We start from the raw sequence: 281,016 nt of genomic DNA on the forward strand, positions 1-281,016 counted from the left end.
AAGCAGTGAGAATGAAAGTCCTAATGTGCATAATGGCAAAATGAGGAGAGACTGGAAAAATGAAAAAGCGAGTGTGTACAGGTGTTTAATTCACATACCTATGAAAATCTAAATGAAAACCTGTGTCTTCAGTGTGTGTGTGTGTGTGTGTGTGTGTTTGTGTGTGTGTTGATGGTGACAAGGATTCTTATTCCAAAGAGGTTTTCTATCTCTCCCTAAGTGCCAACTAGTATGGTGAGGAGCATGTTATATCTGATTCCAGGAGACTGGTAGGTAATACAGTTAAAGTTGTGCTTGTATGGCCTTTGACAAATCACTTAATCTTTGGCTTCTTTATCTACAAAGTGAAAGGTTGGATTGGATTTGAAAATATTGCTATGCTCTTCAGCATTTTATACATCTATCAAAAGTGCTCTCTGGCTGTGGATTTATTAAATTCTTTCCATACCAAGTGATGCCTATTTATTCAAACATTAGGAAGCTTGAAATAGTTTCTATTTTTATATTATCACTGATCAAATGTAAAATAGAAGTCCTTGTTATTAGATGAAACCTTCCTTTTAGAATAGAAAGTTCACAGTTCAGTACTGATCAATTAAATTGCATAGTTTTCTATGTTTTCACTGAGAAATAACAAAGATTCAGGAATTGGATCATGGGTAAATATTGTGAAATAGATGAAGAAAGTAGCATGTAAGTGCCTTAATGTTTGTATTGAAATGCCCAAAATAAAGCATTATATTTTCTCACACTTAACCTAAAATAAAGTGGATGCTATGTTTTCATTTGGAATAAAAAATAATACACACACACACACACACACACACACACATATATATACATAAAATCTGTGTGTTAAATGTTATTTTAAAAATGGTTTCTTTTATTCATTCTCTTTCTGTCATTCCTACCACTCCCTGCAACGTACCTGACACAGATATCTTAGTCCCTTTGCAACCTTAATTTTAGCCCCTCTGCATCACTGGTGGTTGAGGAAAAAGTGGACGCACAAGTATTGCCAAACTCTAGCCACCATTTTCATTTTCTTTCTTACACTAAGAAAAATGAGGGCTGTATCTATTGGAACCCAGGGAGGGGAGCTGAGAGTTGAAAAGTGAAACTGATAAGGATCCAGATTTCTACTTTATGGTTCAAATCAAGTTCTCGAAGCCATCCAGCCCTTTGAAAACCACTGCTAATTAAAGCAGTGTCTGCTGATAATGTAAGTCTGAGACTCACTGTTTGAATGGATCTTTTGATATAGCTCTGTGTGATGGCGAATAACAGAGAGGAGATAGATGGATTGCAGGCTTTAACCGAGCTGTGCTTTCACAGTGACATATATAGCATACTGTACGTGTGGCGAAATATTTTCTGGGTTCTCATTGTGAGAATTACAATTATATATCTAGTTGTTCTGTCCCAAGTACAGCTCCCCTAAGGGAATGACAAATAGACTGTGGTATTAGTGATGGAATTGTAGTAGAGAATCATTTGCTTTATTTTGCTACGTGACCTTCATGAAAATAAGGAGATGATTTTTAAAAAAAATGGTTAGAGGATGTTTGTAGTTCAATTGCTGGTCTTTTGTTATTATTTATAACCTAAAAATTTCTCAAGGGTCCTTTTATTAATTTTCTTCTCAGTTAATGGGTATTTTCTTGCATGGGTAGCTTCTGGGAAGACGCCCCCCTCCACCCCCAGCTTGGTCTTCAAAATAGGCCTAGTACCCTTATAGCTGTCAGAGTGTAGCAATTTAGAGACCACCTCGTGATTTTAAATACTAACTTGATGACATTCGTCTTAGGAGCAGTTGAGAGAGCTCATAGGATTGCTTTCCTGAACCTGTTTTAATTTCTCTGGGGATATCATGTCATACTGGGAGGCTGAAGGAAGAAAATGTTAGCATGAATTAATACGCTTATCACAGAGAGTGGGGCATTAATTTAGAATGCGAAGGAAATATATGGGAAATAAAACCTTTTTTCATCCCTATTTTGTTTTTCCACTTGAGCTCAGCTTTCAGTCTGGCATGTTTTGTTGTGCCACTTGCTTCTGCTTATTCATTCATTCAGCCCAGCAATCCTTTGCCTACAGCTTGTAGACCTCCTGCCTGCTGGTCCATCTTTGCATGGGGTGGGGAAGGAAAAGAAAGAGCTGGTTTTAGAGGCTTTCAATGAATCTCCTTCTTTTCAGCCCTTCTTTACAGTCATGCCTTTGCCTTTGTGGAATTTGTCTTCCTTGACTCTGGCACCCTCCAGGGTTTGCAAAGTCATTTATACTAAGGTCTCTTCTTGGCAGCTCATCTTCATCTGGCCGTCTACCTCTATCTCCTTTTCATCTTCCAGAAATTTACAATGTGCTTTTTCACACTGATTTTTCTCTTTGCCAGGTCTCTTATTTTTGTGGGTTTATGGTTTAAAATTCCTTTACTCTCATTTTAATAGTGTCCAGAGAAGAATATGTAATGAACATGTGTGTTCCATTAGTGATCTTGACCCAGAAGCCCCTCAATTTATTTTAAAAGCTTGCTCTCAATGCTGTATTTGTGTTCGAAAATCATTTCAATAAATGATGGGTGCTATGGAACATCTTTATTCTTTTTTTGAGGGATGCTATGGTCTGGATGTGTCCTCCAACATTCAGATGTTGGAATTTAATAATCAACTGATAGTATGAAGAGGTGGGGCTTTTAAGAGGTGATGAAGCTGTGAGGTTGGAGTCCTAGTGGATGAGAGTAGTGCCCTTCTAGCAGGGCTTGAGGGAATGAGTTCATTCTCTTCTGCTCTTCTGCCATGTGAGGACACAGTGTTCCTCCCTTTTTTGCCTTCTGTCCCTTCCACCATGTGAGGATGCCTAGAAGACACCATCAATGAGAAATGAGCCTTTACCAGACACAGAACATGCTAGCACCCTGATCTTGGACTTCCCGGAGTATATTTCTGTTCTTCATAAATTATCCAGTCTCAGATATTTTGTTATAGCGGCAAAAATGGACCAAGACTAAAGATTCAAATACATTTTAAACCCAGCAACATTTTTTTTCTGTTCAGGGTATCATACTATATACTATGTGAAATCATTGCATAAGTTATGTTATTTGGCATGCCAGAAATTCTGATCATATAACCAAAATTATGTCATTTCTAAAAGCTTGAAAATTTCAGCTTGTATAACATGTTATAATCTTTACTCTTTTTCTTAGCATAAGAAAATCATTTGCCATAGTGATTTTGGTGGTTAAATGCTGGGATGCGGTGGTAAGAATCAAATCTAGGCTCCTATGTGCTTAACCTAAATGAGCCACCATTTTCTCCTGTGTATAATGGGCTATGACTTGCCTCACAGAGCTGTCAGATGAACTAAAAATGTGGAAATATTCGAAAAGCACCCACACATGGTAAGCACTCAATAAGTGGTATGGTAGCCATTAGAGAAATGAGAATCACAGTGGTATACAAATTACTTCTTGTGTCTGGAGAAACCCTGGACTTGTGATTGGGGATTGTTTTCTTCAGAAAAAAACCACATATGATTTCAAGCAACTATCAGACCAGAGACAATGCTTACTTTCCCACTAGGAAGTGTGCCTTGAAAATTTTATTAACTTTTAATTGTATTTTTGTTCTGTGAAGTGACAAAGTTTCAAAAACAAGAATGTTTAAAAGATCCTGCCTATTCTGAAAGATGTTATGTCCTAATCTCAGTGGAGAATAATTATATTACAAGAATGCAAGCATTACATAGAGGTAAAAATAAATGCTAAATTGTGAGGTACAAATAATTAGGACTATACCTAATATGTGCTTCATAGAATTAATTTAAAAATCCCCAAAGCTGCTAGATTTGTCAAGTTGGGATATTTGTAGTAGGTGAAGAATATAGGTAAGAAGAAGGAGAGTTAGGGAAGGAGTCCTGGTACATGCGTGTGTGCACAGAATGTTCAAAAGAAGAACATAAGTACACGATTGACAGCACAATCTGATTCAATACATTTTAAACACAGCAACTATTTTTTTTTCTGTTCAGGGTATCACACTATATGCCTCTTACCTTCATCTGGCATTTTTATTCCTTGCACGTAAGATATTTTCCTAGGAAAGCAACATTTCCAATAATTAATTAGTTTTTTTACTTAAGAATTTTTCTAAAAAATATGCAGTCTCATCTGCAGATAGGACTATAAATTGCTACCATTTTTCTGGAGTATAATATGTATGGAGACCTTAATTATTTACCTACCTACTGGCCAGATAATTTTACTCCAGACATTTATATGAAGCAAAGAAATATACAAATATTTAGTTTAATGATGTTTATTGCAATATTGTTTATAAAAGTAAAAATAGTGGACACAGTAGGGGAATTAGTTACTAATCTATGATAACATGATACAAGGAAATGTAAAGGCCTTGGTATAGTGGACATTATTTTCCTTTTTTCCACAAAAGTACAGATGTTATGCAAAGTGGAATGCTTCTTTTATAGATCATGCATGTTGACAGAACATTAACATGTAAATCAGTGAATATATTTGTGCAGCCCTATTAGCCAAACCCTAGAATCTTAACAACCCAAATAAAGGCAACAATATTATGGGTTAAACTGTGTTTTTCAGTTTTACTAAGATTGCAAATAGCTCAGAGTAATTTTTTTTTGTAAAAAAATTGTACTGTAACCTCACATTTTTATTATCTTGCTGACTCAATGAGATTGTGTCAGAGAGGAATGCAAGGCCATCTGATTTTGGTGCTTTACTCCTTATCCGAGAGCAGATTTATGGAAGCCTTGAGTGCTTACATCCTTCTGCCTGTACCACCTTGGCTACCAGCAGACTGCAGGCTCCTCAAGGTCAGGAACTCTATGTTCTTGGCACCTTGTAAGCCCGATACGTGGAAAGTGGTACTCAAACCTTGTTTGAACTGTCTAGGATGGGTTTTACATGTCTGAGTGTGTGTGTGTGTGTGTGTGTGTGTGTGTGTGTGTGTGTGTGTGCGCGCGCGCATGCGCTTTATCCGATTTGTTATGACGGGGATCCCAAGCTAAGTCTAAATTAAATTTACCTTGATATTCAGCCACATCTGGAGAGCTGGTGGTTTGGCACTTTCACAGACCGTTTTCAAGAGACAATGAAGAGCTTTTCAGGAAGGGACTTGTCCTGAGGGAAGAGACAGATGAGATATGGTTTTTGTTCATGGAAAATGAGAGACCCTGAGCATGGCCGACTGCCTCCACCTTCTGATTGACCTCCAACTTAACCTCATCAGTCATGCTGAGTAAAAAATTTTCCATGAAATCTTTGTGTGATATACAAAGCACTAAATGCTGGCATGCTTGTTGCTGGCAGCTTACCCTCTATAGTGTGGCCATCAGTAGGCAGCTATGGCATTGGTGGCAGAATTGCAGATTTTGGCATTGGAAAAGCATCACCAGAGTGTGACAGGAGGAGAATGGCAGTCTCCTGTCACTTAGCCAAAGTGCTAGTTCACAGAGCAATGACAGAATTATGGAGACTATGGAACTTTCTGAGAGTAGGTGAAAGTGGAACTGGAGAGTTCTATTTTTTTCATGCTATGTTTGATGATTAATTTGGCCTCATTTTTTGCCTCAAGAATAACCCAGTAAAACTCAATGAGAGGTTATATTTACAATTCCCTTGTGAAAATTAAGTAATATAAAAATGGTTTTTAGTATCTATTATTTTCAGATATCATGAAATTCTTTACCACTGGCAGTTATGATTACAGAGATACTTATGAAATCAATAAAAATTGGGTTATCCTTTGAAAATTTTCATATTTATTTTGAAGGAATTTATATTTTGCTTACATTTTTATTCTTATTCTACCAAAATCCTGTGCTGAGGGATAGCTTCTCCTCCATCACAGCCTGCAATAACAACCATACACAATAATGATGAGGTAGGGCAGAGTACTTCTGAATATCTGGAACTTTTGTGCATTTGGTTTGGGTTTGTTTTTGTAATACTCAAGAAGTAAAAGGGATTTTATTTTTTTTTTTTTGAGACAGAGTCTTACTCTGTCGCCCAGGCTGGAGTGCAGTGGTGCAATTTTGACTCACTGCAACCCTTGCCTCTTGGGTTTAAGAGATCCTCCTGCCTCAGCCTCCTGAGTAGCTGGGACTAGAGGTGTGCACCATCATGCCTGGCCAATTTTTGTATTTTTAGTAGAGATAGGGTTTTGCCATGTTGGCTAGGCTGGTCTTCAACTCCTGGCCTCAAGTGATTTACCCACCTTGGCCTCCCAAAGAGGGATCATTTTTTGGTTTCCCATGTGTTTAAAGTTGTAGGTATAGTTTTGGATTGGTATCTATCAATAATTGTGAGGAGGAATAAGCTGTCTGTCACTCTGAAAAGAAGCATGCTGCCATTTTTCTTATTACTCAGATTGTATTGATGTCTTACCATTAATAATAGGACAACTATTGATGTTTTGATCCAGTAGTCTAAATATTTCAGGACATTACTTTTACAAAACATCTTAAATTAAATTTTTAAATGTAACATCAGAATTGAAAACCAAATCCCTGTTGATCGATAGTTTAAGATAAACTGAGTAATCTTGCCTGATGATAATCATGATATAGATAATAGGCAGAACATGTTCCATGTTCTAAGAAACAGGTAAAGTACTTCGTTTGCGATCATCACCACGAATCTTGGAGGTAGATGCTATTTTCCCATTTTGCAGTTGGAGGAACTAATTTTTTTTTTTTTTTTTTTGAGATGGAGTCTCGCTCTGTTGCCCAGGTTGGAGTGCAATGGCGCGGTCTCAGCTCACTGCAACCTCCGCCTCCCGGGTTCAAGTGATTCTCTTGCCTCAGCCTCCAGAGTAGCTGGGAATACAGGCATGTGCCACCTTGCATGGCTAATTTTTGTATTTTTAGTAGAGACAGGATTTCACAATGTTGGACAGGTTGGTCTTGAACTCCTGGCTTCGTAATCCACCCGCCTTGGTCTCCTAAAGTGCTGGGATTACAGGTGTGAGCCACTGCACCTGGGTGGAACTAAGTCTTAAGTCAGTGGCCCAGGACACATAGCAAGCCAGTGGAAGAGTTGGCCTCAGGACAGCCTGAGTCCAGGTCTACTCTCCTAACCCTCACCTATATCCCTCTCATGACAGGCCCAGAACCTCAGCTCCCCATCACCCCTTTATGATGATTTCCTATTCTCCTCAGAGGAAATACATACTTTGTATTTACCCCAATGTGTAATAAACAAATAGTCAAAGATGACATTTACCTCATGAGGTCATTATTATTCTTCATTCTTGAAAAATTGGACTAATGTTTAGGCATCATGGAATGGAATAAAATCTTACTACTATAGACTTTAAGTAATAGTACTTTAACATTCTTCTAAATTTACCTAACATCTTGTTAATAACGTTACTTAACAACTGTTAAAACAATTTCTCTTTAAATAGGGAAATATATTTGGATTACATGTTAATATGTCACTAGAAATGTAATTAGATAGGTGATAACTTTTATATCACATATAAAAAGCTGTCTTGCCAAAATTTTGACTACTTTTTGGGGACCTACTTTTTTGGTCAACTATTATTGTCTTGTCTTGATTGCAAATGAAAAACAAACCAAAAAGAAAATATCTAACATAATTTCTCTTCAATTAATGTTAAATAATTATTTCAGATTTCTATGTTAGTGTGTAAACCTAGCATACATGAAACCCCTGATAATCACTAATCTGCTCTTCATCTATATTCATCAACAATGTCAGTAGCAAATATAATTATATTATTTCACTAACACTAAATAAATGAAATTTTGCAGTGCAGTCATGTGCTGTATGATGATGTTTTGGTCAACGATGAACTGCATATATGATGGTGGTCATATAAGATTATAATGGAGCTGACAAATTCTTGTTGCCTAGTGGCATCTTAATGATCCTGCTCCTCCTGCGTAGGCCTAAGCTAATGTGTGTGTTTTTATTAGTTTATAATAAAAGCATTTAAAAAGTTAAAAAACATTAAAAATAGAAAAAAGCTTATAGACTAAGGATAAGAAGAAAATATTTTTTGTATAGCTGTACAATGTATCTGTGTTTTAAGCTAAGTATTATTACAAAAGTCAAAAAGTTAAAATGTAAAAAGTTCATAAAGTAAAAAAATTAAAGTAAGCTAAGATTAATTTATTATTGAAGAAAAAATATTTTTATGTATTTAGTGTAGCTTAAGGGCACAGTGTTTGTAAAGTCTACAGTAGTGTAGAGTAATGTCCTAGGCCTTCATCCTCATTCTTCACTCACTCACTGACCCACCCAGAGCAACTTCCAGTCTGGTAAGCTCTATTCATGGTAAATGCCCTATACAGGTGTGCCATTTTTTATCTTTTATACTATATTTTTACTGTACCTTTTCTATGTTTAGATTCACAAATATATACCATTGTGTTACAGTTGCCTATAGTATTCAGTACAGTCACATGTTGTACAGGTTTGTAGCCTAGGAGAAATAGTCTATACCGTATAGCCCAGATATGGCCGTATACTATAACCTGCTGCTAGGTGTGGTAGATTATACCATCTCAGTTTGTGTAAGTTTACTCCATGAGGTTTACACAATGACAAAATTGCCAAGGACTCATTTCTTAGAATGAATCTCTGTCATTAAGCGATGCCTGACTGTATACAAGCATTTTTGGCTTTTTTTGACTTAGCATCACTTCCTTAAAGTTAGTCCAAGTTGTGAGGATCCACAGTTTCTTTTTGTTTCTGAGTATTATTCCATGTTATAGCTCTAGCTATATCACAGTTTAATGATTTGTCCAGTGAGGAATATTTGTGTGGTTTCCAATGTTTAGCTATTAAAAATAAAGCTGGTACAAATATTTGTGTATATATTTCTGTGTAAAAATGGGTTTTCATTTCTCTGGGATAAATGCTAAAAGTGTAACTGCTGAGACATATGGTAAGTCCATTTTTTTTAGTTTTAAAGGGAATTGTCAAATTATTTTTCAGAGTAGCTGTACCATTTTACATTCCTATCAGCAATGTATGAGTGTCACAGTTTCTCTATGTCCTCACCAGCATTTGGTATTATTATTTTTTGTTTTAGCTATTTTAATAGGTGTGTGGTGGTATCTTATCATGGTTTTAATTTATATTCCCTTGATTGTTAGGGTGTTGAACATCTTTTCATGTACTTATTTGCCATATGTATATCTTTTTTGGTGAAGTGTCTGTTCAGATCTTTTGCCTGGTTTTTAATTGGGGTTTTTGTTTTCTTCTTGGTAAGTTTTAAAAGTTTTTTAAAAAATATATTCTAGATGCATGCTCTTTGTTGGATATGTGGTTCACAAATATTTTCTACCAGGTTGTAGCATGTCTTTCATCCTCTTAACAAACAGAATATTTTGCAGAGCAAAGATTTTAATTTCGCAGAGGTCCAGTTTACCATTTTTTTTTTCTTTTACAGATCATGCTTTTGGTATCAAGTATAAGAACTCTTTACTGAGTCCTAGGTCTTGAAGATATTCTCCTAATTTTTAAAGCTTTATTGCTTGTCATTGTATATTTAAGTCTATGATCCAGAATCCTCATCTATGAAATGAAGATAATAATACTACCCATGTCAAAGGGTTATTATTAGAAATAACATGTGCAAAAGTCTTGACAGTTTATTTTCCTGTGATTCTAGTTAGTCACCACTGTTTTTTTTTTTTTAAATCTCCTTAAGCTCATAAGCAACTTCAGCAAAGTCTCAGGATACAAAATCAATGTGCAAAAATCACAAGCATTCCTATACACCAATAACTGACAAATAGAGAGCCAAATCATGAGTGAACTCCCAGTCACCAGTGTATTAATGGGAAAAATATTGGGCTAATTGACTTGTATTTGTAGAGTAGTCTAAGCTGCTGTTATAAGTTTACCCAAATATATTGATAACTTAGCAGAAAACTATTGTTCTTTCACACAATAGCTCTGGAATGGCTATTTCCAAAAAGATCAGCAATAATGAGTGTTAATGAGAATCAAAAAAGACCAACGATAAGTGTTGTAGACAATGTGGCAAAAGGAAACTTTTGTACATTTCTGGTGGGAATATGAATTGGTACAATCAATATGAAAAACAATATGGAGGTTCCTAAAAAAATGAAAAATAGAACTACTATATGACCCAGCAATCCCACTTCTGGGTATATATCCAAAGGAAATGAAATCAGTAGGTCAAAGAGATACCTGCATTCCATGTTCATTGTGACATTATTCACAATAGCCAAGATATGGAAGGTTCCAGGCTGGCTGTGGCATGGAAAATGAGAGAAGTTGGGTCTCTGATATGTTTTTCTGAGTAACTACCAAGTGGAAGTTAATACTTCATAACTGGGGTGTTGGGATTAGGGGAGAAACACATATACCTTCTTGGGAACTTGTGGACAATGGCAGGACTTAAAAATATTCTTGCAGTATTACCCTTTGAGAAATACAGTAGATGTTTGTGATATTTATGAATCTTGTCCTTGGTCCACACATGGGGGACTATGACTAGTCAGAGTTTGGGCAGTCAGAAGGGGTCTCTGACCATTTGTATTGCTTTTTTACATGTCGTGCTGATTTTATCTTCTTTGGTGGATACTTCTGTGTAAACTCTGTGAAGGATTGGTGACAATGCTTACAGTGTCTCTACAACCCAAGAAGACAGGGGTACATCGTACAGCTGCAGCTCTGCATGCATCAATTCACATATTTGGTATCTGAACTCTTGCTAATCTTCTATGGCTTTCCTGGACTAACTCTGTAATCCAGCACAATCAAATAAGTCCATATATGGGATTGCTTCTCAAAGGATGTTTATAAGACACCAAAACTGAGTAGATGCTTGTGTGTCAGTGTGTATGTGTGTTAGTGTGTGTGTGTGATAGAGAGGGAGAAAGAGAGAGAGAGACAGGGAGAGAGAATGAGATCTAAAGCCTGTGAAAGAGGCTTAATAGATGTCTCCAAACAGTAACACTGTTCTCCATCATGGTTTTCAGTAAAGGCATTGCTGTTGTGAAATGATGTCTAAGGGGAGGAGTAGTCTGCTAGTCTTTGGGAGGTGTTTGTAAATTTGCAGAAGTTTATCAGATTTGTTGAGAAAGCAAAGGTCAGCAGCCTAGGGTTACATTTTGACAGGAGAATGATTATTCTAGAAAAGAGATATATGAGTCCTCACAGGAGAGGATAGTGAGTAATGGTAAAAACAAAGTTACCAGTGCTGAGTGCTTAAGGCATCATATTGGATTCAAACAATTAATTCCAGTTCTGATGCCCTCCAGTTGTGGGGTTGTCTTTGGCAATTTCTCCTCAGTGAACCTGAAATTTGTTAGTGTATTGTAATCTCAGTATTGTTAACAATATCTACTGATGATATTTTTGTGATTTAATATGAGATTAAATAACAAAATCGTCTAGATCAATATATATGCAGTTCAGAAAATATTTATTCACACCTCACCTCACTCCTTAATGCCCTCAGTGTTTTACCACGGGTAGGATCAGGTCCTAACATGTGGTATGAGTACCCATAAAAAGATCCTGAGTAAGGGGACATACTAGACTATTCAGTATGCCCTCTGATAACTAATCCATCAGTAGATATTTGTTCTTTGATATGACTTTGGCATAAATTAAGGTTATTAGTTTCACAGTGAGGTTTCCCCTTATGCTTGATCAGAAGGCCTGAAACTTCTTGAAAAGAGATTTTTAAGACTGGGAAAGCAAATCTCAGAAGCACCTTGTTCATTCCTGAGGTTCTCTAGGAGGCTGATGTCAAAAATGGTTTGGATTAGTGCTTGTCTGTGACGAGGTTTTACTCACTCGAGTAAATGAGGAAAATAAGAACAATTGTAATTTCTTTAATAGAATAATTTATGTTTATTCAATTTATTAAAAACTCTGTTCTTTATAAGAACAATTGTAATTTCTTTACTAGAATAATTTATGTTTATTCAATTTATTAAAAGCTCTGTTCTTTTGAGATTATATCATTCCTCATTTTTTTGGCTTTAAGATTTTTTCTTTATATTTATGAAGTTATGATGATTCCTTAAAAAACAATTACTGATCCTTGAAGTCCAAATGTCTTGAAGTCCAAATGTCTAGAAAACCATTCTTTCTGACATTTTGCTCTCTGCTTTCAGATGTCCTTAAAAAGTCTCCTGAACTTTTGTTTTCATTACCAATCTCTAATTTCTTAGCATGTATTATATATCGTTTTCTTTTGTTTCTTTTTGGAATCTAATTTTCTTATCCAGCAAACAAATCAGTTTTTATTATATAAAATAACTCAAATTAAAATTGTTTTCTATTTTATCACGTGTAAGTAACCACATTTACTTTTCATATAACGAAATTAGATTGAAAACTAGCAAAAATTTTGAGCACATTCTCGCCAAAGACATCATATAATTTAATAGACGTAGAGTTTACTATTGAGAAATTTTTCTCTGGTTGAACTGGGAGACACATAATCTCCACAGAAATCTATATAACCAATTTAAGTAACTTTTTAACATTGCCATCCTTTGGATTTTTGAACAATAAAAGTTACACTAATGAAAGGTATGAGCTAAACTATATAAGATATTTGGAAATTGGAATTTCTAGTAATTTTATGTCATGTTTTATAAAAAGTTTAGGTGATTTAAGTTTGACTTTCATCTTGGTTTCCTGGGTAATGTGCTAGAGAAAATGGAAATGTGTGATGACATTTTATGAACTTTAAATCATTCTTCTCTGAAAATCACTCTGGGAGTTGCCATTTAAAAACAAACACAAATAAAATAACTGAAGAGGAATAAGTATGTTGGATTAAAATGGGTGAATGCTACTGAAATGTATTAATGGTCAAGGCTGATCTCAAAGCCAGAACTCTCCTGTCTTTCAAAATGGAAAACACCATGCATCTTTGGCATAGTGCAAATGTGGGCAATTGTGTCTCTCAGATTTAAAGATGGAATGAATACACAGATCAGAAATTTTTGATATGGTGCTCATCTGTGAATCTGGTTTCAAATGAGCACATGAGAGCTAGCCTCATGTGTAAAACTGCACAATGTTGGTTTATTCTCTGACCTAAACAAGCAAGATATGAAAACTAAGAGCAGTGAAGTTTAAGTTTTCCCTAAGATCACTTAGTGTCTTTTGATTTTTTTAATCCATAAAATGAAGTTGAAAAGAATAGAGGTAATGTAACATATAAAGCAAGCATCATCTATGTTGATTTCTTTGCATGTTTTCTGTGTTGTACTGAGTTGTAGGCTGAAATGTTCAGCCATGCTAAAATGTTAAATATTTTAGATCAATACCAAATAATAACTGCAGAATTCTCCACCTACAGAGAGCTAGAGAATTTAAAAATCAGAAAGTGTCTTCTCAGTAGACAGTGACTATGGCTGTGCAAACCCAATGCATTTGGCCTGAAAAAGGATTTAAGAGCACAGGTACTTGTTAACAGGTCATATTTTTGTGTTGAATATTGTAGAATTATAGAGGTTGAGATATTGTCTCTCATCATTTTTGAGCACTTAATGTGCATCAGACTATTTACCTTCTTCATTAGTAATTCATTAATCTATTAAAATATCCTTTGAGCATCTACCATGTGTCAGATATTATTTTAGGTACTGAGGATACAGTAGATCACAGTCTTCATGGGACCAGCATTAAGGTGGTGGATGGTGAGAGGACTGATGATAACCCATTCAACAAATTAATAAACAAGGTAATTTCAGTTAACAATAAATAGAAAAAGAAAATAAAACAATGAAAGAGTAGAAATTTTTTGAGGTAAGAGAGTAAATGGTGACTGCTCAAGAGTCTTCAGAATGGCTATTATTAAAAGTCAAAAATAACAGATGTTGGCAAGGCTACAGAAAAAAGGGAACACTTACACAGTGTTGATGGGAATGTAAATTAGTTCAACCACTGTGGAAAGCAGCTTGGAGATTTCTCCAAACTTAAAACAGAACTACCTTTTGACCCAGCAATCCCATTACTGGGTTTAAATGCAAAGGAAAATAGATTGCTCTACCAAAAAGACATATGCACTCATACATTCATCACAGCACTATTTCATAATAACAAATACATAGAATCAACCTAGGTGCCTATCAGTGGTGGATTAGAGAGAGCAAATGTAGTACATATATGCCATGGAATACTATGCAGCCATAAAAAAGATAGAAATCATGTCCTTTGCAGCAACATGGATGGAGCTGGAGGCCATTATCCTAATAGAATTAATGAAGAAACAGAAAACCAAATACTGCATGTTCTCACTCATAAGTGGGAAATAAAGAACAGGTACACATGGACATAAAGACAGGAATAATAAGCAGTGGGGACTACTAGAGGTGGGAGAGAGGAAGAAGGTCAAGGGCTGAAAAACTACCTGTTGGGTAATAAGCTCACTACGTGGGTGAGGGGATCAATCATACCCCAAACCTCAGCATCACAAAATGTACCCATGTAACAAACCTGCATATACACCACCTGAAGCTACGATGAAAGCTGAAATTAAAAACAAAAAATCTGTCATGGAGACAAAATATGAAATTTCAAACTGCCCTTTTTTAGTTATATCTTTCCCTACCCCCAACTCTTGGCAACCACTGATTTGTTCTCCAACACTATGGTTATATCTTTTTGGGAATGTTATAACAATATTGCTCCATGCCTCAATAGACTAATACTTTGTTTCTGTATTATTGAGTAGTATTGCATTGTATCAGTGTTCCACAGTTTGTTTAAACATTCACCCACTGAAGAACATTTAAATTGTTCATGATTTTTGGCAGTTAATAAATGAAACTGTTATATAGTTTAGTAGGTATAGATTTTGTGTGAACATAAGCCTTCCATTTCCAGGGTAAATAACTAGGAGAGGACTTTCTGAGTCATATAAGTATATGATTAACTTTACAGAAAACTGCCAAACTGTTTTTCCAGGGTGGCCAAAATATTTTGTATTTCCACTAGCAAAGTGTGTGTGAGTTCCAGTTGGTCTACATCTCTACCCACACTTGATATTTTCAATATTTTTTATTATAGTCATCCTAATAGGCACGTGCTGGCATCTCATCATGGCTTGAACTTGCATCCCTCGTGGCCAATAATGTTGAGCATCTTTTCATGTGCAGACTTCCCATTTGTATATCATTGCTTAAGTACCTATTCAAGGATTTTTGTCATTGGCAAAGTATTTTGCTGTCGATTAGTTTAGGCCAGTGTTTTTTTCATCAGCCCACAATTGGCATTTTGGCTGGTACAATTCCTGATTATATAGGCTGTTCTATACCTTGTAGCTAATTTAGCTTCCCGGACCTCAGGCACCAAATGCTCATTATGACAACCAAAAATGTCCTCATATATGTTCACATTCCACTGGGAGGATGGTACCACTTAGTGAGAACCACTAGCTTAGAAGTTAGCATTTTTCCCTGTTGCTGGGATCAGGTCAATTTTTCCTAATTCATATAGGGTTTGTGGGGGTAGGGTGGATCCCTTAACAATATCGGGTTCTTCTACATAAGAAAGGAATAAATCTTAATCCAGAAACCAGCAGTTCCCCAAGAGTTTTACTCAACTTCTTTCCCAACAGCCTATGCAATTTTTGGCTTTTACTCACAGCCTTTCTGTGAATAAAACTGAAAAGACTCTCCCTAGATGTAATAAATGTTGTCTGGACTAAGTTTTCCTATTACCTAAAGCATCTCTTGGAATTTTCACTAGGACAGGTAGAAGAGGGATGTAGCAGTTCCTATCTGCTTTCTTCTTCTCCTGCTCTACATTCTCCTCCTCCTCATCCTCCTCTTCCTTCTCTCTCCCTCCACCTTTTTCTTCTTTGATCTTAATAGATATATTTACAGATTTATAACTGAGTTTTCAGCTTGTTTCCCTAGCAACTGATTTTAGGGTACCAAACATATTTTTTTAAAGTCATGATTCTATCACAACAGAAGGTATATCACCAGAAAGTCACAGTCTAGTTAGGATAAAATGTGAAATTACGTAAGAACATTTAGAAAACATCTGTGAAGCAGTATTCTGTGACATGAACTAAGCATGTTGAGGAAACAAAGGACAGAGGAGTTGAAGACAGAGCCTTAGAGTGAAAGGGCAGCAGATCTGGAGTCATAAGACTATCATCACCAGGGACAATATACCTAATCTCTCCCTCAGTTTCCACATGTGTAAATTAGGAATAAAGTTCCTCCTTAATAAAGCTAACATCAGTTGAGTAACATATATCACAATGTCTTGAAATTTGGAAATGTAGGAATCTATTCATTACTACTGCAACCACCATCATTATCATCATCGTCACTTAGTAATGAAATTTTTGCTGACATGGGAGGTAGGGAAGGAACCACGAGTAGTAAAGGAAACATAAATATAAAGGGAGATAAGTGACATCTGGGAAGATTTAGACACAGTTGTGTCTGTTTAGGATAAACTGTAGGCAAAAGTCTCAAGACTCTCAGAGATTTACTATTCATTCACTTTGAGATTTCTGCCAGCACAGCACCTCATGACACTCCTACAAACATCCTCGAACCTTCTTTAGACCCAGTGCTGCTCCCTTTTAGCAGTTAAGTCAGAGGAGTGGGAACAAGTTCTCCCAAAGAACTTGGGTATAGCCTGAGGCCGTCTTCTCCCATCTGGGACTTCTTAGATAATGTCTTCATTTTATATCAACAAATGAGTGTGAATACTGTGCTTTATTCCATGATATGTTTCTATTTGTTTTGAAGTAAAAATGATGTTTTAAATGAATAAGAGCACTGCTTACCTATTCCCCTTGTGGCTAGTTAAGATGTAATGAATTGAAATGATCCATCTTGAAAGGCTGACCTGAAACAAAGGAGCTAACACAGCATGTCATCTATGTAATTTCTCTTGGTGCTTGGATTTATCCTACATGTTTTCATTCTTGCCACCCTCAACCCTCTCTAAAGGAAGCTGCTCCACCCACAGCCTGATGACTTTCGTGTTTTGTGCCAAGTATGTTCTCTACCCACTTCTGTGTAAAGCTAACTGAGCCAGGGGAATCAGCCTGCTCAGAATTAACACTGTGAATTATGTCTGGTACAGAGATGGGATGGGGCTTCTCTTATAATTAGGGAATAGGATGCCAATTAGTAACGGGAGTTGGCATGTGAAAGAAGTTGGGAGTGACATGGGGGAAACAAATCTTGATCCAGTAGTGGAAGCCCACAGTCTTAACTAATTTAAGGGAATGTCAGGTGACCAAAATGCTGAAAAGACATTACAGAAAATATGTGTCATGGTGACAGTGTGTGGAATGGATGAGAATGAGGAGAAATCAGGGAGCGAGATAGAGGTTTTCTCAGCTCAAAAGTGTGAGGTGAAGATTGACTGGAGTGGGGTGTTGGCTGTGGAACCAAGACGAGTCAGATCTATAGGAAGCTGTGGTTTGCTACTCTATCTTAAAGTGTACCAGAAATGATGACTTTAGTGCTTCTTTATTCCTTTGCAAATAGAATACAACCCAAATTTCTCAGACTTTTTAAAAAGAACACTTATCATTTTGTTGCTGGTGCAGACTCAGTGATTCATAGCAAACATAGTAAACAGTCTGGTCATCTAAGTATTTAGTCCTTAAATTTGACAAATGTGCCAGTTACCATGGTCTTTGGTTTCTGGTTCAAGAATTAAAAGCCATAATCAATTTTAAAAGCTGCCACAGTTCTTTAAGAGTGAATGGAAACAGAATGTCAAGCAGCTGTCCTCCACTGATGTGCCTTGAGTTGCCATCTCTAAGCATGATGGATTGGATGCTATTTGTGTGATGTGGCACCACATTCTTTTCCTGTATAAATCCGATTGCTATGGCCCAAATGGGGCGCTCTGTGTCCAAGATCTCTCAATGCTACTTAAAACATACTCTTGAGGTTTTTGTCTTTTTGTTTTTGAAATAATGCAATGTTTAGGAAATATTTCAAGCACATAGACCCTTGTGTATTGTTGTTGAAACACATAGGTAGGTCAAACACATGGCTGCTTTTGCCAATTTTTAGATATTTGAAAGCAATCTATTCCAGCCGTGGTAGACTTTTTTTTTTTTTTCTTCAACGTCACCTTATTTCAAAAGAAGACCTTAAGGTTTACTGTAAAACCATTACCTAATTTACTTCCACTATGAAGACTTTAGGTGGGTGTTAGGTCGGTGAAATTAATGCCACATATATTGGAAAGAAATAGCAAGGGCCAATCAATGGAAAGGACAGAGGGAACTAAGAGCTCTTGCTTGAAAATTTTATCTGAAGGTTTTTCTCTAGCACTGATGAAGCATATCAGTTTGCTTTCAATTTGCAATAGGCAGAACCACAGTAAAATTTCATATTGAAGTTTAATATTTGATATGTAGAAAATTCTAGATTTTTATTTAAAAATGTTATATTTACTTTAATCATAGTAATTTAAAACTTGGCTTCAAATTGTTGTTATGATACCTCTTCCTTCAGTAGAAATTCATGAGGAATGGGCCCGGCACGGTAGCTCATGCCTGAAATCCCAGCACTTAGGGAGGCCGAGGTGGGCAGTTCACTTGAGGTGAGGGGTTTGAGAACAGCCTGGCCAACATGACGAAACCTATCTCTACTAAAAATACAAAAATTACCCAGGCATGGTGGCGGGCGCCTGTAATCCCAGCTACTCAGGAGGCTGAGGCAGGATAATCACTTGAACCCGGGAGGTGGAGATTGCAGTGAGCCGAGATCCGCCATTGCCCTCCAGCCTGGGCGGCAGAGTGAGACTCCTTTTCAAAAAAAAAAAGAAATTCATGAGGAATGGTGATGCACCATGCATGATCAAATTTTGAAAGTTTTACCCTTCTCAATGAACATGGTAGTGGCAAAAATGTAAATTTGATTTTCTTGTGAGTCGTCGTGACTTTTATGATGCTGGTAGACTTGTCATGAATGTTAAGAGAATAACAGCATATTCAGCAGAGACTTTGATATGGCTTGGATTTGTGTCTCCTCTTGAATCTCATGTTGAATTTTAATCCCCAGTGTTGGAAGAGGGACCTGGTGGGAGGTGACTGGATCATGGGCGTGGATTTTCCCCTTGCGGTTCTTGTGATAGTGAGTTCTCACGAGATCTAGTTGTTCAAAAATGTGTAGCACCTCCCACTTTACGCTCTTCCTACTTCTCTGGCCGTGCAAAACGTAACTCCTTCCTCTTCACCTTGTGCCATGATTGTAAGTTTCCTGAGGCCTCCCCAGCTGTTTCCTGTACAACCTGTGGAACTGTGAGCCAATTAAACATCTTTTCTTTATAAATTGCCCAGTCTCAGGTAGTTATTTATAGCAGTGCAAGAACGAGAACTGTGAACCAATTTAACTTATTTTCTTTATAAATTTCAGTTTCAGGAGGTTTTTACAGCAGTGCGAGAATGGACTAATACAGACCTCTAGTTTTACATTTCTTTAAGGTTAGTTGTTGGTACCAGCCTCTCTCTAGGTAAGATTATTCGTGGGGAAGATAATATTTTCATTCTCCCCTTCCTTTGATCAGCCCAGCCACTGGTGGCTATATTTCCCTGAGTTCCAGTGTCTTCAGAAACATGTATCTCTTTTCCCCCAAGAGTCCATTAAAATACCCTTTCCATAAATGTTGAATAACCTAACTTATATTAACTTTAAATTTTACCAATAAAGGCTATCCTTAAAGGGATGGACATTACTTTTTTTTTTTTTTGGACTGTTATTTCTAATGATAAGAAAACTCATTTTTTATTTTTATAATTTAATACATTGTCATTATAGAATATATAGAAAATAAAGTTAAAAGAAAAATATTCCCACAATTTCATCTCTCTAAGACTTCTTCTACTACTGTTGATATATATTCTTCATATAAAGAAATGGAACTATCCTGTGTGCAAGTTTCAAACTGTATCTTTTCTTAATGTATGATGGTATTTTCTACCTTTAAACATGCTAATAAGCCATATTTAATATCTCCATGGTTTTGTATTGCACAACTGTTCCCTACATCATTTAAATAATACACTACTATTTGACATTAAGACTGTGTTAATTATTTCACTATTATAAATTGTCAGAATTAACATTCTTTTGTTGAGTTCTTCAAATACTGTCATGATCACAGAAGAATAAACCCTGGCTGTGATACCTCATTGCCAATGAGCCAGGGACAGAGAAATTTCTTGTCCCTTGAAATTGTATCTAGTCATTCAGAAATTTTTCTGCTTGCTGCTGAGGATAGCCTTGATTGTCAGGCCTTGCAAATTAACTAAAATTGAGCTAATTTGGCACTCACTGAGGGAGAAAAGTAATAGCAAATGGCAGAAAGTTTGGAAGTGCTTTATATTAGGTTGAAAACAAAAAAGTAAATTATCTGACCTATATACAACCCAAATAACTCTAATATTTGGAAATACAGTAATGAAACAGAGTTCACTGCACTTGAGATTAGCTTCAGAGCCTTTCACATGAAAGTTATTCATGACCAAGATATTAATGATCCTCGAATGATTTCTTTGAAGCTGTAATTCTTGGTCAGCGTCAAAGTTACATGGTAGATGGATCAGAAACTTTGTTTGAGGCAGGTGCTGGGAAATTGAACAAAAGACATATTCAGTGAATGGAAAAAAGATGGGTGTTACAGAAACAAAATTTGTGGGTTTTGACACTTGATTGGCTACTAAGAGAGAGAGGAAGATAGAGGGATGAGTGATACAAACCTGGAGGTAAGAGGATGATTCTCCCATTTGTTGTGGAGTAGCAAGTTGTATGGATATGGGACAAATTCTGTTGCAGGCACTTAGGCTGAGCTTCTGCCAATTTAATTTATTCCCAGCAGGGAACTGGAAATGCAAAATTGGAGCTAGAACAGTAAGTGCATAAAATTAATAATTTTAACTAATAAAGAGAATAAGTACCCCTTTAGAAAAAGAATGGCTACATTTGAAGGTTGAAGCAAAAAACTATGATGGCAGAGAGTAACCAGGCAGGGAAGTAGGAGAATGCAGAGTCAAGTGGAACCCAGGAAGAATGGAACTTTGGGGACAGAAGAGGATTGAGACCTGCTGACCTATCGACTTGATGTCACTGTTGAACTTCAACTAAGCAGTTCCGCATGACTGTGGGTGTAGAAGCCAGATAATAATGAAAACTAATATCAACAAGAAGAGGCTAGAGTGTGTTAAGAGTTTACTCTGTGACAGTTACTGTGCTATGCACATAGATTGCATTAAATCATTTAATCCTTTCAGCAATGGCCATGAGGCAGAGATTTTCATTGTCCCCCTTTTCAATAGTCTACAGAGATGAAATATTTTTTCCAAGATCATACAATGTACTATATATAGGGCACAAACTCAGGACTGTGCTCTTAACTTCTCTGCTGGTTTAATTAGCTATACATGTTCCAAGGAATTATATAGTAAGTGGTTGATGAGAGAGGGGGAGCAGTGCCTAGGACCCCTCTTTGAGGAAGCTTAGCCCTGTAGTAAAGAAGACCATGAGAGTGTCCTGAGAAGGGAGGTGGTACTGTAGGAGAGGTATTTCTAGATTTAGGCATTGAGAGAAGAGCTGTTCCCAATGGGATGGTGATGTCTGTCAGTAGGTGGCTGAAGTACGATGGAAATAAAAGCCATTTTTGCTGAAAAGATCAGGTTCTACTTTGAGGCTAGGGTTCTGGAAAGGTTATCAGCATTCATAGTAAAGGGATAGAGAAAGGAATGAGTCTCATGAGAAGTAAGATGCTGAAATCATTATGGAAAATGGGTGATGGTCCTGTAGCCAGGCAATGACAGATACAGGGCTGGGAAGATTCAGTGCTTGGGGAGAATGTGCATTTTGAGAGAGCAGAGGTTATTCAGAGATGGCAGAGAACAGTGATTGCAAAGGGTATTGGGGGTTGAGGGGTGTTTGGGCATGCACCCAGTTTCCAGTGGGCATGTGGTCATGAAGGAGCATAACTGCAACTGGCTTCGATCTACTCTATTCGAAAGATGTTTATGGGAAACGAAGCCATTGAGGGAAGGGGCAGCCATCAGTTATTGGGGAGGAGCTAAAACGAATGTTCAAGGCGTAGGTTAAATATATGTTTCCCCTCAAGAGCAGAGTGGTTCCATAGGGCACAGATGAAGGCTCTGGCCTGAGCCTCTGGTGACATTATTATGTTTGAAGTATCTGTGGGTAGGAGGCTGGGAATAGACTGGTGACAGGTTTTAGTGATGGAAAGTGTAGAATGGGGAGGAGTCTTGTATTGGCTGAGTTTTAGATAATATCCCCCTTGCTGAAATTTCTAAGTAAGAGTTGAATTTTTGGTGTTTGCAACCTACTCCTCAAAATTAGGACTCAGTACTCAAGGCTGGCCTTGAGAAGAAGTCAGAGATAGAGAGAGTTGGTGGCACACTTGAGATAAAAATGCTGATATTGTCCTGGGTCATCTGGCTACTTTTAGACTTTCCTTGAAAATCTATGTAGTAATGTTACAAACAAGATTTGTTTTAAAGAAAGAATAAGACATTAATGTCTTAAATGTGGATATACATAAACCTAACACTGAACCAGGGCTCTCGACCTTGGCTAATGAACTAGAATCCTCTGAGGATTTTCAGCAAATACCTAAAGCCCACAAAAGATCAGTGTAAAGCTAATCTCTGTGGGTGGGGCCCTGTTATCGATATTTAAACAATACTCCTCAGGCCTTCCAACATACAGTAATGGCTGAAAGCATCTGCTTTATATAAAGAACAGAAAAGAAGAAGCATAGCTGCATAATCTTTTTGTAAATGTGAACCTACTTGCATGCTCACACTTCTGCTGGGTCAGTGCTCTAGTGTCATGAGTAAGTCTTGGTGTCACTTATTGCTGGTTCGTTATGAAGCTGCAGAAATACTGACACACATGCTAGATTGATGCTGATGGTACTTGTTTTACAATCAATAGTACTCCTTCATCACCCACAAAGATAAATGTTAGGTGAAAGGAAGCAAATTGGGAAACACCCTATTTACTTGTAGTGAGAGGGTCAGGCATAATTAAGATACAGCTTTATTATGTAGAGATGCTTTCTTACTCTACAAGATGGGCTCTGTATGCTCAGCTAAACACCACTACTTACCCCCAGTCTCCAATTCTAAGTCTTATCTTTAAAGCATTATTCACAATATATAAATTGAGCTCTTCCATAATTTACATCTTGCATATAATTAATAATCTAATGTAAATTGTGTTTTCAATGAAGTAATCATTAAATGGTTTTGGAATGTCACTGTGAAGTAATATCCAAAGGAAATTAAAGAGTTTAATCCCTTTCTTTGGATTATCTAAAAATATATTGTGTAAAACTTTATTATACTAAAGTGCAACATTGTATGTACTCTGGTTGAAATGTTGGTGACAGTTTAATAATTGTCTCAGAATTAAACAACAAATTTAAGTTTGATTACATGATTTGATACATGGCAAAGTGGGTAGAGAGGGTTTTTCACATGGGAGCTCTTGTTACAGAAAAAAAGAACATCCATTCATTGATTTATTCATTTTCTTTTAAAGTAAACATCTGAAGCCCTAGTGTCTATTTAAATTCACTTCCCCTCATGTAAAGGATTAAGCCTTGTATATACCTAAGTATATACACATACATATTATTTTTACTTTATAAAAGTAATACATATTTCTATAATAAAGGCTTAAAGCACAAATAATCAATGGGAAGAAAATGAAAATACATATAGTATTTTTTACCTTACCATCTGCCAATAACCATGACTAATGCCTTAGTATATTATCTTCTTGCTTTACACAAACACATACACGTACATGTACAGATATACACATTTGCACACGATGAATTCATTCTGCATATAGTGTTTAGTACTCTTTTTTGGGTCACAGCACATTTGAACATTATTGTTCTCATTAAATATTCTTCACAATGTTAATTTGTCTGGATAGTATTTTATGGTTTGGATATTATCCTTATTTGACAGTCTGCTGCTAGACATTTAGATTGTTTATAATTTGAGTTTTTTTGTTTTTGATTTCCATTTTTCCTAATATAATCATTGTTTGATTGCATATCTTTATAGCTAAATTCAACGTTTTTAATGATGAAACATAAAATCGTGGAAGAGAATGTTGTTTTGCCCCAGCTGGTTAAAATAGAGAAATGAGTGCAGTTTTTGTATTCTGGCAAGCTGTATGGGCATCATGGTATTATTCCCCTACACTCTGAGGTTTTGAGAATTCTGAAAGCCTATTAAAGATGGGAAGTTCTTCTCCTGATATTCTTCACCTAACACTAACTATTTTTATACGCTTATCTTTCACATGAACTCACAGGTCCATCTGTGTTTACAAAACATACTCTGAACTTTCTGTCCTCATGCTGTTTACTGCATCTGGAATGTCTTTGTCCTACAGACGTTTCCAATGCAGGCTTTTGAAATCCAACCCAACAATAAAACTAGCTCAAGGCACTTTTTCAAGAAGGTCTCCCCAAGTCCTTCAGAAGGTATTTGTTTCCATCTCTTTTGTGTTTCTTGCTCCACTTTCCCTTCTCCCCACTCTCAACCTCCTTGTTGGACCTCGAGCAGTCTACTAGTATAAATATTTGTATATTATAAATATATAAGTATTAGTATAAATATAATATTTGAAGAACTATCCTGCAGCAAGTATGTTTTAGTCATCTTTGTTTTGTTTATAATACATTGTAGAGCGCTTTTTGAGTGCTTAGAATCAATGCATTCTTTGAATTAAATTGTTTAATTTAATTTAAATATGCCACTTCAAATATTAATTTTTTCTTTTATTTTTCCTTTCAGTACAAAGGCAGGGAATGGGTAGTTGTAACATCAGTGGAAAACTCAAATTTACTGATTATTACTTTAATGTTGTCTGAAAAATGTACCAAAACCCAAACGTACAAAACTCCCAAACTCAGCCTAAAGGAGACTGCTTTTTCCTCTTTACCTGTGTTTGAGACTTTCAATGTCCCTCCCAGACCTTAATTAATCCTGATAGTCTCTACATTGTAGACAATTTTAGGGGACTATGACACATAGGAAAAAGAAAATCTGGGATTCTGATCCCAGATGTGCAAATAAAGAGCAATTTGATTGTGAGGAACACTTTAACCTCTCTGGGTCTCAGTTTCTCTAGAAAATGAGGGAACAGGAATGGAAGATCTTGATGGTCTTATCTAACCATAAAGTTTATAATTTTTGAAAACACAGTTTTTGGGCTATATAAATAAAGTTTAGAACACTTAGTACGGACTGGCATTATGGCAAGCATTTTACATGTTTCCTTTTGTTGTTTGCTGGTAACAAATACAATTCAAATTGCCTTTTAAAAATGGGAATTTTTTGGTTGGTATAACTGGAAGACCAAGGGTATATGGACTTCAGGCAGAGCTGAATTCAGAAGCTAAAATGATGTAATCAGTGTCTGATTTTCTCCATCTTACTGCTGCTCTGCTTTCTGTCTTCTGACTTCTCTGTGTTGGCCTCACTCTCAGTCAGGCTCATGGATTATGATAGAAAAGATAATGGTAACAGTGTTAAGCTAGAAAATTATGGGTGAGAACGCTGACTTGCCTAGTTTAGATCATAGGTGTAGCCCTTTGCTCAATTACTGGGTCCCAGAGAAGAAATGTATGATCCTCTTAGGCTCAGATGAACATCTACCTGGATGGCTATAGGACAACTATGATAAATTGGACCAGGACCAATGGCATCAGGAAAGCACATTAAACTCCTATGAAAATCATGGCACTCCTAGAGCAGAAGGAAACTTTTAAGTTCATCTACCTGTTGTTCAACCATCTACTGAGAAAGCCTGAATTGTTTCTGCAATTCTGGTAAGGAAAGGAAAGGTTTAGATTATGTTTAATAACACTGATTTTAGAGAATTAGCATTTTTGTTTTTAGCTAAAGTTTGAAAAGACACAGGTAGAGATCTATTTTTCTTTTACACAAAATAACTGAAATGGTTCATAATTATCCACATAAAAATGGACACACATTGTCACAATTGTTTATATAGTGTCCTAACAATCCCTGAGTTATAATAATTAGTTTTAGCACACATTCAAGAATGCTCTTCTTTCACTGTTTTTTTGGAGATAAATTATAAGGAAAAAATTATACTACTTATTGAAAAGGGGAGAGTGATAGTCCAAGATAGAAATATGAGAAAACATTGTGACAAATTATAAATATAAAATTCTAGAATGAGGGAATAAATTGGAGTGCAGAGCTGAATCTCTATTGGTTTCTAAAGTGAATCTGAGGTTTATTTCAGAGGATAAAGGAATAGTGGTGAATGAGGTCTCATATTAATATGCTGGTCTACTTTGAGGTATTGTAAGAGGGAGATATGTGGATTGGGGAAATTGTTGGCTCAGTTTGAAAGTAAATGAATAACAAATATGGTGGTCATTTCAGAGCATTGTTGACTGCTAAGTGCTTTGTGCATCATTTTCTCACAAAAGTGAGCACTTATATCAGCCCCATTTTATAATGAAAGGACCTAAGACTAAGAGCAGTGATAGTGTGCTGGGAACACAGAACTAGAAAATGGCAATAGCAGGACTTGAACCTAGGTATTGAATAGGTATTCCTGGCTCTGATACCCATACCTTAAGCACCACTATGTTTTCTACTGGGTTGAACCATGTGGAACTCCCATTTTGTAGTTCAAAACAGTCAAAATGTCAGCTATTTCACAAGGTAAAAGAATATGCTCAGAACCATAATTTTGGGATGTTAAAGAGATGATATTTATATTTTTCTACCTTTAAACTTCATATGAGAATGAATAGCATTTATGATGTCTTTTCTTTCAAGGTTTAGAGAAATTATCTTTTTTCTCCTACTTCTCATTCTGGGAAAATGCAATATAAAGTTTAAATTAATAGCCTTACTTACATAGGCAGGGACTTGTGCAAAATCTCATTATAAAGTTCAAGTGACATGATATTAATTTCTTGATTTACCATAGCAGGTGGTTGTGAAATTAAAATGAAAGAAAGTAATGCCAAATTGCAGAATGCTATCATGATTACTAGCTTTGTGACTGTGGGCAAGTAACTGAACTTAATTTAGTCATATTAATCTAATATACCTTGTAGAGTTGTTGTGCAAATTAAATTAGAAGATGCATGTAAAGAGCTTAGCACAGTGCCTAGCTGAATAAAATTTCCTTGTTACAATTTTTATTTTATTTCCAGATTTTTAAGTGTCTATTTGAGAATTGCATCCAGGTGGGAGATTCTGAGATGTCTGACTGATACAAGTGCACTAGTGGCTAATATAATAAATAATGCAGGAATGACTTTAAATGAAGCATGGACAAGTACTCTCAGGCTGTTTAAACCTTGGCTCTACTATCTAAGCCTATGGTGCTGTTTATGAGCAAAGCATAATTCAGAGTTTAGATTTTCTTTAATGGAAACCATCCAAATTTGCTATCTGAGCCACAAGGGAGAAATGTACCTATGTGCCACTCACTGGTGCTCAGGAATGTGGCATATGTACAAGTTTGCTTTTTTTTTCACAAAAACACCAAAGTGGTGAAAGTTCTTAGCAACCCATTAAAAAGGCTCTCTTGCTGAAAGACTCCTTTTTTTATCAGCGCTCTCACAAGAATTTACATCCCACACTGAGTCATGCAGTAAGTTTAGTGCTTCCCGGCAAGCAGCTTAGAGTCAAGTTCTGCAGCTATTCTTAGCTGCTCCACACCCTGTAATAGATGGAAGACACTGTATGAACTTGCAAATGACACATTGTACCGATGACAAACAGGGTGGATTGTGTCAGATTGAGTTTCGAAGTCTCTACTTTCTTTCGTGTATTAAGGACAGTGGGGAAAAAAAGGCAAAAAAAAAAAAAAATGACAGGTGTCCTTGAGATTCAGTACTGTATCGGATATAGCATCCTGTAATGGAATGTGAACTGAAAGCAGAAACATACATTTTTGCAATTCACTGAATTTTCACTCTGTTCCTATCCATATTCAGGGCTAGATTAAAGATATCAAAGCAATAATAGTCAATATTTCACTTGCAAGATCTCATTGTGATCATGAATAATATAGAAATCATGCTTTGCTTTTGAATGGTAAGTAGAACGTTGCATTATCATGTGCAAGATAACATTTTCTCTGGCAGCTTCCCATTAAAGTCAGTGTGCTTGTATAAAGCATCTTTTCTCTAACGAGGTAATTGTTCCCACCTTTTCCTACCCATTTTCTCAAGGAGCCAGACCTCTCCTAACGCAGAAGTAATTCACATAAGTATATTAGTTACAGTGCTTATCACATTGTTTCATCACTATCTTTTTTTTTTTTTTGAGACGGAGTCTTGCTCTGTCGCCCAGGCTGGAGTGCACTGGCTTGATCTGGGCTCACTACAAGCTCCACCTCCTGGGTTCACGCCATTCTCCTGCCTCAGCCTCCCGAGTAGCTGGGACTACAGGCGCCCGCCACCACGCCCAGCTATTTTTTTGTATTTTTAGTAGAGACGGGGTTTCACTGTGTTAGCAGGATGGTCTTGATCTCCTGACCTCGTGATCCGCCTGTCTCGGCCTCCCAAAGTGTTGGGACTACTGGCGTGAACCACCGCACCCGGCCTCATCACTATCTTTTTTATATGTCTGTTTCCTGAGTACACTTTTTCCTTCTATGTGTCCCCAATGTGTAACATGATCCCAGGCACACAGCAGGGATTATTTATCAATATAAGCGTACAAATATGTGTATATATATTGAAAATGAGGTTATATCATATATGTTTTCATAATGTGGTTTTCAAAAATCTAACAGACTTATGGTAGAAATTTTACATGCTAGTAAATGTAGAAATCTATATTTTCAAAATATCTTATTTTATGGAAGTATCATAAACTATTTACCTAGTCCTCTCTTATTGGGCACATAGTTAATTATTCAGAAAAAACTACATTGAAGTGTGTTTTCATTCAGTCCCTGTTCATTCATTAATTTAGTCAACAAATATTAGTTGCCTTATATTTTTCAGGCACTGTTTAAACTCTGGGAATATCATAGCAAATCAACATTTGAGTGAGGGGAAAGAGACAATAAAATAAACAAAAATATAACAAACATGGAACACATAATAAATATGATTATTAAAAATATATATTCTATATTCAAAGGTGATCAGTAGCATGGAGAAAAATTAAATGGGGAATATTGGAAGGACATTTATAATAAGGTGATCAGGGACTGCCGAGAAGGTAACATTTCAGTAAAGACCTGAAGGAGGAGTGCCTGCTAAACTCCTTGAGGGCAGAGATCATGTCTCTTTTGCTTACCCTTATGTGGCAATTCCTGCTTTCATGAAGCTTAGAATCTAAGGTCTAATTTGATGTGGGTTATCTGCGAGTTATTACCAGGTAGATGGTTGTTGCACTTTACATATTTATATATTTTTTAATATTTTAAAACTTCTCTACGACAACCATATGCCACTTTTAAATTTTAAAATGACATCTTAATTTTAAAAATATTTGGTTAAATTATTTTGTTAGAGTCATCATACTGTGGACATGTCATGTCTACAAGCATCCTACCCATCAGCTTTGTTTACGTGAATTATTTGAACTAAAACTCATCCATCATGCACCTAGGTAGTCCTTTTCTTGACCTAAGTGCATGGCTTTGCCTTTTCATCTTTCAGTTTTGGCTCTAAGTTGACCAAGTTTGAGGAATTGAAAGATTTCATGAAAAGCTGAAATAGGACACGCTGTACAGCGGCTTGAACGTGAAAGGTCAAGCAGACCTTTGGGAGCAATTCATAAAGGCTTTTGCTAATCTGTTTTAGCTTCCCTTCCTCATTTTTGGGAAGATGTTGCTTTCTCCCTTTGTTGGAGGTCATTCTGCTCCCTGCACCTGTGATAGATTGCTCTATGAATTGATGCACTAAGGAATACTTGCAGAAGTAAACAGTAGGAGACCCAGGAGTGAGAGACCTCTTCTACTTCTGAGAGAATGCTTTTATATTTTCATGTCATGTGTTTTTAGTTTGCTCTGTGATACTGAAAAATCCCCAATCTTCTATATGCAGAAAAATGCTAAAACCCATCTCTAGAAGCTTGCCAGCAAGAATGCCTTTATTTCCACAGCTATTATCCACATTGATGTACAATTCCTAGCTCTTTTTAGTGAAACATTTCTCTTATGGAGTGAAGAAGAAGGTTTAAAAAGTATTTTCAATTGAAGGAAGAAAGAAAATAATTTTCTTAGTAGTTCATAATATTAGTTTAATTCACTTTTGGTATTTGCATAGAAGTTAAAATATTCCAAAGCATTTTTTACATCTCTACCGTGATTTGTACAATGTTCTAAGGTAGTAGGGTTATTTTTGCTTTATAAATGAGAAAAGTAAGTCACAGAAAAGAAAAGAAAATTGCTTAAAGGCATAGGGTTAACATTTATTGAATGCTTACCTTTGTCAGACATGTTCTAAGCATTTTATATGTATTCACTCATTTACTCCTCACAATAGCCCAGGTGACTTTGGTATTACTTCTATCCCAGTTTTTCAGATCAAGAGACAAAGCACTGAGAAATTAAATGACTTGCCCAAAGACATGCACAGCTAGTTGGCACCAGAGATGGCATTTATCCACAAAACTCTGGTTCTAGCACACAACACATAACAATTCCATATGGCTGCTACACTGGGTAGATGGGAGGTTGGGACTATAATTACGCAATGTGAACTTTGGAAGGTTTCTAAGTTCAGTAGTTAAAACTGCATACGACTACTGCCCCAGGATACAAAAATAAACCAAACTTGTCTCAGAATATTCTTAACTATTACAGTAAATTCACAACAAACTATCTTGCTAGAAATTTTGTTACATTCTTTTGTCTGTAAGGGTTAATAAACTTATAAAATGCTTGCATATTTGCATTCAGGGGGAATAGTAGTTGCTTTCTGTTGTAGCAGAACCTGCATTCTTAGAAATGCTGAGAATATAGACCTTCTCAAACTTTTCTCCTTCTGCAGAAATCTCTTTGCAACATCCATGACAAATACTAATCGATTTCTGCTAGATCACGTCCAGTCATGGCAAGTCCACTAATTTTTTTAAGGCAGTTTTTTCCATTTGAGATAACTGATTGTTGGGAATTAATTTTCTTTTTCTTTTTAAACATTGGATTAATTTTTTTTCTGAATGTAGTAAAATGTTTTGCTTTAAGAATTCCAAGATACAGTATGACATTTCTGCCATTAAATAGAGCTCCTGTTTTATTGAAGAAATGCAAGAGACCTTTACAAACTGTTTGAGACAGAGAGGTAAAAATAGAGACTAAAGGTTCAACAAATGTATTGATAGTATTTAACAGGAGAAGAAAATCTGACCTGTAATAATACACCATGTTGACTTGCATATTTTCTTCCACTTTACCCCTGAAACTTTAAACAGAAAGCTAAGTTATAGTAGTCGGACTTTCTAGAGGTCAAATTAGGCAAATAATTTTGGATCACAGGCTTAGAAAAATATACTCTGTATTTTGTGTAGAGACATTATATGTGTGTGTATGTGTATATTTTAGGGGGAATAGAAAGAAAAACATGTAGGATAACTAATTGGGCAAATGAATGGAAAGGCTGTGTTTATAATTGGGTCTTTACTTCCCTTTCAAGTATCAAAATTCAGTTTGATAAATAATTATTAAGCATCTTCCAGGTGTCAGACTTTGTGTTAGATACTGGGGTTACAGTGGTAAAAATAAAGAGGTGATCTCTGCATTTTGGACATTGCATGTGGTTGTGCATGTTTACTGCCAAGGACTTGAGTGGGAACTGAAATGCAGGCAGCATTCCACTTGATAAGCTGTGCACTATGGCACAGGTTGCATCTGTCTGGAGAAAGGGTAGCCTTTATCTAACCAGCACTGATGTGCTCTATGGCCTTATGGCCATCTGCCTACTTTATGAGGCTTACATTCTAACAGGAAAGGCAGTCTTTAAACAAGTAGCTATGTGATTAGTGTTATAAAAGGGAGGTAAACACAGACCATTTAATTCAAGTCAAAAGGCTAATAAAATCCTCCTTGAGAAAGTAACATTTCATATAAGCACCAAATAATTTGACTAGGAATTGAAGCCATGTTGTTCTAGATGAGAAGAAACAGCTCTCTTTTCCATACATCATACAAAAAATTGTTAGTGACATTGGACCCTCAAACAAATATCCGATATCAGATATTGGCTCAAAGACAATTGTTGTAATTCACAATTAGTTGGGGGTAGAAACCAAATATCTAGAGGAAGATAGAGAGAGATAGAAGGAGGAAAAGAAGGTAATTCAGAGAAAGATATGTGGAAATTGACTTACCTTCTACTTCCACTGTAGTAAATTCAAGCTTAAAGCTCCGTAGTTGAACCTGGATGGTTTTAACAACAATATCAATAACAAAAAAGTAAATTCTACAAGTCTATAAGGCAGATATGCTGTACTATCATTTAGAAACTGATATATTGGTTGGGCGTACATTTTCAAGGCAAAGAGATAGAGGGAGAGATTTGAATCAGTGTATTCAGAGACTTGTCTAAGGGCCTACCTAGCTTGCATGCTTTCCTTCCTTCCCTTTCTTCCACATATTCCTTTCAACCCAAATGTGCTGCTTCTAGTTTTCTGGATAAAGTAAAAGACTACACTTAGGGCTCAGATTAATTCAGGCTTTTACTCAGTCTTTCACTGGAGAATCTGGCACTCAAAATGTTGCTTTGATTTGTCTTTGTATAGGTAGATCCCTCAGAACTCCTTGGAATTTAGGTGACTGGCAAAACTCAGGCATTCCTGTGTGCCATGCCATAATAATATTACAATACTGCTGCTAATTCTTGTTGATACTTCCTCTTTATTCTCCAAATTGAGACATTAATATATGAGGAGGGGAAATATTCAATAAATAGGATGTGAATTAAAATTTGATGACAATTCATACAATTTTGGAATATGGGGATGAGAAAAGAAATAATCATCTCCAGATTTGTCACTTTATCAAAATAATATAGAAATGAAGGTGCAAAGTCACACAATTAATGAGTGAACAACGCTGGATTCACGAATGTATGTTGTTCTTAATTCCCTGCTGGCCATAATAAATAACAAGATTAGTATTATTGGTATATCTAAAGGTTAGCATTTTTTTAAATAGCGTTTGGTTATTTAGCTAATGGATATGTAAAGAGAAAAAGAGAGCAATGGAAAATGTCTAACTTTGTGTGTTATCTATTACTTTGGTTTATGAATGGAATAATCACTCTATTATACTGGCTAAACTTAGTTTCACTTTTACAATGGTTATTTCCTTTCTAGTTCTCAAAATATTTTGAGCCTTGATTGACTGAAAATGAGATCCTTTTCTTTCAGCATAGGCATGTAGTGATTTCTCCTAAAGTTTTATCCACAAAAGTAGACTTTTGATTAACGATTTTTAAAATAGTAAATTTAATGCTCCTGTATAATACCTTTAAACTCACTTTATAAATATAGAGAGAGTAGTGGAAAAGTGGAAATGACAAATTACTATGTGTCTGGAGAAATCTTAGGTAGCTTCAAGTACTCTCCCTGGAAAGTCTAGATACCTTCAGAGCTGCTGAAAGCTATAGTTATCTACTCTACATTTTAAAGATGACAATATTATATGTTAAATATATGGCATTCTTGCCAAAATTCTCAAGTGCTTCATGCTTAAATGACATTCCTGAATCCTAGTTATTTTAGCAACACTTTCTTCATAACAAGTTCAAATGAGATATAAGAAATCTTAGTAGAGAAGTTATTCACCTGTGTTGTAATTTGGCCTTTCACTGTTACAACCAGCATTCCTAAATGCCTTCAAGGGGCTAGAGTCAGAGAAAACAGGAAGGAAATCACAGTTGGGTGAGAATGTTCCTTGGCTACATGCTAAGTGATTATGTGTTGAGGTCAGAGTTGTAAGATGTGACTCCCACTGTGCATTCTGACGTGAACCACACTATCTCATTTACTGTCATTCAGCTCATATACATATCAGTTACATTTCGATATCTTTAGGTGAAAATCTATGGAATGGGAGTAGGAAACATTTTAAGTCAAGGATTACATAAATAATTGTTCTAATTTCTTATTTTTGGAACTATATAGAGAAAAAAGGTATTTAAATAGGACAATAATTTAGCAGAAAGGGAGTTAGAAAAGATAGAAGGAGGATTCATCACAGTATGAAGATGGGAAACAGACAAATAGAGAAAAAATTATATACATACATTTGATAAAGAAAGAAGATACACAGAGTTCAATGCACAGCCCCCAACAATGCCCTAGGGAGAAATCAGATGGAGGCAAATAGGAAAGAGAGATCTTGGGATCTTAATTAGAGACATGACAGAGGTTTCAAGTTTTACTGTTTCTTTTTTTTTTTTTTGCTAAATAATTTTAAATCTGTTTGTGTTTCACATATCTAGTCATAGTTGATGTGGACAATGGTAAAAAGCTTACAAAAACTCCAAAGGGGTTGAGATATCTAGGAGAAGTGTCTGGAACTCTAGAAACAGTAACCAACAATTTGTTAATTTCACCCATCTGAGCCATTTTCCTTACTTGCTTTTGCTGTGCAAGTATCTCATCATATTAGTAGAAACACAATTGGCTCAGGAAGGAGATGGAGGCAAGGAAATAGAGATGGCCGAGTTAACTGAGTGACTTTTCTTGAGGACGAGGACCAGATCAGCAGTAGACAAAACTGTATCAAGAGAAAGCTGAGTGCTAGGCTGCACTAACCAGCTGAGTTGTCTTGAGCTGGTTCCTCAAAATGTGAGCTTGTTTCCTTATCAATAAATGCAAATAAAACCATGGCTTACTGGATTGGTTTGAAGATTAAATGCAGTAGTATATGCCCTTCCCTAATTGTAAAGTGGATAAAATAAGCAAATAACCACTGTTATTATTATTTCATTGTGCTCAAAGCTTCATACCAGGCACCAGGCTCTGATCTTTGAAGAATTTATATAATTGCAGAAGTAGGACATACAAATTGAATTTAAGTGGTATCGAATAAATGAGACCATTTGTGTATTAAACACTGCGCTAGTGTTGGGATTCAGAAGTGAATATATTACCCATGCTCTCAGGGAGTTTACACTGAAGAATTAGTGTAAACCATGAATGCAACTTGTAAAAATACTAACAATGAAGATGTAAAAGACTAAAGAAGAGATCTGAGTATTACAGGGTTTATTAGGAAAATCTCAGCATGGGTGGGAAGATAAAGCAAGGGTTAGTTTAGAAGTCCTATTTTGGTTATAGCTCCAGGATTGCCTAGGGATTTGTGCCAATCCCATTACTTTCTCAAGTTGGTTGTATATTTTTTAAACCATTGCCCTTTAAAAGTCTTTGCTTTGAAATGTACTTATTTTCCCTCTACACGTTTTAAAAATTTCACTTTAGGATATTTCTGAAATCATTTCCTGCTGACCTGATTTTACATTAGACACCTTTGTGATAAAAAAGGTAATAGCATACGGAAACATACATTCTATTCCTTCACCATCTGAGTGACAGTGCGAAGAGGGATCAGACTAGAGAATCATTTGTTTTCTATATTAACAGTATGTTTTTTTTCTTTGTAGTGTCTCTTATTTCCAATCCAAACAATGTCTATTTCATTATTCCTAAATGAGTTGTTCTTCCTCCACCCTCAATTTTCACTTTTCCCTGTTTTCAAGTTCTGACAAAGCTTTCTGTAATATGTTGTTTGATTTCATCTACTCTGTTTAACTAATGTTTTGGGATGTTTTAAGGGCCTTTTGCCAAGTATCCTCTCCACAGACTATACATAATATAGCCAAGTCAATAGCCATCAAAGCACCTTTAAAATAAATTGGGCTATTTCCTTATTTAAAAACTCAACATCTGAACCCTTTGCTATAATCTGATTTACTCACCTTCCATAAAGTGGGGCCCTGTCATTTTCTGTTCCCAGAAGTGTGGGAGAATGAAAGGGAAAGAAGAGAGGTGAGGAACAGGGAATACTGAGGTGGCACTTACTCATCCCTCAACAGAATTCTGCTCTAAGCCTCTGCTGATGCTGGCTTAATTTTAATATCTATTTTTTAATTTTTTAAAACAAAGGAAATTATCCACGATTATTGGAAAACAAAACATAAGGAAAAAGTAAAGTTTAAGACAACCTTTTCATATGTATTTTGGACAGAGATCAAGTCGAGTGCCTATCACAAAGTGGGCGCTTAGTTAATGTTTGTCAAATAAATCAATTAATGTGCAGGGCTAGAATTAATATGGGTCAAATTGGGCTGCATGCAATGGCTCATGCCTGTAATCCCAGCACTTTGGGAGGCCGAGGCGGGTGGATTACTTGAGGTCGCAGTTCGAGACGAGCCTGATCAACATGGTGAATCCCCGTCTCTACTAAAAATACAAAAAAAATTAACCGGTCGTGGTGGCGTACGCCTGTAATCCCAGCTACTTGGGAGGCTAAGGCAGGAGAACTGCTTGAACCTGGAAGGTGGAGGTTGCATGAGCCAAGGTGGTGTCATTGCTTTCCAGCCTGGACAACAAGAACAAAACTCTGTCTCAGAAAAAAAAAAAAAGAAAAAGTTGCGGGGGAGGTCAAATTGTAAGGTCTTTTTCTACTTACCCATATTTCTCAGATCCCTCTTTTCCTCTATTACCTTGTTTCTCTTTTAATCTGAGTACTCCTAATACTCTCCGCACCAGTGTGTGTGTGTTGGTAGGGATGGTGAGTATACGTGAATTAATTGCTGAAAAAATTCCATTTTAAACTTATTTATTTTGTAATATTTGCAGAAAACATTTTGGATGTGATAAAGGTATTATGAATTTGGCATATTTAACAATGGTGTGCTAATTATGTACATATGTTTAATTTTCTTGCTTATCCTTTAGGTGTAAATGTACAACAAATAGGCATTAAACAATTTAAAACATTTGGCTTCATCAGGTCAAACATTGTTAAGGTAAGTAAATTTGTCCAAGGTAGATTCATTCTAAAAAGTCTAAGCTTTTAAAAAATGGACATGATTAGATGGAGTGGGATAGGGGTAGGCAGAACTAGGTCAGTGGCGTGTGTGTGTGGGTGTGTGTGTGTGTGTGTGTGGTGCCTTTCTTAGTACGTATAGTAGTAAAAATCTCCTTCTAAATTTTATTGCTCAAGGCACATATTTGTCCTTAGAGAATTCATTGTGTGCTTTTAGAATTCCATGTTGAAGTTAATTGGCACAATCTAAGAGTTAGAAAGTACACTTACGGCTTCAAATTAAATAATTTGTTTTATCAAGAACTTCCAATTAGTGTTTAATTGGAAACAAGTTAAACCTGCTTGAGAAATTATTCTTGTTTGGATTTTTGTTGCTTGAGGTTATAGTATTGATGATCTCTTATTTTCTAACTACTAAAAATTATTGGTTTTAGTCTGGAAATAATTCAGATGTATGGGAATAATTTTGACTTAAAATTAAGAGACTGAGAAATGATAGACTCCTTTTAATTTTCATTCATATGTTTATTTTGTGTGTTTACCTTCATTCAATCCCCAGGGTCAAGAGTTAACAACAGGTACATGTTTATTTGTCACCTAGGGCATGTGATTAGATTTATTTGATTTTGGGAAAGGAGCATTAGGAGTGTGAAGATCTTCACAGTATTAGACCACTAGCTGTTGATGGTTAAAGGTTTGTCACCCTTCGGCTTGCTGCCCTGCACAATCAATGCCTACGATATGCTTATTTAATTTATTGGCACAGTAAAGAAGACTATGTGATACAAGAATCTCAAGACTCAAAGTCTCTTTCAAAAGCCCTTCAAACTTTGGTAACTACAAGAATAAACATATCTCTTCCACCCCCTAAACACCCACCACCACTGCACCCCTGCCGTGGGAATCAAGGTCAGCTTGCAGCCCTGGTATTCTTAAAGGAAATTTATGAGGAAAAATAAGAGTCAGGAACACCTAACACAAAGAAGTTAATTTACAATTACACTAAGCCAAGTAACTTATCTTCTGCAGCTGATAACTTTTGAAGCATTAGGGAGTTAAACTGTATAGATACACCAGATTGTTACTTCTGAGTTTAGGTTTGGGGGACTCTAGGGTTAGCAAGCAGCTGCCTATCAGGGGGTCTCCCTATATATAATATATGTATTCACAATATATATGAATATATAAGTTATATATTCATCTTCCTTTAGATATATATATTCATTGTTCCTAAGACTAATGACTTTTTACAAATTTTAGTAGTTTACTTAAGTATTAGAATTCTCTTTTTAATGCTCTGGTTTAAGAGTAACCTACCAACATACAACATCAACCACAGAAAACACAAACTGATCTCAAGGCAGAGTTTTACAGTTCTCCCAGTTTTCAGTATAAGACTCATGATTTTTAATGGAGACAATGTTGAATGTGATTCCTTGGCTCTTCATTTAGATTTTTGGTCTAAATCCTAGTTCTGTTAGAACAAAGTTGTAAATTTTTGGACAATAAACTTCTTTGTCCCTTGGTTTTCTTATCTGAATGGAGAAAGAGCTGTACCTTCATCATAGGTAGGCTATGTGTGGCTAAAATCAATTGATTCATGCTAAACATCCAGAACGGTACCTGATAAATTCTTATATGTGTTTCCTATTGTTATTAGGACTAAATTATAAAGAATTATCATTTCTGACTACATTGAAGCCACCTCTAATTAAACAGAGTCAAGGAAGGACAGAGTTCTCATTCTTTCAAAAAGGATTTAGAGGCATATTCAAAGATATTACTAAATGTATAAAGGGATTTGCACCAAGGATAAATGTTAACTACATCATTATTTCTTTCCAAGGAAAAGCAATTACAAAAGTCTTAAACAACAGCAGAAGGGCATTCGAGAAAATACAAGGAAAAATATACCAGTGAGATTTATGAATAATTCTAAATGAGGTTACGGAATCTCCTCTAAGGAAGACCCTTGCCTCTCTGGGATGCTTCAGGCAGGTCAATCTTAGACAGCATCTGAAGCGGTTGGGTGGATTTTGGTTCCCTCCACTCTCTTGTGTTTCCAGCTATTTTTCCCATGGGTTACCCAGTTCCTCTCTGGAGCATCACCCTAGGCCACCTCTGACTTTCCTAGTCAATACAAATTTTCATTCACTTCTCCTTGTCCTTACATCAAACTTTCTGTAGATTTGATAGTTTTTACTTATTTAAATAATCTTTTCAGTAGCAGAAAATGGATTTCTGACTCTGTTAACTGTATGTAGTCTTTTTTTTGATAAACTCTTCCAGTTTTCATACATAATAAATTATATGTATATACATCAAATACATCAAAATATATATATAATTTCATATTTTATTTTGCCCACTCAATATTATTTTACATATCCTTTCTACATTTATCTTAGGTGTAGAATCACAATCAAATTTCTGCTTAAATCTTGTTTAATGATTTTTCTATTGACAATTTGAACTGTTTTTGTATTTTCCTTTAAACTGCTGTTATAAATGTCTGTTCATTAAAAAAATCTCAAATTATTTACTTAGAATGAATTCCAAAATTTGAATTATTAGGTCAAATACTTAAACATTTCTATGTATCAGGATACATATGAGCCTGCATGTGCACACACACACAGCCAGGTATCCTTCTCAAAATAATAAACACATTTTTATTTCTATGAGCATTAAATATGTATTATATATTTGGCTCATAAAACCATCATTATCCTAATTCCTGAGGCTTTAGGAAACAAAAAATTTGACTAAAGTAACTCAAATTGATGTGTAAATAGCAGATGGACTTTTCCTTCCTCATTTGGGAAAGAAATTCTAAGCAGTATGTGTGTGTGTCTGTGTCGGTGTGTGTGTTTGCATGTGTATGCACAACCATCTGAATATTTGGGGCAAGTGAACATCTTCTGGTATTTAGATTGCTCTGTATAGCACAATGCCAAATTTGCTTACTTAGGGAGGCCAGTTTAAGCAGAGTGTAGGTAGATACTGACTGAGGGAAGGCAATAGACGTTACTCTCAGCATTATATTATAATGAGAAATAGATTGGTTTTGCAGGTGATTTGTTACTTCTGCAAACATTACGTACAAGATACTGAGTCAGGTGCTGTGGGAAGCTACAGGGATATATAAGCCACACTCACAGCCCTCTATGCCATTCCAGTCAAATAAAGAAGATAACACATGACCACAAATCAATGAAATACTAACTAGGAAGTGATGTTTTATCCAAAAAAAATGGGAGTCAATTAAAAAAAGAGATTACTTTGATGAAGTGAGGATTTAGTTTAAACCAAAATATTCAACATGAGTGATATCCAGAGGAAAAAAAATCTACTTTCATTCCCATTTTGAGGCCATAAGAGTTATTTCCAAACTAAATTATGTAAGCTTTTCTGCCTTTATCAGTTGCATTGACACATGAAAATATTCGAGAAACCTTATGAAATTCCAACATCTGTGTGGAAAACAAATACACTGTAATTTACTGAAGGCATTTATTTATCAAGGCATAGTCTCTTTTGGGGGATTAATGGGAGAACTATCACGAATTTTAAAATTCATGAGTTGGTATTTGATCTTTAGCATGACACTAAGATTAATTCAGTATATTGTATGTATTTGCAAATGAATTAATCAAATATACTGAAATTGATAAAAAGAAGACAGAAATTGACTTTGACATACTGTTTGATAGTTGCCATTAATTAAATGCCCAACAAGTTCAACAAAATACACAGTTAGGCAGAAATAAAACAAAGGGGAAAATCCAAAAGTGGCACTTTATTTAATTCTTTCTTTTATAACTGTTCCTAATTAACCTTCCACAGCTTCTGTAGAATCCTTAATGTATCAGATTACTTAGAAATAGAAATAAAAGTTTCACTTCTTTAGAATTATCACCTTATTCTAATTCACACTTTAAATTTGGTCACTTTCTCCAAGTTAAGGCTAAATTTTACTGCTCTCTTCTAAACAGACAATCAGCATTTTGAGATTCTCTTAGGTTGAAGCGCTCATAGCCTGAAGTGAATTCTGTATTTTAATATTCACAGCACAAAGGCAGGAAAGTTAAAAGCTTTCTTCTGTGTATACATTGAACACTTGTAAGTGGAGACTGAGGAAATCCAGGATGCCACAAAACTCACTGTAGTAATCAGTTTAGAGTGCAAGTGATGGGAGTCAAACTTTATATACTTAAGGCTAAAGCAATATTCACCGACCTACACATCAAGACACGATTGAAAATCCAAGTCTCAGCCAAGCTAGGGATGCACAAGCCCTCAAGAACATCTGAAGCTGGGGTTTATACTGGCCAGGTTCTCCTTTGGGTACCCATCTCAAGTCCTTTCTTCATGTCAGCTCCTTCCTTCCTTCCTTTTTTCTTTCCTTCCTTCCTTCCTTCCTTCCTTCCTTCCTTCCTTCCTTCCTTCCTTCCTTCCTTCCTTCCTTTTCTCTCTCCCTCCCTCCCTCCTCTCCCTTTCCCTCCCCTCCCCTCCCCTCCTCTCCTTTCTTTTTGACTGAGTCTCCTTCCATCACCCAGGCTGGAATACAGTGGCGTGATCTCGGCTTATTGCAACCTCCGCCTCCTGAGTTTAAGCAATTCTCCTGCCTCAGCCTCCTGAGTAGCTGGGATTACAGGAACCGACCATCATGCCCAGCTAATTTTTGTATTTTTAGTAGAGACGGGGTTTCACCATGTCGGCCGGGCTGGTCTCGAACTCCTGACCTCAAGTGATCCACCCACCTCAGCCTCCCAAAGTTCTGTCATAACAGGCGAGCCACTGCACCCCACCCAGCTTCTTTCTTTCTGACTGAAAAATGTGGTTGCCACGTGGCTGACAACAGACCACTAGTGGCTCCTGGATTTTATGTTTTAACACCCTGCCATCAAAGGAGGATGGATTTCAACAATCCATTCCCCAATTTAAGAAACCCAGAAAAAATTTCTTGTTAGTCTAGCTTAGGTCAGAAGTTAATACTTTAATATGGACTAAGAAAATAATGAAGTACTTTCTGTCAGACACTTTAAACAACAGTCTTAAACACTTTGAATGTATTTTTAACCTCGTTTCCCATGACAACTTATGAGATGGGATTTATATAATTTTCATTTGATAGATGATATATTTGAGACTTAAAGAGTTAGGTAACTTGCCCCTTCACCAGCTAGCTAGTCAATTTCAGAGCCAGGATTTTGATCCAGGATTTGATTCTGGATCTGGCTTTTTCCAGAGCTCTGCTACCCTCCACTGTCTATGTCTGTGATTAACCTTGTCTGGGCCATGTGTGCTCTAATTCATTGTCAGGTGGTGTAGCTATGAAAGACATGTCAACTCTGAGAAGTCAGATGGGGAAACATTCTAGAAAAGAGGACAGTTTTACAGATGTGCTCTACATTCATACTATCACCCACAGCTAGTGCTGATTGTCCTGACTAGTATGGGGATGCATCCGCAGGTCACTTCGTTCATGTTCAGTGGTGCTCCATGTGTTTTAAGAATCTGTGCTGTGTCTCCGTGTCTGCAATCCAGGGTTGCAGCTTCACTTAAGGTTTATTTGATTTTTATACTAGTTTATTCATTTATTTGTTATGTCTAGGAGATGTATTTGTTTCTTGAGATAATTTTGAGATTATTCAGAGAATGGTATGCTTTTCCTCCCAATAAAATGGATTAATCTTTCTCATTAGAATGTGTACAGGTAACAAATAAAACAAATACATTAACATATACATGTTCTGCTGAAGAACTTTGCAATTGCTTGATGGAAATAATGCTTCTTATTTCAAAATTTAAGTACAGTCTTCCTTTGACATTCAAGGGGGATTGGTTTCAGTCCCTCTTGCAGATAACAAAATCTGAGGATGTTCAAGTCCCTGATATAAAATGGTGTAGTATTTGCGTATAACCTATGCACATCCTCCCAGGTACGTTAAATCATCTCTAGATTACTTATAATACCTAATACAATGTAAGTGTTATATAAAGAGTTGTTATACTGTATTGTTTAGGAAATAATAGCAAGAAAAAAAGGCAATACAGACAATTTTTTTTTCTGAATATTTTTGATCTGTAGTTTGTTGAATCCAGGGATGCAGAACTCATCTATATGGAGGGCCAACTTCACTCAAAAATTTAAGAAAAAATTTTTTCTTTAAAAAAGACTCAAATCAACTGTATTTTTAATTTGAGCATAATAGACTGAACCACAAGACAAGCTTAAACTATTTCCTATTTCTCTTTGATACTATAAAGTTTTGTCAACCTAATTCTTTGTAAAGTTACAGTGAAAACAACCTGGAAAAATATGGAGTGGTTAAGTTCAAAAGTGATTCCTTTTGGCTCACTAAACAATCTTTTTTGCTAAGGGTTTTAAAATTTTTGTCACAGTGTGTCTGCTGTATAGTTTCTCACTTTCTTCCATTTTTCCCCTTCTCTGTTACTTTTAGGGGTAAAGCACATCAAATAATTGTTTGCTCTCTGTTGTGTTAAGTGTTAAATGTGGGCCATTGCTGATACCCATGCACGACTGCTTTACTGTTCACTGTGACAGCTGTCCGACTTACCCCGTAAGTCTGTCTGCCTCACTCATCATTTTTGTTATTCTCCTTCAATTTTCAAAGAGCCTTAGAATCGGGATGATCTAGCACAGTTTGATATGATGTTAGATTTTTTTGTATTTTTATTTCCCCACCTCCCCCCATGATTAATGTCCCAGATAATGTATTGGTAAGAATCCAGTGCTTTAAGCATGGATTCTCTGCTTACATTTTAGCCACAAAAACATGCTAGTATATGCAGTCAATGATTTCCAAGCTGATAGCTAATGTAATGTGCCTCTAGAACCACATCTCTGCTTCTGTTTCCGGAAAAGGCAAGGCATGTCAAATTTATTACATGCAAAATTTGCCTTCCAACCTTGTGGAAACTTTTTCACAGGTAAATTGGTATCCTGGGATTTTTTTTGGTTGCCCTGGTCAAAGAGAAAATAAACATTATAAGTTAACTCATTATATAAGGCAAGGATTCTTTATCTTTTTTGAGTCATGCACTCTTTTGGCAGTTTGAGGGGCCTATGGTCTTCTTTTTAGCATATTGTTTTTTTATGTGCATAGTACAAGATTCAGAAATAGTTCTAAGAACTATTGTAATTTCAAAGTAGTAATGAGAACAAGTGATATTTTGCTATATATGCAACACTTGTAATGTAAAATATCTATGATTTTTATACGTATCAATGTCACAGATAGTGCCTAATTCTACACTGGTTGATTGATTATATTCGTAATTGAAGGAAATGTTAAATTCCAGTTAGAGATTAATAAAAACAAAACATAATATATTTCCCATCATGGACCCATTGAATGCTATTCATAGACCCCTTAGACAGAACTAAGATGAATACTTTAGATAGAGTTAAGACCCACGTCTATATAATGTAGGTGACTTAATGTATGGATTCTCTCATAGGTATTTGCATTTTTAAAAAGATCTTCAGGAGGAGAGAAATGGTTTACATAAAAATAATAAATTTATAATAAAATATCAACTACTGTATGGTCTTCTATTATGAGGATGCATCTGCTTTGCATGCATCTGCTTTGCTGTAACAATGGTATATATTTTAATGAACATGACAAACTTTAATATGCATGAATGCTGTTTCTATCAAAGTTATCTTCATAGGCTATATTCATATTGCATAGTATTGCTAATTTCAAAAACTTCCTAGAGAATAATTATTTCTCTATTTTTTTATAGCTGGAGTCCTAATCTTTTAAGTCTCTTGAGACATATGATAAATCATTGTTTTTCAATAGTGGATTTTAGTTTTAGAAAGAGCTAAAAGTAATAGTGAGTTAACCTGTTTAGGATTTTTTTTAAAGGTATAAATTTAAGGCAATGGAACCAATTTTCTTAAAAATATAAATGATTTTTAAAGTTAATTCAAAGAAGTTTCAAAAATATTTTGAGGGATAGCAGAAACATTAAGTAAACATATAGACTGTCCCTGGTAACATCTTTGGAGGTAATATTCATATGAATATGTTTGTTTTTAAAAAATCTTACTTCATGAGCTATGTCTTGTAATTTTGGAACTGCTCCTATAAAATTCATAAAATCTATCAGGAAAAAAGGAGAGAAATGAAAATAAACCAAGCCTACTACACATGAAACATTAGCCATGAAGTCAGCTTGCTCTCTGACCTGCTTCTTCATAGTTCTTTGGTGCCTATTGCCTCACAATCATGTAGACCCTATTACAGAATTACAGTTCCCCTTAACTGTTCCACAGATAACAGCTTGAACATTATAAAACATTAAGTTTTCCCTTTGATCATTTCAGAGAAATGGATCATCCTGATGTTTACCAGAGCAATAGGCTTTAGTGGCGAAAAGGTCTTGCATACTGATGAAACCACTAACGCCAGCTGATTCCAGTGACCCCCCACTGATACCAGCTGATTTATAAGACCCACTGACTCAGCTGGTCTGAAGGACCCCATGAGGAACTGACTCACCAAAAAAATGCAGTTTTCACATCCTGATGATTTCATCACCCTTTCCCTGACCAATCAATGACCCCAATTTTCCAGCCCCTCATGCTCAAGAAACCTTTTAAAAACCCACCCTAGAACTTCTCTATCCCCAGAGGAGATAGATTTGAGGATCTCCATCCATCTCCTCACTTGATGGTTTGCAATCATTAACTCTTTCCCTGCTGCATTTCTGCTGTCTTAGGGTAATGGGTCTGTTACTGGGCAGTGGGCATACAAACCTGTTGGTCCTCTAACAATTTGGAGATAGAGGAATCCTCCCACTGAACTTGGAAATCCTATGATTCAGGCATCTGTCTTCTCTGTTTCAGAATGACACTATTATAGTTCTGGCTCCTGTAGAGTCTGCCATATTCTGAGTGAAATGAGGAACTGCTTATGGTAATGCTCATTAATATTAGTAATAGTATTCTGGAGTTTCCCAAGATTCTGCTGCTTGAAGCTTACTGTGATTTACAATGAGTTGCCACTGTGATATCATTAAGCAGATTAGAAACATCAAGTGTTGTCTGAGTCTGTCATCAGAAATAATCCTGCTATCCTTCCGTCTGTGAATATTTTGTGTAAATGTATTGACTGATTGATGAACTAAAGCTCTTCAAATTTCATTCTTCCCTGCTTACAAATGCCAGAGGAACAAATGGCCTACAGATGCAAAGAGATACTTTTCAAGCATTCCTTTTTTCTTCTGCCTCAGGGACTGTTGTTGACTTTGTCAGCTTCTTGTGGGAAGCAGTAGATTTGAAATTTCTGGAGACTTTTGCCACCCCCTTCCCTCAACATTGCTCCACATGATCAGAAGTCCCATGGCAGCAGTCCTCACTCACCCTTTTCTGTCTGATGGGACCCATTCCCTGCAACTCCTCCCCTGAAGTCTTGCCCAACTTTCAAACTCTGTCCTTCCCTGCCAGTGGGGTTGGCCTGAAAGTGGGAGTAGGAGAGCTGGGGGGTGGAACTTGGAGTTCCTTTTTGCAGTTGCAAGCTGATCCTTCCTATACCTCAACCACCTTTTTGTATCAGCTTTCAGGTTTTCGTAGTTAACTTTTCTGAAAGGACATTCCATTAGGTTACCTATTAAATAGTGTTTTCAGTATGATAGCGCTAAGTTTACACATTGAATTGGCTTTGTGAATTAGACTGAGAATTTTAGTACATTCATTTAGTCTATTATGGAAAAACAACAACAAAGTATTTTGCAAATGAACTTTTAGTTTCTGCAAGTAGAGAATTGCTGTAATTTACTTTTTTCGGTTAGTCCTAAACGCATGTACTTTCATCAATTTTTGTAAACTAGATCACCCAAGTTTATGGATTTTAGAACAGTGATTGTCAGATTTTAAAATTTCCCAAAAGCTTGTTAAAACATAGTGTCCTGAGCCCCATCTCCAGAGTTTCTGATTTAGTAAGTCTGAGGTGAGGCCTGAGAATTTGCATTTCTAACACATTCTCAGGTGACGCCATGCTGCTGATCCTGAAACAGACTTTGAGGACCACTAGCTTAGAGGACAGCTCACAAATCTGAAACTACTATGAATCTTTGCAATTCTTAACATAACTGAAATCTCAAATTTTCAAGAGAATGTGAAATTTAAACTCCTCTTGCAAAGGCACAACTAAATGAAGGTATATCCACATTCAGTTCACTTATTATATTTAATTACTTATTTTCAAGGCTTATCAGATCAGATATTAACTCCACAATTTATAATAAAAAATTCTTGCAAGCAGCAATGGGCTAATATTCATGAATTCACATTTTTAATCTGTGCTAAACCAATGTAAGTTTTACTTTTTTGAGATTGATTTATCTTACAGTGATTTCTTTTGCTTTCCAGCCGCATTTTGTTGGGTAATGTTTTTCAACAGTTTTAAAAGCTAAATATCTACCACGTTCATTATCTTTTTAGTTTGAAAATGATGTGTTTTTTTTTGAAGCACTATTGATAAATGGCTCCCAGTATGTTCCTGTTGTGATAGGTAGAAATATGCAATTGATTTTATAGCACTTCTGAGTGCTCAGCCCTGGAACCTGCCTACACCTTGCAGATGTGTGAATTGAATTGGAATGGGGAAATTCTGCTGCTAATCACTACAAGCCTCCAGACTTGGTGTGGGAGGTGAGTAAGCATGGGACTGCTTTTCTTTTCTTGAGAAAAAATAAAATTAACGCGATGATTTTTTTTTCTGTTGGCTCTCATATTCTCCTTTTAAAAAACGAAGACCTTTTGATTACAGTGCAAGTATCTTAGTTCCATTGCCTTCCTGAAAGATCAATAACTTTGATATTTTGCGGTAAGAAGGTCAGCAAATAAGTGAAAATAGCTGAGGTGTGGCTTAATTTATGCAAATTAATAGGTGTATCTTCTTGTGCCAGTGTTTAACACTGGAAACTACTGCATGCTATAAAGTATTCACACAGCTGCTGAAGCTCAGTGGCATCCAAAAAATGAGGCCAACCACGGGGACACCAGTCTTGAGTTCGAAGCCCAACTGTGTCATCTGTTAGTTATGCTAACTTGGGCAAATATTCAGTTTTGCTGCCTTTAAAATGGGGGAAAATATGGAGCCTGCATGTCTGTGAGGGATTAGAAACACTAGATGCGAAACACCTGGTATACTGAAAGCAGTCAATAAAAGGAAGTGATAGGGACATAAATTCTTAAATTGGCTAATTTCCTAACTTCTTCATTTGCAAAAGAACAGCTGCTGCATTTGCTTGAGAAAAAAAATCCCTGGCCAGGCGCGGTGGTTCACACTGTAATCCCAACACTTTGGGAGGCCGAGGTGGGCGGATCACTTGAGGTCGGGAGTTCAAGACCGGCCTGACCAACATGGAGAAACCCCAGCTCTACTAAAAATACAAAATTAGCATGGCGTGGTGGCACATTCCTGTAATCCCAGCTACTCGGGAGGATGAGGCAGGAGAATCGCTTGAACCGGGGAGGCAGAGATTGTGGTGAGCCAAGATCAGGCCATTGCACTCCAGCCTAGGCAACAAGAGCCAAACTCCGTCTCAAAAAAAAAAAAAAAAAAATCCTAAAACCCTGAATAATAATCAGGGAAATGCCTATGTGCTTCTTACTGAATTTTTATTCAAGGTAATTTATGATTATTTGTCCTTGCTTTTCTCTGCTGTATCTAGGTGGATTTGTGATTGGTTAGTTGAATTTTAATAACCTCATCAGAACTTTTACCAATTTGATCAAATTCTTCAAGGCAACTTTTAATTATGCAGTAGTTATAAATAGGTTGCTAATATATGAGTCTGTTAAATATTGAAAATCCTTAACAACGTTGCCTAGCACATGGCATTTACTCCATAGATATTAGTGCTTATGGTTAGTAACTGCATTATTTGGAGATTCTGTCATATATGCTTCCAGACTGGAAATGTTTAAAAAAAAGTCAAAGTGCTATTTTTTCTAACTAACATTTCTATGGGTCTATAGTCAGGATGCAAGTCCAGATATCAGTTCAGAGATATCTCACAAAGAGCAGTTTCCTCTTTTATTCCATATGGGCTCCTGGTCTCTCAGGTCACCAAGGTAGTTTTCCTGGTGATTAGGTTCCCAGCATCAAAGCTGCTGCCTCCAAAAAACTTCTCTGATCTGCCAGGTGACACCCTCAGAGGTCAGTTCAAAACCAATCTAAGACTTCCAGTTGTGACTCAAGTTTTGCTACACTTAATAGAGGGCATTGAATATGTATGTTTCATCATTACGGAACCATTTTATTTTCTTTTTATGTTTGACAAATGGTACAAAAAGCATGAAGGAGTTAAATTGGATTAACACTGTTGTTCAATATTAGGGTGAATTATTTCATTGGCTTTTAACCTATTAAAGCCTATTGCTCTGGTAAGCATCAGTATGGTATGTTTCTCTGAAATGATCAAATAATCTCTGGAAAAACAATTGTCTGTCTCTGCAACTTCCAATCCTCTCCTTCCCCATGAGCCGAAATCAATAGATGTGCCAAGGAGTGGGTCAGGATGAGGAAACCTAAGGCCCTTTATCATAATCTCTATTAACCTTCCCAAAGACACTCCAAAGAAGCATACATCTAACTAAAGGTCATGCTGATTGTGCAAACATTGGCAATGTGTAGACAACGTGTAGACCCAATTCAAACCAGACTGATGTCTCTGGGCTCTGTCTACACAGAGTCTCATTTGGTATCTTCACTGCTCCTCCTTCCACAACTGTATTGCAAAAGACTCTGGACCTATAATTTGGAAAGACTACTGGACCTGTTTCTGAAGGAAAGTGCATGTAGGGCATTGCAAGTGGGGTTTAATTAATGGAAATGCAACATAATTCTCATATTTTCTAAAATGAGGCATGTCTGTAGCCACTGTTTGCAGGATTTCCTGTTGGACAGGGAGAGTAGCCTAATTGCCTCTGGGTGGCTTTTTCCAGGCTTCAAAGAATAAACTTTGCATAGCATTTTGGAGGCATCATCAAAATCAAAGCCTGAATACAATTTTATCCAAACAGCAAAAATATTCATCTCCTGTATTCCCACAGTGAACATACATCAGCGGATCATGGGGACTGGTTGGTATTGTTTCTAGGCTTGATTTAGGTCAATGTTTTCTAGGGGTGAGGGTGAGATTTGCCAGAGGCCAGAACTTTAAAGGATTTTTGGTTTTAAAAAGAAAAAAAAAGAGACAGAAATAAAAATGGATTTGGATCGTTAACCTGATTCTTACAGCAACTGGATAACTATTTCCTTGCTCTAGTTCAGGAGCAAAGGACTAGGGTGAATGATCCACTGAGAACGTCTTGTGTTAGGACAAATACTGAGAGAACCTCAGCTTCATCAAATTTACTTTGCCTGTTGCTTTGCCAGATATTTTTAGTTTTGCGGTGTTTTAGACTTTATATCTCTCTGCTATACAAAACCTAAATAATCAAGGCTGCCATACTATCTTAAAAATATGCAAACCAGCTCAGGGGAGTAATCAGTCCCCTTGCCTGTTGGTAAATGTCTATTTAAAGCAAAGTTGACAAATCTTTTGTGTAAAGGGTCAGATAGTCAATATTTTAGGTTTTCTTGGCTGCAACTACCCAACCCTGCTTTTGTAGCAAAAGACAACAGGTAAATGGAAGGATAAGGCTGTTTTCCAATAAAACTTCATTAAAAAAAAAATAGGTGGCAGATCAGCATTGGTCTGTGAATCTTAGTTGCAGACTTCTAATTTAGACCATTACTGGCAAATCTATGAAAAACAGACTACATTCAAAGCTTTAATATTCAAAACAATTACACATAATTATTATTAATAATTACATCTAATACGTGTTTCAAGATAATTTGCTTGAAAAACATACCAAACTCACTGTTTTCTTTAAAAAATTAAATCGAGCAAGGGGCTTTAACTGAACCCTCTGTAGAATTTGTAAACTCTGTATCTTATTAACATAAAAAAGAGGCAGATGCCATGTGTCAGTGTGTACTGGGACTGATAGCTGCATAAACTTAAAGCATTGATTGGTCTTGGCATACCATTTATAAAGTTTGCAAGCAAGCAAATTCTTTAAGAAGCAGATGATAAAGCTCAGTCAAGAGCACTTATCTTCAAAATACATGGCTCAAGATGTGTGTTTTCTTGCCAGACATATAGTTGAATTATTTAAACTATTATTGGGGATTATGGAGCATTTTTTCGTGGATGAGAAAATAGCTTTACATGCAGGTCAAAATCAAGTTTCTATATCTAGATACTACTTTGCTGTGGTTCAGGTTGTTCTCATTTTCACTCAGCAATTTGACAGAAAAATGAAATGATGACCTGAATGGGTTGTATGCCCACAAGACTTACTGTCATTTTGGTGGAAATGTTTCAACTGGCCCAATTTACCTCCCCTGACGGGCAGGAGGTTCACCTACTGCTTCTTACTGTCATCGATTAAGTTAACAGTGTTTGAAAATGGATTTGTAATCAGTTTGTTTTCTTTAATTTCTACCTAAAATTTTATGTTTATAAAATATCACACAGGCAGTAATAACTTAAGCAGTTCTCTAGCACTCATTAAGAGTTTAGAAACATAGGCATAGAGTAATGTCAGCAGCTAGGCATGGTGGCTCATGCTTGTAATCCCCGCACTTTGGGAGGCTGAGGCAGGCAAGATTGCTTGAGCCCAAGAGCTCAAGACCAGCCTGGGCAATGTAGTGAAACCCTGTCTCTACAAAAAATTAGCCGGGCATGGTTGTGCACAGCTGCAGTCCCAGCTACTCGAGAGGTTGAGGTGAGCAGACTGCTTCAGCCTGAGGCTGCTGTGAGCCTGTGAGCCATGATTGTGCCACTGCATTCCAGCCTGGGCAACAGAGAGAGACCCTGTCTCTAAAAAGAAAAAATCATTGCCAGATTTAGCTAATAAAAATATAGGAGGCACAATGGACTAAATCTGAATTTCAGATATACAACAAATAATTTTCTTTTCTTTTTCTTTCTTTTTTTTTCTTTTTTTTTTAGATGGAGTCTCGGCTCCTGTCACCCAGGCTGGAGTGCAGTGGCATGATCTCAGCTCACTGCAACCTCCGTCTCCTGGGTTCAAGCAATTCTCCTACCTCAGCCTCCCAAATAGATGGGATTATAGGCGCCTGCCACCACATGCAGCTAATTTTTGCATTTTTAGTAGAGACGGGGTTTCACCACGTTGGCCAGGCTGGTCTCGAACTCCTGATCTCAGGTGATCCGCCAGCCTTGGCCTCCCAGAGTGCTGGGATTACAGGCATGAACCACCGCGCCCGGCCCAAGAAATAATTTTCTAGTGTTAAGAATGTTGCACAAAATATTTGGGACATATCTATACTAAATAAATATCCTAAATATTTGAAGGGACATAATTACACTAAAAACTTATTTGGTGTTTTTCTGAAATTAAACTTGAATGAGGCATCCTAATATACTGAAGCAGAATCTAGGAAATGGAGTTTTCACTAGATACTATATTTTCTATCAGGTATGACTAAAATTTGAAAATGCAAGTGCCTCTAGTTAGACAATCCTCATGGGTGAATCTGTTTAGGTAGAGTATCTACTCCTATGCCATGTTACTAGCTGGGTGAGATTTGGCTTAAGCAGGTAAAGCACCTCTAATGCAAGCATGGGAAGGATACTGTTGCTGTAGGGGTATGTTTTCTTAATTTATGATGGGTGGGAAACATTTAAAATGATGACTTGAGCTCATTCTCTATTTTAATAATGAATTTGCTTTTATTGTTTCATTCTGAGTTTTATAGTGTGTTATTTGGAAATTATAAAAGAAACAAAGATGCTAATACTCACTCATACTTTCATTATCCAGAGCAAACCACTGTAAACATTCTGCTGTTTATTGGTCCAGTCTTTCACATATATAAGTAGGGCACATCAGATGTCTTGAATATTCTAAATCACTTTACCTCTGACATGTCATCTTTACCTTTAATTTCCAGATAAATGAGCTTGATTCCTTTCCCCCCACCATATTGTGGGAGTCCATGGCTCCTAGAATATTTAAAAAGATTCACCAAAAGCAATAGTATCCTCAGCTTGGTATCACCTCTTGCTCCCCATTCCTCCTTTATTGGATCCTCCATCATCCCTGTATTTGTCCTGCCTCCTCTTTTATGTTATCTAATCTCATAGTATCAGTTGTCCCTCTTACTGCCTTCCTCCAACTACCGCTCCACAAAACTGTCCTACAGAGTTAGGTTAGAAAGTTAGTGGAGGTGGACTGCAGCATAGCACGGGATGGGAAGGAACTGAGTATGGAATGCCAGGCATCCTGTTCTTAGAAGTTCCTCTGGCATCACCAGCAGTGGGGCTTTTTCACCTGAGCTCTGGCCACTTTCCATGCTGTAATTTACCAAACCTAATACTCCTTCCCCAGAACTTTTCCACTGGGTCCCTCCTCTCTTCATTCAACAGTCCTGACAAACTCTTTCATGGTCGCCTTTGCTTCCCTTACCTCCTCTGGACTCAAAACCTGCAAATGTACCTTACTGTATTATTCGGAGCTGTAGACACCTTGTTTAACCCCCTCTGCCATGCTGGACTTTCCCAGGAGTCTTAGACTTTCTCAAACAAAAAAATTATATGTTTATATAAACATATAGACTCCATCTTCACCCCCCACCCCAGTTTTAGGAACCCCTAAACCTCTCCCATCACAGAAAATGAGGTTGACAACTGATCAGACCTCATTAATTTTATACTGTAAAAAGCTTTTTGAATGTGCATGTCCTTATTTTTACAATCATTTCACTTTCTATTTAATATCAATGGACTAAGCTTCAAAAAAATAATTGTAAATGATCATATTCAATATTATACAGCGATAGTTTTGCATTTGCATATAACTATACCCATGTGATAAAAAGACATACACATTTTTTGTCTGAGAAAACATATTTTTATATATAAATTGTTACATATGCAAATCTCTTTCTATAAAATACATAAATTTGATATAAGTAATTTATATAATATATATATTTAATATTTAATCTATAAAATACACTATATAAATATTATATATCTGTGTCTACATATGTATATACATATATATAAAAGCCAAGTACCCAAAGGGCTAGAGGAAACTTTTAAAGTATAGTTTTTTTTTTAACTTGAGCCAGACAAATTCTTGGGCAAGAATATCTTCATCACCCCTCATCTCTGTGGGTGAAAGATTTATTCTCCTCTTTCATGTCCCCTTCCCCTCACCATCCTCACCCTGACCTCACAGAATTTTTTTCATGAACTGTATTTCAGCTCTAAGATTCATGATTTTATGATTCTGCCTAAGTGCCCTTCAAGACTCAAGCCAAGGGCTGTTTTATTTTATTGTTGTATTTTTCAGATCAGCTTTCTCACCTTCTCATCTCCCCAGTACCCTCTGACACTGATGCCTCACTCTGCACCCCTCTTGTTTATTCACTAGTCTCTCTGGGAACTTCCTCCCACCATCCTGGGGGAGGTGTTACCTTCACAACCCTAAAATACCCGCAGGTCTCCATGGTGGCGGTGAAGAGGGGGCCTTCAATTCTTGTGCAAATTACATAGAATATTTGGTACTAGCAACTGGGTTCAGTTAGGAGTTTCAGTGCAAGAAAATGAGGAGAAAAGCAGTGGAACCTATCCATCAATGTTGGGGTCCACATATTTTTTGTTTGTTTGTTTGTTTTTGTTATTTGAGACAGTTTCATTTTTGTCGCCCAGGCTGGAGTGCAATGGCGCGATCTCCGCTCACTGCAACCTCCGCCTCCCAGGTTCAAGCGATTCTCCTGCCTCAGCCTCCCCAAGTAGCTGGGATTACAGGCGCCCGCCACCATGCCCAGCTAAATTTTTTTTTGTATTTTTAGTTGAGATACGGTTTCACCATGTTGGCCGGGCTGGTCTTAAACTCCTGACCTCAGGTGATCCACCCGCCCTGGCCTCCCAAAGGGCTGGAATTACAGACGTGAGGCACCGCGCCCGGCCAGGGTCCATATGTTTTTATGAGAAAATTTTAAGACACTGACCTCTCCCCAGCAGACTTTTGGATACCCATGATTACTCACCTTCATTTTATTCATTTTACTGTCATTGTTCTTTATCTTTAAGTAGAACCGTTTGTTCTTTTACCTGTGCTTCTGTCACATTTTTCAGCTTATTTGTTTTTAAAAATATTTCAGACACATGACCAAGACAAATAATGAATTTTCAATATTAATTGAAACTTCTTTTGTAGCTCTCCCTGTCTCATTCTCCCCAACTTTGCCTAGTGTTTACTATGCTAGATTTAGTGTTTCTAATTCTCATTATAACTATATATAAATTTATATATAGTTGCTTCTGCATTTCTTGAAACATTACTCATATGATAACATGGTAGTTATTCTTTTGTAATTTGATTATTTTTAGAATGTTTCTGAGATACAGGTATGTTAATACATATAATTCTAGGTAATTTATTTCTTTGTACTATTTCACGGAATGAATATATTATATTTATTTATCTATTCCTCTGTTGATGGGCATTTAGATTATTTTCTTATTTTCCTATTTCTTCTCATGCAAAACATCAATAAAATATTCATGTACACGATTTCTTGGGCTAGGTGCAGGAGTTTGGCCAGTTTGGAGGAACTGCCGAACATGTATAAAACCATCAGATCTTGTGAGAACTCACTCACTATTGTAAGAACAGCATGGGTGAAACCACTCCCATGATCCAATCACCTCCCACCAGGTCCCTCCCCTAACACTTGGGGATTACAATTCGGATTACAATTCAGAGATGAGATTTGGGTGGGGACACAGTAAAACCAAATCAGACGATGTATCCATATTCACCTTTTTTGGAATATTGACAAGTTTCTCTCCAAAGTAGATTTACCAATTTATTCTCCCTTTAGCAATATGGGACCTGTTGCTCCACATTCTCACTAGCATTTGGTATTGCCAATTTGGTGGGTAGAAAATCATATTTCATTATGATTTTGATTTGCATTTTCCTGATTACTAGTAAGATTGAATATCTTTCATTTTTTTTGGTCATTTGTATTTCTGTGAATTTCCTCCTCATATAATTTGCAAATTATTTTATTTAAAAAAACTGAATTATAGAACACTTAATATACTTTGACTTGCAAATCCTTTCTTGATTTTATTACTGCAAATATATTCTCCCCAGCTATAGAATACTGTAGTATTTTTCATAACTCTCTAGAAGCAGTTAACTCATGTGTAATGTTTTGTATTTGTCTATCTGTTTTTCTCATAAGATTATAAGTGAGAACAGAAATAGAATTTTTCATTTTTATTTCTTCAGTTCCTGGCATATCCACCAAAATTGTCTGAATTAATTTGAGAGTACCAGTTAATTTAATGTAGAAGCTATTGTAAGGTTGAGTTTCTTACTTAAGCCTTTCTATTTGAAGGCATTTCTGTCAACCCTAAGTCATGTAATATATACATATATTAATATATACTAATATACATATTAAATGTGACATAGTTTTTGTAGCCAAGTCAGATTAGGTCCTTTTTTAACTTTTAAAATAGAGCTTCCCTCAATTTCCAGGCAAAGAGTTTCTCTTAGAACACTGCTAAGGTCAAGATAGGTTAATATATTCAGATGGGATTGAAATAACAGATGCATTGCTATTTCCAGTCCAGAGTTGTTGGGGAAGCAGGGAGGAAGGAGGGCATAATTTGTACAGTGCTTTGTCATCTTTGCAGCTCATCAATATCAGCAGCTGACACAGGCAAGTGTTTGTCAATGAGTTCTATTGGCTGACACTGACCTTGCCGTTACAACCACTGCTTTCTTGACATCTGCTAGTTTGACACGTGGCACCGGCTTCCATGTGCAGCTGGTACCTTGGATTTGAATGTTCTGTGAGTTCTATGACATTATTAGTACAATTCCTTGATACTGTCACCCTGTTATACATTTAACATCAATGATAGCTGTGTACTGTCTTTGTATTCCTTATTTCGTATTGCAGTAGTTATGTTTTAGGTAGCATGGCTGTTTATAATGGTATCAGACAACAGATGTTAAATTAGCTGTGGACTAATTAGCATGCTCAACTTTAGAATTGCTCCAGGAAAAGTTGATTTTACTATAACTTTATATAATGGGAAATAATTTAGGTAAATTGTTGGTAGGAATGAGTATCATGAATCTGAAAAATTGCTTTGCATTTAAGCTGCAACTTTTTAGGACTAAATTTGAGATTATATATTTTTTAATTTAAAAATAATTTTAAGTAGAACAAACTTGGGAATGTAAAAATGTATCATGATTTTAATGATTTGATCTTGAAATAGGTTTCAACATGTAATTCTAATTTCTTAACATAGTCTCAGTTATGCTTTGTGACTATGGATTACAGAAGCCACAGTTCTACTTTTTCCTCTTTGTCCTTCCTTGAACTTTTTTGCTCCCCCTATCACCCCTCCCTTCTCTCTTTCCTAACCTGTCATCCCAGTATTTGTACACTCTTTAGTTGAAGCTTAGGATTCCACATGTGAAGGTTCATTACTTATTTTTTTTCCAGTAGTGTCCCTGGAAACTATGAATTATCCACAGTAGTAATTGAAGATAACAATTTTGTTTATGGTGCTGAACATGATCACATTTACTGCTGGGTGTGTCAAGCCTACGATGATGGAATAATAAATGGGTACTGAACGTTCCTGCAACTTTTATTTGCAAGGCATTGCTCTTGCAATCAGGGTCACATTACCTAGATGTCAGTGAAATAAGACAGGGAGAGGGTATTTATTTAATCCACCATGAATGCATTCCAGAGTGACTTAATTGCTTTTCTACACCTCAAGCAGGTGGATATGTGTACATATGCAATAGCTGGGAACCTTTTTAATTTGGGTTAACAAGGAGAAAAAAGTACTCTTTGCAAATTCAGGAATTATTTTTTTCTTTTTGAATTCCTCAAATAGGGAAGATTAGTATATTTTCATTGCATTTTTTAAGCTTGTTCCCCCAGGGTAGCACAGCTTTAACTGTTCCCAATATATCCCTGTTATTGTAAAGGCATTTTAATCTAAGAGTCACGGGAGCAAACGGATGGTGGATAAAAGCTTCAAAAATTTGGCCATTGTGAATTTCTGCAAAATCTTCTTCGCTTCATTTACTTTCTGTCTAAAAGTTGTATATGTCGAGACTTGAAGGCCTTTTGAGATGATTCCAGGTGTTACTCTAGGAATGTGTTCCAATTTTGTAGCAAACCTCCACTTCTTGAAGACATTTCTTGAAGCATAGATAGACCAGATTTGAAATCTACTGTGTTCACCCTGCAGGTAGTTTTTCACTAGGAATTGCATCCATGACAGGCTTTTCATCTTTAGCAAGTCATGGGCTTCAACTGAGAGTTCCTTAAATGGATAACTGAGGCACAAGGCCAGGCTAAGTGACAGTTACAACTTCATCCTTCTCCTCTCTCCTGACACCAGCCCCACCATTTCTAACTGGCTGTGGTTCCAAGTGGCACCTCTGAGAGGCATTGAGAAACATTGTGTGACAATAGTTAAGACTGCAGTGCTATGGAGTCAGAAAGACCTGTGCCTGAGTGCTACAGCTATTGCTTGCTGTATGACCTTGGGGGAGGTTAGTGAACCATTTTTAAGCATCAGAATTCCCACTTATTAATAGGGATTATAGTCGTACCTATTTCAAAAGTTTTTGTGAGGATTCCATGAGAAAGTACTTAATAAATGTCTGGCACACAGTAAACTTTGTGTTTATCATGATATCATGATTGTCTTCATCATCTCTGGTCATGTCAGAATTCTTGGGGGGATATTTGAAGAGATCAGATTTCTCATTTGTAGCTAGGCTACAAGTAAACAAAACGAATCAGTGAGATTAAAGGGTGGAAGCCCAGCAGAGTGAGCCTGAACAGTTTTACAAACCCAGCTGCAGTGTCCTGTTAGAAGCCTTCAACTTGCCAAGCACAGATCCATTCCTTTGAAAAGGTCATTGTGTGAAGAGCTGCCTACCAGTGGCTGACTCACACAAGCATCTATTCACGCTCATTTTCCTACATGAATAGTTCCAGGGTTACCAGAGTTCTAGCCTCATCTCAAGGCCTTCATTTATTTATTTTCCCAGAGCAGTCTCATCAGGCTATGAAGTTCCAGCTTGCTTTATGTTGATGACTGCTGAGTCTACATCTGCTGCTCTCACTTCTTCTGAATTCTGAAGAAGAAATTTCTTAGGCTGCATTCCAGGCCCTTTGTATTCTCTCCCAGACCTGCCATGACAGCCTGAATTTCCACTGCTCAGATTTATGTGTCGTATGTCCTGGAATAACTGAACTATTGGTTATTTTCTATAAATACTCCATATTTTTCAGTCTTCATCCTCCTCACATTTACCACCTCTGCATGTGTGTTCATTGGTTCTTTATCTACATTTACTCCTTGGCTAGGTAATACGATTCAATCTCAAGGTTGTACATGCTCTGTGTATCTTTATAACTTCCACATTTACATCTCCAGATGTGACTCTATGTTTAAATTCTAGGCTCATATATCTAACTCTATACTCAGCATCTTCACTTGAATGTCTAAAAGACCCCTCCCACCTAAGGTGTCCACAATTGAACAGTGGTTCTTTCTCTTCTTACCCCACCTATTTATGTGTGTATGTTTAATTTTTAGTATTACTTTGTGCTTTTCTTGACTGAAATTTGGAATCAGCCATTTCTGCAAGGAAACCTCATTCATTTTAGGGGAATATAGCATAAAGAAACCAAGATTCGGGTGCTTAATATGCTCATTGCTACTGGGGAGTGAGATCATGTCACCACTTTGCTGTGAATATTTCAATAGTTTCTCATCTCACTCAGAATAAAAGCCAAAGTCCGTTATAGTGGCTGACAAGGCCCTAGCAATCTGGCCCCTTCTTAAGAATCTTGCCACATCCCTTCTGGCTCTTCCCCAGGGTCATTTTCTCCAGCCACACCAGCCTCTGTTCTTCAGGGATGTCAGATAGCCTCCTACCTTTGGTTCTTGGCTTTTGCTGTTCTCTCTTCTTGGAGTATTTTCACCTAGATATCTGCATAGTTTCTTTCTTCACTTCCTTAAATCTTCTTCTTAAAAGTCACCTCCAAGGAAGCCTTCTCTGTCCAACCTATTGAAATCTATTGTGCTCTCACCTCCATCTTCTGCTACTCCTTATACATATCTTCCATGCTTAGTTCCTTCTCAGCACGACCACAATATTCTAAGATATTATGTAACTTATTTTATTTATCATCTATCTCTCTCTTCTAAAACAGAGGTTACATGAGGGCAGGGATTTTTTTGTGTTTAGCTCACTGTTGTATCCCCAGGATCTAGGATAACACCTGGTACCTAGCCAGTGCTCAGTCAAGATTTTTTGAACAAACGATGAGTAAATGAACATTATGATATACGGAAGTAGGGAATGGTTTCTGGAAGTCTATTCTAATATGGCGTCAAAGCCAAAACAACATCCTATAGCTGTGCCTCTTCTGTGACTATGAGCGTAGAGGGCAAGGAGGTGTTACAATATCTACCTTAGGTATGTAAACTGCTGAAGAGGTGGAAGTTTCACATTTATAGCAAATAGCGTTGGATTCAGATTGTTTGTCTTTATCTATTAATGAGTCCATTCTGATGACTCAATGACTAAATTGAAGTGGGTGGTTTCGTAGAGGGAAAGTGTTTCAAGAAAAAGAAATGTTATTTGATGCAAAAAAGAAACATAAAAAAAAAACACAGAAATCAGGGATAAAAAATAGTGGCAAAGAGGAATGAATCTAATAGAGGGGCCAACACTTTTCCAATAAGTCAGGCTATCTTTGAAAGCTTGGTGACTCCTTACTTGCATGCCTTCTCCTTCCTCTGGGGGCCACTGCCCTCACATGTGTGAAGGGCCATGAGAAGGAAGAGGATCCAAGCTGTGGACCTGCATGGGTTGTGAGAACATTACTTTGTCTAAATAAAATAAAGTAGATTTTGCTTGGATGATGCTGCCATTTACTGAACTGTTTAAGAAAAATTTTAAAAAACAAAATACTTTAAGATGCTTATGGGAAAGATACTCTTTTTTTTTTTTTTACTCCTCCACTGTTTGGGATTCTTGCTCTTTGCCAGAAGATCCATCTGCCAGGCAGCAACCAGGCTTTCTGCAGAGCCTAAAGCTCTACCTGGGGAATGTGTCCAGAGGGAGAACACCTGGGCAGGCTGAACCTACTCATGATTTAGTGCAAGTTACTGAGCTAAGCAGCTTCCTTCTGGAGTCTTCAGAAACGGCCATGGTATCATTTTCAAGTTAGCTCTTGTTCCCAAAAGGAAATTTGCATATTCTTATGCTTATGTGTTTTCCAAACTTGACACATTTAGTTTATGCAAGGTGGTTTCAGAATTGAAGTAAAATAGTTTGTCTTTTCTGAAGAACAAGCCAAGGAAAAGAGAGAAACTTATGCTTAGGTCTCTGAGGCCTCAAACTTCCTGAATATGTCAAAAGTCAGATGCTGGAGGTTCAGGGTAGGAAGAAGTGAGGGTCTGGCCTAAGTGGGAGCACCAATGGATAAATCAAGGCATACAAATATAGTAACTTATGAAATTATTAACTTATTTTACCCTTCTTTGCTTTCCCTGGGGTTCTGTAGTAGGTGAGACAATCTTGATGCCAGAGTTAAACGAGGTCAAAGAGTGTGGCTGGCCACAAAGACTGTGTCATTATTTAACCTTAGAAGATAAATGTCCCTCATCCTCATATCTCTCTAGCCCATACTTTTAATTACAGAGGGGTCAAAGAACATTCCAGGCCGGGCGCGGTGGCTCACGCCTGTAATCCCAGCACTTTGGGAGGCCGAGGCGGGCGGATCACGAGGTCAGGAGATCGAGACCATCCTGGCTAACACGGTGAAACCCCGTCTCTACTAAAAATACAAAAAATTAGCCGGGCGCGGTAGCGGGCGCCTGTAGTCCCAGCTACTCGGGAGGCTGAGGCAGGAGAATGGCGTGAACCCGGGAGGCGGAGCTTGCAGTGAGCCGAGATCGCGCCACTGCACTCCAGCCTGGGCGACAGAGCGAGACTCCGTCTCAAAAAAAAAAAAAAAAAAAAAAAAAAAGAACATTCCAAAGCACATCTGTCTCTCAGGTGTTAGAGCAGACTGGCTTCTCAACTTTGGTGGCCATTGTTTATCAGTTTCTATGAAGCTCAAAAAGCTTGTCATATAAAAAGCCACAATGCTTGAATAGCTTATTATACCTGTTACAGTGGTCTCATAATTGGTAAGCAAATCTCGCGGTTGTGCCGGGTGATCCATTAGGGTATGGAGAAAAATTAGTAATCTGTGTTTTTATTTTCACCTTTTAAATTTCTATTTAGGTGCATGTGTCACATTATACATTTGTCCACCAGCACATATGCATGATAATGAATAAATAAATTAATAGATATTCTTATAGTAGAAGTATGTGCTCAAATTATTTTATTGGTAAGTCCATACTCCAGAAACCTTGGGGGCCACCTTTTTTTCCCTCAAGTTCAACATTTTTTGAGGTCTATAGCAAAGAATTTTTACTGTTTTTAGTGGAACCTGGAAAAAAAAGTGGAGACTAAAATATTTAGACTTACAATTCTGGTGGATTTTAAAACACTTTGTTCCTATAACAAAGTACAACATTAGCCTCTTTCTTTTCAAAGAAACCTGTTTTATTTTTGGTGTGAGTTTCAGTAGAATTGATAAATTGATTCAGGATTTAAAAGACATACACAAATTTGTAGACATTCTCTACATATGTAGCCATGCTGGGTTACATAGCATTAATCATTAAAATAGAAAAGTCCCTTTACAATAATAACATTTCAACAAGGCTAAAATACCTATTTTCAGGATATAAATTCCACCGGGAATTACCTTAAGCTAAGTTTGAATACTGGGCCACCTGGTATTTTATGCTACCTGATTAGTTTTATATCCCAAGGCCACAGGATAATTTTACTCCCAGGATTCAAAGCTGTACTTTTTCTTTTCAAGGAGTACAGAATGTCGCTCAATATACATTTCGATTTTGAGCAATGACAGGTTAGCTGAAAGACTTGGGTTTCAGGACAGTTCTATATCTGATGGATGGCTTATATGACATAGCTCTAACTCTGAGACTGTCCCTCTTACAGAATGCTTATACCTGACCCTTTGAGCCTTTCAGCGACAAGAATCAGAATCCATCTCAAAAACAAAACAAAAGAAAACAAAATCCCATAATGCCAAATATACGTGAAGAATTTGCTAAAACCTGAGTTGAGCCCAAATATTGAGTTTATTTTTTAAACTAAAATTTGTATTGAACTTACTTCAGAATGTTTCTAAAGTATAGCCTGAACTGCTGCCGATCTTCAACATTTTCAAAACTACGGTACTATAACAAAATTAGGCCATCAATATATTCTCTGAATGAAATTGGACTTGATTTAGCACCTCTGTCTTAAGTCTCTGAATTGAGCCTTCTCATAGCAGTAGGGTCCTCATCGTCTGCATACACCACTACCAATTTGTTTATTAATCTTTTCTGACAATACCTCTCCCCCTTTTAAATAGCCTTGTTTCTAATTTGGAAGTGTCATTCTTAGTGAAACTAAAATGAATTGCAGGATTGATCAGTTTTTGTTGATCAGTTTTGTTTCTGTTGATCAGTTTTGTTCATTTTCTCATTTTTTTCTTTCTTATGCTTTTGGATATTAACAGAAGAAACATAAGCAGCAGTTCGTAAACTGCCTCTCAAGCATCAGAGGGAATTTGATGCTGTGAGATTTAGGCTTTCTTCTCAACTTTTCCATGGGTGATAATGTCCCCACCATGACTCTTCCAGCAGAAAATGCCCAGACAGCTGTATGGAGTCCATCAGCTATCTTATTAGGATGTCTTGAGATATAAAAGTTATGCACAATAGTTAAGTGGAAGATACTTACTTTGTTAGACTCTACTAAACTTAGAAATTACTTAGTTTTTCCCAGGAAGATAATCCTACCTCCATAACTAGTTAGCAAGTTTGATAGACATTCTAGGCTTCCTATTTTAACTTATTTTCACATTCTGTCTAGAACAACTTTCCTTTGTTATTCAGAAATTAATCCTACTGACTTCAAGACAGTCATTTTGACCCGCTCTATTTCAGCAAACATTAGTGTGAGAACCAGCCTTCATATTGTAATAAGCACCGGTTATGTGCACGGCATTCTATCTATGTTAAGTATTGTATCTGTGTGTGTGTGTGTGTGTGTGTGTGTGTGACAGAGAAAGAGAGAGAGAGAGAGGGACACACACACACACACAGCACAGTGGATTTTGGCATGCATAATTTTAACATTCATAAGCAATCCTAAAGTTCCAAGCCATGGACTCATGTAGTGATTTGTAATTTTGCTTAGCATGAATTTGAATCCCACTTATTTGAGATTAATGTAGGGGACAAAGTGACTTTGTTAATGAATAAGTCAACTGTACAGACCAAAATGTATCATTGTTCTAATCATTTTTCATGTTTTTATGGGGGCTATACTGTAAAGCAGTGTTTCTCATCCTTAATAATATCGACATTTGGGCCAAATATATCTTCGTTGCCAGGAACTGTGCTGTGAGTTGTAGGATATTTAGAAACATCCCTTGCCTCTACTCACTAGAGGCCAGGAGCACACCTCTCCCACTTTTTATGACAACCAAAATGTCTCCAGACATTGCCAAAGGTACCCTGGGGGGAAAATCACCCAGAATTGAGAACTGCTTCTGTAGAGTAAACCCCTGGTTGATGATTGAAAGCTGAGCCATCGGCCGGGCGCGGTGGCTCACGCCTGTAATCCCAGCACTTTGGGAGGCCGAGGCGGGCGGATCACGAGGTCAGGAGATCGAGACCATCCTGGCTAACACGGTGAAACCCCGTCTCTACTAAAAATACAAAAAATTAGCCGGGCGTAGTGGCAGGCGCCTGTAGTCCCAGCTACTCGGGAGGCTGAGGCAGGAGAATGGCGTGAACCCGGGAGGCGGAGCTTGCAGTGAGCCGAGATCGCGCCACTGCACTCCAGCCTGGGCGACAGAGCGAGACTCCGTCTCAAAAAAAAAAAAAAAAAAAAAAGAAAGCTGAGCCATCATAAATTGTACCCGTATTTCCTATAGTGTGTTGTTATACATTGAGATTTTGTTTCTGAGCGCACCTTCCATTCATAAAATTACAAAATTGATTTAAAATTTCTACAGCCACTTAATTAAATATGGAAAATTATGGAAAATTATGAAATCTATATTCCTTTTAAGGGAGACTATCTTTTCCTATTGAGTTATCAGCATATCCAATATAGGCATTTCACTTAATACTGTCTGAGAGAAATTATTTAGCAATTGAAGATGGGATGAAATGGTGAGTGGGAAAATTATATGCAAGGAATCTAGCTGGGAGACTGACTTAGTCTTGCCTATAGGATAGAAGGAAAGGTGGGTTTTCAAGATCACGTGGGAGAAAAATCACTGAGTTCCTAAAATGATCATTATTACTGCCAGGTAAATCTAGCCATTCCCCAATTGCAGTGAAAAGCAAGCAATGACTTGATCCTCGGTGTCTGAGAACAGCTCCCTGAGCTCAGCCACAGTTCCTAGGATCTATTGTCATGATCCTTCTAAACCCTAGGCCTCCAGTTATAGATCTCTTTTAATTATACCACACTTGTTGTTTCAGAACTTGTAAACTTTCAGCCCATTTAAACATTCTTATTTACTGTCTCACTTTTTTGTAATTAACTAATTTTATGATTTCTGCTATTAATTCTTTGGTTTTCAGAGTCATTTCTCTATTCAACAAGATTGTCTCTAAACTAAGCGTGTGTTTCTGAATACCACTTCATGAAGGTGGTTTTCAGAAGGGAAATTGCAGCTAAGTGAAGCACTGATAATTTGTCAACCTGGGTAGTTTTTACAGCATGACTTGACTAGGATCTGGAATTAAATACCCAAGAGAGAGGATTAAAAATAGGATGGGTTTCAATATCAGAAAGTGAATGCTTGAAGTGTCTTTCCTGTCCTTTTCATTCAATTTATCACACACACTGGCACTACAGTTTCTGCAAATGAGTAGTGTTTCCTCTAGGGCTTCCAGATTTAAATGGAACCAAAAGGGCTGAGTTCTTTTGGCTGGATCATTCTACATGCTTGTGAATTGCAATTTCAATGCAAATCATAATTATTGGCCTAGCAATAGCATATACTGTATCCCTCAAATGAAAACAAGAACTAGAAAGTTTTGCCCCTTTTATATATCTTGGTACAAGTTCAAATCATTTCACAGTGGTCCTATGTTTGACAGGCTATTAACATCTTATTTAATATTATTGTTTTATTCATAGATAGGCAAGTAGTACCGTAAAAGTCAGGCGAGTTTTGCAGAACATATTTCTTTATTGATCATATTTTCCCAACAAAATATATTTAAATATAGGTATAATTATACCCACAATATAGCAAAAGTATCACTACTGTTAATTAATATATAAATAGTGGTATAACTATATTATTATAATGATATAAATAGCTTTATAATTTAATTCATAATGTAATAATATTTAAATGGTTTTAATATGAAAATGGTTTATTTAAATTAAAATGGTTTTAAATCTTCTCAACAATTGCAAGACGAAGTTTCTGAGAGGATTGATAAGAATTATAGTCCCATTGACTTTCCATCACTTCAGTGTGTGATTTGAATGATTTTATTGCAGGGAGGATGGGCTGCAGAGTTACTGAATCTATTTTTTTTTTCTTTTGAGAGAGAGTCTTCACTCTTGTAGCCCAGGCTGGAGTGGTGCAGTGGCGTGATCTTGGCTTACTGCAACCTCTGCCTCCTGGGTTCAAGCAATTCTCCTGCCTGGGCCTCCTGAGTAGCTGGGATTACAGGCATGCACCACCATGCCCAGCTAATTTTTGTATTTTTAGCAGAGATGGGGTTTCACCATGTTGGCCATGCTGGTCTTGAACTCTGAACCTTAGGTGATCTGCCTGCCTCGGTGTCCCAAAGTGCTGGGATTCTAGGCATGAGCCACCATGCCCAGCCTGAGTTATTGAATCTTAAAGCTGCACAGAGCTCTCAGATCATCTGGTACAGTGGCTTTCAAATTTGTGAGCCACAAATATAGTGTGTGTGTGTGTTCATATATATCTGAAACAGAGTCTCTGAAATAGTGCTTATTAATATATTTTCTATTAAATTCTATTCTATTCTATTCTATTCTATTCTATTCTATTCTATTCTATTCTATTCTATTCTATTCTTCTTTTATCTAATTCATTTTTTAAAATGCCAAACAGGACTCACTGATAGTCATGACTTGTGGTTGGAAAAACACGGATCTAGGCTAGCAGCTGTGTTTTACAGATGGGAAATCTGGAGTCTGGCAACACAAGTGTTGTCTAAGGTCAAAAAGCTCATTAGCTGCTAAAACGAGGGGGCTTTTTAAAACACATGTGGAATTTCAAATTCAAGTCATTTAGCATTTGGTGCTCACAAAATGATTTATGGCTAGTCCAGAAAGCACTTTCGGATTGCTCTATTGGAAATCAGGAGACAACTGTGACCCATTACTACTGTGCATCCGCACAGGCACACTTATTCCCTCTGCTACTGGCCCTGTGACCCACCAGGCTAAAGGCTGTATTGGAACATAGGCACACCTATTTCTTTGCATATTTTCTTTGACTGCTTTTGTCATCCAGTGTCAGAGCTGAAGAGCTGTGACAAAGACGGTATGGCCCACAAAGCCTAAAATGTTTACTTTCTGGCCCCTTACAGAAAGAGTTTGCCAACTTCTGGGAATTGTCTGATAATGAATGTAAAGCACTTACAATTTCTGACACATGATAAATATCCAAAGAACAGTAGCTATTTTTATTTTAAAGTGGTAATGGTGATTAAGAGGATAAGAATTACAATTATTATGTTGGTAATGATAGAAATAATAAATTATGATGGTGTCAATAGTAATGATAATGATGATGACAATAATATTAATAACAACAATAATAATATTTTATTTAGCTACCAGCTTTGAATTCTTTTATCTTATTGTAGAAGCCACTCCTGATATTGCCTAGGTTTTTCCTTTTCCCTGGTATCAAAATTCATTTTCAGGGAAGAATCTGAAACTTGCTGTAAGATAAAAAAAAAAAAAAAAATGAAGCTCTACATATTGAGGCTTAATTGGCAGGTATGGAGAAGTATTTTGAGAGAAAACTCAGGTCTTCTTGTCCATTGTTGCATAAAGCAGCCTCAGTCTGCATATTTTTATTTTATTCTGGACAACTCCTTTGCAAATATTTGCAGAGTATTCACAAGGGATTTCTGTTTCTTCCTAAGATCACACCATCAGCACTGTCAGAAGCTCTTACTTGTGTGGGGCTTGATGGTGAGTCCTGGCAGTTTTCCCATATCCCACAGGTGTCCTGGGAAAATATATTTGTCTTCTTTCTGACTTTTTTTTTTTTAATTTACAAATCTAAGAAGAAGAAAGACATTCTTGTTTTGTACCCATAATTTCTGTGCTACACTAAGGTTTCCTAAATTTTGGAGAATTTGCTGTCTATGGCCTAAAAAATATAACCCTCATTGCTGCCACCCACCGACCCCAAATGTGTCTTAAAGTAAATTAGACTCACTCAGAAACTTAGCATCTGTTTCTCTTCTCAGTTATAAATTCACAAATAGGATGTTTCTCCTTTTAAAGTGGTTTCCCTAGCAACTAAACCAACCTTATATGATCAGAGCAGTTTGTCACTTTTGAAGTTTGACTTTCTGACAAGGCCTTCTGGCTCAGGGAAATGAAGAAAACAACCTCCAAACACAAACATTTCAAAAACACTCAAGTGATGATTTACAAATGAATTACATTTGGGTGATTTTTCTGTAGATTGTGTGTCAACCACCATCACCACCACGCTCCACAGCCAGCCAGCAAAGATAGCCATCTCTTGAAGTAGCTATCTTCATAGCAGAGAACAGATGGGAGTGATTCTTAAAGGGGCTAAATTACCATAAAGATGTATTTTGGGAAGCGGTGGGTAGACAGAGATATAGGAAGACTTGCAGCAGGCAGCCACACAAAGCAAACTCACCTTGTGATTAGTTCATCTTGCTTATCTCGAGGCTAAAGTAAACATATTGGTCACAATTCAGGTACATCGTGGGGAAGACAGACTTTTGCTCCCTCTACTCAGAAGGAGTCAGGACAAAGTGAGAGGAAGGTGGGTCTCAGCTAACCCACCTTAGACTGACTTTTCATTTGTTTTCATTATTTTAAAAATAATAATAACTGTTATTTGTCTTTGGTGCTTTTTCCCCCACTGTTGCTGTCCTATTTACTGATGACCAGAGTTAGGACCTCATTCAATTCTGGGTTTTCCTTTCCCTTCCAATCCCTTTCTGACTCCTCCTGTAACTGGAATGCAGTTGGGGATGGATAGAGTGATTGGAGTAAAAAAGAAGGGTACAGGAAACAGGACAACTGTCTGCTTTCTAATGACATTTTCTATTGACCCCTCAACAAGGGGAAGAGAGAAATTATTTATGAGATCTGTAGAGACCCCCAAATGAGCTTCGAGTGAAAGAGCTTATGAGAGAAGAGTAAAAACAACAGCGGAAGCTTAGTCAGAGTTTGCAGAGTCAGAATCTCTGTTCTCAGTTTGAATTCATGAATTTGTTTGTTCATGAATTTGCTTTCATGGTCTCAAGATGAATTGCAAGTTTTCTTCCTTGGAAGATTTTCCCCGAGAGCACGGTGTTCCTCATAATAAGCAAGTCAAATGGGCAGGTCCCTCCCACTTGCTGGTACTTCAGAGGGAGTGTGACTGAGGCTCTAGCAGCATCTAGCAGGTAGGCGATGTATGAAGTAAAGTAAAAAAGGCATGTTCTGCACAACAAAAAACTTATATCTTATGCAAAGTAAATACCAATTCCAGGAAGCAGAAGGGAAATGTTTTGAAAAGATTTGTTCTTACAAAGGAACTTTTTAAATTTTTTGGTCAGATGTGTGGCGCATGCCTGCAGTCCAAGATACTTGGAACTTTTTAAGACCTTTTTTGGGGGCACAGGAAAATTTGTCTTCTGAACTTTGTACAGATTATATTTCTTATACCAAGCTTGGAATACATTCAATTGAAGAGTTCTGTAAGTATTTATCAAATACTTACTATAGGTTTATTATTAAAATTGGTGCTTTGGAAAGAGAAGCATAAAATGCTGACATAGTATGGTAGACACAGAAATGTGGTGCCCAGATCCGATTTTGAGAAAGGTCTTGCTGTTGAGCTGTGGAAGGTGTGGTTGGCAGGTAGCATCCAACTGTCACCTCCTTCAGGGTCAACCTCATCTGCAGAGAGGCTCTCCACTGAGTGTACCTTCTCGGGGAAGCCCACAGCTGGTGAAGCCTTGGCTACTTTGGCTGGATATGGGAAGCGCTTATGGGCAGCACTTCCTAATACCAAGTGTTAGGGAGCTCCTAAGCTCCTTACCCAATTAGCCCAGGCTCCGTTTGGTCTGCTTCATCACCCAACTTCTCCCTCTGCCAATCCTGCCTCTTCTTCTTACTTCCCACCAGCTGCTCTCTCATAAATATCTGGCACCCTGAATTTTGTCTCTGCATCTATCTCCAGATAATCCAACCTGCAACATCCAGTTATTAATGATTTTGCAAACAATTCAAGAGACAGGACTATTCTATGTGGGTCATTGATGCTGTGGCACAGAATGTAAGTGCTACAATGTTTTTAGATGAGAGGGAGAGAGCTGAGCACTTCAAACATTAGAGAAGACTCCTGGTAGATCTGAACTCCTGACCTAAGATAGTGGAGGGTGAGAAGACAGGAAGGACAGGAAATGGAGCAACTGAGCCGAAGCAAGTAGTGTGACTGTGAGGAAGTTGGCCTGGCTACCAAGAAGGCTACATGTTAGGGAAGAGTTAGAAATTGAATTGTTGTTAATTTACTTAAGATTAGATCAGGCTGTGCAAAAGAGAGAAAACCCCAAAATAGATGTTTGCTTTTTTCTTACATTAAGAAAAAGTTCAGAAATTTAGTTTTGTTCTTGTTTGAGATCTCTTCTTGTCAATTTATTCATGATTCTGTCTTCTTTAGAGTGAAGCCCTTATCATCAGGATCTAAGATGGCTGCTAGAGATCCAGCCATCACATCCAAATTCCAGACAGCAGAATGGAGGATGAGATAAAGAAGGGCATGTCACATCATTTTAAAGAAACTTACTTTTAATTACTTCTCATTGGTTACAACTTAGTTACATAGCCATACGTACTAGTAAAGGAGGCTGAAGAGTATCCCTTCGACTAGGCAACAACATACACAGCTTAAAATTATTGTTATTTTAAAATTACAGTTGAAATATATGACCACTCAGATGGTGGAAACAAGTGAGACAAAATAATAAAAAAGTTTAAATCTAGTGTCTTGAAAATGATGGTGGCAGTAAAAAATTCCTAGAAATTACAGAGAAGAGTTATTTTATATATGTGTGTGAAATGTCAAAAGATTTGGGGCATATTTAGTTGGAGGTTAATATTAATAATCATCTAACGTATGTTGAGGGTTTTCTATGTAACAGGCATTATTTCAAATGCTTTATATCTATTGCATAATTTAATGGAGCCTAACAGGTAGGTTTTTATAAATGGCCTATTATATATAAGGAAGTGGAGATTTTCAGGAAGGAAGACAATTGACCAAGGTCACACAAACTGTAAATGGCAGAACCCAGCCTCACACTCATGTTTGTCAAATTCCCCAATCCGATGACTTGCACCATGGTTGCTCAATATTAGAGTCAGCAAGAGAAACATCAAAGAGGAGAAGCGGGAGCTCAGGAGAGAGCACAGACCTGGAAATGCACGTTGAAATCAGCCAGTTCTGATGAGCACTGAAACCATGAGAGTAGAGAACATGAGAGAAGAGAGTCATGGAGGAGAGACCTCAGGCAATGGAAAGAGGAGGATGCCAAATGTTAAGTCTTGGGGATCTTTCTTTCTTTCTTTCTTTCTTTTTTTTTTTTTTTTGTTAGAGACAGGATCTCAAAATTTTACCCAGGCTGGAGTGAAGTGGCACGATCATAGCTCACTGCAGCCTTGGACTTCTGGGCTCAAGAGCTCCTCCACCTCCACCTCCCAAATAGCTAGGACTACATGTGCATATCATGCCAGGCTAATTTTTTAATTTCTTTTTTTTTTTTTTTTTGTAGAGACAGGGTTTCACTCTGTTGCCCAGGCTGGTCTCAAACTCCTGGCCTCAAGTGATCCTCCTGACTCAGCTTCCCAAAGTGCTGGGATTACAGGAGTGAGCCACTGTGCTCGGCTGGGTCTTTCTCTTGAAGGAGGAGGGGAAGCAGGGAGGTCACTGGAAAAGAACCAGGGCAGGATGGTGTCAGGGAGGAGAAAGACTTTCTTGAAGATGAAAGGGACAAACAATATTTACAACACAGAAGTTCAGGGGGAAAAAAAGTCAACTATTTGAGTAGCAAGAGGCCATGCATTGCTTATCTTTAGAGTGTTGAAAGAGGATGTGGGAATAGGTAGAGGAAGGTGGAAAATAGTGAACGAGCTGTTTAAAACTTGTAATGGCAATCCTATTGCAAATAATAACTGATAATAGGAGTTAATATTTATTCTGTGCCTACTATGTGCCAAATACTGTTCCAAAGGCGTACGTAACTCATGTAACCACAACCTTATGCGGTAGCTACTCTTATTATCCCTGTTTTACAGATGAGAAAATTGAGGCAGTGAGAGAGTAAGAAATCTGTCCAAGGTTTCACTGCTATTAAGTGGGAAAGCTGGGATTGAAGCCCAAAAAGTTTGGCTGCTGAGCTCATGCTTAAGAGTCTAGAATATCCAAAGATTTCTTTAAAAAGTAATGACTTTGCAAAAATCCACATTTATTCTTCTGATATAAAATCTCAGATACATTTTCATAGAAACTGTCAAGTGTACTTAATGATCATCTATTCTTCTTTACCAAAAAAAGTTGTTTTGAGAAGGAATTAGTTTGTTGTATATTTCCCATGTCAGCTTTGACAGGAAATATTATTATTTAAAAAATAATTTAAATTCAATTTGAAGTCTTGAAGAAAAATTTACTGCATTTTTACTGGTAACCTTACTGAGAAAACTGAAATGATACGTTATGGACCTTAGTAAATGTCTCCAAAAAGAAAGAAGGCTTTCTGTCTTCATAGCAAAACATTTTAATAACTATGCACTGAAACAATGATTTTTTTGTGTATCAAATTCCTTTATGCCTACAGGCTACTCAATTGAATGTCATTAGAATATCTCAAAGCTATTTTCACATAGTTTGAAGGCTCGCCCATCTCCTACACAGTCACATGTTGATTTGGAAAAAAATATATATAGCTGTGCATCATAGAGTATGGGCAGCATATTGGAATCTAAGGCTTATAGATTGCCAGCCTGCTCAGCGTCTCTAACCCTTTTCAGGTAACCAAATTTATTAATGCCAATGTGTGCTTTCAAAAGACTGAGAAGTGATTCTTAAAATGTTTTCACCAGGGATATCACAGAGAGGTTTTTAAATAAAATAGTACTGTGACGTTCAAAAACAAAGACTTCTCAAAAAGTATTTATGTTTTTAGGATTGGTAATTAGAACAGGCATATTTGAAGGGGATAGGCTTGCTTTCCATGTAGACTTATCAATTAACAAAATCATAACTGAGAATACAGCTTCATTTTATGAAGAGATGTAAGGGTATAAATGTAAAGGCAAGAAAAAATGATAAAAGTTGATCAGAGAAAAAAGGAAATCAAAATGCTGATTTAAAAGAAAAGTGCTTTGGAGTACATTCGGTAATCGTTTTTATGAAATTTTTAAATGATGATGATGTCACTGGCATGCATTGGTTCTATGTACATACTTAATGTTAGATTTCTAGTTACCTTGGAAACTCAGGATTATAATATGCTGCTACAACAATAATAACTAATCTCTTTTGAAAGCTTATCACATGGTGCTCATCATGTTGGAGACGTCCCATGTATAATTTTATTTAATTCTTACAAAAGCTGTAAGTGTTAGATAACCTGTTTTCTTTATGGAAGTGATGGAGCCATTCTTTGTTGTGTTTGGTAGTGTCTTTATTTTAATTTGTGGACAAGCTTGATAAGTACATAAAGTGCTTTTTTTCTGGTAAGATGATTGCTCTTTCAGTTTCTCTTTCATGATATACAAAATACCTTTATATAATGTATTATTTTAGTAACTTGAAATTTTTCCTGCTTCCATCCTATGTTATTGCTTTATTACATGCCATGAGAAGAAAATTTTTAAAAATGTTTTCCTCATATTTTCTATGTTGCTTCTTAATATCTCACCTTTGAAATACTAGTCATTTCTGTCCTAGAAAGCTTTCTGTTAACTAATGTGGTTAGTCAGAGAAGTGCTACTGAGGGGATTATATTATATTTGCAGCTACTGACTTACTACAAACTAAAAAATGCTTTGTCCTTTATCTACTATTCCTTTATACTTGACACGTAGCACTGTCTTACTTTCTCTGTGGTAGGCACACAACCATTCATTCATTCAACAAATATATATTGAGCATCTACTAAATGTTAAGCACTGGGGATGCACTGGTGATCCAAACAGGCATCATTAATTCTTGCCTTCATGGATGATTGCATGTGTTGGGCCCCAGCACACTTCCCAGACTGTGAAAACACATTGGCAAACTGTAGCCATCAGCTGGTTTGTTTTGCCCAGGATGAAAATTACTGAGTGTCAAATAATAAAATCAAGAGAAAAGACCATCCCAGTGTAATTTGATCCACCTACAAATCTTCACCCACTTAATTAATCTTTTACAAATATATATGTATCTTCATTCAAAACAACACTTTGGTCTAAATGGTGATGGTTCCAGAGGATATGGAGCAAATATTTAGATCAATTAACTTGCCACTGATTGTCATGTAACTTCTGATGAGTAAGATTTTTAGCTATTGTGGACAAGAGTCACAGGGTTTGTAAAAATCTTTTGGATGATAGTAGACAAGGGCCAAGATTCTTAGAAGGTGCCTTTCTATTTTATTTTGGAGTAAAAATATTAAGGGGAGAAAAAGGAGGAAATAGTGTAAGTAAACATGGTAATATTCTGATACTCTTATCAATTAGAAATTTTTGTTCAGTCTCATACATTTACTCTATCCTAAAAAGAAAGAGAGAAATGAATATTTATTGGGTACCTACTATGTGCCAGGCCATACACTAGGGCTCTTATATGTCACTTAATTTATTTTTTACATCCATCTTATGAGGTTCAGATGCTTTTATTATGCCCCTTTTATAAAAATAGAACTAAATTTCATGGAATTTGAGTAAGTTATATAGGATTATCCATGAATAATAAGTAGATTTATGTTTTTGAACCCAATTCTGACTCTAAATTCCATTGTTTCCATTAGTAGAATTAATAAGTAGGTGCTATAAAACATCATCTTGGAGCTCACATATTACCTTGGATATTTTGGAAGATGAATATTGTTTGCTAACTACTTATGGTAACCATATGTAGCCATTCAACAATAATTTCCTGTGCTCATGTTGTACTATCCATATTGAAAAGTATGTAGCTTTAGCACTCATGCTAGTGACAATATAATTGTATTCTTTGATATTCTTTATCTCATTTCTATTTTAAAGTTATATTCCAAAATAAACATGCATTGCTTTTATAGTAAGAGAATAACAGCTGTGAACAGTGGGAAACTCAGAGTATACAGCCATATTTTGAGAATGGATACTGGAAGCTTCAGAAAAGTATTCCTCCGAGTGTAGTTCTCCTGGGTAGGAACCATATTAGAAAGAAGATCCTGGCTGGCTACTGCGTTGTTATATACTCTGTATTTCTGCCCTTCTTATCAACTTCCTATAAATGTTTATCTCTAAAGTAAGGCTGGCAGAAGCAGGGAGCAAATGAGGTGCAACATGAACCTGGGTTCTAGCCAGGTGGACCTGAGTTCAAATCCCATTGTCTCATGTGCTGGTTGAGCAAGTTATTTAATCTCCCTGAGTTTCATTTTTCTTACTTGTCTAGTGGACATCATAATTCTCTTGCTGGCTTGTGAGAAATAGAAAAGATAATATATTAAATATCAAGAGCAGTATCACATAAAACTCATTAAATGGTATGTATGTGTAGGATGAAATTTGCTCTTGGTTTGAGTGGGTTAAGTGTTTGAGGTAGCCATGGTGACAGGCTATGGTTGCCAACAGTGGGAGGAGTGATCTAGACCAGAGATGCTTTTCTCATCTTTCTTTATGTACCCTGGCCTCTCACACAACCCTTTCATGCTGGCTTCCTTCATAGATTCCTAAAACATCCAAAGCTTTGGCATTCAGATTCGGTTGTTATTTTTATATGTGGTATATCTTCAAAGTGACACTTTAAAGTGACAAAATTAATAAGTGTTTAAATCACTCTTATTTCGTGACAGATCCTGAAATCTTTGAAACAGAAATCCCTCCTGTCCTCTCTGAATCTTCCATACATCTAGCATAAAGCATGCAACCATTTACTTAAGAAACGTGTATTGACCTCCTACTATATGACAGGCACTGCATTAGGTGCTGGGGATACAGCAGGAAACAAAACAAATACATTTCCCATCACAGTGGCATTTATGTTCCAACTGGGGAGCCAGACATTAAATAATTCACTGTATAGTCATATAATTTGAAAGCAGTAAATACGATGTAGAAGTACAAGTGCTAAGAGAGGGTACAACAGGAGGTTGTATCTAACCCATGGAGCCAGGGAAGCCCTCTTTAGGTAATGATTTTATAAAGTGTGCTGTGTGTCAGAAATTATGTTAACCTCATGATGTAAATTAAAATATTCACCATGGAATCTCTGAGTTTCTTAGAGCTCAGCAGGGCAAAGAGGAATTAACTAGGGAGAGAGCTGTGAGAGAGCATTCAAAGCAGAGGGAGAAGCATGCCTTACTTAATCTTACTCCATTTTAAAAAGATAACACAATAAGCTCCTCATCTTGTCCCAACCTCTAAAATTTCTATGTATGAGAAGAAGGGAAATAACTGTTACTGAACATATGTATGTGTCAGACTTCTAAAATAACATATGTCATGCCATTTTAACCCTAATGGGGTGAGATATTATCTAAATATTGCAAATAAGTAGTCTGATTATGTCTTGGTTTGCTCAATATGGTTCTATCCCAGGGCAGTAATTTATAATGCTCCCCTTTTCACTCTTGAAAGTGTTTCAGTTTGTGCGATAAATTCTATGGTCATAAATAAATGAAGCTCAGAGGGATTATTAATTTGCCTTGGGTTACACAGCTAGTAAGTGCAGAGGGTGATGTGATACCACATCGGTGCTCTCTGATCTAAAGCCCATGCTCTCACCTGTGTATTGCACACACAATTTGTTGGCTCTACTCCTGTATTCCTCTCTATGTAATTCTTCCAATCACGGTTAGGTAGCCCAAGACTAAACTGACAAAAATTGGCTTTCTGACATCTGCCTTCACTAATTCTGCTGAGTCATGTATTTCTATAAAGTACAAATGAAAAGAAATGAAGCACTAAGATTAAATATGAAACATGTATCGTAAGTAGTAGTTCTTTTCTTGGTATGCTTATCTTTATACTTACATTTAGCCTATTCTTTATGTTGCCCAAGTATGTGGAAACTAATTTAAAATGCAGTTGCTTCTGAAACTCAATATGTGGCTCTAATGACAAAACATTGGCTATCATTGTTCTTTTCTATTATATGATACCTTGTGGGCTAGGGAGGTTCATGACTTGCCCTGGTGAGCTGAGCCTGAGTGTAAGAAGTTTAGCACTTCTTAAAATAATCAATTAAACCCTCTTATATTTAAGGCATCTTAATAACACCTTCTAACACAGTTTTTATCTTGGTCAAAACTGAGTAATACAGGTAAATTTTTTTTTCAGCAGAATATGATAAAAGCTTTTGGAAGCATTCTTCATATGTAAATATATCAAAAGCATGGAATAGGATGCTATTTCTTCCCCTTTTATTTTAAACAAAAAATCAGATTATGCCAAAATCATATTATAAGTAAATATTACATTGTTTTGTTCCTTTATGGAATATACTGTCACCTCAAAAGATGCTGGCATCACTCTGTCTGCTTAAAAACAAGATTTTATGAAGTATGTCATGTGTTAGAATTTGTTTCCTTTATGATATATGTAAAAATGGTTCACTATGGAATCTCTGAACATGTTTTGTTAAATAGTATTCCCAACTGTTTGCTACATACCTTATTAGTACCTCTTTGAATATATTTTCAGGTCTTTCAGTCAATCTATCATTCATTTATTCAATTCATATTCCTGTGCCACTGAATATGTTGCTTGTGCAACTACTGTTAGCACAAGTGGATTTATACTTAGTAGACCGGAAATATATACCACCTTCCTTCCTTGCTTTCTAACTCAGAGAACATCTCCTGATCTTCATCTAGCTCATTCTGCTCTCTTCCCAGACAAGACCACAAATAGAATTTTATTTAGTAATTTTGTGGAAACTCCCTTTTTTTCCCCCAAACTGTCTTCTTTTCTTACATTCATCAAATATTATGGCTAAAAGAAGGCTCTGTGGACTGTGCAGTTCAGCACTTCTGTCACACTGTGAGTGGGATGACAGTGTGCATTATGAAAGGAAAGGGTTCTGTGGCCAAATAAATACGGGAAACCATGGGCTAAACACAGCTTAAAAGGCCTTTTGACTGTGAGACACCTCCAAATATAGGATATGGAATATACCAATTCCTAAATTTATTTGACCACAAAAACCCTTGCTCACCGTTTGTCTTGCAAGGCTGATATTCTAAGAAGGGCACGTTGGATAACGCTGATCTAGAACCTCGTTTTATAAACAAATTGCCCCTGAGAAAATAAGTGACTCACCCAAGACCTCACAGCTATTTGGTGGAAAATCAGGAGACCAGAACCTATTTTTGCTGCTTCTGACCTAAGCAACTAGACATTTCACAGCCCTGAGAATCCTGCTGTCTCTTCCTGCATGCATTTGTGGGTATGACTTACAAGATGGAATCTGACTGCTGTTACTTGCCTCCTGCTCCTTTCTTTAGCCCGTATACGTTTGACTCTTTGTAAGGGCTGTGAACGCCAGTGATTTCCTATTCCAGTGGAACTAGGAAAGTTGACATTAGGTTGATTCCACTTTCTTCTGAACAGTCAATTCAAAGTTTACCAAAATTGTCTTTTTCATTAGAAAAAAATAAGTTTATATGATAAAGAGTTCACTTTCAGTCAAAAAGTTCATTGGACAAGTATTATTGAATGCCTTTACATGCCACATACTACTCTAGGTGCTACAGAAATAGCAGTAACCAAAACAAAATCCTTGCCCTCATGGTGATTAAAATCCAATGAAGGAAATCAGAGAAGAAACAAGCATCAGAGGTTGGTAAGTCCTTTGAAGAAAAATAACATGGGCTAAGACGGGTAGAGAGTGCTGGCAGGGGGGCAGGTGTGGGATTGCAATTTTATATAAGGTGGTAAGGGATCTTTCACTGTCAATGTGATATTTGGGCAGAGACATGAGGAAATGAAGGCATGGTAACCATCTTGGGAAGAACATTGTGGAGAGTAGGATTAGCATGTTCTAGAAATACATGAAGGTCATTGTGTCTGGAGTTGAAGGAGAAAAGGGGAGAGTGGTAGGTGTAAGATCATTGGGCTATAGGTTGTTATGAGAACTGATACTCTTGGTAACACAGGAATCTAGTGGAGAGTTTTGCATAGAGAAGTAACATGGCCTGACTTCTGTTTTAAAAGGTTTACTCTTGCTGCTATATGGAAGATATGCAGATTGGGTTCCCAGGAAGCAGGCTCTGAGATGGAGATTAGCATGCAAAGTTTATTAGGGAGTGCTCCCAGGAGCAATACCTGTAGGAGATGGGAAGGAGGCAGAGGGAGAGACTGGGCTACAGAGTGGTCTCAAAGCCTAGCTGACCTCATGAGGAGCTCTGGAATGGATTCCTCTCTAGAGTTGTTTCAAGCTGGAGTGAGGGGGCCAGGATTTTATATGGATTCATCAACTAGCCATCCGATGTCCCTACGAAGGCAGAGTGACTTTGGGCAAGAAGTTTTTTTTTTCTTTTTTCAACTGATAAGAGCTCCTGAAGAGGACTGACAGCTGACCACAGTTACAGCACTCCCAGCAGCTGGGGAATACGTCCTTCAGCCTGACAGGGATATGGATGGTTCATCAGACCATCCATATGGTGCTCATCAGAGCATCCACTCAGTAGTCAAAGTGGAAGCGGAAAGACCAGTTAGGAGGCAATGATTCAGAAAGAAGACGATGGCAGGTTCCGCTACTGGGATGTTAGAAGTAGAAGTAGTGAGATAGATTCATTTTTTGGATTTATTTTGAAGGGACAGCCAATAGGATTTACTAATACATTGATGAGCGATTCTGAAAAACCAAGAAGAATAATATGAACTCATTATTTTTAGCCTAAGCAACTAGAAATAGGTAGAAACTGTCTGAAGAAGTGAGGAAAATTTTGGGAGGTGGGGAACAACTTCAAAAGAAATGCAATTAATTCAGATCAGATGTGCTGATGTTCAGATATCTATGAGATATTCCAATAATGATGTTAATTGTGTGAGTGAAGTCATCCAGAGAAGCCATCCAGTCTGGGGAAATAAATTGGAATTCATTGGCTTATAAATGTTATTTACAGCTAAGTAACTGGATGTGATCACCAAGGAATGACTCCTGGGCTACTTCAAAGCTGAGGGGTCAGATGGCACAAAGCAGACAGAGGAGTGTCCAGGGGATAGGAAGAGGACTGAAAGGAAATGGATTGCTTGAAACCAAGCTAAGAAAGTAATTCAACAAGGAGAGAGTGAACCACATACACTTATTCCTAATGGATAAATGTTTCTTATCATTGTCTCTGTGCCTCTTTCAAATTCTACCCTGTATAGGGCTTATTCATTTTTTCTGAATATCTTGTTAGGTCAAACAGTACTTTGAAGCTTTTGGTTTACTTTAATTAAGGACTACTAATATCTTTTTAAACTAGGAGGACATACCCCAAGGAGAAGAGTAAGCAGTATAACTATATACTTATAGCAGTATATTACTTATAAGTTATAGCAGTATACTACTATAAGAAGTAATAATAGAAGTAGAAGTCTGTGTCCAATAGAGATAAGGCCAAATTTAGACTGTAATGGAATTTCACATATCGTTGATGAGATGTCAGGATTCACTTTAAATATTGCACACTCAATTCTGAGCCTGTGAATCGGGTTAGTCCTGATTAGGATCTCTGGAATCACCCATTACCTGAAAGACACGGATACAAACACCTAATGATTCCCATTTTTAGAGGAAAAAGGGCTGAGCAGAAGTGTCCCAGTGTTTGCCAGAAATAGGACCTAGGAGTGCAGGAGCTAAGAGTGAAATCTCCCCGAAAACAACCTGACATGCATTGCCTATGCAGTCTGTGTTCAGCACGTGACTTGTCATCCTCCTCTGACTTCATTCACTGCTCCCGTCACGAGTGAAGGTGTCTCTTTAAGAAGACTATAAGCCATGCTGAGAACAGGTTCCAAGCCTTTATTATTTTACGTCTTCAGAGCTTAGAATCGTGACTGGCACTCAATAGATGTTTATTAAGATAAATAAATGGGACTTCTGGTACCTTCTGTTATCAAGCCTGAGGCATAAAAACAGACAAATGGATGTCTGAATAGCCTTGGCAGCTGGATCTGTTTAATCACTTACATGTTTCTTGGCAAACTTGTGGACTAATCTATTTCTTTTTTCTCAGATTTGTTTCCCATGTCAGGAAGAGAGATTATTTGTTTTGTATTATTTTTTTAAAAGCAATATCTTAAAGAGTCTTTCAGCTGAAAGGTATTGCAGTAATATCCGTTTAGTAATAAGGGTGACGGATGCCTGCTTCAGCTATCAATAATGCCAGATTTTAAAGAGAATTTTGGATTGTATTCATCTATTGCAAGCTTTGACAAACTTTGTTTTCTTGTGAAAAAAAAAAGATTATTCAACAGAGCAGTTTGTGTTTGTTAGTGGGAGAGAGATCATTAAAAGTTTGTGATTATAAAATGCTTAAGGGTCTTGGGCAGACCATAGATGACTTTTTGTCTATAGAAAAGTTGTTGTAATTAGAGGATAGATTCTCTTCTCCTCTCCACTCAGGTAATTTATATGCTCTTTTGTCATCCAAGACTAGGACCCATTTTTTGACCAGGTGCCATCACTTTCTATTTAAATACAGAATGGTTTCTATAGAAATTATCCAAAATACATGTGCTCTTTGAAGCTATATGTAGTTACTATCCAGATGGCTGAAGCATGCTGTTATAATGCATGACCATTTATGTGTTTTTAAGTGAAAATTATGACTTCTAGTATTATAAGAAATAGTCTATAACAGCAATTATTAGTTAATAAAACAAGGGAAAGAAAATGGTTAGAGGAAAGTTACCAATAAGACACAGAGAAAAATGTCAAAATAATAAATTGATTTAATTGGTTTTCATGTTGTAAAATGACTCAAGAAAGAATCTGAGCAGGGAAGAGTAGGGGCTGAAGTATTTTCTCTTCTAAATTTGATTATGCCAACTTGCATAAATATTGCTTTCTGTTTGTGGGAGGGAATGAGAGAAAGAAAAGATCAGAGAGGAAAGGACAGAATGAGACATAGAAGAAGAGTTTCATAGCGTTTGAATCCACTTGGAATAAACTGATTGACCACTGACAAAAATCTGGACTGTCGCTTCTTCTTGGAGAACCACACTAGAACTTTGGGATAAGAGTGATCTCTAAGATGTATTGATACTACCCTTTGGTGTTTTGATTTATATATATAATTTTATGGCTTCATATATATATATGTCTTTATTATATAAATCAAAACACCAAAGGGTAGTATCAATAAATACATATATATTTACATACATATATATTCATATATATATGAATATTTCCATTTCTGTTCTTCACTGAATAAAGCTAAAACATCTTAATTCAAGATCTTTGATGACCTACATTTAACCTACTTTTTTTTTGTCTTACTTGCCTTTATTCTCATTTATGTTATTTATAAAACTAGAAAACAACAATACCCACAGGAGTAACGTGTATTAAGAATCTGCCTGGCACAGAGCTAAGAATCTGTGGAAATCTTACATGCTGAATTTAATTGTAATCCTCACAAGAACTCTGTGAAATGAGAGCTATTCTCATCCACATTTCACAGGTGAGAGGACTGAGCCTTTAAAAAGTTCAGTAACTTGTCTGAGGGCCCACAGCCAGTGGATGATGTGGCTCCAGGGTCCTGTGCTTTATGACTTACTGCTCTTGCTGTCCCGATAGGTGCCTTCAATCCAGCCCTCTCTCTCTGCTTGAAATACGTGCTATTCCATCCCACCTTCATAGTTTCCCTTTCCCCGTTCTTCTAAGTGCAGCCCAAATGCCACCATCTTGAATTACTGCCCTCCAGGTGGCTGTAACATCCTTCTCTGAAATTCCTCTGTCTTTGCTACTCAAAGTGTAACACACCAGCAGCAGATCTGGGGTGTGGCTCCCAGGGCATCTACTAGGAGCTTCTTGGAAATGCAGAATCTGAGGCCACATCTCAGATCTCCACACTTAGAAAGTGCATTTTAACAAGCTCGCCAGGGGATTTATGTGTGCAGTAGTTTAAGAAAAACTGCAGTATAGGGCTTTCTTTTCTTTCTTTCTTCCTTCCTTCCTTCCTTCCTTCCTTCCTTCCTTTCGTTTTTTCTTTCTTTCTTTTTTTTTTTGACGGAGTCTCGCTCTGTCGCCCAGGCTGTAGTGCAGTGGCGCGATATTGGCTCACTGCAAGCTCTGCCTCCCGGATTCATGCCATTCTCCTGCCTCAGCCTCCCGATTAGCTGGGACTACAGCTGCCCGCCACAACGCCCGGCTAATTTTTTGTATTTTTTAGTAGAGACAGGGTTTCACCATATAAGCCAGAATGGTCTCGATCTCCTGACCTTGTGGTCCGCCCGCCTCGGCCTCCGAAAGTGCTGGGATTACAGGCATGAGCCACGGCGCCTGGCCAGTATAGGGCTTTTTCTTGTTTTCTTTTTTCACTTTGTATCTTTGTTATTTGTTTACCTGTTTTATATTCTCAAACCATTAGCTTTTTGAGGGCAAGAGGCACTTATATTCTCTTTTGAGTATCCATAAATATGTGTAAAATAGAAGAAGGCTCATAGTTTTTTTTTATAACACGGCACTTATATTCAGAAATTTAGATCATATTCTAGGTCTGTGTTGTTTGGAATAGTTCCTCCCACTGTGCTAATAGAATCACTTACAGCAATTATTTTACTCATTATGTTTCCATAATCTCAGGCTTTTGATAACATCGAAAATGTGAAGAGGCATAATCTAGGTTTCTAAAATAGTAATTCCTTCCCATAGCCTTTGATCTATATCTAGTCCTTTGGATACAACACTTTTCACTGCCAAAGCACAAATGTAGATATTACAGATTTGGAGAAAAATCAATACTTAGAAAATAGAAATACTGAAAGCTGAAGACTCCAGTCAATTTCACATATGAAGTTTTAAGGTTTGTCTGCAGTCAGGATTCTCACTGTCTTCCAGGAACCTTGGAATGAAATTCTGTTTTGACAAGGATTTGATTCCAAGCTTTATTTTAGAGGTGATTTTGTTAATAACATAACTTCAGTCACTACAGATGCTCCTGTATTGTTGCTTACAATTTATATACTAAGGATAAAGTTACTGATATTTTGAAATAACTGTGTGTTTTCTAGTTCTTTATTTGGACACAGTGTTTGCATGTATTTATACCTCTAAATGTTCTCTATGAGCGTGACCAACTGATTATTGAGATTGGCAGATGCTAGTGCCCTTCAATCAGCTTCTCATTGCTGCACAATCTGGCTTTTCTCTTCTTTTCACAGAATATATAATTGGAATACATGCATGAAAAGAAAAGAGGGCAAACACATATCAGTGGCTTTTTTTCTTTTTTCTTTTTTTCCACTTCTACTGATTCCATTTCAGCAGTTAGTATGACCTCTCATAATGTTCCAAATCTAAAAATTGTCAAAACAGAAATCTACTCTTCGGAGCTGACACAATTCCTCAATTTTGGAATGACTCTGCTTTACCTCTTTTTAGAATTTCTTCTTTCTGCGTGAGTGTGTGTGTGTTGTTTTAGTATGAGGCTCCCTTCCCACCTCAGTCATTGGTTTGCTCGCTCCCTTATGTGATGAATCAATGCTTTCAGAACAGGGGCTTCTGAGTGACTGCGGGAACAATTACTTCCAAATGACCTCGTGCATCTTATCAGGGAGCATTCAGACCACACCCCAGGTAAAAAGGAAGTCTTTGCTTAATGCTTTCAGTAACTTTTAAAAGCAGTGTACGGTGCTGGTGGTATTTGCTGCAAGGATGTGAGGGAGAGCTGCCCAGTGAAGATAAATTTGTATGTATATTGAAATGAAATGCTATCTTCACTTAGAGAAAAGGGTGAGCTGATAAAGACAAAACTGCTCATTGGGCAAAGAAAATGCTCAGGATTGCCCTTGGCACAGTGATAATGTAAGATACCCTGTAATGCCTTAACAGGAGGCTAGAGGCCATCTGCGAGTGTGGGTGTCAACATCTGAAGGAAGAGAACTTTTAGGGAAATATAAGAAAGGAAGGCATTACAGCCCAAAACTGAGCAAAGGAGCTGTTAGCCTGCGTGGCATGCGGGAAAACAGTTTCTCAAATTATTAGGCTATCCGGTGAGAAGATGACGTTCTTAGAGATTTTGAGCGTTTCAAAGTGTATTTAGAAAAAGATTTTAATCCTTTTATCTCATATTTCTATGACTAAAATAGTTTCCCAAGGATAGAAACTAAGATATTTAAATAACATTGACAACTGAAAGTGTTAATTGGCAATTAACAAGTGCAATGCTGTTAACATGCATCTGTTGCTGCTTTGTGTGGAAAATGGTTTTTCATCACCATAGCAATTCATTCTTAGGCTACATTGGAACTTAGCCACAGTATGCAGTAAACAGCAAATATTTTTTTGTTCTCTCCTAAACAAGGGATTAAATAGTCTACTGGCTAATATGTGGCTCTTTATCTGAATGTTGCATTGCATAGTTAGTGTAATTTCAAATTCTTTTCCAACTGAAATTCCTTGCAAATGAGTATTAGATCCTTGGTAAGTTAAGGATGCTAGGTAAAGGTGGTGAAAAGAGCTAATATTGTACTGTTAGCTTAAAAGCGAATACCAAATTATTGCCCTTTTTGTGATTATTCTTCTGAAGATATGTATGTGGACAGGAATTTATGTCTGATCTTGTTATTCTCCAACAGTAACCCAGGAAGGTGAATAAGTCTTTAGTTTTATTAGATTTCCTGTTTCTGTGTTTTCTGGAATAACATCATGTATTGGTTCAACTAAAATAAAAAAAAATTGTTTCCTTACACTGGTGAGGAAATTTTATGTAGGATATGAATGTTTCTTTAGGAAAATATAACAATAAATTAGAAAGAAATAGGTTTTCTTCTTTTCAGTTGCCTTTATTGTCAGCATGTGGTTATGTTTAGAAATTTTTTAGGCAGTACCGTTGTAAAAGCATACCTTATTCATTGAAGCATCAGTTTTCATTCATACTTTGTTTCTACTTTATTCACTGAAAGTTATAGCTGTCAACTTTTAAAAAGTTCATAGCATGTGACATACCAGTTGTGGAGCTGTATTTGTATCTTAGATACTTAAGTACATTGAATTATACAAATTGTGCAAGGTGTTTGAAGAAATAAATTTTCATCATTATATATGCTTTAGAAGGTAAAGCTACTTACTGCTTATAATGGTTATATGTATTTTGTAACCATGGGGTGCTTATAATGAAGACTTTCATATATTATTTTTTAAATTTTATTTGGATGGAACATAAGATAGACCTATAGTCATGACATGGAAAGATAAGGGAAGGCCTAGTTACAGAACCTGGGGACAAAGTTGCAATTTCACCTCTTTACTCCTAAAGGATTATCTTTATTTCTTACTCAAATGAAATTATGGGATGGATTATTTGAACTACTTCGGTAATTTCCTTGCCAAAACCACTCTCCTTTCTATCATGATATTGATGAGATTAGTCATGTGATGAAACAGCCCTAGAAGATAATACATCTAGAAGGCCTGTTGTATTACGTATCGTTGATAGATAAGTGGGCTCCTTAAATCTCACAAGGGATCCTTCCCACAATATAAAGCACTGATTTATTACTTTTTGATGATAAGGTATTTTGACATGGATACAATGAGGAAATAATGACACATATCTTTAAAGGAAAAAAGAATATTGAAAATTAAAAGTTTTTAAAACCCTGTCAATATTCTTGTCTCACAGTTCCTTGATCTTCACAAGCTCAGTGCCCTTCCTTTCATATACTCAGTCTTAATGCCAAAGCCTGGAATTTAGAATCATCTGGAATTATCATACTTCTAATTATTAAATTAATAAACTCTCATATCATATTATGACCCCATCCATTCTCTCAAACAGTCATCATAGTATCAACTCTGTTTCCTGAGCACAGAGACCTCTAGTTCCTTCAACTTGAGGGTTCTTCCTCCTTACCTATACAAACTGAACTCCATGGTCAATCATTTGCTCTACTCTCACCAGTACCCTTAATTTCCTTGTACTTGCCACATCCTGCCAAAACCAGCAAAGCATTCCTTGAGAGACTATCAAACAGCCAAGCAAATTGCCTCACTGTTCCTGGATTTATATTTGGACTGGGTCCTCAGTGTAGACTGTGAGAAATTTTGTTTCTGGTCAGCCCTCTTTCCGACTACTGTCAGTGATGTTTCAGCCTTTTAAAATCTTCCTTAAAACTCCCAGGCCACCTTGGCTAGTTCTTCCTCAGCTGATGGATCACTCAATGTTAGAGTCTGTAGGGTTTGGCCTTAAGCCTCTTATTTTTCTGTTTGTGTTTACATCTTTATTGATCTCATCTAGTCTCCTGGTTTTAAATATCATCTATGGGTTAACGACCCTAGTAATTTTATCCCCAGCACAGAATTTCCTGTAAACCTGACTCACATACTCACACTTCCACTTGGTTGTATATTGGGCACACAAAATTTGATCGTTATTCTCAAACCAGCTTCAACTATTGTCTTCCCCATTTCAGTGAATAATATCTCATTTCTTGCAGTTATTCAGTTCAAAATTTGTCTACCCATCTTGATTTTTGTGTATCTCTCATATTCCACTTCCAATTTTTCAACAAATTTTAAGTTTTGTCTTTAAAATGTAGCCAGAATCTTAACAGTTCTTACCACTATTACTGCAGCAAACTGCATTCAACTCACCAGTTTTTCTCCTATGGGTTATTGCAATAGACTTACAGCAAGTCTTCATAGCATTTATGAAAATAGTACTACATATGTTGTGTATTTATTTGTCTACTGTCTGTTTCCCTCCACTAGAATATAAACTCCATGAGGGTAGGGATTTTTGTTCACTGTTATGGCACCAACCCCTAGAATAGTGCCTAGCATTTAGTAGGCATTTAATAAGACCTCATTGAATAAATGAAAGTAAGTAGAAGGCAAAGTATTACAGTGAGGGTTGGTTTTACTAGGAGCATAGTAGTAGGACTGAAGGCCATAAAAAAGGGCAGAGATGCAGATGTGTGAATAAATGTGGTGTTGGGGGCTTTGAAAATTCTTTTCTGATTGCTTCCGTTACCTTAACGAAATAGGAAACAAAGTCATCAGCTCCAAGTGAGAATGTGGGAGAGATGTTAGAGGTTTGAAGAAAGGGGAAAAAGTGTGAAAGAGTTTTCTAGGCCAGTGGAAGAGTGAATGGGCTATGGAAGTATAGTACGATTGTTGGGCAGCATTGAAAAGCCTTCTTGAGGCTCAGAGTGGTAAATATGAAGTGAGACCAGTAGGTGCGGTTGTGTGGTTTCCCCCAGGCATGTTTACCTTCCTGGTGCAGAAATAGAGTAGGTAGGGGATTAGACTTAGTGAGGGCTGTAATATACTCAAACAGGATGATGATATAAAGGAGGACAAGGGATTTGAGGGGTATCCAAAAGAGTAACTGTGGTCAACTTGGTTTTTGAAGCTGGTTAAGAAGACAAATGTAGGAAAATAATGGTGGAAGAATCAGTAGATCTAAATCATGGTGAAGTTAAAAAATGTTAGAGTTGGACTACTAGGGGGATAGTATGGAGCGATAAAAAGTGATGGTCAGAGAATGAAGAAACAAATTACGGAAGGTTTGCAGCTATTGGGCTAGGCTAGGGATGTGAGAGGCAAGGAAGAATAGAGGTCAAGGAAATACAATATTATAAAAATTACCCATTGAGATATAATACTGGGTATTATACAAAGCATTGGGTTAAGAAGAGTGGCATTGAACCAGAAACTGAATCTTTAAGGAAAGAAGCATTTAATATGGGTGTGGAAAGATGACTGCAGCTAAGAGAGATTGTGAAGGGTATAGACTGATGACATGAGATTCAAAGCTGGAAGTTCTTAGACAAGAGAGAAGAATAGTCTGGAAGCAGTAAAGATAAGCAAGGAGGACACCTATTTTACTTCCAGGCCCATTGGTGCAGGAGTGTGAGAGAAAACATTTATCATTGAAATAAAGTCCTTCAGAGAGAACCATGTTTTAGTTATAACTAGAAAGTGAAGGGAGTATTTTGAAAATAAGATACAGATATGTAAGATTTTTTTAATTGCTCACTGAATTCCAGAAGGTATACAGTGAAAAAGTTTTGAAAGTTGGAGCAGGGTGCAAGATGGGAACAGAACTAGGAATGTGCATAGCATACAGGAATGGAGGGATGATACAGAGCCTAGGGTTTCTCATGGGCACTGACATGAACTGGGTTGAAAGGCATGCTCATAAGGTCATAAGGTCTGAGCAGTTCAAGGCATAAAAGGGTGGCAGGGATTGAAGGGAGAGGGAGTGAGAGACTTGCCAGGGCATGTCATATTTCTTCTGACAGGGGAATGGAGGCGGCAGGGCAGTGTTACTCTGACAAGAAGGGACTGATTTTATCATGAAAATTAATTATATCAAGAGTGATTGCTCAATAAAACAAAGAATTGGTTTTTGGAAAGATAAATTTGACAAATCTTTAGACAAATAAATAGAATCAGAGAATAAAAGGGAGACATTATAATTTATACCACAGAAATACAAAGTATCATAGAACACTACTGTAAATAATTATATACCAACAAATTGGATAAGCTTCCAGAAATTGATAAACTCTTGGACACATACAACCTATTGAGAATGAATTATGAAGAATAGAAAATCTGAACAGAACAGTCATGAATAAGAAAGTTGAATCAGCAATAAAATATCTCCCATTGAAGAAAGGCCCAGACCTGATGGCTTCACTGCTGAATCCTACCAAACATTTAAAGAAGAACTAAGAACAATTATCCTCTAACTATTCCAAAAATATTAAGGAGGAAGGAATACTTCCAACCTCATTCTATGAGACTAACATTACCCTGATATCAAAACCAGACAACAACACAACAAGAAAAGAAAGCTACAGGCCAATATTCCTGATGAACATATATGCAAAAATTTCAATAAAGTGCTAGTAAACTGAATTCAAGAGCACATTAAAAAGATTATTTACCAAGATCAAGTGGGATTTATCTCAGGGAGGCAAGGATGGTTCAACAAAATATGCAAATCCATAAATCTGATACATCACATTAACTGAATTAAAAACATAAAATGTATGATTATTTCAATAGATGCGGAAAAGCATTTGACAAAATTTAACATTCCTTCATGATAAAAGCTCTCAACAAATTAGGTATAGACAGAATGTACCTCAACATGATAAAGGCCCTATATGACAAATCCATAGCTAACATATTGAATGGGGAAAAGCTGAAAGGTTTTACTATAAGATTTGGAAAAAAGACAAGGATGCCACTCTATTTCTGTCTTTTTTTTTTTTTTTTTTTTTTTGAGATGGAGTCCAGCTGTGTTGCCCAGGCTGGAGCACAGAGGCTGGTCTAGGCTCACTGCAACCTCTGCCTCCCAGGTTCACGCTGTTCTCCTGCCTCAGCCTCCCAAGTAGCTGGGACTACAGGCACCCGCCACGACGCCTGGCTAATTTTTTGTATTTTTAGTAGAGAAGGGGTTTCACCATGTTAGCCAGGATGGTCTCAATCTCCTGACCTTGTGAGCCACCCACCTCGGCCTCCCAAAGTGCTGGGATTACAGGCGTGAGCCACTGTGCCCGGCCCACTCTCACTATTTCTATTCCTCACAGGACTGGAAGTCCTAGCCACAGCAATTAGGCAAAAGAAAGAGATAAAAGGCATCAAATTGGAAACGAAGCAGTTAAATTGACCTTGTTTGCAGATGACAGGATCTTATATATAAAAAATTTTAGGGCCGGGTGTGGTGGCTCACACCTGTAATCTCAGCACTTTGGGAGGCCGAGATGGGCGGGTCATGAGATCAGGAGATCGACACCATCCTGGCTAACATGGTGAAACCCCATCTCTACTAAAAATACAAAAAGTTAGCTGGGCGTGTTGGCGGGCGCCTGTAGTCCCAGCTACTCGGAAGGCTGAAGCAGGAGAATGGCATGAACCCGGGAGTGGAGCTTGCAGTGAGCCGAGATTGTGCCACTGCACTCTAGCCTGGGTGACAGAATGAGACTCTGTCTCAAAACAACAACAACAACAACAACAGCAACAACAACAACAACAACAAAAATCATTGATGAAAGAAATTGAGAAAGGCACAAATAAATGGAAAGATATACTGTGTTTATGAATTGGAAGAATAAGTGTTGTTAAAATGCCTCTAACACCCCAAGTGATCTACAGATTCAATGCAACTCCTATCAAAATACCAATGACATTCTTCACAGAATTAAAACATAATAAAATTCTTATGGAACTACACAAGAGCCTGAATAACCAAAGCAATTTGAGCAACAAGAACAAAGCTGGAGGGATCACACTGCCTGAATTCACAGTATACTACTACAAAGCTATAGTAACCAAAATAGCATGATGCTGGCGTAAAAACCAACACATGGACCAATGGAACTGAGAGTTCCAGCTGAGAGTCCAGAAATAAATCCACACACTTACAGCCAACTGATGTTTGATAAAGCTGCCAAGAACACACAATGGGGAAAAGTCAGTCTCTTCAATAAGTGGTATTGGGAAAATGGGTTTCCACATGCAGAAGAATGAAACTGGACCTCTGTCTTTAACCATATACAAAACATTTTAAACACTTAAATGTAAGACCAGAAACTATGAAACTGCTAGAAGAAAACATAGCGGGAAAGTTCTATGACATTGGTCTGTGCAATAATTTTTTGGATATGACTTCAAAAGTAGAGGCAAAAAAAGCAAAAATAGATAAATAGGATTTTAGCAAACTAAAAAGCTTCTGTACAGCAAAGGAAACAATCAACAGAGTGAGGAGACAACCTACAGAATGGGAGAAAATATTTGTAAATTATAGATCTGATAAAGGGTTAGTAACCAAAAAATATTAAAAAAACCTCAAACAACTCAATAGCAAGACAACAATCCAATTAAAAACTGGGCAATACATCTGAATAGACATCTCTCAAAAGACAAACAAATGGCCAACAGGTATATGGCCAATAGGTATGAATGAAAATGATGCTCATAACGAAAAAGATGCTCATTGTTGCTAATCATCAGGAAAATGCCAATGAAAACAGTGAGATGTTACCTCCCTCCTGTTAGAATGGCTATTATCAGAAAAACAAAGCATAAGTGTTGGTGAGAATGTAAGAAAAGGGAACACTTACACACAGTTGGTGAGAGTGTTCATTGGTACATTCATTATGGAAATGGTATGGAGGTTCCTCAAAATATTAAAAATACAACTACCATATGATCTAGCAATCCCATTACTGGGCATATAGCCAAACGAAATGAAATAAGTATATGGAAGAGATATCTGCACTCTTATGTTATTACAGCAGTATCCACAGTAACTAAGATATAGAATTAAACTAGGTTTCTATCAATGAATGAATGGATAGACAAAATGTAGTACATATACAAAATGGAATACTATTCAGCTATGAAAAGAATGGAATTCTGTCATTTGCAACAACACAGATGAACATGGAGGATGTTATGTTAAGTGGAATAAGCCAGTTATAGAAAGACAAATACTGCATGATCTCACTCATATGTGGAATTTTAAAAAGTTGATCTAATAGAAGTAACGAGTAAAATAGTGGTTACCAGAGGCTGTGGTTGGTAGGAGGGAGGGGACTTGAGGAGATGTTGGTCAAAATATATATAATTACAGTTAGATAGAAGAAATAAGTTCACAAGATCTATTGTACAGCATGGTGACTATAGTTAATGACAATATATTGTATTCTTGAAAAATGCAAAGATAATAGATGTTAAGTGTTCTCACCAAAAAAATGATAATTACGTGAGGAACTGTATTTGTTAATTAATTAGATTTAACTATTCCAAGAGTATATATATATTTCACAATATCATGTTGTACATGATAAATACATACAGTTTTATCTACAACAAAAGTGGTTCTCATCATCTTCCCACTCTTTCCATTTCCACCACTTTGCCACGCTTGTGAGCTTTTCTATATCTTAGTCTATTTTCTCCAGTCTCAAAGGAGAGCATGTTCCTTTTGTTGTTGCTGTAACTTATTTCACCTGCTTCCTTCAGGGTTTTGCTCCCCTTTCCTTCTCTACTCTCACTCATCCCCTAGTATATAGATATGTTCAGTTTATTATAAAACAAACAAAAGCACCCTGTTGACTCTAATTTGCTCTCTAATTACTCTCAACCTCTCTTTTTACTTCTCATGCAAACTTCTTAAAAGAGAAATCTACAGTACTGTCTTCTCTTTCTCCCTTTCCATTTAGTCCTCAACTTATGCTTTTGGCTTTTTATTCTTGTGTCTAGGCTTGCGACTTCTTTTTTTTATTTTTATTTTTTGAGACGGAGTCTCGCTCTGTCGCCCAGGCTGGAGTGCAGTGGCACGATCTCGGCTCACTGCAAGCTCCGCCTCCGGGTTCACGCCGTTCTCCTGCTTCAGCCTCCTGAGTAGCTGGGACTACAGGCGCCCGCCACCACGCCCGGCTCATTTTTTTTGTATTTTTAATAGATACGGGGTTTCACCATGTTAGCCAGCCTGGTTTCAAACCCCTGATCTCAGGTGATCCGCCCGCCTTGGCCTCCCAAAGTGCTGGGATTACAGGCGTGAGCCACCGCTCCCGGCTGGCTTGTGACTTTTAAAACTAGATTTTATCTATCTACAATTCTAATATGACTATGTCATTTTTCAATCAACAATGTTAACAGAACAAAGTCTAAGCTTGATACATTCTCCACTGCTGCTACTTTGCATGCTTCCACTCATCTCCTTTTCTCAGCTTGGGATCTCCCTATCCTCCTTTTCAACTGGACTTAAATTTCAGGTGCTACCTATTATGAAGCTTCATGGGTTGGGTAGGCACCCTTCATCACTGTTCCCTTAGTAGTCTTATCTTTTTTCTGCTTGTGAGTAGTCTACTGACTGTTTCCTGTTCACCGTTGTTTTCCTACCTCCTGAGTACCTGTCACACAGCAAATACTTCATACAATTATTTTTGAAAAAGTGAAGAATAAATGAAGGAGAAGGTATATCTTTAAGAGTAGCATTGGTATTCTGATAGGCATGCTTTCAACTTTAAATTTGTATTTTGGCATTCTTGTTAACGATAAATGTGGGGATTTTCTTGCATGCTTATTGATTATGAGTTAATAAATTGAACCTGCTAACCCAGGGTTAGATGGATGAAAGCCAGTTTTGAAACAGAACAGATGATGAGTTTGTGATGACCCCACTGAGGCAGAAATGCTCTGTGAGATTCCAGCTGATCAGCTTGCCAACCTGCTGTTTTATGCCATCCCCTACAACAGGATCTTCCCTGGGTGGTATTGTTTTCTCTGGTAAATAATATCATAAAAAAGGTTCTGATTCATTATAACTATTTTTATAGGTGTTTACTTTGGCAGCCATATACATGATCACAGGACAATAGGCAATTCATCAAAATAAATGAGATAAATATCATGTCATATGGAGAATAAAGGCAAGATAAACCTTTGACAAGGCTGAAAGTCTAATTAACTACATGTCTCATAGGTCTCTGCTGGTGGTTCTGGAGCCAAACCTCTGATCTTCACATTTGTCCCCACTGTCAGAAGACTACCAACCCATACTCAGTTGGCTGACACCTCTAAATTCCTTGTTAAAATTCCAGAAGAATCAAGTGATAAGAGTCCAGAAACTGTAAATAGGGTAGGATTATTTTTATTCTTTTTTTATTTCAAACAATTATATTAAAATTTTGATAATGATGACTTGGAAATTTGTGTATATTTCCTGTGCTTAAATTAAGGTGACTGTGACTCTAAGTTTGACTAAAAATATAATAATGCAGCAGAAGCATAAATTTATCAAATTGCATGTTCTCTCTAATGCATTATCTTCAATTTTTTTCAGTTTGACATCCTATTGTTTGCTATTGACATGACAAATTCTGCCTCCTGGCACATTCTCTCAAATGTTTCTTAAGAAAATAAAAACAAAATTTAAAAATGTTTAAATTTATCTCAAAAGAAAATATAAGACAAAACAGTGAGATATTATTATTTACAGATAATGAATTAGCAACATTAAAAAATGTAATACCTGATGTTGGGAAAGTTGTGGAAATATTGGCATGCTTACACTTTGCTGCTGGTTTTGTAAATTTATACAATTTTGGTGGAAATACTTTATCTATAGTTATAAAACTGTTTATAACCTTTCAATAATCTAACTCTTTGAAAAGTATCCCAAGGAAATATTACAAAAGAAGAAAAATGTTATGTAGGAAAATAATTAGGGAAAAATAAAAAAAGCCTAATATCTAACAATCAGAAAAATTAAGAATATAATAGTACATCACTTTGGCAAAGTTATACTGATGGTAATTAGATAATTCCATGGAAAATGTTAACCTTACAATATTAGGTGATATAATACTGTGTTCATATCTTGATTGTACCTATCTAAAATAAGACCAAGATGGGAAGTGAAATTAAACAAATTTAAAAATCTTGAAAATAACTTGTGTTAGAATAACAAAATTTTGAGTAAAAATGTTTTTCTCTTTAAAATGTGTTTTAACATTGCTTACTTATAATTAAAATGAGATTGGGGCAACTTTGTGTTATTCTTGACACAATTAGAAAGGAGTAAAATAATCAGATTCACCTTGTTTACAAGAAAACATCTTATCTAGAAAATAGTAATATTTCCATGATCCTGGGGTTTTCAATGCTGCTATCTTCTTTCAAAGACTAATGGGGCCATGAATACTATATATGGCACTTCTAGATAGTTTCTTTCCTACAGCACTCATTTACATAATATTAATGAGCTCCTTTGTAATTAGGCCTTATGAGTGGTGTGAGACTGTAGCTACATAAACCAACCTTGGTTGCAAGCCTCCAGAGCTTCCTAAGATGATAATATTTATCTGCTGATTGCAATGATATATATACAACCATATCTTTAAAAGATTTTTCACCCTATCTCTTAGACAGTTCAACATTAAAATAGTGTAATTCCTCATTCATTTATATTCTTTTTTTTTTTTTTTTTGAGACGGAGTCTCGCTCTGTCGCCCAGGCTAGAGTGCAGTGGCGCGATCTCGGCTCACTGCAAGCTCCGCCTCCCGGGTTCACGCCGTTCTCCTGCCTCAGCCTCCCGAATAGCTGGGACTACAGGCGCCTCTGCCACCACGCCCGGCTAATTTTTTTTGTATTTTTAGTAGAGACGGGGTTTAACCGTGTTAGCCAGGATGGTCTCGATCTCCTGACCTCGTGATCCGCCCTCCTCGGCCTCCCAAAGTGCTGGGATTACAGGCTTGAGCCACCGCGCCCGGCTTCATTTATATTCTTAGCAACTGTTTACTGAACATATGTTATTCTCTTGATGATTCCAACTGAATAAAGACAATTCATATAGCTTACTTGTTATCGGGAAGGCAGGCAATGAAAAAAATGAAAAAAGTACGTAATAAAATCCATATAGTGATAAATACAATGAAAACAATATCAGAGTAAATAGGGAAAGATGGGCAGAGAAATTTTAATCAGAGGCAATTTGTGTTTTATCCTGACTATATCCTCATTATCAGCTGAATAATGTGGGTGTATAAAATCAACTTTTTAGTTATATTTAATCAGTGATTTGACTTCTGTCTTCATACATACAATACATGCACACACAGTACACATTAAATTAACCACCAGAGTTGAAATTATTAGCTTATTTTCATTTAGTGGCATAACTTTCTATTTTGAAATAATTTTAGCCTTACAGAAAAGCTGCAGAGAAAAGAATAATAGTAACCATAGTGTAATTATAAAAATAAGAAAATTGACATTGGGTCTTTTAAACACAATCTTAGTATACATGGCTGTCATAGTTTTAGAAAAAGAAGTTTGGTAGCTTGATAAAGCTATCTTGATCCTGGTCTTGTAAACTATGTATTCACAGAAAATTGGATGGGAAAAGACTGAGAATTACAAATCCAAAATAAAACAGTGAAAGATGCTTTGTACTAAAAATATCTACATCTTTTTTGGTGTTCTATTTATGAGTTCTCCCTAATTAACTTAGATTGTTTTGTCTGACTATGCATTTTGCCCAATTTTATTTTTCCTTTCAGATTTTTAGAGAGATTTTGTATTATTTTAGAACCTTTCAATGGGGATTTCCTTCCTCCCTTGGCTTTTAAAGGATATACAGTTTGCTTCACCATTAACTAAACCCTTGCCCAATCCCCATTTGTTTCACAAATGTCTTCACGGAAAACATTGCTCTCTCCCTCTCTCTCTTTAAAATGTCGTATCATGACTTACTTGAAAACAGTTAGGTTTGCTTGTTGATGTTGATTACTATCCCAAAATTGTTTGGGCTTAGACCAGGAAAAACAGGAGGGCTAGTGGGCTAGTAAAAATAAACCGCTAACTTCATCCCAATCTCTTTCTTATGTCAACCTAATTTAATATATTTTTGAAAATATAAGGAAGTTAAGCTTTTCAGTGTACATGCCAAAAAAGAAGCATTTATTAAACTAATGTCAATGCTTTTATCTCTCTACATCTATTACAGTCTAAATCCAATGACTACTTGACCTTGAATGCTGGGAGCCAACAAGAGAGAGACCAAGCGAAATTGACTTGTCCTTCAGAGGTCAGTGGAACGATTTTACAAGAAAGGGAATTCGAAGCAAACAAACTTCAAGGGATGCAGCAAAGTGACCTCTTCAAAGCTGAATATGTCCTTATTGTGGACTCCGAAGGGGAAGATGAGGCTACAAGCAGAAAAGTTGAACAAGGCCCCGCAGGGGGGATTGGCACCGCAGCTGTCCGGCCCAAGTCTCTAGCAATCTCGTCCAGTCTGGTCTCTGATGTAGTGCGTCCCAAAACACAGGGGACTGATCTCAAGACCTCATCACATCCTGAAATGCTTCATGGGATGGCCCCTCAGCAAAAGCATGGGCAGGTAGGTTTTGTGTTCCTGCTGTCCATAAGGAAAAAAAAAGTGTTTATGCACCCTTTATCTTGGGCGGTCTGCAAAGGCCATCCTGTTTAAGGCAGACAAAACTTTCAAAGAAAAATATATTTAAAAAACCATTATCTCAGGATAATAAATCATCATAGTGTAAACATAGATAATAAATATAAAAGATAAAAAGGATTAAGCAATTATGCTGTGAATTGGCTGAAGAGAAAATGTAAAACATTTAGCTGGAGTAAATTTGGGAGAATACTACCTCTTTCCTTTAAATAATTCTTGGAGAAGGTTGATATGAGGAGTTTCTTTAGTCAAGAAGAGTGTGCTTGGTGAGCTGGGTCCATCAAGAAGCATATTTCAGATGTAAGAAAGATCTAGTGAAAAGACGGTAATTGGACATTAGAGGTAGACCCATTGATTTTAAATTAGTAAAAGACTAGTAAAAGGATAAACTAGGAAATAAGAGTAAGAAAAATAATTTTCCCCTGTGTATCCTAAGGAAAACGTCTTTTGTGGTCCTGGAAGCCACCAGGGTGGGGTTGACCTCAGTGAGAGGGGGAAAATATACCACCCCAAAACTTAGTGGCAAGATTGAATGGTTCTTTTAAGGTAGAGAGAGTCTGGTATAATAGGAGAAGGCCCACATCTGTGATGGCAGGAAAGAAAGGATGCGGACAAGGAGGCATTTTGAAGTTGAAAAATAGAATAATTTGCCATTGACTGGCTATTTGCTATAATGAAAATGTAAGGTGACTGACGAAGTGTAGTTAGAATGTTAGGAATGCAGATGCTGGCTTTGAGAGTAGGTAGGTAGTGGATGCAGAGCTCTAACTTCTTGACAATGACGACGAATTGTTACCCAGATGTCCCATTTAGGATCTAATAGACCAGGCATTTGCAATCAACCCAAAGTAGTTTAAAGGACATTTTTACTGGCTTGTTGGTCTTTTTGCATTACTAGGACAGGACCAATGCAAAATGGTAGAATGAGCTTTGGAGTTTTGGTGCCACACCATCTTTATTTCTGTAGGCTTCACTGAGTTTCTGATGCTGCATTTTTATTATCTTCAAGCATCTAGTATCTTGTATTGTCTTCTGGTAGTAAAAGACACACACTGCGGTACTCACATTTTTACTGGGCTAAAACATTTATTTCTTCTTGAAGTTCGTTCTTAGCTAGGTATTGGAACAAAATATTATAATCATATAATTAAATGTATTCCCAATATGCTGTGATAAGTTTAAATATTTCTTTCTTGCCTCAGAAAAGATAATGAAGTAGTTGGAGATGTAGAAATGTGGAAATTTCCATTGTTAGGGGAGGACAGCTTTAGGTGACTTCTTTGAGAAGAAAATGTATTAATAAAAAATTAACAAAGCAATTGTTGGGTCTTTGATTTACTCTTTCTCCAACTGATAGTTTTTTCCCCTGAATTGGCCATTTATTTTTATTTTTGTGTGTTCAAATATACAGAAGTGAATCTAGAGACTGAATATGTCCTTTAAAATATTTTTTCCAAAAAAGGTTATTTAGGAGCAGGTTATAGTTCATGTTATTAGAGCTCTAAATAAAAAAGCAGAGCTCAACCTCGTATATTAATTGTGGCTGAAGATTATGATTACCAGTAATGGTGGAATACTAGATCCTAAAGTGTTTGACCAATTACCAATTATTTGAACAATTACCATTGCTCTTGTTTCCATTTCCTATAATAATCCACTTGAGTGAACTGTAGGTCATCATGAAATAAAAATAAGATGACCATTGCCACAAGTGTAAACTAAGGAGAAATGACCAGAGCACCAAAGAAAACAGTCTGGAAGTTTAATGTAGTGAACTGTAATGTACAAAGTCTAAAAAAAAATTACACGATTGGGCTGCTTGATGCCAACAATATCAAATTTTTAATCAGAAATACGGTCAAGTAAATAAATTTCTAGTCTACCTGGTGAAAATGAATCCATATATAGAATTGTCTATAAGTTACCTCTATTGGTTAGTCATTGATAAGCTATTCCTAAGAAATGTCTTCACTTCTTAGTCTGGCCTTTAACCTTTCCATGACCTAGCCCAGGTGTATTTTTCTATCTACATCTTTTACCTCTCTTCTTCAGCTCTCCTGAACAATCACCAAAGTACATACTTCATACCTTCCCATCTCTGAGCCCTTGATTCCTCTGGTCAAATGCTTCCTTCTTTCCCTAGCTCTTCTCCATTTTGACCTAGGCTACTTGATAATTTAAGCTCAGTTCAAGTAGCATCTCCTCTTAAAGATGTTCCCTTTGGAAAGGAGTTAGTTCTTGTTCATGTTTGTGATTTTCTTTATTATTTTATAGCTTTTAGTGGGGGAAAAATTCTCCATTATAATTCCTTTTCATTCTGTTGTAATAATTTACTTTTATCTTTTTTCCTCACTGGCTGAAAACTACATTAAATCAAGTTCTGGTCCCTTGTTAATTTCTGTATCCCTAGCACTTAATGCAGTGCCTTACATATAAAGGGGGTTCAATAAGGTGAGTGAAAAAAATGAAATATTCAAAAGATCGCATATCTTTTCAACTGTGAAGTCCTTGCTCAGATATTGACACCTTCGTGAAGCTATTTTGTTCTCTCAGTGAAAGCAACCTCTCTCCCAACATTATTCTGATAGCTTTTTTTCTGTACCTATTTTATAATTATCATAGGCAGTACTATGGCTATTTAGATACATGTCTTATCTCCCCTAAGAGATTGTAAAGTTTTTACAGGTAAAGCCCATGTTAAATTCAGTTTTATTAAACTTTTTGTCCCCTACAGTGGTTAGCATATTATCAGGGACATAGTCAATATAAATATTGGGTTGAATGATAAACTCCCCAAGTGCTTCCTGAAGTGGCATGTTTAAGTAAAAGTATCTTACGTTAAAAAAATCACTCAATAATTTCAAAGCATGTCAAAAGCAAACATGTTATATAAAATAAGCTGTTGAATCAAAATCCTCTTAAATAAAATTCAGAAAAAAGAGACTTGAATGTTCATGTAAAAGTCTAAGAATTTTCTAGGGGTAGTATTAGAGTTACGGGAGAGGTGAATACACATACAACACAGTGATTCGTCTGAAAGACCTATGATAAAGTTTGGAGCTAAGATAGTGACTGTGGGAATAGACAGAGAGCCTGATGAGGTAGAATTAGCTGAACTTGTTCATTGACAATATATGGGAAAAATTAAGCATGAATGAAGTTTATTACCTCATTGGATGAATGTTGGCATCATTAATTGAAGAATGAATAACAGGTCTTGGGTGGGGATGGGAAGAGATTAGACATCTGATGTTGAGGTTGAGATGCCTTGGTGGCACTATATGATGATATCTAGAAAGAAGTTGGAAGTATGAATCCTGGACTTAGGAGAGAGAAGGGAGACTGGAGATATTCGTCACATAAGTTAAAGTGATGGGAATTTACTCAGAGAGAGAAGGTAAAAGTAAGAAGACAGGATTCAAGCCAGGAAACAGAAAAGTATAAAAGCACCTATGAAAAAAGAGAGCCAATGAGAAACCTAGGTGTCTTTTTCTATCTAAGAGGTGAACCAAAGATGTCTGAGAGAGTGGTTTTATGCAGTGGAAACTAATGAGACTTTCCAAAAAGAGGAGTCTATAGTAGAATATAAAACAAGGTAAAATAAAGTAGGACCCCTGAGTCCATTAAATCTTGAAATGAGGAGGTCATTTGGTGACCTTGGTGGGAACAGTGTGAGTGAGATTATGGGGACAGAAATCAGTTTGAGAAACGGATGGAGGTAAGGAAAGGGAGGTCGTGCATTGGAGGGGTGATGTGGGAAAACCAGAATGAGATGGGCAATTGACTGGCTATGTTCCTCTGGGTGAGTTACTTGAAATCATAAACCTCAGTTTTCTCATTTGTAAAATGAGTTGATAATATATCAACCTTCCTTGTGAAGACTAAATGAGATAATACATGCAAAGTGCCTAGAATAGTGCCTGGCCAGTGGTAGGCTCTCAATAAATGATTTACTGTATCTAAGAAGTCTGAGATGGCAGCATTGTTTTTTTTGGGGGGGGCACAAAGTAAGGAACATGTGGAGAAGGAGAGTTTCACACCTTTTTCAAATGTAGCTCAGAAGTAAGAACTGGGGAGAGGAATGTGGAACATGAAAATAAGACCAAAAGACTGGGGCTAAATAATGGAGGTCCTGACATGAAATTCTGAGGAATTTGGACACTAGCATATATGTTTATTAAATAACTAGATTTCATGGATTCATAGAAAAGGGATTACAGTAAGTTATTTGGATGGGGCATTAGACATAGAAACCCTCCATATACCCCCAGGCCTCAACTTTATAATGAAATACCCTATTCATACCAGCATACTTATTACAATAGCCTTCATGTGTCTGTCTTACCCCACTAGATTCCTGAACCCCTTGAACTTGACAAAAAATATTTTTCTCACTTCTGCTTCCCATCACCTAATACAATGCCTGGAATACTGTGGGTGCTTAAAAAGTGTCTGATGAATGAATGAATAAATGAATGAATGATCCTCCTTTTCACATGATCTTCTGATATAAATAGAGAATAGACATTACCTAAACCCTCTTAGTGAGCATTCAAAGCTGAAAGAAAATGATAATAGAGTATGGAAGAGCACCTAGGACTCCTGCCTTAGAGTTAGTGCTGTTGCTCTTAAGCAAATAATCTATAGCTTCTGACCCGAGAGATTTAGAGGTTGAAAACCTTGAAAGAAGCTGGGAGGTTAAACGTTCACGTTGGATTCAGCTAACTGCTGGAGGACTAGCTTGGAATGCCAAAGTACTTGCTGAAAATTGGCACATTTATATTAAGAAGCTGGGAGGTGAAGTGTTCATGGCCATCAGCTGGATGGCTCTTTGCATGCAGAACAGAGCCACCTGGGGCCTGACTGTGCAAGAATAGGTGAGAGGTGACTAAGTAGTAATTCAGATTCTACATGGGCCTTCTTGGTCATATAATTGTTTTGGGCAGTTGGGTAGGATTAAAAATTTAGAGGCCCTACATTCTTTTAGGCAATGGACAAATCCCTGACCAAGTGATTTTTTTTTAAAATAACTTTTCTCCAGTGATCTTCCCACTGCTACCTCTCCATTTCATTTCTTGCTTAGGGTGAGTACATGATTCCCTCTTTTTATCTTGTTACCTTTCATTGTGAATGAGACTAGATGCACTTAGGAGAATTTTTATGAATCAGTGGGAAGCTCCAGGCTCTGCTCTGATGCTGGCAGAATCCCTATAGTCCCCGAATGGTAGCTTGTTATTTCCTCAGGGTGGGTTAATTTGTAACATTAACCAGGTACAAAGGAAGAACATATCTGGAAAATCAAGTCTCTTTGACAATTCCAGCAGAAAGATGATGTAGGCTTTTAAGAAGAGAGTCTCCTGATTTGTTGATGTCAGAACTTAAGAACTTGTTGATGTCAGAACTTGGCTGGGGAGGTAACGACTGAATCAGAGGTCAGAGGCAATGTTCTTCCTACCACCTGCCCATCCTCACTGCCCAGAGTCTAGAGCAGAATAAGAGGAGGCAATTGCTGAGGGAGGAGTCAGACCCTCTTCAAGGAGAAACTATGTTTCCGCTTCTGCATCCTTCTGTTCCTTCATCTACTAGACATTTTATTTATTTATTTTTTATTCCTGTATGAAGGTAGTAGGCTAGGCACTAGACACTAGGGGTACATAGATATAAGATCTGCCTTTAAGGAATTTAAAAAGTGTATGTGCATGCTCAGAAAAAAGTGTGTTAGGTTGCATGTTCAGAAAACAGTGGGAAGCCTACGGGGAGGATGCCTAAGTCAGCCTGGACCATCAGAAAGGGTTCACAGAGGCAGTGTTGCTGAAATTTGAAGGATGAATACATTTTTGGCATTCCAGAAAGGTAATAGGGAAGGAAGTACCAGCACATAAGAACAGGGTGGAAGATGAGAAGGAATATGAAAAGGACTCATCAAAATATAGGAAATACACTAGGAAAGAGTAATGAAACAGAGGCCATAAATAAAAGTTTTGAAAAGGAGTGAGAGATTAGAAGAGTCAAACTCTGAAAAGAAATCAGAAAAGGTAAGCGATTCAAGTGCCTGTTGGGTTTAGGAAAAATAAACCATTGTAGATGTTAGTGATAACAGTTTTCCATGTAAGGGTGGAGGAGAAATCTGTTAAGAAGTTAGTGGGAAGTGTATTAGTTTTCTGTTGTACAATAGCTTACCACAAATGTAGTGGCTTCACAAATTTACCTATTTCTCCTGGTTTCTGTAGATCAGATGTCTGGATATGTCTGAGCCATGTTCTTTGCTCAGGGTCTCTCACCAGGTTGAAATCAAGGTGTCTGTCAGGTTGGCAGAATTTATTTCCTTGAGGCTGTGGAATTCATGGCAGCTTGCCTCTTAAAGCCAGCAACAGAGAAAAAGTATCTCTGCTGCTTTGAGTCTCTAATTCCAAAGACTTTTTTTTATTTTTATTTTTTTTAAAGAGCTCACTTGATTAGGTCACACCCACGCAGGATAAACCTCCCTTTTAATTAACTTAAAGTAACCTGATTAGGGACCTTTGTTACATTTGAAAAATTCCTTCAACTCTGTCATATTCTGTCAGTTAGAAGCAAGTAACCGTTTCCACCCACACTTAAAAGGAAGGAATTCTATAAGGCTGGGACTCTTTGGGTAGTCATTTTAGGGTGTGCAGACTACAAGAAATAAGAAACTCAGGGCAGTGATTATATTGTACAGACTTGACTGAGAAGAAAACAACATAGGCCTGTAATTATGGGAAATATAGGATCAAGAAAGAGCTTGGGATATGTATGTATATATTCGTTTTTGTCAGTTAGCTTTTGTTGCTTAACAAACCTGCCAGCATTTAGTGTTTTAAAACACAATATTTTATTTAGCTCAAAAATTTTTTGGTCAATAATTTGGGCTGTTTTCAGCTAGGTGGTTCTGCAGATAAGGGCTAGATTCAGTTAATCTTTGCTGTGACCTACCCATATCAGTGATTGGCTGTTGGGTTAGCTGGTGGCTGGTTAGCTGTCTGGTGGCTGAGTAGTTGTCTGCTGAGACGTGGTCTTGTATCTTCCAGTAAACTAGCCTGAGCTCATTCATATTATGGCGATGTTCTGCACGTAACAAGCCAGTAAGCCTCAATGCACAAATGCTTTTCAAGATACTGCTTCTTGTATTGCATCTGATAATGTTGTATGGGCCAAAACAAGTCATTTGGCTATCCAGATTAAAAGGTGGAACAAAAGACTGCGTTTATGATGGAATGAATGGGAAAGAACAGAGAATTGTGGGTACTTTCACTATTCACCACAATGATATTTATTATCATGTTTTTAAAAGATTGAGAGAATTTCTGTTTTATATCTATGTTAGGATCAGGGAGCTAGGAAAAAATTAAAAAGGATAAGTACATAGGTTATGGGGAATAACTGATGAAATGAGATTTCTAAGAGGGCAAGAGCTGCTGTGATTCAGAGTACACAAGGAGAATTCACCTTTTACAAAGCGAAAGGTTTTTTCATTCATCTTTCCTTAGAATGAGGGAAAGGGAATGAAGGTGATACTACCAAAATTCACTTTCCTGATAATCTCAATTTTCCTTGGAGTAAAGAAATCTAGGCCATCTGTTGAGCATAATGGGAGAAATAGTAGGTTAAGGGTTTGTGGAGAATGTAAAGTTTTTGGAAAAGCTGTTCATCAGAACAGTAGAGGAAGCCAAGGTCCAAACAACAACAACAAAAAAGAAAACAAATCAACCAACCAAAAAATCGAGAGGTGCAGGACCCAGTTGAGACTACAGACATTGAACTTGTGCTTTCACCAGTCTACAGTGACTCAGCCAGCCCATATGTGAATTGAGAAAACCTTCCCTTCTGCAGGGGAATTCAGTGCAGGGGAAACCAGCCCCACTCAGCTTGTGCCCTTGTACAGGATGGTTTGCAAAATAGGTGCTGTCGTCCTATTAACAAGTGGTATCAATTTTCTTTTTCTTATAGCAACTTTTAGTAGACTAGGTCTAGAAACGTAATGGCAGTTGCTGGGATTGGTTTAAGAATGAAGGTTTGCCAAGTTGATTGGCAAGAGAGGATTGGCAAGAAACCACAATAGCTAGAATGTTGGCAATGCTGGCAAGAAGGTTGAGATTGAACAAAGTATTACTGAAACTTAAAAAATAGGGGATGAGGGGTATGAGACTGGATAGCAAGAGAGGGGCTTCATCATGAAGGAAGTATCTGTAGTTCATGGTAGACACAAAGAAACCAATGATGAGGTCTTGAGCATAGGTGATCAGATTTTAAAAGTTCAATCTGGTGATAGGTTAAATAGGGTGCAACTACAAGTAAGAACACCAGAAAAGATTATTTAATGTGTTCAGGTAAGAAAGGCTGAGAATCTGCCCTGTAGCATTACAAGCATTCATCAGAGAGAAGAGGACAAATCAATAATAGCTAAGTTTAGGAGGCCAAGCTGCCATTATGCAATGATTGGTATGTGACGACAAGGGAGAATCTGGGGTTTCTGCCTCATGTAGCTGTACAGATTCAGGAGGAAGAGCACAACTATATGCGATCCACATCTGGTGCTGTCAGAATCTCAGAAAGTATTCAAGATACTAGGTAGCAGATCAGTCACTTCAGTTTTTATTCAAATGCTTTGAAATCTCATAGAAACATCAGGGAAAACTGAATATATATACAGGAGCAGTTTATGTTAGATTTACAGGCAGTAAAAATACAAGGCAGTTCTACAACAGAGATTGGTTGTTAAAATAATTGATGGTCTCTATTACATAGGATCTGAGGGTGAATTTATGATTAGGATCATCTACTTACCTAATGATAGGAGCACATTGCATCTTCTGTTACTGAGATTATTGTGAATGTTTTCCAGAGTTCCAGATAGCCTTTCTAGGAGAAGAGAGTTTTGAAAATGACTTTAGAGAGAGTGTATGGCAAGGGGGGCTCAAGGAACCAGCATAGTTCTGGGTATTGGAAAACATGGTCATTGGTAGCTCTAGAGAGGTGTTTGAAGCAAAGGAATCAATAAAGATGAGGTAAGAAATAAATGGTAAAGAAGACCTAGAACAGCCTTGAGGGAGAAGGAGTTAGAGCATCAGTAACAAACCTTGAGAACAACATAGAGGGTTATGAATGGTAGAGGAAGAAGAGATGGAAATAATTTGTGTTAAATAGATGCCAATAGGGAAGTTTGGGATCACTAATAAGGGATTTACAGGAAGAGGTAAAATGAAGGACTGATTCTGAGCTACTGACTGAGAATTTGACAGGTGCCCATGTCTTCTTTCTGCATACATATTTTCATGCCTTTACTTCCTCTTTTTAAAAATTCATTAATTAGAGAAACTCAGGAAAATCAATCTTTTTACAAAAAAGAATCCTTCACCCCTGAGAATTTTATAAAATATGGTGTCACCTTTTAATATTAGTACAAATTAGGATACATCGTGGCATATTTGCAAGTTAGAAAGGAATATGTTGCATATACTTATTAATATATTAAGTAAGAAAATACAATAAAAATTATGTGCAGATTAATATAAACATGGTAAACATCTTTAGACTTTTCAGAGCCTTTCTATTAGAAGTTCCTTAAAAATCTTTTGGTAGTTTCTTTTTTTTTTTAACTACCATCAGAGTGAACAGGCAACCTACAACATGGGAGAAAATTTTCGCAACCTACTCATCTGACAAAGGGCTAATATCCAGAATCTACAATGAACTCAAACAAATTTACAAGAAAAAAACAAACAACCCCATCAAAAAGTGGGCGAAGGACATGAACAGACACTTCTCAAAAGAAGACATTTATGCAGCCAAAAAACACATGAAAAAATGCTCATCATCACTGGCCATCAGAGAAATGCAAATCAAAACCACTATGAGATATCATCTCACACCAGTTAGAATGGCAATCATTAAAAAGTCAGGAAACAACAGGTGCTGGAGAGGATGTGGAGAAATAGGAACACTTTTACACTGTTGGTGGGACTGTAAACTAGTTCAACCATTGTGGAAGTCAGTGTGGCGATTCCTCAGGGATCTAGAGCTAGAAATACCATTTGACCCAGGCATCCCATTACTGGGTATATACCCAAATGACTATAAATCATGCTGCTATAAAGACACATGCACACGTATGTTTATTGCGGCATTATTCACAATAGCAAAGACTTGGAACCAACCCAAATGTCCAACAATGATAGACTGGATTAAGAAAATGTGGCACATATACACCATGGAATACTATGCAGCCATAAAAAATTATGAGTTCATGTCCTTTGTAGGGACATGGATGAAACTGGAAACCATCATTCTCAGTAAACTATCACAAGAACAAAAAACCAAACACCACATATTCTCACTCATAGGTGGGAATTGAACAATGAGATCACATGGACACAGGAAGGGGAATATCACACTCTGGGGACTGTGGTGGGGAGGGGGGAGGGGGGAGGGATAGCATTGGGAGATATACCTAATGCTAGATGACGAGTTAGTGGGTGCAGCGCACCAGCATGGCACATGTATACATATGTAACTAACCTGCACAATGTGCACGTGTACCCTAAAACTTAAAGTATAATAAAAAAAAAAGAAGTTCCTTAAAAATCAATGTTTTAAATATATTAAAAAGTATAATAAAATTCTGAGATATTTATATTAGGTAAAATATTAATTAATGTAGTAGAATGTTTGGTCATTAGAAGCCATAGTTTTGAGGAAATTGGAGAGGTTAGTCTTTTCCTCTGAATGAGACCCTAACAATTACAGCTCTATGGTCTTAGCATAGTGATAATTTGGTGAATAATCAGGGTAAATAATTGAGTTTGTCATATACATTAAAGTTATTTGGAAACAGCAGAACTGAAAAGGTAATGAGAGTTTTGTGACTGCTGTTATTAATTTACAGAATTCTTTACCAAACAGCTATTCCAGGCATAGTACAATATGCAAAGACACACTACACAGTCTAGAAATGTTTCTGTATTCTTTTCATTAGGAGAGATCAATCATAGGAAACAATTAGAGAAGACTTTTCTTTGTGGTAAAAAAAAAAAATTCCCTGAATACACTATTTACCCTAAAAGAACAATTTCTTAAACATTAATTATGTATTTAACTAAAATGATTGCATAACTCCAAATAAGACATTGTCATGCTTGTAGTGACAGAAATATTCAGCCGCCCAGCTAGTAGTGTTTGGATTTAAATATATCTCTAACCAAATGCATCAGTTACATAAACATTGGCTAAGCAGAGTTGTTTCTAAGTAAAACTTACACGAGTGAATTGCTCAGCTTTCTTCTTCCATTCGATTCAATTCCGCTTGACTTTTAATTATCTCTGATTTTCCCATATTCTGGGTTATGCCAATATATTCAGGTATTATTTATGTAGCAAGAATTCTTCCGTGTTGCAAAGATACATGTAAATTCACATATAAAAGAAAAGAATATTTTGGGTATGTTTACTTAGAAACTTGGAAGTTTGGGATGAGTGTTTGAATTTGCCAGTTTTAAATATTTTTAGAGATTAAAACTATATGACATGAAAACTTCTGCATTAGGTCTGATGGAAATCTTAAAATGTTATAAGCAAAATCAAGAAGTATCTTTTACTTTATTTGTAAAGTTTTGCTAAGTTTGGTTGTTATGTTTATATACATTTTCCTGCTATGTGCTTAATGCAATATCTATATGTAAATCTTAATATTTATTGATATTTTGAATGATTGATATTCCCTAAATTCTTTATTAGACATGCATGTTTATTATTTCTTTTATATATTGACATAATCAAATCAATGACTTTTAAGGGAAAGTTCTGTTTAAAAGATGTTCAAAGTATTTATAACTTCAGTGCTTATCTTAAAGTACTAGATGATTTTTAAAATGGCACAAGACTACCTACATCCAGTTGTTTCAGAGGCTCTCCCTAGCTTCTCTAGTAAAATGATGAATTGTTCTTTATTTCCTCTTTATTTGGTTTCTTTATTTCCTTTTTATTTGGATTGGTGGGTTTCCTTGTTTCAGGTGGATTGTATTTGTAAAGTGTTCTGGCTTCTTTTGACACAAAAGAGAGCCTATTTCTTCCAGCATGACCCAAATCATTTGTTAAATGTTCATTATATGTTCATGTTAAATGTTCATTCTGGCAAATAATTAGGAAAAATAAGCTAAAACGTCCTGTTTAATTTGGACTTTGCTTTCACTCTCTCAATTTATCATTCTGTGTTGACATTGGGTGTTTCATCATTTGAATTCCAGGCACTTTTCCAAGTTCACACCATGTAGGAGTTAAGTAGTAGAAACTCAGAATTTTAAACACTTGAAGTGTGTTAAAGTTTTTTTAAGGCTTGTAGTCATTATTATAATATCATGCTTTATATTCTTACAATAGAAGAAAATAATTTTCCAAAGTGAAATTTGCAATTTATACTGATGGTGATTTAAATCTTTCCAAATCACACAATTCAAAATTAAGATAACTATTTTAGATGCTGTCAACGAATTATCTTCCAACTATGCAATACAATTTTATATTGATTTCATTCTGTGGGATAAATGAGGTATAGGATGTAATGCTTCACAGCTTATTTGTATCTTATTTCGAATTCAGAGCAAGGCCTCATTAGCAAAACAGAATTTCCTTCATTTTTGTGGAGGTTTAAGATGCCTCCTTTTGTGTAAATTGTTTGTATAATCGCACAAGTGACAAGAATATTTTGATCGTTTCACAAATAATGTCCTATTTCAATCTGTCTATTTCTCTTTCCTCTAGTTAACTTCTTCTCCCACTACCTCTGAGCAGCTTGCCTGTAAACCACCTGCTTTCTCCTTTGTTTCTCCAACTAATCCGAACGCACCACCCGACCCAGTTAACCTCGAGGGAGCCTCTGTCCTAGAGGAGTTCCACACTAGGAGGCTGGATGTCGGTGGGGCCGTGGTGGAAGAATCAGCTACGTATTTTCAAACTACCGCTCACTCTACACCCTTTTCTGCATCGAAGGGCACCTCCTCGACGTTACTGTTTCCCCATTCCACTCAACTATCAGGTTCTAATTTACCCAGTTCAACTGCAGCAGATCCAAAGCCTGGACTGACCTCTGAAGTTCTCAAGAAGACAACTTTAACCTCGCATGTCCTTAGTCGCGGAGAAAGTCCGAGAACCTCTTCTTCTCCACCGTCCTCCAGTGCTTCTCTGAAGTCGAATTCAGCCTCGTACATACCAGTCCGCATTGTCACGCATTCACTCTCTCCGAGCCCCAAACCATTTACCTCCTCTTTCCACGGCTCTTCTTCCACCATCTGCAGCCAAATGTCATCTAGTGGAAATCTTTCAAAGTCAGGGGTAAAATCCCCGGTGCCTTCCCGGCTTGCCCTTCTCACTGCCATTCTCAAGTCAAACCCTTCCCACCAAAGACCCTTTTCCCCTGCATCCTGTCCCACCTTCTCTCTCAACTCCCCGGCCTCTTCCACGCTCACACTTGATCAAAAAGCAAAGCAGACCCCACCCACGCCTAAAAAATCTCTCTCAAGTTGTTCCCTGAGAGCCGGGTCACCAGATCAAGGGGAACTCCAGGTTTCTGAATTGACCCAGCAATCTTTTCACCTGCCTGTTTTCACCAAGTCTACTCCGCTTTCTCAAGCGCCCTCCCTCTCTCCTACAAAACAGGCTAGTAGCAGTCTTGCTTCCATGAATGTAGAGAGAACACCATCACCTACTTTGAAGAGCAATACCATGCTCTCCCTGCTACAAACCAGTACATCCAGTTCTGTGGGTCTTCCTCCTGTTCCACCAAGCTCTTCTCTTTCCTCTTTGAAGAGTAAACAGGATGGTGACCTCAGGGGTCCAGAAAACCCCAGAAACATTCACACGTACCCTTCTACATTAGCCTCCTCTGCATTATCTTCTCTATCTCCTCCTATTAATCAAAGAGCTACGTTCTCTTCTTCAGAGAAATGTTTCCATCCTTCCCCAGCTCTTTCAAGCCTGATAAACAGATCTAAAAGAGCGTCATCCCAACTATCTGGCCAGGAGCTGAATCCTTCAGCTCTTCCTTCACTCCCTGTCTCCAGTGCTAACTTTGCCTCTCTTCCCAACTTGAGGTCCTCCTCTCTCCCTCATGCCAATCTGCCCACCCTGGTGCCCCAGCTCAGTCCCTCAGCTCTGCACCCACATTGCGGCAGTGGTACCTTGCCTTCAAGACTTGGGATATCTGAAAGCACCACCCCCAACCACAGGTCACCTGTTTCAACCCCATCACTTCCCATATCTCTAACAAGGACAGAGGAGCTGATTTCACCTTGTGCATTGTCCATGTCAACAGGCCCAGAAAATAAGAAATCAAAGGTATTTTTTGCATGTTGCATGGTGCATGCTTATTTTGAAACAGGGAAGAATCTTTTTTTTTCCCCCCAAGGCAGAAATCAATAATTATAGTATTAATTGTGCTCCTACAAGGAGGAAGAAAAAGTGCAAGAGGGTACCAGGACTTGGTATATTTGAATATGTAAATGAATTATAATCTGTATAGAATTATGTGTTTCAGTCAAATCCTTTGATTTTGAAAATCCTCTTTCTCTTCCTAACTTCTTATATCTATGACTCCAAGGGTATTATTTTTCCTCAGACATAATATGAGTTATATCATTGGCCCTAATGACAGAATTAAAAGCAAGTAGTTGAGATTCAGGACTATGATATGTTTCTGATTGTTTATTAACAGGGACCCTAGCATCCATCCAAATATCCTGTAAGGATGGAATAGTAGACAGGATTAATATAAAATGGAATATTATCTTAGATCTAGGCCTGTGACATAGCCAAGCACGTTCTCGTAGCAGAAAGCAACTCTACACTAAGGCATGCTGGCTTCCCAACTATTCTCAAGTAATTCAGACTGTGGATCACCCATACCCAGAATTTGATAGCTGTTATATCAATAAAATAAAACAGTTAAAGTGCCTGCATAAGAAGGGGTGGTGATTTTCAGCTCAGCACATTGAAATAATGTAGTTTTAGAGCTTTGAAATACCATGGAGAGTATGTTTCACTGTCACTTTTCAGATGATGAATGTCACGTTGAAGGGATAAAGTGACCCTCATTATTTTGTAAATGATGTCACAAAACAATCAAGTCAAAAACATGCATTAAATACCTGCTATATGTGTACCGCTATACTAGCTTTCTTTAGAGTGTGTGTGGTTTCTCTTAAAGGGAAGTAAGAGATTTTTTTTTTGTCTTAGAACAATTCAATTTTAATCAGTAGAAAAAATATACACAATTTGGAGAGGCTATATACAGTTATTAAGTCTACAATACAGCTAGAAAACCAATATAAGGCAAAATTAATTGTGTAAGTCAGATTATAAATAATCATCAACTGAGTTCAATATAACAGGAGTAGTGTGATGGAACATGGTTAGTAAGGGAAGTTATAAAAAATGTCAGGCCTGTCGGAAATATTTAGGATTTAACTTAATGAAGAGGAAAGAAGTTGGCATTTCAGAAATGGAAAACAATCTGACCAAATATACAGAAGATGATCTCAGAAGTCTGTGTGTGGAGACATAAGACGATTAGCCTTATAATCTGATGGTAATAATAGCAGCAATATCAAATGCTTTCTGTGAGTCAGGAACTATGCTAGTATACAAAATAGTTGAAAAATTAATTAAAATGGATTACATCAGTTAAGTTTTATAACTATATGAAGTTGATAATACTATTTTCCCTATTTTGTACACCAAAAAACTGAAGTTCAGTGAATAATTGTCCAGGTAATGGGTCTGTTTCGGAGCTGACATTTATGTAATGTTAAGTCTGTTGATTCTTGAAGCCATGTTCTTTATTACTATCATTTATTGCTACAAAGAAATAACTCATGTTAGCAATTTAGCCTGACTTTATAATTCTCATGAAGAAAATCATTATTAAGGAATTATAACCAGAATTCCCAATTTATATAATTTTGGGGTCATTTAAAAATGTATTGGAGATTAAGTCCTTGTATTTTAAACATTCAAAGAAAATGAGATGGATAAAATTTAACTTTTTCTGTGATTCTCAATGGAAAATCCTACTTATTTGAGGTAAATTGACCTGTTTATTATATTTTAAATACATATATGTGATTATAAAATTTATTTGTAGAGTATTTAAAACGAACTGACAATCTAATCATTACTGTTTCCTGAGTGCATTAACTATCATTTTTTGAACCATGACGCCATATACTTATTCTTTTTTTGTGAAAAGTGATTTTACTCTAGAAGCTTTTTCAAAGCATTTCTATGTGTGTTTCACCGCACTTTATGTTTTCTCCTGTTTTGGATATAGTCAGAGAGTTGGAAGAGGGTGAGCCCCAAAGGGCTTTTGATACATTAAAGACCTATTTATTGAAGACCTATTGTTTTGGGGCTCTCTTCCTGCACCCAACATTGAAAATTTTTCAGCATTTGCTTTTTACTTTTTAAAAAATTTCTAAGTAAAGAAAATTCAAAGAAATGCAAAGTAAATTTGATGAACAGGAAAATAAGAAGAATGATTATAATTTAACTACCAGTAAAAATATCAATAGATTTCTTTGAACAGAAAAAAACGCTTCTTATCATGGGTAAAATTTATAATAGCTTCGGCAAAAATAGAATAGTATGGACTATGAGACAATGCTATTCTTTTTCATGTTTATTTTCTCCTTGCATCTTGCTATATTATCTCTTTAGGTAAAAATAAGAAAGTCAGCCTACTTTTTTTATTACAATCTATTATTTTCAGAAATCGTATCTTGAGTATAAAAAACTTATTAAAATGGATGTGGAATAGATAAATCTTATCCCAAGCTCTTTTGATGTTTGACTAGTGTTTAAACTGGTAACATTATTTTACAGAATGATAGGAAGAAATAGACAAACGCTGTGTGATATTGAAGAATTTATATACTTTCATGGGTTGTTTCTTGTCTTGCTCCTTCCAGTGTGATGCTAAGCTGAGCACAGGACTCTTTTTGAAATCAAAGAGCTTTAGATTTAGGTCAGCTTTACTCACTCTGAGATTCTGAAATAATAGGGATCATAGAATACAGATGGCATCTAATTAAAACATGAGTGCTGGGAGGATATTAGTTTAAAGTCTGGGCTCTACTGTCCTTTGATATTAAAATAAAATGGATCGACCATAGTATGCTGAGCTAAATTCAGATATAAAGTGTGTTTGATGTTTCTTTTTCATACATAAAATCTTAAGGTTCTGAATCTGCTTGCATTTGTGTGATATAATTGCTATGATATGTTAAATTCAGATGTAGTTTAAAATACTATTTCACATTATAATCATTGCTTTAGACAGGATGGGCATCTGAATGCTGCTCAGCCTGCCTTTTTTTTTTTTTTTTTTTTTTTGAGACAGGTCCCACTGTGTCACCCAGGCTGCAGTGTAGTGGTGTGATCTTGGCTCACTGCAACCTCTGCCTCCTGGGTTCAAATGATTCTCCTGCCTCAGCCTCCCAAGTAGCTGGGATTACAGGTGTGCGCCATCACATCCAGCTAATTTTTGTATTTTTAGTAGAAACGGGGTTTCACCATGTTGGCCAGGCTGGTCTTGAACTTTTGACCACAAGTGATCCGCCTGCCTCGGCATCCCAAAGTGCTGGGATTACAGGCGTGAGCCACCATGTCTGGCCTACTTTTTGATCAACATCTATATTGTCTGAGACTTTTTTTTCCCATGCAAAAGACTGGATATTACAAGATTCACCCATGAAGTTGTGTCTGGGTCCCCAATCTGTTCTGCCTTCATTTATAAAGAATTTAAATTTTTATCCTAGTGAATTATTATGGTGGTCCATATGGAAATTAGGGTAAGCATTACATCAAAGCCTCGTAGAGTCTGCCACTTACCGAAGACAGTCTGAAGATTAGTTCCAATTATAAAGACTCTCCATTCATGGGCCTGCCCTGGGCTTAAAGCTATTTGGACACATAGCTTATTTAGGGAACAAGTTGAGAGCTATTTTATATTTCATAAAACTTTATAACTGGTGTTTTATTCACAAAAGTCTCCTTCCTTTAAGACATCAAAACATTCCCAAATACATCACACTGAAAACTTAGTGGCAGCAGTCTATCTGTGACTTTCTTCATTTCTGCAGAACCACATGTAATTTGGAAAATGAGCAATATGGAATGTGTCTGCATGAGATAAAATAGTTAATCTGGGTTCAAGCAAATCAGTCATTCAATAAATATGTATTGATTACCTAATAGGTGTGCTTTTCAAAGCTGTGAGGATATTGCAATAAATAAAATATGCAATGATGCCTGTTCAAAGACAGTTTATATTCTTTGGTGGAAGAGAAACAATCAATAATAACCCCTCCAAATAAGTAAATTATTGTGTGTGTCAGAAGGTCATATGTGTCATGGAGAAAAGTATAGCCGTGATTCTCAAGGGAAATAGAGAAGGGATGGTGTCACAAGTTATGTTGGTGTATTGGGATAGGTTTCTTTGAGAATGTAACATCCAAGGAGGTGATACTCCTTAAGAGAGTATAGTGAGGAAAACGCTCTGAGGCCAGAGAGTGCTTGACAGGTACAAAGAACACATTCTGGGCTAGCAGTGAGGAACAGGATGTTGAGGTTGTCAGAGGGAGATGTAGCTGGGAGCCGGATCCTGTAGGAGGGTCTTGTGGGCCACTCTTTAGTCTTTGATTTTTACTTTAAGTAAGACAGGAAGTCTTTGGAGGGTTTCAAATAGATAAGTGACAGTCTTAACTATCTCACTGCTAAATAAGAATAGACCATGAGAGGGTGAAAGTTTAAGCTGGGAGAACTTAGAAGTCTATTGCTACAATCTAGGTGAGTGATGATGGTGGCTATGGTCAAGTTATAGCAGTGAAGGTGAAGATAAGATTTCCATTATGTTTTGTAGGCAGAGTAACAAACATTCACCAAACATCAGAGCCACTATGTGAAATGAAAACAAACAAACAAACAAACAAACAAAAAAACGCTGAAACTAGCCTTATGTGCTTTCTTATTTTGTTTTTCTCTTTTTGTCTCACTGTCATTTACTCCACTCCCTTCACAAAGTTCTTGGGAATCCTTGACTTTCCAGGCTTCTTTCAGCTATGCTATCTGTCACTCGGCCTCTATACTGACCAGTTCTGTGTACCACTCCTGTGCTCTCCAGCTAGCCTCTCTGAATTGATCCTAGTAACGGTTCGCACTCAGGTGTTCAATGATTGACAAAAGCTTGTCTTCCTCTCTAACCCCGCACTCCCTGGGGGGATTTGCTTTTTTTTTTTTTTTTTGAGGTGGAGTTTCACTCTTGGCATCCAGGCTGGAGTGCAATGGCACAATCTCGGCTCACTGCAACCTCTGCCTCCCAGGTTCAATTGATTCTCCTGCCTCAGCCTCCCAAGTAGCTGGGATTACAGGCACCTGCCACCACACCCAGCTAATTTTTGTATTTTTAGTAGAGACGGGGTTTCACCACATTGGCCAGGCTGGTCTTGAACTCCTGACCTCAGGTGATCCGCCTGCCTTGGCCCCCCAAACTGTTAGAATTATAGGCATGAACCACCACGCTGGCCAGGATTTGCATTTTAATTGAGGGGAGTGTGCAGTTTAACTCAAACAAGAGAATTGTCAAAGGAAAAAACAGGGATCAAGGTAATGCAGCAAATGTTATAGGTTTACGTCATGAAGAAAAATGACTTCAAAAATCTGTATTAGAAATGTTCTCAGGGCATGCTTGGAGTGGTGGAAGAAGGTCTTTAATTAGCCAGGCTTGTCTAGGACTTGAACCATAGATGAAGAACTAAAAATTTGTGTTTTTTCATGTCCTTGAATCTTATTGTAATTTTCAGTTAGATATTTCAAGTCAACAAATATTTGCTGAACATCTTTTCTCTGCCAGGTTTGTATTAGGTGTTGAAAATAAAAGAACAAATAATATAAAATCTCTCCTCTAAAAGATCTAGCAGGCAGATAGGGATGGCAAAATATTATAATAAAATGAAACAAAATTATGCATTTAAGGTGTTAGAGAAATGAAAAGATAAATGAGGGATGCAGAGGGGTCCTGGGAAGGGACTTGTCCTGGGAAGTTTTCTCAGTTGCTACCTCGCCCATCTGCTTTGCCAGGCAGTTTTTGACAGTTGTATCCTCCACCTCTAGCTTTTCCATTATCAGGATCATTATAGATTGTGCTCTGCCAGTAATCCAGATATAAGGAAGTGTCTGGGCAATCTCCTATGAACGGGATCAGGGCTTGGTTGAGCTTTCATCTCAGGACTGATGTCAGGGAGATTCTGACTCAGGTAAGACAGACATGATCACCGAGGAGCAGAAAGTGTACATGTAGAGTGATGCTCTCATCTCTGCCCAGGAATGCTTCTGGAAGAAGTTGGACATGGTGGTAGTGAGGCCCTTCACCATGGTTTCCTCATCCTATTGTTTATATAACCCAAGTTTCTTGCATTTACTGCCCCGGTCCCCAACCTTTTTGGCACCAGGGACCAGTTTCATGGAAGACAGTTTTTCCATGGATTGGGGGTTTGGGGATGGTTTTGGGATGAAACTGTTCCACCTCAGATCATCAAGCATTAGATTCTTAAAAGGGACATGCAACCTAGATCCTTTGCCTGTGCAGTCACAATAGGGTTCGCACTCCTATTATAATCTAATGCTGCTGCTGATCTGGTAGGAGGCAGAGCTTAGGCAGTCATACACACTCACCTGCTGTTCACTTCTTGCTGTTTGGCCCAGTTCCTAACAGGTACCAGTTTATGGTCTGGGGGTTAGGGGCCCCTGATTTACCACACTTAAAGTGTAACTGTGAGTCCAAACCCCTGATCCTCAAAGCAACTAACATAGTTCACTTTGAGACCTCACGGATCTTTATTACTAGAGCCTGTGGTGAAATTTTAGACATCAGCAACAGGATATATGACTTTAGTGGAAAATATTTTCTGAAGGGGCAGAATGTGTTCTTGCTATCCTTACCTTCAAACCCAGAATTTATATTGCAGCTGGCAACTAGCATTGCCCATAAACAGGATTAGCTCTGGTAAACATAAGTAATAAAATGCCATTTTGTTTTTCAAACCTAAACTTTGACCTGTATCATGCAGAGGATATTTAAGAAATATTTTTTAAATGTTAACTGAAAGCATAGATTACAAATTGGAGAGAATCAATAGGTATTATTGCCTTGTTTGCCAGATTCAGGTTTAGGCCAATCATTTTTACCTCCTATGATTAGCTAATGTTTACTCTAACCCTGTAATTCCACATTAGAATGATTAGTAATTTTAAGCCAAAGAGGAAAATGAATGAATTTGGTTTAGCACCTGGAAGCCTTGAAATGCTTAAGAGGAAAGGTGTTTCAAATTAGAATACAAAATTCATATTTAGATCGAGTATATATTGTTAAGAGAACCCAGAGGAAAAACAGTGGACTCAAAACGTGTCTTTTTTTGGGCAATAAATGGGATTTTTATACTGAAAAGGAAAGGGTATGTATGTCTTAGAGGAGTAGTGCATGTCATGTAGTAGGTACTCAATAAATATTTCTTGGCCAGGCATGGTGGCTCACGCCTGTAATCCCAGCACTTTGGGAGGCTGAGGCAGGAGGAGGCCTTAAACCTAAGAATTCAAGACAAGCCTGGACACCGTGGTAAGAACCCATCTCTACAAAAAAAAAAAAAAAGAAAAAAAAATAGCTGGGTATGCTGCCACATGCCTGTATTACCAGATGCTCTGGAGGCTGACGTGGAAGAATTGCTTGAGCTCAGGAGGTAGAGGCTGTAGTGAGTTGTGATCGCACCATGGCTCTCCAGCCTAGGCAACAGAGAAAGACTCTACCCCCACCACCCCCTCCCCCACAAAAAAAAAAAGAAAAAGAAAGAGAAAAAATTTCTTGAATAAATACGTTAGCTGAACATCCATAAATAGATTTACAGGATCAGTTAATGTCCACCAAGTTGGGAGACCCCAGTGGCAGGAGTTCCTAGTCCTTAGTATATGATTTGAGTGAAGATAAAAATGACACACCTAACAAAATGTTTCATGAAATAATCTAAAAATTCTTGTCTTCATTGCTTACAATGACAAACCCAATCTAATCAGATAAAACTTGATAAAGATAATGCCTAAAGCCCTGTTTTTGGGTATAAAAAGGTATAAATAAGCATAAATATAGGATGGAATTATTAGTAAATGTTTTGAAAAAAGATGAAAGGATTAGGAATTTAGGTGATAGCCTACTCAGTGTGATCCAACAGTATGAAGTAATTCCAACCTCCTTTCTTGCATATTTTTAAACTCTCCACAAAAACTAAGGAGATGATCCCAATTATTATCTTCATTACATTAATTGAGTTTATTATCAATATCATGGAGGTGATGATTTGATGATTATATTTTACTATGTGCTAAAAACACAACTATTAAACACTTTTTATAATTTTAAGGAATATTATCAGAGGAGAGCAATGAGGGTAGTGGAATTCTTCACTTGAGTATCAGGGAGTTGGTGAAGGAAGCAATATAATTATGCAGAAGAGAGCTCTTGGCATGAGCCATGATTTCAAGAGGGGGGAAATAGGACCAATGAGATAAGTTAGCAGGAAGCATATTTTGGTTCAGTGTAGGGGAGAATTTTGTACTAATTCTAACACTTAGACCTGAATGTTCTGCCTTGGGAGGCAAGCAAGTGTTCATTTGGCTACTAAACAGAACAGAGATTCATGTGTCAGATGAGGGGGTTGAACCAAATGACCTTCTATATCACTTCTTATTGTAAGATTCTTTGACATTTTGTGTGCAATAACAAGATATGTCTCTGTACAGGCTTTCCCAGCTATATTCTTTAGGGAAGTTGAGGATAGGAGAACAAGCACTGTAAATGATTACACATCCTGAAATGAGAAGCAAGGGCATTTGTAGATATGTGCATAGTTGTTGGGCTAAAGTGCCTGTGTCCAAATTCCAGCCAGGACTGACATGCACTAGCTGGTGACCTTCGATTAGTTATTTAACATTTCTGTACCTCAGTTTCCATATATAAAATGGGGATAGTATAGTATCTACCTAATAGCTTTGTTGTGACAATTGAGTGAGTTAATTCACATGAAGCTTTTAGAATGGTACCTGGCTCATAGTGATTGTTAGATATTGTTATTATGATTGCAAGTATAATTACAATTAACTATTCATAAAACCATCATAGAGTGAGATGGTATATTTTATTCTGCATTACATGTAGGCTTAGGTATTCTTTGGAAGAAAATATTATAGAGAAAGCACGTATATTGGACACAGGCAGGCTCTTTATGGGCTGCGTGGTCTTGGACAAGTCATTTGACCTCTGCTTTTCTTAATAACTGTCTAGTTATAGGACTTCTGTAAAATTAAATGAGTAATAGTAGTAAATGTCAGCATAGTAATAAATGTCAGCTCCCATGGAAAGATAGTATTTCAATTTCCGTCCTTTTTCAAATATCTTGTTGTCTAGAGACCACAAGCAGTGCAGGGTTAATGTAGCAACTTAGGGCTTGAAGTGACCTGAGACATCTTCTAGTAATTGCCGCTCATGTAGGAGATGGGAGTGTAGGTTCCTTAAGAGTTGAGAGACTTGCAGAAAGGCACGTAGCTTCTTCCTATGAGGGAGAAGAGCTATATGGAGGAGGGAAAGTGGAAGATAAGTAAACATTCAGAGTACTTTTTTGGGAAAAAGTGTGCAGCTTCGGAGCTCTTGTGCACGTTTTGCTGAGTGTGTGTTTGTGAATGATTGTGTGCGTGTCTGTATGTGAGTACATATATATGTATATATTCATGTGTATGAATCAGAGTGTGTAAGTGAGCATGTATTTGTGGGTGACTGATTATCTTGCTAGTGTGACTTTCTATGACATTTGCTGGCATGCAGGCCTTGGGTTGCTAATTCCTTTTCATTATCTAACTCAGTATACCAAGAAAAGAAAGAAAACAGTGAAAAAGAGAATGCGTTCTGCTGTTAGCTGGATGCCGACTTTGTTCTTCTGGGTCTGGCACTTTGATTCCTCATGACTTCAACTTTTTCCTAAGGAAAATGAATGTGCTAGCCTCTTACCTTCACCACCCCACTTTAATGAAGCTTCCTTCAATTACATCTATAAAACCCAAGGTTTAATTTTATTTGATGACGCTGTCTTCTGCAGACACTTTGGTTTGCTTTTGAAGACACTAAGATAGCCTGGAGCTCTGTGCCAATTTCCTCACTGGTACTGGCCGCTGGGGAAGCTGCCTGAGACAAGGGCATCTGAAGTGACAGGAGCCTTGAACTCAGTTCATCAGCTGGAGACCCAGAGCAGTATCAAAACTGAGTTTTTGATTATGCATATTTATCCTGATTTCTACAGCTTCCTCATGCTCGCCCACCTCCCCCAGATATTCTACAACACTGAACTGTATTATTCTGAGTTGTACTTAACACTTAGGAAGTTTTAACATTTGCTTCATTAACATAACTGTTAGAAGGTGCAGGGGGTGATGAGGTTTAAAAAATTAGTTTAAGATCAAGAGTGAGTACTTTTTGTTTTTCTTTATGGAGTTACATTGCTGATATTATTTATGTTCAAATTATTGACTACTTTGCTGCTTGTATAAAAAATGGCTGCTAATTTTTATGTATTTTGATCTCTGTTTTTACGGATGATGCAAGAAAATGATCAAGAGCTCAATTACACTTATTGGCATAATATTTGTTAATTGTGACACTGTAGAAAAGAAACATTCCTTTGAGGATCAAGCAGAGCCATCTCCTGTCCTCATGTATAGAATAGTACTCCTATTAGGGAATGCTGCCAATGAAAAATTTATATATAACTTTGTGTAAAGGAAGTTTTTAAGCTCTGAAATGGAGTGGCATATAGTTGCCTGTAATCTCTAGGCTGATATTTTACTGTGGCATTTCTTCGCTTCTCATTCTAATAAAATATTAACATCGTAAGCTAATTGTTTCTGTCAGAAACAAGTTGTTCAGCATAATAACCCTTTTCTTCATTTGATAACGTGTCATTTAACTTGGTAGAACTGTCTGAAAATTATGTCATATTCTTTCCCATTTTCATCTCTACTCTTGCTTTCTGGTTGCCCATTCTAGCAATACAAGACCAAGTCAAGCTACAAGGCTTTTGCAGCAATCCCTACAAACACATTGCTTTTGGAACAGAAGGTCAGTGTTGGCTCAAAAACAGTGAATTTTACGTTTCTAATGTGATTTTTAAAATGTTTTCTAAAATTTCTGTTGGGAAGATTTCTGTTTTAAAGTTCTGCCTTTACTAAAATAACATTCCATTCTTAGTTTAGGATGATGTGGTGAAAACATTCTGGTGAATATAATTGGAGATATTATTGGTTTATTGCTAGAGACTGAATATGAGCCTAGGGATGTTTAGTCCACTGTCAAGCTGCTTTGGGAAACTTGATTCAGATTTGGTAGATCTCCGTTCTTTGGAATATTAAATAATTGTTATATTCAAAAACTTTCATATCAAGAACTTTCATATCTGTCCATATTGATCAAAAGAATTGAGGTGAAATGGGATTGTTTGTGAACAGTTGGCCACATTGGGTTGTTGACTGGTAAAGACTTGGTGACTAACAGTGGCTTCCACCATTGTACTATACTGATACTCAGATATTATAGCTGAGTATTCAACTTAGCCTCATAGATTGCATTGTGGACTAAACCTCTTCACCCACCCATTCTTGCCAGCCAGTGGTCCTACTTTCATGAACAGAAGGGAAGACTGAGATGACTCTCAGTGACCCAACTGCTTTCACATGACTCCAAGAGATTTTTGCTTTGCTATTAAGGGTCATTAATAATAAAATTATAGGTTGTTACATAAGTAGGTAAATTAAATTGAAGCCTCTTGTTTAATAAGTATGTTACGCATGTTTAAATGAAAGCCAAATAGAGGATTGATATCAGAATCAAAGTGAAACGAGTTACCAAGTCTATGAAATTATTCATTTCATATATTATTTTTATGATTATGTATTTAGTCAATTTATTTCTCAATGCACTAAGTCCATTTTTTTTCTGTGTAATTATGGTGTTTCAAAGACTATCATTTATCAAAACGTTGTTTGCCAACCAGGTGGTATTATGATCACTGGTTTATAAATCTACATTCCTATTCTTTTAGCATGATCTGAAGAGTAAAACCTTTGTATGATCTCTTATCTAATAAGTAGGAATTGTTAGTGGAACAAGTAGTGTATAGGTGGACATTAATTCCACATTATACACAGGTAGAGTCCAATCCATGTTCTGTATATGTAAGTGCTTTGAACTGGAGGTTCACTAGGCTGCAGGAAAATCTGCAGCTTTTTCCCTAGCATCTCTCCTGAATTTCTACCCCTTATTGTCTGTTAAAAGATGAGATGGGACTAAAACACGGATTTCAGGAGACTTCTGGAGGTTGTGGAAAGGGACACTTTTCCATTGCCCCTTATTCCACACTCTGGGGCCATAATGGTGGGAGATGGTGGCAGAGTTCCCACACCACAGACTCTCTGCTTATTTTGGATGGCGATTTCTGGAACCTGGTCACAAGTGTGTGCTTTCACAGATGTGGGAGAATCACTCTCCATCAGCAGTGAGGCAAAGAGGAGATGAGGAGCCTGTTTCATGCTCGTCTTTCCCTCATACTTGTCTCGCCTCATCTAGGCACATTCTTCTGGAACTATGTTCTGCTACTATGTAAATTTCCTATTTAGAAAAATGAAAGTTAATTCTTTCTGAAAGTCTTTTGTGAGATAAGACTAGATGTCAGTACTGTTTCCAGAATCTCTGTCTGTTAGGATTGTTTCCAGAATTCTCTTCCAATTAACTAAATTATTGAGCTTATAATTTATTCATTAGTCAGTGAAAATGAAGAGTCATTAGTTTAATTTCCAATTTTATTACAAACCCATTTCATAAATGTGTATGGTGATATTGATGTGTATTTAGCCTATTATACAAGTTCATGTGCAAAAGGTTTTGTGTTTTTAATTTTAAATAAAACATTCTGTAGGAAAATTATTATTTCTATTTTTCATACAAAAAATATAAACATGATATCTAAATTTAAAATAGTGTTATTCTAGAGGGGGCTGAATTATTGTATAAGGGCTAGTGTAGGTTGTTGTCTCTTGGCTAGTATAATTTTTGGACCATAAATATTTAACTTATTCAAAGGTCTCAGATGTGAAGTGAATTTTTTTTTCTTTAGGTCCTTTAAATTATTCCACATATTTTCTGCTGGCTTTCCCATGTTATGTGTTCCTCAGTAAGAAATTTTACTTTGTAAGAATTTTAAAATATCAAAGCCTTATCTAAAGGTTTTATGAGTTACCTCCATTTTCAATAGTATTTTTTGGATGATATTGTATTGTTCCTTTCAGTGTTATAGTTTTAAAAAATAAATCTGACAATTTAATCATTTATACTCATCTGTTTATACAATAGACTTTATCTTAATGCCATTGAAATAAAAGGGATTTATTTCTGAATTGAGTGGGAAAATTAGGACTATAATCTTGAGGAACTCTTCTATTTATGGAAGAATAAAAATCTTGCAATATTTTAAATCACAGAAGGTTTTCTGAGATCCCTTTGATATCACACAGAACACCACAATTCAGGGGTAGGTAATGTTGTAGACTCATTATGGTACTTGGGTAGGGTCCATGCTGTGGAATGCCTTGAAGCTGGAGCTAACAAAAATAATTCATGTCTTAGCTATTTCAACAATTATCTCTCCAATTGGATTAAACCCATGATGGGTATCTTATGCCACATTCTTTTCTACAGCATATAGTATAATTAATGGGAAACCAGATTTACTTTTTAAAAAATAATGCTATTTTTAAAAGCAAGATTTTTTCCGAATTGAAATACCGGCATCCCTTGCAATGAGACGTTAAGCTCTCATTGAATTACTGGATTGGTTTCAGTTTTAATCAACCCTGGATGAAGCCCATCATTTTTAAAAGAGTACACTTCGTTGGCAGGGAACATGAGGTTTCTGGTACTTCTGTTCTGTAATTTATTGTCTGCATCAAAATTTAAATTTATATCTTATTCCATATTCTATCATTTTTCCCCTGTGAACCTTTAAGAAGGAAGCATTTGTAGCTTAAGTCTTAAATAAGGATTTCTAGGGAGAGATAAATGTAAGGTATGATTTTTATTGTGTTGGCTTCATCAGGGTCTTTGGCTTAACCTCCTGCCAATAATCATCTTCTCCAAGAATGACATGAGGATGAAATGCAAATGATTATAAAGTAATCAGATTACATTGTGACTGTCCATAGACTTTATTACAATACGTTCAACAATATACTAAGGTCTGTAGATAAAATAAGTTGATATGGACTTTATTTTTAGTCTTTTTATTAATCTGTTTTCACTCTGCTGATAAAGATATAACTGAGACCAGAAGAAAAAGAGGTTTAATTGGACTTACAGTTCCACATGGCTGAGGAGGCCTCAAAATCAAAGGCACTTCTTACATGGTGGTGGTAAGAGAAAATGAGGAAGAAGCAAAAGCAGAAACCCCTGATAAACCCATCAGATCTCCCGAGACTTACTCATTATCATGAGAATGGCATGGGAAAGACTGGCACCCATGATTCAATTACCTCCCTCTGGGTCCCTCCCACAACACATGGGAATTCTGGGAGATACAATTCAAGTTGAGATTTGGGAGGGGACACAGCCAAACCATATCAGTCTTGTGATGTATCTTGATGTGTGCTGTCTTTTTTAGAGAAAGTTAAAGGTCTCGCTTTCATTGACTAGTTTTTCTTCTTATCATCTGAGTCTGATAGCAATAGGTAAAAAGTTAAACTGTTTGACACATATTAATATTCCAAGTAAATAGATTATTATTTTTATCATGTACTTGTTAAAGGAGGAGAGAATGAATGAAGAAGTATTTCCATAAAATCAAAGAATATGCATCTTTATTGTCTTACCAATGATTAATGTTTTTCCATGAAAATATAAATTTTTTCCTTGAAAGTAATTTAAATTCTCTGTTTACCTCCTCATAAGTATTTCTGAGGATAAAATTAGGGCTGGGGCTAGGTACAATATTCCTAATAAATGGCATTACTCTTTGCCATTTTCACGATACATTTGATTCATAAGAAGTGTGTACTTAAGAGAAGAATTCTGGAGCAGCTCAGTTTTGTAAGTAGCAAAAAATGATTACAGGTTTAATTCTTTAAATGGAAAGTTATAGGAAAAACTTTTTTTGGTGCAAGGAATATAAAATTAGTTATTTTAACAACTAATAAAAACGATGGCATAAAAAGAAAAAGGCAAAATTTTGATATATCCTGTCAACTGTCAAGTCTATTTATTCTTAGTTGCCTCTTTGATTTTTTGTTTTGTTTTTTGAGATGGAGTCTTGCTATGTTGCCCAGGCTAGATTTGAAATTCTAGTCTCAAGCAAACCTCTTGCCTCAGCCTCTTGAGTAGCTGGGACTACAGGTACACAACACCACACCCAGCTAAGTTGCCTATTTAATTTTTTAAAGCATGAGTTGCTAAACTCCAATCTTATTAAAGATATGTCCTTAGGTGAGAATATTTTAAAATCTCTTTATGTCTTGGCAGGGCGTGATGGCTCATGCCTGTAATCCCAGCACTTTAGGAGGCCGAGGAGGGTGGATCACCTGAGGTCAGAAATTCGAGACCAGCCTGGCCAACGTGGTGAAACCCTGTTTCTACCGATAATACAAAAAAAATTTAACTGGGTATGGTGGCAGATGCCTGTAATCCCAGCGACTCCAGGGGCTGAGGAAGGAGAATCACTTGAACCCGGGAGGTGGAGGTTGCAGTGAGCCGAGATCGCACCACTGCACTCCAGCCTGGGTGGCAGAGTGAGACTCAGTCTCAAAAAAAAAAAAAAAAAAAATCTTTATGTCTTAAAAATTTAACAAAACCTTATTGCTAATTTAGCACATGACCTATATTAGAGAAACATTGCTTAATTTAGATTCTAGTGAAAGAGGCAAATGTGTTCCCAATTTCTTTAATAATGGAGAAGAGTCCAGGACTCAAATCTATGGTAAATGGTTCTCAGGTAGTTGTCTACTAGGTGCATAATTTAAAAAAATTATCAAATTGTATTTAATTATGCATATTTATTGCTTTCTTTCTCTATCTTGAACTTCTTGAAGAGACAGATATACTGTATTCTTTACTAAATGTTCATTAAATAAATAAGTTTAGTTTGGGGCCAGATAGGTCTCTAAAATTTCCAATTTTATTCCACAGGCTCTTAAGGCAAATTTTTGCTCATAAGCATATAAAAATAAAGTAGACTACTGTATGCCAATCAAAACAACAATTGCAAAGGGTCTTTCTTTAGGACAGAATAAGCCTCATCAATTCTACTTCCATGGAAAAGCTTATAGAACAGTCTTCTGCTAGAGGGGAAGTAAGCTGGCACTTTTGAAGATTAGACAATACAATCACAAAGGCTGCCGTATTGAATACTCTATCAGACACTGAGCTAAGTGCGCTTTCATCTTCACAACTCTGTGAAGAATTTGATGCTCAAAGAAGCCAAGTAAATTCCCTAAAGCATCAAGGTTACTAAGTTGCTAAATTGGACCTCAGAGGAGCTCTGATTGTCTCTCAGCCTTCCCTGTTCCATACCGTACAGTGACATCAGCTAGCTACAGTGAATTATTGAGTAAGGGATGCTCATATGGGGTCCCTGCCTACAACACTTGTTTTCATTACTTGCTAAAATATATTTATATCTTCATTAAATGAGAGCAAGAAGAGTATTTTGTTTTTATGTGGAAAAATTAAAAGAAAATGGGAAATAATGTGGCTCTGAGATGACTTGAGAGAGTGATGGATTACAAACCAGCTCAATTCCTTGAGCTACTGAAAGAGATGAGGCAAATTACAGTGAAGGAGGTGCTTCTGGAAATAAAGAACACCCTTCTGACATCCTTAATTGAATGCAAACAAGTATAGATTCCCCTACCATTGAGCTTTGCTGGAATGGGTTTGAAACTGGTTGGAATGGTTTGCAAAAACTCCCTTCTCTGTGGGAGGAACAAACATTTAACTTTCCTAAGCTCTTGGGAGTAAAATCACCAAGTAGAGTTCTTCAGTTCTTGATATTTTTAAACCAATCATGTAAAAATATTTTACTGGCAAATATTCCTATATCTTTAAAGAAACCCTACTTTATATACCTGCAAGCTCCTTTGGTTTGCAGTGTACTTTTTTCCTTTTCTTCAGCGGTGTATGTTATTCAGACCTGAATCCCCAACTAGACAATCAAAGTGAGATTTATTTTTCTAACAATATCTACTATCCTACACGTGGTTTTGTATTAGTCCGGTAAGTATTTTGTAGTCCTTAGGGGATTTATTCTACCAAATAGCAGGTCATATTAACAAAGTATAGGAGAATTTAGGCTATACATAATTTTGGGGGATTGATTTGATCATTACTAAAATCTAATAACTCAGGAATGAAATTTTTGAAATTCAATCAAATAGATAGTTTAAGTATAGCAAAAAGTTTACAGGTTCTGTTAGATCATTCTTCCTTTGGAGGCAGTTTACTTTCCAACTCCCTACTTTTAGAACTTCATCTTATATTTTAAGGGAGCAAATTAGACTAACTCCATATATTTGACTAAAAAGTGTTTGCAGTTTCATCAGGGACACTCATAACTGGGAATACCCATTACAGTTTATTGGCATACTTTTACACAAGGACTTTGATTTGCAATGCTTTTTCATAGTTCTTGGCTCCTAATTTTAATGTAGTGCTAAGTTCAGAAATTCTTTTCTGCTATGAGATTTATTTGGTATCTTTTCAAAAGCTGGGCCCCAAAGTTGGCACTTCTGAACAAACTACCAACACTTGTAATGAGAGTATTTCTGATTATTTGTATTAGTTAAGAATTCTTTAAGATGAATGAGCTCAAAGAATATTCCATTTATGCCTCAATTTCTGTAGTCCAATTTGGTAGAAAATGTATATTTTTAATAACAATAATTTATTAGATAATATTTTAAGAGACTTTTACCCGAAATGAATAAATCTAGAGAAACAATATCTTCCTGCTGGCTAGCTTGCCAAAAAGCAATCTCTGGTCAGAATTCTTACTAATGGAGATTTAAAATATGCTTTTAAAAGAAATTTTTGGACAATAGAAAAAGAAGCTACTTTTTATGGTTGCTAGAAGGGGTGTATATCACAATGATACATCTGACAAGTAACGCACAGTCAATTAAAAAAATCAATTCTAGTAAATTTCAAGACTATTTAAGTTCAAAATAAGCCCCCCATCCAATTTTTAAAAATACAGCCTGAGTATTTTGTGCCATTTCAGAATTTCAGCATTACTGACCTAACACCTGTTATCTTCTATAGTTTTCCAAGGGAACTGAGTAGATAGTTTTGTCATTCTCTGAGTGAATTTCAATATCACAAGTAACCTAATAAAAGTTATGTTTGCCAGAGTAAGTTTCCACAGACTAATTAAAATATTAGTCTTATTTGGTTTGGTTTGAAAAAGGAAATAATCGCATTGCACTAGCATTGATTATATGCTCAAATCTTTGACGGTAAACAAATTTAACTGTAATATAGAGAAAGATATAGTTTATTTGTCAATTAAATTACTCAAAGAGTTTAAAGCACTTCTCTAGAGCATTTTACCAGGGAGTATTTAAATCATATTACTTCTATGATTCATTTATTAATTTAACTTAACTTCATTTATTCATTGGTTTACCCAGTGATTCATCATGAAGACCTTCACTAAGCACCTATCATATTCTCTATCCTGGGCCTACAAAGATAAATATCATATTTTCCATAGTCTAATAGGACAAATAGTCCAGTAGGGTAAAGATATAGTTTAAAAAGTAATTATGATGCAATACGCTTAAGATATGTGCAAAGTGATATGGTGCCCCAAACAGGGAATGGCTGACTTTGCCTGGTGTGAGGCCAAGAAAGATGTTATAAAGGAGTTTGATTTGGATCTTCAGGATGAATAGGAATTCTCTTAGTGAACTGAGAGTGGATCTAGGGAGAGTTAATCACATGTAGTTCAAAAGATCACCAAAAGTTCAAAGGACTCAAGCAGTTCTTTGTGGTTAAAGAGCAGCCTTTGAGTGAGGAGCATACGAAAGGCATTGTTGGAATGGTGAGCAAGGGCCAGAACAAAATCCTGTCCTGAGGAGCTGGCTCTTAGTCCTGGCCTTTAATTTCTGACATTTTTTGTTTCCATAATTTTCTCTATAGTAGAGGTCACATGTGGTGTAAGGCCTAAAATTAAGGCCCAATATTGTGTGCTACCTTGACATGTGCTAGAATTGAGAGAGCCTCAAATGGCCTAATTGCAAGTTCCCCTCTTCACTCTGCTCCTGCAGATAAGGTCCTCTAGCCAAACAACCCTCCTTATCCAACTGACCAGGTGGAATTCCTGAGTATGCCTTAGTAATAGGTTCCAGTTCAAACAAGCCAATCATATCCTTTGGTGGAACCAGGGGTGCATTACTCTCTGGATACCCACAACCCCTTGTTGTTCCTTATTGTGACCTCCATGTGGCCCTGCATATTTTGTGGTGTCCCCCTTCCCTGGACTGTGAGTATATGTGACTAATAAACTGTTGTGGATTTTATCTGTACAGTGTCAAGGGTTATGTAACCCTCTATCCCTGTAACACAAGGAAAGGAACCTCTGCCCCTTTAACAAGGTGAACAGGAGGTGATTGAAACACCATGCCAGGAAAATATTAAACCATCTGAACACCAGTGAAGAGTTATTTTTATGAAATTTTCAGTTCCTGCCAATCATTTCTCATGATTACTCATAATTTTAAAGAATGATGAAAGAAAGCACAAAATAGATTTTTGTTATGGTAAGAAAGAAGCAATATTGAATGTTTTTATTAGGTTATCATAACCAACCTTCCAAATTTTGTTATTTAATACAGAGAAGTGGATTTTGAAAACAAAATTTCCAGACAATATTTACCTTTACGAGCTATTAAAACATGGGATGGTAAAATTTTATCTTTTAAAGTCACTTTTCTGAATTCTTAGGGTTATATCCCATGCCAAAATGGCAGTTCTAGCATCTGGACCTGGTACCTCTTGGTCAAGGCTAATAGTTCTGGATGGAGGTCCCTGGTTGTTAGAAGGAGGAAAAGAGATTTTGATGAGCAATGGATTCCATGGTTTCACAGGTGGCATAACACCTTCTGTCAGGATATGTCTACCTCAGAATGGGAATAAAGAAATGAGAAATAGGTGGCAAATCTAAATAAGAGGAGAAGGGAACCTGTAATTCTAAAAAGTTATATAATACATGACAATAGAGAACTGAATCTTTGATTTTTCTGTTTACAAATCTACCAGAACATATATATTCAAGTGACGATATTTCTCTTGAAAGTAACTGTCTTGTGCCTACAATTGCTTATTGCATTTTTGGTAACCTCTTTTGTAACTGTCTTCAGAACCCATGGCATATATTTTTTGTGTAACCTTTCTAGCTATAGATTTTCAAACTTTGAAAGCATATTGAAACTAGATTGCTTGAAAAACTTCCTGTTGTAAAATACCTATAATCGATGATCAATTTAAAAATGGATTAAAAAACAAGTCAAGCCACATGAAATTGCCATCTTGGCAAGTATTTGTCAGTTGAATACTGACAATTTTGTGTGTGTTCAACCAAGTATAAAGCTGAGCTCATAAAAAAAAGTGGGGGAAATCCCCAAGGGTCAAATACTAAAAGCAGGCTGAAATTCAGAACGTTTATCATGGTGCTGATGCTCTGGTAAGAGAGAACTGGAGTTGCATCTCCATTAAGAATCAAGATTTTTGAATTGTTACACTCTCAGTTGCAAGAAGTATGATTAAAAAAAACATTTTCAAAGGGAAATGACAACCCCGCTTTTTAATTTTTATTGTTTTAGAGACAGTGTCTTACTCTGTTGCCCAGGCTAGAGTGCAGTGGTGTGATCAGCGCTCACTGCAGTCTTGAACTCCTGGGCTCAACCATCTTTCTGCCTCAGTCTTTCAAGTTTCTGAAACTACAGGTGTATGCCACCACATTCAGCTAATTTTTAAAATTTTTTATAGAGATGGGATCTCACTGTGTTTTCCAGGCTGGTCTTGAACTCCTGGGCTCAAGTGATCCTTCTGCCTCAGCCTCCCAAAGTGCTAGGATTACAGGTGTAAGCCACTGTGAATGGCCATAAGATTTTCTTATATCAATCTAGGTTTAGGGTAGGAAAAAATAACCTTTAGTCACGAGCCTACCCTGAGACAGGTTTGAGACTGAATTTATACAGTCTCTGTGATAAAGAAAATATGTGCTGAAAATCGAAATTTGAATTAATTTAAAATTAGCTTGCCTTATTCTGCTTCTGCAAATAGAGAAGTAGCTTGTATTGGACCAACTGTTTTACAGATAACAATGATAAACTCTAGATAAGAATATAAAAAACTATCTGAAGGTACTGAAGCATGACCAAGGCAGGTAGAAACTGCAGTAGAGTCAACGCTTGCAAGAAAAATATGGCACTAGGTTGGTTTCTAGATTTTATAGTTTTTCACCTTATGGGTAGTCCCTTATCTGGTCACAATGAAGTAGTGAAAATTCAGCAACAACCCAGCAGACGTATTAGATGAGGAAACAGAGAAGAGTGTAAGGTCATACAGAAACTAGAAAGTAGGGGAGAATCTGGAAAAGAGAGTGCCAAAAGGATCCCTAAATGTTGTAGATAAACTCTGCCCAAATCTCTGGATAACTATCGAATGTGCCCATTAGGCCCAGCTGAGGAGAAAACAATGGAATAGAGATTTTGGCTAGTTCCCATCATTAGAGAGACAGAGAGTCTGAAGCCAAATTGACTGCATAAGCAAAAAGAACAAAGCTGGAGGCATCACACTACCTGACTTCAAACTATACTACAAGGCCACAGTAAACAAAGCAGCATGATACTGGTACCAAATGAGATATATAGACCAGTGGAACAGAACAGAGGCTTCAGAAATAATGCCACACATCTGCAACCATCTGATCTTCGACAAACCTGACAAAAACAAGCAATGGGGAAAGGGTTCCCTATTTAATAAATGATGTTGAGAAAACTGGCTAACCATATGCAGAAAACTGAAACTGGACCCCTTCCTTACACCTTATACAAAAATTTACTCAAGATGGATTAAAGACTTAAACTTAAGACCTAAAAGAAAAATGTCTTCATGTTAAAGAATAGCTCATCAAATACTTTAAATATTTTTTTCTTGGAATATTAATACATACAAGGCTTTCTTTGAAGATACTTTTCTACTCCAGTTGTATGACTAGAAGCCTCATATAAGAACTATTTCATTTATCACTAGGCACTAGATGAACCAGCCAAGACTGAAAGTGTCTCCAAGGACAACACATTAGAACCACCAGTGGAGGTAATAACTTCAGATTACCCCTGCTTTTGGTATGCAATTCCAAAACTTATTGCTAACCCAGTACCTGGTTTCAATTCTTCCAGCTCTATTTTCCTGCACAGCTCAGGCAGCAAACTGAAGAGCTCTGTGCTACCATTGATAAGGTCTTACAGGATTCCTTGTCTATGGTAATGCTTTAGACTAGAATGTGCAATTCAAACATTTGCTTTGCTTCTCTTCATTTTCCTCTACTTTAGTATGATGCCTCACAGGCTTGTCCTTTTCTTTCCTTTTCTCTTCTTCTTTCCTTCCTTTCTTTTTTTTCAGCATTCTTCTGATTCTCCTTCAAGGTCCCCAAAGACATTGTTGGGTTCTGACACAGTCAAAGTATGTATGTATTTAATATAATTTATGGAACCATAAGATTTATTAGATCAATGATTTCCAAACTGCAAGTCAAGGTCCAATAGTGAATTGAGAAATAAATTTAGTGAATAGCAATCAGTCTTTTTTGTAGAATTTTAAAGATAGTAAATATTAGATTTGGTTTCAAGTAATGTATAGGTTTTGTTGGCATTTGTTTACATGTACACATATAATGCAAGGTAATTGTATACAGGGTTGCAAAGTAAAATCTATTTCTGTGGGTCCAGTTCAAAACAGTTTGAAAGCCAACATATTAGACTATGTTTTTTTTTTTACATTGACGTTTAGAATGTATAATTTGTGGCTCATTCTCACTCAAATTATAGATTCAATATTTATGGAATTTATAGCCACTTAAAAATAGAGAAGTAAAAAATGAAGTAGACTAAAGTAAAATTAGTGTAAGAGCTTTAACGGAAGTATTATTTCTAGAGTTTCTTTTTCTTTTTGCTGATTCATTATTCTTTGACTCAAAGGGAAATAAAACTGGATATTTTAGATTGTTAGAGTACTGCTAAACTATTAATTGTTGTAACTGAGTATGTATTTCCTTCTTATAAAATAGTTATTTTCATTTGTTAGGATAAAATAATACATTTCTCCAAATTATTTTTTTCAAACACTTAAGCTCTACTCATCCAAATTTCAAAATGCGTATGATTTTTCCTTTATTGATAATTGTTAGTTATTAGTTACTGATTTTTTTGGTCAGCCTTATTTATTTATTTCCTTGGAATTAGTATACTTTTTTCCTGTCCTTTCTTAAAATATGGGACACTGTGTGTCTAAAGTAATTTTCAAATGTACAGAACTACACATAACTAGAAAAGCAATCCTAATTTTCAATTGGAATATTATCAGTAAATATCCATTAGTAATGACATATAAAACCCAGTAATCAATTATTGTCATATTAATTATATTTTAGCAGAGAACTCACAGGTGGATAATTATAATTTCTGTATTTGAAGTATATTTTGTTGTATATCCTTTAAGCCTTTTAATCTAAAACTTTGATTTGTCAAATATATTATATCAATTTAAAAATATATTTTTTCGTATTTCATTCATTGAACATGTAAAAGACCTGTATTATATTAAATATAATGAGAATAGGATTTAAGAAGTTGTATATGAATAGTAATCTATATTACTGGTTTCTTTAACAAATACTTAAGGCTTACGGTGTTAAAAAACCCAGTATTTTAGGCCACTACATTTAAGGCAATTTTTCATTCAACAGGTATTTATTAAGCACCTACCGTAAGTCTGGTGCAGCAAGGCACTAGGAACATAAGCAAGGCTGAGTAACCTAAGGTACAAGCTTTGAATGTAGTGATCAAGGGGTAGAATTCAAGCTGAGACTCAAAGATGGAAAAGAGCCAGCCACAGAAATTTTGATCAGGAATAATAGCTTTCAGGTAGAGAAACAGGCATGTGTAAATTTCCTGAAGCATGAAAGAGCTTAGTGTGTATGAAAATAAAGAAGTTAGCCAATGAGCTTACTGTACACTGAGCTAGGGATGAACAGTGCAAATGATGTTGAGAAACTGGGTTAAGCACAGTGATTTAAACACTTATTTGCCATGGCATGAAGCTTGGATTCCAAAGAAAATGGGGGGACATAAAACCATGGTGGGAATAATATGAAACCGTAGAAGATGAAAAATATGGCTGCTGTGAGGAGGCTGCTGCAGTCAGGGAAACAGTCAGTGATGGTGGTCTGGATAGGGTGGGTTCAGAAGAGCTAGAGAAGCATGACGGTTTGAGGCTTGCCAAGAGTTTGGGTGCGGTAGTGAAGGAGAGAGAATACTGCAGGTCTCTGCTTTGAGGATAGACAACAGTGAAGGAAGAGCTGCATAGTGGCAGGCAGAGGGTTATGTCAATTTTAGACAAGGATGAGTTTGAAGTGCTTATCAAGAAAGCTTAAACCTGTGTGTTTGAAGCTGATCAGAGATATTTGAGGGTCATAGGCACGTAGACACCGTGAGCGTCCTGTACAGAGTTCCAAGGAACATAACATCACAGGTCTGACAAAGGAGGTGGAGATGAGCAAATGAGAATGAAAAGGCTTTTATGGTGAGGAAAATCAGAGCAATGTGATATCATGGAAGCTATAAGAAGAGAGTGTTTGCTAATATAATTGTGTTGATTGCGGCCAAGGGTCAGAGAAAGATAAGTCTAAAGAAGTGTTTATTAGATTTGACTTGTATATTTTGAAACCATATTGCTGGTGCTTGTGTGTTGGCATTCATTCTCGTTTTTGAGTTTTTAGAATCTTTATCAGCATATATAATCATTTTTTAACTTAAGGTTTTTCTCTTGAGTATTAAAATAGTGACTTTATAATTTCTAATTCTTGTTTTCCTAGGTGTATCTTTTACTGCTACTTTCCTTTTTTTCATACCCTTTTGTCTAATTTTCTCAGAGCAGCATATTTCTGCATATAATTTTTACATTCAATTAGATTCTATTTACCAGGGACTTTAAGCCATTTATAATTATTGCAATTCTTGTTATGTTAGGGTGAATTTTTGCTATCTTATTTCATGTTTTCTATTTAAAATGTTTTTATTTCTCTTGTTTTTTTCTGCTTTCCTTAGGCAATTTTGATATTTACTAGTTTGAACATTTAGAAAATTTTACTTTATATCTTGTTATTCTGGTAGTTACATATACATTATTAAAGACAATTATTATGCTTAATTTTGTATCAATTTTAAAACATGTAAATGCCTTTTCCCACAATTTTGTAAGTACTATAGCACTTTTCACTTTCTACTTGTTTTTAATCAACCTGTATATACAAACACAAGCACATACATATACAATTTATTAGTATTGTTTTGAACTTTATGTCTGAACACTTCTTTATCTTTCCTTTGTTTGGATACTTATTTCTGATTTAGATCCTTATTTTGCACACATTCAAAGCTTTTTCCTGGATTTATTGTTTTTCTTGTTGGAATCTTGCTTCAAGTTGTATAAAGCAAGATCTTTTTGTGTAGATTTTGTGAACTCTGTTCATGATAACATCTTTATTTTGCCTTTTCATTTAAATTATAGTTTTGCTGCGAATAAAATTGTAGGTACTCTTTCTTCAACATTTTCCCCCAGGCTTCTTTTTCTTCAACAACCTACTTACGAAGTATTTTGTCAGCATGATACTTGTTCCTCTGCTATAGAGTGATCATTTACAGAATTGCTCTATAGTTTTTAAAACTTTATGTATGATCTTACAGATATTTTTTATGGTGTATTTAGGTATGCATTTTTTTCTTACATATTTTGATTGTTACCTTCTATGACCTTTCACATGATGTGTTCAATCTTTTCTTCCCCTTACATTCTCGGTAACTTTTGATCATTATTTTTACAAATATTTATTCCCACATGGGACTCTCATAATACTGATTTTGTCACTTTTGATTCTATATTTCATGTCTCTTACTCTTCATATTTTTCTATTTATTATTTTCTAATTCCTTCAAGAGGAATCCTTGATCTAACATTCCAGTTCAAGATTTTGGTCAGTATCTATTCTTTCCTTCAATTCCTGTATTACATTCTTTGTTGAAGCTAACATAGCTTTTTCTTCTAAATCAGATTTATTGAGGTAATATTTAATCACTGTAAACTCCATCCTTTTAGTTTACAGCTCTGAGTTTTGACAAAAGAATCCAATCATATAATTACTACCACATTCCAAACAAAACATTTCCATCAACTGAAAAAGTTCCTTGTGCTCCTTTTTAGTATATACTTCCCTCCAATCCAAGTCCTGAGAAACCACTTATCTTTTCATGTGTTCTTAGGCTTTTGCGTTTTCAAGTATATCATATAAATGTAATTATATAGTCTGTAGTCACTTTAGCCTCTGCTTAGTAGAAGGCATTTGAAATTCATCCATATTATTGCATGGATCAGTAGCTCTTTTTTTTTTTTAATTGCTGATTAGCAGTCCACTGTGTGGATGTTCCATCCTTTATTTATCTATTCACCAGTTAATAGATGACTGGGTTATTTCTAATTCAGAGCTATTACTAATAAAGCTGCCAAGAACATTTGTAAACAAGACTTTGTATGGATGTATGATTTCACTTATCTTGGGTAAATACTTAGGAGTGGAGTAGAGGAAACATTGTTTTCTTTTATAGTATTTAAGTTTTTCAGATGTCTTATTATGTTTCCATGGAAACTCAAATTTCCCTGAGCATGTTAGCTAAGTTGGGTGTATATATGCCTGGTGCCTGGGGTGGCAGGTCCTGAAGCCCAAGTCCTAGCACTTGCCAGTTCTGGTGAGGTTTATTCATTTATTCTTTAAGAGCAGGAGGAGCATGTGCTTCAGAAGGGAGAAGCGCCATAGTATCAACCAGTTCCCACTTGCCACTTCCTCTCCACCCTGGTGACCCTGACCCTATTTCTGCCTCCCTGCACCTCTGCTTATGGTATATTCTTCTCTTCCAATAGCTGTCCCAGTCGTCATTGCTGAGAAGGGATCAAGGGAAAGATTCATCAGAAGCTAGCCAGTTGTTGAAACCTATAGTTAACTATTTTCTCCCCGAAGGCTGAAGGACCACTTTGATATTGTCTTCATCGTTACCTCTTTTTACTACCCTCAGATTTTAGTCCCTCACTTCACCCCATTGATCTCCTTATCTCTGATGTTTAAATGTGTTGTGGCATGAGAAAGCAGGGATAGAATACGTAAAAACAGAACAAAACAAAACAACTATTTTGAAATGTTTGGCTGTTAAAAGGAAAAGGAAATTAGGTTGGTAGTGAGGTCAAGAAAGAATTTTTTGTTTTGTGAAGCTGAAAATGACAAGATCAAATCTGCATACTGTGGCATTGGTCTTAGTAGAGAAAGAAGTACTGATTCTAGAGAAGAAAGGGAAATAAAGGTCTGAATATTTGTGCCCCACCCACCCACTCAGAATTCATATGTTGAAATATATGAAGGTATTAGGAGGTGGGGCCATTAGAAAATGATTGGGTTGTGAGGATGGGGACCTTATGAATGGGATAAGTTCCCTTACAAAACAGTCCAGAGAGAAACCTCTTACCCTTTCCACCATGTAAAGACATGCAAGATGGCACCATCTATGAACCAGAAGTGGTCCCTCACCAGACACCAAATCTGCTAGTGCCTGGATTTTAGACCTCCCAGCCTCCAGAACTGTGGAAAATAAATTTCTGTTGTTTATAAGCCACCCAGTCAATAATATTTTGTTATAGCGGCCCAAATGTGCTAAGACCATTTGCTAAGAAGCTGGAAATGTCCTCCATTGTAACAGGATGGAAAATAAAGGACATGACAGCTACAGATGCAAGAATGTTTGTAGTTTGGTGGAAGAGAAATAATTTTATAACCAATATCTTTAGTTATTTCATAACTAATACCTTTCAATGAAGTAAAATGTAAGATCATTAACCAAGATTAAGGGGAGAAGGTGTGATGGCGATGAATTTGAAAAAGTTAAAAAAAGTTTATATATTCTACTTTCAATTCCTTTTCTCCAGTTTCCTCTTAGATCCCCTTTTTTATGTCACCAAAACCCCTTTTTCCAAGGTTCCTGAAGTCCTCTGCATTGCAATAAACCCAGTCCTGAGTTGAGATGACAGCAACAGAATTTGAGATAGTTGCTCACACTCTCCTCTTTGATATATTTTCCTCTAGAGTATTTTAGAACTCCATAGTCTCTCCGTTTTTCCTCTATCTCCCTTTTTTATTATCATTTCTTAGTCTCCTTTGCTGGTTCATCTTCTTCTTCCCAAACTGTCAATGTTGGGATGCTCTAGTCATGAGTCCTCAAACTTCTCATTCCTCTCTATATTCATTCCTTTGGTGATCTCACCCTGTTTTATGTTATAAAAACTAACTACATATATGCCGACAACTCTATTTCTAGTCCAGGATTCTTTCTCAAACTGCAGACTTCCAAATACCTATCTTCATTTCCATTTAGACTTCTAACAAATGTCTTATCCTCAATATGCATACAAATAAAATCTAGATTTTCTCCCACAAAATGATTCCATATGTTGCCTCCTCATCTCTGTTGGTAGAATTTCACTCTTTCATTTGCTCAAGGCCGAAAACTTTGGTGTCATGTTTTATTCTTCTCTTTCTCTCACATTTCACATCTCTTCTGCTAGAAATCCTATTTCTATAGCTTCAGAATATGTCGACTATGATTATGCCACGGCTTCTGCACTACTGAGCCACCGTGTTTTGTTGGATAGTACAAGAGTTTTGTCCCTATACCCCTGACTCACAATAGTTTATTCTTAACACATCAAACGCAGAAAACCTTTTAAAGCTTAGGTCAGATCATGACCCTCCTCTATTTAAAACCAGAAGTGCTTACGCATTTCAAACCTCAGAATATAAGCAAAGTCCTCACAAGGTCCTGTATGGTCTGGTGCCCCAATACTTCTGTGACTGGCTTTCTTCCAACTCTTTCCTTTACTCACTCCATCCCAGCCTGGTAGCCTCCTTGTTGTGCCTTGGATATGTCAAGCATGCCCCTGTCTTAGCACATTTAGTTTCTTTTCAAATCAGTTATATCAGTGATCATTTTATAGTTTCTAGCATACTGTGAAAATTTTTCAGCTTAACCTTTATCTCCAAAATCATGGTTAAGTATGGTTGTTTTCAGTCTGGTTCTGAAAAGACACATTTCTTAATCTCTGTGGGTCTTTTTTGGTTGTTTATTATTTCTGCTCATCCTCATTCATATTGTCTTGCCTTTTTGTGTATCTGAATCTGATTGTATGCTAGATATCCTATTTGAAAATTTCTTAATAGAAATGGAGACTTCAGATGATATTACCTTTTATAGAAAGTCTTTTCTTTGTTTCTGTCAGACATTGGGAGCGCTAGCAAGAAAAAACTACCTGAATTTAATTTAAGTTTCTGAGATTATTTTTTCTAGACAGTCATCTTCAGATGATTTGATACCAGGCTGAAGACCATGTGTCTTCTGGGTCACTCTTACTCCTAGGGGCTCAATCTGTTTTTGGCAAGTCCTGGTTGACTTTCTCTCTCTATACCCGTGAGATATCAAAAGTTTGGGTTAGCTTCTCAAGCAACTCATCATTATTTGCAAACATCCCCAGGGCAAAAGCAGTTCTGAAATGCTGGGCTTCTCTCTTCAGGTTCCCATCCTCTTTTGATTTTGCCCAGTAATTATTCACTTTCTTTTTAGTTCATTGATGTTTTTGATTAAATATTTTTCAATATATTGGTCAGATTTTTTATTGTCCTTTATGGAAAGATTACTTCCAGTTTTCTATCCAACATTCTCAGAGGAGAAAATCCACCTTAGAAACTTTGCACTTGTTCCCTCTTGTTGGAATGCTCTTTATCTAGAATACTACCTACTCAACTCCTTACTCCTTCAAGTCTTTGAAGTCTCCTTCAAATGTCACCTTCTCAACATTGATCATCTAATTTAAAATTGTAGACTCCCAGCACTCTTGACCTCCTTAACATCTGGGTGTTCCAGAAAAATACAAGGTATTTTGTAGAAGCAAATAAATTTTTATCTGGAAGCGTATATTACCCTGGGCTTCAAATTATTTCTACTCTTTTTCATTGCATTTATTCCTTTCTAACATATAATTCACATATTTATGATTTCATTGCTTATTTCTTTTCTTCCAGAATGTGAACTCCTCAATGGCAGGACATCTTTGTCTCTTCTGTTCACCAATAAGTCCCAGGGGTGTAGAACAGTGACTGGCACACACAGTAGATACACAAATATGTATTGAGTGGATGAATGGATGAATGAATCAAATAGCTATTTCATCTCAGAAAGTGGGCCTACAAAAGAAAAATTTTGGGCAGTACTGAATGCACATTTGAAATTGATAATTGTTAATTTAAAATAAAATTAATTAGTTTGTTTGAAAGAGTTTCTCCAACAATGTTTTGCTTCTCAGATACAAGTATGGAGAAAAATGGATGGTAAGGTCAATTTAGGGTTGAGGTCTTTTTTTTTTTGTAAGTGAACTGGTCACAGGAAGAGAGGAGGATTAAAAAAAGTGAAAGTATTAAAATGGCTTATAATATTAAATAATACGAGATAAGAGGTAAAACCAGAATAAAGCTGACGAAGGTCAGTGATTTGGAAGTCCCAATGATGTGGATGTTGCACTAGTAGCACTAGAGAAATGAAGATGGTGGATAGGAGGTAGAATTCTGAGTGTGGACATTTGTAATTGAAATTTCTGACAGTTTCTGTTTTACTGGTGAAGGTAAAGTTAAGGAGCTTTCTGGGAGTGAATGATTGAATTGGAGTAGATGAGAACATCTTTGTAATTGAGGAGCTCAAAAAATGGAAAAGACAGAGATTTCTACATGAATTTTGAAATAGGCAAAAATTATGGAAGAAACATGAGGAAAGAACTATTATGATCCATGAGTTGACATCATCAATAAATAAGGAGAAATTACCAGAAAGCTGATAAAGTCAGTGAAAAGAATAATCAAGTGATATCATTTTATAAAATAATTTTCTAAAAAATGATATTGTATAGAGAGAGCAATGTTTAGAAAGTCTCAATTGAGAAGAAGGTGAACACATTCCAGAAGTTGAGTCTATTATTATTTACTTTATTATTTCAGATGTATAATTGTTTTTATTTTCATACAGACTCCTACAACTCTTCCAAGAGCAGCTGGTCGAGAAACCAAATATGTAAGTACCTTTATAATTATACACACTGCTTTTCAAATGGGTGCCTGTGTATGCTTTAGAGAGAACACTATTATACAGTAATTTAAATAGAATTAATTGTTTTTTTATAAGTTGAAGGGTAGGATGATATGATTGCAGATACAGAAAATCAGGTTATGTCAGAGATAAAACATCAGGTAAGCTTATCAAATAAATTTGTTCTTAAGTGAGGTCTAGTTGGATTAGTTTAGCTAAACAGAACTGCCACACCTGCTTCCTGATTTTCTAGTTATCAACACTTAGATGACATTTTCATTTTTGTAATGGTTTATTATGCTTATAGAATAGTCAACTCATATACTTGAAACGTTAAGATTTGTCCATTTCTAATGGGATTGCCAGTTTAATCAACTTTGACTCTTTTGTTGCTTTCCTTCATTTAAATTATTAACAAATAAACCAATTTCCACTTATGAGCAAAAGTGGATAGATATAGTGGATAGATATAGACTCACATTCAATTCAAATAATTATGAGTAGCTGGCTCTGAGTGTGTTAGACATACACCTGCATAGCCTCATCCCAACTCCAGTGTTCACTCACCTAATAATTGTATTTTCCATCATGTGGTCAACTTCTGCTTCTGACCAAACGTATTCTAGTAGAAACAAGATTATCTCCTTAGTAAGTGTTTAGTGTTAAGTCTAAAACAAATTAGTAAACTATTCCATTTAAGTTACACATTTGTAGTTTTTATCATAATTATGAAGAGTAAATAGTTATTAAATGTGTATTTTGTGCCATATCATCATTGTAATTTATACAGTTCTGCCTTCATTTGAATCTCCCCAAGGCAAGTAATAAACTGGGTGAAATTACTAAATTTTATCACATCCAGAAAATTATGTTTAGAGGATGTGGGTAGGAACACTGCTTAGAGCATTTCCTGGAAGTTTCGCTGTTATTTTTCATTATTATTGGAAGCCATTTGGAGTAATACTTAAAAAGAATGAAGGCATTAGTAGACTAGACCCGAGTTTAAAATCACAGTGTTGCTTTTAGATAACTGTCTGATTCTGGGAAAATTACTCACCATTTTACCTTTCTGTGCCTTTGTTTCTTCATCTATGAAATGGGGATACTAATAATTTTCTTATGTAAGATTTGTATTAGCTAATGTACGAAAAGCCCTTAATGGAATTCTGATACAAAGGAATTGCTCAATAACTAAAAGCTTTTCCTTTCCTTTCCCTTTTTCCTTTATTCATATCTCCTTTCTTCTCTTCCTCTTATCTATCTTTGGAAGACTAGAAATATCTTGATTTAATTGAGTTCCTTGATTCGTTAGTGGGTACAAGAAAAGAAAGTTTCCTAAAGGTGTTTCTATCCTTTTTGTGACTAATACATTTTACAAGAGCCAGACCCCCCAAAAAAGTTGCTGCAATTTTTGCTGTCTCTCCTTCTTCTCTTATCTACTCTTGCCTTTCAGCATAATGTCTCTAATTAGATTAGTTTTCAATAGGTTCAAAGGGTTGATGTCATTATCCATTCCTCTCTGGGAGGGGTTAATTTGGTAGCAATTGAAATGATTCTGGAGCGGCTTCTTCAATCTCCATAGTTAGAAATTATTTCAAAGTATTATTTACTTTCAATCAACTATCAGATTTAATTAAAGTAGGTTAACTTCCATGTCCTTAATGTTGTGAGAGCCTTTAAGTCATTCAAAGTTAAGAATGAACCAACAAACAGGTTCAGTATAGGCTAGAACAAATATAAACTCTAATTCAGATAAGATTCTTGACCTTAATTAAAATTCGTTTCCTATGTAAGAAGCTTTGTTTTCACTTTACTTTACAACATGACATTTGAATTGTTGTTTGTGGCCACTAAAACACGTCCACGTCTTTTGGAAGACCATAAAGGATCATTTTACAATGAAAGGTCAAAACTAGTTTGGCGCCAACTCTCGGATTAGTCATATTTGTACATATTTGGCTGTAGTTATTACAATTTACTAAGTGATGTCTGATACATTTAGTTTGAGGAGAAAAGATTAAATTTTAGAGCAGAAGTTCACTTTAGCTATAAGCTTTGGTCTTAAATGAACAAGAGCTTATCTTGTATGTCTTAAATACAATATGTTCTGTTTTTTAAAAAGAATTACACTGTAATATTTTCTCCTAAAAATTCTAATATTCATATTGACTGAGCTATGGGATGTCTCACTTTAAGTATGAGTTTACTAGCTATGATTTAATTAATTAATTTATCACTATATATTTCTCTCTTCTCCCATGAAAACTAAAAAGCAACTCTGAGAAGTCTATTTCTGAAACATTTCAATATTTCATCATCTGTCTTCAAACTTTGGAGAAAGTTGTCATCTTCAGAGTATATAACTGCTGGGACTCAGTGCGTCATTGACTTTGTAGATATTCTTAGATTAAACTCAAAAGCAGGGATCGTGCAGGTTACCAACTCCTATACTACAGAGAAGGTTGAATAAAGGGAAGACATAAATTAGAGCCAAGAAAAAAAAGTTTTGTTACACTTGAGGATATCCTGAACAAGTTAGTACTGACTACCGAAAATTCCTATTTCTGAGAGTTCTTTAAAAGTATAATGTATCTGATTACTACACGTTTTATGTCTCAAAACACCACTATGCATCCCATGGATATGTACAATTATTACTTGCCAATTAAAAAATAAAATTTAAAAGGTATAGTATATAATCTATGGATCAAGACTAGTAGAAAAGCTAGTCACTATTTCTAGCTCTGTTATTCAGTTTTCCACCTCTATTCATTGATTCGACAAATATTTATTGAGTGTCTACCGAGTACCGTTCACTGAGGAGTCACTGGGGTGAGAAGAGTGAACACAATGACAGTATGCCAATTTCTGAAGCATGTATTCCAATGATAAGACAGATAGTAAACAGTTAAAATAGTAAACGAGAGAGATACTTTATTGTAGAAATAGAGAGGTGGTAGCCAGAGAACCCATTGATGTTAAAACCAACTTACAAATTTGCTAGTTTTCTGTGTATTCATAGGTTTTCCAGTTTTCCTGGGATAATTATAATGGTTTAATAAAATAACAAGAAAGTGTATGGCTAATTCCACTTTATAGGCCTTTGTTGAAAGACTGACTTCTCTGGAAAAAAAAAAAGAAAAAAATAAACAAAGAAAATCAACTCAAAATAATGTTTCTTTCTTTGGGTCTTTATTGCACGTATTGTGACATTTCATACAGTCTGTTTTTTAGGATGAGCCAGGTGCAGTAAAAGCAACACTAATTCAGACTAATTAAAGTAAAGGTTTTCTCCAGTCCGTGGTCTTCTTAAAATGCAGGCTATTTTACAATAATTTAATTGAGATTCTTTTAAGTGTAATAGAATTGAAACTAGGCTAACAATATGTTGAATAGGGAGTGAGCCTTAGGTCACTAGCAGGGTTGGTCAATTTATCATTAATATTTCATTTGATTCTTTTAAAAAGATGCTGAATTCAACAATAATAATAACTAATATTTTGAGCTCTTACCTTGAAAATAAAGCTTGGCTATCTCATTTAAACCATATATCAAACCTATGAGGTGGGTATTCTTATTTTAAAATCTCCATTATACAGAGTGGGAAAACAAGCCTCAGAAGTCACAGAGTAGGCAAAACCCAACCCAAATTTTCTTCATGTCAAAGTTTCTGCCATTTGATACTTCTACATACTTGTAGAAGTATAAGTACATACTGGAAATAGTTTGCATTCTTTAAATATTTTATCCATTCATATTTATAGCCTGGGTCCAAATTATTTCTTCATGCCCAATAACCTTCAGCCTAAACTTAGAAGGAATAATTTCATATTTGGTCATATTAACATCTAAAATGATAGTGATTTGCTGTTTCCAGGGTTTTAAATCATGTGCTTAAATGTACATTAATTCATATCAGATAAGGTATAAGAGTTATTTCTTATGACATTCATCTTTAAAGTTTATTTCCTTCGTGTAAATAAATTTCCTTTCTAAGCAAATTTTAATATTTTTATTTTGTGGGTACATGGTATGTATGGGGTACATGAGATATTTCGATATAGGAATGCAATGCGTAATAATTACATCATGGAAAATGGGGTATCTGTCCCCTCAAGCTTTTATCCTTTATGTTACAAATAATCTGATTATACTCTTTTAGTTATTTTAAAATGTACAATTAAATTATTATTGACTATAGTCAATAATAATTGGTTGTGCTATCAAATACCAGATCTTGTTAATTCTTTCTATTTTTTTTGTACTCGATAACCATCCCCACCTCCCCACCCCAAAGCAACCCCCACCATTCCCAGCCTCTGGTAACCATTCTTCTGCTCTCTATCTCCATGAGTTCAATTGTTTTGATTTTTGGATCCCACAAATAAGTGAGAACATGTGTTGTTTGTCCTTCTGTGCCTGACTTATTTCATTTAACATAATGAACTCCAGTTCCATACATGTTGTAGCAAATGACAGGATCTCATTCTTTATAAAGGCTGAATAGTACTCCATTGTGTATAAGTACCATGTTTTCTTTATTCATTCATCTATTGAAGGACACTTAGGTTGCTTCTAAATCTTAGATATTGTGAACAGTGCTGTGGCAAACATGTGAGTGCAGATACCTCTTTAATATACTGATTTTCTTTCTTTTGGGTGTATGACCAGCAGTGAAATTGTTGGATCATACATGGTAGCTCTTTCTTTTTCATTTTCGAGGAACTTCCAAGTTGTTCTTTATAGTGGTCGTACTAATTGGTGGTGTACAGTCCCACCAACAGTATATGAGGGTTCCCTTTTCTCCACATGCTCATAAGCTTTCTTATTGCCTGTCTTTTGGATTAAACCCATTTTAACTGGGGAGAGATAATATCTCATTGTAGTTTTGATTAGCATTCATCTGATGATCAATGGTGTTGAGCATCTTTTCATATGCTTGTTTGCCATTTGGATGTTTCCTTTTGAGAAATATCTATTGAAATCTTTTGCCGATTTTAAACTACAATTATAATACTTTTTTATAGAGCTGTTTGAGCTCCTTATATATTCTGGTTATTAATCCCTTCTCAGATGGGTAGTTTGCAAATATTTTTTCCCATTCTGTGGATTATCCCTTCACTTTATTGATTGTTTCCTTTGCTGGGTAGAAGCTTTTTAACATGATGTGATCCCATTTGTCCATTTTTGCTTTGATTGCCGGTGCTTGTGGGGCATTACTGGAGAAATTTTTGCCCAGAAGAATGTCCTGGAAAGTTTTTCTGATGCTCTGTTGTAGCAGTCTCATAGTTTGAGGTCTTAGGTTTAAGTATTTAATTCATTCTGATTTGATTTTTATATATGGCAAGATATAGGGGGTCTAGTTTTATTCTTTTGCATATGGACACCCAGCTTCCCCAGCATCATTTATTGAAAAGACTATCTTTTCCTTATGTGTGTTCTTGCCACCTTTGTCAAAAATGAGTTCACTGTAAGTGAGCAAATTTGTTTCTGGGTTCTGTATTCTGTTCCATTGGTCTATGTGTCTGTTTTTATGCCAGTACCATGTTGTTTTGGTTACTATAGCTCTGTAGCAGAATTTGGAGTCAGATAATGACTCCTCCAGTTTTGTTCCTTTTTCTTGGGATAGCTTTGGTGATTCTGGGTCTTTTGTAGTTCCCTATAAATTTTAGGATTGTTTATTCTATTTTTGTGAAGAATGTCATTGGTATTTTGATAGGAATTGCTTTGAATCTGTAGTACTTTGGGTAGTATGGACATTATAACAATATTGATTCTTTAAATCTAAGAACATGGGATGTATTTCATTTTTTGTGTGTCCTCTTCAATTTCTTTCATCAGCGTTTTATAGTTTTCATTGTAGAGATTTTTCACTTCTTCAGTTAAGTGAATTCCTAGGTTGTTGCTTTTACTTGTGGCTATTAATGTACGTGATAGTACTCTTTTGACTTCTTTTTTAGATTTTTCACTATTGGTATGTAGAAATGCTACTGATTTTTGTATGTTGATTTTGTATCCTGCACCTTTACTGAATTCATTTACCAGTTCTAATAGTTTTTTGGTGGAGTAGTTAGGTTTTTCCAAATATAAGATAATGTCATCTGCAAACAAGGATAATTTGACTTCTTTCTTTCCAATTTAGGTGCCCTTTATTTTTTCTCTTGTCTGACTTCCAGTTATGTATTGAATAACAGTGGTGACGGTGGACATCCTTGTCATCTTCCAGATCTTAAAAGAAAAGCTTTCAGGTTTTCCTCATTCTGTATGATTCTAGCTGTGGCTCTGTCATATATGGCTTTTATTATGTTTAGATATATTCCTTCTGTGCCCAGTTTTTTGAGAGTTTTTTAATCATGAAGGGATGTTGAATTTTATCAAATGCTTTTTCAGCATCAATGATGATATGGTTTTTGTCATTTATTTTGTTAATATGACATATCACATTGATTGATTTGCATATGTTAAACCATCATTGCATCCCTGGGATAAATCCTACTTGATTATGATGAAGGATCTTTTTAATGCACTGTTGAATTTGTTTTGCTAGCATTTTGTTGAGGATTTTTGCATCAATATTCATCAGAGATATTGGCCTGTGGTTTTCTTAGTTTGACGTATCTTTCTGGCTTTGGTATCAGGGTAATACTGGTCTCATTATAGAATGAGATTTGTAGTATTCCCTTCTCCTTTGTTTGTTTGTTGTTTTTTTTTTTTTGAATAGCTTAAGTAGAATTGGTATTAATTCTTCTTTAAATGTTTCATAAAATTCAGCAGTGAAGCCACTGGGTCCCGGGCTTTGCTTTACTGGGAGACTTTTTATTACAACTTTGATTTCATTAGTTGTTATTGATCTGTTCAGGCATTGGATTTCTTCACGGTTCAGTCTTGATAGGTTGTATGTATCTAGGAATTTATCAATTTCCTCTAGATTTTCCAACATATTGGCATATAGTTGCTCATAGTACCTACTAATAATCCTTTAAATTTCTGTGGTTTTATTCCATGCTCCTGCATAGGAAGAATCAATATTGTGAAAATGGCCATACTGCCCAAAGTAATTTATAGATTCAATGCTATTCCCATTAAACTACCATTGACATTCTTCACAGAATTAGAAAAAAAAACTTAAAAGTTCATATGAAACCAAAAAAGAGCCTGTATAGACAAGACAATCCTAAGCAAAAAGAACAAAGCTGAAGGCATCATGCTACCCTACTTCAAACTATACTACAAGGCTACAGGAACCAAAACAGCATGGTACTGGTACAAAAACAGACACATAGACCAATGGAACAGAACAGAGATCTCAGAAATAAGACCACACATCTACAACTTTCTGATCTTCAACAAACCTGACAAAAACAAGCAATGGGGAAAATATTCCCTATTTAATAAAAGGTGCTGGGAAAATTGGCTAGCCGTAGGCAGAAAATTGAAACTGGACCCCTTCCTCACACCTTATACAAAAATTAACTCAAGATGAATTAAAGACTTAAATGTAAAGCCTCTAACTATAAAAACCCTAGAAGAAAATCTAGGCAATACCATTCAGGACTGGCACAGGCAAAGATTTCATGACAAAAACATCAGAAGTAATTTCATCAAAAGCAAAAATTGACAAATGGGATCTAATTAACGAGCTTTTGCACAGCAAAAGAAATTATCATCAGAGTGAACAGACAACCTAGAGAATGGGAGAAATTTTTACAATCTATCCATCTGACAAAGGTCTAATATCCAGAATCTACAAGGAACTTGAACAAATTTAAAAGAAAAAAACAAACAACCCCACTAAAAGGTGGACAAAGGACACAAACAGACAATTGTCAAAAGAAGACATTTAGGCAGCCAAGAAACATGAAAAAAACCTTAACATCACAGACCATTAGAGAAACACAAATCAAAACCGCAATGAGATACCATCTCACACCAGTCAGAATGGCAATTATTAAAAAAGTCAAGAAACAACAGATGCTGGTGAGGCTGTGGAGAAATAGAAATGCTTTTACAGTGTTGGTGGGAATGTAAATTACTTCAACCATTGTGGAAGACAGTGTGGTGATTCCTTAGAGACCTAGAACCAGAAATACCATTTCACCCAGCAATCCCATTACTGGGTATATACCCAAAGGAATATAAGTCATTCTGTTATAAAGACATATGCAAGTGTATGTTAATTGCAGCACTATTCACAATAGCAAAAAGATGGAATCAACCCAAATGCCCATCAATGAGAGACTGGATGAAGAAAATGTGGTACATATACACCATGGAATACTATGTAGCCATATAAAGGAAAAAGATCATGTCTTTTGTGGGAACATGGATGGAGCTGGAAGCCATTAGTCTCAACAAACTAATACAGGAACAGAAAACCAAACACCACATATTCTCACTTATAAGTGGGACCTGAACAATAAGAACACATAGACACGGGCGGGGTGGAGGAGAACAACACACATTGGGGCCTCTCAGGAGGGTAGGGAGAGGGAGAGCATCAGGATAAACAGCTAATGCATGTGGGGCTTAATGCCTAAGTGATGGGTTGATAGGTGTAGAAACCACCAAAGCACACATTTACATGGGGAACTAATCTGCATGTCCTGCACATGTATCTTGAAACTTAAAATAAAATAATAAAAAAGTACATAAGGAAAAAAATTCTGTAGTTTCAGTTGTAATGTTTTCGTTTTCATCTCTGATTTTATTCGTGTTTCTTCCCTTTTTTTCTTTATTAGTCTGCCTAAAGATTTGCCAATTTTCTTTCTTTTCAAAAACCACCTTTTTGTTTCATTGATCTTTTGAATTGCTTTCTTTGTTTCAAATTTATTTATTTCTGCTCTGATATTTATTATTTTTCTTCTACTAATTTTGGGTTTGGTTTGCTCTTGACTTTCTAGTTGTTTAAGGTGTTTTATTAGGTTATTCAAAGTTTGTTTTTATGTAGGCACTTACAGCTATAAATTTTACTGCTTTGCTATATCCTGTAGGTTTTGGTATTTCGCATTTCCATTATCATTCATTTAAAGAAATCTGTCAATTTCTTTCTTAATTTCTTCATTGACCCACTGGTCATTCAGGAGCATATTGTTTAATTTCCATGTGTTTGTATAGTTACCAAATTTCCTGTTGTTATTGATTTCTAGCTTCATCTCCTGGTGGTCAGAGAAGATGCTTGATATTATTTTAATTTTTTGAATGTTTTAAGACTTGTTTTGTGACCTAACATTCGGTCTATCCTTGAGAATGATCCATGTGCTAAGGAGAAGCATGTGTTGAAGCATGTATAGCTGTTGGATAAAATGTTCTGTAAATATCTATTAGGTCCATTTGGTCTATAGTGCAGATTAAGTCTGATGTTTCTCTGTTGATTTTCTGTCTGGGAGATCTGTCCAATACTAAATTGGGGTGTTGAAGTCTCCAGCTATTATTGCATTGAGGTCTATGTCTCTCTTTAGCTCTAATAGTATTTGCTTTATATATATGGGTGCTCCAGTGTTGGCTGCATGTAAGTTTGCAACCATTATAGCCTTTTGCTGAACTGACCCTTTTATCATTATATAATGACATTCTTTGTCTCTTCTTACAGTTTTTGTGTTGGTATCTATTGTGTCTGATCTAAGTATAGCTACTTGTGCTCTATTTTGGTTTTCATTGGCATGGAATGTATCTTTTTTCCATCCCTTTATTTTCACTCTGTGAGTATGTTTATAGGCTAAGTGTGTTTCCTGTAGGCAACAGGTGATTGGGTTGTTTTTCATCCATTCAGCCACTCTATGACTTTTGATTGGACAGCTTAGTTCTCACACATTGAATGATATTATTGATAAGTAGGGACTTACCCCTGCCCTTTTGTTATTAGTTTTCTGGTTGTTTTGTGGTATTCTCTTTTTTCTTTTCCTTTTTCCTGTCTTTCTTTTCGTGAATGTGATTTTCTCTGGTGGTATGCTTTAATTTTTTGCTTTTTTATTTTTTGTGTATCTGTTGTATGGTTTTTAATTTGAGGTTACCATGAGGCTTGTAAATACTATCTTATTCATTATTTTAAACTGATGACAACACTTGACACTAATTGCATAAACAAACATGCAAAAAGAAAACTAATAAAAACCCTACGCTTTAACTTCATGTCCCTGCTTTTTAACTTTTTATTGTTTTTTTATGTCTTATTATACTATGTCTTAAAAAGTTGTAATTATTATTTTTGACTGGTTCATCATTTAGTCTTTCTACTTAAAAGCAGTTTACATACCACAATTACAGTGTTATAATATTCTGTGTTTTTCTGTGTGCCTACTATTACCAGTGAGTTTTGTATCTTCTGATGATTTCTTCCTGCTCATTAACAGTCTTTTCTTTCAAATTGAAGAGCCCTCTTTAGCATTTCTTGTAGACAGGTCTGGTGTTAATGAAATCCCTCAGCTTTTGTTTTCTGGGAAGGTCTTTATTTCTCTTTCATGCTTGGAGGATATTTTCACCAGATATACTATTCTTGGGTAAACTTTTTTTTGTTGTTGTTTGTTTGTTTTTCCTTCAGCACTTTAAATATGCCATGTGACTATCTCCTGGCCTGTAATGTTTCCACTGAAAAGTCTGCTGCCAGACATATTGGAGCTCCATTGTGTGTTATTTGTTTCTTTTCTCTTTCTACTTTTAGGATCCTTTCTTTATCCTTTACTTTTGGGAACTTGATTATTAAATGCCTTGAGGTCATCTTCCTTGGGTTAAATCTTCCTGGTGTTCTATAGCCTTCCTGTACTTGAATATTGATATCTTTCTCTAGGTTTGGGAAATTTTCTGTTATTGTACCTTTGAACAAACTTTCTACTCCTATCTCCTACCCTTGTTTCTTTCTCTACCTCATCTTCAAGGCCAATAACTCTTTGATTTGCCCTTTTGAGGCTATTTTCTAAATATGGAAGGTGTGCTTCATTGTTTTTTATTCTTTTTTGTCTCCTCTGACTTTGCACATTTTCAAATTACCTGCCTTTGAGCTTATTAATTCTTTCTTCTTCTTGGTCAGTTCTGCTATTAAAGGACTCTGATGCATTCTGCAGTATGCCAATTGCATTTTGCAGCTCCAGTATTTCTGCTTGATTTTGTTTTAATTATTTCAATCTCTTTGTTAAATTTATCTAATGGAATTCTAAATTCCTTCTCTGTGTTATCTTGAATTTCTTTGAGTAGTCTCAACACAGCTATTTTGAATTCTCTGTCTGAGAGGTCACATATCCCTGTTCTTCCATGATTGGTTTCTGGTGCCTTATTTAGTTTGTTTTATGAGGTTATGTTTTTCTGGATGATCTTGATGCTTGTGGATGTTTGTCAGTGTCTCAACATTGAAGAGTTAGGTATTTTTTGTAGTCTAGACAGTCTGAGCTTGCTTATGCCTGTCTTTGAATTATCAGGCAGAGACTTTTGGTTTCTTCCCTTACTTTCTCTCAGAGAAATGAAGTCTCTCTCTCTGTACTGAGCTGCCTGGAACTGGGGGTGAGATGCATGCACCCCTGTGGCAAGTTCCCCCAGGCCCTCCGCGGTTCCACAAATGTTGTCTGGGAGACAGGGTTTAGAGTCAAAAACCTTAGAAATTTACCTGATGTTCTATTTCTCTGAAGCTAAGCTAGCACTCAAGCCACAATACAAAGTTCTTTCTGCTCTTCCCTCCCCTTTCCACAGGCAAAAGAGCCTCTCCCTGTGGCCACCACCACCACCAGCACATGGGCTGGGGCGGTGGTCTGCTGGGCCACCACTGATGTTCACTAAAAGCCCAAGGGCTCTTTAGTCAGCGTGTGGGAAATACTTCCAGGCCAGGGACTCACCCTTCAGGGCAATGGGCTCCCTTCTGGCCCAGGGCTGGTCCAGAAATGATGTCTAAGAGCCTATGCCTGGATTCAGGGACCTCAAAAGCCTGTTTGTTGCTCTACCTCCCTGTGATCAAGCTGGTACCTAAGGTGCAAGACAAAGTTCCCTTTACTTTTCCCTATGCTTTTCTCAGACAGAAGGAGTCTGTCACTATAGCCACCACAGCTGAGAACGTGATGGGTCATACCTGAAGTCAGCCCATCTCAGAGCCTAAGGCCCATGGTGTACTACCTGGGTATCATTGCTGGTTATTTAGTACCCAACGGCTCTTTAGTCAGCAAGTGATGAGTCCTGCCAGGACTGGTCTTTCCCTTCAAGGCAGCGGGTTCTCTTTTTGCCCAGGATATGCCTAGAAACATCATGAACCAGGGCCTGTAATGGGGGCATCATAGCTCTGCCTAGTGCTCTATCCAATTGTGGATGAGCTGATTTCCAGGATGTAAGACAAAGTCCTCTTTACTCTTCATTCTCCTCTCCTTAAGCAGAAGCAAGGAGTCACTTTTGTTGCTGCGAGCAGCACTGTCTGGAGTTGGGGAAGAAATAGCACAAGTACACCCTTTGCCATGCCAGCTGGTGTCTCCCTAGGTCATGTACCACCCTAGTCTACTGGCTCTGAGCTCAGTGCAGTACTAGGAGTTGCCTAGGAATTGCAGTCCTTATGTCCTAGACTGTCCTCCGTTTGCCTAGAATCCCAGAGCACTTTTGCCTATGGTGGTGAGCCTTGCCAAGAGAGTCAACTTCCAACTGCTGGGATGGGCAGTTCCCCTCTGTATAGGCCTACTCCAAATGCTCTCTCCATCTGTGGGCACTGGCTGAGCCCAACATAGTTTTGCTTTCTGCTGTTACAAGGCAGCACTGAGTTCAATGTAATGTCCCCCAGTTGCTGTGCTCTTCCTTTCCCAAGTGCACAGACTCTCTGTGCTGCATGGTCACTACTGGGGAGTAGGGGGAAGGGTGACATTAACAATTCAAGACTGTCTCTCCAACCCCCTTCAATGCCTCTTTCAGCAATATGAAAACTAGGTACTATGATTGCTCACCTAATTTGGTTCTTGAGAGGGTGGTTTTCTATGTGTAGATAGTTGCTAAAATGTGGTGTTCCTGCGGGAGGTACAAACACTGTAAGTTTTTATTCTACCATCTTGCTCCACCCCTCAGGGATGAATTATCTATTAACCTTCTATTTCATTCTATTTTCATTCTATGAACTTTGTAGAGGGAATTTTTTGTCTTTGCATTATATGTGCCCTTCTAAATGTTTATCATTTTTTACTAACCACCAGTATAAATTCATCACATTTATATAATTCAAAACCATAGTATGCTTTCTTAATAAAGAATAACCTCTGAAAATAGGGTAGTATTTGGTCCTATTACTAATGCATCAAAAAACTCTTAGTTGGAATCACATTCTATTGATAACAACTTATTTTATAAATCCTCTACATTTTATAAATTACTTTTGAGTGCAGAGGAAATATCTGAGATGGAATTATTAAATATTAGATAGCATACAGGTAAGATCTCATTTTAATGAGCTTGAGAGACAGAAAAATGTCATTACAATGGAAGCATATTCCTTCTAAAATATCAGAGTATATTGAAGAATGTGTCAAACTTTATTAATAATATTTTCCACTATATATACAGATATTCAAATAAAGGTCATCCCAATTTCGCCAGCTCACACACTCTTCTTGTTGTTATGCTTGGAAACGTTGCTATGCTGGAGTGTTTCAGAGGTGATGTGCAATAATGCAGTCATAGATCTTAGGACGAGAGGTGAATTAATCCAAATCAGGTCCAGATCTGCTTCAAGGTAGGATGATGCCAGAGATTTGATGAGTTTTAGGAAGAACTGGCAACAATTTAAGCAAGAAATTCCACTAGACTGATCATTACTTATTTCATTTTATATTTGTTCAGAAATATTTCTGCATTCTGCTAGATGAGGAGGCAGAGAAGAGATTGAATGAGACAAACCTTCTGCCTTGTATCCTTTTCCTTGCCATTTTAGATTTCATCAAATGGGAAGGTGCCTTATTTCAGACAAACTTCTGCTTGATCTGATCTTTTATTTCCCTATTTGTACATATAAACTATGACTTTTACTGATCACCTATGCCCACTTTTTCCGTCTACCAACTATGTTCATGACAAGTTAGAATCATCATTCCCTATCTTAAAGAATCAAACTTAAAACAATTTCTATATCTACTCTTTATATTAGATATTATGGGGGGTGTATTACTAACTTAGAAATGGTCTTTAGTGAGATATTTAGACAGGGTAAGTTTTTTGTTTGTTTGTTTGTTTGTTTGTTTGTTTTGAGACAGAGTCTCTCTCTGTTACCAGGCTGGAGTGCAGTGGCGCGATCGTTACTCACTGCAGCCTCTGACTCTTAGACAGGGTAAGTTCCATCGATAGTAAGAATAAGCAGTTCAAAGTAAGGAAGGCATGATGTGTCATAATTTATCTCATGGCCTTGGCGTCTAACATTTTCAACATGGATTCATTATTTTGACCAGTGCCTTATGTACAAACAATAAGAACACTCTCCAGGTTAACAGTAAGAAAGAGTCTTTATCATTTTATAATTTTATATGTCCTCAATGCCAAGCTTAGCACTCAGTAATAACTAAGTGCCCAATTCTTATTTTGAGTGTTGTCTTTCTGCTTACCTGTACATCAGTCTTGAGGGGGAGAAATAACATAATTCAATTAGCACATTATCATGGATTAGAGCTCTTGAACTTTGAGAAAGGAAGATTCAGGACAGTTAGAGTCAACAGAGAAAAAGGGAAAAGAAGCATCTTAACGGTATCAAACCTGACATTATATTCAGGTGGAAGGGACATGACTACTGAAAGGCAAAAAAAGGATGCTAAAAGTAGAGTACCAGAGTACAGAAAGAAAAGGCAATTGTTTAACACTTTTTATCTAATGCAACTTGATTTTTGCCCCAGGCCCCCAAGGTGGTGTCTGTTAGAGTGATGCCGACCAAAAGGATACCTGTCATGAATGTGAAATGCTGCAGATTGCAAGGAATGGAAAATCTAGATGATGGATAAGGAGCTTGGCTGTTCTTTGTTTGCCTTTGGCATCAAGTCTTTGGGAGATGAAAAGGTTTCTCCAAAGCTGGCTTGGGGCAAGTGGTGCCTTGTGTAGGAATTTATCTTTCAATGGATTTCAAATCCTTACCTTTACTTGGTCTTTAACTCTTTTAGTTTCTATATAACTTAGTTATTTATTTTTTTGAAATAATTTTTTTTTACCTTCATAATTTTTTGACTGCTCTATTAGTTTTTTAAGTTTCTTTTTTTGAAGGATGCAGTAATGGCTAAAGCCCATCTCTCTCTTTCTCTCATTATTTTTTCTTATATGATTAAAACAATGTCAAAGGCTGTAGAATATGGATTACGAATTTTTATTTCACACAAGAGCCATTCTTATACTAATCTCAAATGTTACTCTTCTCAGTTGGTGTAAAACTGGAGCGATATGAATGATCAAAATTTTAATGTTGTTCAAATCCAATTTCAAATTTATTTTTAGGTACTTCAAGTTTCTTCTCCACCTTTATTCAGGTGATGCAGGTGTTCAAATGTAGCAACCTTTTCCCATCATCTGCTTAGTTCACCACACAGTCTCTCCTCACATTTTGGAAAATAATTGCTACAATATTGATGACATAATTATAGCTATAACTTCTAATAAACAGCATTAACCTGTATTAGACATGCACAGGGTGGCTTCTCAAAGGATTGGACGTAATTGGGTTCATTGAAAAAACCTGGTTACTTTAGTGATAAAACATATAAGTCACTATTCTTCCTCTTTGCTAAGGACAAATCTGTATTAGTATTATGCATATCCACTCCACTTTGTGGTTTACATTTAATTTTGCACTTTCTTTGGGAAGTTTCTGATAGCAGTGATACGGAGTTCATAATACTGGATGAAATAAAAATGTCTGGGGGTGTCTAAAGCATCTTATTATGTCATGATTCCCAATGAAGGAATTTGGGGGATTTATAGAGATTGGATAAAAAGATATTTAGATTTTTTTCCTAATTTAATTAATATGTTTGAGCCTTTTCTCTCTTTTCCCCATGATAATAATTTGGTATTATTTAGTACAATATACTAAAAAATATTAGTAATACAAATTGTAAAGTAAAACTTTATTGTTAATGTGTAACTTCTTTCCTATAATTATTGAGGTAGAAATTTAGCCATTTTTTTTTCAGTTATGATGCATTTAATTCAGCATATTTCACAGAAGCTATTCATTTAACTTAGGGGAACAATAGAGAATGCTTTCATTATTGCAATAAGAAAAAATTGTTAAATGGTATAAAACCTAAGATTTTAGAAGAAATCATTATTATTACCTATATTCCATTATGAGGTTAATAATGAAACCTTAGGTGAACTGACAAAAACACCATGATGGATATTCTGAAGGGCAATTTTCCTAAACCTCAGTGCACACTAACCTGGCCCACAGCAATTAGAGAAGGGGAGCACTTAGCCAAGACACCCTACTGCCATCAAGCAACCAGGAATGGCAGCAAGCAGTGGTACCTGTAAAGAATGACATGAGTCAAAACCCAGAAAACAAACAATGTTAGACACTGTGTACAAAGGACTTCAGGTGCCTCATCATTGTTTGGTGATTCATACTCCTATATACTTGGTGATAACATGGAACCATGAGGCTTTCAGTTTTCAGTTATTGTTGATCTCTCAGAGATTAAAACAATAATTATACATCAAAATAAGCTCTGAAATATTTGCAATTTCAAAAATAGAAATATTTTAGGAACATAACTTATTGTATTTTAGCCAAGCATATTTATAATAATTCATCTGTATGCTGACCGGTTCCTGTCAAAATGGAAGGCTAAGCTGGTGTGAAAATTTAGCCTCCCATGTAAATGCAGAAATGCTCGATAAAACATAAGTAATCCCTGGATGCCATAAATGAAGTGGGACTTCCAAGTTTGTATTAGCCCATTTTCATACTGCTATAAAGAACTGTCTGAGACTGGGTAATTTATAAAGAAAAGAGGTTTAATTGACTCGCAGTTCTGCATGGCTTGGGAAGCCTCAGGATCATGGGAGAAAATGAAGGAGAAGCAAGGACTTTCTTCACATGGCAGCGAGAGAGAGAAGTGTAGGCAAAGGGCAAACAACCCCTTATAAAACCATCAGCTTTTGTGAGAACTCACTCTCCATCATGAGATCAGCATGGGGGAACTGCCCTCATGATCCAATCACTTCCCACCAGTTCCTGCCCTCAACATGTGGGGATTATGTGGATTATAATTCAAGATACGATTTGGGTGGGGACACAAAGCCTGACCATATCAAGGTTAGAATACTAAAAAGAACCTAAAGTTCTTGTAGAACATGTGTACATCAGACCCTAGGTGCCAGGACCCGAGAGCTTAGGTTCTAACTTTCACTGTGTAACAAGTTTAAGACCTATATGGGAATCTATTGCATAATTCTATAACCTACAAGGCCATATTGACCATGAAGCATGAAAAAGAAAAAAGATAATTTAAAAAATAATCCCTACCCTACACCCTTATTGGGTGATAAGAAAAAGTCACCCATGAGAAAACAGGACTCCAAACCTATGATAATGTGGGGATTATGTGAAAATGTGGGGATCTGCCATCTAGAGATTTAGGAAAATCAGGATGAGGCAATAAAATGGTAACTGGTCCAGAACCTGTGCAACTCCTAAGACCCCCATGAGGGCAAATGTACTGCAGGGATGGTTTCTAAACCAGGGCTTCTTGGATATCTAAAGAAATCCAAATTACCAAAATTACTCAAAATAGAAAATTAAAAAGCACACAAAATAACTAAAGAACATCATGAGGGAGGGACATGACAGAGAATCAGCAAATACAAGCAACATGGTATTTAACGAGGGGGGACTATAACAAATCTGGAAAAATACCATATAAATATATTTAAAACATTAAACATTATAACGTGTTATAGATATTATAAGACAAGCTTTGAAAAAGAACCAAGTAAAACTTCTAGAAGTGAAAAGTCAATTATTAAGATGTTAACTTCAATTGTCATGTTAAACATACTAACATGCAGTTAAAGAAAAATAAGTTAACTATCAGGCTTATATGCAAAAACCATCCAGAATACAGTATAAAGTGACAAAAATATAAAAACGAGTTTGAGATAAATGGGAGAGGATTTCAGAAGGCCCAAAATACAGTCATGCTTTGCTTAACTATAGGGAGACGGTCTGAAAAACACATCACTAGGTGATTTCATCATTATGTGAGCATCAAAGTGTATATACCAAGACCATCCTGGCCAACATGGTGAAACCCCATCTCTAATTTAAAAAATATAAAAAAATTAGCTAGGTGTGGTGGCACGCGCCTGTAGTCCCAGGTATTCCGGAGGCTGAGCCAGCGGAATCACTTGAAACTGGGAGGCGGAGGTTGCAGTGAGCCGAGATTGCACCACTGCAATCCAGCCTGGTGACAGAGGGAGATTCCGTCTCAAATAAAAAAAATGTATATATATTAACCTAGATGGTATAGCCCACTAATAGTATTTATGTATCTAAACATAGAAAAGGCATGGTAAAAATACAGTGTAAAAGATAAAAAGTGGTACATCTGTATAGTGCACTTGCCATGAATGGAGCCTGCAGGACTGGAGGTTTCTCTGGGTGAATCAATGAGTTAGTGGTGAGTGAATGTGAAGAACTAAGGTTATTACTGTACACTACTGTAGACTCTTAGCTACATTAAGTTTATGTTTTTTCTTTCTTCAACAATAAATTAACCTTAGCTTACTGTAGGTTTCTTATTTTATAAACTTTTTAATTTTTAAAACTTTTTGACTCTTTTGTAGGAACATGTAGCTTGAAACACAAATGCATTTTACAGCTGTACAAAAATATTTTTTACACTCTTATTCTATAAGTTTTTTCTATTTCAAATTTTTATTTTTTATTTATTATACTCTTTAAGGTTTTTTTGTTAAACACCAAGGCACAAACATACACATTAGCTTAGGCCTACACAGAGTCAAGATAATTAAGACTTACTAGGTGAAAGGAATATTTTTAGCTCCACTATAGTCTTATGGGACCCCTGTCATACATGAGGTCCATCATCAACTGAAACATCATTGTGTGGCACATTACTATATATTTAATAGAAGATCAATAACAAGAGCTTAGATATAATGGGAGAAAGGCAGCATTTGAAGAGATAGTCATGTAGGATTTTTCAGAAGATATGCATACTCAGAATAAAGGAACATACCAAGACCCCCAAAACACAAGAAAAAGAAATCTACACCAAGGCACATCATAGTGAAATTACAGAATATCATGGAGGTAAACTTTAAATGTTAATCAAATTTGAAGACAGAAGATCCTCCAAGTTACAACATTTATGCCAACAACAACAAAAGCCAGAGTCTGTGGGACAGCATCTGCAAAAGACAGAAATGCTACTACCCTGGAATTCTGCGTCCAGTTGGACTGTCACTCAAGAATGAGAACATGATAAAAACATTTTCAGATAACATCCAAGACAGTAAGGTCTGAAAAAACCACAAAAACCTTTACTTTAGTAAGAAGGAAACTAGGGAGCAGGGGGAAATGGGAAGTTACTAATCAACATGAAGTTTCAGTTAAACAAGATGAATAAATTCTAGACATTTGCCATACAACATTGCACCTATAGCCAACAATACTGTATTATGCACTTACAAACATGTTCAAATTACAGATTTCATGTTAAATGTTCTTACGACAATGAGATAACATTTTTAAAAATGAAAGAAACTAAATCCAGATGAAAGGGTTGAAATATAGGAGCCAATGACAAAGAAACAATATTAATCTGCTCTTTAATTTAAACAATTCTAAAAACCAAGTCATTTTTATTCTCAAATCATAAAAACTTTGTTATGCTTTTCTTTTTATATAACAATACTTTAAAGAAATATCTGTTATTTGTTTCAATTTGCTTTAAATAAATAGAAATAGCAACAATGCTGGTATGTTTGATTAAAATGTGAAGAATACAAAGAATGAAATGTTAGGTAACCTTGAAGAAGTTTTGATGTCATGATATAATGCTTATGTTAAGAAAATGGGAGAGAAAAGCAGCATATAAACATCATATTCACTATTATGTAGGCTGAATAAAAATACATAGGACAAATATTTATGGCAATGTACCAAAAATATTAAAAATCATTTCTTTGGTGGCATAAGGATATTTTTCCTTTTCTTTATACTTTTCGAAATCCTATCATGGACATATAATAATAAACAAACTTCAAAATACTTAAACACATAAATATTTTAATAAATTATGAGTTTCACTAATAAATGCCATGTTTATGTTTTGCAGGCAAATCTCTCCTCACCATCTTCTACAGTATCTGAGAGTCAGCTGGTATGTATCTTCTAAGTCACAGATCTACTGCAAATTCTGATCTCTTAAGAGGGCTTTACCTGAGTAAAAGTGAAAAAAAGAATACATTTACTATATATATTTTTATTCACTTACTTGTCTAATAAAATTTTAGTGATATTTTCCAAAAGCTCCATGGTGGTTGTTTTGCAGGTGACAAACATACGTAAAACTATACATAGACCTTACTTGCTAGTAACTTACATCCAAGTAGAGGCATTAGAAGAGATTGTGAGGTCAGATGAAAGATGCCATTAGAATTTAGAGAAGAGAGCACACTCTTTAAAGGAAGAGATCTAAAAAGAGTTTAAGGAGAAGGTCATGATTGAGTAGGATAGTTTTTGGATTTGAGGAAATAAGAAATAGATATGTCACACAGGAGAATTAGCATGCAAATGGTCTAGATCAGTGCTGAGCAATAGAAATACAACGTGAATGACAAATGTAAGCCACATATGTAATTTTAAAACTTCTAGTAGCCATATTAAAAAAGTAAAATGGAACAGGTAATGTTAATTTTCATAAAATATTTTATTTAATGTTATATAAATATTATCATTTCAATGGATAAGCGGTATAAAAATCGAGATATTTTTACATTACTTTTTTTGGGAAAAGTCTTTGAACTATTGCATATTTTACATTTACAGCAAATCTCAATTCTGCCTAGTCACAAGAGCTCAACAGTGGGGACTACATTGGGCAGCACAGATCCAGACTCTAAAATCTGTTATTTGAAGATAAAATTTGATTAAATGAGAGAATTATTTTATCTTATTGAGTTTTGTATTTCTTATTCTTACAGTGGTTACCAAATTGAAGTCATGAAATAAGTTTCCGAGATATTACTGGTCAAAGATTTTCCTTTTTTTTTTTTTTTTGAGACGGAGTCTCGCTCTGTCGGCCAGGCTGGAGTGCAGTGGTGCGATCTCGGCTCACGGCAAGCTCCGCCTCCCGGGTTCACGCCATTCTCCTGCCTCAGCCTCCCGAGTAGCTGGGATTACAGGCGCCCGCCACCGAGCCCGGCTAATTTTTTGTATTTTTAGTAGAGATGGGGTTTCACCATTTAAGCCAGGATGGTCTCGATCTCCTGACCTCGTGATCCACCCGCCTCGACCTCCCAAAGTGCTGGGATTACAGGCGTGAGCCATCGTGCCCGGCCAAAGATTTTCTTAATATCTTTGGCTGTTTATTGTCTAAAATTGTAAATTCCTGAATAATAGATATCTTCACTAAAATGATGGAAATTTCTAGTAAAACAGTTTGAAACATTAACTGATAATCCCCTTTTAAAGAAATTGTTTTGGTATCCTATAGCCACAGCCAACAAATCATCTTGTCATTATTATCCCAATAAAAATAATTACAATATATTTATTTGTAATACTGAGAAATCATAAAAAGCGTTGTTTGACTTTTAAAATAGCTTGATTCACTCAATCCACTTGGGTATACTGGTGTTTATACATATAGTGTGTATATGGCATGTGTTTGAATATGTGTGTGCATTAGTGTCAATTGGTTTAGAACAGTGTGTGTGTGGGGGGCAATATAGTATAGTTGAAAGAATCTGGGATGAGTATCAGAAGACCCACCTTATACTTCCTGCTCTGACATTAACTAGTGGTCTGACAGTGGGTAAGTCAAAAGTCCGGGAGTCTGGATTTCAATTTCTTAATTGAAAGTGAGAGCATTCTATTGCGTACTTTCCAAGTCCTTCCAGGGCTGTGAATCTATGGTTACTAACACAGTGAAGTTGAAGGAGTTGCCATGGAAACAAGCACTGCAATAACATAATGAGGTTGAATGACTTCCCACTTTAGATATGGAAATATTACTACAATTATTTTAGTATTTAAAATGATATATTTGTTTATTTAGAGTAATATATGGAAATGAATGTTTTAAACATTCTCATATATAGTTTCACTCAGTATAGTATATAAAATATAGATTTTAGGTGTTAGACTATATATACATGTGTAGGTGTGTATTTTACACACATGTAAGTTCTTGGTTTAATATTTTAAGAAATTATTTCAAAGTGGCAAATATATATATGTGTATATATATATATAATGATTTTATAAAATAAGATATAGTAAAACAACTCATTGTGAATGTAATAAAAAAAACTTACTTTTTGCCCAATAAAATAATCCTGTTTGTGTTCTCTAGTGGCAAAACTACAAAGCATTGCTTTGAATGACTTTTATAATAATTTCTCTGCATTTACTTAAGTCCTTTTCTCTAAGGAGTTCAAGGCATTTCTTAACCAAGTTTTAAATTAAGTTTTAATCTCAAAATGCCCTCGAGATATAGGTAGGTTTGTGAAGAGATTATTATCAAGTAAGCATATCACATTAAAAAAAATCTCTTCTACTGATATATTTATTTAATTCAATAATTTTGGTTTCTATTTCATGGCATTAGCCCTGTGTTTATATTAATACTACCCAAGAGTGAAATAAATAGTGGAAAATGATTGTATGTAAGACATGTTATAGGGCATGTACTTCACTAAGGATTTAGAATATTTTTACACTTAAGTAACACTATTTATAAAGTTATAATTTTTTCATTTTTATGAATGAATTTTCAATATTTGCCATCACAAACTCTTTAAGTTCTGAATAATATGAGTAAATAAGAATGTCTTTGATAAACAAAACTTTGATATATATATTTATATTTTTATATATGTATGTGTTTATAATATGCATACACATATAGATGACATATGAGGTAATTCTGATTGTTTATATATACACATCTTTGTTTATATGAATAAATATGTATGGATGTATAACGCATAAAAACAAAGTTATTGGAAATGTATGATACTTTATAGTTGAATTATATAAACAAATATTTGTTTTGTGTAAAACAAACTAAATAGTTAAAATTATTTGACTCCTATTTTAGGAGGTAAATGTAGTAAATGTGTTGAACAGAAAATATATGACAAAGTGCTATGGTACCACAAGCTTAATGCAATTCTCAAATTGCTTTTGAGATTTAACTTTTTAAAGATACATCATTTTTTCATGCTTTCAAATTTTTAACTTGGCTGATCTATTTGCTTGCTTTTATTGCAAGTGTGCCAATTCAGAATTGAAAAGGAAAGAAGAAATAGAGCCATGACCCTTACTCTTAAAATATTTCCGTTGTTTACTCTGGAAGCCAAATGATTTAGAGTTGAGCTTGGGAGACTGTTGTGGAGGCTCATGTGAAGCTAGTTCACCAATCTTAGCTTCTCTTCTACTATGAAACTGCACTGCAGTCGATCAGAACTGGAAAGGAAATTAGAGATGAAAATATTGGAAATTCCCACCTATTCACTGGAGATTGGAATAACGACTCTGTCAACCTGAAGGGATTATTGTGAGGCTCACATATCATAAAATGTGGAGTTGTCAGTATACTCCTACGGATAAGGAGAGGTTATTTTTGCACATAAAATCTGTGAATGATGAAGAGATATTATGAGCAGCCATTTTTACAGAAAAAGAAACAAATGCTTATGGAGTTAAATAGATTATCTAGGATCACCAGCATTAGTGTTCATCCTTGCTTTGGAAAATGAATCATTAATATTGATTTTAGATAATTCAAGGAAAATAAGAAAAGAGTAATTAAGGAGTTTGGAAACAGGGCCTCACTGGAAGCATTACTTTCACTGGGTACCTCCTGTGTCTGACTCTGCCTTGTGTTTTTGCACTGCCTGGAAAATGTGAGTACTTACCTAAGAGGAAACTGGGTACGGTCAGTTAGAGTACTGAAGTTTTCACAGCTGTGAATAGTGCTTCCTGTAGCATATTAAAAGGAGCAAGAGGAAAGGAAAGATCTAGGGTCTACGTTAAACCTTCACAAAGCTTTCCTAGCTGTTGAGCTGAATCATCACAAAGATATTAACAAAGGCCAGCGGGGTCTTTTTCCCTGCATAAGATAACACACAAGTTAGGCTCCCCAAGGTAGCTAAACCCTGGTCTTCTTTGGCAGTAGGGGAGCCTGGTTTAGATGACATTTGCCTTTTGCTTTTGAAATTTCATGCCGTTACAAAATGTTCACTGTTGTCCAGGATGGAATACTTAATCTAGAGAGCACAAAACAATAGATTTTAAAAATAAGTCACATGGCTATATACAGGTAAAAGCAAGATGCTATTTACTGGAACACTATTAAGAAGAGTGCTTAAACTTGCAAATACTTTGTTCCTAGTTCTGAATGCCAGCTGATGCATCCAGCTTTAGTGGTGCATGACTCATCTTTCTGAGGGCCCTTAAGGCCTCTGTTGTTCAGAAAATGCAGCCCTGAAAGCTTTTATGTAGAACAAATGTCTCCTTCAAGCTCAAAGGCAGTTTCTCCTTGACCAGTTTTTCCTTGACATAACGTACTTAAGTGCCACAGCATTTATCAGGTACGCCTCCTCAGGTTTGAGTCATGCTATCATCTTTTATTTAACGATTGAAATATTTCAATCTGGCCAATCTGTATTGTGTATATTCCATGAAATGGTTCTTGAGCCATGAGATACTGCCTATACTTATTGAGGTCTTATGTGCATTTATTTTTATACAACTATTGTAATCATTATAAAACTTTTTTTTGGAAAAACACATCAAGTAGGTACTTTTGTGAATGGTCTAGATCATTTAGAATCAATATGCCATATTTATAATTGCAAAGTATATATTCTGTTTTTCCTTTCAAATTTATTTTACGCTGTTTTTTCTTTATCAAGTTTTGTCATGCATATTATCTCATTAGGTTCTCGAATCACCTTGGAGTTAGTATGGCAGGAATTGTTATTTCCATTATTCTGATGAAAAAACTGAAGTTTAAATATCTAGAATGCCATGTCAATAGTTGCGTGGTAATAAGTGGTATAAAAATCTCTTTTGTTTTTTCCAATATTGGGAGCTTTACCCTATGCCATAGTGTTTTGAGATTTAAGATATTTGTTTGAGGGGAAAACATAGCTTGAGTATTTGCTTCAAGTATATAATAATGTTTGTTTAAAACAAGAATTAGGGTCTATAAATCTGTATTATCTGAATGAGTAAATCAGGTAAATAATTTAGAGAATATTGCTTTTGCCCACAATTTTGCCTGGTAGAATATATTGAGTTTGCACAAACTTTTTTGCCATGGAAATTCTAAAGGCAAAGAAAAAAGCACTGGAGAATGAAGACAAAACTGCAGCAAATGGGTCAAAAACAACCATGGCACTTTCACAAACTCTTTGAGCCCATAAAATTAGTAGAATTTCCAGCCAGACTCACAGAATTTGCTATATGTTGTTTTGTCACTTTCTTGCAGTTTTGTTACACATCTTATCTCTCCAGAAAGATTAAAATAAACTCTTGAAAGCTGGCACCCTATCCTTTATTTCTTTTTTGCTTTATCACACCACCCGAGAGCTTATTACTATAGTCAAAGGCAATTAAAAAACATCAGTCCATTAGTGTTAGTTGAAGTTACTAGTTTAAGAAAGATTTTGCTGTAAAAACCCATTATTTAAAAATATTGGTCATGGATTCTCTAGGTCAGCGCTGGTAGTTAATCTCCAACTTTGGTCTCTAGCTCAGAGGCTGTACCAACTTGCTGTCATAGAATTATAAGTTTCAAAGGATGGACATATTATCTATTTACATAGTGCCCAAAGTGACAATGTTCAAGTATGAGTGTATACCTGATAGATTATAAACACAAATCAATAGCAGGCTTAGACGAGTGTCTTATAGCCCATTAAAACCTGCCACTGGGCTTCGGGGAACCCATATATTCACTCCCTTGGATTTTTTTCTGTCCCCAAGACTAATGTTAGCATCAGATATAATATCCTCTTCTCCTCCCCACTCTCCACTCTTGAATTCTCTAAAAAAGATGACATCATTGTGTTTTGGTATTAAGAGTTTTATTGCATATCACCATGAACAGAGGGAGAAAAACAACAATTTATTTTAAATGAAGAAGATTAAAATCGTGTAAAGTCCCTAAAGAAGTGGCCTCTTTCCTTGACTTTCTGAAGATGAGAACTTTAGCTTTCTACTCTTTCTTCTGAGGGTGAAACTCACCAACCCACTTTCCTTCTTCTCATCCTCTATTGGAAAAATGCCATATGGCTCTTCTATCCCTCAAAGTTCCCTCTTTGTGAATTATATTGTGATCAAAAAGCCAATTCAAGAAAAATAATGGAAGACCTCAAGGAGTCAATCAGCACCTTTTTTTTAAAAAAAAGAAGTTATTTTAAGTTCCAGGGTACATGTGCATGACGTGCAGGTTTGTTACATAGGTAAAAATGTGACATGGTGATTTGCTGCACCTATCAAACCATCACTTCTGTATTAAGCCCAGCATGAATTAGCATATTTTCCTGATGCTTTCCCTCCTCGCCCACAACAGGCCTCTGTGTGTTGTTCCCTAACATGTGTTCATGAGTTCTCTTTGTTCGGCCCCCACTTATAGTGAGAACATGCAGTATTTGGTTTTCTGTTCCTGCATTAGTTTGATGAGGATAATGGCTTCCAGCTCCATTCATGTCCCTGCAAATGACATGATCTCATTCCTTTTTATGGCTTCATAGTATTCCATGGTGTATATGTACCACATTTTCTTTATCTGGTCTATCATTGATGGGCACTTGGGTTGATTCCATGTCTTTGCATTGAATCAGTACCTCTTATAGACTCCATATTGAATTATAGTCAGCACACTGAGCTTCTGTCTGTCAATTAACTTATTCATTCTGCAAGTATTTATTGAGCACCAACCAGGTACAGGCACCATTCTAGATGTTGGAGATACAAGAGTGAATAAACCAAAGATCTCTGGTTTCACAGAACTTACATTCTAGTTGAGAAAGAAAGACAATAAACACAAACAGATGTCAGGTAGTGGTAACTGCTGTTGAGAAAATAAAGCAGGTAAGAGAGGTGGAGATTGCTATTTTATATGGCTCATTAAAAAGATCTGTCTGATAAGGTGATGTTTAAACGGACATTTGAAAAGCTGAAAAAGAAGGAATAAGGGAGTTCCAGATAAGGGAAGAGCAAATACAAACTCCTAGAGGAGGCAGTATCATATAATGTGTAAGCTAGAGTAGAAAGAGTGAAGGGGTGGAAGGGAGAGTACTAGGAAATAAGATTGGAAAAAGAGAGGCTGGTTAGGGATATGAAAGATCAGGTCATACAGCACCCTTATAGGCATTGCTTTGTAGGCACTACCAGGGCTTTGAACTTTACTCTCAGTAAAAAGGTGAGGCATTAGAGAGCTTTCAGAGGAGAGTTGACATGACTTGATGTAGAACCGACGGACATCATTTAGGAGATGAGTGACATGACTCGACTTATACTGTGGTTATCTTATGATTTACTCAACAGGATTGTGAACCCTCTGAAAACAGGGGATATGTCTTTTTTTTTATCTCTATAGACACTATAGTTCCTGACACAGACTAGATCTTAACTGGCAAAATGTCTCCAGTGAACATCTGGTAGAGGTGTGCTTCAGAGTTGCAAAACAGCTATTTTGTCTTTCAGGCACTTCAAAAATGTCTATACCCAGTGTAAATCAGTTCTCAGTACATTCATGAATTGATATTTTCGATTTGGAGAATCTTCTCATTTTTCTTCTTGTGCCCTTTGTGCTGGCTATGAGAGTCATTACGTTTTTTATTTTTCCACATAGGCTGGAAAGAAAATTACAAAACTGCTTTTTCTGGCATCATTAGATGGCCATTTGCACCTATCAATCATGAGTCTGACTATTCTATGGATTCTATAGTAGATAAAAATGAAAGAAGGGCCTCTTAAGGCTAGTTTAGTTGTAATATTGCTGAACAATGACAATCTTACAGTAGTTCAGTTTTATAGACTCCCCTAACTTGATAGATCTAATTTCCTCTGTGTTTGTTTGGACACAGATGTAACAAATTAAATTGTTCAGAATTAGAGAAGTTGTTCAAGAGAACCTTTACTTGAAGTCCAAAGGTATCAGCAAAGATCACTACACACAAAGATGCAATGTAGATGAGGAATTAATAAAGCATAGTCTGTTTTAAAGCCTCTCCTTCAGTCTGGAGACAGAAGACAAGGCCAAATGGATGTCTCTGGAATGATAGACTTAGAAAGATCTATCTCTACATGAGCAGCACATTTTAATGTATTGAGTTCAAGTCTAGTGTCTTTCAACTTTTAATGTGTACATGAATCGCTTAGGGATTTGTAAAAATGCAGATTCGGATTCAGTAGGCTTAGGTCGGGCACTGAGCTTTGGCACTCATAACAGGTTCTCAGATGATGCTGATACTGGTCTACAGCCTTCATTCTAAGGGTCAAAGTGCTAGCAGACAATGTCTTAATTGGATAGAACATTAGTTAACTTTCTGTTGCAAATGTAGATTGCATCAACATTTGACATTGTGAAACAAGGTATGAGGAAGAATTGAGGGGAAGTTAACTAATATTCCAAGAGAGACTTATGTGTGATGACAACAGTGCCAGTTGCTTCACATATGCTGTTTTATAGACTTTCTAAGTGGCACTTTGAGACCCTTGTTTGGGTGATGGGTTTGAATATGCAGAAACAAGCCTTTTGCTGTAACTCTGTGTGGTATAATTCCTGAGGGGTCGGAAAGGTAAGTAATAAAATGTGTCATTACCCATTATTAAAGGACATAGTCACGTATTAGAATTACAACCCTTCAACAGAAGGTCTACACAGGTTGAATGGCTTTTCCAAGGTAATACGGTTTATTAACAACATTGCAAAAACTAAAATCTATGTCCATGTTTCTCTCCTTCTACAATATTATGCTACTTCATGAGAGTAAATTTTTAACCAAATCCAGAGACACAGTGGGAATTTGATGTCTTGGCCATGCAAATTATGGAGTATTTTAGGAGGTGGTGAAGAGGTGTGTGTGTGTATATGTGTGTGTGTGTTTGTGTGTGTGTGAAGAGAGTGGATGTGTGGATGTGTACAGTCACCAGGAACTGAAAACATTAGATAACATTAGGTCCTAAATGTTCTGAGAATATTTAGGATGGCTAATGAAAAGAAAGTAAAATGGCATAGAATGAGTTAGCAATGGCCAAAATCAAGGATGAGACAGTTGACAGTGGAAATAAAACAGAGAAACAATAAATTTTAAAGGAATAAAACATATAAAAACTACAGGAGCTTTGTTTTTGATTAGACAGGATAAGTTACAGAGAGGTGGATATTTAACAAAGATTTCAAACTTCTATCTATTCTATGATGTCTCTCTTCCTCCCTGGAATCAGCATAGAAGTGATAAAAATCACAGGCATGATGATCACACCAAACATGGATTTAAACCTTAACATATTAACTGCATGACTTTGGCATGTGACTTATTACCTTTAAAACTCCCAAAGAATTTATAAGAAATTGATGAGATGATCTATCTAAAATATTGAATTCAGTTTTTGATTCTATATTGATAGAATATAGAATCTGTGTCTATGAGACAATGACAGTGTCATTAGCTGCAATGGGTCCTCAAGGATTTTGAAGCTGGTTTTGAAGCACATGAAAAGGCATGAGGAAGGTGCAGAGGCTACCATGCAGATGACTTGTTAGTATACCAAGGTTTGTGGAGGGTGCATGAGGTTCAGAATTGGGACACTAGGGTTAGATTTTTAACTGGACCAATAGTGAGAGATGGTTGGGTTTGAAAGGTATGGTTAAAGATTATAGGATGAGAAGTATGAACAATGTCAAAGGCAAACTATGTGTAGTCGTCTTTTGCCTAGAGTTGGCTTCCATATCTATGAAGTGTTGACTACTGGGTAACAACAAATTAAGGTTGTTGGAGCAAAGAACAGGACTAAAGAAAAAGGGAACATATACAATGTAAAAATCAGGGAAACCATATGAAGACCAAGTAAGTAAATAGAATGAGGAAGACTCAGAGACTTCATGTAGCCCAAACCTGGGAACACAAAGTCCAAGAAAAGAACATGTGGAAAATCTGGTAGAGTGGAGGAAATGGAGCAAAAATCATTGTCTAATTGTCAGAGACAACCATCAAATCCAGGAAACTCATAAGAACTAAAGAGCATGAAAACTGGTAGAGAAGCAAATATGAAGCATCAGTAACAGACTCTGATACTGAATGTATCTGATATCCAACCAACCAGAAGAGTCTCTCTTCTGATGTCACCCTGGAAAGGACTGATCCCAAGACAGATGATCTGAGTGGAATGTCCTAGGCCAGAATAACCCCAAACATCTGCCTGCTTGCGATAAAGGGACCCAGGCAGTCATATTTCTCTGGCAGAGGTTATCCTACCATCCAAAGTGCTCCTGATTAGATTTCTTCTCCCTGCTTTCATCTTTCTGCATAGTGACACCAAGCTTAGCCCCTAAAGTACCATGTTGGTTTTACAGCCTTGTAGCCCCTGAGTCCTGGAGTTGCATTTATTTTCTGCCTCACAAGGGAGTAGAAGAGAAGGAGAAAGTGCAGGAAGTGCAGGAATAGGAGAAGAAGAAAGAAGAAATGAAGCAGGAAGTCAAATGAAAAAAAGAGACAGAGGTGTGGACAACTTAGGATCATGGCCCAGATATCAGGCATCTTCATAATTACAGGTGGCTATAGAAATCAGGAACTGCCTGGCCTTTTTTTTTTTTTTTTTTTTTGCAGCACTTAATGGAGGAATATTGTTCTCATGTGTATACTTTATGGCATGACTTCATGCACAATTGGATGTTACTTATTCATTTTTCCCCTTGAGAAAAATCAGAGTTTCTTAAGTGGGAGATATTTCTCAGTTTGGGGAAGATAGAGACTTGTCTCAATCTGTATTTCCCCAGTTGTCATATACATGAAAGACCAAATATCTGTTGAAGAAAGTATTGCAGAGTGACATTTATTCAAGACTCAAAATATATCAGGTGCTTTATAGAGCAGAGAGATAGATGTAGTCCCTTAAGGCTTAACTTGTGAGAATCAGCATTGACTGAAAAGAGCTAATTTACCATTTTCCAAAAGGAAATGGGGTTGAGAAGAATGATTGCAGCAAAAGTGCTTAAACAGAAAGAGCATCACAGATTTTTATTAAATTATTGTTTGGGATGTTTTTGCAAACGTCAATCTTTCTGTGACATTTTACGGGGTAACAAGATTTTGGTGTTTGTGAAACATCACATTTTGAAATTACCCCAAACTAGAGTTCTCCTGCCTCTCTTTGTCAAATCGACACTGGGTACAAGCTTAAGAATCTCGAGTGACTGATGTATTAGCTAAAATTCTTTGGATTGCCAGTGACAAAAGTAAAGTTGAGTTAAATAAAAAGGTGTGTGTGTGAGGGAATCTGGTGTAAAAGAAAAGGAAAGAACGTCAGGAAAGGAAATTCATGTAGGCCCCTGGAATGTTTGGGGAGTCAATTCTGGAAAGCCCTCTGGTGTCTCTCCTTTCTGGGCTGCCCCTCCATGCACTTTGCTCTATCCTTCTTGATCTCAGCATATCTGCTTTTTAGGTCATGTTAAGGCTTTCCTGTAGCTTCTACATGACATACTTTAATTTCAGTCTCCCACAGTTACTGCAGAGCAGTTTAAATCCCTGTTCCACGTTATTGGGAGAGACAATCTATTTGCCACCCACCCTCCACTCTTTTAGGTCAGAAAGCCACCCCAGTTCATAATATGAACATGGCATCTGGGGGCCCAGCTTTGCAGATTTTGGGGCATGGAGGGTGAGCAGTTTCCAGAAAAAGAAAGTTGTCATGGGCTTGGTGGATATACCAAAGTCATCTATGCTATCATGCCCAGAATGCTGCCTGACACAGAGAAGACTCTCAATAAATATTTAGCAAATGAAATATGTGTTGACCAAATGCACCAGCAAGGGTAGAACATGTTTGCATTTTGAATGTTACAATAGTAGAGCTTTATGAACTGATTGCTGTTATAGTTAAATTTTAACTAAACTTATATTAGTTAAAATCGTTTGACTTCAGGCTGTTTTTATGCATTTTTGAAATCATTTTAAAATTAAAAAAATATAATTTTCTGTGAGAACAGCATTGAATGACTTAACAATAAACATATTTGTTCATTTTAATAGTGTTTTTTTCCTGTTTTTAAAATATTTATTTTACATTCATGAAGACTAAGCCTGGAGTAATTCGCCCAGTACCTGTAAAATCCAGAATATTACTGAAAAAAGAGGAGGAAGTCTATGAACCCAACCCTTTCAGTAAATATTTGGAAGATAACAGCGACCTCTTTTCTGAACAGGTGAGCACATACAAGAGAAAATGTTTGCTATTTTGATAAATATAAATATATATAAAATATATAAATATATAAATATATTTTGATAAATATAAAATAAAGATGTCTCTATGAATATAGTATGCGTAAGAACATGTTCATTTGATTGGAATATATTTGGTAATGAAAAATGCTTGCATAATAAATAGAAGTTCCTAAATAATTCAAGAATAATATTTTGAAGCATTTTAATGTGTTTTTTTTTTTCCTAAAACTTGTCTATCTAGTGCTGGTATTGTTTTGGAGACCAAGATGTTGCTCTCTATAAAGACATCACAAAATCACTGATTGGATGGGTCATATAGGTGTTGCATTCTTATTTCTAAAATCCTGCTTCCAGCTGGATACAGTGGCTCATCTCTATAATCCCAGCACTTTGGGAAGCCAAGGCAGGAGTATTGCTTGACCCCAGGAGTTTGAGACAAGCCTGGGCAACATGGTAAAACCCCATCTCTACAACAAATTAAAAAAAATATATAGCTGGGTATGGTGGCGTGTGCCTGTGGTTCCAGCTACTTGGCAGGCTGAAGTGGGAGAATTGTTGAAGCCCAGGCGGTTGAGGCTCCAGTGAGCAAGTAATCATGCCACTGCACTCCAGCCTGGGTGACAGAGCAAGACCCTGTCTCAAAAAATAAAATAAAATCTTGCCTCCTTTTGAAGAGATGGAATATTTTAGATTTGGTATACTGAAGTTGACAAAAGTCCTGTTTAGATTCATATTAACAGAGACGATGCAGTCTCCCAGATTGGGAAGTAATAGTAACAGAATCGGGGATCGAGTCATATTTAGGATTTGTTGTTCATTTTGTTTATGTTTGAAAAGTCTATACTAGATTCTCCTTATATATGTTGAAGGAGGTATAATGGAGAATTGTCAATGGTGCTTTATATTTGTGAAAAATATGAAAATACACATTTATGCAATATAAAACTTCATAATGAATAGCAGAGATTTTAAATCTTTGTCATATTAAAATGCAGCAAAGAGTATGGGCTATATATTTTATTGAGAGATTGAAATATGAAATTAATAAGCAATGTAAGATATTCAGAAAACTTTCTGAATACAGTCGGGACATGTAAGATCACCATATTTTATAATCCATAATAAAATAGATTTAGGAATATAAGGTGTTATGCTCTTTTTAAAATTTTAGTTCGAAAATAATAACTAACAATATTCTTGAAAATATAAATTATAATTACATTTATATTTATATTTATAAAACATAATCTCTTATCTGATGTGTTAGCTCTGTGACCCTGGGCAAGTGGTGTTATCTCTCTAGGCTTCAGTTTCTTTCTTTCTTCCTTTCTTTTTTTTTTTTGAGATGGAGTTTCGCTCTGTTGTCTAGGCTGGATCTCAATGGCGCCATCTCGGCTCACTGCAACCTCCGCCTCTTGGGTTCAAGCGATTCTCCTGCCTCAGAATCCTGAGTAGCTGGGATTACAGGCGCCTGCCACCACTGCCGGCTAATTTTTGTAATTTTAGTAGAGACAGGGTTTCACCATGCTGGCCAGGCTGGTCTCAAACTCGTGACCTCAGGCGATCTGCCGGCCTCCGCCTCCCAAAGTGCTGGGATTACAGGCGTGAGCCACTGCGCCCGGCTGGCTTCAGTTTCTTAATGCACAAAATGAGGTGTTCAGATTAGGTACCTTTTAAGGATCCCTTAAACACTAAAATTTGCATTACTTAAAATCTATGATTAACCATAACTGGGTCTGAAATCCCTATGTAACCTTGAAAAAGTTCATTACAAATACTTTTTATGATTAGTTCTAGTTTTTATTTACAAAATTCAGATGAAAATATTTTCCATTGATTTATATACACTTTCTGAGAAGGCTATGATTTATAAGTCTGATTTTTTTTAGAAGGCATTGATATGATCAAAAATGATAATTAGAGGCAATTATTTTAATTTGGTGGAATAAAATTATAGACATCAAATTAAATTAAATAGGGAAATTTTGCTGATATATAAGGTTGCCTTCACTAATTCCATACATAACAGAAATGGAAACTCCTGTGGGGAAAACATTTTTTTATCATTAACAAAAGCACTTATGAAATATCTATTGCTTGTATGACACTAATATTTTAGTGGCTTTTAGTATGAAGTTTTAGACAGTATGGGATAATTATAAAATGTTTATAAAAATAATTTAGCAGTTATATGAAAATCAAACCACTAACAGTTAAATTTCACATATTATCCATGTAACCTACATTGTTCAAAATATCATCCAATGCTGGAATATAATAACTTTATACTTCTGTGTGAGTATAATTTTAAATTCATGCATTTTACTTCAAGCAAGACTCCTTGTAGAGTATTGAGTTAATCTACCTGTAATTTACGACATGTACTGTCTAATGAAATGATAAATTCCATTTTCAAGTGCAGAAAATTCTTGTCATTAAAAATAATTGCCATTTCTTTTCATTGCTTTTTCTGACTATAAAGTAAGTTTAAAGCTCTTTTTACATTACAACATAAATCTATTTATTTCTAAATACTTGGCTGAAAATTTGACCTATTTTGCAAATCTTAAGTTACCACAGACCTAATCTTATCTATATTTTCTTTCAACCAATTTATCCTCATTTGTATCCCCATTTGAATGTGGAACATGAGAAGTAATAGCAGACAATGCACCGTCAGAATTGAAAGAAGCCTAGCATACCACTTAAAAGTGAATTCCAAAGGTCCCCTGGCCTTATTCATTGACCTGGCATGAAAGGGAAAGATAAGATAGAACCTTGGGGCCACTGAACACCTGGGAAACGGCATGTACTGTCAAGTGGCCTTTTTATGTTGAGCTTTAACTATCATCTCATTGTGTCCAGAATCTACAATGGAGAGATACCAAAACAGCTCTCAAGGGTAGATGCTTACATCTGCTTAAAAAATAACTTGAATAATAAAATGTATAATCTCAGCGTTGCTACTTCATCAGAACCTCAATAGAAGAAAGTGTACTCAAATTCATTTCTAGTCACTATTGTCTTCTCTTACACTGCTGCCACAGAATAAATTGAATGGTTCCAAACTCAGCTGATCTCATCCACCCATGTAATGGAAAATTCTTTAGCCAGACAGTTGGGCCAAATGGAAGTAACTCACAGTCACTAATCTGCCTTGTACTGGGGACAGTTCCACATGACAGGAGATGTTGGATGGGATTGTTAAGTCAATAAATTTTTCCTAGCAGCTTCACTGCCATAAGATATGATTTCAAAATTCTGTTACAAAATGTCAGACACTAAAGATGATAATAAGACCTGACAGAAATGTATTTACTGTAGTTCAAAAAGGTGCAGCTGGGCAGCCTTTTGACCTGATTATGAGCTGAAAATTTGCCTGGAAACAGCTGCTGAGTTCTAACAGCCAAGTTTGAAACCAAATGCATAATCAAGTCATCGAAATTTACTAGCCAACAACTTTTACATCAAAGTGGCATAGGCCAGGAAGCATCATTGTATATTAGATTTTTTTTTTAAAAAACAAAACCTTCAAAATGAAGATTATGCTTTTCTGAAATTGTCTTCATTCATTATTAATTAATGATTAATCTTCATTCATTATTCAATTAATTTATTATTGTGCCAATTTGTGGTGCTTTTCAGTTATTACAAAATGTCCTCACACTTTGCCATAAATCTATGGATTTAAAAACTGTGGTGGTGTGTTTAAAGCATATTTTTATTGATAACTAAAGGTAGAGCTGGAAAATAATTAGCAAAATTCATTGGACTAATGGGCATCCAGAAGACATACAGGCTCAGAAAAGCAATTTGCTGATGAGAATGAAGATACTAAAGAGCTGAATGGTATTTAGTTTATTCTGACTATTTATGAATTTGCAAAATATATTGATTGTTTTCTGATCATTTAATATGTGTAATTAGATAAAGAGGATTTCATTGAAGATTTTTGGTTTAATATAAAAAGGCAATAATTCACCTCATTTACATAAAGTGCTATGTAAAAATCCTCTCTTTATAAATTAATAATGCAACTCATAGTATTAGATATATTGTTACTTTCTTAAAGCCCTAAGGAAATGTGTGAAAAAAGGTTTTGGATAGAATTAAAGGGAGAATATTGTTTCATCTGATTTTCCAAGAAATGTTTTTCTTTTTTTTTTCCGTTTGTGAGAAATAACACTTTCCAGCATGTATGCCTCTTAAAATTTATTTTTCTTCTACTCTGTTTAAATGGGAGAGAGAACATATTTTCTATGAAGATGACCATTTAGGGAATTTCCTCTGTGCTACCTCACAGAGAACATAAAAGGGTAATTATAGAGACTTTTCCTTGTTATAGTATTTCATTCCCGCTTTCCTTCTGAGTTTTTTTTAGACATCTGACTTGCCTCTTTTCCCTACCAAAATGACTATGCTTGACATTCAACTTTGATGATTATGTCAGTGACTTTCAGGTTTCTATCTAATGATTCATCAAGTTGTATTTCAACTGTGACCTTCAACTTCCCTTCTTTATGTCACCCACATGTTAATATTACAGGGCAAATACCTTTGTCATAGGTGAAACTGACAATACTGCCTTTTACTCTCTCTGAAAAACTCTGGCTTTGCCACAAACTACCACTTTTTCAACATTTGTTTCTCAATCAAGATGGCCCATATTCTTCTGTCATAAAATCATCTTTTATAATTGCTAACATTTTATTGAGAAATATTTTGGGGTAAATGTTTAAATGAACCTTTTTAGCTGTAGAAATGAATTAGTGGTTTGCTAGATTGTTTTAACGAGAGGAAAGCTGCAATTTCTTGTAGTGTTACATTTCTTTGGGAAGGTTTACGAACAGAGATTTGGCTTCTCTAAGTTTTGCCATGTTTTTTTTTTTTTTTATTTAAGGACTGAAGTCCTTATGAGTTTTCTCTATTTTGCTTTGCTTCCTTCCTTTATATGAAAGATGTAATAGACAATTTAGCATAAACAGGTTATGTTCTATACATAATAGACAAATTATCATCAGCACGATAAACTAGTTTCTTAGTATATATCTTTTTTTAAAATTGTCTTTTTGAGACAATATTTGCCTTTTCCTCCAAAATACAGTTAGATAGGCTCACTTCTTCATACACAGAATTTCCATCACCTCTGCACCCCCCCCTTTTTTGACATTTATTTTCTCTTGATTTTATGTGTACATCAAGTTTGGAAAATTGTAACCTATCCTTTAGATTATTCTGCTGCAATTGTCAGTTGTTAACGGGAATTTCTTTTCCACGCCCCTCTTCAGCTGCCTTATGTAGGAGTAAAAATCTTAAAGAGATTTTTATTTGCTTTTAAAACAGCAAACACCCAAAGAAGACGTATTTGCCACTTCTATCATAATGGTCTGAAGCATTATTTGCTTAACAAATAGTTGGTGGATATGTAGTGTCTGATAATATCCCAATCTACTAGGAAACAATGACCTTTTGAAAGTTTCACGCAAATGTGTTCTATGTTTTGTTAACACATGATGTTTCTAGGTATATTTATTCAAGGGAGATTGGCCACTGCCATATTTAGAACCTCTCATACAAAGTACACTCCAGTTTAAAAATAGGTCTTTGTAATCCCAGCACTTTGGGAGGCCGAGGTGGGCGGATCACAAGGTCAGGAGATGAAGACCATCCTGGCTAACACGGTGAAACCCCGTCTCTACTAAAAAAATACAAAAAATCAGCAGGGTGTGGTGGCGGGCGCCTGTGGTCCCAGCTACTCGGGAGGCTGAGGCGGGAGAATGGCGTGAACCCAGTAGGTGGAGCTTGCAGTGAGCTGAGATCGTGCCACTGCACTCCAGGCTGGGCAACAGAGTGAGACTCCATCTCAAAAAAAATAGGTCTTTGTTAAAATAGAATTTTTAAATTCTTTATTGGTTTTATCTGTAAGGTATTAAACAACAACATTTCAAAAGAGAGAGAGGACATCTATGTAAAAATAATTTTAAATAATATCAAAAATAAATGTTATTCTGAGATTAGAAAGTTCAAAAATTTTGTTTGTTGGCTGCGTGCATTGGCTCACGCCTGTAATCCCAGCTCTTTGGGAGGCTGAGGTAGAAGGATTGCTTGAGCCCAGGAGTCTGAGACCAGCCTGGGAAACATAGGGAGACCACATCTCTACAAAAAATTTAAAAATCAGCCGGGTGTGGTGGCATGCATTTGTAGTCTCAGCTACTCAGGAGGCTGAGGCAGGAGGATAGCTTGAGCCCAAGAATTCGAGGTGGCAGTGATCTGTAATTGTGCCATTTCACTTCAGCCTGAGCAACAAAACAAGACCTCCATCTCTTAAAAAAAAATTGTTTGTTTGTAAGGAAAAAAAGATGCATTCATATGTTTTATTTCACAAGAGTCTCTATCTCAAACCTTCTCCTCAAATTTTGAGACAAGATTAGCCTGTGTATAGAACCACAGATGGTAACAATCACATACCTTTGGCATGTGGGTGAGAATCTTAAAGACATTTTTATTTGCCAGTTTATGTACCAAATTGTCTTATAATATGTAAGATATTTTTGATGAAACTAGTGCTCCTCTCCAAATACACTGCCTCCCTCCCTCCCTACACAGTTTCAATTCTACAACTGCCTTAAAATGTTTTGTGTGATAGCTGTTAATAAGTATGCTTAGGAAATGCAATCAAAGATATTGGCTTGTGATTTTCTTTTCTGTATGTACATTTGTTTTGGCTCATGAGACGTGAGATCAAGGTAGAATGCATACAGGAGAACATAATGAAAATTGGGGGTATTCTTTGAATATGAATGCTAAGTTTAATGTGTTTAAAAACATTTTACAATCTCTCAACCTTGGCGATATTGGCATATATTTTAAAATGTGTGTTATAGACAGATTTTGAATGAGGACAAACCTAAAATATGACAAGATGTATAAGTTTGAAGATGAGTTATATGAAGATAATTGGGAACCTTCTCTTCCTTTCTGTGACCCAAGATAAAATATCTTAAAATAAGCAATTTAGGCAGGAAAAACAATAAATCCTAATGAGAAGAGCAACCAAGAGAAGGCATAAGAGAAGCAAAGAGCTAAAGCTGGTAATCAAACTGCGTTTTGTATTCCACTAAAATAAAACAAAGGACAGCTTGTGAAGTTCAGCCTATGGAGAACAGAATTAAGCTAGTGATGCAAATCATTTAAAATAAATGTATAGAAAGAAAACCCCAATTTTTTTAAAAAAAGAAATGTATTTTTGTCTATTTCAAAGACTTCATGGAAAGGGAGACCTATACTAAGTTTGTAAGTTCAAAGTTGGTGTTTCTTTAGGGATGGGGTTACCGGTAGGTTTTAGAGTTTTTAAAAATAATGTTCTAATGTTCAAATAAGGGCATCCTAAGTGGAATTTAATTTATTGTAGCTCAGGCATCCAAATATCAATTTTCCTTATGAACCTTAAGATCTTTAATTTTTTTTAACCTTACTTTCTCTTGAAAATAAAAAACTACCTTTGTTAAGTACATAAACAGCTTACCAGGAGCTGACTTGTCTAATTATTTTTATGTAATAAAGTTGGGAGGGCCGGGTGCAGTGGCTCAGGCCTGTAATCCCAGCACTTTGGGAGGCTGAGGCGGGTGGATTACCTGAGGTCAGGAGTTCAAGACCAGCCTGGCCAACATGGTGAAACCCCATCTCTACTAAAAATACAAAAAATTAGCTGGGCGTGGTGGCGGGTGCCTATAATCCCAGCTACTCAGGAGTCTGAGGCAGGAGAATCGCTTGAGGTTGCTGTGAGCCAAGATGACACCATTGCACTCCAACCTGGGCAACAGAGTGAGACTCTGTACCGAAAAATAAAAATAAAAATCAATAAAAATAAGGTTGGGAGGTTTAGCATATTTTATCTGCAAAAGGAAAGCAAGTTTATATGATGTTTATTACATTGGGTTAAGTTCAGAAAAATATAGTTGTTTTTCTCTCTCTTAAGCTTAGGTCTCCATGAATTGCATGCGGTTGAAGACTGGCCCATTGCAGGGCATGGTAGAGTCAAGCTAGTTTAACCTTCCCATGTCAAAAACTACATTTAGGCAGGATCTGATGACTTGATTCATTTTTATGTGTAATAGAACCAAAGGAAAGCTAGGACAGCTTGGTTTTACAGAAGCAGTTTTGAAGTGTGTATTCTGGCTGTGACATTGTGGTTAATCACCTCTACTCTGTGCATTTGTGAAACCTGAATCTCATCAGTGAAATGAGGGCATGGCACCAGATCAGTGATTCTCAACCAGAGATTATTTTACAACTGAGAAAGAGGGGTGCTACTAGCATTTAGTAGGTGGCGGCCAGGGATAATGCCAAAAATCCTACAATGCCCAGTACATTCCCACACAACAAAGAATTACCCAGCCTCAAATGGCAATAATGCTGGCATTGAGAAACTCTGGACTAGAACATCTCTTGGCACTCTCTGCTCCAATACTATGAATAATGAAGCTCATTACTTTATCCCTGCCAAGGGCAATTCAGTTCAACCAACATTGATTAGGTGCCTTCTTTTTGTGTTCTTAGTTCTTTAGGGAGAACTAAGAACTTCTCCCTATTTGACATAAAAAAAGAAGGTAAAACTCTATCTCTGGAATTCGTCATATTCCAAATATTGTCCCATGTAGCTTCTACTCATGGTAGCTCTGTTTGATAAGGAATGTACATTTTCATTGATTCCAGATATATTGGCAAAATTATGGCTTTTCACATTTCTAGACATTTCTTCTTTCTTACTTGTTTCCCCAATTATTAGGTTCCAAGACAATCAACTAAAAGAGAAATTTGAAAGAGTCGGATGGTTTATATAACTCTTAAAATCCTTATTGTTGGATTAAGCCATTCCTGATATTGGACCTTATTGTCTTCACCCGCACAATGAGAGTGGAGTACAATGCACTATTGAAAGTCTCCTTGTATCCTGAAATTCTGTGTTTATGTCTTTAAATACTGTTGGAGCCCTGATATTTGATGATTAGGTGATTCAAAAAAGAGGGGGGAAAACAAGTATTATTTAGGTCACATGTTTGGAGAGATGGAAAGTCTTAATTTATTGTTTAAGTCAACATCATGACAAATACCCAGCTCTACAGGGTTTACTATGATGTGCAGGTGTGTGTGTACCTGTGTGTGTGCGCCTGTGTGTGTGCACATGCATGGGCTTGCCCCCGCCCCTGCAATTTGGATAGAGCAATTTTGGGTAGAGAAATTTTTTTCCCTTTTCTTTAAAAGTCAGTTTCTATTCACTTCCTATTTGTATTGAGAAATCATCAATATGATTTATTATCATTTTGTCCCTTTGAATAACTATAATTTTGTTTTCCTTTGCCTTAAATTAAAACCCCTAAGAGATAATTTATTTTCAAAATTAAATATGTGTGTGTATGCAAAAGATGATTAAATACACACACATACATATTTAGTAGTTTTTTAAAGGGTCTTGGCATTTGCTACTTAAGTTACTTTTTATTTCTTTTTCACATTGGTAAATTTGTCAACTATTTCTGCTGTAAATATACTTAATAAGAAGGCTAACTAGGCAACCTAAAATTTAAATGAAGATACTTTTAATAATGAGGTGAACATGTCTTTGCACTTCCCTGTTTCTGGATTTACTGTCTCAGCTTTCTTCAAGTGCAAAGGACACCATATTTCATTCATGTGTTTCATAATTATAAAAGACTCCGGGTTAATCCTTGCAATAAACTTTTGGGATAACTTTTGCCTTTTAAATCTCTCTCTGGAAAGTGATGTGAGACTTAAAAAGACTCTGTATAAGAAAATAATTTAGTTGTAGAACATCAAACTTTTCACTTAAATCCCTTGTTAAGACAATAATAGATTCAAAAGAACAAAAGGTCAGTATATTAAAAACTGTAAGATCACTTAAAAATATAATACTCCTTAAGCATGAACAATATAAATGCTTCATTTAATGTGTCTAAATGTATAGATTTTGTAACACTAAAAGGTTGTAATGCTATAATAAAGACATATCTCAGGCCAGGCTTGGTGGCTCACGCCTGTAATCCCAGCACTTTGGGAGGCCAAGGCAGGCAGATTACCTGAAGTCTGGAGTTCCAAACCAGCCTGGCCAACATGGTGAAACCCCGTCTCTACTAAAAATACAAAAATTAGCCAGGCATGGTGGTACATGCCTGTAATCCCAGCTACTTGGGAGGCTGAGGCAGGAGAATTGCTTGAACCCGGGAGGCGGAGGTTGCAGTGAGCCAAGATTGCATCACTGCCACTGCACTACAGCCTGGGCAATGGAGTGAGTCTTTGTCTCAAAAAAAAAACAAAACAAAACAACAACAACAACAAAAAACAGCATATCTTGTATGTACGTAATCTGTTCAGAATTTCAAAATTGTGAAAGTTTTTTTTTAATTCAAAGATATCTACATGCTTTTCGAATCAATAAAGTTGTAATTAGCTGATGTTTGTATGCATTGTATCTCCACTTGAAAATGTTACACCAAAATAATAAAACCATGGTCTATTCTGTTTTCCTAACAAAGATATGGTACTCTGACTACCTGACTGCCATAGAAATCAAGAAGAGCATAGCCATTTATTTTTTATGTGCTTTTATAAAGATAATCCTATCTCTTTACAGTAAGTCACAAATCTGCAGGCAGCAGTCAACACATTTTCAAGCAACTTATACTTATTTGCTTAGTATAATTTTCTACCATTCTTTGAAATGGAACAACTCTTATGCTCAGAGCATCTCTTGCAGTTTAAAAATCCAGCTAGTTTTTGAAAATCTCTTTTGAGATGTCTCAAAATGACATCTGTCAGAGTCCCCTCCCTCTTTTTGTAAAGGCTTTCTGCCAAGACACACCCAACAGCCATTTCTAGTCTATGATTTCCATAGCAGACTAGCCACAGGGGAACTTGTGAATTGGTCCATTTATTCTAGATTTACTTGACAATCGCTGGAAAAATTCTCTCTAATCTCTTATTCCCCAGATATATCAGGGATTATCTTCACCACCCCTACTTTCACCCTGGGAGTCAGCTCAGTGCTGACAGTGGTCATAGGGACCTTGCCTAGTCCTATTGAGACTTCTGATCTTGTTGTTTTCCTCTGTTCCCTCCATCCTCCTGCTCTCAGTCCCAGCACAGTTCACACATTCTTACTCTGATTAATTATGTTCTTTTCTAGAGGTTTGATGTCCTAGCTCCTAGGCTTTCGAAACCCAATTTTTTCTCTGTCAAAGTATTAACTCTGCCATGAGTTTCCAAAATCTATTTTGAAACCCAAACTCTACTTTTTCCTTTTTGCAATTCTGCTTTAACATTTTAATCCAGAAACATGATGATGGAATTAATCTTTAGCTACCTGGGTTGACAGAAGGAACACAGAACACAGGACTATGAGAAAGACAAAACTAGAAAACATTTATGAGCATGTGGTCTCCGCAATGCTGAGTAGTGAGTGCTGTGGTTTTATGTTGAATGGTGTTGCTACTTCTCTGTCTACTTATCCCCCTTTCCTCTACACTTAATATTCAGGCATTTAACGTTTGTGCCAGGCTCTGCAATAGGCCTGGGTGATTCCCCAGGAAATAAAGGAGACAATATCCCTCCCTCATGGAGCTTAGATTCTAGTAAGTTCTCAATATGCTGGACCCTGGTCTCTGCCTTTTTGCTCCTATTTGTAACCTTTTCTGCCCGCTGTGTACTTCCTCACTAAAAGCTGTCCACTTTACACTCAGGCTGCACATTCTGTGGACTCCTACTGCAACGGAAGTGACACGTCTGGTCCTTGGGTCCTCTGATCATTGAGGAACCCTATCCTTGTGGCTAGTTACTGTAGCCTTTGACTTTCCTACTTCCTGAAAAAGAGAAAAAGACGATGATAGAATTCAATGGCAAGAACATGGGCTCTTGTGATTTTTGAAAAAATCAGTCCTTACTGAACTTCAATTTTATCCTACAAAAATGGGGCTACTAATGACCATTTCTAATGGAACCCATACTAATATGTATTTGCGATTTTTTTAAAAGTATAATTTCTTTAAATTTTTTCCAAGTGCTTTCATCTTTATTGCAGTATAATTGACAAAAATTAGACCTATTTAAGGTGTAAAATGTGATGATTTGATGTATGTGTACATTGTGTAATGATTACCACAGTCAAATTAATCAATGTAACTATTAATGTTCTAGTTACTCTGTGCGTGTATATGGGAGAAGAGATGAGGACACATAAAATCTATTCTTAGCAAATTTCAAGTAAAAAGTAAAATATTATTAACTGTAGTCACCATGCTATACATTAGCTCTCCAGAACTTATTCCTTTGATAACTGAATGTTTCTACCCTTTAAACACCATTTTTCCTTTTCACTTAAATCCCTTATTAAGACAATAATAGATTCAAAACAACGAAACATCCATTTCAACCAAAAGTCCATTCCAACCACTGGCAACCATCATTCTACTCTTTGCTTCTGTAATTCTATTTTAGATTCCACTAAAGTGAGATCACACAATATTTGTCCTTTTGTGACTGGATCATTTCACTTGGCATAATATATTTGGAATTCATTCATGTTATTGAAAATGGCAGGATTTCTTTCTTTTTTAAGGCTGAATAATATTTCATTGTTTAACACGTTTTATTTATTCATTTATCCATTAACAGACACTTCGGTTGTTGCCATATCTAATTGTTAAGAATGATACTGCAATGGTTGAATGAAATACTCACTATCAAAGGGCTCTAAAGACTTAAATGTTTCTTGTTATCATTTCCTTTAGAATCACTTCAATTTTGGAAGAAAGGGGTTGATTTCCTGCTAAAGGTTCAACTGAATATATTGTCTTCTTTCTCATATTGTCTTCTTTCTCATATTGTCCATTATGAGCAATTGTAGAAGCCTATTTTCTATGTTACTTTTGACTTCTTCAATTTTAACTGCTCCTCCGTCCTAAACACCTCCACATGGGAAATAAAAGACCAGAATCAAACTATATGTATAGAAAAACGTAAAACTCAGCATTTTAGTCCTCTGCTGCTCACTGTGATTATGGAGTATTTTTCTTTCTTTTCCCTTGAGTGTACCTCCATCAGATACTTCCATGCTGATCCATGCCATCTGTTCTGTGAAACTTGCTGTCAGACAACCATACACTTTAAGCGCTAAGTTATCCAAATTCTATCTTAAAAAATATGTTGTGATTATTAAAAATCTTTTTGTATATAGAGGATTTCAAATAGCTAAGCATATGCTAAATTTTTCATACTTCACAAGTTCAAATTTTCTTGGTTCAAATCAGGATTCAAAATATATGTGTTGCTTTAAATATGTCTGTTTGAAAAAATGCATATGGATTCTCCAAAATTTGGGTTTCTAAGCAAGAAGATATGCCATATAATCAAAACCAATTTATATTGGCTTTATCTTAGTGAAATGTAGATAATCACAATCTCTTATTTCTTAGTAACATGGGGTTTCTGTGATGCTGTCTGTAAAGTGTTGATGTCTTTACATAAAGGGGTCGCTCTTTAAGAAAATATTACTACTGTTCATGATTTTATTAGCAAGGTGTTGATTTAAATTAAAACTGTAGCAAAAATGCTATGGCTCTGATTTTAAACTGCTGTAAGTTCTAGACAGCAAAGGAAAGCTGAAAATAAATGCTGCATTTAAAAATAAATGTTGCTTTACCAAAGAGGTGGGAAGATGGAAGACAGGATGGAGTGAAAGGCTCCAGTAATTTTACCTATGGTACTCTGAGTTCACAAAGGTGTCTTGTACTCAGACAGAAAACCGCAGCGTGAAGAGGGGACAGCATGAGTGAAGAGAAAGTGAATTTTCACCCTTCACTTCCAAACCACAGGAAAGGAAGTGACTTTAAAATGCCAGGATGGAACAAAAGCATTTCAGATGTGCAGGCTTTAAAAAGAAGAGCTCAAAATGCCTTAAAATGCCCTTTGATGTTGCAATGGAAACAGTTTTTGAAGTTAAACAGTACGATTTGATGGTTGAGTAGAAAGTAGGCTTTTTCTAGAGCACCAAATGCATCAGATATGGCTATAACACTAATTTTCTGATGTGTCTGTTAGTTAAGCAGAGCTAAATTAATATATTCACTGCATATTTGTCTGCTAATTTTTCTTTAATGAACAAAGATATTACTTGCTTCATAAGTTCCTGTCTTCTTGAAGTTTTGTAGAATATGATAGTATCATCTCAAAAATAATTAATTCTTTTCAAAAATCAAGCTCCTCAGTAAAGCCTTTTTTGAAAAATTAGTTCTATGTATACTGAAATTGAAAGAGGACAATTCTCAAGTGACTAAAAAGTGGTTTAAAGCATTTTATCAGAAATAACTATGTTACCTATCTCATTGATAGAAACATGTCCAAGACTGTTTTATGATCCCTTTACATCCCTCAGAAACTAAAACATTAAAAAATTCATATATTGCATATTAAAGCAGGATAGAGTGACGTTCATTTTCAAGAATCATTTAGAATAGTGATCTCTAAAGTATTAGGTACCAACCTCAAGATAATTCGCTGGGGTGGAAGTAGGGCACAAGTTAGACATGATAGAGATGCCATTAGTGTGTTTTGAAGCAAATCTCAAACAGGGGTCACAAACTATGGTCTGTGGGCCAAACCTGGCTCACCAGTGTTTTTATAAATAAAGTATTATTGGAACATGGCCTTGCCTATTTCAGTTATGTGTCACTTAAGAATGGGATATGTTTTGAGAAATGCATCATTAGGTGATTTTGTCATTGTGTGAACATCAGAGGGAATTACACAAATCCAGACGGTGTAGCCCATTACACCTAGGCTATGTGGTATAGGCTATTACTGCTGGGCTACAAACCTGTACAGCACATTACTGTACTGAATACTGTAAGCAATTGTAACACAATGGTAAGTATTTGTGTATCTAAACATATCTGATCATAGACAGGGTACTGTGAAAATACAATATAAAAAATAAAAGAAGGAACACCTGTATAGTGCACTTACCATGAATGGAGGTTGCTCTGGGTGAATCAGTGAGTGAGTGGTGAGTATATGTGAAGGCCTAGGACATTACTTGTACATTATTGTAGACTTTGGGAACACTTAGACTACACTAAATTTATTAATATTTTTTTGAGATGGAGTCTTGCTCTGTTGCCCAGGTTGGAAGGCAGTGGTGCGATCTCGGCTCACTGCAGCCTTCATCTTCTGGGTTCAAGCTATTCTCCTGTGTCAGCCTCCTGGTAGCTGGGACTACAGGTGCACGCCATCATACGTAGTTTTTTGTATTTTTAGTAGAGATGGGATTTTGCCGTGTTGGCAAGGCTGGTGTCGAAGTCCTGACCTCAGGTGATCTGCCCACCTCAGCCTCCCAAAGTACTGGGATTACAGGTGTGAGCCACCACGACTGGCCACATTTTCTTTTTTCAATAATAACCTCAGCTTACTGTAATTTTTTACTTAATAAACTTGAAGTTTTTAAACTTTTTGACTCTTATAATAAACAAAATGCAAACACAGGCCAGGTGCGGTGGCTCACACCTGTAATCCCAGCACTTTGGGAGGCTGAGGCAGGCGGATCATGAGGTCAGGAGATGAAGACCATCCTGGCTAACATGGTGAAACCCTGTCTCTGCTAAAAATACAAAAAAAAATTAGCCGGGCATGGTGGCGGGCGCCTGTAGTCCCAGCTACTCGGGAGGCTGAGGCAGGAGAATGGTGTGAACCCGGGAGGTGGAGCTTGTAGTGAGCCAAGATCACGCCACTGTACTCCAGCCTGGGGACAGAGCGAGACTCCGTCTCAAAAAAAATAAAAATAAAAAATAAAAATAAAAATAAAAATAAAAAGATACAAACACATTATGCAGCTGTACAAAAATATTTTTTATTTATATCCTTAATCTATAAGCTTTTTCTCTATTTTAAAATTTTCTGGATTTTTTTTCTTTTTTTTTTTTTTTTTACATTTTAAACTTTTTTTTTTTTTTTTTTTTCTCAAACACAAGTACACAAGTTAGCCTAGGCAGGGTCAGGATCACAAGACATCACTCTGCAATAGGAATTTTTCGGCTCCATGTTAATCTTATGGGACCACCAATACATATATGGTCTGCTGACCAAAACATCGTTATGCAGTGCATGACTGTATGTATCTATTTTTTAAGGCTGCTTTCATGTTACTATGTTAGGATTGAGTAATTGCGACAGATTTATGGTTTGCAAAGCCTTCAATATTTACTGATGGGAACTTTAGAGGAAAATGTTTGCCAACTTCTAACATAAAATAACAAGAAAGATTCTAAGCTTTGCTGATTTATATGGGTTTACATGGGTCTCCTTTGTAGGTCTGAATGCTAGTTAGTTACAACTCATATATATTCTAAATGAGATTCCTTGGAAAAGTGTCAGGCCTTTCTAACTTGGGGTGATGGACAGTGAGCCCTCAGTTGGCCATTTCTTAAGCCTGTTGTATCTTATTGCACTATATGTGCACAGTTAGCTAGACATACGATTTATCATTTTTAACTATTTTTAATGAAAATAGTCATCTTAAAATAAGCAAATGACTTTATTAAAAAAAACCTTTGGCAAAATAATCTAGATTGACTATACCACTGCTGATACAAGCATAAGCAACAAGAAATAGCAGAGGTGACACCATATCTATGTCTAACATAAGCTTGTCATCAGACATACGTATCCATTTCAAACCCTGAAAATCTACTTGAATTTGATAAGAAGTAGGTTATTTTTTGAAATGATTAAAACAATTTAAAATATAGTTTTATATCTGCTTTTATTATGAATATACCTGTCCCTAAGTTTATATTTTTGCCTTGAGTTTTAACTAATAATTGCATTATGGCATCATACTTGATAAGACATTAACAAAACCAGCATCCAAGGTCATGAAGCTGTGCAATTTTCAGTACTGTTTAAAGACACAAGGTACTCAATATTACAATGTGTAAAGTTTTACCGAAGCAAATGATAAAATTCTCTTTTGAAGAATCTTAACAGGGAAAAAATGAAAAACCCAATTCAGCTGGGGATACGTGTGTTCTTCCTGCTGAAGTATTTATTGCAGAATAATAACAATAGAATGATGAACTGAAATTTATTCCTTTGTATTTAAATGCCATTAGAAAATGCAAGAAAACACCTTTGAAGATCTGAAAAAGTGAGTAATGAGCCAATTACTCCCAATATGGGAGTTTTATTATGCAGTTGGATCAAAGTATAGCTTTTAAAATATTCTCAGTTTATAACATTTGTTTTCTAAATATGAAATATACAGAAAGTGACATTTGAAATATATGAAATACACAGAAAGTGACATTTTGGATTCTTAAGGGAAAAACCAACAATAAAAAATTTGTTCTCTAAAGTAAGTGACTTCTTTAATAAAAACACTGTTTTATGAGAAAATTCTGGAGATATAATAGCAATGGGCTACATTAATGATTGTACTATGAGGTTGCAGTTACATCAACATTTATAGGTAACCTATAACGACAAAGGAGATACACACACACACACGTAGAGGATTCTTTACAATAATAAAACTCTGTTCATGAGAAGGACTATGAAAATCTTTGGGATCATTCGGAGTTTCTCAAGTTATCTCATGGCAAATTATTTTAAAAAGTAACAAACTTCAAGACGCATTAGAAATGCTCATTTTTGAGAAATACAAGTGGGGTTCCTGATTTAATGCTCTATCTCTCTGTGGCAGCCTGGGCACAGACAAGTTGCCATGGAAATTGCTGTATAGCTGATGATAGTCTTCATTATTTTAGAAGTAGAGGCTAAACCAACTCATACCCCAAACCCTGGGCACAAAGATAATCCCAGGTAGTGGTCCTTTCCCTGTATAAACCTGTTGGAAAAACATCTCGTCCAGGAAATTCATTTGCTATGGAAATAAATAAAATACAAAAGGAAAAAAAGAACTCCAGAGTGAATAACAAACAAAATTAATATTTAACTTGAGACTTTTAAAACAAAGTGTAGTGAACAGTTGAAAAGTGACAGAATATTACAGGTACCTACCACAAATTAAAAAAAAGGAGAGATCATAATCTGCAAAATGGGCAGGTTGAATTCAGGCTAAAAGTTCCTTAAGCAAGACACATAGGACCCCCTTATAATGCTAAAAGATGGCATTTACAAGGAAAATACAGTCATTAGAATATGAAAAATCAAAATATAATATCAGTCTTCATAAGGCAAAAGCAGGAGATAAGATCTGGAAAAAGTGAAAATATATTATTGGTAAAATATTTTGTTAACTCGTTTTTTCAGTTTATCATAGATTAAATAAAAAATAGGTAAAAGTAGATCATCTTGAGTAAATCTAATTTATATATATTCAGACTCTATCCTGCAAACAAAACAAAATATTACTCTTTTTAATATCTGTGGAACTCTCATAAAAACTGACTATACATTAAGCTAAAAAAGAAAACCTATTAACTGCGAAGATGGAAGCAATATACACAAATTTATCTGATCACAAAGAACTTATAAATTAATAACAAAGTTAGAAAACATAAAAAGTTTCTGACATTTGTAAATGGAAAATTTTGCTTTTTCATGAAACTTTATCAAAGAGGAAATTCAGAATAAAATTTCTGTGTTTTTCTTCTTTTATTCTCTAACTTCACTGAGGTATAATTGACAATTAAAAATTGTGTATATTTTAGGTAAAAAACTTGATGTTTTGATACATGTATGTATTGTGAAGTGATCACCACAATCAAGCTAGCATATTTATCACCTCATGCAATTAACATTATTATACTATTATTGTTGTGGTAAGAATATTTAGGATCTGCCCTCTTAGCAATAAAGCCTACAGAGTATAGAGTACACTATTGTTAGTTATATTAATATTGCCATTCATTAGATCTCCAGAAGTTATTCATCTTTGGTAACTGAAACTTTGTACCTTTTGACTAACAGTGACCCATTTTCCCCTCCCCTCTGCCCCTGGTAATCGCTATTCTACTCTCTGCCTTCTATGAGTTTGACTATTTTGGATTTCACATTTAAGTTAGGTATTGCACTATTTGTCTTTCTGTGTCTGGTTTATTTCACTTAACATAATGTCCTCCAGGTTAATTCATACTGTCACAGATGGCAGGATTTCCTTGTTGTTTAAGGCTGATTAATATTCCATTATATGTATTTATGTATTATACCACCTTTCCTTTATCCACTTACCTGTCAATACACATCTAGTTTATTCCCATTTCTTGGCTATAGTTCTGCAGTGTACATGAAAGTACAGATATCTCTTCAAGACACTGATTTAATTTCCTTTGATGATATACCCAGAAGTGGGATCGATGCATTTTTATGGTAGCCATATTTTAAATTTTGGGGGGAAACTTCATACTGTTTTCCTTACTGACTTACCAATTAACATGCCCACCAACAGTGTACAAGTGTTCTCTTTTTTCCACATTCTGACCAACACTCATTCCTATTGCTAATACTGATTCCAACAGGTGTGATATGATAGCTCATGGTGGTTTTGATTTGCATTTCCCTGATGACTAGTGATGTTGAGCACCTTTTCATATACCTGTTGGTCTTTTCATATGCTCATTGGCCATATCTTCTTTTGAAAAATATCTATTCAGGTCCCTTGCCCATTTTTTAATTGAGTTATTTGTGCTTTTTTGGTATTGAGTTGTATGAGGTTTTTTTCAAATACATATATTTTGGATGTTAATCTTTTATATATGCAGTTTGCAAATATTTTCTTCCTATATACTGTAGGTTGCCTTTTCACACTGTTGAATGTTCCCTTTGCTGTAGAGATTTTTTTAAGTTTGTTGCAATCCCACTTATCTATTTTTGCTTTTGGTGTCTGTTGTTTCGCTGTCATATCAACAAACAAACAAACAAACAAAAACATTACCCACAACAATGTCAAGCAGAAGCTTTTTCTCTTGTTTGCTTCTAGTAGTTATACAGTTTTGAATCTTATGTTTATGTGTTTAATCCATTTTGAGTTGATTTTTGTATATTGTGTGAAATAAGGATCCAGTTTCATTCTTCTGCATGAGGACATACAGTTTTCACCACACCGTTTATTGAGGAGACTATCCTTTCACCTTGTCAAAGATTAGTTGTCCAACCATAATGGGTAGATTTATTTTTGTTCCACTGGTCTATAGTCTGCTTTTATGACAGTGCCATACTGTTTTGATTACTATGGCTTTGTAATATACTTTGAAATCACAAAATGTGATACCTTCAAAAAAGGGTGTTTGAAAAATTTCTTTGGATTCACTGAGAGTATTTTTAATATTGTCTTTTTGGCTTGCATATGACTTCTGATCTTTCTATAATAAGCTTATATTACTTTGTAATTATATTAAAACTAAGCCTTTTAAAAAGTAAAAAGAAGATCTAACTCGAAAAAATAGAAAATAACATTTCTATCTGGAAAAGTAAGCTAATGAAATCATTATTTTTCAAATTATTGTCTATTAGAACTGATAAGATATAGTTAAAATAGTCCTTGAAAGGAAATTTATAATGTAAAAATGATAAATGAATAAGAAGAGTAATAAAGGTCAACCAAGTAAGCATTCAATTTGGAAAATTTAAAAACAAAAATAAAACAAATATTAGAGGAAACATTATTTAAGGAGAAAATCCTTATTCTTTGCATAAGAAAATAAATGAAAAGGACTTTATAGGATTAGAAAACGATAAATAGCTAGAAAGCAGAACAGTTGTAAAACTCATAATAGCATGTATTCTTTGAAAAAAGTGCAAAATAGCAAACTGTTAGTTAAACAGATCAATAAAAAGGGAGAAAATATGAAATACAAAATGAGAAATAAACATGAAAATAACTAACAATATAGAGGACACAAAATACGACACTGCTTCTCTCACCCTTATGCAAGTGAATTAGGAAATCCACAGGAAATAAATACTTTATAGCAAAAATACCTAGAAAAATATAAAAATAAAATGCCAGTAAACCAATTACCAAAAGAAAAACTGAAAAAAAAAAAAATGAAAAGTTACCCTCAAAAAGCTCCAGGTCACAAATAGATTCCCAGGGAAATTCGAACAATCTTTTAAGGAACAAATTCAGTTATGTGTTGCTTAACGATGGAAATACATTCTGAGAAATCCATCCTTAGGGGAATTCTTTTATTATTATTTTATTTTTACATAAGTTATTGGGGTATAGGTGGTATTTGGTTACATGAGTAAGTTCTTTAGTGGTGATTTGTGAGACCCTGGTTCTCCCATCTCCCGAGCAGTATATACTGCACCATTATATGTTGTCTTTTATCCCTCGACCCCCTTGCACTCTTCCCCCCAAGTCCCTAAAGTCCATTGTATCATTCTTAGGCATTTGCATCCTCATAGCTTAGCTCCCACATATCACTGAGAACATACGATGTTTGATTTTCCATTACTGAGTTACTTCACTTAGAATAATAGTCTCCAGTCTCATCCAGGTCACTGCAAATGCTGTTAATTCACTCCTTTTTATGGCTGAGTAGTATTCCATTGTCTATAGTGTATATATACCACAGTTTCTTTATCCAGTCATTGATTGATGGGCATTTGGGTTGGTTCCATGATTTTGCAATTGTGAATTGTGCTGCTATAAACATGTGTGTGCAAGCATCTTTTTTGAATAATGACTTCTTTTCCTCTGGGTAGATACCCAGTACTGGGATTGCTGGATGAAATGGGAGTTCTACTTTTAGTTCTTTAAGGAATATCCATGCTGTTTTCCATAGCAACTGTACTAGTTAGGGGAATTCTTTTTTGTGCAAGCCTCATATATTTTACCTTACGCAAGCCTAGATGGTATAGCCTACTACACACCTAAGCTATAGGGTATAGTATAGCCTATTGCTCCTAGGCTACAAACCTGTACAGCACAGTACTGTACTGAATACTGTAGGCAACTGTCACACAGTGGTAAGTATTTGTGAATCTAAGCATATCTAAACATTGAAAAGATTCAGTAAAAGTGGGACCACCATTGTATATGCAGTTCGTTGTTGGCTGAAATGTCATTATGCAGTTCATGATGACAACTCTAATAGCAGAGAGTTGTAGACTATAGTAATGCAAGCATATCTTCTAAATAATTTTCTGTAGCAAGTGTAACATTGTTATAAAACCCAGCAGAAGTTGCACGAAAAGGAAACTTCAGCCCAAACTCAGTTATAAATATCAATGCAGATATCTCAATTTAGTAGGAAACAGAACTCAGTAGAACATTAAAGAGTGCTGTGTCCTCACCAAGTGGGATTTAATGCAAGGGGAAAATAATGCAATTGTCTCCTTAGACTTTAAGTGCGATCTTTATTAAATAAACAAAACAGAACCCTTAAGGACTTTCAGTAAGGGATGGTGGATTGAATAACGCCTCTAAATATGCTCCTTCCCAATATTTCCTTAAAATTATTGTAAAGATGTACTGTAAAGATATAGTCTACAAGTATGGGAAGTAAGAAGAGGAGACACAGCAATAAAATTTTAGAGGCAGAAAAATATCCTGATGAGGAAAACCTGACATAGCAACCCAAGAAAGCTAAATCCTAGGCTGGCCAGGGAGAAAGCCAAGTACTGATTCCATTTCTATGTTAGAGTTCTCAGAAGGCTTAGGATTTGGAGGTGCTTTATACCTCTGAAAGGAAGGTAAAGAAATGGTAGCTGAAAAAAGGAAGAAAAGGTAAAAGCTATTTAAGAAGTAGCTATCCCCAAATTCATATTTCTTCTTGACTGATTAACTACCATTTTAAGATAATAATTCACATGCTGGAGAGAGGAAAACAGGATTTCTGGCCTGGGGCCTCCTGGCATAGTGGAGAGCAGTGGAGCTCTTCTGAAAACAGGGGACTAAGTGATGCTATAAGGGGTTAATGCCGACACGCACTGTCTCTTCTATTCACATCTCAGAACACTTGTAGCCAGGCCTTTGCCTTCTAGCCAGGAGATTGAAAATGTCTTTTTTGAGGAATCTGACCAATACAAAGAGGAAAGCTCTCAAGTTATTGAGACTGGGTTACCCTGTACAGTGAAACTCAAATAGCCTGATCCATATGCTCAGAGTTTCCAAAGTGCTCTTAATTCCTGACTCTAAAATATTAGCAGATAATTAAAGATATCCAGATACCCGAGGAAGACCTCCAATATGAAATATGAACAGAAAACCAAACCAAAAAAAAAAATGACCAAACAGGAAATAAAACAAACAAACAAACAAAACAGAGGAAACACTATTTAGAGAGAAAAAACTCAAGAACATCAATATTTTTACAGATAGATAAGATAGTCCCTCTATAAAATCGGAACAGAATGCTAAAAAAATAAAAAGAATATTTGGAAAATAAAAGGGCCTCTTGGAAATTAAACACAAGATTGCAGAAACAAAGAATGCAATATAAAAGTTGGAGGTGGGGTGACTAACTCATTGCAGTTTGTCTTAGCACTAAAATTCCCACTCCTGGGAAACCTCTGTATCCTAGGTCACCTTAGTTGGGGAATGATATGGTTTGGCCCTGTGTCCCCACCCAAATCTCTTGTTGAATTGTAATCTCCAGTGTTGGGGGAGGGACTTGGTGTGAGGTGATTGGATCATGGGGGCAGATTTCCCTCTTGCTGTTGTCATGACAGTGAGACAGTTCTCATGAGATCAGGTTGTTTAATATGTGTAGCAATTCCCCTTCACTCTCCTGCTCCGCCATGGTAGGATGTGCTTGCTTCCCTTCGGCCATAATTATAAGCTTCCTGTGACCTCCCACCCATGCTTCTTGTACAGCCTGTGGAACTGTGAGTCAATTAAACCTCTTTCCTTTATAAATTACTGAGTCTCAGATAGTTCTTTATAGCAGTATGAGAACAGACTTATACAGAGGACAAATTAACTAAACCTCTCAAGCTGATGAGCAAAAGAAAATGAGATGAGAATTTGAGGACTATCTAAAAAAGTCCAACATCCAGAAAGAGAAGAGAGAAGAAAAAGAGAAGGAAATGATAAAATAATTCATGAAAATTTTCCAAAATGTTACATATAAAAGAGCATCAAATTCCTACAAAAGTAGATGAAGATATACCCACGCCAAAGCGCATACTGGGGTATTTTCAGATTATTGAGGACAAAAAGAAATCCTGTGTGCTTCCAGAGAGAGAGGACAACAAAAAGGGTCATTTACAAATAATCGGAAATCAAAATGGCTGGGCTTCTAAACCACACTGGACAATAAAATAATCCAGTATAATAATACTTTCAAAATTCTGAAAGAAATTATTTTCCAACCTGGAATTGATATTCAAACAATCAAATGTAAGAGTAGAAGAAAGTCAGTTTTCAACATGCAGGTTATTGGAAATTGGCTTCCATATACTCCATTTTCCCAGGAAGCTCCTTTAGGGTCCAGTCAATATGAGAGAAAACCAAAAAAATGTAAGACACAGGCTATTAGAAATAGGAGATCCAGGCCGGGCGCAGTGGCTCACGCCTGCAATCCCAGCACTTTGGGAGGCCGAGGCGAGCGGATCATGAGGTCAGGAGATCGAGATCATTCTGGCTAACACGGTGAAACTCTGTCTCTACTAAAAATACAAAAAATTAGCCGGGCGTGGTGGTGGGCGCCTGTAGTCCCAGGTACTCGGGAGGCTGAGGCAGGAGAATGGCGTGAACCCAGGAGGCGGAGCTTGCAGTGAGCTGAGATTGTGCCACTGCTCTCCAGCCTGGGCGACAGAGGGAGACTGTCTAAAAAAAAAAAAAAAAAAAAAAAAAAAAAAAGAGAGAGAAAGAAAAAAGAAACAGGAGATCGAACATGGGAGAGAGAGGCAAATTAAATATCCAGGATTATGCTAAAGAGAATCACAGGATCATAATGTATACAAACATAGGAGGCAATTAGCACAGATTGAAACATAAATATTGAAGCTGTAAACACTAAGAATCCTTTCATCTTTGTATTGTATTAGCAACTGACAGTACTCAAGTGAGCTTCGCCAAGGTTCTTAGCTCTCTTTTGCTGGTCCAAGCGCTGATAAGATTCTGCTCTCCCTCCCTGCCCAGGTGCCTGGGTAGAGTGAGGACAACACCTGATCCTACAGAAATATTCAGGTTTGACCTACTCCTAAGAGCTGAAGGTTGGCAAAAGTGAACTTAGAGGCACAAAACACAGAGTAGCACACTCTCTGCAAACATTTTCCTCTTGATTGGATAGAACTTGATTCCGCCAGATAAGCGCATTTGGTGAATTCGTTGCTTTCCATGGATCACCATGGGCTTGCCCCCTGACAACTTGAGAATTGATTTTTACACCCTCCAAGAAAAAACTGAAGGCTGAGTATAAGCCAGAGACTGTTCAAACCACTTTACCTAAGCACCTTCAACTATCAATAACAACACTGTCCTTTTCTCACATAGTTAGTCTTGTGTTTGCTACTCAGTTGTCATATTAATCACTTTCACACTGATTAATAATTTATGTAATTACTTGCTAAAACAATGAAATGTTTGATTTAGAAATAAAATTATAAGTCAGAATCATCTTTAATGGACAAGTACTGCATATGTTCCATTAAAGCTACCCACTGACATGGCTTTCATTTCATTTTCATTCAATGTTAGAGGCATTAACCAGTGAAATTAGACAAATGGAAGAAATGAAAAGTATCATAACTGGCAAAGAGGAGACAAATTTATCACTCTGTTAGGTGAATTGATTTTTTTGGATTGACCCAAAACTTCTAAGAGAATCAAGTGAACGACAATTACAATCAGTACGATAATTCAGTAACGTGTCTTGGTAGAAAATAAATAGCTTTCATGTACTGATACAGAAAAATTCCAAAATTGTCAAATAAAAAAATCAAACAAGACACAGAACATTGTAAAGAGGATATTATCTTTTTAAATTTTAAATTTAAATTTTTATTTTTTCTTCAACTTTTAAGTTCCAGGGTATATGTGCAGGATATCTAGGTTTATTACATAGGTAAACGTGTGCCATAGTGGTTTGCTGCATGGGTCAGCACATCACCTAGGTGTTAAGTCCAGCATCCATTAGCTATTCTTCCTGATGCTCTCCCTCTTCCCACAACCCTGGACAAGCCCCAATATGTGTTGTTCCCCCACCATGTGTTCATGTGTTCTTATTTTTCAGCTCCCACTTACAAGGGAGAACATGTGGTGTTTGGTTTTACTGTTCCTGCATTAGTTTGCTGAGGATAATGGCTTCCAGCTCCATCCATGTCTCTGCAAAGAACATGATCTTGTTCCTTTTTATGGCCACATAGTATTCCATGGTGTATATGTACCACATTTTCTTTATCTAATCTATCATTGATAGGCATTTGTATTGATTCCATGTCTTTACTAGATGCTAGCTTTTTAAAATAATAAGTATGCATGTGCTGTGTGTGTAAAGTAAGATACATATTTGTATTTGCTTGATTTGTAGAAGACATATACCTGTATGTAGGCCCTTTTTGCAACTTTTCTTTGTAGCCTCAAGACTTCTTACTCTTTTGATTTCCTTGCTCCATTCACGTAATTCATGGCCTTATGTAGTAGTTCCTACTTCCTCAAAGCCACTCATCGTTTTTCCATGTTGAAGACCCACTTTAGTTAAGGCCTCGTAACCTCCTTTCTTTGCAGTTGCACTCCTCTATTTGTTGCACCACCAGTTTCTCTCCAAAACAACACATTGCCTAGAATTGAAGACCCTATTCATTCTTTCCAGACCCACCCTTTCCTGATTCCTTATCCATGACAAACTCAACTCCGAAACTTATTATGTCATGAACTAAACCTTGTACTTCTGCCCCTCCACTCACTTTAATATTTTCCACAATGCCCTCCCCTTGACTTCCCGATTTCTTCCAGACCAAATCACAAGCATCTTTAAATTAATTTCCATGACTACCTACCTCTTCCATGAAGATGTTCCTAACCCCAGCCCACTTCTTTTGGATGGATTATCTTCTTCCTTACAGATATCTCCCCTTAATACTTTCCAAAATAAACCTGGTGCCCTTCAGGAGACATTCTGCAGGCACTTGTTTTGTTCTGCAGAAGAGGCTGGAGGCAGGGAATGAAAGGAATTTTTGAAAGAGACACACAATATACACTGAAAGCAGTTGTCTCATGAGGGACACCATCTCATGAGGAGAGGTTTTCTTCTTACTGGTAAGAGATTCTGACCTATGTCTATCGTAGACCTAATTCCAAGCGTGCTTGACTTTTTTATGCTAACATCCTCTTATGCCTTTCTTCTTCCCCACCAGGATGTAACAGTCCCTCCCAAGCCTGTCTCGCTCCATCCTTTATATCAGACTAAACTCTATCCTCCTGCTAAGTCACTGCTGCATCCACAGACCCTCTCACATGCTGACTGTCTTGCCCCAGGACCCTTCAGTCATCTGTCCTTCTCCTTGAGTGATGAACAGGAGAATTCTCACACCCTCCTCAGTCACAACGCATGCAACAAGGTGAGAACTCCTCCCCAAAATGAGGACTATTCTGTTCTGTGAACCTTCATTACGCTTGACTTTTAAAACTTAAATGTGGAGGAAACATGTGTTAGGAATATTTAAATATTAAATATCTAAATGTATAAAGAATATTAAATATTTGTGTGAAAGCACATTACCTTATAAGCAGATAATAATTGAACTTGGGAAATAATAAACATTTATATATTTTTCCAAAGTTATTCCCTGATTTGTATTTTTCACTGTTTCATGTTCTAACTCCATGGTGGAAATTCCAAGACATTTTTCAAAACCTCACAAAATGCCATTATTAATTTATATTCTAGTCTTAGTTCAGTGTTCCTAAAAAGCTTCTTTAAATTACAGTGCCTGGTTGAGGAGGCACTTATAATTAGAGTCAATGGGCAAAAAATGACTTAGAATTACTGGGGGTATCTGCAAAATAATATTCACATTTTACTTTAAAATGTACCTGTCTGCTTCACTGTGTATAGTAATGCGATGTGTAAAAAATAGTGAAGTGTTTCATACCTGAAGTGTGTGTGTGCGTGTGTGTGCGTGTGTCTGTCTGTCTGAGTGTGTATGATACAAAACAAGTAAAAAATATTTATAGTTGGCTTTGGAATTGAATCATAAATGTTTTCTAGGAACAAGCAATTAAACTACATGGGGCTTACGTATAAGTGCCCTTTGCTCTTCTGATAAGGGCATCCTGGCTAGTACAGATGCTCAGACCCTGAAAATTTCCTAAAATAATTAACTGGTTAAACTTTAATTAAATCTTTTTGTGAAATTCAAAATCCTGTTTAAAAGCATTTATTCTACAAGGTATCTACCTCCAGTTAAATACATCTCTATACTTAGAAATCAATCAAGATCATCTTCCAGAATGTAGTTGGATAATAATCCTTGGAGCCTGAGGCATTTTTAAAGAAAAAAATGTCAATAAACCCTGTCTAAATGCAAACAGTCATCTAAAAGCAAAAACTATAACACTATTATATAAGGAAAAATTAGATTTTTATATTTAATAGCTTCTATGACAACTGAATGATCAATTTTGATTAAACAAATTTTAAAATATCAGTTTTTTGCCAAAAAATGTTTTTGGGCAACATTCAATATGACATTTTTCTGACCTTTGTTTGTGTCCCACTCTTGGTCTAGAAAATAAGTATATGAGAGAAAGTATAATATTTTAAAAATTATTTTATATTATTTGAAATTCTTTCTGATTTAATATTTGCCAACAGCCATGAAATACATTTAGTTATTTGAGTTAATAATTCTGATAATAATATTACCATTTTCTTATAAATTGTCATCTATATGATAAGGTTATGATTTAATTTACAGATATCAGTTACATGATATAGCTCATTCTTTTGATATTTTGGAAGTGTTTTCTGGAACTGTTCAGCAAGGATAGACTATATTTCATCCATATGTCAGTCTTTGTTTGGTTAGGCTGAGAAGAACAAAAGCTGTGTGAAATCAGACAACTATTTTCAGTCCACATAATCCTCATAATAGATTTTGTCTTTCTGAGTGTGAGATTTGTTGATACTGAATAAAGAACCATTCATAACCAAAATAATAATAGTAATAATAATAAGATGGTAACACAACATTTTTAATGGAATGTTCACTTGCTTAGTCTTGAATCTGTATTGCCTTATTAAAGTACATGAATTACCAATTTGATGTCTATGTTTACAAACATTGTTTGTTAGATATTGGGTTAATAGCATACTAATTTATCAGGACTTTTTCTTTTTACTTGAAATAACTTAATGCCTTTAATTGTAAGACATAATCTGTTATTTAATTAACTTTTCTTCAATACTTGAACATAATTCCCAAGTCTGACCTTACAGCTTTGCCTACTGGCCTATCTCCAAACTCAGATCTTCCCATCCTTCCCTCTGGAGAACCATGCTGAACTTGTCTTACCAGTCTTTAGAGTCCCTCTTCAGCTGGGCTACAATAGGTGTTCGACAGGTTGTATTCTTCTTCTGCTGAGTCTGCAGTGTGCACTCTTCTCTTCTAAGTTTTAATCAAACTCCTCATGTCCTAAATCTTCACCTTAATCCCTCCCTTACTTTTTTACTTTCAAGAGGGAACTTTATAACTGGGTGCATCATATCCTATAAGGATGCTCAGGTACTTTCTTTTCATCCTGGAATAAAACAGTACAACTGCCTTTTTCACTTCCTTGCAGCCTCATGAAGGAAGTCATTCCTTTTACTTTCTTTTCTTTTTTTTTGTTTTAATTATACTTTAAGTTCTGGGATACATGTGCAGAACATGCCGGTTTGTTACATAGGTGTACATGTGCCACGGTTGTTTGCTGCACCCATCAACCCGTCATCTACATTAGGTATTTCTCCTAATGCTATCCCTCTCCTAGCCCCCCACCCCCCAACAGGCCCCAGTGTGTGATGTTCCCCTCTCTGTGTCCATGTGTTTTCATTGTTCAACTCCCACTTATGAGTGAGAACATGCAGAGTTTGTTTTTCTGTTCCTGTGTTAGTTTGCTGAGAATGATGGTTTCCAGCTTCATCCATGTCCCTGCAAAAGACATGAACTCAACCCTTTTTATGACTGTATAGTATTCCATGGTGTATATGTGCCACATTTTCTTTATCCAGTCTATCATTGATGGGCATTTGGGTTGGTTCCAAGTCTTTGCTATTGTGAATAGTGCTGCAATAAACATATGTGTGCATGTGACTTTATAGTAGAATGATTTATAATTCTTTGGGTATATACCCAGTAATGGGATTGCTGGATCAAATGGTATTTCTGGATCAAATGGTATTTCTGGTTCTAGATTCTTGAGGAATAGCCTTACTGTCTTCCACAATTGTTGAACTAATTTACACTCCCACCAACAGTGTAAAAGATTTCTTCTCTCTCCAGATCTTCTCCAGCCTCTGTTGTTTCCTGACTTTTTAATGATCACCATTCTAACTGGCATGAGATCGTATCTCATTGTGATTTTGATTTGCATTTCTGTAATGCCCAGTGATGATGAGCTTTTTTTCATATGTTTGTTGGCTGCATAAATGTCTTCTTTTGAGAAGTTTCTGTTCATATCCTTTGCCCACTTTTTGATGGGGTTGTTTGTTTTTTTCTTGTAAATTTATTTAAGTTCCTTGTAGATTCTGGATATTAGCCCTTTGACAGAAGGATAGATTGCAAAAATTCTTTTATCCTTAAAAGTGAGATAGCCCAGCAGGTAAGAGGATGATGCCTCTAGTTCCTTTGTCTGAGGTTATTTCTTGACCCAACCCTTTTTAGATGGTGATATTGGGCAAGTCATTTAGCCTCTGAATGCCTCTGTTTACTCATTTTTAAAATGAGAATAATAATAGTACCTACCTTATTAGAGTATTATGAAAATAAAATTTACGAATATGTGTAAAAGTGCCTGAAGATAACGAAAAACATAAAAGTTAGATCTTATTATCACTAAGCTTTCTGGGATTGTCATTCTTACTGCTCTCCAAAATCGTCCATTCTTCTCCATTGGATTCCTCCCCTTTATATGCAGAAGGCTAAAAAACAAAATAAAACAATACAAAAGGAGCACTTCATCCTTTTCCTTGATGATGCTGCAAATCTATCAGTTTCAAAATTTTCTTTCTCTCAAAGTGGTCAATAGCCACTATCTCCATCCCCTTTCTGCAAACTCACTCTTCAGCCCGTTCTTGAAAGCATTCTGACTTTCACCTCTACCACTCTACTGAAATTGCTCTGTCAAGGGTAAACTGGTTGTCAGCAAATTCAGCTGAATTTCCTGACACAGTTGATCATTTCCTCTTGCATTTCTCTCCTCACTCTGCTCTTGGGATAATATGCACATTCTAACTTTCCGACTGCTCCTTCTTTGCTTTCTTTGTGGACACTTCTTGCTCCTCTACCTCTTCTTTCTAATTGCCTCACTTCAGCTATTTACCCACTCACAGGCCTTAGTGATTATCTTAGTACTGATAAGTCTCAAATCTACACTTCCCATTCTGCTTCTCTACTGAGATTCAGTTTCATATCTTTAGCTGCTTGCTTATCATTTCCCCTAGGATGTCATGTTGTCACCTCAAACTCATCATTCATTTTGTCTCAAACTAGTTCTGCACTGGCTTTTCTACTTCTGTCATGAAAATCACAATTCTCAGTCCCCAAACTCAAAACTTGATTCATCTGTTATGCTTTATGCTTTTTCTGCCTTGTCCTTATATTGAGTCATTCACCAAGTTGAATGTGTTCTTATATTTTCTCACACTAGTCTTTATTATTATTCTTTTACTTTACTTAAACTGATTTTCTTATTTTCCTCTAGGCACACCTTGGAAATTCCTTACTGTTCTACTTGTTCATGCATTTTCCCATATAAAATACCCTTCTATGTTCTCCTTGCTTACACAAACCATTCTTGTACTTTAAGTCCAAGTTAAATTATCCCTCCTCTTTTGTGACATTCCTCCATGCATCAGTACTCAAAATGATTTGTTTTCTCCTTTCAATTTCTATACTCTTTTCCTGTGCCAAGGCATCTCATGAATATTATAGGTCATCTTGTATTTATTTGTTGCGCTTGTCTTGGTGTTTATCTAGGGTGTGACATAATATGCTATTTCCCACTGTATAGGCAAGGTAGTAAAGATCTATTAATGATGAACAATTTCTACAACTACCTAACTTTTTCACTAGGATCCCCAGATGCTTGAATTATTATAATTATTTCTATTTCAAGTAAAGACTAAATCTGAGTCAACTTATGGATTTACCAGTTCGTTTAGAATAATGTCACTCAGTTGAGGATATTTCTTTTATTGAAGGCTATATCCAGTTTCCACAGATCTGATGGAGTGTGTTGGGAGCATAGGTAGGGTGGGGTTGTGGAGGCAGGGGGCATCTGACCTTCTCTTGTGGTGTTCTCATTCCTTTCTGTTATATAACCATGAGCCATATAATACATGGTTACATCCTTTTTTCTTCACTAGCATGGCATGTCCTTATCAACTGTAGGTCAGTTACTTTTGTGCCCCTACAGCTTACATGGGAGAACATTATTACCTGCTTGCTGGGAGCAAGGTGAACTTTGCGAAGCTATCTCAGAGCCATTCTCTTGGATGCCCTACATATCTTTCTCTGTTCTGTTCGTGTCCCCTTTGCCATAGGGAACTCCAAAACCATCCGTATTTGTGAGTTCATCTACTCACTAAAATTTATTTGTAACCCCAAATCAGCACTCATTGTGTTTGCTCTTCTAGTCATTTGTGGACATTCACAGAACAGGGAGAAATTCTAATCCTCTATGTTCCCAGCTCAGTTTGAAAAAGGCAATGCCCTGCTTTCTTGCTGTCATGCTGTAAACAATTGTCCTTTTTAAAAGCCAGGTGCGGTGGCTCACGCCTGTAATCCCAGCACTTTGGGAGGCCAAGGCGGGTGGATCACCTGAGGTCAGGAGTTGGAGACCAGCCTGGTCAACATGGTGAAACCACGTCTCTACTAAAAATACAAAAGATTAGCCAGGTGTGGTGTGGCACACCTGTAATCCCAGCTACTCAAGAGGCTGAGGCAGGAGAATTGCTTGAACCCGGGAGGCGGAGGTTGCAGTGAGCTGAGATCACTCCATTATACTCCAGCCTGGGCAATAAGACCAAAACTCAGTCTAAAAGAAAAAAAAAATTGTCCTTTTTGCATTCTCTCTGGTATCATGTTTTTGTTTGCATCTCTGTGTGTTTTGTTGGTAATTTTGCTGTTTAAAATGGCCCCTAAGCATAGTGTTGAAGGGCTTTCTAATGTTCCTATGCTCAAGAAGGCTGTGATGTGTCTTAAAGAGAAAATAAGTATGTTAGGTAAGCTACTCTTATGCTTGAGTTATAGTGCTGTTGGCCATGAGTTTGGTGCTAATGAATTAATAATATATTAAACATGTGTCTTTAAACAGTAAACACCCATAAAACAGGTTATTTATTGATTGGTTGATGAAAATATAACCAGAGACTTGCAATAACCTAATCCAGGTTTTCCCCAGGAGAAATGGTTTAGTATTCACGAATTCCATGCTCATGGAGGCTTTAAGGACATAACTGCTGTGAATAATCAATAATGAGGGTGATTGTACCTTTGTTTGGTTTTCTCTCAGAAGACCGTCACTTATGAGTAGTTATTTTGGGAGGTGGTTCCAGGAAATGCCTGTTAGGGGAGTGGGGACTGAGACAAGGAGGAGAGGCATCTGGTAAAGGGTGTGTGAGCAAGCAGATGACCACTGTGGGGAACTGGAGCTTCATATGGCTGGGGAACTCTGGGAGCTGCTGTAGGGAAACACAGCTCAGAGCCCTGCTGTCTGAGGGGTGGAGGAGGGAAATTCTGGCAGTCATTATTTGAGGAGAGGGGGTGGGGCAGCATCAATCCCCCAGAGCCCTGACGCAAAGAAAAGTAGAAACAGGTAGTTTGAAGTTCAGAGGATGGTTGCTGCTTAAACGTTAAGGACTGAGAAGGTATATGTGGCTCAATGACTTACATTGTATGTATCTGTATAAACATATATACATATATATTCATGAAATTTTATGTTTATGATCTAATTTTGAAGTCCAGGCTCCTGCAGATCAAAACTTTGGCTGTTAAAACTTAAGGTGGCTCATGCCTGTAATCCCAACACTTTGAGAAGCCAAGGTGGGAGGATTGCTTAAGCCCAGGAGCCAGAGACCAGCCTGGACAACATAGGGAGACTGTCTCTAAAAAAAAAAAAAAAAAAGAAAAATTAGCTGGGCATGGTTTCGTGCACCTGTTGTCCCAGCTACCCAGGAGGCTGACGTGGGAGGATTGTTTGAGCCCAGGAAGTCAAGGCTGCACTGAACCGTGATTGTGCCACTGCATTCTCGGCTGCGCAACAAAGTGAGACCCTGTCACAAAAGCAAACAAAAGAAAATAAAAGTCTTCAGGATATTTTCTTTATTTTTGATATATTATGCTTTGGACTATGTATATTGCTGAAACAAGAAAGGGTACAGAAGAAAGATGTGTCTGTGTGTGTGGGTTAATATTTTAAAATTGTATCTAATCTACTATAGTCATTTTGTCCATTTTTCCCCCATTTTACAATGCATTTAAATTATATTTTTATCTTTGAAGGTAGCAAAGTACCATGTACAACACACCTGTTTATGTCTAGATTAAGGCCTACTGGAGTCCATTTTCTATTTTTAAAAATTCAGCTCATTTAGAAAAATAATATTCTTCCTAGGCACCATAAGTATGTGGCCACATGTGTCTCAGCTTACTTACCTGGCCCTAAGGTGAGAAAACTAACACACACATGAAGTATCTAAGCTTATCACTGTCCATGACTTTTCTTCTTTCCTCCATTCACCCCTTCTCATTTCTTCTATCTTCTACTCTCGTAATTTCCAAGGTATACCTCTCTTTTTAAGTCACCCTAAAATTCCAATTCTTCTGGCCTACTTTCAGTATTCCCACTTAATTACTCAGTTTTATGCACTTTGTTCTCTTTTCTTATTCCAACTACATTTTCTCCCTTTTATTTAGCATAACTACAAGCCATGTAGACAGGAAGTTATCACTTATTGTTTTCTCCCTTGAGTCTCTACTCTGCCAAGTTTGCACCAGCAAACAAACGAGAAACACATGGCCAGTCTGTGAATAGAAACTAGAGGAGTGAGGACTAAGCCTTCACAGTCAGGATGACTTTTCTGATCTGTTGGCAGAAGCAAGGCTGAGATTTCCTAAGCAAGAAGGCTCTATTTACAGTGAAAGCTTGAGAGGTTTTACAAGCAAAAATAGGATCTTTATAGACAGAGAGACAGCTTTAAAGCCCCAGGAGAAAATTCACAGCCGTCCTTGAGGATATTTTTTCTTTCATTTAAAAAAAAAATATTTGACGCCAAGTTTGTGACAGTGGAGCCATTTTATTTCACTTTTAGTTTTCTAAAAATGCATGATCTTTGTGTGTTGTTTGTAACCATACACTATTTTATTTCAAGTCTGCTTCTGTCTCATGAAAGAGATAAATAAGTATGGCAGATTTCTTCACATATACTGTGGATTCTCCCCTTTCTTCCACTGCTGTTAAATTCTATTGTAAGTTTTTATGCAAGGGCTAGTTCTAGAGTTCTCTAGCCTTTCCATTTGCATATTTCAGTATTTATATCTGGAGTAGTCTCTTAAAAAATCTCTACCACTATGGCTTTCACTTCATAGCCAGAGAAGACTGTTCGTCTCCTACCTCTCCCGTCTTGCCCAGAACCCCTCATAGCCTGAACACTCTCACTTGCAGACCCCAGGCTGTTGTCATTGCTCAAGGTCAGGGCATGACCTTTAAGATCTCTCACATAGACAGGAAAATGTATACTCCTATGTAGATGATCATGTGTTCTGATCAGTCTGGGCCATTTAAACATATATATATATTATATATATGTATATATTATATATATACACACACATACACATATATGAATAGAAACATTATATATGTATATAATGTTTTGTTCTATTTTTTGAAGAATTTTATTTTTTAAATAGTTTTGAGGCTGGGTGCGGTGGCTCATGCCTGTAATTCTAGCACTTTGGGAGGCTGAGGTATGCCGATCATTTGAGGTCAGGAGTTCAAGACCAGCCTGACCAACATCCAACATGGTGAAACCCCATCTCTACTAAAAATACAAAAAAAAAAAAAAAATTAGCTGGGCATGGTGACACATGCCTGTAGTCCCAGCTACTAGGGAGGCTGAGGCAGGAGAATCACTTGAACCCAGGAGGTGGAGGTTGCAGTGAGGCAGGATTGCACTACTGCACTCCAGTCTGGGTGACAGAGCAAGATTCTGTCTAAAAATAAAAAATAAAATAAAAAAAGTGTTTTGAAAAGAAATATTTATGTCTACCACTATAATAAACCCTTCCAGTCAATAAATATTTTTAAAATTATATGATTTCAATATTTTTAGTGCCCCTCTGTTTATCAGAAGTATCCTGTTTAATCAGTAAGCATAAAGTCACTCTACTTATAGTGAAACGCAAGTTAAAATTCATCTGCAGAGTCTATTTGTAATGAGGCATCAGTTGCTGTATTTATTTTGTAGAATCAATGAATTGTTGTATGCCTATACTTGAAAAAGTAATTCAAACTCTTCCTTTAACTTTCTTACCTGTGAAATGACAAACAACAACAACAACAACAAAATAGAATCACTATTATAGAATTGTTACCAGGATCAAGTGATATATGAAAGTAAAACTGTCACATTCCAACTTCAGTATTCAGCTTTATACATTTTTTAGCATCTAGCTACTATAATAGAATTTTGGTGCTGGAGTGAAGAAACAATCCATCAGTATAACTCGTAGACCATTACTCTCATCTTAAATACCTTTTTACTTTTATTACGGCCTATTTTTTATTGCTTTCTGATTTATTCACATATGTATTTCCTTTAATTCCCATTTCTCACTCTTCTTTCCTTTCTGCCCCCAGAGAAATATTCTAAACTATGTGATGTGTATGTTTGTGCATTTTCTTTCAAAAGTTGCAGTGTTATTTTGTGTGCATATGACATAATTTACGTAAATGTTATTGTGCCACACATTTCACTCTCTTCCTGCAGGTTTCTGTCTCTTCAGCTGTAATAGTAGGACATTTAGTTCGGTTTCAAAACCCTAACTTTAGGACTCAGATTGGGCTGTTTGCTTCAGAATTATCTGGGGAGCTTTAGAAAAGTGCGGATTCCTGGCCGGGCACGGTGGCTCACGCCTGTAATCCCAGCACTTTGGGAGGCTGAGGCAGGCGGATCACGAGGTCTGGAGTTCCAGACCATCCTGGCCAACATGGTGAAACCCCATCTCTACTAAAAATAGAAAAAATGAGCTGGGCGTGGTGGCACGCACCTGTAGTCCCAGCTACTCGAGAGGCTGAGGCAGGAGAATCGCTTGAACCCAGGAGGTGGAGGTTGCAGTGAGCCCAAATCGCGCCACTGCACTCCAGCCTGGCGACAGAGTGAGACTCCGTCTCAAAAAATAAAAAAAAATCAAAAGAAAAAAGCAGATTCCTAAGCCTACTTACAACTTAAAAAATTTAGAAATCCCAAGAACCGGGCGACCTCAAAGTTTTTACCTCATAGAAAACACTATGCTTCCCCTATAATAACAGACGTTTCTCTTTTTTTGCCTTTTAAATTCTCTAATGATTCAGCAAGAAAATGAACTTTCTTATAAAAAACTTTAAAAGAAAAATTATATTGGCATGTTTGTAAGTACTAGATTATAATTATTTTTTCCTCATATAACTTCTAGTAAGTAAAAGGAAACACAACTGTTAAATTAAATATATATGGAGAGAGTGTATGTATATATACTATAATATAGTATATACTGTAACCTATCTAGTATATTAGCTTAGGATTTTTTTATTAGAATAAGTTATGAAATATTGGGTTTAGCTGTTAATCAAAATTGTCCCCATGTGCTTGTAATGTTTACAATTGGGCCTGAGTGTTTACACATTCAGTATTCATAGACTTACTGAATCAGAAGGTGTATAACTTTTTCTGGTATGCTACTTCAGCTATTAAAAGTCCTTTCTCTTTGAAAAAATACCATAGCCACCAACATGTACTTTCTTATGATTTCCTTTTTTAAAAAATTAAAGTGCCCTTTTCATAAACATATTTTAAATTATAGCAATTATTTATGTTAGAATTATGTTTTTGCTAAAAAAGATGAAGATTTACTTATAATACATTTTACCTTTATGATATGTCAACAGAATATTTACTGATCATTTTTTCTTAGCCTTTTTTCTAAGCAGCTGCTCTTGAGATTGTAGATTAAGAATAAAGAAGGAATATAACTTGTCTGAAATGAAAAAGGGGGATGAGAGTGAGCAAATAGATGTATTTTCAGTTCAATTATTTGCGTTATTTCTGTCTTCTCTATGTAAAGAATCACTCCACTTATAATAAGGCAAGGGAGAATCATCTATTAGAATCGTCAGGGAGCCTACCTAGCAAAATGTATTCTGAATGAGAAATACACATATAGGAAATAGGAGAAATGAAAAACAATAGCAATAGAGAGCTAACTCCTTTTGTTTCCCCATCATAGAGGATTAGGGGTTGGCATACCTAGTCTGGAACCTCTGGTGAGTTTTCATGGTGGTCTGATGTTGTGTGAATGACATAGGAGGACAGAGAAAGGAAAGAAACTTTCATGTCCAGAGTGGGTAGGTGGGAGAGGCCCCTTCACAAGCTGGCTTTAGCCTGCTTCTTAGGTCATGAGCATTCTTTTCTTAAACTCCTTGGATATTTCACCCTGTAAACATTGAAGGTTGACTTTCCTTGTTCATTTCTTCTTCTACTTATTTATTTTCAAATTTAGTACGTGTGTAACGTTTATATTGGTAACGTTATTGAGAGCATGTAAATTGGTATTATCATTGCTTTGCTACTCAGAGAATTGACCTTGTAAATCTGCAGAAATCCAATAAAAACTAAAATATTAATATTATAGTCATATTTTCAAGCATGGGTTGATTTTTTTTGGTAGCTCCTCTGAAATATTTTTTGCCAGAGGTTTCTTCTGATATTTTAACAAAGATCAATCAACAAGAGTTAATAGAGATTATGACTTATCTGGAGAAAGGAAAATCTGAAGTAATTCTAACCTTCCCCTACTGCTTCAAATAACAATTTACTTTTCTAATATATGCTGTAAATATTTAAATCTAAAGATGTGAAAAATCTTTTATGAGTATATGTTAAGAATAAAGGAACAGCTCTTTGAGATAAGCAGTCTACAATTGTACATAGCTTCAAAATTAGAAAAATGAACACTAAGTGATTTGGTTCAAGGTTACCAAAACCTTGACTAACTAATAGCCTAATTTCTTACTAAAAACAAAAAGCATAGACTTTGCAACCTTTTTGTTCCAACATAAAGTCTAGGAACTCAGGAGTCTGGAAGTTGACAAAACACATTTATTCATTTCATAAAGATGTATTGAATATCTGTTAGGTGCAAAGCACAGTGTTTGTGCTGGCCATGCACTGGAAAGCCAGCAGACAGAGACATGGGGGCCTTTTCCAAGTCCTTATTTTCTACATAGGGAAAACAGAAATTAAAGAAGAAAAAAATTCAATACTTAGTGATAACTGTCACAACTGCCATGCAAAAGACATTTGGGCAGGTATGAGTATATATACCAGAGGTCCTGATCCAGTCTGATGAATCAGGAAAGACTTAATGAGAAAATGGTGTTGAATCTGAGGCCTGAAAAGAAGTGAAGGCTGGGAGTGGACTGGGCATTCCAGCTAGAGGGGGCAGCAAGCATAGACAGACAGAAAAGGAACAGAGCAAACTTGAGAAAATGAAAGCAGGCCAGAGCATTGAAGAAGCAACTGGAATCAGAAACTATAATGTGAAGTTAGCATCAATTAAGATTACTAGATAGCTTCCACCTTCCTGAACATAATGAGTTATCTGAACTGGGGGGAAAAAGCAGGGAGTGAGTTGAGAAGTCACTGAAATTTTATAAGGAACATATTTAGAAAAAGTAGACAACATTCCACTTACTTCACATGCAGCATTTTATTTAGATTTTAAAACAATCATAAAGTAGGGTTTATTTTTTCTTTTACATATGAAGAAACTGAGGCTCAGAAAGTATATATAATTTGTACAAAATTTTGCAGAATAGCTTAAAAGCTGATGCTTGATTAATTTTCTTTGAGATACCTCCCTAACGTCTATCAATAAAGCAGCATCACCACTTTCACCATCACCACCACCCGGGAATCACACACAGGCTTCCGTTTGGTCAAACCCAGCACCATATATGTAAATCAGGTCTAGAACTAATTGCTGAGGCCATCTGACTTCCTTCAGTCTACAGATAAGAAAGCTGAAGCCCAAAGATGCAAAGTGACATACCCAAGGCCATGGCATGAGTTACTGGCAGAGCCTGGGCTTATGAATTCCACAATGCTTTTCACATTTCATCTCCAGGCACCAACATTCTTTTGGCAGAACTTTCCACTTTGCAAAGGTTAGTGGCTAACAGAACCACTAATCATCTAGTACTCTGACAAAATTGTACTGAGGCAGCCACATTTATTGAAAAAAGTCATCTTGAATTTTGGAGGCAAAAACATCCCTCAAACCTCTTCATTAATAATGTTTATGTTCTAACTTTATGTATGATTAGAAATCCGTGTGAATAAACCAGGTAATTTATTTTCAATCATCATAGAAATAAACAGCTTTGCTCTCAATTCTAAAACTTTTCTGACAAGGTTTTAAAGATAATGGAGATTAGATAGCTATCGAGATGATTAAAATATAAAATATTTGAGATTGTTGGAATTGGAAAAAAGACTTTATCAAATATAAAATGGGTTTTTAAAAATGTTTTAAGATTTTTCAGGAAGCCAAAACATGTACACTATTTGACGATGCCAAATTGTTTTCAAAACGAATGAATGTGTTTAATTCATTCACAAAGAACCTTCTGTTCAAAATGACTAAATGCAAATTAATTTGACTTTTAACATTAAAAAATGAATGTCAATGAGCAGATATTTTAAGAGAAGTGGTTTTGCAAAATGAATTATCAATCATTTTTAGCTAGGTTCTCCACTAGAGGGCAAAAAGAGCATTTCAACAGAATACATGCCTTAATGACAGGCTGGAATTTGAAACTGGGCATGTTTCTGGTTATCTAATTACCAGTCTTAAAGTGTACTTAATCAATCATAAAACAGTTGACTTTTAAATTTTTTTCCAGGAAACTGAGAACAATCAATTTCTTTTTCATATTTCTCTTTTTGGCTTAATCTTAGTAGCAAGAACACCTGCCCCGAGCTCATGTGTTGTCTGGCATTGGACATATAGTATCTAGCTGGAATTTTTCATTGTAATATTTTTAAATAAAATCATTTAAGAAATTAGGAATTTGGTAATTGGAAAGAGATGTATGGTTGCAGGTAGGCAGATTAACAGTTTTATACTTTGAGAAACATGATTGTTAAAGCTCTTGTAAAATAACATGCTGGCCTTTGGAATTTACTGACTATGCTTGTATTTTATGGACAGAGAGAAAATAAACTGCCATCCATTTGCACCTTGTTCTGATGGAGGCACTAAGGGATAATGAACTCTCTATTTCACCACACATATCAGCCACCTGTCCCTTCTCCTTCGTGTGATATGTTAAATCAGGTTCCTTAAAAGCAGATCCTGAGACAGCGGTTCAGATATTGGTGATTTATTGAGGGAGGGTTCTTCAGAAAAGCTTCCTGTAAAGAAGGGAGTGAATTCAAATTGAGAGGGGCAAAGAGCTGAGCAAATGTGACTTCAGTTCAAGGCCAGCCTTCTCTTAATTCATAGGGAGAAGGCTCTAGAGAATAAATTGCAGAGTTATCCACACCTGATGCAAAGGAGCTACCCTTTTATGCCCTTTACCAGTCAGCCATTGGCTGTGGGCAGTAGGATGAGAGAGAGTCGAGTAACTCAGGGTTAGGACAATAGTCTTAGCTGAGTGAACGCGCAGTAGAAGGAGGCAGCTGTGAGCCATGCATTATTAACCCTGAAATGTAATGAAAACCAGGATAGAAGCATTTTATCTTTGCAAATTGAGTTTTTAAAATATATATTTTGTCTACCTTTGAACATAATTGCTTGTCTAACCTTCTTGAAAAGCTATTATTTGGTTTTTTTAAAAAGTTTCTTTAGGTTGCACCACATGAAACTGCCATTATTCAATAGCTTTTTACCTACACAAATATCAATTTTATCAGTTTCATATAGTTCAACCTAGTTGTCTCATTGCCATAATGTATTTTGTGATCCTTTTACATATCCCATGCAACAAAATCTATTTTCATTATGTAATATTTGCACAGCCAAGGAGTCTCCTATTTTGAAACTTCAGGGCAAAATTTTTCTATGTTGCTTTATCTTGCTTAATGTGACCACTGTTTTACTCCTTTCACCAAAATATGAGCATAAAATTTTTTCAGATTGCTAAATTTGTTGAAGTTTACTGATGTGTGACTAATGAAAGCACAACTCAGACATTTAACTTACAGCCATCAAATAATGATACTCATTCGCCTTCATATAAGCCATATGTTCCATAAGTTCTGTGAATCAAATGGAAATCTCTTTTGGGGAAAAAGAATATGACTGTGAGGGTGGGCCCTTCCTCAGGTTTTATAAAAATATTTATTTAGCCACCATTAGACATCAAACACTTTCTTAGCTTTATGAAGGCATTCAAATGAAGTGTAAGACCACGACTTGCATTCAAAGCATTAGAAATCCAACACTGGAAAATCTTAATACTTTGAGGCTCTATTTTTAGGAATATATGTTTATGATAGTCATATTTTCTGGTTCATTGATTTTATTACCAGTATGTAATATCTTTTTTTCTGTCCCTTTATAGCATTTCTTCTTGAATTCCATTTTTAAGATAATAAAACTACTATTTTTAGTTTGGTTCATATTGGAGAGACAAATCTTTTTCCTACTTTGGTTTTCAAATTTGTATGACTTTTATTTGTGTGTATGTCTCTTGTTGTCCAGATATTTTCTGATCTTGATTTTTTTATCTTGAGACATTTCTCTTAATACCTGAGATTATCTCATTACATAACCTTAATTCTGCCATATTATCACATTTTTCATAACTTATCTGTTATTTCTGCTTTTCAGTTTTTTATTGGAAAGGTGTAGTTTTAATTTACTGGTTTAAAATGTATTTAACCTTGTTTTGCTGTTGATGGTCCTTAAGGTCTGTATTCGTATTTATATGCTTGTATTGATATCTGTATCTTCTTCTAGTAAGACAAGTCCATTTGGTCCCTTCCATTGCCTCCCATCACATAGATAGTGTTGAATTCTAGGTGTTTATTTCTGACATATTATGGTTATAGTTCCTCTCTTTCTTTTTCATAGTAATTCGTGGTTTGTTCTGTTTTGTTTTTATGGCAGCAACACACTTAATCAGATTGCTTTATTACCCTTTCTTCCCATATTTCCTGTAGCATCCTCCTGTATGTCTTTCTCTTTTTATTTAAGTCCTTGACCCAAGAAAGTTTTTAAGACAGGTTTTTATTTAGCAAATATTCCAAGGCCTTGAATGCCTGAGAATATATTTTAATCATCCCATATTTGAATGAACTTTTAACAGTTTATAAAATCCCAGGTGATATCGTAGGCAAATTTGGCAGTACTATGAACATTTTCCTTCCAATTCTCAAAAGATCTCACTCTGGGATGGCTGAAACTGACTGACAGTGGAGAGTTTTCTTTAAGGGCTTCTTAGCGATCAGTAAATACCTCATTTATTTTATCCTTTGAAGTTTGAATAAAAAACCATCATAGCTGTTAGTTTGTGGTTCTAGCAAGAACATAGCTGGAAGTAAAAGAAGACAGATTCTCCAGAAGGAAGATTTTAGACTTCATCAGTTGGCTCAGGAATGGCCACAATCTAAGACCAAGTTAGAGTGCCTGACAGGACCATATAGTTAGACCATGTAGGGCAAGAAGCGGAGGTGGAAGGAAAACACTGGGTGTACTGACAGTTTAAAGGCATTAAACATAAAGGAGATGGTAAAAGGGTCAGAAAAAGCTTACACAACTTTGAAGTGTAGTTTGAAATAATGCATAGGAAGGTGTGGGAATGGAGGAATGTGGCCCAATGCCAGGAAGATGGGGCTGGCAGGCACCATATAGAAAGAAGCCCTTCTGTTACCTATAGACATACAGTCCTTAGCTCATCTGCCTGCCAACCAACCACATACCCTCTCCCTCCTCAACCAACTCTTGGCCCCCACATCCTTAGTGATGCTCTTGGGGGTGTACTGCTAGAGGAGAGTGGAATGGGATCTGGTACGGGGTCTAAGGTGAGAGGGGATGGCTTGACCCTATCACAGTCATACCTATTTATTTTCTTAAATACTCTTCCAAATCCTTGCAACACATCAATTGACATCTGTTGATATTACACCTGGGATCTGGGATAGATTTCCTGCAACTTAGAGGTAACTGGTGGCAAATTAGGAAGACCTTGGATGGTATTAACGCAGGGGCAGGATTCCAAAAACTTTTATGAACTCGAGAGTATTAATACACAGCTGTTTATATTCTATTTTATGTCACACTGGAATAAGAGGTACAATATTCCTTATAATCTATAGAAGATAAAAAACGGAGAGAGAAAAATATTCCACCAATATTTTATTTTGTGAAGAAATAGACATTTGATTTATGATTGTACTAGACTGGTATGATATTGAAAACAATTGAAAATGATGTTTTGCCTGTAGTACTAAGTAACGAAGTGTTCTCTTAAAGGATAGACAAAAAGAACAACAAATATGCTTCCTTGTCAATTCCAATTTCGACTTCTGGAATTTGTTTTGAGAACTGGTGTTAGAATACATGTTTTACTCTGTTTTCATTATAACCTGGGAGCTGTGCACTGAAAAAAGTGAATGGTGTAGTTAATCCCCTTAGGGAAGTGGTTTTCTAGTTGAGAAAGAAACAACTCTCGATGAAAAATGTAAGTCAACAATAGGATGTGGTATTTGTTTTTAAACAGGCTGGACATACAATAATGAACAGACAAAAATTCCCTTACACTGATGTCTAGAAAGTGGTCTTTGGAAGAAGAAATTCTAACATGCCTTAAGTCTTTATCTCTTGGGATGGAAGAGGAAAGGCCAAGAATAAAAATAGCATAATTTAGGAGTTTTCCATCATATTTCAGATCTATTACAAAGATCAGGACAGAAAATTCCTATGTTTTCTTATTAGTATTCTTAGAATTGGGACTCCAATATAACAATATTAATGACCAATATTCAGTAGTGAGTGTTTGGTGGGCTTACGAAACAATTAACATGCATTTCAACAGAATATACCAACCAACATGTATTATCAAGTGAATATATAATAACCAAGGGAATACACAAAAGAATGTTGTGAAACTTAATAGTTTGTAACAGTTCATACAAGGAATAAATAAGCAGAACTAAGAACCGATATTAAGGATTCCAGTTAAGATTGGGGAGTTCATTTTACCATCCCCATCAGCATAAATTCTACCTCAGCTATGGCTCAGTGCAGGAGATGCCATAAAGAAGACCTTTATTTCTGAGATAGCATCAGTTATCAATCAGTAGATTTTTTTTGCTTAAGCATCATGGAACCAATGAATTATCCAAGTAAAAGAGGAACTGAAACTCATCTATTTAGGGCCCAGACTTTAAAGATGAAAACCTAAAGCCCAGACACGAAGTGATTTTCCCCAGGTCACAAAGGGAATTAATTAGATAGACAAACTTGGGAACCTTTGGGCATCACCACAAATATATGCTCTACTTTTGAATTCAAAAAATAAATATTTAAATCCTAAAAATAAATATTAATAAATGTTGTAATATATTTTTGATATTTGGCCTAATACAGATTAAATCTTTAAGACATATAGCCAATTCTTTTTTTTGATATGAGAGGCATATTTCTATCATTGAGAGGAGCTTTTTCCACATAGCATGTATTATCCACAGGCCTCAATAAAGAAAAAACTCAGAGCATTGCCTATGTTTTATTCCAGGTTATAGAATTGTGAGCAGTAAAACCAATCAACTAGTGTTTGGTGCACAACTGCTAGGATATGATGAGACCTATTCTCAAGCAGCTTGCAGTCTTTTGGGGAAATGTCTTTGGGGAAATGAGGAAAACACACACACACACACACACATATATATATACACACACATATATATACACACACATATATATACACATGTATACACGTGTGTGTATATATATGTTTATTTACTTTTATTTTAAGTTTGGGGGTCCATGTGCAGGTTTGTTACATAGGTAAATGTACGTTAAGGGGATTTGTCATACAGATTATTTCCTCAGCCAGGTATTAAGCCTAGTATTCATTAGTTGTTTTTCCTGACTGTCTCCATCCTCCCACCCTCCACCCTCTGATAGGCCCCAGTGTCTGTTCCCTTTTATGTGTCCATGTGCTCTCATCATTTAGCTCCCACTTACAAGTGAGAACATGCAGTATTTGGTTGTCTGTTCCTGTGTTATTTCACTAAGGATGATGCGTCCGACAATCACATGATAAAAAGCCCAGCATCACTGATCATTAGAGAAATGCAAATCAAAACCACAATGAGATACCATTTCATACCAGTCAGAATGGGTATTAATAAAAAGTCAAAAAATAACAGATGCTGGCGAGGTTGTGGAGAAAAAGAAACACTTATACACTGTTGGTGGGAGTGCAAATTAGTTCAACCATGTGGAAGACAGTGTGGAAATTCCTCAAAGACCTAGAGACACAAATATCTTTTGACCCAGTAACCTCATTACTGGGTATTTACCCAAAGGAATATAAATCATTCTATTATAAAGACACATGCATGTGTATGATCACTGCAGCACTATTCACAATAGCAAAGACATGGAATTAACCCAAATGCCCATCAATGATAGACTGGATGAAGAAAATTTGGTACATATACACCATGGAATACTACACAGTCATAAAAAGGAATGAGATCATGCCCTTTGCAGGAAAACTCATATTTAACAGTGTTCATTCATTTAATAAGCACTTTCAAGGGCTTACAGATGACACTGAAGTGAAGTTGATGCATACGAATTCTTCATAGTAATTCTCTGTCCTCAGTTTCTGACATCTCTCTCTCACTCATTTTACCCATCCACCTGAATTTTCTCCCTATTTTTCAACCAGTCCAATTGTGAGTAATTTCTTCTCAGCGACTAATTCCATATTCACTCATCATGCTTCTTATTCCTATGAGGTAGCATCCCTGAAATTTCAGCCTCTGGGAAAAATATGCCTTCATCCTTTTAGTTTAGGTTAGATTCATCTATTATGAACCCTGATAAGACTCAGTACTTTTACTTCCTAACACATTATTTTGTGTTTGTACTTATATATTCCTGATTATATAATTACTATCTGTCTCTCCTGCTAGACTGTAGTCTTCAAGGCAGGTGACAATGTCTGTTCACTGATTGTTATATCCCTAACATCTAGCCAAGTGCCTGACCTATTAGCAGGTATTTAATAATCAAATGTGTGGTAAATGATCTAACTATACAACTCCAATGTATCTGAATTGATTAGGACATTTTGAGTATAGTTAATTTTAGTTGGAATAGATAAATATTTGAAACAAATTCATTTCATCAATTCATACAAAGATATTGGCAATGACTTTACTATTCAACCTGTGGTAGCACCAGCACCAGCTGACAGCCTGTCATAAATGCAGAATCTCAGGGCCTTCTCCACAACTACCCTGCCAGAATCTGAAATTTACAAGATTTCCTGGGTTCCTCTAGCACACTGTGATATGTTGTAAATCAGGGATTAAAAACACAAATACTTTATTGGGCTAGGCATATCTCCAAAGTGAATGAAACAAGCCATATATATATATATATATATATATATACACACACACATACATATATATATATAATCTGTCTCTCCATATATATATATATATATATATATATATATATATATGGAGAGACAGATAATAATTATATAATCAGGAATATATATATATAAACACAGTATATATAATATATAGTATATATATTATATATTATATGATATATAATATAAATATAATATATTATAACATATATAATATAAATATAATATAACATATAATATAAATATTATATATTATAACACATAATATATAATATAAATATAATATATTATAACACATAATATATAATATAAATATAATATAACACATAATATGTAATATAAATATAATATATTGTAACACATAATATATAATATAAATATAATATATTGTAACACATAATATATAATATAAATATAATATATTGTAACACATAATATATAATATAAATATAATATATTGTAACACATAATATATAATATAAATATAATGTAACACATATTATATAATATAAATATAATATATTGTAACACATAATATATAATATAAATATAATATATTGTAACACATAATATATAATACAAATATAATATATTGTAACACATAATATATAATATAAATATAATATATTGTAACACATAATATATAATATAAATATAATATATTATAACACATAATATATAATATAAATATAATATATTGTAACATAATATATAATATAAATATAATATATTATAACATATAATATATAATATAGATAATGATAATAAATATAACCTATAACATATTATCATGATATGTATATAATCATGATTATGTACATAATCATGATAATAGGTAACCTCTGACCTCTGGCCTCCTCATAGGAGTGGTGGGGACTATGTTTATATGAGATCTTTAGCTTCATCTAAAAGGCACAGGCTACTGTCCAGAGTCACAAAATTGCAAGGTTAGTGTTGGAAGATCTTTGAACAGTTCAAGAGAAACCAGAAATACAAACCGGCATGTATAATCTATGGACTTAAACACTGACAATTAAATTTAATTCTTTTTAAAGCAAAAGAAATATGAGGATCAAATAGAACTTACTTGTGTGATAGCTCTACTTGAAGGATCTTCAGTTTTCAAAATCTCATACAAAGGATGTCTTTTAGGCATTCAGTTAATACTTCCTAAGACCTCACTAATTCAGAATTCTTTAATTTTACAAGTCGGAAAACTGTTTCTTTTCTGTAGCCATCGAATTCTTCCTTTCTTTTATTAATTTATTCATTCAGTGTCTACTCTGTGCTGGTTGGGTCCTATGCTAAGTACAGAACAACTAACAATGAGTTAGTTTTAGTTATTTATAACCTATGACTTCCAATGGCATCTAGTCTTGTAATGACAACATTAGACTTATGAAACAGACAGTATTTGATGTGGGTATTGCTACAATAATTTGTAATGTCGCTTTTGAGGGATGGTCTTGAGAAGGTTATGCTCTATCTTAGCAGTTCACAAATCTAAGTGGAGAGACAGAAGCAGAAGGTACAGACGACTGAAGACAAATGGTGTGAAGGACGTTGACAAGAGGATGTGGTTGAACATAAAAGCAATCCTAAAGAAGTGAATTCTGGATGGAATGTATGGCACCCGTGGTGATTTTAACATGTTAAAACTTCCTGTAACACTCCCTCAGCTTCACAATTTCGGGCAGTCCAGAAAACATACTTTATCTCTGCTCAAAAAGAGAGAACCGTTTCACAAAAGCTAAAGCTCTAAATTCCACTTCTTGTGTACATTAAAGACTTAATTAACTGATTTAACCACATTTTGCCATTTTTTTTCTAGTTGTTACATTCTCATTTCTTCAGTTGGTGTGAGGGGATTTTCTCTCTTTGTGGGTGTGGTTTATATTACCTTGGAAGAGGCAGTGATATTTTTGAGAAAGCAGCATGCTAGTGACAAACACTTCACAAGGCTTTATGTTAGTTTGGTGGCAGCTGTGACCAAAAGTGTAATAAAAATCAACTGAATGTTTTATTCAAATGTGTTTATCCAACAGTGGTGAGTGAACAAAGGTTGAGTTAATCTGTTATACAATATCTAGGACTGGATTTTCTATCCAGGATAAAAGCATGCTTTGTCTCAATTCTCTTGAATTTTCCATTTCATTTATCTTTCCATGTTAAATAATGCTCTGATGTTAATATTAGTAACTTTTTAGTTATTTTTTTCTTTGAGGCAACATAGTAGTTTGTTTTCCACAGTGTTTACCATCAAGTATGCCAGCTTGGATGACTCTCTCTGCCCTGTAATATTCATCTACTCTCTGCATAGCAAGGCTTACACCTACGTAGAACTCGTTTTTTTTTTTTTTTTTTTTTTTTTTTACATGGAGTGTTGCTCTGTCGCCCAGGCTAGAGTGCAGTGTTGTGATCTTGGCTCACTGCAACCTCTGCCTCCCGGGTTCAAGCAATTCTCCTGCCTCAGCCTCCTGAGTAGCTGGGACTACAGACACACACCACCATGCCCAGCTAATTTTTGTATTTTTAGTAGAGATGGGGTTTTACCATGTTGGCCAGGCTAGTTTCAAACTCCTGATCTTGTGATCCACCCGCCTAGGCCTCCCAAAGTGCTGGGATTACAGGTGTGAGCCACCACACCCAGCCAGTACTTGTTTTAATGCTTAGTTTCACTGTTTCCATTCTGACTGGCAAAATTTTCGTACTATGTGTTACTGTCCTCCCCATTTGACATCTCTAGTCCTCATGCATTACAAAGCCTCTGCAGTTGGCAGAGGTTTTAGCATTCAACATTTCTCTCTGTTCCCAGTTTTTCTTCCTTAATCAGCAAAATAGCAACATATCTACCCTCTGCTTCTTTGCTCATCCTGGAAAGTAGGAAGGCTAGAGTTACCCAGAAAACTTGAGTCTATTGTATTTTCTGAGATCATATTTTTATTAAAATCTTTTTTTCCTCCCTCCCTCCCTCCCTCCCTCCCTTCCTTCCTTCCTTCCCTTCCTCCCTCCCTTCCCCCCCACCCACTTTCCTGCCCTGCCGCCACATCTCTCATGCATTATTTAAATATCTTCCAATCCACATATTTCCATATTTTGCACATCAGCCACAGTAACTTTTTTGAAATGAGAAATCTGACCACATGACCACACATGTCCCCTACTTAAAGTACTTGAACGACTTTTCACTGCCTAAGATAATTAAGCTCAGACTCCTCATCTGACATATAAGCTCCATTATACTGTGTCTCTTGTGTGGCCTTTCATAGCTGTACCAGCCAGCCCTGAGATGCTCCTGGTCTGCGAATGGGACACCCTTGACTTCAGTGCCTGGCTTTTCCCTTTGCTGTATGTCATACTCCATTCACTTCCCCTGTCTCTCTGTCTTTCCCGCTTCTTTTTCCTGCATATCTTCCCATGGGCATATTGCCACCTCACACTTGCTTTGAGAGCACAGTCTCTGCATACTCTCAGTCTAGATTCCAGCATGGATGTTCCACTCACTAGTTTTGGGCCTTGAACAAGTTATTCTACCTCTCAGTGCTTTAGTTTCCTCATCTGTGAAACAGAGTATTACTAGTGGTCACCTTACCAGGTTGTTGTGAAAACTAAATGAACAAACCCATATAAAGAATTTATTATGTGAGTATGTAATAAATTATTATGACTAAATCCATAAATCTTCACAACACATTAATATCACATTTTTAGTCAGCTTAAGAATATTAAAAAGGCAAATCTACTGTGATAAAAGATCATAAACAGAAGAAAGCATGCCAAAGCTAAATATAAATGATTTGAGGATTACCAATTCATTAGGATCAGTCATTTTCTGTTCTCTTTCATTGATTAGGATAATCAACACATAGTTTTTGAAATTCAAGATTAAAATAAAACGGATTAAAATTACTGAATACCTGTATTAGAAAGGAAGAATGGAATATAACAGTAGGCATCACATAATGACTCGATTGCTTTTCTAATCTCAGTTGAATGCTTTATTAGGATATTACCAAGATTTTAAAATTTCAAGATGATTCTTCTTTTCTGTTTTAGGAGATTAGAAGGTTGGACGTTTGACATTGTACAAACTGTGATGATTCATATAGATATTGTACTACTTAACCTACTTATACCAATGACTGTGCTATTTCCAGGATAAATCACTTGGGTTTGAAGTTTGAAGCAGTACCTAGAGTCTGATCCTAAGCCATACTTAAGATCTCAGGAGACTCTGATGAACAGGAGAAAGTAGGTGCTTCCAGCTGCTTCCTGGAATGCTATTTAGATTTCTAGTTGGCTCTAGGGCCAGATCATGCTTCTATTTAAAGCAATGGTCTCAGGAAGCTAGAAGGAGTCCTGTTGCTATGATACCCAAAGGATTTTATAGTTGGGAACAGAGTGTAAGGGCTTGGATTTAGTGAAGCTATAACTTTAAACAAAAACTGGCTCCATTCTTGAATGTCTGTTGGAACGAAGGGAAACCTGAGGAAATGTCAGGTGGAGACCTCCTTGGCCTCCCTAGCAGCCAAGGTTAGAGTCTTCCTCAGAGTAGCTAAATTACTGGCCTCCACCAAATTGCTCTGGGGGTTTAAGAGCTGATCTCTGTCCATGGACTTTTTGCCCAAAGCAAGACCCTGTTGAAAGTGAAAGGGGTCCAATCATTTCAATAGCCCTGGTTTGCCAGGAAGGATGGCAGAAATAAGAAATATTCCTGTCAAACTGGATCTGTGGTGATTCTAAAGCTGGAGCTAGGATAAATGGTTAATACCAAAAAAGGGTAAACAGATTTCATTACAAATGTTTGCTCTCCCCTTCTCTTTGTGTGTGTCTCTTAGGTTGTCTCTTTCTTGCATATTGATGACTTTCTTCTATCTTATGAAGTTTATGTGTAGCTCTCAGAAGACCCACATAGTAATAAAAATTCCCACATAACAAAAGACCTTCTCTTCTGTTAAAGTGTCTCTATGATATAAATTACATTATAATAACATCATCTGGTGAGATTGCAATGTTTATGAAGTCTGTATGTATTGAGATTATTAATAGTCACAATAAAGCACAATATTTTACATTTCCAGTAAGTACTGTCTATAGATGCATCTACATTTACCGTGGGTCTGAACATGACTTGTTGCTGTTGCTTTGGAGCTTTTCAGTTAGAGGCCTATTATGTGAGGGGTGAAGCATAAATTTAACTTTGTTTCCTCTCTGTGAAATCTGTTGGTGCATTTTGACGATTCCTTCATTACATACATAATTAATGAGGGCCTATGCTATATGCTAAGCACTGTTAGAGTTGATGTGTGACATAAAAATTAATAAGATGTGGTCTTATGCACAGAGTACTCACCCTCTGCCAAAATATCTTCCTTTGCCTTTTAGTGACAATTGAATCTTAATGTTTATACTTGGTAGAATCCACTGTTATCTGCAATAAAATATTTATGTCATTGTCAATCTATTTAAATGAAATTTTAACATTTTTTTTTTCTCACTTCTACTCCTGATCATAACCTGGGCATCTTTTCTGTGAAGCTGAGTCATCCAATGGTGGCTATTCCTGAACATGAAGCTCTTGATTCCAAAGAGGTAAATGTAAGATAGGACTGGACATCTAGTTATCCATTTCTGTGTGATTGTAGAAATAAACCAATCTTTTTTTTTAATGTTAACAAAATTGTGCTTTTAAAACAAAAGAAAGAATTATTACTAACTGTTTCACTCTGTCAGTCACAAGGATTTGATAGTGAAATAAGTAAATTCTTGCTGCCTCTCAATGTAGAAGGTAGCACTAGAGTTCCCCGTGTCTGATACCTGGACCACAAACCAACTCCTATCCCAAGTGCCTGTCTTTGTGATTTCCTTTTTGGGTTTATATGTGAAATCACCATTGTCTTCTTTCTCTAGAGGGTCAATGGATGTCCCATAATCCATATGGTGTGTTTTCAGGGTCAGAGTCACAGTATCTCATGGTATCTCAGTTTCAGTTCATAGGAAGATGAGTGCTGGGCTCACTGAGCACCCCCAACCCCACCTTCCCCAAGTGAATTTTATATATGGCATGCAGCTTTTAGACAAAGGCATATCAGCTCAATCATAGCCTCTACATTTCATGTAAATGTTTATCTACTTTAATGTTTTGAGCTGATAAGTAAAAAGTAAATTCAAACAACTTTCTTTTTTTAAAAAAATGCTATACCACAGAAACAAAGACAAAAATTCTGTAAAGAAATGTTCTCATCATGGTTTACTTTTGTATTCATCAAGAGCAAGAATAACTGAACAGTGTTTTCTTCTTTACATCCCCTCAGATAAAGTGGAAAATGGGAGAAAAAAAGTGATTTTAAAAAACTTATCTCTGAGAAGGGACTGGGTGAGCTCACACATTCATTTAAAACACCCTCACAAAAGAAGTATGCTTGATTTTGCAGCCTCCAAGTTCAGGAAGAAACAAGCATAATATAAAAGAGAAGTAAGAATAATAAAATTCCACGTATAATTTGAATTTTATTTTCCAAGCCATATTTTCCACAATTTAGGGCATACTATCTACTTTTCCTAAACTGGCATCCCTATTTCTGCAAATTTAAAAAGGTCTGTCATAGTATAAGACTGATGTGGCTTTTTGCTGTAACATTAGTCATTAAAATATAAAGTTGTGTTATGAATAGGTATGCATTTATATCCTTGACCACATCTCTGGTTACTTTTTAAGATAATATTGTAAAAATAGGATTATTGGTTTTACGATTATGAACATATGGAAGACTCTCAACACATGTAGCCAAATTGCTGTCCTGGAAAATTGTAGTAATTTACCATATGAGGAGTGTATTATAATAATATCTGTCTCCATGCAGTCTTGGCAGCATTGAGAATTATTATAATTCCCAGTTTATTGAGAGGCTACTATACATTAGAAACAGTGTTATGCACTTTGTTTTACTTAATTTTCATAAAACATTCTTGAGTTAACTACTATTATTATTCTTTTTAGAGATGAGGAAACTAAAGCTACAGGAACTTAATCTATTGCCTAAAGTCAAATAGCTAGGAAGTGTCTCCACAATCAGAAATTGAATCCAAATCTGACAGCCTGCAGTCTGTGCCTCTTGGGCACTCTATTATTCTCTGTCTGGTATCTAAATTAATCTAAATTAGGATTTTTAATTTAGATAAAGATATTTATCCAAATTTCTCTATTTTAATTTATATTTCTATCTATATGATCTAATTCTTTCTCTTTTAAAATCACGTTTAAAATACTTGCCAAATTAAAAGGGAAAGTTACTTTTTAATATTAATTTGCATGTTAAAATTCTGTATTTCTTCTGTTATTTTTGTCTTTTTAAATCTATTTTGTTTTTGCACTATCTTATGCATTTATTGGCATGGTAATATATTTTTGTTGAGTAGTAAACTCCCTTTTTATATATTAAAGTTAATAACTTTTTGTCAAATGTGTTAGCTCTTTGAGTATGATGGTGGCAAATTGTGTAATAGTGAAAAATTAGAAAAATATATACTTTCAGAAATAGAAGAATGATTAAATAAATTTTGCACATTTCAGATGAATATAAAAAATAAGAAACTTTGTATTTCTTTCAAATACAATAATTTTGGTTCAAGTTCACATAGACTATATCTACACAATAAGAGTGTTCCTACACAAAAAAGAGAAAATGAATTGGTTATTTAAATTACAAAAACAGCCAGTTCAGATAACAAATTGAGAACTACTGAATGTTCGGTAATGCAAAAGACTTTGTGAGCCAAAGAGAATGGTATAGATGTAGTATTTGCATTTTTTTACACCAATTATCACAACCCTGGAGACAGAACTTAAAATTAAGATAGTGGATAAGATTGCCATAAAATGATTTTGATTCAGGTTTGGAATATATGAAAAATGTCATTTAGAGTTTGAAGTTTAACATTTGTGAGAGACAGTACCTATTAGTAGTAAAAAATGTAAATAATTAAGGAAAAGGCCATTTTGTGATTCCAGGGTTCTGTATTTTACTTGTTAGTAATATTGGCACATTTTGGAGCAATTTAGCAACTTTTTACAACTTCTTATGATGTGTGGTCAGACTAATATTGATCAATATATTTCCCCCAAACCTTTTCTCTGTTATTTATTTACCTTCAACAACAACCAAGAAACATCAGTTTTATAAAGCAATTCTGTTCTTATGACTATATGACCTAAAGGAATAAACCATTTCAGTTACAAACCCAGTGCAAATAAAAAATTATGGAAAAGCCCTTGATGGTATCTCAAAATTTTCCTCTTGGTTTTTCTTTCATTTCCTAAAGACATTAGTTTGTCTTGCTTACTACCAGACTGTCATTTCTTGAATCAAATCAGGCTATTTGTAGATACTACCTTTTTAAAATTAACTCAGTAATTCATTTAAATACAAACAGATGTTAGATATATCAGATTTGACTTACTCATCATTTTTATAACTCACATCATTTCTAAAGTTCATTTAAAAGGAACTAACTAAAAAAAAATTCCACTTAACATCTAGCTCAGTGGTTCTCAACCCTGGCTGAACATTAGAATCATCTGTAATTGACTTTTGAAACACACCAATGATAAATATACCTCCTTGTCATATGACAGGGATCCATTCCAGACAAATTAATAAATCAAGAAACTTTATAGGTGACAAAGGTATTTGTATGTTTTAAAATCTCTTCAGATTATTCAAATATGCATCAAAGGTTGAGATCTTCAAATTATAGTTCCTTCATTGGCAGTCTAGGAAGGCCAATCAAATAAATCGGTCATTCAACCCTGAAATCACAAAATAGAAAGTAAAAGTAGGAGGATCATGAAAGAATTTGTTGCAGTGAATGATTTCAATTTCTAAAAACTTGGGTGACAACAAATTACTGTCCAATGGCTTAAAGGAATAACATGTGCTTTAATTTGTGGTAGATTAATTTTGAGAGATCTGTTCTGTGTTGAGATCCACTGTAATTTCATTAGTAAAATTTAACACTTTATTTTTGTTTGCCTTGACATTCCATACAAGGTTTGGAAATTGCTTGGATGGGGCTGGCATAGCATTTGGTGCAAGCTGAGTCTGGAGGCTTGGTGCATTCCAAACAATGTTTTATTTGTACTTTATATAACACTTAAAATACATGGTCACTGATGAAACTCCATACAGGCAGATGAGATCTGTAAATAATTGATTTGACCATTGTGTCAGCTGATTTTCAAAGAAGAACACTTTCGTAGATTTTTACTGTTCACACCAATGCAGTAATTTCTAAGAAGGTGAATATTTAACACCATACAGGCAGAGCATACTCGTTGACTAAGATAAATGATTTCTGAGTTGAGTTACTTAGGAGAAAATTAAATTCTAGTAGTGACAATTATTTTTTATTGTATTTCTCATCTTGAAAGTTCAGCAACTCTTCTATCCACAACCACTCCATAAACTACTTCTCCTTCTGCAGACTTGTTTGTGAAAGTCATACTGCAGAATGAGATATAAACAGACCGCCCCTCTTTGTATTACCTGCTACATGCAGCCCTATGACTACTGCATTTTATTTTCAAATTGAAGATCAATTGATTTCCCAAAACATGATTAGATGCATTTGGTTCTGACCTTTCAGGTTCATTTGTTATTAACACAACTTGAGAGCTAATCATTCACTAGCTGCCCATAAAACACATATTCGGCAAATTCTTGTGTTTTCTTATCCCTTCTCTTTGCAGATTTTTGATAAACATTTAAGGGTTTACAAGATAACAATTCTGTTAGCAAGGTGACTATGACTGATTTGCCACTTTGGTGGTATATAAGCTTTTTGAGTTTATTTTATTTTGAATTTCAGAACCTCCACTGATGTCTAAGGTTCTAAGAGTATAAAGCAGCCATCCCATTCCTCTGACTTTATCCTCTGATGAGAACATAGAAAAGAGAAAATAAATTACTGGCCCGCGGAAGCCACTCTCATTTTCTGGTTTGATTCAAGGGTAAAAATAAAATTATCAAGAGAAAAAGGCCCACTCTATTCTTTTCAGGCAATTTTCCAAAACATTATTTCTCAAAATGAAGCTTTGATACATCTTGGATTGCTGAGAGTTGAAGGTTGTAATCTCAGGCAAGAATTTGGAATCTGGATATTATTACCTGTTGATTAAAAGAAGATTCCTATGCATTGATAGACAAATGGTTACAGGGCCAGGGTAAATTTGTCTTATAAAAATAAAGACACCTGATACAGGTACCTGAGTAGATAGCCACCTTTCCCAGTCATCAGGTGAGTAGGGAAATAATAAAGGAAAGGATATTCCTATACTCAGATTTGATAGCAATGGACCCGTCAAAATGACTTTCTTGTGTTGTAAGCCCCCAACCTGTGTTGGGGAAATGTAATTTAAAAACAGAACAAAACAAAACCTTTCTGCTAACCCAGAAGTTCCCTTCACAAGGGTAGTAGAGAAAGAAAACCCTTTTTGTTATTGAATAACATTGAACCAGAATGTGATGTGCATTATAGGCAATCTGCTAATAGACTGCAAAGACAAGAAGAAATCTCACCCTTCGTATAGCCAAGGAGATAGACTCCATTTTATACATATTCTCAAGATCAACAATAATTAAGTTGGTCCTCAAGTAAGAAAAAAATGACAGCATCATTAATTATACATAGTTCATCTTAAGTTCACCTGGAATTTGGGATGACAATCTGTGTCTGGCTTTACACAAGGTAAAGTAAACTTCTCATATCTTTAGGACATGGGGTCATTTCATAACTTTGAGCCAGGCTTGAGCTAAAGTTAGAGTCTTATCCTCCCTGGAAACTGGCAGATAGGGATGATGTCTTTCTTGGTTGTTTACATTTAAAGGACATGGTTCTCAAGTCCTTGAAAGAGACTTTTCAGGGCCTGACAAAAGGCCCACCTGTTTTCAAAAGAATTTATATACATTTCAAAGAGAGGAGAAAGTACTTACAATGATGAGTTTTCTAAAGTAAATGCTTTAAGGAAAAGAAGGAGGAGGGAAATCTCTCCCCTTATGCTCAGCAGCAAGAATTAAGCCTTTCTTTTTGAAGTTCCAATTGTTCTTACACTTGGTTGGCAAGAACCAGAACTAAAATCAGAGAGAGTCTGGTTCTGAAGTAGCCAATAAAAAGAAACAGGTGTCATTTATTTTTCTCTTCTAGAAACTCAGTTAAATCTACTATAGGAGAAGTGGGCGTTTGACAATTTTGGGGTCTCTCCTTCAAAGTCATCTCAACAGATTAAAGTTGGGTTTGATATTGTAGTGAGTCACTGTGAAGTTGAGCAGAAGTCAGGAACTAAAAGGACCTACAACTCCTCTGTGTGGTGGCTTGGGAAGACTATTTCTAGTTTCCAAGAGAAACAAACAAAACACTAAGATCAGGGTTAATAATTATTTGGAACTCACATCATCCAGATGTCACATGGTTTTGACCCCAGATTCAACATTGTACTCTTTAGAGTCCATTGTACCTGCATCCTTTATCTATGAGGCTGCCTTTATAGGACCTTAATTACTGAACGTTTTATAGCTTCTGGCTTATGGATAATAAACTCTGATACCAGATTTTATCTTTTTTCACCAAAGTCAGTAGTTACATAAATGCACAAAACATTTGAAATCTTTCAGGAAAAAAAAGAACATACATCATTTAATCATATTATGATACACATTTCTTGGAAATGGCTTTTTGTTCTTAGTACATGCAGCCTGATTTCATATTCACAAGAACACATATGTAAGTTATTTTGTTTTCATTTTGCAGTAAAGAATATGCATATTTGGTTTTGCATTTAATGGGAATGAAAAACCAACTCACATAGCACATTCTTTTAAAAAATGCTGTCTGTAACATTGGCTTAATGTTTCACAAGAATATATTACCTATTACCCAAAGTTAACTCTGAATTAAAAAAAAAAACAACAAGATTTTGAGTTTGACTGTGTTCCAGAATTATGACTTCCAAAGCATCTTAAGTTCTTTCTTGCTTGTATTTTCTTATATCCAAAATAAGTGTGTTGTTTCATTGGCAATATAATAAAATACTGAGCCTTAACTGCCAGTGTGCTAGTTTGAAAATAGAATTGATTTATTTGTTGATGATTCTCACTTTTCTTACATGTTCACCTTTGTTATTCCCAAGTTTTTTAGCTCTTTATCTATACTGAGATTGGCAAAAAAAACCCAGTAAAAACTTCACAAAGTGTCTAAAACGATGGCTGTAGCTGTCATAGCATAGTACAACTTTTCCAACTGGCTACTAAATTGTGGGGCCAAACATTTATGTGGTCTGCTGGTGGGTTCAGGAAGAGCTGAGAAATAGTGCTAAGCTTGCTGGCATGGCATCAGAGGATGATCTGCCTATGGTGCTTCAATCTGATTTAATGATTCCTATTATAATAAAATTTTATATTTCAGAGGGAACTTAGAAGGCATTTATTCCAATATTTTATTTAATGTTATAATCCCATCTACATCATATATGCTCATATATCTTCTACTGAACCTCTCCTGGTAACAGAGTTCACGATTTCACAAGCCGGACTCAATATAGGTTTTAGTTTGACTAAGACAAACTAAGTAATGGCTATGTGAACAACAAAAGCAAATATAAAACATGGAATAAGCTGGGGTTTAATTTGGAGCACTATGACCTTGGGTGTGATATTGACTCCTTCTGAGCTTCAATTTTATTCTTTGTAAAATGGAATCAAATGATTGTGAAGGTCTGCCTAAGTGTATGTAAAGTGCTTAGCATATAAAATACATGGCACTTAAAAAGTATTAGCCAAATGATGATCATTTCCTTAACCCTCTTGTAAAATTAACTACTAAATGCTGGTACTTTAAGAAAAATCATGTTGGTGCTTTCAGAAAAAGCAAAATAATGGTAATTTTTATTTGTTAGAAAAATTAATGAGGAGATGTACTTGAGTCATTTCCTCCCTTCATTCTAGGGCTTCAGAGAATTCCAGATGATGAAAGCTACAGCTTACTTCTTACTTTTTGCCTGTTGATTTTCTATGGCCAGAACAAACCAGAGCAGTCATGAGCCACCCCTTTGTTAGTGCTTTTTATCTGTCGCCTTATTCTAGTCTAAAATATACTTTCTCATAATAATGCAGAATGTAACCGCGATTCACAATCCTGTTTAGCTGCTTGGCCGAGACATTCACCTTGCACATAGGAGCCAGCTCTAAGTCACCACTGCTTCTTCACCTCATGATCTGGCTGAGGGCAAAGCACAGACAGTTGCCTACAGAAAGGCAACTGACCTCCTTTATTTTCTACCAGGCATTTCGGAAGGTTCCCATGTTAGTCATGAGTTGGAACCTGGAAATAGAACGTTCTGGTCAGTTCCTCCATTGGTGTTATTCCATCACATTGTTCTATCAGAGACATGTCTTAGAACTGTATTTCTCTTCTTGCTTCATCTCTGATATTTTCTTTTATACTTTCTTTTGTATAATCTGCCTTCACAGTTGCCAATAGCCATCTTCCACTCAATTAAGTTTATCTTATCTGTTCCAGACGGTCCAACCCTATCATGTAGGAACAGAGAGACTGAATGGGTAAAGAAATTATTGGAATCACTCCTCTACCACAGAGCAAAATTGTAAGATCAAGCAAATCAATATATGAAAAAAAGCGAGAGGTTATTTGGTCTTGGTCTTTTGTAATGTTCCCTTTTGCAAAAGCTGGGACTTAATTCAATCCCTATTCAGTTTACCTCCTTGTTAGATGATGCATTTTAGGGAATGGTGCAGTCAATGCTGAAGTGAAGTTAAGTCATCTGCCAAGTCATGAAAGGGTGTGGGTGTGGGTGGGATATAACAGTGCTGTTCCTTAAGGCAGCCCCTGCCCCTCAAAACCATCATGGCACTTTGTAGGAGGCCAGAACTGCTCTGCTGAACTGCCAAGAGATTGGAGTCTGATGTAAAGGTACAGCTGTTTGTCTTTATTATGCCATTAATAGTGAAACAAGGAAGGATCTACTTAAGGAATAAAAATAAGCTTTTCCTATTGTAGTATAAACCATTTTTTTGTAGGAGATGCTATGCCCAAATATTAATGTGTAATTTTCAGGTGTGTATTTTTAAATTTATTCGTCTTAACCTGACTACCATATTCTCTTATTTTACAGCAATGAAGTTGGCGCAGAGGCTGAAAATACAGGCTGCTGAAGTTTTTTTGGAATGCTGGTGCTAACCACTTGCTAGATTTAACTTTTTTTTTTTTTTTCCAGAATGAGTGCTCCCTTTATGAGCTGCAGTGCAGCAGAACCAAAAAAAAGTTTGCTGCAGTTATATAGCATCACAGTTCTCTGCTAACAGCCAGCATAGAAGAGATTTACCTACAGCTTTTTGCACCACTGTTCTAGCCTTTAATGCCTTCTACTTAATATTAAGCTGACCGCAATACTAACGTGCCCCTATATTTAGCAGCCAAATAAAGAAGAATCGTGGGTAAATAGAAGAATGGCTGTGACTATTTTTCAATACAAATTTTATTTAATGCATATATTTCTAACTGAGTCAGGTTTTTATTCCCCTTTTACTTCACTTTTTTACATGAAAAAAATCACAACTTTTAAAGTAATTAGCTTTCAGAAGATGCTGATATTCAGAGGTTCTCTGGTGAGATCTTGAACATGAGAAAGTTGGTATTTTTGTATAACACACATTGCTTTCCTCTTCTGTTGGGATTCGGTGCTGCTGGGACAGACTATGTGCCAGGAGCAGCCCAGTGCTGATGAACATCGCGTTACTGGAGTGTCTGTGTCTGGGATACCACTGTCTCTCTGCCTGTCACCACATGATTCTTGTGAAGACTACTTTAGAGTTAGTTTGTATCCAAAATCCTGAGAGCAGTAGAGACCATAGAGCAAACCCATACTTGATGACAGTCCTGAGAGCCCCCTAGAGGCACATCATGTGCCCACCATGTTGGCCATCTTCAATTTATTTCCCAGTTGTCATCCCCAGCAGTCTGTCCTAGCCCCCTCTAAGTGATTTCCTTCTTCTGCTCATATGGGAAGCCTAGGATAACACACATTAAGAAAGAACAGGAGTCTGGACAGTGAGCCCCTGATGGTAAAGCAGTCTTGGGAAAACTGGCTTCATTCACTCTTTGCACATTGCCCATGTTCTCTGCGGAGCCAGCTCTGAGCCACGGTGCCCCTAAATCAAGCTTCATCACCCAGTCCCATTACCTAAACTCAAGCAGGGAGAGTGACATATAGAAGAGCAACTAGGCTCCTTCATTCTCCAATAGCCATTTTAGAATGTTCCAATTTCAGCTATTATTTGACAACTGGAAATAAAAACTTCTCAATGTCTCCTTTGTTGGTGTTAGAGAAGCAAAGGAGGCTCAATAAAGCCCTCTGCTCATCTCTCCTTCCCCCCAAAAAAACCATTTCTCCATCAACCTGATAAATTGTGTGAAGCGTCACTTTAGATTATTAATAATGATCTCTAACATTCACTGTGCTCTTATCATGAGCAATGCACCACACCAAGTGCTTTACATGAATTTAATTTAACCTCCACAATGAGCCTGTGATGTTGGTAATATTATTATCCATATTTTATTTTTGTGAGAACAGGCTCCTCCAAATGGTTAAATTAAGCTAGTAAGTGGCAGCGGCAGAATTCGAGTCCAAGTAATCTGATTCTAAGACCAAGCCATTTACTCAATCATTTGTGTAGTTATTTACGCAGTCATTTTTGGATCTCCAGTGTAAAAGGGTGACTTGATTACACTCCTCAGCTCATGGCAGATTTCTATCATAAATTTGGGCAAGCCCCCCTCATGTATGCTTGTTGATTAATGATCATCATTTATAAGAATTTCTATCTTCCCTTCTCTGCTGTATGCACACATTCTTATTTATTTAATGTATATCTTTTGCTCAGATATGTTTTGAAGATGTACATTGTTTTGTCTGCATGTATATTTAATAAATTTATAAATGGTATTGCTTATATTCTGTTTTTTTTGTTTTTTTTTCCTACTCAGCTCTGTTTTTAAAGCTTTATACACATTGCTCTATAGACATCTATTATATTGTGTTCTCACAGCTGCATGGTAGAGTCTCATCACATTTTACTTATCTACCCACCCAGCCTTAGTCTCTCAGGTTGTTTTCCTGTACCAACTGTTGTGATGTACATTCTTGCATGTGCCCCCTTGTGGACCTCTGTGAGAATTTCTCTGGAATACATACATAGGACTAGAATTGTTTAATCCTAAAGTTCCCATGTACTTAATTTGATGAAATCCTCCCAGATTGCTTTCTAGAGTAGCTGCACCATTTTTTATTCCCATCAGCAATGCATTAGGTTTCTTATATCCCCAAGTACCTCTCCACCTTTGAAGGTCTGAGCTTTGAAACATTAGGCTCCAATGTCATTGGAGGCAACTCTTAAAATGGGAAGGTTGTTTGACGTGGTGTCCTATTCATCCTATATTTTCCAATTCTCTAAGACTTTTATACCCTTTAACTCATTGCAATTTTCAGTCAAGTATTATTATCTTCATTTCATTTGTCAACCTAAATAACAGAGAGAGGCCCTTAAAAGAAAAAGAAATTTATTTGGGAATAGAATATTGCAGTGGGTATACATAGGCTATAGTAAACTATTTGCATGCATATTAAGGGAAGTAAAAAACAATAAAGATTTTTAAAGGAAAAAATGAGGAGGATTACATGATAATTTTGAAATAATTATCCTTAACTACAAATATCAGTAACAAAGGTGACACCAGTTCAAGATTGGATAGGCAGTTGCTGTCCTTGCAGAAATATTTTGTTGTATAAGCTTCCCATGGCTTTTGTACAAGGTTGTGATTTTGCAGAGTTTTCTGTAATAGCTTTTATCAGGCATAGTAGCAGGAGAACTCTCTCTTCATGGCCATTTCTGGCTCTATCAGATTTTTGTTTTTAAATGTTTGTGACTCCATTTTGATTCTGACAACTTTCACTTGTTACTGGAACATTTGAGCCTGACAGGTTATTTGACTGAGGTCACCAAATTAGTGAATGACAAACCTAGCACAAGGTCTTTTGATTTTCCTACTCTGTCATTGCTACAAATTGCTGCATCTGAACATCATGGTCTAATTTATTTGTTCAGTTTCTCAGTAAAGAACAAAGTCTTAAGAGCATGAGCATAGGAAGGGCAAGTGTTGATTGTGGGGAGAACATGGAACATGAATTAGTGACTTTTCAGTTTGGTGAGCAGCGCATTCAGTGCACTAAGGAGGTTGGGGGCACTATGTATGTTTCTGAGGAGGAAGGAGATGGGGACAGATGATGTGGAATTACCAGGTACTGAGACTGCATCTTTATTTGGGTTCTTCCAGAAGCGAACTCTAAGACAAGGATTTAGTGTAAGTAGTTTATTTGGGAGATGATAATAGGAAACACTGATAAGGAAGTGAGGAAGTAAGCTAGGGAAGCCAGTTACTACATTGGGCAACTACTGTAATTTATTTCCACTAAGAAATTTGAGGACACAGGTTGAACAGTCCTCAGACTTCATTCAGTTTAGAGGAAAGGAAACTAGGGTAGTAATTCTTAAGTTTGACTATTAACCTTTACGTGACTATGGCTGTGACTTCCCTCTTTATAGAGCTTTTGTTTTTTTCGGACTTTTCATTACACATCACCGGTGGGACCCATTATTTTCTTGTGAAATTTTAATTTGGTGAAAATGGAAGGTCTTTTGAATATTGTTCTTCATAGTCTCTGAAGTAAAGTGCAGAAACAAAGAGATAATTGAAAGCTTAAGTAACAAGGGAATATTCTCAGAATTTTATCTATTGGGCAAGCAGAAAAATCTGCAATTAGCACAGGGAACAAAAATTCTACTTTAACTAGACTGCTGCAGATTTCTACATGTGAATTCTTTATCAATTAGAAATTAAATCAACTGTGTGAGATGATAACTTGATTTATAAGAAGAAAAGATTGCTTTGCTTAGAGTAAATCCAGAGGTCTTAGAATAATCAACTAGTAGTTAGAAAATATTTCTGGATTTGTTTAAAATATATAGTACATTTGGGGGACATTTCATATATTCCTGTGGTAGGTTGTAAAATTAAATGTTTTATTCCCTTCATACTTTAAAATGTATTATTTTCAATTTATTTGACTAGAAATAGGCTTTTCTCTTCATTTTATAGTTTAATAAAAACGCTTTAATTTCTTATAAAAGTTTTCTAACAGATGTATATGCAATTGCTCAACATCACTTAAGCACCTGAGTCCATATTTTCCTTAATTGGAAACTCTGGGGATAAATTCAAAAAATAAAACCACACAACAGGCAGAGGAAGATTCATAAATGCTAAAAAAAAAGAAGGAAAAGTATAAAAGACAAATTTTTCCAGGGGGCTACAGATTGTGATTTAAAAATACTGAACAGAATATCTAAATTAAAACAATGGAAAACTCAATTAAAAATATGTTTAGCCAAAAATATGTTCTGTGGAAGTACTAAGAGAGAGGCAAAAGGTTCTGATAATAATGTGAATAGAACTGGATAATATTTCTCACAAGGCTTAGAAGCCTTTTCAACTTCGAGCTGAGTTAAATCACTTAAGGGCGTAGAAATTCTAGAGATTTTGTCAACTCTGCTTTTGAGTCACAGTTCAGTCTTTTTGTTTTTCTTTTTAAATCAATACTAGTTTAGGTAAAAATAGAAGTTGTGGAGAAATTAAAGTTAGCAGCTTACTTCTCTTTTCCAACGAACAGATAAAGTTTGTAAAACCTTTTACTTAAGTCATTTAAGATTAGAGAAAGAAGTAGATTTTGAAGAATGTGTAGTAGGCCAGGCTCTGAACTTTTAAGAACTGGTGCTCAGTTAATATTAGATAGGTTCAACAGAATTTAGGAAAGTATACCAACAAGGACTGAAGCTTTCATTCATTATTATATACTAAGGCAGTAATACTAGGGAGAAAATTCTATTTTTCAAAATTTGTTTTTGCACACAACTAATAATATTTACATAAAAGGGAGAAAACAAAAATGTGTACTTTCTTCTAAGTTTCCAGTCCTATCACTGCTCACAGATTTTGCTTGCATTTTTGCCTCGGGCGTAATAATAAGGGAGATTAAACGTTAAGGTTAAGATGTGACAGAATTGGATTGGAATTTTGGTCTTTTTTGCTCCAAAGGTCTTTTTCCTCTACAAGTGGTTTTCCATTTTTCTTCTGCCATGAGTCAAACAGTTAACACTCCCTTGGAAGTCACATTCCCTTCTCTAAGGGTACATCAGTAAGAGCTATGAATGGAGATTATGACAGGTGGGAGCCTCTTTACCAGCTCGGGCGGCAAATAGCTTCAAGTCTGATTTTTCAGATTAACGGTTCAAGTTTCCACTTGCCCAACAAGCAGGAAATCTGAATAACTACGTTTGGATATTCTCCTCTGAATCCCCTTGCCCAAAGCCTCCTTTATGCAAGATGAAACTCCTTTTTGGGAACTAAGCTCCACTTCTCTCAGACAATCTTGATGGGCACAATACTACTCAAACAATTCTTCCTAAATTAATAAAATCTGCTTTAAAGAGACTGTTTCTTGAACTATGGACATAGTTCTGTATTTTTGATTTCTCTTTTCAAACTTCTGCCTTACTTGACACTCCATCACAATACAGGAGGATTTAGAGATTACATCCGTTTCAGTGGCATGCCAGCTGCTCTTCCTGTCTTCTTCTGCACGTGCTAGTGCTTTACCACTCTAATACTGAAAACTTCTGTTATAACACCCTATTCCCTGAATAATCGAGAAAACCCAGTGTGATTTGTTCACCACTTCAGAATACACTTGCTAAATCATTCTCAATAGTAATATGTAGAATGCTGCCTCTAGTTAAGACTGGCTTAACATATCCCTGCTTGCTAAGATAAATTCAATGCCCTCTCCAAGATTTCTGTGAATTCCCAAAGATTATATTTTTCTAGAGCAAATTCCTAGCTTCTATGGAACATTCATGTCCTACTTCGTATCTTGCTGAAACACTCTTAGCACGCCTTCAGTGTGGATCACATTCCCTTTACCTGAGAATCCCTACCTACAAGTCCCCTCCACCAAGGTATAAGCTAGACTTTTACTGAAGATTTGTGAGCTATGGTGATAACTGAGAGATGAAGACTTATTACATGTCAACAAATGATAGACTATTTAAATTTGATTTTAGACTTCCTAGTTCTTAAAAAGGAATGAGTCGTTTATGACAAATTGGCATCTTCCATTTCCACCTTGCTGTTTGGAGTCCTTCTCTCATTTTCTCTCTCCTTAACTTCATTCTGTCCACAAATTGCTTCTTAATTTTTATACAATTGTTTTACTATCTCTTTCTTAGATCTTCTATCCATCTAAATAGCTTATTGATTTTTCTAAATAAAAAGCTTCTTTCCTCAGAGCTGCGTCAAGAAATACAATAATAAGTAATGCCATTAGTTCTCAGAAAGTAGTAGCCAAAATTTTCACCTAAAAATCTACCACAACTTTTTTCCTGTTCTTACTTTAAAGAAAGTGAAAATATCACAGAACTTCAGCAAATTGGAATCATCATAGTAAAACAAACAACAAAAGAATCCCCCAAACCCAACCCAAAAAACAGTTTTGTTGGTCCCTTCTGGAGTTGCTCCTCAGGCATTCCCTGCCCAAGGTGAGACAACCAGCCACAGAGTTCCCACGACGGGCTACTCTTTAGCCCCTTTCACCTACTGAGAACTTCTATCTTCTCAGCTACTCTGCCACTAACACACTTGGACTCTCCCTCATTGCCAGGCCCCTTTCATATCAATAACTTGAGTTTGGAACACATCCTGAGCTCTGATATGACACTCCCCTGAGGGACTGATCCCTCAGCTTGATGGTCCTCTATCCTATTCAAGTCACTGGTACGGCTGTGAAGATCTCAGGTCTGAGGGCTTGAGTGTCGGAGTGGGTGTTCACTAGACTGGAACAGTTTTGGAGTCTCAGTTGGTGGTCATGCATTGATTAATAAGCTATGGTGAAGGTAATCAATGCTTTCTACCTTAGAAGTAGACAGTAATAGTCAGAGAAACACTGAAATGCGCAGTTCACTGAAAGTAAGCTTGACTTTCTGGGAAAATGACTAGAAAAATTTTTAGTTTCTATTGGCTATGTGAAAGTTGTACTTACTTTAGAGGATTTAAATAGAGCAGAATATATGAGACCAAGTTGCAAATCAGCTCTAAAACCCAAAGTCATTTTGGTTACATAAGACACATTTTTAGGCTTATGAAAATTTTACATGTCAGGCCATTTCCTAAGTGAGGGCTTTATCTCTACAATTAATAAAATATATAAATGGAAACCTGCAGCTGGCTGAATTGTCCTTTCTGTTCAATCGTATTTCCATTTATGCTTAGAGCCGGAATTTAACTTAAAAAATATGCTCGGTGCACCTGATAAGCTTCTGCTTTATTGTACTCCCCTGGGAAAAGAATTTCAGATATTTGTAACAAAGAGAGCTTCTTTTGCTGTCAGGGCCAGCTAGACACAACCTCAGAGAAGGCTTTCCTGGAAAACACTTCCCAGTCACCTCTTGGACATGGTAGCTGATTAGGCAGTCGTTTTAGGCTTCTGGCTTTGGAAGTTTCACAGCCTGCTAGCACCTTCCCTGATTCAGGGCTGGGGGTTAGGCAAAGGAATAAAAGTAGATGAGTTGTCAAATCATTCTTTCATTTTAATCTAGTCACATTTCCCCAGCCTCTGAGCTTCCCAATGTACTTCCCAATACATACACCCTCCTGACACACACATACTTCTACACGCACACCACACACACACTGCACAACCACTTTTTCTTCCTCACATACATACATCTTCACACAAATAGACACACTCCTGTACCTGATGACTACCAGTGGAATTATAAGCATGCTCTTTTAGTTCTGATGGCTCCAGAATAATCTAACCTTTTGAATATTTTAACACAGACTAATGAACACCAATGTGGTGGGATATGCCTGCTTTTGTAGAAACCCAAGGTGTTAGGGGCTAAGACAACTCTTCTCAGTCAGAATGGCAACCATTTGGTATCAGTCTTCCCCATCCCTTATCCCATACTCATGCCATAATATTTTTCTGATCATGGTCTTGAGCTATAGAGTCTAGGTTTGGCTTCAGAATCCTCCACACAGAGTTCCAGCCAGCCATAATCATAAGGTAGTAACTTATGTTCCAGCTGAAACCTGTTACCACCCCTGTCCTGAAGTGTTGCAGTTTGGCCCTTTGACAACACTTTCCTTTGTGCTCTATTTTTCCTCCCCATTTCTCATTCACTCTGGAGGTCTGAACCAACTCAGATTCTCAGCACTCCTTCTATCATCAGGCAAGTAGTGTTTATGCTCTGGGTTCTGTACTTCAAGAGGCCCTCAGCTTTGGAGTACCTTCCCTAAAGTGTCTAAAACCCCCTTTGATTACTGTGATGAGCCAGGATTGGCAATGCTACCCAAATGGGGCATCCTGAGTTGGCACAAGGAACTGCATGGGCCCTTGTCCCCATTTCTCCCATGCAGAGTATCTTGACTCTTTATTTTTTGCTTGGGTCAACCAGGTACTCTAAGATGCTCAGAGACCCATGCCTAGAGGGACGTCCCAAAGTCAGGCCCCAGTACCAGGAGAATGGTCTGGTAAGCAGACCACCCTAGCTGCGCTGTGTTTATTTCTTTCATGCAAGGTTGGGCCTCCACATAGTCCTGATATGCCAATTCTTGCCAATTCAAGAATTTTTGCTTATACAGACAAAAATTCCACAAAGTATAGTCTTGCTGCAATGTTAACACCATTAGAGTTCTACTTATCTTTCCTTCCTGCCAATTTCTCAAAACTCATTTATTTTATTGTACAAAAGAAATAATATCCTTGCAACATTTTCAAAATTAAAATGTACTTGTCCTAGTTCCTAGTGCCAATGGGACACAATGTCATTGATTGACCTAACAAGGGGGCTGTCTGAGAGACCTAATTTTGGTCAATGAGATTTAAGAGAAAGCCTACTTAGGGGTTTCTAGGAAGCGTTTCATAGCTGTTAAAAAAAGACATAATAGGACAGTGATGTAGGGAAGATAGTGGAATAGGAAGATCCATATTTTCTTTACTCCCATGGAAACACCAATATAAGAACAATACATGAACCAATTCCTTTTATGAGAAATCAATAAGCCAGTTAATAGTTTCCTGCACTCTGACAAGCATAGAATAAGCTGCATCAAAGATAACAGGAAAACTTGTGGCAGTCTTTTGTCATAGTTCCTTTCCCTAGCCTAGCACCAGCAATATGCAATCAGGAGAAAACTCCAAGCTATTAGCTTCTCTGGGTGGAGAAAGAGAGAAGACTCTGCCTTAGTACTATGCTCTGACATTTTGTGGGACTGTTCAAGGGGTTGACACCTTCTTTTCTGTCTTGGAGCACTGACAGGACCTAGCATAATCCAGATATTTGGGGGTCACTGGGAATAAAAAAAGAGTTGTGCAGGGTGCTACTGCTCCTGAGGGTCTATTATAGAGCATACAGAGCCTGATACAGCATGACGACCTCTCCCTTAGCAGAATAGAGAAGAGGAGAGTGTGCATCCAACATTCCAGCTTTTTTTTTTTTTAATTATACTTTAAGTTCTAGGGTACATGTGCACTATGTGCAGGTTTGTTACGTATGTATGCACATGCCATGTTGGTGTGCCGCACCCATTAACTTGTCATTTACATTGGGTATATCTCCTAATGCTTTCCCTCCCCCCTCCCCCACCTCATAACAGGCCCTGGTGTGTGATGTTCCCCTTCCTGTGTCCAAGTGTTTTCACTGTTCAATTCCCACCTATGAGTGAGAACATGTGTTGTTTGTTTTTTTGTTCTTGCGATAGTTTGCTGAGAATGATGGTTTCCAGCTTCATCCATGTCCCTACAAAGGACATGAACTCATCATTTTTTATGACTGCATAGGATTCCATGGTGTATATATGCTACATTTTCTTAATCCAGTCTATCATTCATGGACATTTGGGTTGGCTCCAAGTCTTTGCTATTGTGAATAGTGCCACAATAAACATACGTGTGCATGTGTCTTTATAGCAGCATGATTTATAATCTTTTGGGTATATACCCAGTAATGGGATGGCTGGGTCAAATGGTATTTCTGGTTCTAGATCCTTGAGGAATCACCACACTGTCTTCCACAATGGTTGAACTAGTTTATACTCCCACCAACAGTGTAAAAGTGTTCCTATTTCTCCACATCCTCTCCAGCCAGCACCTGTTGTTTCCTGACTTTTTAATGATCGTCATTCTAACTGGTGTGAGATGGTTTCTGACTGTGGTGTTGATTTGCATTTCTCTGATGGCCAGTGATGATGAGCATTTTTTCATGTGTCTGTTGGCTGCATAAATGTCTTCTTTTGAGAAGTGTCTGTTCATATCCTTCGCCCACTTGTTGATGGGGTTGTTCGTTTTTTTCTTGTAAATTTGTTTGAGTTCTTTGTAGATTCTGGGTATTTGCCCTTTGTCAAAATTTTGACAAAATTTTCCAAAAATTTTCTCCCATTCTGTAGGTTGCCTGTTCACGCTGATTGTTGTTTCTTTGGCTGTGCAGAAGCTCTTTAGTTTAATTAGATCCCATTTGTCAATTTTGACTTTTGTTGCCGTTGCTTTTGTTGTTTTAGACATGAAGTCCTTGCCCATGCCTATGTCCTGAATGGTATTGCCTAGGTTTTCTTCTAGGGTTTTTATGATTTTAGGTCTAACATGTAAGTCTTTAATCCATCTTGAATTAATATTTGTATAAGGTGTAAGGAAGGGATCCAGTTTCAGCTTTCTACATATGGCTAGCCAGTTTTCCCAGCACCATTTATTAAATAAGGAATCCTTTCCCCATTTCTTGTTTTTGTCAGGTTTTTCAAGGATCAGATGGTTGTAGATATGTGGTATTATTTCTGAGGGCTCTGTTCTGTTCCGTTGGTGTGTATCTCTGCTTTTAAAGAAATTGTTTAAGGAGCTGATTTCTGTCTCTTCAGTATGAGTATGAATAAGACATGGAATGCCTTGGGGACACTTAGAACAACAATAACAAAAAAAAAAATTGGGCAGCATGCTACTTCTTCAGAGGGCCTGTGTACAGCAGACACCAACAGGAACAAGAGATTATAAAATCCTGAAAATAAAAAGAAGCTGACACATTCCTCTAATTAGGAATATACACACACAAGTCAAAAGAAGGCATATTTACAGAAAAAGTCTGAAAGCCCTCAAAATCTCTAGCCAATATGAGTGGTAAAAGTATTTTCCTGTATGAGGCCAGTTTGTAAAGACTAGGAGAGGTGGATTTTTTTCCCCAAATGTATGGGTATCAATTCAAAGTTATATGAAACATAAAGAAATAGAAAAAAGTGGTCCAGTAAAAAGAATAAAGTAAATCTGTAAAAATTGACCCTAAGAAAATGGAGGTATATAAGTTACCAGACAAGTAATTCAAAACAACTGTCATAAAGATGCTAAATAAACTCAGGAGAAGGATGCATGAACAAAATTTGATAGAGATAACAATTAGATAACAAACAGAAAGTATAAAAAAAGACAAAAGAAATTTTGGAGTTGAAGCATGCAATAGCTGAATTGAAAAATTAATCAGAGGTGATCAACAAGAGACTAGAGGAAGCAAAAGAAAGAATGATGAACTCAAAGACAGATCATTTGAAATTATCTTGTCAGATCATCAAATAAATGAATAACAAAAAGCATGAAAAAATTATGTTTTATGTAAACCCTGTGGTAACTACAAAAAATAACAATAAAAGATACATAAAGAAAAATGCAAAGGAAATCAAAGTATGTCACAACAACAAAAATCAACAAAATGCAAAGGAAGAGCGCAACAGAGAAAAAGAGGGGCAAAGAGCTAAAAGACACATAAAAACCAACAAAATTGAAATACTAACTCCTTCCCTATCAATAATTACCTTAAATATAAAGGGATTAAACATCATAATCAAATGGCACAGAGTGGGTTACTTGATAGAAGCAAACAAGCAACAAACAAACATAAGTGTCAGCTATAAACTATCTATAAGAGACTTACTTTAGATTAAAGAACACATATAGGCTTAAGACAAAAATATGAAAAATATATTAATTTCAAGTGGTAATCAAAAGAAAGAAGAGGTGGTGGTACTTACGTTAGACAAAATAGAGTTTAAGTCAAAAAATGTTCACAAGAAACAGAGAAGATCATCATATAATGATTTAAGGGTCAATTCACCGGGAAGCCATAACAATTATAATTATACACGTACCTAATATCAGAATACCTAAATATATGAAGTGAACACTGACAGAACTGAAGAAATGGGCAGAAACACAATAATAGTAGGAGACTTCAGTTTCCCACTTTTAATAATGGATAGAACATACAGACAGATCAATAAGGAAATGGAAGATCTGGATAACACTATAATCCAAATGGAACTAACAGACATATACAGAACATTCTACCCTCAAAGAGCAGAATGCCCATTCTGCTCAAATGCACATGAAACATTTTCCAGGATAGATCATATGTTACATCACAGAACAAGTGTTAACTAATTTAAAGAGATTTAAATCATTCCAAATATTTTTTCTAACAAAAGGAATGAAACTAGATGTCAGTAGCAGAAGGAAAATTGAAAAAATTCACAAATATGTGGAAGAGAAAAAAAAAATCACCTCTTCACCACCAATGGATCAAAGAAAAAAATCAAAAGGAAAATTGAAAAATATTTTGAGACAAATGAAAAGGAAAACAGAAAATAATGAAATTTATGAGATGCAGCAAAAACAGTACTGAAAGGGAAGTTGTAGTGATAAATGTCTATATTAAAAAAGAAATATCTCCAATAATAACTTTACACCGCAAGGAACTAGGAAAAGAAGAACAAAATAAGTCCGAACTTAGCAGAAAGAAGAAAATAATGATTAGAGCAGGAATAAATAAAGTAAAGAATAGAGAAACAAAGAAGAAAAAGATGAAACAAAGTTAATGTTTTGAAAAGATGAACAACATCATTAAAACTTTAGCCAGGCCAAAAAAAAAAAAAAAAAAAGAGAGAGAGAGAAGATTCAAATAAATAAAACCAGAAATGAAAGATGAGACCTTACAGCAGATGCTACAAAAATACAAATGATCATAACATGCCAACAAATTAGATAAACTATACAAACTATCAAGACTGAATCCAGAAGAAATATAAAGTCTGAATAGACCTGTAACTCCTAAGATTAATCAGTAATCAAAAACCTCCCAAGAAAGAGAAACCTAGAACCAAGTGGTTTCAATGGTGAATTTCACAAACATCTAAAGAATTAGTGCCAATCATTCTCCAATGTTTCTATAAATTAAAGACAAAACACTTCCAAACTTATAATACCAACCTTATCCTGATGTCAAATCTAGACAAAGACATTACAAGAAGACAAAATTATAGTCCAATCTATCTGATAAATACAGATGCAAAAACCATCAACAAAATGCTAGCAAACTGAATTCAATTCTAGCACATTAAAAAGATTATGCGCGGTGCGCCTGTAATCTCAGCACTTTGGGTGACCGAGGCGGGCGGATCACGAGGTCAGGAGCTAGAGAACATCCTGGCTAACACGGTGAAACCCTGTCTCTACTAAAAATAGAAAAAATTAGCCGGGCTGGTGGCGGGCGCCTGTAGTCCCAGCTACTCGGGAGGCTGAGGCAGGAGAATCCTTTGAACCCAGGAGGAAGAGGTTGCAGTGAGCCGAGATAGCGCCACTGCACTCCAGCTTGGGCGTGGACAGGGCAAGACAAAGTCTCACAAAAAAAAAAAAAAAAAAAAGAAAGGTTATACACCACGACTAAGTGCAATTTAACTCTGGATTGCAAGGATTTTTCAACTCACAAAATTCATTCAATATGATACACCAAATTAACAGAAGGAAGGATTAAAAATTAGATAATCATCTCAATAGGTTCAGAGAAAGTATTTGATAAAATTCAACCCCTTTTCATGATTAAAAACACTCAGCTAATAGAAGGAATTTGCCTCAACACAACAAAAGTCCATATATGTAAACCCCACAGCTACTATCATACTAAATGGTACAAAAATAAAAATTTTTCCTCTTAAAAACAAGGGTTTTCCTCTTAGATTAGGGCAAGAATGCCCACTCTTGCCACTTCTATTCAACATTGATTTGGACACAGAAAACTATAAAACATTGGAAAATAAATTTTAAAAGATAAAAATAAATGGGAAGGCATCTATGTCCATAAACTGGAAGACAATAACGCTAAAATGTCCATACTATTTAAAGAATTCCACAGATTCAATTCAATCCTTAACAGAATTCCATTAACACATTTTACAAAAATAGAAAAAAATCTTAAAATTCATGTGGAGCCACAAAGGACCCTGAATAGCCAAAACAATCTTGAGGAAGACAACCTACAGAATGGGAGAAAATTTTTGCAATCTACTCATCTGACAAAGGGCTAATATCCAGAATCTACAAAGAAGTTAAACAAATTTACAAGAAAAAATAAAACAACCCCATCAAAAAGTGGGCAAAGGATATGAACAGACATTTCTCAAAAGGAGATATTTATGCAGTCAACAGACACATGAAAAAATGCTCATCATCACTGGCCATTAGAGAAATGCAAATCAAAACCACAATGAGATACCATCTCACACCAGTTAGAATGGCAGTCATTAAAACGTCAGGAAACAACAGGTGTTGGAGAGGATGTGGAGAAATAGGACCATTTTTACACTGTTGGTGGGAGTATAAACCAGTTCAACCATTGTGGAAGACAGATGAGTTCATGTCCTTTGTAGGGACATGGATGAAGCTGGAAACCATCATTCTCAGTAAACTATCTCAAGGACAGAAAACCAAACACCGCGTGTTCTCACTCATAGGTGGGAATTCAACAATGAGAACACTTGGACACAGGAAGGGGAACATCACACACCAGGGCCTATCGTGGGGTGGGGGAAGTGGGGAGGGATAGCATTTTGAGAAATATCTAATGTAAATGACGAGTTAATGGGTGCGGCACACCAACATGGCACATGTATACATATGTAACAAACCTGCACGTTGTGCACATTTACCCTAGAACTTAAAGTATAACAAAAAATTGTTGAAAGTAGGTTTAATGATATGTGTGACTTTTAAAACCACAATAAAAAATAGAGATAAAATAATAGCTCACTTTTCTTCCTTTTTACATTGATGCAAGAAGATTACCTGAGATATTGCAGTCACTTTGTAGCACTGAGAAATCGATGACAAAGTGGAACTATGGAGACAACTTTGATTCTTGATAATGTTTTTAAGTTTCTCAATTAACCAGCCTTAGAGCCACCATATCTTTTTTTGCTTCAGCCAGTTTAAGTTGAGTTTCTGTTACTTGCATACTGAAGTATCTTATATAAACCATTTGTAAAGATTTGTCCCTAGCTAATGAGAAATGCCAGTAAATGACTTAGAGAAAACAATTTTAAAATTGAAAACATGAAGAAAAAATATTAAACATAGAGTTAACATTTGATCCAGCAATTCCAGTTTTATGTATATAGCAAAGAGAAAAGAAACCATGTATACATACAAAATTCCTACATACATTTTAATTGTGCGTTATTATACTATTATAATGGCCAAAAAATGGAGAAAATCAAAATATCTATCAACTGATATATGACTCAACGATATGTAGTTGATCAATCTGCTGCAATATTATTTGACAATGAAAAGGAATAAAGTACTAATACGTGCCTAGATAAACTTTGGAAACATGTTTAGCGAAAGAAGTGAATCCCAAAGGCCCATATTGTGTGATTCCATTGATATGAAAGTGCAGAATAGCCAAATAGAGAAATAGAAAGTAAATTAGTGATTGCCAGGGACTTGAGGAAGAGGAGTGATTATTAATGCTTGTGAGGTTTCTTTTTGGGTTGATTAAGTATCCAAAGTTTAGGTAGTAATGATGGTTGTACAACTTTGTGAATGCACTAAAATATCACTGAGTCATACTCTTTAAAGGGGTGAATTCTATGGTACATGAATTAAATCTTAGTAAAGTTGTAATGAAAAAAAAATGAAGAAATAAAAACAACTCAAAGGAAAATGCCCACCAAGAATCTCTTTTTATGTCTGGGCAAGAAAAGCACATAGCTTGTGGGGAAAAGGAAATTAGATTATCCTCTGAGCTTTCAACATTCATATTGGAAAATTTAGAATTCCAGAAGAATGTGTAGTACTATATAAAACATGACTCAAGGAAAGAAAATGTGACTCAAGAAACTTATATTCAACAAAACTGTCCTTGAAGTATAAATGGCACCCACAAACTGGTCAACATGCAATAACTCAGGAGACATTGTTACTAGGTTCCCTTTTGAAGACAATGTGTTAGTAAATGAGCTTCAGACAGCCAGAAATGATTAGAGTGATGTGGGATTAAGAACATGGAAGTGGTAAGTATTACATGTATAGTTAGGTGTATGATTAAGGCCATATGAAGCTTAAAGTGGCTTTATCTTTGAGAATGCAGATGTAGCAAATCATTTACAAACGGGATAGAGGAAGGAGTTGAATGGTTCCATGAGGATGCAATTAACAAAATGCAGGCAGCGCGAAACTGTGTAGGACAAAAATCTTGAGCTCTTCAGCATATTTATTGTAATAGAAGAGACAGAGAAAGAGATGGAGAAGGAGCCTATAGATTCAAATAGACTATAAAAACATTTTTAAAAAGATAATAATAGGGCTTATAAATAAAAATTGGGTGACAAAAACATGAAGAAACACAAGGAAGCAATGACTATGGAAGTCAGGTTACTCCTGGAGGGAGAGAGGAGGCTGTGACTGGAATGGAACATGTAGAAAGCAGTCTAGTGTGGCTGTCAAAGTTCTGATTTTTGGCCTGGGTGTTTATAAGGATATTCATTTTATAATAATTCAGTAATCTTGGAAAAAAGAAAATGTTAAACACATAATTGTAAATTCTAAGTATATCACACATTCATAAGAGTAATATTACTACTACCACAGTAATAATAACAGTTAATGCTAATTGAATTCTTTATATGTGCCATACATTATGCTGTTGTCTACTTAATTATATTATCTCATTATTTACTTTGATTTTTTTTTTTTCATTTCATAGGTGAGAAAACTAAGGCACAAAGATGTTAGGTGACATGACTCAAATTCACACAGATTCTAAGCCACCTTGGAGTTGAATGTTATTTACCTAAGAAAGTCTTCTGGTTGACTCAGGTAGCAGAAGTAGCTTTAAATGGGGATGGTGCAGAAAGAGTGTTTTGGGTTTATTAATTAACTTATTCATGCATTCATTTCACAAACTTGTGGTTGTTTTAGTTGAGCATCTACTCTGTGCCAGGCACTGTGCTGCAGTGGCACTTGGGGGTATTACTATCAGTGACCCCATGTGCTTTCACACTGCTGCAAGATAGAAGGTACCACAGGAGTGGTTAGCAATGAGATGGGTGGGATTTTAGTGAGGAGTGGAGGTTTAAGCTGAGACAGAAGGGTGAAGACCAGTTCTCCAGGCCGAGGAGGATGGAAGCCTTAGCAGAGAGAGAACTGCACCTATGAAGAAGGCCTTGTGATTGCTAAAGAGGAGGGTACATATCAGAAACATGGAAAAGGGTTTCTGAGTTTTTCCAGTATTTAAACCTCAACTCAATCCACACAGATCCTACATAAGGATGAGTGACATTAGAACAACCAAACCAAACCAGACCAAAACTAAATCCAAACATTTGCATCCCAAGTAAATCTAGAATGAATTGAACTTACAATGAACAAATCTCTCTCTCTCTCTCTCTCTCATTTTAATTGGATTACATAAAGAGTTAATAAATTTAAGGAAGAATGGGTAGGTGGCTCTGAACCAAAGTGAACTAAAATTAAACTACATCTAGGTTTGTTCACTGTGGAACTAGAAGGCTGAATTAGTGCCAGTGTGAGAGAGTTCAAGGTGTTATGTTTTATTGCACTATTAAAGTTTCAGAAAATAGGAGTAACAACTTTCCATCATGAGAAGGGTTTGAGAGACTAGATTACTTATGTGGCAATGATGATGTCTGTGTTGAGGAGGAGGTTGGCCTTGGTGAACTCAAACTCTTTCTAATTTTTTAAAAAAATAAGAATATTAGACTGTTCTCAGATATGAGCAACAATTGAACATGACTATTTTGTTAGGTCTGAGTACATCTGGAGGCTCTGAGCTATGTTTTGAAAACCGGCTTTAAACCCACAGCAGATGATATGAGGAAAGTCCCCTTTGACCACATGAAAGCCCATGGGTCCAAAGGCCCATTGCTTGCTAGCACTGGCCTCTATTTGAGGCCATGCTGGCTTTGCCTTAGGCTCAGCCCTGACTGCTGGGGCTCATCTCCCAACACTTGACAGCTTCATTCTCTTCCGTCACAGTCACTGCCCCTCCTTGGGCCTCAGTTTTCTCATCTATAAAATGAGGATTCCCCCGACCTCCCTACCAATGATCTCCCAGAAACTCTGTTGGCATTTATACTCTTAGATTCTCTGATTAATATGTACCAACCAATATTACACTAAGTAAAAATGATTGAGTGGGTTTGTTGACCCTGACCTGTAGGCCCAAGGAATTGTAGTCAGGGCTTCGCAGTTCACTGACTAATCATTCATTAACCAAAATCTTCAAGTCCTGATCTATATGGTACTATTTTCCTAGGAAATGGGCAATGGAATTTTTCAATTGTGAAAAAAGTATATTTTCCAGATTTCATCAATGCACACAGTTACCTATGTGATAAATCTTGTTTTTCCTCTACTGGTTCATGAGCTTTATTACCTGGAGATTTTCCCCTTTTGTTCTTTGTCCAGATGCCATTAACATTTTCTTCATCTATATAAGTTACTATGTTATTTATATTTTATATTTTGCCACCAAACTTCTTCTATGCTTGAGGTTTTTTTTTCATATTCTAAAATGTTTTTCTGTGGTAAAAACAAAAGAGCTCAGACTTTGGAATAAGACAGACTTGGCTTTAAATACTCTTTTCTACTTATTATAATTTATTTGGGGAAAATTATCTTTTAGAGCCTTTGTTTTCACATCTGAGAAATGGAGATATAATACCTACTTTACAGTGTTGCAGTGAGAATTAAATGAGATAATAAGTGAAAAGAGCTGGTGTAACATCTTACACAATAAATATTAGTTTTCTGTTTCTTCCTTTATATTACTAAGAATAAGCCCCAAGTGTGTCTTTATCCTTTATTTTTCTTTTAGCATTACTCATACTCAGCCAAACTGTGGGTCCAAGTGAAGGAAGGAGTATATCACATATATACCCATTCATGCTCAATTCAACTGGGTGTTTGAGATTGTGATTTAGAATATCGGTCTTTTTTTTTTTTTTCCTTCAAGATCTATGACATACTCATTGTATGTTCACAAAATTATAGCTATACTTTCTTTCTTCCCTGTTTGAGGTGAACATCTGATAATTTATCACATACTAATTTTTCTAGAAATTCCCCCAACTAGTCTACCTGCACACTGATTCACCATCTACATAGCCATTACGAGAGCTATGGTGTAGATACACTTCTTATGCAGTCCACAGGCCACAGTGAAACTGTGCGGAAATGAAACCCCAGTTCAGAAATCTAGCCTGGTCAACATTTAATTGGTCATGATGAGCACATAACTCAGGCTGAACAAATAAGCTTTTCCCCTAGAAATCTGGATTTGATTTGAGATAATTAATTCCATCTCTCTAAATAGGTGGCTGGATATTGAATAATCACAGAAGCTTTCATAGCTGTCTTCCACAGCAGATATAGGTAAACTGAGAGGTGTGATTTGCAATGAGAGAGACAAATGAGAGAAATGCATGGAGGGAAATAGAGATGAGATGGCCTAACCTGAGTTCCTCCTGGCCTGAAGCCACTCATTCCATTAGTTCTAAAGGGTCACTTGCTTCCCTGCCTTCACACACCCTTCCAATAAATTTGCTCATTTTTGCTGAAAATACTACGAGTTGGATTTTGCATATATAACTAAATGAATCTTAACAGACTGATAAGATATTAAAGCTTACAGCATGCAAATCTGGCCACTGTAGCACTTAGAGACAAATAATTTCTTGGCAAAGCTTTTGTTGTGTCTGTGTTTCCTGCAGCATTCTTTACTCCTAATAAGTCTGTGCATGCTCTAATGATGTGTGTACATGGACTTTCCAGTTTACTTTTAGCTTGCTTGGACTTCTTGAAAAGTGTGATTCATTAGAATAATTGGAACACTTTGTGGGAACTTCTGTCAATGCACACTATAAGAAGAGTTTGACTAGGTTTAAAGCAGAGGATTCCAGATGGGGATCAAGTATTCAACTCTTAGGATGAATTTAAACAATCTCAGTGTGACAATCATCTCTTTGATCACATTAGACAACTAGTGTGTATAGTAGAAACAGTGTTTCAAAGCAACAACCAAAAGATTACTCAGCTATTTAGAAATTTGGAAGTACTGTCCTTAAGTAAAAATATGAATTCTAGATTAAATTCCCTTAAGTTTAAACCATGATTCCAACCCTTAGCAACTGTGTGACTTTGGGCAAGTTATTTAAACTCACTGTGTCTCAATGCAAACCTGTAAAAAAGGGAACAAAATTAGTGGAAACCTTGTAAGATGCTGTGAAGGTTAAATGAAGTAGCACATATAAAATAAGTTGTCTGGCTTAGAGTCATAGCTCAATAAAGGTTAGCTATTATTTTTATTATTATAGCTATTTATCCTTAGCCCAATTAAAAAATTCCTGTGTCTCAGTACCTAACTGAAATCAATATCCTGAAATTATGTATAATTCTAAAATCGCATTCTTTTACTTATACATTTTTGCATGCTAGGTGGTATTACATTTTTAATTATGTGCAGACATTTTTATACATGGCAAAGACAGGTGATAGAAGAAAACAATTTTATTTCCTATGTTTTTGTAGTTTAAAGTTTAATGAAAGAGCTGGAGCAATCCTTAAAGAAGATGAAAAATAATAAACATCAAAAAAGCAATTAGAATATCTACCACATATCAGATTAATACCAAAAATAATAGTATATTTGAGGATCTAGCCTATTTTTCTTATACTAAATCTACAAATGTATGGATTACTGGTGAACACAGAGAAGAAAGGTGTCTCAGGAAATAAATTTTTGTTGAAACTAAAAGCGAGTAGAGGTATAAGTTAAAAGAGATGAACCAAATGGAGCTCTTTAGTAAAGGAGAAGAATCCTAATAGATCTGGAGTAGGAGGTAAAGATATTCTGAGTGTCTTTCAACAAATAATGTTTGAGCTCTTATGATGTGCTATGCACTATATTAGTCACCAAATTTGCAAAGATAAATAAAAATGTTTATTACTGACAGAAAACCCACTCTAGAGCAGCAGATACGTGAATAGCTACAATGAGAAATGAAGGACAATTCTTTGCAAATATTAAACTCACATGTTTTCATGACCTTCCTAAATGTGTTTTCTTGCAGCCTTCTCCTAAGCTGAGCCACCAGGTTTTTTTTTTTTTTTTTTTTTTTTTTTTTTTCCTACAAGAAGGAGAAGAAAGATACTGCTCAGAAAAGAGGTCACTAATTAGTCTTAAATATTAAAGCCGACTTTTGTGACCTGTTTGGGGAGTCAAAAACTCTAAAAGAAGTCACGAGAAAGGAAATAATTTTCTAAATTACTTTATCTTTCCTTAGAACATCAAGAGATAAGTAAAAGACTGGATTGAAGAGGTAGTGCCAGGGCTAGGGAATTCTCAGAATATAAGGAAAGAATATGGAAAACCAGCCACTACAGTCTTGAGTTTGGTGACAGGAGAGAAAGCTGTAATGTAGGAGATGAAGACTCCTGGAAGAGTCCTAGCCTTCGATTTGCTGCCACACCCAAACGGACTCCCTTATGGCTGGATAAGGGAGCAGTAGAAGGAAGCCAGGTAGCCCTCTGGACTCCCAAGGATGACGTTCAGAATTCAGGTGACCTAGAGTTTCTTAGGTCAATCAGTGGTGCCAATGAGCTTGGAGAGCAAGCAGAGGCCTGTGTTCAGAAAGAAGGGGCTAAGTATTCTGGGCTTTGAGCCTGAGTCAAATAACTGGGGTCACAGATTTTAATCATGCATCCATTATATCACCCTAAATGAATTTTCATTGCATATCCAAGGATATTCATGACCCCACTACACAGAAAGTTATAATGTAATTTGACAAGAAGAATGAATTGCTCTGAGTCTGAGTAGGGATGAGGGAGAGAGGATATACATGTAGTGCCTAATATGGGATTGATGAGAGGGCTTCTTTGTGGATGTGATGTTTAAGCCCAGCCCTAAAGGATAAGTAGGAATGACCTAAATGAAGTTAGGAAAGTGGGATTGGACTTCCAGGCCTCAGATAACATGCGTGCAAATGTCTGGACAGGAACAAACATGTAAACATGATTTGGGTGCTGTATTTCAAATGGTTGTAGCACAGACAGCAAAGCACCTCTTGGGTTCCCCAGGAAACAGACTCTAGGACAGAGATTTCAGTGGAGAAGGTTATCTGGAAGTTCTTCCAAGGACAACATTCATCAGGGAGTAAAGAAGACAGGGTTGGACAGTGGGAGAAGTTGGCCTGGGATACAGTTACGATAGAGATCTCAGCAACCCTTATAGTGAGTTCTGGAGCTGGGATGGCCTTTTACATTTGTCCTAAACTGAGGTGAGCGGAAGTCCTTTTTATCCTCCACTTGCCTTGGATAAAAGTCCAGGATAGAGTAATAATGGGTGAGAGAGCTTCTTTTGGTTGATGGCACTTCTCAGAAAAGGGTTTCAGCTGTGAGCCATCAGCCACTAGCAACATCCGGTGGCTGGAGAAATGTAGGCCTGACTTGGATGGGAGTCTGGGTGGCACAGCACACCACTCACTACAACGTATACATTTGCAGTAGATGAAGTCAGAGAAGGAAGCACATAACAGGGAATAAAAGGCCTCATAAATCACAGTTACAGGTTTTGACATTTTTTTTAAAGCAAAGGGGACTTCCTGAAGGGTTTTAAGGAGGAGGTTAAATCAATATGATCGTGTTTGTACTTTTAAAAGATCACTATCGCTGCTGTGTCGATAATTGATTGTAGGGAAAGAAGGGAGACCTGGTAAAAGTTGTTGCAATCATCAAAAAGAGACATAATGAGAGTAAGAATTTAAGTGAAGGTGGCAATGAAGAAAGGTAGGCTAATTAAGGAGACATAGAAAAAGCAGAATAATGGTATCCACTTATCAGTGGTATTTTATTGGATGTGGATTGATAAGAAAGATGGATAAAAATCACAGATTCTGAACCGGGAATCTGAAATAGGAAACTCGGCCAAATACAATGCTATGTAGTTGTTGTTTCCTATTCTTTCTTTCTAGCACATGGAAAACTATACTTGGCAACACCATGGCAGTTGGGAGAAACCACTCAGTGGAAGTGGAAGTGACACGTGTTACTTCTGGGATGAAGTGATGGAAATTCCTATACCATTCTTCAGTCCTTTTCTTCTTTGGCAAGAAGCAGCGAGACCGTATGTTCAGATTGTAGAGTCACAGAATCAAAACGGCTGGGAACCCTGAGTAACCCCATGGAGCACAGCTGCTTTGAATTGTTGCTCAGTCAAGAGAAGACCTTGTATGAGCTAGAAATAAACTTTATATACTATGCTTTTGAGATTTTGGAGTTATTTGTTCCTTCAGAATAAGGTTAGCCTATTCCAAGAAATATTGAAACATAGAAGGAATTTGTATGCATGTCGTGTGTGTGTGTGTGTGTGTGTGTGTGTGTGTGTGTTTGGGGACAAAAAAGAAGGGGAGTGGAAAGGGCAAAATGTGAATTCAGTTTTAGAAATGTTGAATTTAAGATAACTGAAAAATATTTAAGTGGACGTGTCCAGTATGCAGTTAAAAATATGGGTGAAGAATTCTAAGCACAATCTAGACTACAGACAAAATTTTTTTAGAAATATCATAATCCATAAGTGAAGCCATGTGAGGGATGATTCTAAACACTCAGATGTAAAATGATCTGGGAATATTTTTTTTTTAAGAAAGCAATGGAATTCCAGGAAGCTTTGCCCTTTGCTTTAAAAATTACATTTACTATGCAAGTGAACCTAAATATCACCATACATTATAAAGCCACTTTCTTTTTCCTCCCCACCTCCTGAGATTGTGAGGCATCAGGGTTCCCTGCTTGAAAAGTAGAGGAGCCAACTTCAACCTCATAGAAGAGCAGAGAAGCCAAACAAGTAGTAAAAATCTGCACCTAGCTTCTGTCTCCCTTGAAGTGATCTCTCAAACTCAAATTAAGAGTTGTTTTCAAAAGTTAATCTAAAGGGGCTTTTTGGTTACACAAATGTAAAATAAACTAGTACACTATTGTACAAATCTGAATGTTGTTACTTTAGAAACAGAATATGTAAAAGGTATTCGGTAATGGAAATTTTATATGATTGAACCAGACTTCATATTCTGCAGATTCTGTTGTTTTGGGGGGATAAAAATATGACAGAATCTAAAATGAATTCAGCTTGCATTGTGCTTGAGCTGTTGCCTATTCCTGTTCAGATAAATGTGTGTGTTACTGCTTAACAGTTAGTTGTTAGATGCCTAAACTAAGACTCTGAGTTCAGCAGCACGAGGTTTGCACCGTGGTGCAAGAGATGCAGAAACAAGGAAGTACGTTGTGTTTGGCTCAACCTAATTTAGTGGTCTAAACTGTGGATGTCCTTCATACGAATAACCTAAATGTGAGAAAATATACTCAACCAGTATACTTATTATCATTTCACCCATAAACTGAGTCAAAAAAAGATAAATAACCTCTAAAAAGAGTACATCAAAAGATAAGGCTAATGCCAGAACCCACATTCAATTTTCGGATTCAAAATCCCAAACTCTCTCTTCTTGACCACACTGTTTTAAATGAGATCATTTCAGACATGTTATTTATATCTCTCTGTAATGTAAGGAATACACATCTCCACCGCCCCTCCATCCCTATTTTTTTGGTCCTTGGAGCTCTGAAACATTTTAGAAAAGGTATTAGTCTTCATTCTCACTTTATTTGCTTGTGAGAGTGGAAACACTTCTCCTTTCTCTCTTCTGGTGTTCACTAGAGCAGCTGCTCAAAATGAGTCAGCTTTTCCAGTCAGTTATGGTTCCTGCCTCATGGAGGGTAGGAAAGGACATACCATCTCTGTAATAACATGCCCAAAGTTGCCTGCTTCTGGTGAGAAACAAGGAGCCCTGTCCTTGTCTGGACCATCATGCTTTCCTCAACCCAGGTGCATCCATCTCATGTAGTGTGTTTCATCTCATTTTCCTCATTCTGTTCTGATTGAACATCAACATTTTTGAATGGGTTGTTATCATCATCTCTGTGAGCAAATGGGATGTGAATACCCTGAGGACTCCTACTCATGAATACAAATGATTTTTTTATTCTACAAAAGGAAGAAATATGATTGCTGAATATTAATAGCCCTCTGAGAATTAGAATTTAAGATTACATGAGATCTGTTTAATGCTCTTATTATCCAAAGGTGAATGATCGGAAAGGGAGGGGCAAATCCAGGAAATAATTTGGAGAGGAAACTAATATATATTGAGTGCCTATTATGTATCTGGAATGGAAGCTTTTCAATTTATATATTTTCAGTTTATGAAGTCTCACTATTTGAGTAAAATTAGATGACAATTAAAAGTGCTCACCACCAATAAATGGGTTACTAATAACCCATTAGGTTATTTTAGTCATTGTGGTTTCTTGAGTCATAGGAAGCTGCCCTCTATGTGTTACTTTCAGGGTAGTTAAGGTAATTTAATACAAATGACCTTAAAACTGACACATGGAGAGCAGCTTCCTATGACTCAAGAAACACCTCCTACGACTCTGTGCTTGATAAGTACAAAATAAGTGCCAGGAAGAAAAGGCATGGTGGGATGGAAAATAGTGATAATTTTTATAAGTTAAAAGTGATGAGGAAATGAATAGCTATTGTACAAGTGTATGGGATAACTCATTTTTCAATAAGAATAAATCCAAATGACATATCACAAATCATGACATTATACAGGAAGGCCCTGTGTCTGTACTATTGAAATTAATAGGGAAGAGATGAGGAAAAAGAGACTGGAAAAATGAAATTTTTGAGTAACTGCAATAGTTGTTTTTCAACTTATTTCATCTTGTTCTATACAAATGAAATCATAGATTCTTAAGATGAGATATAGAGCAGAGCTTAATTTTTATTTTTTATAATTTTTACTTCCAGGTGATTCTACTCTTCAGCCAGCATGAAAAACACTGGATTAGGAGTGCTGGAGTGAGATAATGAGTTTGCAAATGAAAGGGTTTTTAAGCATTGAGAGTGTGCTGATGACATAAATATGGGATGATTCCCCCAAGTTAGTGATGATTCCATAGGCTGAAAGCCCCTTCAAATTCTCGCATTAAAACAAGTGACAAGGCAATAGATGCTGTTATCACATGCCATGAGTTCCCTTTCACTTGTGTAGAGATCATTGAGAAAGTGTCTGATCTTATTTACACATTTGTTCTTTATTCTGTTAATGTGGTGAATTACATTGATTTTCTTTTTTTTTAACGTTCATTTTAGTTTCAGGGGGTACATGTACAGATTTGTTGTATAGGTAAATTGCATGTAACTGGGGTTTAGTGTACAGATTATTTCATCACCCAGGTGATAAACAAAGTCCCTGATGGGTAGTTTTTTGATCTTCATCCTCCTCCCTTCTTTCACCCTCAAGCAGGCCCTGGTATCTGTTGTTCCCTACTTTGTGTCCTATGCACTCAATGTTTAGCTCCCACTTGTAAGTGAGAACATGTGGTATTTGGTTTTCTGTTCCTATGATTTTTTGAATTTGCTGAGGATTATTTTATGTACAATTGTGTGGTCAATTTTAGAGTATCTGCAATGTGCACATGAGAAGAATGTACATTCTGTTGTTTTGGGGTGTAGAGTTCTGCAGACATCTATTAGGTCTACTTGGTCAAGTGTCAAGTTCAAGTTATGGATATCTGTTAGTTTTCTGCCTCAGTCATCTACCTAATACAGTCAGTGGGGTATTAAAGTCTTCCCACTGTCATTGTGTACTTATCTAAGTCTCTTCATAGGTCTCTAAGAACTTGTGTTATGAATGTGAGTGCTCCTGTGTTAGGTGTATACATATTTATGATAGTTAGGTCTTCTTATTGAATGGAGCCCTTTACCATTATGTAATGCCCTTCCTTATGTTTTTTTATTTTTGTTGGTTTAAAGTCTGTTCTGTCTGAAATTAAAGTAACAATCTCTGCTGTTTTTCTGTTCTCCATTTGCTTGGTAGATTTTTCTCCATCCCTTCACTTTCAGCCTATGGGTGTCGGTGTATGTGAGAGAGACTGTTGAAGACAGCATACCCATGGGTCTTGTTTCTCTATTCGACTTGCCACTCTGTGATTTTTAATTGGGGCATGTAGCCCATTTACATTGAAGGTTAGTGTTAATATATGTGGATTTGATCCTATTATGTCGTTAGTTGGTTATTATGCAGATTTGTATGGGAGGTTGCTTTATAGTGTCACTGGTCTCTGCACTTCAGTATGTTTTTGTAGTGGCTGGTAATAGTCTTTCCTTTCTATATTTAGCACTCCCTTCAAGACTTCTTGTAAGATAGGTATGGAGGTAACAAATTTCCTTAGCATTTGCTTGTCTGAAATATTTCTGCTTTGTTTATGAAGCTTTGTTTGCCTGGATATGACATTATTGGTTGGGACTTCTTTTCTTTAAGAATGCTGAATATAGGCCCACAATCTCTTCTGGCTTTTAGGTTACTACTGAAAGGTCCACTGTTAGCCTGATGGGGTTCCCTTTGTAGGTGACCTGCCCCTTCTACCTAGGTGCCTTTTTTCTCTCATTTAAACTTTGAAGAATCTGATGACTATGTGTGTTGAAGATGGTCTTCTTATGTAGTATTTCACAGGGGTTCTCTGCATTTCCTGAATTTGAATGTTGGCCTCTCTAGCAAGGTTGGGGAAATTTTCATGAATGAAATCTTGAAATATGTTTTCCAAGCTGTCTAGTTTATCTCCCTGTCTTTCAGGGATGCCGATGAGTCATAGATTTGGTCTCTTTACATAGTCCCATATTTCTGGGAGGTTTTGTTCTTCTTTATTGTTTTTTCATTATTTTTATCTGACAGTTATTTTGGAGAATTGGCCTTCAAGCGCTGAGATTCCTTCCTCAGCTTAGTTGATTCTACTGTTAATACTCACAATTATATTCTGAAATTCTTGAAGTGAGTTTTTCAGCTCTATCAGATCAGTTTGGTTCTTTTTTAAAATGGCCACATCATCTTTCAGCTCCTATATCATTTTATTATATTGGTTAGAATCCTTGGATTGTGTTTTGACTTTCTCTTGAATCTTGATCTTCCTTCTTACCCACATTCTGAATTCTATTTCTGTCATTTCAATGATTTTGGCCTGGTTAAGAACCGTTGCTAGGGAATTAGTTCTGGGGAACTTGTTTTGAGATAAGAAGACTCTTTGGCATTTTAAATTTCCAGAGTTCTTGTGATGCGTTTTTCTCATCTTTGTGGGCTGATATTCTTTCAGCCTTTGAAGTTGCCATCCTTTGGGTGGATTTATCAATGTTTTTATCTTATTTGATTTCCTTGGGGGTTTGCTTGTGGTATTAAGTGGGTTCAGTCAAGTGGCTTCATTTTTAGAAGATGTTAGGGAGAAAAGGTTCAGTTCAGCACTCCTGGACTGCATACCTAACTCTGGGGGACTTGTATTGGGCCCTTGGCTTTGTTCTCAAGTTCCGTTGAGTTTAGGAACCTGCTGTGCTAGAGGGGCCAAAGTGTTCCTCGACCATTGGCCACAACCCTCTGATGTGTAGTGCCAGCTGAAGTGCTTCATTGGGTGGTAGCAACAGGATGCATGCTCTTTCACACGTGCCAGCAGCAGCAGCAGCAGCGTGGTGGGCTGCTCACTCACCTGCTAGGGCAGAGCCTAGCTAGTTCAGTGGGTGCCATCCTCCATGCTGGTATTCACAGAGGCATTGGTGGCAGCATAGGAAGTCAGGGCTGCTGGCATCCATGTGTGCATTTGCACCAGCAGCAGTGTCGGTGCAAAGCATGGGTCATTGGTGGCCTCCATGCATGCGTTCACCCCAATGGTGGTGGTGGTGGTGCAGAATTGAGGGGCCGGGCTGTTGCTGTCCATGTGCATGTCTGCACTGGCAGCAATGGTGGTACAGGGCAGCGACGGGCCTCTGGTCTCTGTGTGTGTGCATGCATTCATGCTGGTAATGGCAGCAAGGCTGGGAGAGAACAAGGTGTGCTCATGGTGGCAGTAGTGGCATTGCAAGGTGAACATGCCCATGCCCCCATGTAGGGAAGGGGAGGGGAGATCCTCCCATGCCCATGTGGGCTGACAAATTGCTGTGGAGGGTGACTGTGGGTGAGTGTGTGCTGGCAAAGCAGCACAGGGGAGGCTTCAGTTGGGGGAGGCTGCCAGTGGGCTGGTGCACATAGGTGGGGGCCATTCGGCTGGAGCTCTTCAGTGGTCAGGTATGGTGTGCCAGCACAGGAGCTATGATGTGGTGGGCCTCTGGGAGGCACCCTGATTGGGTATTTGAGGCTGCACTGCAAGTAGGCTCAGCCAGGCTAGGACCCCAGGAGGGGCCAGCAGACAGTGGAGCCTCAGGTTGGACTGGCTGCCATCTCATGGGCAAGATCAACCTGCTCTGTTAAGGTCCAACAGTTCCACTAAGACTGAATTCTGCATGGTGAGCCTTGGGGGAAGGACATCCCTGGACATTCTCCCTGCAGATGTTCCCACACCAAACATTCTGGGCTTTGCACAGGCTGGAGTCCTGCCCCTACCACCATTCTAAGCAGGTCTATCTGGCAGCTCAAGTGTCTATGGAGGGTGTGGGGGTCTCTTGCTGCCAGGATTCCAGAAGTCCGTGGTGAGAGTGGGTCCTTCCTTGCCTTTCCAACTCATTCCTTCTGCAGGAGTCACTGGAGGCCAGGAATGAGTCCCAGAGCATGGTAGCCCCATGCAGCATTCCCAGTTCTCTCCCTTTTAAACTCAGTGTCTGTGTTCACCCCCCATCCATTCTCAAGGCCTTCCCTCCAAAGATCTGCTCAGAGTGCACCAGTCTCCCCGATGTCCCCATCCCTCAGTGGCAGATGTTCCTCCTGGCTGCATGTAGTCAGCCATTTTGCCTGGCACACATTTTTATGTAGATAAAATAGTCATGTTTTGCAAAAGATTCCTGATTCCTAATTGAACATATATCAGCAAAGAGGAGAAGCTTATGTTTGGTTTTAAGTCCTTTTAGGGTAAATGCATCTGGAGGTCACATGCCAAAACATGCCAAAATCTTTCCAAGTCCCTTCAGACTTTGAAACTCATCAATTTAAAATCAAACTTTGGGAAAATATTTCTTTGCAAGTAAAGGAGCTTCTGCATGATTCCAGTACTTTCTCATCCATTATGTTATTTAATCCTCAAAGCAACTCTCTAAGTTTGGTATTATACTTCCAATTTTGATATTTGAGTTAACCAAGCCTATATGAAAATAACTAATTTGACCACTGTCACACGGCTAGGAAGGGATTTCAGTCTGATTTGATTTGAATCCAAAGCTAAGAATCATTCCATTATACCACGATGTCTCTCATAAAACAAATACATGAGAGACATTTTCTTTTTTTTTTTTTTTTTTCAGTTTGGTAATGAAATAGTGAAATTGTCTTTATTGTTTTTCTTTTTTTTTAATTTTATAATTATTATACTTTAAGTTTTAGGGTACATGTGCACAACGTGCAGGTTTGTTACATATGTATACATGTGCCATGTTGGTGTGCTGCATCCATTAACTCGTCATTTAGCATTGGGTATATCTTCTAATGCTATCCCTCCCCCCTCCCCCAACCCCACAACAGTCCCTGGTGTGTGATGTTCCCCTTCCTGTGTCCATGTATTCTCATTGTTCAATTCCCACCTATGAGTGAGAACATGCAGTGTTTGGTTTTTTTCCCTTGTGATAGTTTGCTGAGAATGATGGTTTCCAGCTTCATCCATGTCCCTACAAAGGATGTGAACTCATCATTTTTTATGGCTGCATAGTATTCCATGGTGTATATGTGCCACATTTTCTTAATCCAGTCTATCATTGTTGGACATTTGGGTTGGTTCCAAGTCTTTGCTATTGTGAATAGTGCCACAATAAACATATGTGTGCATGTGTCTTTATAGCAGCATGATTTATAGTCCTTTGGGTATATACCCAGTAATGGGATGGCTGGGTCAAATGGTATTTCTAGTTCTAGATCCCTGAGGAATCGCCACACTGTCTTCCACAATGGTTGAACTAGTTTACAGTCCCACCAACAGTGTAAAAGTGTTCCTATTTCTCCACATCCTCTCCAGCACCTGTTGTTTCCTGACTTTTTAATGATCGCCATTCTAACTGGTGTGAGATGGTATCTCATTGTGGTTTTGATTTGCATTTCTCTGATGGCCAGTGATGATGAGCATTTTTTCGTGTGTTTTTTGACTGCATAAATGTCTTCTTTTGGGAAGTGTCTGTTCATATCCTTTGCCCACTTTTTGATGGGGTTGTTTGTTTTTTTCTTGTAAATTTGTTTGAGTTCATTGTAGATTCTGGATATTAGCCCTTTGTCAGATGAGTAGGTTGCAAAAATTTTCTCAATAGATGCAGAAAAGGCCTTTGACAAAATTCAACTAACCTTCGTGCTATATACTCTCAATAAATTAGGTATTGATGGGATGTATCTCAAAATAATAAGGGCTATCTATGACAAACACACAGCCAATATCATACTGAATGGGCAAAAACTGGAAGCATTCCCTTTGAAAACTGGCACAAGACAGGGATGCCCTCTCTCACCACTCCTATTCAAAAGAGTGTTGGAAGTTCTGGCCAGGGCAATTAGGCAGAAGGAAATAAAGAGTATTCAATTAGGAAAAGAGGAAGTCAAATTGTCCCTGTTTGCAGATGACATGATTGTATATCTAGAAAACCCCATTGTCTCAGCCTAAAATCTCCTTAAGCTGATAAGCAACTTCAGCAAAGTCTCAGGATACAAAATCAATGTACAAAAATCACAAGCGGTCTTATACACCAATAACAGACAAACAGAGAGCCAAATCATGAGTGAACTCCCATTCACAATTGCTCCAAAGAGAATAAAATACCTAGGAATCCAACTTACAAGGGATGTGAAGGACCTCTTCAAGGAGAACTACAAACCACTGCTCAATGAAATAAAAGAGGATACAAACAAAAGGAAGAACATTCCATGCTCATGGGTAGGAAGAAGCAATATCGTGAAAATGGCCATACTGCCCAAGGTAATTTACAAATTCAATGCCATCCCCATCAAGCTACCAATGACTTTCTTCACAGAATTGGAAAAAAAACTACTTTAAAGTTCATATGGAACCAAAAAAGAGCCTGCACTGCTAAGTCAATCTGAAGCTAAAAGAACAAAGCTGGAGGCATCACACTACCTGACTTCTAACTATACTACAAGGCTACAGTAACCAAAACAGCATGGTACTGGTACCAAAACAGAGATATAGATCAATGGAACAGAACAGAGCCCTCAGAAATAATGCCTCATATCTACAACTATGTGATCTTTGACAAACCTGACAAAAACAAGCAATGGGGAAAAGATTCCCTATTTAATAAATGGTGCTGGGAAAACTGGCTAGCCATATGTAGAAAGCTGAAACTGGATCCCTTCCTTACACCTTATACAAAAATTAATTCAAGATGGATTAAAGACTTACATGTTAGACCTGAAATAGTAAAAACTCTAGAAGAAAACCTAGGCATTACCATTCAGGACGTAGACATGGGCAAGGACTTCATGTCTAAAACAGCAAAAGCAATGGCAACAAAAGCCAAAATTGACAAATGGGATCTAATTAAACTAAAGAGCTTCTGCACAGGAAAAGAAACTACCATCAGAGTGAACAGGCAACCTACAGAGAGACATTTTCAAATAGTTTATGAGAGAAATTATTTTTAAAAACTAAACTTCCAATAGAGCCCATAAAGTTCTAAAATTAAAATAAAACTCGTTGCTGAAGACTTACAACAACATTTAGACTATTCAACTATCTTACTGACAGAGTCATGCTTCAGTCCTGGCTGATGATGGGTAATGTCATTCATTTCCATGGCTTTTACTATCAGCTATGTGTTGATGGCTTCCAAATCTATACAATAGCAATGACGGAAGTCAGTTTTTCATTAGACATATCCATCTGAGTAACCCACTAAAATATCAAACTTGATAGGTTGCAAACTGAGCTCATCTGTGCCTTAAACTGCTTCTCCTAAGCTAATGTTACTATGTAGTCATTCAAGAAAGGAAAATGAAACTCACCCTAGGCAACCCTTATTCCTTTATCCCCATAGCCAATTTGACATTATGGAAGTATGACCCACTTAATACTTTTCTTATTTAACTTTCTATTCCAGAACCACTTCTCAAGGACAAGTCATCATCATCTTTTGCCTAGACTATTGCATAGTTTCCTGACTCATCTCCCAGCCTCCGATCTCACTATCATCCCATGTGTTTTTTATTCTGGTAACATAATGATTTATTGAAAAATGCCATTCTGACCATATCCCTGTCTTGTTAGGAATTTGAAATAACTTTCTAGTTCAAGGATTCTTTGGTTGCAAAAAGCAGACACAAACTCTGGTCAATTTAAACCAAAAGAAAAAAAGGAACTTGTCAGAAGAATACTAGTGTTCATAGAAATTAAGGAAAAGTTGAATGATCAAGGATCTTGATCTATAACTCATGATCAATTTTGGAAGTGTTGGTGTCTGAATGACTCAGCTCCTTCTGCTTTATACACTAGTCACTCCACTGAAGATTCAAATTGTCAGGAAAGAGTGACTGGCTTAGCTTATGTCATGTGCAGACACTTCTGGGGAGTGATAAAGGTAAAGACTCATTACTGATGGTCTCACCAGGACTTTGGCAAAGTGGGAGATGAACAAATCCCCAAAGAAAGCCATGTGCTGTTACTTAAAGAAAAAGGAACTGTTGGGAGAGCAAAAACAAATGACCCACATTTTTTTCCATTTTTAGAGTGAAGTCTATAATTTATACTATATCCTTGTCATTCAAGACCCAAAATGATCTGGCCCCTCTCAGCTTTTCAAATATGCTATATGTTATATTCTGTTTCTTGTCTAGAAATTCTGTCTACTTTACATGGCAAATATCCTACTTACTCTTTAAGATTCAACTAAAATGTCATTTCTTTAGTGTTGTCTTCCCTAGTGCTACCAGGAAGCATTGACTACTCTTTTCTTTGTGCCCTTGTTTGCCCTCTACATATGCCAGTAATAACACTTATCAAGGCTCAATGCAATGATTTTTTTAATAAGTTGGCATCTCTGGCCATACTGGCTTGGTCTGTAAGAATTAGAATCAAGTTTCATTAATCAGTATATTCCCAGAATATAGCATAGGGCCTGAAATACATGTGGAGTTCAACACATGCTTTTTGAATAAAAGAATGAGTAAGTAAAATAAACTTCTTTCCTGAAAACATTATACTACTAGAAGCATGTTAAGAGAATGAGATAGCAGGCTTATTTCTTATTTTCAAGTGCCTCTTGTGAAATAAAGCACTAATTAAAAATTTTTATTAGCTCTAGAAGTAATGTTTTTGTATTTCCCATAATGTTTCTTGTTTAAGCATATTAAAGTTAGACTTTTGATGTGAAAATAAATATTCTTACTTATATGCACAGATTTTTTTCTTACAACTTTTTTCTGTTAGCTTTTTCTACATTGTAGTCTATTGCTAGTCTCTTTGCCTTCCTGCATTTTCCTTCATTTTTTAGTTTTCGGTTTCTTTGGGGTTTTGTCATTAGCAAGTTTGAATGGCTCCTCCTCAGTCTACATGGAGGCAAAGAATTGGCCACATAATCTCTGTGGAAGGCCCTTGAACCAGGGTGGAGATTGATCAGGTGGGCGGTAAAATGAGGTTTTTTTCAAGGCCTCTATTTCTCTTCCTTCCAGCCTTAAATGGATGCATCATCTCGGCCCATTAGAAGTTTTCTTTGGTGCTTGATGGTCTAATCCAAATGTCCTCTCCAGGCTGTCTTAATTTGCAAATGCACACTACACAAATCACCATACTGTGCCGTTCTGTGTTGGGAAATAAAAAGTGGAAAAAGAGGTTGAAATTGCTATTGCAAAAAAAAAGTGAAAAACAAGACGAAAGTAGAACCCAAAGTACCTGTTTAGTTATAATGAGAGGTTAGAAGGCCTTGAGCAAAATTGCAAAAAGCCTGGACCTAGGCCCAGCATCCTGAACTGTTGTCAATTGGGAGCTATTGCAAGATCCTATTTTCCATTTCATGAGTCTGTTAGGTTCTTCATTTTATTTTCAATTTTCTCAGCAATGTATAATTAGAGACCAAATGTGCATTAACTAGTAAACTTCCAGAGAAGAGTGGAGTTTCACTTGAGTGTATAACACACAACCAATCAGTGAAAAACTCCACAATCTTTCCCTAGATCTTAGCTTTGCCCCCTACTCCCCTTCCCATACTCCCTCTACCTGAGTAATACCTGGATTTGAAAAGGTTCTGCAAAATTTATTCATGTCATGGGCTAAGACCAGACTTCAGACAAGAGGCCAGGGTAAATTTGTAGACAGAAACAAAGGCAGGAGGGGGCAGGGAAATGCTCACTGAACTTGCTGTCAAACACTCCATTATTGGTTGTTTCACACTGCTTAGTCACTTGAGCCAGCCCTTCATCTGTAAAACCTACAATAGGAATAGTATTCATACTGTTTGCCATCACAGACTGTTGCAACAATCACATGAGATTATATACACACAATAATATGTAATGTGTATTGTGTACAATATGGGCATTTATATGTCTATATACAGATGTATATTGTAACTGTAATGTGTATAATCTTCCAGTCTCCCACAGCAGCTTAATTCAAAGAAAAATGCATCCTATAGTCAGAGACTGTTTTTATGTCTTATTAAAATTATTTATTCTAAAATTGGAATTAACTCAGTTGAATAGAAATAAGAAGGTAGCTTCAAATAATTAAAAGCCTTGACCTTCATAAGTGAGTTAATATTACTTAAGCTATCTTACCAAAGAACACTTGCTACCAAATAAAATTTTTGCACACCCCATAATTTAAAGTAATAAATTTCTAGTGATGGAAATTAAGCCAATCCAATAAATTGTTTTTAGCAAGCCTATCTTCCTGTTCTCTCTGTCTCTTTGTCTCTCTCTCTCTCTTACACACACACACACACACACACACACACCACTTTGCTCTACATTGAAAAAGGGACTGTATTATGTCCCCCAAAAAACACAGATCAGAGAAAGTGGTTTGGCAGAACATGGTATTTCCTCTTTAAGGTTTACATTTTACATATTTAAATATACCTGAAAACTGCCAATTATAAACATGACTGTAATTTCCACTTTTCAGTCCATTTTTGCAGCATCTAGCTAAGATCTTATGTCAGGAAGGTTATTTGATAAGCTTCATTTTTCCCAAGGTAAAATCAGGAGGCTGCTGATCTCTTCCATTCTTTCTTGTGCAATGGAGGTAGTAAAAGTAATCATAAGAGGGGCTGCAGCACTTTTCTTCTCCCCTAAAATGTACCTCACCCAAGGAGAATGATCAAATTGGAGGAGATTGTGGCATGATGGACTCTAATATTTTCAGTCATGTATGTACTGCACCCAAAATTTTTGAGGGAGTAGCCCCAGTATATATGTATTGCCATCATTAGTTAATATCTCAAAGCAACCACTTATTGGAGGCCCATCTTATGAACCTTTATATAAATTGAAATAGCAAATAAGTATGATAATTTTAGCTTTTATCTGATGTCTTGTTAATTTAAATTTTTTTTGATATATCTAAATCGGCATTTATCAACAATGGTATGCTGCCATTTTGGGCCATATGATTCTTTGTTATGGGTTCTGTCCTGGGCATTCTAGAATGTTTAGCAGCATTTCTATTCTCTACCCACTTGCTTCCAGTGACATCTCTCCAGTCTGAACAATAAAACTCTCTCCAGACATGTTAAACTTCTCTTAAGGTGTAAACTCAACCCCTTGTTGAAACCCACTGGTTTAAAGGAATACATTATTTGTAGAATTTGTTTCAGATTTGTCACTTTCAATGTGAAGTTTCTTTGCAGAAATTTTTAAAAGCTTTTGTCAATTTAGAGTGGGTGAATGAGTTAACGCAAGATACTGTAATCAGTAGATATGCCTACCAGACACTGGTAAACTGCAGTATTTAATCATGTAAACAAATAGGAGAGGGTGCAATTGTCAATCCCTCTCACTATAGAGCTCCTATTCTTGTCTCAAAACATGGACTATGTAGCTGTGGATAGCAGAGATTGCTCAACCAAGGTTGGGGGATGGGCATATTTATATGCCAACCCCTTTAGGCATTATTCAAAGGTTGCTTATGAAAGCTCTGTGACATCAGTCAAGACAACGATTTTTTTGATATGACCCCAAAAGCACAGGCAGCAAAAGCAAAAACAGGCAAGTGGGATTATATAAACTAAAAATCTTCTGCAACAGCAAAGAAAACAATCAGCAGTGTGACAAGACAACCAATGTATTGGGCAAACATATTTACAAACCACACATCTGATAAGGGGTTCAAATCCAAATATATCAGGAACTCAAAACAATTCGATAGCAAGAAAACAGTCCTATTAAGAAATAGGCAAAGGACCTGGATCAACATTTCTCAAAAGAAGACGCTCAAATGGCCAACAGATACATGAAAAAAATGTTTAATATCACTAATCATCAGGATTAACATCAGAATGAGATATCACCTTACATGTATTAGAATGGTTATTATCAAAGAAACAAAAGATAACAAGTTTCGGCAAGAATGTGGAGAAAAGAGGATGCCTACACATTATTAGTAGGAATGTAAAGTAGTTCAGCCATTATGGAAAACAGCATGGAAGTTCCTCAAAAAGTTAAAAATAGAACTAACATATGATCTAGCAGTTCTACTACTTGCTATATTTACAAAGGATATGAAATCAATATATTGAAGAGATATTTGCACTCCCACGTTCATTGCAGTAACATAGCCAAAATGTGGAATCGACTTAAGTGTTTGTTGGTGAATGAATGGATAAAGATAATGTGGTATATATACAAAATTTAGCCTTAAAAATAAGGAAATGTTGTCATTGGTGACAACATGAATAAACCTAAAGAACATGATAAAAAATAAAATAAGCCAGACCCATAAAGACAAGCACTAAATGATCTCATTTATATGTGGAATCTATAAAAGTTGAACTGGTAGAAGCAGAGAGTAGAATGGAGGTTACCAGAGGCTGGGGGATAAGGGAATTGGGGAAATGTTGATCAAGGGTTGCAAAATTTCAGTTAGGGGGAGTAAGTTTCAGAGATCTATAAATTATGGCAACTATAGATAATAATAATATACAGTTGGCCCTCTGTAGCTGTGGGTTTTGCGTTGATGGATTCAACCAATCTCAAATTGAAAATATTTTTAAGAGCTACAAATGATAGCAATAAAACAGTAAAAAATTTATACAAATTAAAAAATACAGTGTAACAGTTATTTATGTAACATTTACGTTGTAATAGGTATTGTAAGTAATTTAGAGATGATTTAAATTATACAAGAGGATATACAGCAGGTTATATGCAGATATTTTGCTATTTAACATAAGAGACTTGAGTACCTGCTGATTTGGGTATCTGTAGGGGGTCCTGGAACCAATCCTCCATGGATAACGAGAGACAACTGTATACTTGAAAATTGTTAGAAGAGTAAATTTTAGTATTCTCACCAAAAAAAAAGATAAGTATGTGCCCTACTGTATACTTTAATTAGCTTGATTTAGCCTTTCCACAATGTACACATACAAACTACAAAGCATCAAATTGTATGCCATAAATTATGCAATTTTAATTTTCAATTAAAAATAAAATCAAGTTTGATTCTGGGTTGGGGGAGGGTTTTAATTCCTCAACATATCTGGCTTGTTATTCTGGGAGTAGGGGAGGGAGAAGGAGGAGTGGGCTTTGGCCAATAAATACTTCACATAGCTGTAGTTCTAACTAGCTTGTACTAAAGTGGTAAGAATGTTGAGAATATGAGTGGGGTGACAATGGTGTCTGCTACTGTCCTGCTAATGGACTGAAGGAACTGGCTGAGAGGGAGGTTGATGATGTGTGGGACCTAAGGGGTAGGGGAAGAAAGAGATAAATGGTGTCAGACTGAAAATCATAGATGGAAGAATTATCTGGAAACCCTGGTACCTTATCTTCAGAGTCTGGAAGGAAGAAAGGAAGATGGCTGCAAGTGTAGATAGGTTTATGGTTTTTATGACAGGAAGGTGTGGGATTAACATTTGCTGTTTTTGTTTTCTTAGTAACCTGTGGGAGAGGGTCATCTCTAGAAAATGAGAGAGTGAGTTAGGAAGGCAAAGAGATTTGTAGTAGTCACCAAGGGAAAGAAGAGACAAATTAAAGAAATATGAGCAGCATTTAAGAGCTCTGCTAAGATAAATAACCCAAAATTTATGGTGTCACCAATTTTATGGTCTAGTAGATCATCTCCAGCAGCCCTCAGTAGAGAAGGTAGAGGGGAAAAATGCAAATTGCAGGATTTATTTGTTTATTGAATAAATATTTATTGAGCATCTACTATGTGTTAGGCACTGTCTTAGGAGCTTGAGATAAAACCAAGACAGAATAGACAAAATTATCTGATCTTGTAGATCTTACATTTTGGAGGGGAAATGCAGAAAATACAGCCAATGAATAAAATTGTAGTATACTGTGATAAGTACAGAGAAAGCGAGAGAGGATGCTGAGACGGAAGATGGTTTGTCATTTTGGACAGGGTGTGTGGGAAAGACCTCTCTGAGAGGCCGAAAGAGATACAGCTATTCGGTTATCTGGGAAAGCATGATTCAGGCAGAGGAAAGAGCAAGTGCAAAGGCGCTAAGACAGAAGTGTCCGTGGTATGTTTGAGGAATGGGCAAGAAACCCAGTGTAAGGACGGGACCAATGTGTGCAAGGTGTAAAATGGTATAAATTAAGTTCAGAGAGAGAAAGTTGGAGGTCCACCTTGGATATGATCTTGTGGCCCATAGCTGTTAAACTGATTCATGTTGGAAGTCTGAGGGAATATGAGGTATGAGGACTAGAGGTGGGAATGTTGAGAATGTCAGTGAAAGTCCATTTCAAATGATCATTGAGAAGGGAAGGAAGTGAATCCAAAAGTGGGCAGGTAAATTGGGAGCATTGTGAAGAATGGGAAGAGAACCAAGAAAGAATGAAAGCATAGAAAGCAAGGGAGGAAGAGTTTCTAGGTAGTGGGTATGCTTATTAATGAAAATTAACATTTATTTAGCATGTGTGATGTGCTAAGTACTTTGTGTTATTATCGCATTTAAATTTCCCACCCATCTGTTGTAGTAATAAATATTAATATCCAAATGTGCAGATGAGCAAATTGCAGCATAGAGTAAGCCACATACCCAAAGACATGCTGCTAGTCAGTGGCAGAACTAGAATATGAATTCCATTAGTCTAACTTTTATGCTCCCTTCCTCTCTTTTCCCTGTAGTTTTGCTGAGGTGTGATTGACAAATAAAAATTGTATATATTTAAAGTGTACAAATTGATGTTTTGATATGCATATACATTGTAAAATAATCACCCCAATCAAGCTCATGGGCATGTCCATCACCTCACATAGTTTCCATTTTCTTCTTTCTCTCTCTCTTTTCCCTCCTTCCTTCTCTCTTTCATCCTTTTTTTTCTTTCTTTTTTTGGTGAGCACACTTAATATCTACTCTCTTTGAATGCTGCATAAGACACCTGTATGACAAGGATAAATGCAGATCCATGGGGGAGTGGCTGGTAGGAGGTCATTGGTGAAAGCAGGTGGGAATGGAGGCAGTACTTTGCAGTAATTTAGTGATTCAGTAGATGGCAAGGAAGTGGAGGCAGCAGGTGTTGGATTGAAGAGACAGGGGCATTATGGATAGTGACATCAAGATTATGTAGACTTTGTTTTTTTTTTTTAAAAAGAGAGACTCACATTGGTTTAAAGCCTGAGAGGAAGGTGCCAGAAGAAAACGACACAATGAAGACAAAAGTGTGAGTTGAATAAAATAAACAGCAAGGTCAAGGAACAAGTTTGTAGGGTTGGAGTTATGAAATAGTCTGGGAAAGGAATACCCCATTTCATAGACAAATAACTGAGGACCAGAGAAGTAAATGGTGAACCCAAGGTTATAGAACCAATTAAACAGTAGCTCAGGGACCAGAGTCCGGGTTTTCTGATTGCCAGGACAGGTGCTTTCCACTAGTGCCCCCAGCAACTCTTGCTGAATCATCCTCTGCTGGTT

The 281,016-nt window shown here is 36.4% G+C and overlaps 1 protein-coding gene across 16 annotated transcripts; it reads left to right on the plus strand.

The window, feature by feature from the left end:
• The first annotated feature begins 73,593 nt into the window (after window positions 1–73,593).
• On the plus strand, window positions 73,594–241,356 carry MLIP (muscular LMNA interacting protein). Of its 16 annotated transcripts, none has more exons than XM_057302523.2 (14): window positions 73,594–73,663; window positions 95,494–95,649; window positions 98,518–98,910; window positions 111,760–113,331; window positions 124,130–124,201; window positions 135,434–135,499; window positions 135,583–135,666; window positions 135,806–135,865; window positions 144,568–144,612; window positions 164,913–164,957; window positions 177,114–177,242; window positions 204,598–204,801; window positions 230,870–230,923; window positions 239,619–241,356. In XM_057302523.2, the coding sequence occupies exons 3-14, from the start codon at window positions 98,653–98,655 to the stop codon at window positions 239,682–239,684; spliced, it is 2,655 nt and encodes an 884-aa protein (XP_057158506.1). In that variant the 5' UTR covers window positions 73,594–73,663; window positions 95,494–95,649; window positions 98,518–98,652; the 3' UTR covers window positions 239,685–241,356. The 16 variants fall into 16 exon arrangements, with proteins under 16 accessions (XP_057158506.1, XP_034818150.1, XP_063461389.1 ...); XM_063605319.1 differs by lacking the exon at window positions 73,594–73,663 and adding an exon at window positions 74,261–74,371; XM_003828937.5 differs by lacking the exon at window positions 73,594–73,663 and adding an exon at window positions 85,091–85,622 and having other exon boundaries at window positions 239,517–241,356.
• The last annotated feature ends 39,660 nt before the right edge of the window (window positions 241,357–281,016 follow it).

The sequence above is a fragment of the Pan paniscus genome, chromosome 5, assembly GCF_029289425.2.
Source record: "Pan paniscus chromosome 5, NHGRI_mPanPan1-v2.0_pri, whole genome shotgun sequence".
Taxonomy (NCBI): domain Eukaryota; kingdom Metazoa; phylum Chordata; class Mammalia; order Primates; family Hominidae; genus Pan; species Pan paniscus.

Coding starts and splice junctions, on each gene's coding strand:
- MLIP (XM_008954371.5), top strand. CDS start 85,527: ATGCTTTCAGAACAGGGGCTTCTGAGTGACTGCGGGAACAATTACTTC. Junction 135,500..135,582: donor CATTAGAACCACCAGTGGAG/GTAATAACTTCA, acceptor CAATTCTTCCAG/CTCTATTTTCCTGCACAGCT. Junction 144,613..164,912: donor CTGGTCGAGAAACCAAATAT/GTAAGTACCTTT, acceptor TATGTTTTGCAG/GCAAATCTCTCCTCACCATC.